Raw genomic sequence first — 288,358 nt, forward strand, 5'->3', positions numbered from 1 at the left:
AGCCATGGAAATAAGTACTACTAGGTTGTTCAATAAGTTCTGCGATTCGATAGAAGGCTTCTAGCCTAATTTGTTTTTTGTTATTTTGGTACTGCTTTATATGAACATACGTCCAGTGTCAGCTATTTAGCAACGGCGTGTCACAGTATTTTCTACTTATACAATGGAAAAAATTAAGTATCGTGCAGTGATTGAATTTTTATTTCTGAAGGTTTAAAAGCAAAGGAAATTTATGAACGAGTGTTGAAAGTGTATACGGACTTTTCGCCTTCAATTAGTAGAGTAGAAAGATGGGTTGCTGGAGTTAAACTTGGTCGTACAGGCCTTGAAGATAATCCATGTCAAGGACGGCCAGAAACAGCGACAACGCTAAGAATCGTACAAAAAATACAAAATATCGTATTTAGTAGATTTAGTAGAAATACTAGTCATCTCATTGGGCAGAGTAAGCAACATTTTGACAGAAGTATTGGGTTTTAGGAAGCAGTGTGCACAATGGGTGCCGCATTTGCTAACAATGGAAGAAAAACACATTCCAATTTGACTTTCTCAGTGACATTTAGAGCTTTTCCGACAGAATAAAGTGGATTTTGTGCGTTGGTTCATCACTATGGATGAGACTTGGGTATATCACCATGAGCCTAAATCAAAACAAGAGGATAAAGAGTGTTGTGAAAATGTTCCTTCAGCTCCGAAACGAGTTCGAGTCCAGAAATCGGTCAATAAGGTGTTACCATCAGTATTTTTGGTATGCGATGCAAATTTGTAGATTACTTGGGAACTAGTAAACAAATAAATTCTAAATATTATTGTAAACTTTCAGACCAAGTGAAGGAAAAAAAATTATTTTTCATTAGGTCAATGCAACGTGGGCTTTTTGGCAATGGCTAAAATCCATTAATCAAAATTCGAGTTGCTGGAGCATCCCCCGTATTCACCAAATTTGGCCACTAGCGACTTCCATCTGGTTTCAGACCTAAAAAATTCATTTGTGAAAAGCATTTTCCATTAAATGATGAGGTCATAACAGTTGTAAAAGCGTATTTTGCAGCCCTTCTCTCATTTCAGGGATGGAATTCATAAATTACAATAGAATCTCATTAGAACACGTCAATAATAAACTTTATTTCAAGACAAGAAATTGTGAATTTCTTATCGAACCGCAAAACTTAATGAACCACCTAGTAAACGGAGGAAAACACGGATACATTTTGCATTTTTAATTGCAATCAACTGGAACGAGAATGAAAAAATGCTAATGTTATAGCGAAAAGCAGAAAAAAGAATCCTAAAATTGTATGACGCAAGATTTTTATTAAAACTTGCTTTTTTAGAGAGTGGATCTGAAATATATTATTTCCATAGGTAGGCTGAATTTTCAGAAATTTTCCATATAGATATAATTCATATTGGCAGTGCATGGCCTTTCTATGGTTGCTACATAATTCAGGAATTCTCCAACAACAGCACACAAGCTCAGCATGCATGTACATACATAACATAAATATACGCACACGAAAGTGGAACCAAAGAAATGAATGAACATTCACACGTGTGCAAGTGTATGCAATACTTTTGTGTTAGTAGACAAATCGTTGAGAAAAATACGCAATTTAAATGCATAACACACATAGGACATGCCTAATGCCAATAATAGAAAAGGAAAATCCTATCACAAATCCTGTCACCCACGTTGGGGTAAAATCATAGAGGGGAACGGAATATGTACATGCATACACATGTGTATATGGAGAAAGGTAAAGCGAAGGTACAAGCAAGCGGAGGCAAGCACAAAAGTGGAAAAGCCCTGGTAAATGTAGCACGGGCTTCTGGCATACAGCAAAAGGATATGAAAAATAATATACAAACACATAAGTAAGAGGTTTCAGTTATTTTCAAATTCCCTTTTTATTTTCTTTGCTTCGTATTCTTTTTTTTTTTTTTGCTTTTTTGTGAATGCTACAATACACCTTTCCACCTTTCTACTATGCCAGTCGCGCAAATCCCTGACTCTGGCTGTTGCGACAACGGTATTGGCAAGCTGGAGACATTTTGTAGCAGATTAAGTTCCATTCGCACATGGATGCAGTGCTGAAATATGAGATATGGAAAGTACGCACACTCACACGCACTTGTACAGACTGGCATATGCACATACACGCAAGCACATCAGCATTTACGCACACATGTTCGCATAATTGGAACATCCTGTGCGTGAACTTAACGCACGAAACGGATATGAGTTAGCGCTATAGTGAAAGAAATGCCCCTGCAGGACAAAGAAGACCTAGCTCGAGGAGAGCTAGAAAGTGATTTCTATCAAATATTTTAAATTACCTTTAATTTTTTTGTTGTTATTTAATATGGCTGTTGAAGTAATCTCTGCCAGGTGGTCGTTTTTGTTGCACGTTTTCCCATCTCACTAGAAGGGATATCGATATAAAGAATACTATACTCTATTACGATACTTCCGCAATATATTTTTGGGCTTTGCTTTTGAAAGTTGTGGCAGTTGTCGGTGCTCAAACTTTCCTCTAAATCCCTTTACAAACATGCATGAGCACTTGGATGACTAAAAATTAAACAAAGTTGTTACTTAATGTTTCCTCCTAATTCTAGACATAAAATATGAGACACCTATTTCATAATTCTCTTTAATTTAATATTTATCTGTACCGTTAACGCTTTGTAAATGACCATTGAATTTCTATGAGCAAAATGCACTGATGAGGTATACAAATTTCTCAGATCGATACGATTTGATATCCTCTTTTCTCTTATAATTTTCCTTAACAAATATCCGACAAATGTACCCTAAACTTTACTTAAAAATAAGTCTGCCATAGACTTCTTTTTATAGGGACCCCTAAACTATAATAGAATAATATAAGGATATATTATATATATATGTACCCCCAATTTGTGATATGCGTCTTTATATTTTCTACAAATGGAATGACCTACAGTTTTAAGTCCACTCCCAATGGCAGAAACTTTTTTTATGAAGAGTTTTTTCCTGACAGAAATACTTTCTCTATTTTTTATAGAGACCTTTAAAGTACTTAAGAATAATAGGAGGTTTGCACATCAACCCATGGGGGAAGGCTCTTAAAATACCCAAAATTAAAAAAAAATTAAAAATTTACAAAATATTTTTTACCAGACTCTCTTCAAACGAGGTAAAACTCAAGGTTTTGTAATTTTGAGTTAAAATAAGGGACTTGGTCATTGTTAATCTGTCTGCCAAGACGCAAAATCCGACTTCATACTCGCTATTGTAAATTGTCGAGTTAGAGCTTTTTCGTTGTTGCGAATAGCACTGCACTGTAATTCGGAAACGTTCCACATCAGCAAACATATCACTCGTCACTGAAAAATGCATATTTTGTACTATGACTTAAGTGAACGAGTGCTGAACGTACTCCTTTGATCGAACTGTCATTTGAACACCGACAGCCGCTGGAAACGATCGATTTTAATCAATCGATCGATTTTAAGCAAAAGATCGATTTTAAGTAGAATGCATAATTAAAAATAGTTCTTCTAATGCATTTATTAGAAGACGAATTTTATTTAATTAACTCAATCCCCTCCAAAAAGATGTCATGATGGAGTATATGGCCAACAACAGCCATATGCGATAACTTAGGGAAACAAGTGTCTGTAATTTTGGATTTTAGTTTTACGAATTCAGTGGAGAATTTTTGATTTTTAAGTTGATTCGGATTTTATTCTATTTATTGCTTTTTTATTCTTCAGTACTTAAGTATTTATGACTGACGAACCCCTTTTATGTGTTAAATGTAACAAGTGACCATTGATGAAGTATTTGATTAATGAATTTGCATTAGTATTATCTCGTTAATTCACCTTAAGTATGGTAAAATGGCTTTCCATTTCACCTAAAAAATATTTTAAAAACTATTTACAAGATTTTACATGCATTCAATAAGGAATATCTTATTTGGTCCCTTCTCGTTTGGCCGTTTCAGGAATCTGCAAGGAAAAGTTTGTAAATGAGCTAAAATAACTAACCATTTACACATTTACACTGTTTTTGGGAGTGCCAAGGGATTCTTCTTTTCTCTTAGCTCCCTCTGCACTATTTTTTCATCTCCATCGCTCTCACTAGAACTGATATATAATAACAAAGTCGGATCCATGGTTATATTTTAGTTGTATTTACAAAATTTTACAATAGTTTTGACAGTTCCACGTCATTGTTATCTAACAATACGATCCAAAGCACTGTAGAACTTGAAACCTCTTGTGAATTGCGAATAAGTTACGATCCGCTTGCATTCGTTGGTTTGATTGCGCCTCAGCGTTTTTTTGTGTTCCAGTGCTTCTGGGCTGTCTCTATTCAGAGGTACTAAATGACTTACCATTTCCCCGGAACTTGCCTAAAAATTGAAAAAGGAGTTCTATTTGTGTTTTGTGACTCGAATTGCATTGCACACAACCGATTATGGAAAAGAGACTTTCTACACATTGTGACTCCGCGGCAACAATTTCAGAATTTCAGCTAATTTGTTTTTTTTTTTTCACTTAATTTACAATGTTGAATCAGCAAAGGAGCAAATAGCTCAATAAGAAAAAATTAAAAAATAAAAAATGATTTTTTTAATAAGTTTTAAAACCATAACCTCTCTAATACTCTTTCATAGAAACCCAATAAACAACGTTTTATTTTTCGAAAATATTTTAAGATCTGAAACACAATTTTCGCCGATTTCTGAAAAAATACAAATTTTTAGTTAAATATATTACAAATTTTTAATTATTCATCCCTTCGATATATAATATAAATGCGCTCGACAAAATCTATATGAAAAAATATTCCTCTCCTTACGATATTATTTGGAAAGTACTGCATAATCTATAGATACAATTCCTCGAATATAGGATCTGCATACGAACTCTAACGTATTTAAGAAGTTCGGTTAACTAAGGTTGTATGCAGAATTATACTCCTATGGACTGTTTTTATGTCTTGACTATCTGCTTGAACGATTTCAAGTATAAACAAAAGAAAACGCGGATAGGGGCAAACATATTCGAACAATGACTATTAGGATTTGTGGAAAATATGAGGATGAATTTATGTGCGTATGTGTAAGGAAAAAATAGCAGAAGGCATGGAAAAGAAAGAAATGAACGCAAGCACGCAAAATGAGGTAGACCTTTAGGCGCAAGCAGCCTCTAACACACATCCGCACCCACACTTCTATGCGGAGCCTGCTTGGGTGCGCAGGGCAAATATGTGTGTGCGTGCTCATGAGTAGATTGCTCCACGGCAGAAATTATTATATTTCCATACTTCTTTTTTATTTGCTGTCGCACATAGCTTATGATTTCTGAAATATAGCATTAAGGGCAGCAACAAAGATGGCCAGTCGCAGAGTCGTGCGGGCGCACAAGAACGCTGGTAGTTTGCAGAGGCAACGCATGGTTCCAAGTCACTTTGTGTTGTTATTAAAAAAATGTAATATGCTACTTTTTATTGCGTGTCTATTCGCCGGGTGTGTGTGGGTATTAATAAATTCCTATAAATGTGACACACTCGGATTTCTTTGGGCGCTTATGTCAATTTAATATGAGTGCTAGGCGCTTTTTTGTGCTTTTTTTTGAATTGTATTTTTTTCTTTGTTAATATTTTGCCTAGTTTACGTGTTTTTTTTTTGTTTTTTGCTTTGAGCTGAGTTTTCAGGTTTTTCCTTTACTCTGAAGTAAATTAATTTTGCAAGCGAGTAAATTTTTTGTACTAATTTATAATCATTATTTTGGAGCTTGCTATTGCAAACTAGCTATTGTAGATCACTACATATAAATTAAGGGACAACTTGGACTTTACGGTCATAGAAAACTGAAAATGAAGTCTATTTGCATTTGCAGATATGTGACTTCTTAAAAAGTATCAGATTCTGGATGTAGGCTCATTTGTTTCCCATAAACACATTTTAGGTGTTCTTTTTTCATTATGCCTTGTGTTTTGTAAGAAATAATTCTGGGTTTGCTGTGAGAGTTAACCCTTTGTCTACCGCAAAAACGGTAGCATTACCTGAACAAGTGCGTTTTAGCTGTACAGCGTGAACTTAGGCAATTACACATGGAACATTTTTATAACGTTCTGCAAGCTAAGCTCTTTCTCTTTTAGGACTGCATCCTGTTTTATAACTACATTGAATTAAGAATAACAATTACAAAATGTTTGGACATGTACGAGGTGTGTTCAAAACATAAGGTGAATTTTCAAATTTCGCAAGCTGCGTACATTCAAATTTCGATTATTTTTGATTCTGCTTTTATATTGGTACACTCGTCTCGAAGATATGTTCACGGTTTTAGCAATATAGCATGTTTAGTTTGTTTGTGAGTGACATAAATAAGACTAGTGTTTTGCGTGTTCAGCGATTTTCTGTTATGTTCTGTTCTATTCACACCTGGCTTTTCTCGACTCTTCTATTGAAACAATTGGACTTTGGTTTCGATGTCACAACCATTATCCCATATACCCATAATTCGTCACCAGTTATGATCCTTTTAAGCAAATCTGGATCATCGTTAACGTCATTCAACACTGCCTGGGCGACGCTCATGCGACGTTGTTGTTGGAAAAAAGTCAGCAATTTTGGACTGAACTTCATGCTTCACGCTTCATACCCAAAATTTCCTAAAAGATTGCATGGCATGAGCCAACCGATATGCCGACATCATCAGCAGCTTCTCCAATTGTGACGATCTCTCTTCTCCAATTCACATCCATTTGGATCAAACACTCGTTTTATTTATATCTCTCACATACAAACTAAACACGCTATATTTGCTAAATTCAAGAACATATCTGCGAGACGCGTGTGCTAACATAAAACAAAAATAATAATCGGAACTCGAATGTACGTAACCGGGAAAATTTGAAAATTCACCTTATTTTTTAAACACACTATGTTTTCTATTCGGATCGTGAGCCAGAAATCCGCCGGTCATGCCATGTTCTTGGGGGTTCGCCAGGCTGTCTCTCTAACATTGTTGCTTCCTCAAGGCATCTATTAATCATTCTTTTAATATGTCAGTTCCACTCTTTTTCGGGTTTGATGTACCCAGATGCAGCACGTACGGTTTGTATCTGTGTAAATTTCATAATTCGCTACGTTGCGGAAGTGTCTGCTCGAGTTTCTGCTCCGCTCGTCATAATTAGCAAAGCTCAAGTATGCAAATGTAGATGTAAAGTATGGAAATGATATAAGTAATAGGTAACCCCAATGAACTAGTTTGCTTCAAATTGAACTACAGATGCCGGTTTTTGTAAATATAAATTATTATTACACTAACTTACACAAAAATGGTCCTCGACCAAAAGGCGTTGTTTAAACTAATTTGAGGTCGCTGAAACCAAAAATGAATTTTATTTTTTTTTTCAAAGAACGGTTTCGGAGATAGTGCAGTTATTACGTGTGCATAAATTTCGAAAGGCACATACATAACCTACATGCCAATACATAATTCGTGTCAATGGAAGTCGAAGTTTTCGCAAAACAGCTGTTGAAAGTTGAAAAAAAGGCATTTTTGACGTTTTTTACTAAATTATCAAAGTTTATTAACTTTTTTCTGGAACAAAAAATTTTTTTATATCGACATAAGGTAGGTTTTCTGAAAGACAATTTTCTCACCTACATTTGAAGTCTAAGTTTGTCTGAATCGACAAAAAATTGTAGAAGTTATGACCCATAAAGTCAACCCGTGAGACTTTGCAGCTTTTGACTTGGTTATGTTTGAGGTCGAAAATATGTTTTTGCTCTTGAACTTCTTCTTTTATGTTGCACGGAATCTTCACGAAGTTGCATCCAGCGGTAGTCGCTCATCATTCCTTGATCCCAAAAGCCCTCATAACGTTTTTCAATCGTAGCAATATCTTGATGAAATCGCTCGCCTTGTTCATCACTTTCAGCCCCCAAATTCGGAGGAAAAAAATCCAAATGACGGTGAAGTAGGTGCATTTTTAACGACATGCGAGCACCTGTTAACAAAAACAAAGTTAATTGTAAATTTTCCAATCATTTTCCAATCAATTCATATGATAAATATATTTTGGAGTTTGTACGTTTTACAATACTAACCAATAGTTTTAAAGTATTTCATCATTGTATGAATCAATTGACGGTCGTTGTTGCTCCTGTTGTTTTCCAAGATTCCATGAACAACTTTTTGCAAAGTTTTCCAAGCTTTAGCTTCGGAACTGCCAAGGCATTGTTGAAATTCTGTGTCCGTAAACAATTTCTTTATCTGTGGACCGACGAATATACCCGCTTTGATTTTCTCTGTTGATAATCTTGGGAACTTGGTTTTCAAGTATTTAAGGGCTTTGTTTTCCGGTTTTTTTGCCAAAGCTTTCACAAAATTCTTCATTAGCCCAAGTTTTATATGCAAAGGGGGGAAAATAACTTATTTTTCTCAACAAGTGCTTTTTTTGGTAACGTTGTTTTTTCCCACGACGTGCTCCATACGCTTCGGTCAAACTTGTTGAGTGAAATGTTTGTCATCCGCTCTGCTATCCCAAAGACACAAAAAACAACTGTATTTGGTATAGCCACCCTGCAGACCAGTCAGTAGAGCGACAACTTTCAAGTCACAGCATATTTTCCAGTTATACGAACTGTAGTCAATTAATTGAAGGAGCTCTTTCATTGTCTCATAAGTTTCTTTGACATTCGTAGAATGAGCAACGGGGATCGATGGTTTCTTGTTGCCTTTGTGCAGTAAGACAGCCTGAACACTATACTTGCTACCATCAATGAATAGACGCCACTCATTTGGATCACGAGTTTCTCCAAGTGTCGCAAACAACTTATTAACATTATTGCTGTAGCAAAAATTTTCTGTTTTTGAGAAATACTGTTCGAAATTTTTATTGCGGTTTCGGTAATACGTTACGTTAGTACCTGATTTCAAATAACCGCGTTCCTGTAGACGTGAAGCTAGGAGTTCTGATTTTTCTTTCGATAAGTTGAGATCACGACATAAATCGTTTAATGCTCTCTGATTAATTGGCTTTGCCTTCTGACTCGATGTGCTTGGGGAACTGCCGACACTCGAAATCGAAGGTGTTATTCCTTGAGAACTGAGGGACTCTGCTTTTGGTGTTGGTGGTTCACGTTTTGGATATTGGGTAGAATGTGGTGCGCTTTTTGTCACTGATGACACTTCGGGATACGTAGCTTTGCTATATTTTCCTCCTCGAAGTTTAGTCAGGCAAAAATAGCAATCACTCACATGATCAATAGGATTCCTCCACTCAAATGGCTTACCAAAAGATAAGTATGAGCGTGAGCCTTTGGTAAATTCGTTCAAACGTGCAGAACATAAAGCGCAGACAGAGTTTGGAGTCCACGTTTTGTCCATATCTTTTGCTCGTAAACCAAAATATTGCTCGTAAGCTGCTAATAAATGCGTGGTCAGCTTTTTTCGAGCACTTTTTTTGAAGATATATAAACCACAAATAAAACAGAATATATCTGGTGCGTGCTTGCACATTTCAGTGTATTTTCTTATAATACAGATATAAACAAAGAAAAACAAAGTAAGTTCTGCTCTAATGCAAGGCGCAATCTCAACTGCCCGACCGCCTGACGGGCTTACGAAAGGAGCCTGTATAATTTCATCATCTCATTATTCTATTGCTCTCTTTCTTTCACTTATGTATTCCGCGCCTTACGACCAGACCTTACTCGACAACAGAGTCCGTCTCTTTTCCTCTGTCGTCGTTCACAAATTTATACTTGCAGAAATATGGCGCCACCGAAAATTGTATACAGACGTACAATGGTCATACCTACAAGGTCATGCCTCTTATTTAGCTAGAATTGGTACAATGGCGACATATATATATATGGAAATATATATATCTATTTGTATGAAACAAATATTGTTTTTAATTATAATGAGCCTAAGAACAGTTATTTTGCGTGACTCAATACGCAGGCTGGCATGATTTACTTTTGTTCGAAACCGTTTTGTATACATCAAAAGGATATATGACAACGATGAAATTGTCTTCATTCACATAATAAGTTATAACTTCTACAATTTTTCGTCGATTCAGACAAACTTAGGTAAAATGTAGGTGAAAAAATATTCTTTCAGAAAACTTATCTTATGTTGGTATAAAAAAATTTTTTGTTCCAGAAAAAAGTTAATAAACTTTGATAATTTAGTAAAAAACGTCAAAAATGCCTTTTTTTCAACTTTCAACAGCTGTTTTGCGCAAACTACGACTTCCATTGACACGAATTATGTATTGGCATGTAGGTTATGTATGTGCCTTTCGATATTTATGCACTTCAAAGAAATGGCGCGCACTGTTTTCGAGATTGCAGGTAGTAACTGCACTATTTCCCAAAAAACAGGTTTTTTTGGGAATATCTCGAAAACCGTTCTTTGAAAAAAAAAAAAAATTAATTTTTGGTTTCAGCGACCTCAAATTAGCTTAAAAAACTCCTTTTGGTCGAGGACCATTTTTGAAACTGAAAAATTGTAAACTAGTGTTATATGCAGTTTATTTCGAAATACAGTTTATTCAGAAAAATAAGCTTAAAAACATAGTCATTAATAGACATTGTACACAAATTCAGGTAAAAACACTCTTCTTCTTCCTATTTATTTGACGGACACCCTAGATGTGAGTCTGAAAGGCAATGGTATTTTTGCTCGAGTGTATTGGGGGGTTGCTACACCAAATTAAAATTATTGTGACATGAAAAATAATAGAATATCGAGAAAAAAAAATTAAAAAAATAATATGTATGACTTGGCAAATTCACAGTTAAATTTTAGGGCATTTTTTATACTTTTGGTACTCTTTTCTAAGAAGTTTAATCTTTTTTATGCAACCATGTAACATTAAAGAGCGTTTTGGAATCAGATGATCTCACCTGCGCGCATTTTTTGACGACCAACTAAGGTTTTCGACCTTTTAAATATAAATTAAATCGCAACATTGATGCATTTCCCAAGCGATATATTTTATTTGTTAAATTTATTCCTTTTTATTGAATGTATATTTCATTTATGAACAAAATCAGACCACATAAACGTGGGTTTTCAAATATCTCGACACCTGCGCCATCTAAGGGACTAATCCTTCTTTCATATTACATCTCCATCGGTTTCTGAACTAAATTTGAGATTTTAGTCAGCCCGAAGTTGCTTAAAAATTGATTTAAATTAAGTAAAAGCTAGAAAAATCTGCGATAAATGAGAATTAATTCCTAAACCAATTTTTAATTTTTTTCATTTTGTATTTTGTTCTCTTATCTATGACGATTGTGCTACCTTCTTTGGTGTTGTTATTTTCTAAGTGTCTCGTTTTGAAATAATGAAATACTTCCATGTTCATGGTATTTTTTTTGGTTTTGCCTTGCACTAGAATTTTAACGAAGGAAAAAATATTGCGCTAGCCTGAAAATTTGTTTCACAGCAGCAATAAAATGGAAGCCATGCACAGTCCCATTTGCCAACAGCGGTCGTCAGTAAATCACGCTAAAAGCGCAGTTATGCAAGACTTAAGCTTAACTTGACTTGAAAACTTCATATCTGGCAAATGAGCGGCAAGTTAGCAGCTTGGAGAGCTACAGATTTTTGATTTATAAGCTAAGCTTCTTAGTGCAAAGAGAGCCATACAATTCCTCCAAATAGTCCAAGCAAACACATAAAGTCAAGTATAAATCCTGCATAACAGGGCCTTAAGTCCATTCATTTACCCTTTCGAACTTCATTAAATTTTCCCGATCTTCCTTCTTCTTTATTGGCGTACTAACCGCCTAAGCGATTTTAGCGCCCCTGCCGTTACCACTTTAAAAAATCCACTTTAAGCCAGAAAATTTAAGTTTGAAGGTAACATTAAAGATTCAGTGACAAAAAATAATATATATAGGTACATATGTACACATATGCACATACATAAACATATACACTAGTATATCCACATTCATATATAATGTATCAGTACACATTGATTATTCACTTTATTCCAAGCGCAGATCCAATGATTCATGATGTGGTAATGTTTCGTGATAAAAAATAACTGCATATAAAATATTATTTCAGCAGGTAGGCCGGCATACATGGCAATACATACACACATACATATAACTAGGTCCCTGCAGGGAAAAGCTCAACTAGTATGGAAGTGTTTTAGTCCAGATACTAGTATTTAATAGAAGAAATTTATTAGTTCGTTATGGAATAGAGCAAATATTAATAATACAATTATTAATTTGCCTGCGAATTAGTTGATTTTGTTTTTAGATAAGAAAATGGGCAGTTCGATAAGACAGTTTTTGAAATACTATATCCAACTACTACTAAAAGCAAAAATTATTCATTCTTTGCATGAAATTTATTCACTTTACATGCCGATTCGCACTACACCTCAGCAATATTAGAGGAGCAGATTTATATGTAGTACACCAGCTTTAAAATGGCGACCCCGAACGGCAGGGTATTTTTTATGAGGAGCAGAAGTATTCTCGGGGGTTCGCCATTACCAGCCAAGGGGTGACCGCTATTAGAAAAAACTTTACTTAATTTTTGGTGTTTCACCGAGATTCGAACCTACGTTCTCTCTGTAAATTCCAAATGGTAGTCACGCACCAACTCATTCGGCTGCGGCGGTCGCAGTAGCTATAGCTTTGAAATAGGAAATGAATTTAAGTATTTTGGAGTTGTTCTGGGCGCACAGAAAGATACATCTATTGCCCTACAAAACCATTGCCCTAAGTCTTACTTCGCGTATACTAAGTTGATGAAGTCGAGATTACTTTCTAGAAACGAGAAACTACGAATATACAAAACTGTCATGAGACCTACACTCACATACGGGTGCGAAGTTTGGGTGCTGAAATCCCACGAAACCGATCAGTTAAATTATTTTGAAAAAAATATTTCTAAGAATAATATATGGACCTTTACGAGTAAGACGCGCTTACTCGTATTAGGAGTGCAAATTTAATCAGACACATCAAAGCGCAACAGATTGGATGGTATAATCACATTTCACAAATGAGCAACGATAGAGCTATGTACAGGGTGAGCCAAATAAGACCTACTAATGTTAAACACAAATAACTTATGCAATAATCATTTATTTTGGTTAATTGTTTTTATACATTGAATATATTTTATGGAAATTATGTATGAAATATTACATCAGACAAATGTCCACCATTTTTCTCGATACAAAGATTGGCTCTTTTTAACGCGTTTTCCATTACACCACACAATGTTTCTGGTTGGAGGCTCAGTATTTCGTCTCGAATATTTTGCTTCAGCTGTCTAATAGTCTCTGGTTTATTAAGATACACTTTATCTTTTAAATATCCCCAAATCGGGCTAACAAAGTGGCCAAGGGAAAAATGAATATTTGGAAAGCAGATTTCACACAGCAAGCCCATAGTTTGTCCAGCAGTATGCGCAGTTGCTCCATCTTGTTGAAGCCACAAATTAGGTAATTGCTCCGCCATTGGCCGCAAAAAATTTTCAATCAATGTTCTGTAAGAAGCTCCTGAAATCGATTCCGACGTTTCATCCTCATTTTCGAAGACCGCTAACTCTAGTGTTGCCCTTGGATTTTCAGAGCCCACAATCTACAGTTTTGTTTGTTGACATAACCATTTAAATGGAAATGCGCTTCATCCGGCATCAAAAAATGTTGCCGATATTTACGCTGCGTTAAAGCAATTGATCGTTGACAAGAATAGAAAAACTCGATAATTTTAACGCGTTGTGTTGTACTGTAGGGTTCCATAATAAATTTCCAATAATTCAATTTTAACCTACAAAAAAAAAATAAATAAATATGTCAAAAAATAAAAAAGTTATTTGTCCTTAACATTAGTAGGTCTTATTTGGCCCACCCTGTACAAAAAAATATCTTCGAAACAAGTCCACAGGGCGACAGAAGAAGAGGTCGGCCGAGAAAACGATGGAGAGATGACATTGAAGGCGGTTTTGGCGGTTTGACCGAGTAGAATGGAGGCGAATTGTAACGAAAGCAGCGGTTCACCCCGAACTATGATGCTATGATGATAATTATGTATTTTATTTAATGTGTGTCAAGAAAATCACTTCAATATACTAGAAAAATATTCGCAGCAACCGGACACATAAAATATCTTCTTCCTCTTCATGTAGTAAAGGGTTATCCAATGAAAGGTGTTATTTTGATATTCAAAGAAAAATTCTGGTTTTTAATATAAATGATCGGATTTTTATCTCATTATAAAGAGGAAGGTATGCCTTTAATAGTGGAAAATAACGTCAGGCAAATGATCACCACGACCACGCTTACAGGACAACATCCTTTTAAGGAAATTTTCCATAACCTAATTGCAAAGTGGCTGCCCTTTGCTCTCGATAGCCTCACGAATTCCATCTTTGAGGTCTTGAATCGATCCTGGGCTGTTGGCGTAGACCTTCTCCTTCACATAGCCCCAAAGACAAAAGATACAAGATCTTAAATCAAAAGATCTCGGTGGCTACTTGTGATCACATCTGCGAGAGATAACCCGGTCCGGAAACTTTTCCCGTAAAAGATCAATTGTTTCGTTGCTTCTGTGACATGTAGTGCCGTCTTGTTGAAAATAAACGTTGTCCAGATCAATAGCATCCAATTCCGGCCATAAAAAATCTTTAATCATCTCTCGATAGCGCAATCCAATTCAAAATAGCACCTGTTATTGGAAAGCCCTTTATAATATTCTGTTTTATACAACATTTACTTGGATATTTTAAATAAAAATAACATAGCAATAAGAAAAATATTTAAAACATTTCTTCACTTTTAAGTTAATATCGCAAACTAAAGTTCAGTCTTTCGTTGAAGTCGACGTCTAGCATTCTTTACATCTTTTTGGCAGTTTTCCTGGGGAAGTGTTCCTGTAGGCTTACCAACCATCTTGTCTTCATTTCGCATATGATCCCACCATGTATAGCCTGCTATAAGGCGAAGCGTTTGGATTTCAACTTTGGTAGCAGCAAGCAATAATTTTCATGTCCGCTCTCGTTTCTTCGACGTATGCCACAATAGGCCTCACACATGTTTTATAAATATGCGATCCCAGATAAGCGTGTTGCTTTTATCACTTGCGCGCTAACTTCATCTTATAGATCCATTTGCGATCTTATTGTAGTTCGAACGTTATTAAATTCCTTTGCATAGAATCTGAAATTTAACTAACATTCATTTTATTCATGTTCCTAAAGTGAATACCTTAATTTTTCTTATATTTTACTTTTTTCTTTGAATTATTTTGGAAAGAATCAGTTTGTGAACCTTTAAGAAATTACTGTATCAAAATACAGTGTACATCACATACGTATTCATAAGTTTTGACTCATTATTTATTTACTTTGGAATTTCAGTTCTTTTTTTATTAAAATATGGTCCATACTATAACAACTACCTCATTAAACGAAGTTTCAAAATAGGTAAAACTTCGGCAGATCGGGATCTATGATCCAAACACGAAAATCTGCTAAACAATGTGCAAATGGCCTAGCGTCTTTCAAGCTATTTCAATCTGTGCGGCAATAAATCATATGAGGGGAAACAAGGGTGCACACATTGCAACACAATCGTCAATGAGCTGCATTAAGAACACTAGCTTCACATTCTGAGGAATCGAAGCTAGTGTGCGAATGCCTCAACAAACTCAACAAATTTAGTACAACAAATAAAATTGTATTTTGCTGGGTTCCGGATTACTATGGAATAAAGGTGAGACGTGGTCGGCAGCAGATTTCAATGGTACAAAACAATGCCGTGGTATCAACTTGGCCCAAGCTAAATGAAGAGTAAATAGTTGGAGGAATACTCAAAGAGTTACCCATTTGGAAATCACACAACAACTTCGTCAAGCCAAAAGACTTATAAGATATTTTACCTACAATAGGGAACTGAAGAACATGCGTAAAGTAGATATCAGGAAAATAGTTGGTTTTCTGACAAATCACTAAAACTGGTACGGCCCCTGTCCAGCATTGGACAACAGAGAAGACATGGACTTCGATCCAAAGACTCTCTCCATGCCCTTTGACTCCATGCCATCAAGAGTCGTACTTGAAAAGAGATACAGTGTGGTGCTGCCAGAGGCTCAATTGTGGTCAAACTCTGAGCCCGGCAAACACTGTTTTCGTATTTTCACGGATGGCTCCAGGGCCGAGCACGGTTGCGGCTCTGTGGTCTACGTGGAATCCTGCGGGACAAAACTGCACTTTGCTCTTGGAATGCATGCATCTGTGTTTCAGGCGAAGGTGTGTGCTGTTTAAGAAGTAATGAACCTTGTTGTGGAAAACAGATGAAGAAACAGATCTATATGTATCTGCAGCGACACCCAAGCTGTGCTCATGGCCTTAGACAGCCCCCCAACCACATCAGGGGTAGTCGAGTTTTGTAAATCCAGACTGAACTAAGTCGGTAGACATAATAGCCTGATGCTAACATGAGTCCCGGGACGGGTATCGCGGTTAACGAGACCTCTGACTCCTTAGCTAAGATGGGTTTTGTGGCCAACTTCTTTGGACCGGAGCCGGTTCTGCCACTCTCTTCAGCAGCCATCAAAGCCACGGTTAGCAAATGGGTAACTACCACCCACAAGCGAGTTGGTTGCTGGTTGGACTGAGGACGGGCCACTTTCTGTGGGCATCTCAGACAGTGCACTCTGCCCAGCTTGTGGAGAAGAGGATGAGTTGGTGGACCACTTCCTGTGCATCTGCTCCGCCTTCGCTCGAATCAGGTTTGAGGTCCTTCGCACTGATGTGTTAAGAAGCAATGACCTTCGCTCCTTGGCACCACAAGATCTACTCAGATTTCTTCGGACGTCGGATAGATTTAAAGAAAATTAAAAGGGAATCCGAGTGTTGTACAATGGACTTAATGTTTTGTGAGTACTGTACTTGCTAGTTGTCTCGAGGAAAAAATAAAAAAATTACTTAAATTAACATCTCTCAAAAATCCACATTGGAAATGAGACAGAGTGTAGACTCCGTCTGAGCATATCTTGTGGAACTGTATTGCATTGGCAAATAGAAAATTACACATCTTTAGTCGAGAACAAATGGAACCGAATGAAATGAAAAATGCTCCTGTTTCAGATATTCTGAAATCTGTCTACAAGGCAGAGAATTTACCGAAACCAATTGGCTTTTAACCGATTTCCTGAGCCAGGAAACATCTAGGTTAAATAGAGTCCGATGAAATACATTTAATGGTAGTAGTGCCAACCAATAGGACTAGTATTCACTACTTCTAAAACATGTAGTAAAGCACAAAAGATCTTTTAGGTCCAACATAGGGCACACTACAGATGCAAAATAATTGTTATTAAATGTTATTCATTATTATTCATTATATTTTCTTCTTCTTCTTCTTAATTGGCGCTATAACCGTTTACCCGATTTTCGCCGAGTTTAACAAAGCGCGCCAGTCGTTTCTTTCTCGTGCTAACCGGCGCCAGTTGGACACACCAAGTGAAGCCAAGTCCTTCTCCACCTGATCTTACCAAAGCAGAGGAGGCCTTCCTCTTCCTCTGCTAACACCAGCCGGTACCGCATTGAATACTTTCAGAGCCAGAGCGTTTGTATCCATTCGGACGACATGACCCAGCCAGCGTAGCCACTAGATCTTTATTCGCTGCACTATGTCCTTGTCGTCGTAAACCTCATACAGCTCATCGTTCCATCGCCTGCGATGTTCGCCGTTGCCAACGTGCAAGGGCCCAAAAATCTTGCGCAGAATCTTTCTCTCAAACACTCCAAGCGTCGCTTCATCGGATGTTTTCATCGTGCACGCATGATGAGAGCCTTGTAGAGTGTTTGTTCGTCGAGAGAGGACTTTACTACTCAATTGCCTACTTAGTCCAAAGTTGCACTTGTTGGTGCTACTATTTTGTAAATGTAAAATTATGTGTTAGCCTGCATTCGAAATCACATTGGCAAATAAAGAAGAAGAAAATAATTCCGCTTGTTAGTATGGAAACCAAGATATAACTGGTTCAGCTGGATAGTTCCTCATTCCCTGAAGGGGCTTAATGTATTTACATATATACATTTACATACACACATATATATATGTAGCATATTTAAAACTACTCACATTTTGCATAAAACACATTACATTAAAATTATTCGAATTCATGATATTGACAATTTTTAACCAAATATAAATACAAAAGCAACAATCCGTGTGGCCACACAAAGCACCAAATGCCAGTAAAATGAAAAATTCAAAGCATTTTATCACACAACGAATTCGATAAATGTCATTTGTCAAGCGCGCACAAGCTGGGCTAGCAATAATCGGAACAACAACAATAACACAGATCATGAAATCGGTTCGAAAATCGTTAACAAACTAAAAAGAAAAAACAAAAACAATACCAAAAGTATGAACATCAAAGTAAATAGCGCCATGAATGGCTATATCGGTGGTGGTGGCGGTAAAAAGGATATGGTACAACGCGTCGAATACTATATGTTTTTGTTTTTGCTGTAACAGCGTGATATCCATTACCGTTATAATGGGATTATGTGCGATTAACGCATTGACATGTAACGGTGTGCAATTGAATTTATTGTTGAGGTTCATTTGGTGTGAAAAAGTTAGCACAAAAGCACAAAAAACGAAAACAAAACAAAATAAAATTAAAGCAAATATCTCAAATGATTGCATTCAGCATAGGAGCGATGCAGCAATAGCAACAAACAATATTTCATTGAGTAAACAAAGGTAAATGAACGATTAAAACAATATGCTAAATTTACCAATTGCGTGCGCCAATTGTAGTAAAAGCAAAAATGAAACAAATGCTCACTCCTATATCGACGAACAATAGCCGGCTGACACTCAAATGATCGCGCACACACAGACACTCAATTCACTACATCTACTATATGTAGTGTACTTGTTGTGGCTATTCAAAATACATAAATGTTGTTGGATTTTTGGGCAATCAAAACAAAACCATACAACAGCAATGCTTTACAAATAAACAGTCAAAGTATTAAAATAAACAAATAGAACAACGCTTTGTAAAATGCGCTTTTTCAAAATTTCTCTGCCCATCATCAAAATCTCTCTGTCGAAATCACTCAAGAAGTCATTCTGTTTGAAAATAAAACCTTGGCATAGCGGAAAAACAACTGTGCATATGTAGCATTACGGTAACCGAAAGAAATAGCAATTACACCGAAGTGCCTCCCAAAACGCGGTATTATATGCAGTCTGTCCAATGGAAGCGTGGTCGGCAAAATGCAAACTTAGAGTTCTGTTTTAAAAAACGCTGTTTCCACAAAATGTGTTCTGCGTATGAAAAATGATTTGAAGCAGTGTTCCTATGTGCATACCCTAAGGGCCAAAAAATTCCACGTGAATCTGCAGCAAAATATTTGAATAAGTCGAAATATTTCAAAAATGTTGATGACTTCCCCGGACGAAGCCCAAAAATAAGGAAAACATACCTCTCCAAAGTATCAGGTCAGTCCATAAGTTCGTGCGTTTTTTAAAGGTGGTTGTAAAATTAATGAAAAAGATGTTTAAAGTATTTATTAATCAATAACATATTTTCCTTCATTATTTACAATGTCTTCCCAACGTTTAGGCAAATTTTTACAATCATTTTCTGCTCATAAATTGTTTGTCCTTGGAGCCAAAACCCGCTTCGATATCCCTTTTTATAGTTTCTTTTGAGGAGTAGTTCTTGTTACTCATATGGGATTGAAGTCCACGGAAAATGTAATAATCACAAGGTGCAATATCCGGAGAGTATGGTGGATGCGGCATTTGCTCCCATCCGAGCTCGTTCAGCTTGCCTAATGTTTGCGTTGTGGTATGAAGTCTTGCGTTGTCGTGGTGAAACAAAACTTTGCGTCTATTCACTAAAGACGGTCGATTTTTGGTAAGTGTCTCATTCGGGTTTGATAGCTGATGGGAATAATAATCAGCGGCTATCGTCTGGTTTGGTTCCAGAAGTTCATAATAAACAATACCGGACATATCCCAACTAATAGACAGGAGAATATTCTTGGGGTGAAGGCCCTCTCTAGGGGTCAGTTCTGGTGTTTCATCTTTATCTAACCATTGGCGTTTGCGAACAGGATTATTATAAAGGACCCATTTTTCATCACTAGTAACGATACGGTTCAAAAAACTTTCATTTTCAAGCCGTTTCAAGGTTGGCGACGGAAAGTCTATGCGCAACCCATTTTCCCAGCTTTGAAACCTTTCCCAACTGAACCATGTGCCTGTGAACTGTTCCATGCGATGAATTTAAGCTCTGAGCTATCATATCGACATTTTATTTTTTAACAACACGTGCTTCCAACCGCGATTAAAATCACTTGTTGAATGCACAATATATCAAAGAAAATATAAATAGTTCCGTTATATTCCGCGAATAATTTTTTGTATGCAAAAATCGTACAAAAGTGAAATTATGGGTAAAATATGCACGAACTTATGGACTGACCTGATAGGATTAGAAGATCTTTGATTGTTTGAGACAAAGCCGAACTTATCGTTGCGCAAAGCTGAAGCTGTTTTAAGAAAAAGGTGTGTTAATGTAACCAAAGGCACGACTCGAGGCCGTTTACGTGCAGAAGAGCTCAAATACCGAAGCACATTGAAAAAGACTTGCGTGAGCTAAGACAAATTCAGCACGGAATTCTGCAAACGTAATATTCACGGATGAATCTTCCATTTGGGCGAATAGTTGCATATGTCGGCTCTAGTGTTCTGCTGAGAATCAACAACTTCTACGAACAATTAAGCATCCAGTCCAGGTTCATGTTTGTGGCTGCTTCTCCCAAAACGGATTTGGGCGTTTATTTATGCTTACTGCCAATTCGAAAGCAGTTTTGATAAATGAAAGTTACCAGAAAGCATTATTATCGTCAGTTGCGAAAATATTTGGAAGAACTAGTCAATCTTGGATTTTAGAAGAAGATAAGGAAACCGATGGTTATAGAGTGGAAACAGAAAAATGGGATTGAAATGATGGATCTTCAAAGTCGGGTGATGCCAACCCAATTGAAAATGTTTGGGCAATAGTTAAGCAAAAACTCAAACGAAAAACACATATGAACCCGGCGAATACCTCTACATCTTACGAACAAATTTAGATGTGGCGGCTACCGGATGGTGCGTGACTACCATTCAATAATATGTACGTTCGAATCTCCATGCATCAACATTAAATTATAGAAACAGTTATTTCGGTCGCTCCTTGGCAGGTAATGGCAAACCCCCAAGTGTATTTCTGCCATGAAAAAACTCCTCAAAAAAACCATTTGCCGTTTGGAGTTGGCTTAAAGCTGTAGGTCACTCCATTTGTGGAACAACATTAAGACGCCCGTCACAAATACGAGGAGGAGCTGGGCCAAACACCTAACAGGACTGTACTCGCGAATTATTTATTTATTTATTTTAGCTTTACGAGTACTCTCAAGTTATCGCCAAACACCGTACGCTTCATATGTGGAAATAATAATACGAACTCGATCTGATTATTTAATAGTTGCTCCCCGTATATTGACAATTACAATTTACGAATTTTACATAACAAAATATAACACGTGAAAGTTAGTTTATATTGCAATACTTATTTAAATGCAATGTAGATCGTAATGAATTTAAAATCCCTTTGTGAAAGTATAATGAAAACACCAGAATTTGAAAAAAATTAAAAAAAATTTGTGGAGCGTATTTATTGGATGCGAAAGACGCTACTCTTGTATTTCTAACACATTCTTCTTCTTCTTAATTGGCCTTCCTCTTCTTCTGCTACCACCAACTGGTACCGCATCGAATATTTCCAAAGCCGGAGCGTTTGTATTCATTCGGACGACATGACCCATCCAACGTAGCCGCTGGATCTTTATTCGCTGCGTTATGTCTATGTCGTCGTAAAGCTCATACAGATCATCGTTCTATCGTCTGCGATATTCGCCGTTGCCAACGTGCAAAGGTCCAAAAATTTTATGCAGAATCTTTCTCTCAAACACTCCAAGCGTCGCTTAATCGGATGTTATCATCGTCCAAGCTTCTGCGCCGCATGCTAATACAAAATACGCCGTGTATTTTATGTGGGGAAATTGTGGAATGCCAGTGGAACGTATGTGTAAAATATTTAAATCTTAATTTTATAGCTAAACCTTATAGCTGACAATCCATCTAAGAATATGACAAATCCTGTTCTCACACCACTTAAATATAGTTCAATATTTCCTACAAGCCACTCACAAGTGAACACCTCTCCAAGGTTAACTCTGCACTGATATTAATAAAACAATGCAAATCTTCAAAAAACAAAAGCGCACCACCGATAGCAACTGTTTACAAATATTAACGCCAGTGCAACATTACAGCAGCCACCACCAAATTTCTACCAGCAATACCAACATCCATTAACACAGCGGCTATCGCTGCTGCTCCTGCTGCTGCTACTGCTACACACAAGGAACTGCAGTCCAACAGCCAGCAGGCTGCCAGATGATGGTAGGTTGGTGAAGGCAATTGCGTACATTGACTTTGTCAATTGAGCGTAAGTGTGGAAGCAACAATAACAACAATGCTAAAAGAGGGTAAAATTTCTATGCTGTTCCACGGGATGCGACAACAGCGGTGGCCATCGCTTAACAGACGCTTGTCGGTCGGTTGTTGATTGTTATCGCAATATAAACGCCAGCAACACCAATACTGATGTTCATTGTTGTGACATGTATGTATGTATGTACGCATGTATTTTTTGATTCTCAGTACCTCCTCCACCGCTGGCTGCCTGCACGAGTATTCCAGTTGCTGATTAAGTCGTAATTAGATTTAAGGATATGCCACCAGCGGTGCACACCAACCAAGAGCGGCGCTATGATGGATTTCGTTTGCGTCACACCGTCACATGGACGTTGCTTTTGTGGTGGTGTGGGTTGGTTTCATGTGGCATGTTGTTGGGCGGCCAAATGAACAACGCTACGATTGCTAATGCGATTTGGGGGAGGTTTGAATTCTACAGCATACATACACACGTACACACACTTTGTCTTCCTAATATTACATAATGCTGTTTACCCCTATGGATTTCCCAATACCCCACACGCTACTCAAGGCCGGCTATCGGTTATCAGTGCGAAGGCAAAGAAATTTAATCAACGTAATGGTGTCTTCTCTACGCACCAGGCTCCTGATCTCTGCCGGTGCGGGCGAAAGGCGACACTCTGTGCTCATTTTTCCTATTTGTTTTTGTTGTTGCAATAATCAACGTTGATATCTTCAAACATTTGCTTATTAGTGCGACGAAATCTTAACTCCAAACTACACGCATACACTCCTAAACTAATGAAAGTAGTGTCACCACCCATCCCCAGTAGAACTGCGTTTCTACTTTCTTCGCATTACCTCGCTTCGACCGACTTAGGTTGGCACTGTGTCGTTGGATTTATTGCAACCATTAATCTTATTTTGTTGTGCTTCCGGTGAGCTGTGACCACCAAGAACTACTCATGCATGGCAGTGCGTACCCCTTGATGGGCCAGAGCGAACCCAGGTAGGTGATTGCACAGTAAGCGGCTGTGGAGCATTCAGTTTGCTTGAAGTTTAGCGCTTAGCTTCATTTTGCGTATTTATTATATTAAATTTCTTGCGTTGCGTACTAAAATTGCTACTGTTGTTCCGCATTTTCTTTGATTTTGTTAATTTATTAAGTTTTTGTTTTTGTATGAGCATACTGAGCATAGTATTCTTACCCTCGCAATGGACGTTGCAGTGCCGTTGCCGCACTGCGCAATTTGGGATATTTTGCTAATCGTGTGGGAATTACTTACTTAATACATATTTTTCGCACAAAAAATTAATTTGATTGCCTTTTGACAGGAAACAGAGATTTTTAGCTGTTTAACTCTTAGGTTTACCAAGTGAAATATATCCATCTGATTCATTCTTATTACACATAGGGGTTTTCTATAAGAGCGGGTCGAAATGGCATAAATAAAGTTGTGTGGAAGGTATTAACGAAATTTGTTGTTTTTTCTTTTGTTTTGGAAACACCAGTGTTTGGAACAAGGTAACTTTCAAAATTAAAACAAATATGGACGGTAAAGTAGTCATCAAGGAAAACTCGGCTGATTTGGAGCCGGTTACCTTCACAGAAATTAAAACAAAGCATGACTCGAAGGTGTGGAACCATCATAGTCAAAGGTTGTTGATTCACATATAGATTTTATTGAATATATTTCATATATGCAGTTATTTAGCATCGAATTGGTAAAATATTTTCAGTTATAACAGTTATGGCGGTCACGTTTCTACATCACAGCGCGTGGATGGGATATGAAGGGTCCAATTTTCAATGGGTCTGCTGAATTTGATCAATAGACTGAGTTATGTTGACTTTGAGGTCATGGGTCCACTGCGACTCATTGGTATAGACAAAAAAAAGTCTACTATGCACCGAAATCGTTCACAATAAAGTTGTATCATTTACGTGTGCTACCAAATCGTGCAGCCTGCCAAGAAGACTTGGCATCAGTGACTGAGTAATAATCAGCAGATTTGTTAGACGCCGCCTAAACAACAGCTTGCCAACACCGAGCTGTCACTATTAAACCACCCTATATGTACATGTACTTACAAGAGTGAGTTAATACCACTCCAAAAATTAAAACAAATTAAATCTAACTCAACATTTAAAATTAAAATAAATTAATTTTAAAAAGTCCTTAAAACAAAATACATTAAAAGAGTGATTAAATGTTTGTAGTCAAAGTAGCAAAACTCAAAAAAAATCTACTTAAATGAGTAACAGCAATTCTCATAAGTCGAATATGAACTGCTGCTTAAACTTATGCTTTTGACGATTTATCAAACACAGTCGAAGCAAAAGCAAACAACGATCACTGCAAGACTGGGAAATACTTCGGCAGTCTTCCAATGTTTTTTAATGCTGCTGCCAGCAGTCAAAAGAGTTAGAAGAGGCAATAAAAATACCGAATAGAAAGGAAAAAGAATTACCACAAAATCAACAACAGCGACAGCAGTTACATTATTTGCTGCTACTTTAATTTCCAAATTCGCAAAAAGTTGTAGTTAGTCAAATGAAAAACTCTTTGAAATGCCAACTGCCGAAGTACTATGCAGTCTCTTAGCGATCGATTTTTGGACTTACTTACGAATAGTGCTAAATAAATGATATTCTTTGCTTGAAAAGCCCATCTTATAAACGAAGTAAAAACCTGAAAAGTATTAAAGGAACTCTTCACCATCGACCGGAACCATTCCCTACTGATTTAAACAATTTCGGTGCTGCCATTCAAGCAATAGTAAAGTCGAACTTTCTCAGGGATGATAGATTACCCGGCTTGGCCAATCTTCTTCTTCTTAATTGGCGCGATAACCACTTACGCGATTTTGGCCGAGTTTAACAAAGCGAGCCAGTCGTTTCTTTCTCGTGTTAATCGGCGCCAATTGGACACACCAAGTGAAGCCAAGTCCTTCTCCACCTGATCTTTCCAACGCAGAGGAGGCCTTCCTCTTCCTCTGCTACCACCAGCTGGTACCGCATCGAATACTTTTAAAGCCGGAGCGTTTGTATCCATTCGGACGACATGACTCAACCAACGAAGCAGCTGGATCATTATTCGCTGGGCTATGTTTATGTCGTCGTAAAGCTCATACAGTTCATCGTTCCATCGTCTGCGATATTCGCCGTTGCCAACGTGCAAAGGTCCAAAAATCTTACGCAGAATCTTTCTCTCGAACACTCCAAGCGTCGCTTCATCGGATGTTGACATCGTCCAAGATTCTGCGCCATGTAGAATGTTAGTTTTGTTCGTCGAGAGAGGACTTTACTGCTCAGTTGCCTACTTAGTCCAAAGTAGCACTTGTTGGCAAGAGAGATTCTACGTTGGATTTCAAGGCTGACACTGTTATCGGTGTTACTGCTGGTTCCTAAATAAACGAAGTCTTTTACAACCTTGAAATTATAATCGTCAACAGTGACGTGGGTGCCGATACGCGAGTGCGCCGACTGTTTATTTGAAGACAGGAGGTACTTCGTTTTGTCCTCGTTCACCACCAGACCCATTCGATTTGCCTCTTTATCCAGTTTGGAGAAGGCAGAACTAACAGCGCGGTTGTTAAGGACGATGATGTCAATATCATCGACATACGCCAGCAATTGTACGCTCTTATAAAAAATTAAGTTCTGCGGCTCGTACGATGCTCTCCAACATCAGGTTAAAGAAGTCACTCGACAGCGAGTCACCCTGTCTGAAACCTCGTTTGGTATCAAACGGCTCGGAGAGGTCCTTCCCAATTCTGACGGCGCTGCTGGTGTTGAGCAACGTCATCTTGCAAAACCGTATTAGTTTTTTGGGGATACCAAATTCAGACATCGCGGCATACAGATAACTCCTTTTCGTACTGTCGAATGCAGCTTTGAAATCGACGAAAAGATGGTGTGTGTCGATTCTCCTTTCGTGGGTCTAAAGCCACACTGATAAGGTCCAATCAGTTGGTTGACGGTGGGCTTCAGCCTTTCACACAATACGCTCGCTAGAACCTTATAGGCGATATTTAGAAGACTAATCCCGCGGTAATTGGCACAGATTGCAGGATCCCCCTTCTTATGGATTGGGCAGAGCACACTTAAATTCCAATCGGCAGGCATGCTTTCATCCGACCATATTTTGCATAGGAGCTGATGCATGTACCTTACCAGCTCCTCGCCGCCATGTTTGAATAGCTCGGCCGGCAGTCCGTCGGCGACTGCGGCTTTGTTGTTCTTTAGCCTCGTTATCGCTATTCTCACCTCGTCATGGTCGGGTAGCGGAACGACAATTCCGTCGTCGTCGATTGGGGTATCGGGATCTTCACATTCTCTGTAACATGCGCAGCTGTCACTGTTTAATAGGTTCGAGAAGTGTTCCCTCCATAATTTAAGATTGCTCTGGATGTCAGTCACCAGTTCGCCGTCTTTGTTCTTACAGGAAAACGATCCGGTCTTAAAACCTTCTGTAAGTCGCCGAACTTTCTGATAGAATTTTCGGGCGTTGTTCCTGTAGGCCAGCATCTCAAGCTCCTCGCACTCACGTATTTCGGCCTCTCGTTTCTTCTGTCGGATAATACGTCTCTCTTCCCTTTTCAGCTCTCTGTAGCGATCCCACCTGGCTCGCGTTGCGCCCGATCGCAGCGTAACTCTATAGGCGGCATTCTTTCTTTCTGCAGCAGCGTGACATTCCTCGTCGTACCAAGTGCTTTTTCGGGCTCGCCGGAATCCGATTTCTTCTTCGGCGGCGGTACGTAGGGAACGAGAAATGTTGCTCCATTGCTCGTGCATGCCGGTTTGTTGGGCAGTGCTCTCTGAGAGCAGGAGTGAGATTCGAGTGGCGAATCTTCTGGCTGTCTGTTGTGATTGCAGCATTTCGATGTTGAACATTCTTTGCGTAGGTAGATGTACGTTTTTTGCAGCAGAGAGGTGGGTGCGCAGTTTGGCTGCAACAAGGTAATGATCCGAGTCGATGTTGGGCCCTCGGATCGTACGTACATCTAATACACTAGAAGCGTGTGTGCCATCTATCACAACATGATCGATCTGGTTTCGCGTTTTTCGATCAGGGGACAGCCAGGTAGCTTGGTGTATCTTTTTATGCTGGAATCTGGTGCTGCAGACTACCATGTTTCGGGTCCCGGCGAAGTCGATCAGCCTCTGTCCGTTACCGGATGTTTCGTTGTGCAGGCTGAGTTTTCCGACTGTGGGACCAAAAATTCCTTCCTTGCCCACCCTGGCGTTGAAGTCGCCAAGCACGATTTTTATGTCGTGACGGGGGCAGTGCTCATACGAACGTTCCAAGCGCTCATAGAAGGAGTCTTTGGTCGCATCGTCCTTCTCTTCCGTCGGGGCGTGGGCGCAAATTAGCGATATGTTAAAAAACCGCGCTTTGATGCGAATTATTGCGAGACGATCGTCCACCGGAGTGAACGATAGTGCTTGGCGACGAAGTCTCTCTCCCACAACAAATCCGACTCCGAATTTGCGCTCCTTTACATGGCAACTGTAGTAGACGTCGCAAGGTCCTATGGTTTTCTTGCCTTGCCCCGTCCATCGCATTTCTTGGATGGCAGTGATGTCAGCCTTTACTCTTACGAGGACATCAACCAGCCGGGCAGAGGCACCTTCCCCATTAAGGGACCAGACATTCCAGGTGCATGCCCTCAAATCGTATTCCTTATTTCGTTTGCAGAGGTCGTCATCAGTGTTGGAAGTTCTCATCCGAGGCTTTGTTGCTGTTTTCATTGGGGGGAGGCTTTTTTGGTACATAAGTATGCTTGTCCAATCAGTCGGACTCTATTGATTTTTTTCGTTCTTCACCAACACAATCTCAGTTTTTTCGTAAACAAATCACTGTCATGACCACAATGACGTCAGCCAATCAGCTGATTCTTTTAAGTTCGCTAAGAACAGATTAACGGTCTTGTCATGGTCTCACCTTCTAAATTCTTTTCGCTATGGAACTTTCTGGTCACCCAACTGAAGTCGCCACAGTAGTCGATGAAATCTTGAGTAGATAATGTCGATCTCCCATGGCGGGTTATGGCGACCACTTTGTGAGATAGGCGCACTGTATTTCACTTCCATTCGCTTAAATGCGTAACACGATCACAATTATGGAACTGTTCAATATATTTGACGCCAATTTAGAGCAAGAGCGACCGCATTTGGTGGCGCAAAAAGTTCTCTTCTATCAGTACCATGCATTCAAGCCAGTCTGCAATCGCAAAGGCAAAACGGCATGTACTAGCACCAATTGCCAGTATATTTCGTCCAGTATATTTTCTAGATTTCGCCACTACGCCTGCTGTAAACATGAAGAAATAGCTCGACGTTAAGAGATACTGATCACATAGGGATATCCTCAATTAAAGAAATTAATATTTTGTAGACGTTTAGAATTTATATGACATAATTAGAACGCTAAATTTATAATACCATATGCTGAAAAATCAAGTAATTTCTTATTTAAATTTTCAGGAAAGCACTAACCCACCCTTGTATATCGCAGAGCACAAGCTTCCTTTTTCTAGCCTATTAATTACTTTAGGAGTTATATGAGAATTGCCAAACATATGCCGCCGATAAGTGGAAGGAGGTGTCATACGTTTCAATATCATTAATCTTTGCAAACACGCTGCAGCTCTATAGAGTTCAGCATAATAAGCGTGGGAAATCATGAATAATTAAATTATACATAGCACCGGAAAATTTTCATCCACGGTATAGCATCCTGGTTGTCCTGGTTTTCCTTGATTCCTTTTACTCCAGCGCAGAAATTCTCAACTACTTTTTTTTACGAATTTTAGCTTCCGAAAATTAGAAGTCGATTAGGTAAAGCTGGGGGAGGTCGTGCGTGCAGACCATATACATCCACACAGCGACAATATTACAAAAATGAATATTCAACAAATACATGTTACAGTAAATCAAAGTCATATTTAGACTTCGAGAAATCTATTGCAATGGACTTTAAGAGCAAGTTTCACTTTGCTATACAACAAAATCCTCCTCCACTTTAATACACATCTTCCAAAGATCGTCCAACATTTCATACCATTTACGTAATAATTTTCCAAAATATTGTTTCACAGCTTTTTGCAGGATTGTTACCGAATGCGCAATTAACTTTCTGAGCCTCTGACCTTCCTCACATAAAATATGGGTTCCTGATGCATCTCAAGTGTCTGTAGCAGTTTCATACTTAATCAAACCAATTGATTTCTTTATGATGAATGTCGTTCGCCAGTTCTAATGCAGAAACGGGCTCGGAGTTGAAGCTTGTTTGTTTTAAATTTTCTTTGGAGGTGAATTAAGCGAACTTTGTTTCTCTGGATCAAAGCGAGAGGTAGGTGTTAAAAAACCGCAAATATGTACGGAAGTAACTAACGTACACCTTTTTTAACCGGCTAAGGCTCAGGTACTATGATTAAGTATGAATGTACTCCATGGCTCTGGACATGAACTTGATACGACTGTATTAAAAAAGTAAAGAAGTACAAAATGTGGTTCAGACCCGCCCATATTTTATTAAAATTAAAAACTTATAAAAAGTGAGCGTGGTATTAGTCCGATCTCAATCATATTTATGTCAATCTTAAAATTAAGTTGAGATTCTCCCCAATTTTTGATGTACGTCTTATTATGGAAGATGGTTTTTTATGAGGTGATTTTCCATTGCAGAAATACGACTACATACAATAATAGCAACTAAATGGCAGGTGGATGTGATTATAGACCGATGTTGCATATTTTCAATACTAACCTACCCTCCAGATTCTCAAGCGCATAGACAGACGGGCGGATAGACCAGCATGGATAAATGGGCTGCTCTCAACATTCTGACATATTACAAGGCACAGCCAACGTCTTCGTTGCCCTGTAATGACTTTGGGATAAATAATTATTTTATAAAAAATTTTATCACGTGTGATCTTAATTTTCGTCATGTGTGATCTTGAGAAATGAAGGGCTAAAATTTACTGCCCTACCCCCATCTCTAATCGGATACTCTCCTCTTCATCAAAATCATTATATCGCTGCTTTGCGATTCTGATTCTCATCCCTACTTATAACTTCGTTCTTTTATTTCTGTACTTTTGGTCTCTTCAAACCCATATCATGGAGTTTTAACAGCTGTTTTTTTAAGGTTAGTACTAACTGAAACAGAGGTGAATGCCATAAAACTAGTGCCATCTAAGTGTGCGCGGGACTTCTCAACCCACATATAGAATAAAATTAAACTCAATAGGTGCTTATAAAATGTACTTGAAACAACTTTGCGCTCAAAAACGGAAGATTAATCTACTAGAGAAATGACAACAGATTATCTTAAGAAGATGGTACACATTCGCTTAAATAAAGTCTATAAAAGACACAAAAAGTCGCTTTTAACTTATCTCAAATTTATTGTCGTACTTCTTAGGCAACTTATATAAGTAACATGTTCTTGATGCTGGTGACTGTGGAGCGTCAAAAATCTATTTCAAAATGCCTGGAGGAGTGTTAAATACTGACAGAGTTGTCACTCGGCAGATTTTTTACATACATTTTTTAAATTCGTTAGCCCTTATAAATGTATTAAAAATATTTCTTTTAAATCCTCAAATTTGTCAGAAGAAAAATGCAACCGAAAATTTAAAAATAAAAACTTTGTTTGAATAAAAAAACAACAAAAGGTAAAACTTGAAAGGCAAAAAAAACATGTGGGGCATGCGGAGCTTGAACAACGAAATCGGGATGTATGCAATTCTTAGTGGGCCTTTTCAAAGAAGGAGTCCACCTCCTGTAATATAAGTTTTACAAGCTCTAAAAAATTGTACACACTTCATTTTAAGAATGAAGATTTTACATACAAATATTCATAAAATGGATTTGCTTGAAGAATTTATAATACTTGCCAGGCTTCGCCATAAACAAACGCCATTTAAACTACATGGATTTGGACTGATCAATTTAGAAAAATATCAGATATTTTATCATAAATTCTATTTTTAGAAAAAGGTTTTAATAACTAATGAGAAGCTATAAACAATCTTCGAAATTTAAATGAATATCTCCCAGCCAAAAGTCAAAATACGGAGTTTACCTTTTATATTTTACAACTTTCCAACACTAGGTGTTATGAACCGTAATTCGATATTTTTATCTAAAACTTTGGTATCTATTTTTTAGCATAAACTTCCATATCAAGTTCTCACATACGAGTTTTATTTGTTCTTTTTTCAGTGATTTCAATAATATTAAATTAACTCGTGAAAATTTTCGTGCGAGGACTTGAATGATTTTCGACGTGATCAACTAATTTCAACTTTTGATATTTAAGGGGGTAGTATGGTTAATTCGGTGTAAAACAAGCATATTTTTCGAAATTTTTTTTGTCGACACAGTTGATTTATTCAAAATTTTAAAATTACTTCATTATAAAGCCATATTTAAAGAATATTGTGTGAAATTTTCATTGATTTTTATGAAGAAATGAGTTGGTGGCAGCGACTCTTCGCGGACGTCTCATAAAAAAGTTGTATTGCGGTGTCCCTCAGAACTCATTACTGGATCAACTAAAATCAAAAAACCAAATTGATTTCATCAGCTAATAAAGTTTCGCAGGTAACAACGTCGAATTTTTTTTTTCTTTTTTTTTTTAAATTTTTTAAAGCGCTTTGAAGTCAAAACACCGATTTTTCATAAAAAAAACTTGAAAACTTTGTTGTTTTAAAACATAACAAAATTAAAAAAAAAAAAACTCGACGTCATTACCTCGTGAATAAAGTAAAGAAATAAAAAAAACAAATTTGAAAAGAATCGGTGCAGTAGATATGAATCTACAGTGGACACCGACCGTAAAAAAGGCAAGTGTGAGAAAAACACGTTTAAAGTTCGCCGACCGCTCAAACCAGTCCAGCTGTCGCGTCACTAAAATAGTTGTAGCTTCGAAAATAATTCGAATTTTGAAAAATCCTTTAAGGGAGATATTTTTGAATAGTTAAACTATCAAATTTTGAAAAAAAAAAATTTTCGATTTTTTCAAATTTCTAGACTAGAATACCCCCTTAAGCACCACACTTAGGCACTGTGAAATGCTGTTACGAATATAATGAGTTCCAACGTGACTGTCGAGGACTGCAATGATTGTGATATGCTTATTGTTAAGTTACATGTTTCACATGCATACAGAACTACCGACTTCACGTTGGTATCACATATTTTCAGTAGTTTTGTGTGCCTGGAGATGTGGGTTGATCTCCATACTTTGTTTGGCATGTCAAATGCAACACGTCCCTTAGATATGTTATTGATCCGCCGTTTTTTGATATTATGCTCCCAAGGTAGCAAAATTCATCTACATCTTCAAGCGACGTGTAGGTAATTTGAAGGCTTTGCGTTTCGGTGGTGTTAATCCACATTACTTTGGTCCCTGCTATGTTAATTTTTAGATCCGTTTGTGCTACTGCATGGCATACCGCTTGTAGTTTAGCTGATGCATCTGAGTATTTGTGCGATAGTAAACAAATGTCGTCCGCATAATCTAGGTCTACAAGCCGGCCGCATAAACCCCAGGTAATGCCTCTGCTGACTGCACACGCTTATCGCATTGGTAAGTCCAGGACCAGGTTGAACAAGAGTGGAGATAATACACATTCTTGCCTAACACCGGTTTGAACTTCGATACTACCACTTAGAACATTTTCGTATTTCACGCGGCATGAAGGCCCGAGTACATTTCTTTTATGATGGTGACAATTTTCTCAGGCTTTCTTTTGCTTTCAAGAGCTTTCCAGATTGTTTAATGATCGATGAAACAGAGGTAATGAGGCGAGAGACACTCAACCGACTGCTCCACGATCACTCTCAAGGACTTTACATAATCGACGCAAGAGCAGTGGCGACGAAAGCCTGCTTGTTCTTTGCGTAGTCCCTGATTCAATGAGTTGGGCAGCCTTTTTTGAATTCATCATGCTTAGCAACGTGATTCCTCGCCAATTTTTACACTCAGATAGGTTATCCTTCTTCGGGAGAAGGGTTATAACCCCACTTTTAACTCAGATGGTATTCTTTCAGAGTTCCAGAAATTTTTCAATAAGGGCAGCAGGATCCAGCTTTTAGTACTTCCGGGTTAATGTTATCGGACCCGGGAGCTTTGCAGTTTTTTAGAGACTTTATCGCATTTATTATCTCGCTCTCATCCGGACATATTGTGGCGATGACACGTATTGCAATGTGGACGTTGGCAGCTACACGACAGAGTGGGCTGCAAGGACGGGGCTGACAGTAGCTTCTTATAACAGCGCTCGCAGATGTTCACTTGCTTGTCTTTAGATGTTGTTGGCTCGCCGTCCCCGTCTTTGAGCTGCTTGATCGTTTTAAAATTGGTGCTTGTTAATTGTCGTATCGTGCGATAAAAGCCTCGGGCACGGCTCGTTTCCGCAGCAGACTGCGCTGTAACGGGAAGGTTATTGCACCACAGTCTTTTATGAGATCTGGTACTTTTCATTATTCGTCTGTCAATAAGGTTGTATCGTTGCTGCAGCTCTGCCTTACATTATCTGGTTTTCGCGCAATTTAGCTGGTTTTTTATTATTCTGCGGCCACTTATTAGATCCCATGCTCGATCGGAGATCCAACACTTCGGCTTATGCGCCTTGTAACCGATATGGTCGTCCGTAAAGTCTGCGGAAGGCTGTTTTATTTGCTGAGACCAGGGACTAAGTAAATCTGACGCACGTAGTTGCGTCTTTTAGTTTCTCAACTTCTAATTTCGTTCATGTTTTTTGGTTTGACGTTTTGCTGACCGCAGCAACTCTGAGTCTAATTGTAACAATAAGAAATTTGTGATCGCTGACTATATCTGCTCCTCGCTAGTTACGCACATTTCGAAAAGAGGGCTTTAGTGCGACCAGCATACTTTCGATATTCTTCGTCAAGAAGATTTTTTCTCGTTAGATACCGCATAACCTTAAAATTGCTGAAAAAAAGCCTAGTGTAGATTGGTGTAAAGAAATGTTGAAGAAACTCAGCAGCAGGCGTTCAGCCCTGTGATATCGTAATAGTTGTGGAATCTTGTATATGCAATCGACAGTATGAGTGTTCCAATACGAGCTTAATCCAACAAAATTTGTTCGCGGAAGAAGCAACTCAAACCAAAAGGCAACCTGTTTTTTCAGAAAATCTGGTCACGTAGTATCTACAATACGAGTGAGGTGAAAAATAGTCAAATCCGAGTGGTACACAACCATTTGTTTGTCAAAAGCTTTCAGATAAATAGGGAATATCATCCACGAAACGCATCATTATTCACCAGACAATGTGAGCTCTCATGTATCGGTTCATGCAAGAGAGTTTTTGAGCACTCAAGAGATCGAATTAATAAGTCATCCACCTCACAGTCTTGATTTGGCACCTAATGTTTTCTTTATGTTCCCGAGCATCAAACATAAAATGTAAAGTCAACGTTTTTCCATGCTTGAAGAAGCTGTTGAAGCCTTTGAACAGCTCGTCTTCGGAGATATCCACTTCTGAGTGGTAAAAGTGCTATGAAAGTCCGGTTCAAGCGTACGCAGTAGTATACTAACATCCAAAGAGGATGTTTTGAAAAGCAAAAAGCAACTTTTCTTCCTATATTTTTGTATTTTCATTATTAGACGCACAATATAAAAAGCTAGGGAATTAAAAAGTATATATATATTTGTAGAATTCAGTTTCGTATTGAGTTTTTGAATAAAAAACATAGATTGCTACGGTGCTTTGCTGCTACGTAGGAAAGTATTACTAAATAAACCAAAAATAAAAAATTATAGCTTCGTGGGTCTCAGTGTTGCAATGATTATTTCTGGGCTAAGCTTTTGACAAATTTTCATTGATTTAATGAGCCTGCTGTCAGTACGTAACACACATTTTTTCACTCACATTTAGCTGTTTGAACTCTCTATTAGAACATAATTCGAGTTCAAGTTTTCTAAAATTTCAGTGAGGCAATTAAAGAGTTTAAAATTTATAAATTTTAATAAAAATAATGTTATTCACTTTAACACTTCCATGAGTTTCAACATACCCGTGGCATGTATGTGCGTATAAGCAAAGCTAGCACTCACACCTGTGACCTGTTACAATTGCACTTAGCGCGAAAAAAGCACTGGCATACTATGGACAGCCAAAGCTGTGCGGGGTACGAAGAACATTTCATTTTGATAATTTACAATTTGGAAAAATGCCAAACTTAATGCGAAATTCATGATTACAAAAGCGTATCATGACGTGTGCACGCATGCAGTGTTGTATACACGCATCTCGAATACACACGCATGTTCCCACACACACACACACATCTTGCAAAATTTAAATCTATAGGTATGTGTGTGTAGATATTTGAAAGCATGCCAGCAATTACAAGCAATCGAAGAGCAGAAAGAAAATGGGCAAGCGAATAGACAGGCAGCGGGGCAGATAGACAGACAGGCAGGCAGTTGAACGGGCATACAAACAGATAGACAATCAGACACACAGATAGATAAACAGACAGCACCAAAGCATTGCGAAAAATGCATGGAATTGGGAGAAATCGCGTGTGCAATAGTGTGAGTGTGAGATTATGTGCGTGCCTGTGTGCGTGTTTGCGTCTGTGAAATACGCGTATAATTACAAATTCGACGGACTTTTTTTGCACTGCATTTTTCCAGGCCGTTTTATATTATTTCATGCGCATCCACCTGTCTATGCGCCTGGCTCACCTCTCGCTTCTATCAATGGCACAGGCCTGGCAACAAATTGGCTTTGTGTTATGCCGCGGTAGTTGTTGATTAAAAACATTTTATTATAAACACGACTTCATAGCAATTTGGCACTATTTACAAGACAAAATAATATACATAAAGCAAAAAACAATGTAAATGTATTGTATGCAAGTTAAAAAAATCACATAAAAAAAGGCAAAAATCAAAAATAAGTCTTTAGTTATATCGTCCCCTTAGTATTAAAATAGCCTATAAATTTTTTGAGGTTTTGAGAAAATGAATTTCAAACTTTTTGTCGAAAGTAGCCTTCACTCAAATTTCGTTATGTCTGTAAATATTTATTATTTTTTGACTGACGGTTTGACCCACTTTGTGGAACTAGAATTTGACAAAATTTTTACCACATATAAAATCGACGATGGAGAATCCAAAAATTCAATAAAAAAATAATAGCCTATGAGCACATAGGCTATTGTTATACTAAGGGGACGATATGTAGGTTGCTGCTGACGCCTAACCTGGTACCATAAAGGTAAAATGTTACCTGACAATTGATCAGATTAGATATTTCCTGCTACCATCCCGAATACCAAAAATTTTTCTCATTTTCCATTTCATGCGAGATGTAAAAAAAAATGTATTTTTTTTTAATTCATAAAGAAATATTTCTATTTATCTCATGTGGACATTGTAAAAATTTCAGTAAATGGATACAATTTTTCACATAATTTAATAAAAAAAATATTGGGTTAGGGAATAAATTCATAGCGTTTTTATATTTTCTTTCATTTTACAGTGACTTGTTTGCTATAGGGTAGGTATTCATTCGATAGAACTCTTTCTGCTCTACAAAACTTCGTTAATTGTGTTTTTGAGTTATTTTATTTTTTTAGAGTTAAGGCTTAGAAATGGAATACCCACGACGCAAAAATCAATATTTTCAACACCTGCTTTTCATTTCTTTTCATCGAGGTCAAAAAGCTACCGAAACAGGCCGAAACACTTGCCCCGTGTAAGATGTCATAGGCGAGTCTACAGCACGGAAATGGCTTGTAAAGTTCAAAAATGGTGACTTTGACGTAGATGACATATCCCGCAGCGGAAGGCCTTCGGAAGTCGATGAAGAACGTCTCAAATCACGTTTGAAGAAGAACGGACGCCAAACCAGTCGTCACTTGGCGGAAAAAATAAGCTGCCATCATAAAACGATTCTCAATCACCCTCATTCAATTGGGAGCCGGGGTACCTCACGAGCTCAACGAAAAAAACAAAGAAAGTCGGCTTTGAATTGCTCCTCAGCATCTCGCCCACCATCGATCAACAAGCGGTCATAAACAGCGTATTTGTACCGAATCGTCACGGGGATGAGCGATGATGCCTTTACATCAATATCAAGAAAAGAAAGAAGTGAGTGGCTCCAAGAGAAGCGCCAAAGCTGAGAGTCAACACGGATCTTTATGCAAAGAAGATCCTGATATGTGTTTTTTTTTGGGGTTTGGAAAATGCTCGAAAAAAATGCCAAGGTCAACAAGAAGCTCTACATTGCCCAGCAACACTGCGTGAATGAGGTTATACGATTGAAAAGACCTGATCGATATGGTCAAACCATACTCCAACACAACAGCGCCGTGCCCCATGTTGTACAAGTCGTCAAAGCCGCACTCCAAGAGCTCGAATGGAAGGTCCTTCAGGCCGTATTCTCCGGGCCTTGCACCGAGCGATTACCAGCTTTTCCACTCCCTGTCAAACCTTATAAAGGGAGTTACCTTCGATAACAAAGAGATTCGTAAAAACTAGCTCAACAACATCTTTGACATCAGACTAGGTGACTTTTGGCGGAACGGCATCAACAAATTGATCGAGAGGTGGGAAGAGGTTGTAAACAGCAAAGGCGATATAATTACTGCTTTTTGTTTAAATAAAAGTCTTCGGTAAAAAAGGCTATGAACTTATTCCCCAACAAAAAATATCTTTAAATTTTTAAGGTGTAGCAAAGTTCACAAGGCTATATTATACTAGTTTTTCAGAATTTCAAATTCCCTCATAAAATATTCAAGACAGCTGACAGCAATTTGACTTTTCTCATGTGCTGGATCCCGCGCCCTTGCGATTAGTCATAATAATGTCATGAATTTCAAACGATTATTATTATTTCGGTTTTTTTCTTGCCATGAATCAAATGAAATAATTTTGAAAAGTTGATGTCAAAAGTTAATTGTGTGCAACTCAAGCAAAACACACTACTAACAATGCACACTCAGTGCACGCCAAGTTAATTTCCCATTGACCTCAGCACGCACACTCGCGGCTAGTGCGCCTTAAAGTCGACTAGGTACATTTTCTATTGAATCGCATAATAACTTCAACTATTCTGCAGTACGAATAACTAAATTTAAAATAAAACATAATTGGCAAGGTGAAATTGAGCGCGTGCAGCAGAATTTTCGAGCGAGGCACACAGACAACCCTTCCAATTGCCAATTATCTGCGAAATGTGAAACATGCATTACGCAGTACTTTGTACTTAGTAAAGCTATTTCTATCTACATACACATATCGGTTTTTGTTTTTTTTTTGTTTCTTCTTGTTATTTCAATATTATTATTATTATTTTTACTATTGCATTGCACACCTGAAAGATTTGAACTGTTGAAAATTGCATGAAATTGCTTTCCCCATTTGTTGCACGCTTTAGTGTAGCCACGTTTTGAATTAGTTCAATTGCTATAGCTTTAACAACTTGACTGCAGCAGCTGTCAGAATTCACATGTCACTTAGTAGCAGCACCGACGTGTTCGCATGCACTGAGACGTCAACCCGATTCGCTACTGGGTTGGCCGTTCTGCGCCACAGCTATAGCTATAGCCAGAGCACCATCTAGCGCCACTCTCGTCTAGAAATGGCAATATTGTGACAGCGTTATTGCTCAAAAAGGCTTACGTGAGTGTGGTAAAAACGTGATGCATTCAAATTCTTAACACCAGTAAACTTTAATTATTAATCACTCAAAACGAAAACTATCTTAGTATTACTCGTTTTAATAATATGGCATGAAAAAAAATGTTCAACCTCTTTAATTCGTAAGGCGAATATAATCAAATCAAGCACTTCCACTTTATTGATAGGATGGCAGTGCTCTTAGACCAAGTTTGGTCCTACAAAAGATGAGCAGCAACGCACGTGGAACTGTTATTAAATGAGTTAAATACTTAACCGGCATGAATTCATTGTGGTCCCCTATCACTATGCTAATATGAATTATTAAATTATTAAAAACATCGTATTTTATCAAGGCGAAAAAGGCTTAACCGACACTTGAGCTCAAGCGATGATCATTAATGCCTGTTTTTACCCTTGGGACGCTGAAAAAGTTCTACGACCAATTTTTATTTAGTTTGGGTGCGAAAGTAAAGAATGTGCGAACATGAAGAAATAAGTGGCTCGAATTTCTAGTTCTTCCTCTTTCTTTTAAAGTAAAAGATTTAATTTTTGCAACATAATAATGAAAGATTTTTTCTAAAAGCGCTGATGGCATGAAATTTCTCAATTCCGTTCAATGTATGAGTGCTTGATTTAGTGACAGAAAAATAACAATGGAAATACTTACCAGTCCCATCATGAAACTTTTAGTCATCAAAATTTATATGTTCACTTTCAAACATTTTCTTCTGGCAGCAATATGTATATTAGAGCATCTCGCCCTACAGCCAAAATAAATAAAAAATTTTCAACTACTTTTTTGCAATTGTTTCTACATGAAGTCGCTCGTGTAAGTAATTACGATCATTTTGAACCCAGAATTATTAAAATCGGTTGATTTTTGCCTAAGTTATGGGCATTTAAAAAAAAATGTTTCTTATATAATTAAGAAAAATCGAGTTGGAGCCGAAAAACAAAATTGCCGATAACTCTTGAAAAAAAACTTTTTCGGGCGAACAAAAAAATACGTATCCCATTATTTTGACCAGAGAGCAACATATTTCAGTTACATCGAAATCGAAGAACATAACCCGAATAGCCCGGTTGAATTGAAATGGAAAGCATCTGTAATAGATTGGGATAGATTCGAACCGGCTGAACCACCATGCTTGCAGTTCTTCGCGAAAGATCACCTCGAAGCATTACAATATTCCAATGAAATAATTGAATTACCAGGTATGCACAACGAAAACCATTAATTTTTCTTTGCTTCTCTTTTATCGGCATTTTCACTGATCTTTTTCACAGCATATCCTTGTCATTCCCAAAATACCGAGCGATTTGTTCATACAGTTCATGAATCTGCAATGGCGGTCACCTTGAACAACGCATGGGCCACATTTTATCTAAGATCGAGAGTCGGCAGAAATACAGCAAGCTTGAATCCCGACAAAATTTTATGGACTAAAATTTCCGTTACAAGACAAACAATTCACTAACTGTTTCGCGAGCGAGGAAAATAAATAAAATTTACTTTTTCTTGTATGGCTTTAGACTAAAAATAAATTGTTTATATTTCTGGTTCTACTAATTGAATCGAAATACTTTTTTCGCAAAAGATTTATGATTTTTTACGGTCTTCAATTAACTGACATTAGGTTGTTACATTAGGGTGGTAGAAACTAAGATATGGTGGATAAGTATCACAACGAAAGGCATGAGCTCAATGAGCTTTCTTGAGAAAAACCTCCTCTTTGAGACAAAAAAATTGATGTCTCGCACTTTAAAATCCGACAATAAATGCCTAAGATATGAAGAAAAATGTAATTGGGCGACATCTAGGATTGCCAGAAAAAAAAAATTTTTTTTTTTAATGTTTTTCAAAAACACTTCATATGAGGGGAGGTACGGCCGATTTTTTTTTTTGGTGATACGCTCTAATGTATATAGTACAATACATTTGCCAGTGTTTTCCCCTTCCTAGAAGTATTTGGAAAAGGTTGGCTTCCCGCTATCACTTTTGTATTATGTCTTCAGTAGACTCAAAATAGATACGATGGATTAGGAGTTTCCGTTGTAGAAAAAATCCCCAAGAGACCAGATTTTGTGAATTCGAAAGCTGACCGATAATTTTTTATAGTGATTTTAACCTAACTTTGTTTTTTTCTTAAGGGGACAGATACCTGTAAAATTTCGAAAAAAATAAAATGTTAATATAATCCTTTAAAAATATGTCAAAAATTTTTAGAACGTAAATTTAAGTATTATATTTCTTATATTATCGTCAACCGTGACGACTCTATTCTTTGCGTTTGAGCGCTGGGAGAGGTATAGTTACGTTGCCGTCTTTAGACGCGTTTTTCTCAAAACTATATTTTTCGAATTGACGTACACGATAACTCGAAAAGCTATTGACCGATCTCCCTGAAATTTTGCACACATCTTTTTTATGATATTACTTTCTATGTGAATTTACAAGTTTTCGAAAATTTTTCGAGAAAATATTTTCTTCGAAGCAAAAATAGTAGGAAAATTCACCCCAAAATTCATTTTTTTAACCATTTTATTCCGCGAAATTTTTTTCCATTTTTTTTTAATTCATATATGTAGAAATTATGACATTAATAAACAAAAAATTTTTGGTGTTTTGCACTCAGGTCACTAATACCAATGCTACAATACCCGCCGATTGAGAAGCCCCGCTACGACCTTCCTGGAAGAATTGAGTGTGCATCCGCCATTTTAAATGATTCAAATAAAAAAAAAACATTATATTATTTTAATGTATAAATAAGTTGTATGCCAAGTTTGAAAAAAATATATTGACTATTTCATTTTAAATAATTTTAATGAAAATCAGGGATAATATGGCCGTTTACAGGTATCTGTCCTCTTAAATTGGATGCCTTGAAATGGCAAAGTAATAATACATAAATATTGATCAATAGTAGTGTATGTCAATCCCACTGAACCTATTGAATTGCATGAAATAAATACGAAGTTATTAGTGTAATAGCGAATCCCAAACTAAGCAATCTACAGCAATGGAATACGATTACTAAAACTTTTGTTTTTTGATGGCATTATTTACGCCATTACTGCCAAATGAGGTATACGCCTCCTCAAAATTGCGTAACACTGAAATTTAGATTAGTTTGTTGTCAAAATATCTAACCAACATAGAACCAGCTTTTATCCAATTTTATTGTTTTTAGTTCGTGCATATACAGTGGTAGTCAAATAATTAGGGACAACAGTTGTTTATTATTTTATTCTTAATTTTAAAAAATTAAAATATTTTTATGTAGTTAATCTGAGAAAAAGCGATGAAATTAACAAAATATTGTAATAACTACGCAAAATCTAGATGCAGAAGATTTTAAATAATTTTTTGGACAATTAATTAAGAATACTCAATCTGTTCTACGATATATTCGAACTTTTAAATAGTATACCAAATTGTTTAGATTAAATAGAATACTATGTGTGACACCCTATGGAACTTAGAACTCGTTTGGGAAGAGTAGAAACTAAATGTCGAAACATTTAATTGAAATATTCTGTCATATTTCCTTTATATTTCGAAACCACGCATCTGCACTTTTTGTTCATTGCTTTTTTAAAGTCCCCTTGATCTCCAAAACATTCACATTTTCCAAAAAAACTCATACTTTAACGTTCCTAGCAGGGTGTTTCATAGCGTCGGTAAATGGCTGCGCGTTATAGGGAAAATATATGATCCGGTGAAAACAATAGACGTAAAACTGTAATACGTTTTATCAAGGCCCAACGGATTAGATGGATTGGAACACACACTGCGTATGCCTAAAGAGCGAAATGCTAGAAAAGCTTTTATTTTAATACCCATTGGAAGAAGAAAAAAAGAACGCCCGCGAAAAAGATGGTTATATGAGGACGAATTAGATCTTAAGGAAACGATCAAACACAACTAGAGAAAAGAAGCCATAGAAGAATAAAGTAGAGAAAAATTGTTGACGAAGCTATGGTCCACCACGGAGTGTTAAGCTTAGAAGAAGAAGAATGTAAATGGCTACACTGTATTCATCAATATATCCTGGTACACAGTTCGGTCTGATCCACAATAGTTTATGGTGTATAGATTATAGCGAGGGGCCGAGTTAATTGCCTTTCTAACTAAGGGGAATTCATACATACATTTCAAAGTATGCCTTTCCAAATTTCTAAATGCACGTCATAATGAGTCGTTTAACGCCAGAACAACGCTTGCAAATTGTAGAAATTTACTTTGAAAAAAATAAATCTGTTCGCGAAGGTCATCGAAGCTCGCAACATCGGTCCTTATTTCTTTATAAATGAGGTAGGAGCTGCCGTTATGCTGAATGGTGAGCCTTACCGTGCCATACTAACCGAATTTTTGTTTCCAAAAACATTTGATTACACGAAGATGGCGCAACTTGTCCTACAGCACGCTTAGTAATCGAATTATTACAATATTCAAGCCACCTTTGACGTCAGTCAGATATATTGAAAAAGGAGTCAAAAATAGGACTGAGTGAAACAAGGAACTCATAGTCGCGACGAGCGTATGCCGATATCATACTCAAAAAATTAATGCAACGAAATTATCTTCCAAATTTTAATAAAAAAATTCATTCCAACAATATTAATGTTTTGTATTATCATTTTAAGTTCCAACGCTCTTAAAAAACATCTGATGCTTATGAACTATAGTACTATGTTCCGTAGTTCAGGAGTTAAGCTTTTCTTACGACCCTTATGTAAAAACTATGATTAGGCAGAGTCGATGCATAGGGTAGAAGGTACTCGACGCTCAAAAGAATCAGCAGTAGCCTAACTGAAAATTTTACTCAGTATGAATTTTTCGCCCTCAGTGTTAAGTGCACTGATCATTCAATTGCAGCTTCCATACTTTACTATACAACCAGAATAAAAATCGGTAAAAATTATTACTCCAGTTACGATTAAAACATTAAGTGGTAAAAAGTAAACCATTTTGTTTTTTAGTTTTTCACCTTTGAAAATTAACAATAATTTATTATTCTTAGGAAAAAATTTATATTTTTACAATTATTATATTATTAAACAAAAAACTTGTGTTACTAACGTAGGCAAAAAAATCACTTTCTTTAAATATGTTATTTGGCTCATATGCGATTTCCATTCCGTGTAATTATATTTCCTGCTTTGGAGAAAAGTATTTTGGAAGGGACGAAGGATGCCACAATAAGTAAATAAGCGAATTTTGTAAAGGGGCGGAAGAGAAATTGTAAGTTTTCCCATTTCTGTAATATATATATACTTCCAAATTGGGCATTTCACTATTAAGGTAGCAACTCAGTTTATCAATATTACCATCACCTTTTTGGAGTTGTCTAGAACAAGTTCCTTGTAAAGGGTTTTCCAATAACAGGAGAGATGTCGAGAGATAATTAACGATTTTTTATGGCCGGAATTGGATGGTATTGATCTGGACAACGTTAATTTTCAACAAGACGGCGCTACGTGCCACACAAACAACGAAACCATTGATCTTTCACGGGAAAAGTTTCCGTACCGTGTTATCTTACTCCATCCGAAAGATGATCGAACAAATGCTCCAAAATAGAATAATCACTTCAGAGCTTGGGTTAAGCCGCATGAATGTACGCCGTCAAAGGCACTCCTCAAGGCGGAGTACTTTCACCCCTTCTCTGGAATCTCGCTGTAAACAGTTTGCTTCGAAATCTCGAAAAAGCAGGCTGCAAGGTTGTAGCCTATGCAGATGATATTGCTCTCTGCGTGTCAGGCAAACACCAGAATACCCTCACTGAGCTCATGCAACGCTCAATCAATATTCTGTCAAAATGGTGCACCGAATGCGGACTAAATGTGAATCCAGTAAAGACAGATCTTGTTCTCTTCAATAGGAAACAACAATCTCCTCCACTGCAAACAATAACCTTAAAAGGGGAATCATTACTCCTATCTGATTCAGCTAAATATCTAGGAGTTATTCTAGATAGGAAGTTGAGTTGGAAATTGAACATCGAAAACAGATGTAAAAAAGCTTTCATAGCTCTTTATACTTGTAAGAAAGCTATAAGCAAAACCTGGGGTTTTTCACCTCGGATCATTTATTGGATATATACCTCGATCATCAAACCGATACTCTTCTACGGTGTGGTTGTATGGTGGACAGCACTCGAAAAACGGTGTAGAGTAGCCACAATTGATCGAGTTCAAAGAACAGCCTACCTCCTGATAACAGGATGCTTAAGTACAACACCTACTAAGGCTCTAAATACGTTGCTTCACTTGTTCCCTATCGATCTGGCTGGCAAAGCGATTGCAGCGAAAGCAGCGACACGCATGAATGCTATATCGAAATGGAATAAGTATCTTGGCCATTCGGCCATACTGAACAGGAACACTGTTATCTCTTCCGACATAGACTATCATGTAAGTCTTCCATCACCACCCTTGCTTTTCTCCTGTTCACTCCCAACCAGGGAAGAATGGAAGACAAATCTTACCGAAATCGATGGCCCTCTGATTATATATACAGATGGTTCAAAACGAGACGGTAAAGTAGGATTTGGAATCTTTTCCAATTCCCCTCACATCAATCTATCATTTAGACTACCCGACTACTGTAGCGTATTCCAAGCGGAAGTATGCGCTATCTGGTATGCTGCGAAAACTCTTTTAGAAAATAGAATATCACTAGAGGATATCCGCTTTTTCACCGACAGTCAAGCGGCCGTTCGAGCACTCAGCTCCTCTTATACCCACTCAGATGTGGTTCGATCCTGTCTCTTATCTCTTAACGAGATAAGTGTTCAGAATTCTGTCCAAATTATCTGGATACCGGGTCACAGTGGATTCGAAGGTAACTGCAAAGCTGATGAGCTCGCAAGAGCTGGAGCTGCGCAATCAAATGTTAGTAACTTACCCACAATCCACATTCCGCTCTCAACATGTAAATTGCTCATTGATCGAGAATTTCACAGCATTGCTGATCGGAGGTGGCGAGTGGAAACTACTTGCGTTACGACCAGACAAATCTGGTCATCCTACAATCTGAAACAGACAAAAATCAAAATCGAAACTCTCATCAAATTCTCGAAACGAATTAATATCTTTGACCAAAATCTACAATAAAAAATCTCGGTTAGGTGGGGAAATCATATAACATAATGAGCTCTAGGGCAACACAACGGACCCAACTTGCGGTCTATGTGGCACTCCGATGCGGGGTCACCCTTAAACCAACCAACCAACCAACCGTGTTATCTCTCGGGGAGGATATCACAATTGGCCACCGAGATCTTGTGATTTAACACCTTGTGACTTTTTTTTGGGGCCACGTCGAAGAGAAGGTATACGCCAACAGCCCAGGGTCAATTTAAGACCTCAGAGATGGAATTCGTAAGGCTATGGAGGACATAGGGCAGCCACTTTGCAATTCGGTTATGGAAAATTTCACGAAAATGATATTGTTCTGTAAGCGTAGTCGTAGTGGTCATTTGCCTCATGTTATTTTCCACTATTAACCTTCCTCTTTATAATGAAATAAACATCCGATCATTTATATTAAAAAATAGCATTTTTCATATCAAAAGAGCACCTTTTATTGGAAACCCCTTTATTTCCTTTCTTTTTCACATTCACATTCTTGACCGTATTGAAGTTGACTTCATATTCGAGGGAGTACAAAACCTTAACTTATTTGAGAATAAATTTCACGCAGTAGTTACTTAAAAAGTTGACAAGAAAAAATAACGGCCAATTGAAATTTTCGTGGCCTATTTTGACTTGAGATAATGAAATTATGATGAGCGTTGCCATATAGCAAACAAATATCGAGTATTTACTTGCAAGTACAGGTGTTGAGGAATCACTAGTCAAGCATAAGCATTAGACTAATCTCAGTGCGGACTTACAGTAATCAAAAGAAGTCAGTACTACGTGAGTATTAAAGTGAGTCAGTAGAGCCCAAATGGTTACTTTTTAAATTGTTCACTTTTCCTTGGAGTATTTCAAAATCGGTGTTTTTTTTAAATAAGATTTTAGAAGATAAGTTTGTCGATAATTTTTAAAATACCCGATTCTTACATAAATCAGTGCCGAAGTACTTGATGGTTCGCATCAATACTAAAACCTATTATGTAAAAAATTTTATATTTAAGGGGAATATCGCTAATCTGCAGAATTTTGTATCAGTTTTGTTCTTAATTGACCAACCTTCACTTCTCAACACTGTTAACAAAGATACGAAAGTAATTGAAAAACAATGTTGACTATTTCAGTGAGTATCATATTTGCCGCCATTCACATTGCCGTTACATTTAACGGGTTCTTCGTGCCGCACTGAAACTAATAGATTTCCTTTCTTAGCATCCTTAATTATGGGACAATCACTGTATATTGCTTGCCTGTATATGTGTATTTCACAATTATTCTTCGTTTTCGCCTACTGAACTATTCGGCTATTCGCTACTTTTCCACAGAGTCACCTCACTAATTTGTTATAGGTATATTCTGTGCAAAAAGTAACTGAAATTCATGATTGAAAATGCATATTGAAGAAATACTGTCCCGATTACTTTAACATTCGGTATATCTGCCAATGAAATGGAAATGGAATGGTTCAAATGGAAAACTTGCATATAAAGTTGAACAGAGAGCTTACCAGTTAATACAAATTTTGAAATTGACCGCCTGCAAAAAAAAAATTGTCAAAAATCAACTCGTTTTTGAAAAAACATGCAACTTACGATTTCTTATATCAAAATTCAACGGGATATAAAACTGCATACTTGAAATTCTTCTAAGAACTCAAATTACCAAGTTTGAAATTTTGATGGAAATTTGATGCATTTTGTTTTCAATTAAGCCATGTTTGAAACTTGGACTTTTAGGGTTCTTATAGGAACCATTTTTAATGAACCATGCAACGCATTGTGTGTATTGTGTGAATGATAAGCACCCAAATTGTGCAAGAAAAAGTTGTTTGGCTTCCCCTGGGCTACAAATAATCAAAGCCTAAGTAGATCACCAATTTATCGCGCCAATTAAGAAGAAGAAGTAGATCACCAACCTCAAAGTGTTGGCTTTTAAATTACGCATAACTACTTTACACTTTTATTATATTATGTGTTACATTTTGACCATCATAGTTATCGACGGACGTTAAGTTTCGAGAGTGTCGCAAAAGCCAGCTCTGAATTTTGCTCATATATGTACCGACAATATTCTGTTAAAGTACCGTCTTATGACTTTCCTAAATTTCACCAACATAGAACCCATTATAAATCCCTGGGAGTCAAGAAAACTAAAGTAGGTAGCAGAACGTGGAACGCCAGATCCCTATTTACTAAAGCATTTTTCATAAGTTGGTCAACGCTTATTAAGACTTACCTGGAGCCTGGACTGCCATTGGTTTCAAATCTCGCCACCGCGCCTCTATGTTTCACTTCTACAAAAGCGCAAGAGCTTTTATTAGATCCTCCTCCATAGAACATAGCCATGATGAGCGAAACTCTGACCTTAGATTTAGCATGAAAAAACTATAAATGCCATTTTGGGAAACTAGCGACTGCTAGAATATACTACTTCCTTACTCTGTTTTAACAACGATTTTCCCCAAACGAATCTCCGAGAGAAACGAACGAAAAGGTAACAGGGACATGGACGGCTATTATTGCCCAATGCTCTACGCTAAATGACAGGGTAAGTAGTGCCATTCACTTCAACGTAATGTCGAACGAAACTTAAATTCTCGTCAACTTCACCACTGAAACGTGAAACCAAACTAAAAGCCAAAAAACAGGTAACTTTTTGGCGTATAGCCTAAGCGTAAGTTTTTAACATTTAAATCGTTAAAGTCAAATGACACCAATTACAAAAGATAGGTAGATTACTTAGATGTAATAACTTAATATTAGGGTAATATTTACCTTTTCGAAAGTTCCGCGGAGAGAGTGGTAGATTGTGGAAAGGTGTTTAGTTCGTAGGTGTAGCTGTGAGGCTACAAGTCGTGCCTATTGCTATGCCTGTATATCAGTTCTCATGAGAGTTTCCTCTTCACGAGCGTCATCCGGAAAAAAAGGGAGGAAAGGACCCCTAGGAAATATAAGCACAGTATAGGTTCATAGTCGCAGGAATATCCCTGACAACAGCCTGGCCGACGAACAGATAGTATTTTTTATGGTAAGCTCCACTTTAAGGCCAGGTGTGCCAATATCTTCTTGTAGATCAAGAGCCAAATCGCGGATGACTTGAAGTTGGGGAACGACGAAGATGGTAATACACCTCGGTCGTATTTAAGTTTGCTTGGAAAAAAACTAAATTGAGACATAAAGGATTGAAAATTGATGGTGATTACCTTTGCCACTTGCGATTTGCTGATAATGTTGTGTTGATCGCCGAAAATTTAAGCGAGGTGGCTGAAATGCTTAAAGATTGACAGAAGCTGCAGGCAGTGTTGTTTCAAACATAAACGAGTAGACAACACAATTTATGACAAATTTAGTAGCAAATGGTAGTCTTATAATAGATGAAAGTGTTGGAGTACTCCGAGAATGGAAACCACGAGAAGATAAGAGGAAACTTGGAAGACCACGCACAATATGGAGCGATGACATTAAAAGAATAGCGGCAGTTTGGATAAACACAGCACAAGATAGAGAAAATTGGGAATCAGTGGAGGAGGCCTGTGTTCAACAGTAGACGCAAATGGCCGGATGATGATGATGATGATGATGAATATGAATAATAACATTAATTATTATAGTAATAATAATAACGATAGCAAAATCTTAGTAAGCGGAGACGAGATATAGGAAGGACGAATTCTTCTCTCAAACGAGTCAAGTAAGCTCTATGGCAACGTCTCTGGAAAATAAATTGGACCGGAATATTTATCGAGACGACCAGGTTTATAGCAGGCTCATCAGTTTTAGCATTATCCTAGTGCTTAGCCGAGAACCGAATTTTTCTCCGAAAATCTGCTATTGTCACAACTTAATTTTACCTTCAACCCTTTGTCAATTAATTTATGTATTTAACTCAACTTTGGAGCATTTTGATATGTATGAAATGTTTTCCAAAACAAATATTCATTCATTCATTAATATCGATTTTCTTTCCTTCAATGTAATCATCCAACCAGAAATAATCATTTGTGCCTGCGCTTTTTCCAATTCTCTAGGGATTGTTGGGATAATCTTTTTGGTTATGACCTGTAACTGCTCCATCAAGGCAAATAGCGATCCTTTCGTAGTTATTTTGCATTTTGAGAATAGAAAAGAGAGTCACACAGAGAGCCAAAATTCGGTGAATGCCACGCTGTTATTTTTTGCCAAAATAATACAGAATCGATTTACTTTCTTATTGCGAAAAATCACAAATTAAACAAAAACTTGTCTAAACTGTACATCCTGCGTTAAATAACTATAGCACTAGGACTTATTGAAAAGTGTAGACTATTTTTTTGTTTCTAATTTAATTTTCATAATTGTAAATTCAAAATTTATGTATATTTGTAAAATTCTCTATTTTTAAACAGAATTTTTCAAAATATTTCTGGTATGCAGTTTAAAGCTGCCCACTAAATTTCAATATAATAAAAGTTGCTTGTAATGTGGTTGTGCTGTTAATTTGAATATTTTTTAACTACCAAGTAGGATCAGGAAAAATATTAGTATAACCTCAAACTATCTCCGGTATACAGGCATCCCTCGTATAACACGGTACTTGCAAAGCACGGTTTCGATGTTACACGGTACATGAATTGATAACACGATTTTGAAAAATATGCATTTTAAATTTGAACTTTTTTTCCGTTCAATAAGGGGAATACCCCCTATGTAAATATTATTATTAGACTTTGAATATATTTTTTGTTGTATTTTTTAATTTTTGTATTTCATCATAAAATTGAATTTAATTTATTTTTCTTAATAAACACTTCAAGGTAACTTCCTTTTTCATTTATGTAGTATTTGGAACGAAATTTCAGCTATCATAAAAGTTTACACCTTACATTGCCTTTATTTATATTATTTCAAGGTTTCGAATAACACGGTTTCGATAAAGCACGGTACGAGTTAACCGTGTTATACGAGGGACGCCTGTGCACCAAAGTATAGAAGTTGAATCAAGAGCTGGAAATTTACTTTGAGGCATTAAGAGCAATTTTCAATATATTTTGAGAATATTTTCTCTAATTAAAAAACATAATCCTATACCTTTTACCCAGAGTGTGCGTATAGTACTTAGTTACATACAGGAACATCTCTATATTGGAATAGGGCGACCCCCTAATATCGACAATCCAACTTTAGCGTGCCGCCGATAATGACTAAAACGCACAACTAACAGTTTTCATTACGTGAGTAAATACATATATACATATGTAGGTTTGCGCTTAGCCCGTTTGCTGTGAAAATGTTAGATGACGTCAATTATTTTACCGCCATTGACGCCACTAGCAACACCGTTAGCATTCTCAACTGCCACAATTCTGTGACGGTAGAATTGATGATTTTGCTGTTTACAACTTGCTGATTTTGCTTGAACGCTTTGTTGTTTCCTCGTTTGCTTAGCTTTGTCTTTTTTTTTTTTTTTGATTTTGGTCAACGGACCGTAAGGTCGATTGGTTAGCCATTTGTTTGATTGTACAATGACTTTCAGCTGGCTCAGCAATATTCATCTCTGCAAACAAACAATCAACAACCAGTACCCGCAGCAGCTCCAACAATTTGTGGACATCATTTACGATGTGACAAATTTGAAGTGAAGTGAGTTAATAATTCAACGATTATGTCTGTACGTATTGATGTAGGTATGCATGTATTCGTGCTGCATTATGACTATTTCAGCCGCTGAATCCTTTATATTTACTTTATTTCGTTTTACAATTCTCTTTCATAGCTGCTTTCCTTTGCAAATTAGAGGTTTGTGGCTAGATACATACATACCCACAGTTACTCAGAATATTGATCGCATGTACAGGATTATTTTATTTATTGTACATATTAAGGTTAGTTTTGTGAACAGATAAGTAGGTAGGCAGGTAGGTAAAATGGTTGAAGTACCACTTTGGAACACTAAATCGCCTAATAATAATAATTCCACTATGAGACCTGCAGCCAACCAAAGTTGTTGATGTAACGAAGAAGGTTGATGGGATTTAAGTTGGAGCACTGCCCCAGGCTGTCGAAGAAAGGAACACCCAGTGACCTTAATCGTCTGGCGATACAGATAGTGTTGGTGTATTCAGTATATTTTCCTATAATAATGCAGCATTCGAACAATATTTTCCAAAATTTTCATTGCAGAATACTAAGAATTTAACGAGTAGTTCGGAACTTGCAACAGAATCATCTGAAATAAGAAAATGCATTTGTTAAAAGAGATATTCCTTGGGGTAACTCTGATTCGGTTTTTCAAATTCTTTCCGGCTTTCATAAAATGAAATAAACTAAACTTACTAGTTTAAATAAACAAAACTAGTAAAATAAATAATTATTTAAACAAAAACCTGAGGGATACCTAATGCAGAGTGCATTCAAAGAGGTTTCACGGATATTTTCTTTAACAATGGGTCCAAGAATAAGATAGGATCTGAAGCCGAATGATACTTAAACGAGAGTAATAATAATCATTACGCTATGAGAGGAGTGGAAGCTGTTTTCTAACAGGAAATTTTCGCCATTCTGAAAGTAGCAAAAAAAGATTGGAGTTTTTAGTGACAGTTAGGCTACACTAAAAGCTCTGGCGAACGCAAAGCAAGACTCAAAAATCTTTCAAGAATGTAGGAAGAAACTTTACTCTGTTGCAAGGCAGGATAGGCTTGTACATATTATATATAGGCTCCACTGCAGTGTTCAAGAAAATTGCCAATGAATTGACCAACTGCGGATCAACGATTACCCCAAAGGAACCAGAGTTAATAATCGGAATCAGCTATGAAGGAATCATCAAGTGAATCAATCATTATGTATGCAATTTACATAAAGAGTGAAGGTCCAGTCTAGAATGCTGCAGAACTGCAAAATGTTTTGTGGCAAGCCCGAACAAAAAACTGTCGAACTTTCTTCTAAAACTTTGGAAGAAAAGACATTCGTTGATAGACGGTATTAATACAGAATACAATCCATGGGGTTAGCATATAACCACCATTGGAATCATTGAGGAACCGACTTGCCTGTCTTGCTTAGAGAAGACGGATAGCACTGAGCATTTTCTCGGTGAGTGTCCTGCATTTGCTAGAACAAAGGCTGCGAATTTTGGGTTCGTTCTCTCAAGCCAGAGAGTATTTTCAGATTTGCCAAAGAATACGAAAAACTCTCACAGGTCTAGCCACCTCTATGTCTCTATTCTATCCCATATTTTTCCTTCTATTACTTCTCTACTTTCCACCTTGACTATCTACCCTTTTATTTTCCAGAGCTTTAAATGCAATGGACTTTTTGGCCTGGGTGCTTTAGAACTTACTAAAACTCTCGGTGCCTCTTGGCTCGACTTTTCCAATCTTCAATCTTCAAAGAATTGGTCCAGTAAACTATGAGTCATGTATTACAGGAACTTCAAAAGCAACAAGCTTCAGAAAAACGGTTTAAAGTCGAGCAAGTATATTTAAAAACTCGGTCTGGAGCAACGAACGCTCAAATACTTATATTGTAACTACGTCACTTTTGCTCCGCTCCTACTAACTACATATAACATTTGCTTTCCGAAATGATTCTATGATATATATTTATAATATATTTTTTGCTATTGCCATTTATACCAGTACCAGTCAAAATGACTGTTGCATGTTTCTATGCAGGAACGTGTGATTTCGGGGGAATCATGAGGAATATCTCGCCAAGTGGCTTAGTTCGTTTCGTTATCGACATTGAGCCGTTGCTATTGTGTTCCTGTTACAACCATATTTTGGAACATATCAGTATTTGTACTGAGTTAGAAGCCTCTCCCGTTTTGGGGAAAAACTGGACAAATACGCAAGCAAAATTGAAGGTACTTATTGCAATATTGTTCGCGCGTGGGGCGTCCGGAGGAAATACTTTGAGGCTTCAATATTTGTAGAACAACAAGTGGGGACCATCATTTTTCTCCAACTCTATGTGTAGATGAGATTTTATTCAGATTCTACGATACACTCGTTTCGGCAAAAGAAGTTAGAGGAGTCAACGTTCGCAAACAGACGGATGCTCCAGTTTCAGCAGTTTGGGACAAAGTTATTGAAAACACTCAAAACTGCTTCGAACCGGGAGATCATATTGTCGTGGATGAGCAACTGTTGCCAATGAAGGCCAGATACAGATTTACTTCGTATATGCCAAACAAACCACATAAATTAGGCATACATTTTTGACTGGAGTCTGAAGTAGAGACGAAATTTGGCTAACCGTATTTAGAAAAAGACGAGTCTAGAAATGCACCAACCTCCTAAAGGAGTTTGTCGTAATGAACTTTCTTGAACCGTATACTAAAGCATTCCCTTGGCGTTAAAATTAAGATCTAAAAATACTTCGTTGCTTCGAACAATACGTGCAAACAAAAGGGAATTTTCGAAAACTTCCACGCTTCTCAACCTTGTTGTAGCAATCCAATAGATGCACACTAACCGTTTACAAAAGCAAACCAAATAAAAAAGTGTTTATACTAAGTACAAAGCATAAACACATCAAAATTGATAAAGCTGCTAAGAAATTACCTCAAACTGAATCGTTTTATAATATGGCCAGAACAGCTGAATATATTGTACAAAAACACAACAGAAGAAAATATCTCAAATTCTCATAGACTTTCTGTTTAGATTAGTTATTGTTGCTGTGTTGTAGCAGCATGTACGAGGAGTGCTGCTGAAGTAACAGTCCTTGACCGGATATATAGTAAATCTGGGTCGTTCCGGTAACGTAGAATCGACTGTCGGGGCACGTATTTAGATTAGTAAAAGAACTTGCTTCAGAATTTCAGACTTCACGGCAAAAACTACACGAATATGATAATCCTACTACAAGTGCCACGGTTTCTGTACGCAAATGGTTAGAATATTGCAATAATAATCAGACTACAAATATTTGTAAGACATGCAAAAAAATATATGCGGAGAGTGTACACACATGAAAGTCTATCTATGTAGAAATTGTGACCAACAAACTGTAAACAATTAAGTATTTTGCTATTTGAGTTTATATAAGCAGTTTTTCTTATACACCAACCAGTTGACTGGTTTTGGTAGAAATAGGTATATTTAAATAGCTGGTAAATCTAGTGTTAAAGAAGAGTACAGAAACAGTAAATGTTTCGCAGTTTCTGCTGCTGAATACTGAAGCTTATTCTACAGACGAGCCACCACCCAAAAAATCGCGTTTGGAGAAATCAAAAATTAAGTCGATGCTCATATGTTTTTACGATTCCAAGGAATTGTCCACAAGAAGTTTGTGCCAGCGGGCCAAACCGTCAATATAATTTTCAACCTTGGCGTTTTGATGCGTTTGTTGTATCGCATTCGTCGAATTCGTCCTGAATACCGCGAAGGAGGAAGCTGGCGCTTATTGCATGATAATGCACCATCTCATCGATCCACTCTTTTGACTGATTTTTTGACTAGAAATCGCATTTGAACCATCAATCACTCACCGCATTCGCCTGATATGGCTCCCAGGGACTTTTACCTATTCTGAAAGTTGCATTTGACCATGGAAGGAAAACCTTTTGCTCCGTAGAGGCCATCCACAAGGCTTGCACCGACATCCTGAAGGACATTCCGGATTCCGGTCAATGACCTGAAATACTCTTTCGAAAAGCTTTTAGGTCACGCAAAACAGTGTATCGAGGCCAGAGAGGACTATTTTGAAACAGAACAGAAGGAGAACAAAGCTCCTGTCGTTTCTATTTTAGTTCAGTCTTGTTTATTTTGGACTTCACCTTGTATTTAACAAAAATATATAATCAATATTTCCATTAATAATACCATAAGGGGCTTTGCGACAACATAGGCATAGTGTAGCGAATAAAAATCAAGCTGCTTCGTTGGCAGGGTCACGTCGTCCAAAAGCCAAAAAAAAAGGTTATTTCTCAACAAATACTGTTTTTAAAGGTAAGGACAATAATCAAACATTCATTCGAAAGTACTTGCGCGAAAATTATACTAAACAATTATGGGCTTATATTTCCTCGAACTAATATATCTGATAACAGTTATGTCTCTGGATTAAACAGAACTTCTTTCATAATTTTTGGTTCCACCTACAACCACAATTCGTGATAAATATTTTGAATAACTGTATATTGTAATATATATGTATATGCAAAACCATATATGGACACCCCTTGCAAAGTGTTGTGTGATTTTTCGTTGTTTTCTTTTTTGATTTAAAATTTTTCTCTTTTGATGTTCAGATATGCAAATTTCACTCATATGAAAACTCATACGTGTGAATTATGAGTTATGTATGTGAGTTGAAAGCGTTGAAATGCTGGTGAATCTTTTCTTTTTCTTTTTCTTTTTCGTTTCTTTGGTAATACCAGCAATTTCGCATGTCATTTCATTGCTATCACTTTGGGAGGTGGGACGCATGAGTTTTAAGCAGTCTGCAGAGGAGATACGCTGATATGCCCTACATGGCTGAAGCAAATCGCGTTACTTTGCGTTCACGAAACACTGTTTTATCAATAGAAACTGAAATATTTGGCACAACTCTCTTGCCACACTAGGAATCAAATATATATCCTCTATGAGATATTTGTTGAGCAGCTAAAGTAACCTAATCTAGCCTCAGAAATTATCGATTTTTTTGGCTTTTCTATTTGTTGTCATCTTGGCATCTCTTAATCGAAATCTAGAAATCCAGTTTTAGCATCAGATGAGAGCAATAATTAACACTCGTAACACACGTGTAAATGTATGCATGAATATATGTATGTAGCTCACTACAGAAGTCGTTGAGACCCAACTAAAGCACTTTTCATGTCACTTTTATTTGATGCCATCTCTTAGTCTTCCTCCTTCCGTCACTTCCCGCATGCTGCAACAATCTCAATTGCTCATAACGAATGCATGCAACGCGGAAGGAAAGAAAAAAATAAAAACAAAATAAAAAACGCACGTAAATAAAAGTAGCTCTTTTTGAATTTTCACACCAATTCCTCATAACACGAAATGCGGAAATAAGTTTAAAAAATGAAATAAAAAGGGATACTGTCACTCTGAAGGACCTTCATCGTTTCCTTACTAACACGGCGTGCCGAAATATGTGGCATAAGAAATGATGAAAAATATGCGACAAGACTCCAAAGTGTACGCGATGAGCTGCGAGCAAATATAAAACTGGCTGCCAGGCGAGCCCGAGGACGTGTGTGTGTGTGGGTGTTTGTGTGTTTGTGCTGCTTTCTGCTGGTAGCCCAATTTAAATATGCTGGCGCATATATCATTCCGGCTGACAGGACAATTCTCTTATCTCGAAAAACGCAACAGCCAAAGCCGCAGCAGCAGTGGCATCAGTAACAGTTACAACGGCTGTGTTGCCAGCTAGTGTGGCAGAAGCGAGCACAGCTTTGGATGAAGTAACTGCTAAAGCGAAATTTCGCCACTCGCATCTGGGAGGAATATTGAAAATGAAAAAAATGCAGTCAAATATGGCGAAACTCGATGGCGGTTGTTTTTAAAATTACTCTTGCCTCTCATATGCATTTAAAATGAGTGTATATGTATATAGTTGTTGCATGTATGTGTTGCTACCAAAGTTGCCGAATGCATGAGTGTTGCACAAAATGAATCTGCATGCTTGACAAATATGTATGTACGCCTGAGTGCATATGTGCTCAATAAGGACATTCTCACCCGCTGACATTTTACACATTAAAAACGAAATTTTATTTTTACACCTGAAGCTCACCTAGTACGCCCACGCCCGTTCGTCTATGTACGAGAAACTCCAGCAAAAATTTATTAATAAGAAAAATTGCCACATAACATGGGTCGCTTGGTAGCAGTGTTTCCAAAGTGAATACAAAAGCGTTAATTAGCGCAGAGCAACCCAATTTCGTTACGTGAATTCTACGAAATCTATTATTAATATTATGGGGTTGGACCACTACAACCTTAAGATCTAAGATGGTCATACAGAATCCTTTTTTGCTCATCGACGCCAGTCGTTCCTAAAGTATGTTTCTTGCATTTTCGTTCTCTACTGTTCAGAGCGGCCGCCTTAGCCGAATGGGTTTACGCGTGGCTACTATTCAGTAGTGCCAGGCTCAAAACCACGGGTATGAATGGCGAAATGATAGAAAACGTCTTTTTCTAATGAGGTCGCCTCTCGGCAGACAATTAGAGGCCGTATAAAACTCTAGGTCCCATTTATGCAAAAACGTCAAGACTCACACCACAAATAGGAGGAGAAGCTCAACCAACCACCCAATAAAGGGAGTAAGTAAGGGTAAGAATCCTTCAGATAAGTAAGAATTTTTAGATACCCCAAAACGAAATTCTCAGTTTACTCAGGTGGTAGTTCGCTGTCGTGGGACTTCTTTAATCTGATGCTGAAAAACATTCTGCAAGCTGCAGAACTTCATTACTCAGGAACAATTTTTTATGAGAGCGTACAATTGTTGGCGTATGCCGATGATATTGACATCATCGGCCTTAAATAATCGCGCTGTTAGTTCTACCTTACCGAATGGGTCTGGTGTTAAACGAGGACAAGACAAAATACGTCATCAAACGAACAGACGGTGCACTCGCGTAACGGCACCCACGTCACTGTTGATAATTACGATTTTAAAGTAATAAGAGGCTTCGTTTATTTAGGAACCAGCATTAACGCCGATAATAATCTCAGCTTCGAAATCGGACTTGCCAACAAGTGCTACTTTGGACTAAGTAGTAAAGTCCTCACTCGGTAAGCAAACCTAACACTTTATACGTCTTTCATCATGCTGCCCTATCGTATGGCGCAGAAACTTGGACAATGACCATATCCTATGAGGCGTCCTTTAGAGTATTTGGGAGAAAGATTGTGCTGAAGATTTCTACACCTTGCAAATTGGCGACGTTAAGTATCGTAGGTGATGGAACAGTGACCTGTACGAGCTTTACGGCAACTTAGGCGTAGTGCGGTGATAAAAAATCTTTGATCATGTCGTCCGAATGGATGCAAATGCAGTGCCAGCTAGTGGTGACAGAGTAAGAGAAAAGCCGCCTTTGCGGTGGAAAGATAATGTGGAGAAAAGCTTAGCTTCACTTGGTGTGTCCAACTGGCGCTGACTAGTACGATATAAAAATGATTGACGCTCTTTGTTAAACTCGACCAAAATCGCGTAAGTGGTTATCTTGCATCATCATAAAGAGGAAGGTCATGAAATCCTTAAAGCTTTGTAAGATACCACAAGTGGTCTCAAATGCTGCAAAACTCTTAGATTTTTCGATTAGATTTTTTCCATCACGTTCTTAGAGGTTAGATGGTTGGATCTGAGGTCGGTTGTAGTTAAGTGGCTATCTAACATGGTTGCAATGTTCCAGTCCCTATACTTACGATAGCTATAAAAATCTGCAAATCTTTCTACTGGTTAAACACATCTTACGCATATTTACTTTTAATTCATTTCTTTCGTTAGCCACTACCGTTCCCTATCTTGAAAGTAACACACGAATTTCACAGCGGAATTGTTTTTTGAAGCGATTCATAATTTATAAATTTTTCGACTTTGTCATAGGAGTGAAAATGTCTGTTGAGTACGGCGAATGAAGAAATGCCTCCCATTTCAGTGTTTCGAAGGATGTCTTCAACTGTTTCGCGACAGGAGGACGAGCGTTCTCAGCTGGAAGGATAACTTTGTCATATCTTTATTGATACTGTGGCTGTTTTTTCTTCAATGCTCGATTAAAATACCTTAATTAATTATAAATACCGACCTCTATGATAGCTTACTCGGTTTTGAGGCTTTATAATATATCATACAGAGTAGGTCCTACCAAAAACAGGGCATAACCGAAATACCCTGAATATGCAGTTTATTCGTGGGCGTAAAGGCATATCCAGGTTTTCTCTATATACTATTTCAATGCTTCGAATTATTCTAGTGGACCAATATTTCGCAGCCAGTTGCAATGCCATTTCACTATTTAAAGCAACTGTACACAAGCAAATAATTGCATTTGAATATCTAACGATACCCTTTGTCAAGTCTTCATCAAGTAGAGCCTGCGACTCTTTGCTAACTGTCTGTCTTGTATGGTTCTGCCGGTCTTCAACAATAATATCACCGCTCTTGTAGCTTTCATACCATTTATGCAGTACATATTTCAATAACATAAGCCTGTGGTGCGCTGAAATCTTTTCAGATAGTTGCTTTTCGCATTGAAGTTCTTCTAGATTTGAATTTGGATACAGAAAAAGAGCGTATCCGATTTATTGTTATGTACTTTAAGGTAACCGAGCATATGGAAAAAATTCCTTCAATTACACGCACTGACAATCTCTTTAAATCTAAGTACAGTCTAATCTTGGTAATTCGGACACTTGATAATTCGGACAGCGCGGTAATCCGGCCACCAAAACGTTTTCTATTGAAGTCTCTGTAATCCGGACACCACGTATTCATGTACCTCTAAAATTCGGACACTTCTTTATTTTCCAGTGAATATGCTGAAATAAAAAGGAATTCCGTTATTTTTTATTTTATTTTATAAAGGGAACTCCCCTGCTAACTACTTTGCGTGAATAGTGCGTTTAAGTGCTCGTCAGCCTCCTAGTTCATATTCATAAGCATATTTGCGTAACGTGTAGTTCAGTAGCTAATTTCAAAAATTAACTCCATAATTTCTTTAACTGTGGACTGTATAAATTTAACTAAGGCACCAGCAGCTAAGAAAAAACATACGTTTTTAACGATAGACCAGAAAAAAGAAGTTTTTAAAAACTAAGTGAAGGACAGTCAATTCGAAAGCTACCTGCGCAATACAATGTAGGTAAATCTACAATTTCGGACATAAAATCAAGTGGACTAAAGATTGATAGGTAAAAAACGAAAACATTTTGTAAGAAGAGTTTACACTCCTTTGATTATATTTTGCAGTTACATTGCTAGAACAGAATGTGGCCTTGGAAAGCGTAAAACTATGCGACCTGCGGAGTTTGAAAAGATGGAAGACTACTTGTATAAATGGTTTGTAAACGCAAGACGAAACAATGCACCGATTTCCTCGGAAATCATCAAAGAAAAGGCCAAACAATTCTGTTCCCAAATTTACGAACAAAGTGTGGAATTTGTGGCTAGTAATGGTTGGTTTAGTAATTTTCGCTCCCGATATGGAATTAAATTCTTAAAAATATCTGGCGAAAAACTTTCCAATGATTCTACTGCTGTGCAACCCTTTATTGAAAAATTGCGAAAGAAAATTGCAGAAATGGGCATTACGTATGATCAGGTTTATAATGCATATGAGACTGCTTTGTTCAGAGAAAACTTCCAGAAAAAACCCTTGCATTGCAAATTGAAAAATTCGCACCCGGGCGCAAAATTGGAAAAGAAAGAGTAACACTTCTTGTTTGCTGTAATGCAACCGGAGAACATAAACTTCCATTGTTCATGATAGGGAAAGCCAAAAACCCCAGAGCGTTTAAAAAAGTAAACCTTCCGCTTGGGTACTCCCATACCAAAAATGCTTGGATGACAGAGCAAATCTTTAAAAATTGGTTTGAAAACTCATTCGTTAAAGAAGTAAAGCGTTACTTAAAGGAAAAGAATTTACCAGCCAAAGCCATTTTACTGCTAGACAATGCAACTTGCCATCCCCAATCACTGTCGGATGTCGATAAGGGCATATATGTTATGTTTTTGCCACCAAACTGCGCGTCTCTTATACAGCCAATGGACCAAAATGCTGTCCGAATTTTAAAGACAAACTATCGGAAGAGTTTTTTGTCTCTTTTTTCAGCCACTTTTGTCCAGCCCAACGAGCAATCTCCCGGAATCTTTAAAAAACTTTACATTAAAAGATGTGGCTTTTTTATCGTCTAATGCTTGGAAAAATGTGGATGAACGCGTGCTCAGAAAATGTTTTAACAAAATTCTTTATGACGAAGAATGAGACTCAGATGATGATTTGCCTCTTGCGATGCTATGGCCCAGCAGCTCAACTAAAATAATTGATCTTCTTGTTGAAATATCCCCTGATGTATATAATGATAACGAGATTACTGAGTGGTTGAATGACGACACTGATTTCGATATCAACGAGATTGAGGAAGAAGGTAACGAGAACAGTAGTCTTGACGAAAAAGAAAGTCAAGATCCTAAAATTTCGCACTCTCAAGCTATTGTCGCATTTGATAGTTGTATTAAATATGCAGAGGAACAGGAATTTTCATCCGGAGACATTTTAAAACTTGTGAGTCTCAGAAATATTGCCTTCAGAAAGAGAAATGAAATAAAATTGCGGCAAACGAATATATTGAATTATTTTACGGCCGAATAAAAACTAATATATGTACATATAACTCATTGAATATTAATCAATTTAAGATTAAATAAAAGTTTATTTCATTTAATTACTGATCTACTGATTTCTATTAAATTTTTTACCCACTCGATAATCCGGAAAATTCGATATTTCGGACAACCTCTGGTATTTATTTGTCCGAATTATCGAGATTATACTGTATTACTATTTGGTAGAACTTCTAGAACGCAAAATTGGATAATTGAAAAAGTTTCAAGAAGTCCCACTATAGCTTTTTTCTTTGGCACGCTGAGTTCAATCTGAATTATGCAGTTAAATATAATGGCTTTTTCTCGGCAAATGATAATCAGTAGATTCTTATAGTGACATCAATGATACACGTAGGGTGCAAAAAAGTGAGCTTAAGCAAGTTACTGTGCACCGCATTTAGATGGGAAATATTTAGTGATACAAAATTTTCAAAGCATAAATTACACTACACTAAAATTTCATGCGAGGTAAGTAGTAGTGAAGTAATCAATTCTTTAAACAGTTTTCGTAGCAGAAAGTTTGGGTCAAAGCACAAGAAAATTTCCAATTGAACATGTCTTCCGCTTTTATCAAAATAACGGCCCTAAACACAGGTCACATATAGTGCACACATGATTAATATAAAAGTTTCCTCACATTGTTGAAGCTCATGCACAATCACCAGATTTGAATGCCATCGAAATATAAGAAAATATGGCATCCATAACAAATCTGATCCCAAAAAGGCGACACTTGAAGAGTGGAATCAAATTAGCCCAGAATACACAAACAAATTGATTGATTCCATGCCACGTAAGCCTCAAACTGTAATTGATAATAAAGAATGCCCAACAAAGTACTAAATGCCATGCGTGAGTTACTGTCCATGTACACTCGTCGAAAAAAACCTCGCACTCCTTGTGATTAAAAATATTTATATTTAATGTTTTTAATTTAGTTTTAATTTATTTTTAATAGATACGTAATTCATTCTTTAAAAAAAGAATCATCTGAACCCTTGTACGAATGTCAAAAAAATGCATTAAATTTCAAACTTTTCAGTCAGAACTAAATTAAAAATCTTTCATGTAATAAGTTTTAAGAACAATAAAATGAAGGTTTGAGAAGCTTCAAAAATCATGCTGACTTTTAGCAACTTTTTTGTTAATGGGTTTTCTTTCATAGAAAACAAATTTTTTATACGTAGGAAAAGTTCAACACTGTAAGCAAAAAAATAGTCGTAAATCAAAGCGAGTTTGCAGAGACTCCAAATCATCACTTTAGTATACTAAATTGAATGAACTATAGGACTAATTACTTAAAAACTTTCTAAAAATGCTGATGGAAAAGTATGAAAATTTGTTGCATTTTTCTTACTTTTGTACAAAAATTGTAACATTGCTTCATGACTTTTATTAAAGGATGAACTATGTTTCTCTCGAAAATTTCTGGAAATTAAATAAAAAAATTAAATGTTAAAATTATAATCGCCAGCGGTGCCTGAATGTTTTTCGGCGAGTGTACATTTATATGTATTCGCCTTCTGCATCGCCACAGTCAGATTTTTTACAAACATCACAACAACAACTACGTTAGAGGTAGCACACCCTTACTATTTATTTCCATATTGACTTCATTACTAAATTAAAATTAAATTTCTACTACACCGAATGATTTCATATGCTAATTTCTAACGGTTCTTCTATGCAGCCCAACGGCAATCCCAGTCACACTCAACATCCTTTTCCGCTCGCCTACTTCCCGCTCCTTTGGGCCACTCAACACTTATTTGTGCTATTGAGTTTTTGCAATTGAATTGATTAAAACGCAATTCGATTAGCAATGCTTTGATATAATAAATTAAATTTATTTGCCAGCTTCTTTCTGTGCACATTTAAGCTATACATATATATGTATGTATATAAATACTAACATAGCTTATGCATCTCTATGCTATTAACACCGCATAAGCGCCAAAATCACCATTGCCACTCTGACTGCGCCGCTCACTACCCGCAATCGAAGCATGTTGATATCCTTTTGTGTCACGGCACACTTGTAGTACTGTGCATGTCCTGTGGTGCGACGGCCTGCTGCCTGCTTCCTACAGCCTTAGCGTGGCACAAATGCGGAAGGTTACGCAATTGCTAAATTGCTGATGGGGGAATTTCTTGAAGCGCTGAAAAATGAAAAACGCGGAATCAATTTCCGCAAAATGGAAATAATACCGACGACTGAGTGACGCTTAGTTGTGATGCGGTGTGGGTCCGTGTGGTGTAGTGATGTGCTATGCTACGCTATGAGAAGGGGCGCAATATTTGTACCAGCAGGATATGGCAGGCCAAGAAATGGGTAGGGCCGCTGTGAGCAGGCAACCAAGAATGACGATTGAAGCTGAGTCGCTACAGACGTCTTTCCACCCGCAGTCTTTGTTTACATTTTCCTATTTCGTTTTTTCCAGAATTTTTTATTCATTGTTGTTGGTAATAGTTTTTTTGTTTTGTTTTTTGTTTTGGTTTGCATGCGTAATTCATTTTGTAGCGTACGCGCCTTTGCTTAAAATAACAAAATTACGCACTGCCAGTGAGGCAAATGAATAAAGGGGAGGCGAGTTGCGGGCATAGGTATGCCTGTATGTGTGTGGGTGTCGATATCAGTAGCAACAGCAGGAAACCAACATTTTTTCTGCAATTCGTTTTGTTTCTTATTTTTGCTTTGGTTTTTTTTTTTTTTAATTTGTTCGTGTTTGTTTGGCAGTGACAACCATTAATCATGTCCTGTCACTGAAATGTATGCATGAGGCAGCGATGCCCGCACACACACACACGCAGCAACAAAAACATTCATACAAAAATATATGTACGGGCGTAAGTGTGTTTGCCGAACACACCCATTTGGGACACCCACATAGCCACCCACTGTGTAGAGGCAAGTGACACAAGCCACGATCTAAAAAGAAAGTGCCACTGTGCCTTGGGTAATACTTGTATATAGGGCACAGTGATGAAAGAACAGTTACGGGAATTGACAATAGAAGTCGAATAGTTAAAGTATAAAATTTGTTTGCTTGTGAAATATTAAGATCTGGTATTTTACAGGAAACCCAGACTGGTTAGGTCAGTCGACTGGAATCAAATGCTCGTAGTATACAGCCGTCGGGTACACACCTGTCGACTCTTATGTTCTTTTGTAGTTTTAGTAACAAGTTATTTCGTGTACAGTTGGTTGTTAGCCCAAGGTAACTATCCACACGGTGCAGCTGCCATCTTAGATTTAGCTGGTGAGAGCAGCATTTCGGGAATTAGCCGCTTGATAAAAGACAGACACTATTTGCAGCCGTCCATTCTCGATCGGACGCAGTCTTTAGTCCCTGGAGATATTTCATTTCCGACCTATGCTGTATATCTACGACTGACAACTCCGCACGGCAACTCCACACTAGCACAGTAAGCCCTCGATATATCGCAAAAGCAATAAATAATAATACTATACAATAATAAAAAATATACTCATGACTATACAATTTTTAATAAAAAGCTAAACAATTCTTTGACAAAAGTCATATTAATGAAAATTCATATTACTTTGTCCGAGAGTAAAAAAAATGTATGAAATGTTCATCAAAATGTTCAACTTTTTAAGCAGATTTTTAGAAAAATTTTCAGTATTTAGTTTTTTAGCCGATTAAATTCTATGCACCAAAAGTGAGGGTGGGAAGGTCAAGACAGCCTGAAAAATCGAGTGAATGGGACCTGACCGTGTAGCCAGAATCGCAATGGAAAATAGACCACTAGAAAGACCACCGAAACGATGGCATGAGTGTTGGACGTCTGAATCGCAAAATGATTGAATTGTGATATGTTTTAAATTATTTACTATAAAACTCTATATTAATGTATAAATTCCTAACATGAAAAGAAATTTCGTTGTAAATAACAGGATATAATCTTAAATAAAGTGGAAGAAGAAGAAGATCATTTGTGAAGCAAACAAAGCCTGACTTTCATGGAAAATTTATTCTCAGCATAATGAATCAAAGCAGATTCATAAAAGGTGACGTTACTAGATCGCTCGAATTGTTTCATTTTTTCTTGTGATCTGATTTTGTTTGTTTTTTGTTTTGTATAGCAACAAGCCCACACAGGCTATGTTGCATTCACCAAAATTTTATTCGAACTGGATTTATTTTGGTTTACGTTACCGCAAATGACGCTTGCTATTACGCCGAACTATGGAATACATTTTTTGGCTAAAAATGGTTGGACTGGATATTAGTGATGCAAATGAAACACAACTAAAGTACATAAAACAAATCATTTCACTCCAGTTAAGAGAGATGAGGTTGCAAAAGAGTTTTTAAGAAGTTTCTCCGTGTACAGATAGTTTCATTTATTCAGTAAATTTCGACAAAAAAATACAATACTGTGCTTGAATAATATTTTCCTAAATTATCATTGAATATAAGCAATATTGAAAATTGACGAGTGGCAGTGAATCTGCGGATGCGCGCCGAAAATCAATTGTTTTTGCGCTGTCCGCCATAACATGCAACAGAATAGCCTGAAAAGAAAAAAATTAAACACATTTAGCAGAAAATGTTACTCGAGATATCCCTATGAAACTTTTTTTTTTTAATTTTTCCTAGCATTTGGAAGCTAAAACCCCGTTTTTCATTATAAACAAATTGGCTAATTTTTTTTTGTATCCTTAATAATTATTAAGAAAAAACGTGGCGCTTTATGTAAAGAAATACTCTGCATAATTTCAAAACTATTAGTCCAGTAGATTTTGATTTGAATTTTATGACATGCACAGTCGTCACAAATAACAAGTTTCAGAAAAATGCAATAAAGTTGATCAGGTATATTTAGAACCTGGCCAAAAGCAAAAAATTAGAGCTCTTGACATATTATGCATTCATTTAATAAATCTCAAAATATGTATACAAACTAAAAAATTTTAAAACACCTTACCCAAATAAAACACACCTAATGAGATTTTTGGAGTTACTTTCAATGGGTCCCATAAATCTGAATATCATGCGAGAATATATTTTTTGGGGAGTGACGCATCCTAATATATAAAACATAAAAATAAATAATTGGCGCCCACACTTATGTTAGATGTTTGGCCGAGCTCCTTCTCGTCTTTGTGGCGTGCGTCTTCATATTGTTCCACAAATGGAAGGCCCTACAATTTAAGTCGACTCGAAACGACAGGCGTTTTTTTATGAAGAGTTTTTTTAAGGCAGAAATATACTCGGCGGCTTGCCATTGCCTGTCGAGGAGCGACCGCTATTAGAAAAAACTTTGTCTATCAAAATTTTCATGCATGGCGATTCGACTATACGCACTCCCGAATGGTAGTCACGCACCAAGCCATTCAGCTATGGCGGCCGTCGATACACTGGGTTCTTTCAAGTAATTTGGACATGGTCTTAAATTGTTTCAATATTAAAAATAAACGAGATATTAGACCTTAAAAGACTCCATACAAAAAATTCCAACATTGAATCGATCGCACCCTATAAACAATATATATACAAGGTGAAGTCCAAAATAAACAAGACTGGCGTCATACAAATGTTTTTGATGGCGTCATCTTTTTAATGAGTTAGTGCGTTGGAAGTTACATCCCTAACTGACTTCCAATGAAAGCTTGGTGATACTCGGTTCAGTGGAAGCGAAGTTATTTCGTCTAAAGTGTCAGTATGCCGGTGTCATCGGTACAAAAATTAGTTTCGAACAAAGAGCTAATATCAAATTTTGTTTTTAAATCGGTAAAACGTTTACCGAAACATTTCAATTAATGAAGAAACTTTATGGCGATGATTGTCTATCTCGAGCCAGAGTTTGAGTGGTTAACACGTCTCAGGTTTGTGCCCAAAATCTGTAATCACCGAAAAACTGAACTGAAATCATCGTTAAAATTCAGGGAATCGGAGTTGAATACCTCCAAAACATCGATTTATAGCATTTTAACTGATCATTTGAGCTTACAAAAAGTCTGTGCACGTTTCATTCCGCACTAAGGACCAAAAATTGCTCAGAATTCATCATTCGAAGAACTTCCTTTGCAACATTGTAACTGGTGATGAAACATGGTGTTTCTAACATGAACCTGAAAATAAGCGTCAAAGTGCCGAGTGAAAGCCCCTAGACGAGCCAGCACCCAAAAAATCGCGTTTGGAGAAGTCAAAAATCAAATCGATGCTCATTTGTTGCATTCGTCGAATTCGCCCTGAATACTGCGAAGGTGGAAGTTGGATTTGACCATGAAAGGAAAACGTTTTGCGTCCGGCTTGTACCGATATCCTGAAGAACATTCCGATCAATGACCTGAAACACCCTTTCGAAAAATTTTTAGATCGCGTAAAACAAGGTGTCGAAGCCAGAGGGAACTATTTAGAATAAATAAACTCGAAGTTGTCAGAACAAAGCTCCTGTCGTTTCTATTTTAGCTTAGTCTTGTTTATTTTGGACTTCACCTTGTAATATACATAAACTCTTTTTGCATATTTGGCCGAGCTCCTCCTCTTATTTGTGGTGTGCGTCTTGATGTTTTTTCACAAATAGAGGGGCTACACTCTTAGGTCGGGCCAAAATGGCAGAGGACTTTTTATGATAGGTAATTTCGGGCAAATTTTTGGTTTTGTTACGAAACGTGGGATCTCCTTTTTACATTTTTTCTTATATCTTCGACGCTTACAGTCGGATTATATAATATGATATATCGATGCTTACCTCCCGAGACGGCTATTTTGTTTTCACAATTTTGATTCAAAATACATTGGTCTGTACTTGCCCACCAGATCTCAATTCCTACCAACCTAACCTCACACTTTAATCCCAGTTTATTCATCATTATCATCATGGCAATTACAGCTCGGGGTGAGCCAGTGCTTTCTTTACAATATTTCTCCATACGTTTAGTTTCATTGTATCAGTCCTTCTAGCATTTACGCATCGTAGGTCTTCTATGATATCTTCTTGGCGATATTCCAGGTTTTCTGCTGCCCATCACATAAGAGCTGATGCCAGTTAATTAAAGCTTGCCAAAAATCATCAAATATTTAGTAAGTAATATAAGTTTTTCGATTCGAAGGCAATTTATGATTTTTTTTTTTGTTTTGCCGAGCTTAGAAGTCGCCGATCTTAAAGTATGTATATTGTTGTCTCGGAAAGACACGTTTTTTGTTTCACAGTTCATTGACCTTAACTACACCATTCTAGTACTTACTCTTCATATCTCAATTCTTATCACCTGCGATCGTTAGGTATAACTTACTTAAATAGTCTCTAATCGAATGATGTCTGGAATAATACCACTTCTATTATTTTACTCTGTTTTACTATTGCTATTCGTTTTCTCTGTGAAATAAATGTTTTAAATTAGTCTGCCCATTCACAGAAGTCAGCACGTTTGCCAATAACGGAGACATGTTTAACGTCGTCTATGCGTTCATTAAAAGTAACACGAAGAAGAGAGTAGCAACTAGCAGAGATACATACAACGGGATCCAATCGTCAAACGTTCGCTCCACAAGTAGATTATTTCATGAACTTCCAGTGAGACTCATATTTCAATATGATCGATTGGACCAAACTCGAATTTACTCAGCCGTCAGGCTTGCGAAACTTCATGCAAAGTCAGCTGGAAGCCCTACAATATTCGAAAGAAATAAACCTGGTAAGGTTGCCATTAAGGAAAAATATTTGCTAATCTTAATTATTTTCGCAGTTTATCTATAATGTACTTATAGATAATACGATTTGTTCATGTAGCTTAAGAATCTACCACAGCGATCACCGAAGCACAATGAATGGGCTACATTTTATCTCAACACGAGATCGATTAAAATTTCAATTCAAAAATAATCTTTATTTTATTTTACTTTTATTTTTTAATTCATGTTTTAGAAGTTGGCATGAGTTCGTAGGTATGAGGATGCTTGAGGTCAATGACCTTTCGAACAAATAAACATTTTCTCTTCAAGACAAAACCATCGATATATCACACTCTAAGATCCGACTATAAATGCAGAAGATGTGACGAAAGATGTAAAAAAGTGTCTCAAAAAACAAAATCGTTTCCGAAATTACCTCGCTGTGTTCTTGGTGGTATGTTGCTTGAAATGTGGTACATTCTAATATATATATATATATTATATATATGCATATACATATACATGTATATATAGAGGGACGAGCATTCTTTGTTTGGTGATTGGACCAGCTCCTCTTCCATATTGCGGTATGCTTGTTTTTGTTGCTTCACAATAGTTCTATGGGACCAATAGTGCTATGCCGCATCCGCACATATTGGGTCTCGAACATGGGCTGTGCCAAAGGTCCTAATCAAACCGATTCGGGTATAGAGACCGGTTGATGATTTGGTAAAAAACAAGTCGAAAGTTTTTAAAATTTTAAAAACCCCATTCATTACTGAATTTTTAATTTTTTTTTTGTTTTTGTAAAAATGAAGTAATGATAGTTGATTAATAAATCAGTACAAATAGGAATTAGTGATATGAACAGTAATATTTAGTAGGTTCACCCTTTGATTTGATAACAGCATGCTGCACACAAGCTTTTCACGGCTATACTTATTGTGATACACTGGTGAATTAAAGGAATTTTCAGAACTGTTTGCGATGTTGTGCTGTGTTCCTTTACCTTACGTTTTAAAATAGCTTACATTTACCCTATGGGGCTTAGATCTGGAGACTAACAATCTAACAAAAAATGTCATTGTCTCTAAGCTAACGCACCATAGTGGCTGATTTGTGACACGGAATATTGTCTTATTCGAGTTGAACTCCATTTAAATTAGCGTTGCCGAAAATGCTCGAAGGCAAAAGTACAATTTCTGATGATGTACTTTTTACTATCCAGGCGATCGCCGCAAATAAACATTTCACTGACATCATCACAGCCATACAACCCCAGATCATAATGTTACCTCCCCCATGTTTAACAGTGGGTACCACGCAATCTGGATGATATTCCTCGGCAACCTGTCGCCTCACGAGCGTCTCACCAGAAGTTCCAAATAGGAAAGGAAAAAAAAAAATTGAATAACATTTGCGTTATTTCCTCAAAATTGGACTAGGGTAAGGAGCTATGGCGGCCGCCGTAGGCGAATGGGTTGGTGCGTGATTACCATTTGGAATTCAGAGAGAATATAGGTTCGAATCTCGATGAAACACCAAAATGAAGAAAAAGTTTTTCTGTTCGGAGTCGGCTTAAAACTATAGGTCCTTCCATTTGACAATATCAAGAGCGCGGCCAAACACCCAGAAAGGGTATATATTTATACGTATATATATAAGAAAAATAACCGTATTATAACTATTTGTAAACCGGTTAGGTGTAAATCATGATACAGTGGCCAGGATAAATCATGAGGCTGTTGAGGACTACTGTTTTGGTCACACTGCTCGAAATAAAATAGTTTTCTGCGCCTTGCTAATACCAGTGAATCGTTTACGACAGGATCGTTACCAAAATACTCGATTCCTAAAAGTACTCGATATTTTCAATCACCATTAAATAAACTTAAAAAATAACAGCTACATTCTCAGTTCCCACTCATCTTTGATCATAATGCACTACTTGTCTCCCTCGGGCATTTTCTAATTCACTATCGAAATCTTTTTCGAACGCACTAAAATTCGCTTTATTGCCATTTTCGATATGGCAGTGTCATGACATGTCTAGTGGGCGTTGCAACAACACACCAACACACCCACCAAAGCATCTCAAGCTGTGAGGTCTTATTGCAGCACTGGCCTGCTGGACTTTAGGCCGACTGCCAAACTCTTTTGAAGTGACATTTTGGGCAACACCTTCCTCAGCAACAGCAGCAGCAGCAACTGACACGTGACATGTGAAGTCATTTACGACTAGTTATGTATATAAGTATATGTGCATGTATGTACGTACATATATGAATACGACTATATGTATATGTTTTGTGGGTGGAGCGGCAAGACAACAACACTAATGGCATTATGCTGATGAGGCGTTTCGACATGCAAGTCTCATTATCCTGGCAAGACATTGACTACTGAATGGAGTACAAGCAGCACAGGCTAGGTCATGCAAAGTAGGAGGTGATAGCGGTATACTACAACTTTACACACACACATGCAGCAATTACAACCTCACTCACACAGTCACATGTACCAGCTGTGACAGGCGAAATGTTCGACAATATGAGTGCTGATAAATGTCAGCTTGTATAGCGGTGAGCTTCTTCTTCCAGGACGAAAATTCGCTCAATTCTGACCAAGCGAAAACACAGGTCAGTTGAGGAGCTAATAATGCTGCCTGCTACAGACATCAGCATAGCCGCAACTATAGCATTGACGCTAAATACGTATAAGATGTTGGCGGTCTGATCATTCCATTAAGTTCACTCCTTACTCGACTACCATGCATGCAAATGTACTTTAGTGTGCGTATTGGATTGGATTGGAAGATGAGGTGGCGCTTCATAGCAACCGCCTTTGATTTTCGTAGTGTGCCCCGTTGACACTTAATTTGTGCTACATGTTGGTGCCACCTACAAGATTGCACCAAAATGGCATGTGTCGCTGTTATGTCACCGTAGCAGGGCTCAATGCAAGGAGTGCTCTTTACGAGCCCTCTTTGTGGGTGGCATTGTTAATAACTACCAGTAAAGGAACGAGTACTTGGCCGAATGTTACGCAAATAGCATTCAAGTACATGTAAACGAATGCGGATGTAAATACTGAGCTTGGAAATAACCTTTCTTTGAAATAAAATTCGCAGGCGTGGTGTCGAATGTATCGGATGTATATATATAATTGTCGCGTACACCCGTTTTGGGTGTTTGGCTGAGCTCCTCCTCCTATTTGTGGTGTGCGTCTTGATGTTTTTCCACAAATGCAGGGACCTTCAGTTTCAAGCCGACTCCGAACGGCAGATATTTTTTTTATGAAGAGCTTTTTCATCGCAGAAATACACTCGGGAGCTCACCATTGCCAGCAGAGGAGCGATCGCTATTAGAAAGAACTTTTTGTTCATTTTGGTCTTTCACCGAGATTCGGAGCTACGTTTTCTCTGAACTCCGAATGATAGTCAAGAACAAACCCATTCAGCTACGGCAACCGCAAATGATAATACAAAACATGAATAGTGTTGGAATGATTTTTTTATCATAATCTGGTATCTGATATCCGGCATATGTCCGCCGCGGCTACGAGATTACAAGGACCATTCGAGGGTTCAATTTTTGACTAGTTTTTTTAATAAATCTGAATAATATGATACATTTAAATGAGCAGGATCAGCGAAAATGGGACACAAACTATAGTCATTTGGTTTCAATTCTTGCACGATCTGTATTTTATAGACATGCAAGCCAATATTCTTACGTTAAATTTTCCACGTTGTCGAAGGGCAACGGGCAAGAAGTTTAGAACGATGACGAATCGACATTTCGGCGTCTTCTTCAACAATTCGCTCTTTGAGCTTCGCAAACAGATTTAACTTTATTTTTCAAATATAATTTCCACAATTGGAAGCGTTTTTCTGATATTAAACGATTCATGATGACTTACCAAACCTTATATAATATTATATATATATAATTGGCGCATACACCCATTTTGGGTGTTTGGCCGAGCTCCTCCTCCAATTTTTTGTGTGCGTATTGATATGTTCCGCCGCCGTAGCCGAATGGGTTGGTGCGTGATTACCATTCGGAATTCACAGAGAGGTCGTTGGTTCGAATCTCGGTGAAAGCAAAATTAATAAAAACATTTTTCTAATAGCGGTCGCCCCTCGGCAGGCAATGGCAAACCTCCGAGTGTATTTCTGCCATGAAAAAGCTCCTCATAAAAATATCTGCCGTTCGGAGTCGGCTTGAAACTGTAGGTCCCTCCATTTGTGGAACAACATCAAGACGCACACCACAAATACGAGGAGGAGCTCGGCCAAACACCTAACAGAAGTGTACGCGCCAATTATTTATTTATTTTTTTTATTGATATGTTCCACAAATGGGCGGACGTACAGTTTCAAGCCGACTCCGAACGGCAGATATTTTTTATGAGGAACTTTTTCATGGCAGAAATACACTCGGAGGTTTGCCAGTGCCTGCCGAGGGGCGACAGCTATTGGAAAAACTTTTCCTTTATTTTGAACTTCCACCGAGATTCGAACCTACGTTCTCTCTGAATTCCGAATGGTATTCACGCACCAACCCATTCGGCTACTGCGGCCTCACTTACCAAACCTTACTGAACAGAAATGTTAACATAGTTTGCCATTCTCAGCTATCAAACCATAGGTATCGATATCGACAGTTTTCATGCTGCTAAAACACTCGATATTTACAAGTCACATACAAATATTTGATTGGATCTCTACTGGCGATATGAAAGCGCGTCCCTGCCGTGAAAACTTCTCTCAGACAAATTATCCATCACTCAGGATCGCCCCTTCGACATAAAGCCAATAAATAGTGGAGCGAAAGTTCGGCCTAAACACGGGCGCCGCACCAGAGCTTTTGAATTTATTTTGATTGGTTCAACCTAAGTGGAATTTGGAAGACGGACATATGTTGTTGCCTATATGCTCGTTTAAACGTTTAAAATCACACTCCATAAGGGACTCACTTCGACTCACTTCGATTAAGAGAATAGGTACATAAGTTGCGCTCATCTCGTACAGCCAATCCGCCCTCAAAATTGACAGAATCGCTATGTATATGATGTCGCTCTTATGTAATTGGTGATTAAGAACATAACAATTTATTCGTTAATTATTTGTGTAGTTTATTCTTCTTCTTCATTCATTTCTTTTCGCGTTTTCACGCTTCTCTTACGCAACTGCATCTGTCCGGCAAAACTTACTATCGAAAATCGTGATGGGTGCAATATTGTATTCTATCATTCCTGGATTTGAAATATAAAGGAACTCGTTACCATGAAATAAAAGGGAGGAGAAAAGAAAAGAAAAACAAAATAAGAGAATTGAGAAAATTAGCGATACAGAGTTAAAAGATCAACTAGGGAATCGCTGCCTGTCGATAAAACATTTCAACTGGGCCCGGTTTGATTTTTGAATTTTAAGCTCATGAAAGTCAGACAGCCCAGCAGATTATGACATAATATTTCGTCCTGAACATGAGAGACTTGAAATGAAACTCAAGCCGCAAGTCCGGCTTGATTAACCTGGAAAGCCGCTTGGACAGCCCTTGGTCGATTTTTGATTAAAAAGATCTTCCCACATTGTATGTCAAGGTGTTATCTCAGCGAGTTCTCAACTGAGCTCAAGACACATCCACACAGTCTTTACTAGTAAAAAAAACTCAACGATATCCTGGGCTATGAAGGGCCGAAGAAGGAGCTATATTATTATATTTCCTTAGTATGACTCCATACAACTATTTAAACTACTATAAATACTTAATTTTCACTTTTAGTTACAGTGAGATCGGTTCATTAACGAAGGGGTTGTCTTTGGATAAACAAATTAACTATGTATGGAAAAAATAGAGTTTGATACCATATTTAAGTTCCTCACTAAGCAAGGAAAATCTTTAATGGACATAATAATTCTATCCAGCTTAAAGGAGTTGGGGTCGAAAAGAAAAATGAGGAGATATTCCAAGTGGAAGTAAGTTTTTATATTACGGCTTATGGGATTCACCCGGATTATCTCCCTTCGCATAGTTGTAAATCATATGGGCTACCAAACTTATTTCATAGATGATTTAAAATAATTTTTTAGCCAAGTCAGGTCACCGATTACTTTCCTAAGTCTGATGAACTTCGTGAATATTAGAACAGGCTAAAATATAATGTTCGTCATAAACTTAAGCTTAGTAGCTCTAGCTGCCGTCAAACTTGTAGTTGTAAGCGAAAAGCCCAGTAACTAGTGAGCTACTGAGAGACTGTTTATAAGATGTGCAGGCTTTTTTTAGAAGAACAGATCTAATTTTATAATCCATATTACATAAACTTGCTCATTAAATTCGATGATATGACAACTTCGACCATAAACGTGTATCGAACTTTTGGTGGCTTTTCGATAGACTGGTAGCTTTGAAGTATAGCGTTTTTCAATAGGTGCGCTTCAACTTTTTCCCGATAGGGAGGGCGAACGACGCAATATTTTTGACGTGATAACGTCTTATAATTCGATTTAACAGGCTGCACGCACGAAAAAATGTGTCGTTACCTTGCTCATATGTAGTTACCTTGCTCATTAGTGTTACCTTGCTCATTGCGTTGAATGAACTGCAAGCGAAAGGGCGGATCGAACGACAAAGCAAACAAAGCAAACGAACGGCAACGTTCGACATCTTGCTCTCTCCTACTTAAGTGAGCGTATATATGTATGTATATGCGCATATGTACATATATAAATTCACGTATTTGTATTTGCATATGCCTTCTTACTGATTATTATTAATTTGATTCACTTGAAGAATTTAAAATAAAACCAAGTTTGTTAATAATACCTGTTGTTTTAATGTTATAATTATTAATTTTTTTATTATATATGAAGGAAAAAATGTATTTTAATATTTACCATATACCTTATAAGATATGTTGTCTATACTAATATTATAAAGAGGAAAACTTTGTTTGTTTGTAATGAATAGGCTCAAAACTACTGGACCGATTTTAAAAATTCTTTCACCATTCGAAAGCTACATCATCCACGAGTAACATGGATTATATTTTATTTTGGAAATAGGGCTCGAGATATAGGTCAAAACGTGGACCCGGGTAACCTTCGGACGTGTATGTACAATATGGGTATCAAATGAAAGCTGTTGGTGAATGCTTTAGTACAGAGTATTTTTCATGCCGCTCCATGACTGGGGTCTCGAGATAGAGACCAAAACGTGGACCCTAGAATGTGTTTGTACAATATGGATATCAAATTGAAGCTGTTGGTGAATGCTTTAGTACAGAGTATTTTTCATGCCGCTCCGTGACTGGGGTCTCGAGATATAGGTCAAAACGTGGACCCGGGTAACCTTTGGTTGTGTATGTACAATATGGGTATCAAATGAAAGCTGTTAGTGAATGCTTTAGTACAGAGTATTTTTCATGCCGCTCCGTGACTGGGGTCTCGAGATATAGGTCAAAACGTGGACCCGGGTAACCTTTGGTTGTGTATGTACAATATGGGTATCAAATGAAAGCTGTTAGTGAATGCTTTAGTACAGAGTATTTTTCATGCCGCTCCGTGACTGGGGTCTCGAGATATAGGTCAAAACGTGGACCCGGGTAACCTTTGGTTGTGTATGTACAATATGAGTATCAAATGAAAGCTGTTGATGAATGCTTTAGTACAGAGTATTTTTCATGCCGCTCCGTGACTGGGGTCTCGAGATATAGGTCAAAACGTGGACCCGGGTAACCTTTGGTTGTGTATGTACAATATGGGTATCAAATGAAAGCTGTTGATAAGTGCTTTAATACGGGGTAATTTGTTATGTTATGTTATGTAATGTAATGTTATGTAATGTAATGTTATGTTATGTTATGTTATGTTATGTTATGTTATGTTATGTTATGTTATGTTATGTTATGGTATGTTATGTTATGTTATGTTATGTTATGGTATGTTATGTTATGTTATGTAATGTTATGTAATGTAATGTTATGTTATGTTATGTTATGTTATGTTATGTTATGTTATGTTATGTTATGGTATGTTATGTTATGTTATGTTATGTTATGTTATGTTATGTTATGTTATGTTATGTTATGTTATGTTATGTTATGTTATGTTATGTTATGTTATGTTATGTTATGTTATGTTATGTTATGTTATGTTATGTTATGTTATGTTATGTTATGTTATGTTATGTTATGTTATGTTATGTTATGTTATGTTATGTTATGTTATGTTTTGTTATGTTATGTTATGTTATGTTATGTTATGTTATGTTATGTTATGTTATGTTATGTTATGTTATGTTATGTTATGTTATGTTATGTTATGTTATGTTATGTTATGTTATGTTATGTTATGTTATGTTATGTTATGTTATGTTATGTTATGTTATGTTATGTTATGTTATGTTATGTTATGTTATGTTATGTTATGTTATGTTATGTTATGTTATGTTATGTTATGTTATGTTATGTTATGTTATGTTATGTTATGTTATGTTATGTTATGTTATGTTATGTTATGTTATGTTATGTTATGTTATGTTATGTTATGTTATGTTATGTTATGTTATGTTATGTTATGTTATGTTATGTTATGTTATGTTATGTTATGTTATGTTATGTTATGTTATGTTATGTTATGTTATGTTATGTTATGTTATGTTATGTTATGTTATGTTATGTTATGTTATGTTATGTTATGTTATGTTATGTTATGTTATGTTATGTTATGTTATGTTATGTTGTGTTGTGTTGTGTTGTGTTATGTTATGTTATGTTATGTTAAAGTATATTATGTTATGTTAATGTTAACTCATTCTCTATATCCATACAAAATATCTATCAAACAAATAAAATTAAAATTTTCTTTTGAAAATGCAACCATTCAATCAGTATTTTCTTATGACGTTATCACGTTAAACTATCGGCAGTAAACCGACTTTACAGACAACCTCTTTTTTTATTTTTCGCTTGTCATTTGTAAACTTCATTAGTATACATTTCATCATGGAACGCTACACACTTGAGCAACGATTGCAAATCGTGCAAATTTTTTATGAAAATAGTCGTTCTGTTGCTGCTACTTTAAGAGCATTACGGCCATTTTACCGTCCATTTAACAAGCCGTCCCGTTTTGGGGTTATGTGAAGTCATTGGTCTACAGTAACAAGCCGGCGACGATTTGTGAGCTCAGAGCCAATATTGAACGCGAAATTGCTGGAATTTCGGCCGATTTATGCAAAAGAGTGGTCGAAAATTGGGTTCAACGATTGGACTTCGTAAAACGTGCACGCGGTGGTCATGCAAAAGAAATCGAATTTCATACTTAAATGTATATGTTCAAACTCGATAATAAAAAAAAATTAGTTAAAAAAGTCAAACCGTTTGTGTTTCATTCAAAAAAGTTCAAAAGTTGAAGCGCTCTTACTGAAAAACCCTATATTTTGGGTATGGTTTTTTCAGTATTAAAAAAAAAATAAAAAATAAAAAATTTGTATCACACTTGCAACATTACGTGTGATAAGCTGTAATTTGATACAATATTTGGTACTTTTTTACCATAAACTTACATGTAACATTTTCATTGACGAGCTTTATTTGTTATTTTTTCAGTAAGTTGAAAAGTATATCTGGCCCAAAAGATGGAATTAACTCGTAATAATTTTCATGCGATGATTTATTACGATTTTCGACGTGGGTTATTAAGGGGGCGTCCATAAATTACGTGAGATGTTTAAGGGGGGGAGGGGTCGAGTCAAATCTCATCTAATCTTACGTTGGAGAGTGGGGGGTTCTCGGCAAATATCACGCAATTTTTTTTCTGATTGAAACAAAAAAATTGTACATGCTTAAGATTTAATCTCAAGCGTTATCGTAGTATGATTAAGATCATTCACTAATTCGTTCGAAAGAAAATAATTTCATTCATACTTCGACGTTATACATTACTACTGCCAAACCACCATATTTGTTTTATACCAAATAGCTCAATTTAATCTGAATTTGCGGTACAGTGTAGCCCGTAGGTTGTTTTCGCGCCACTATGAGCCGAACGCCCTATCACTCAGGCTGACGTTTGACAATTCCGGACTTTAAAGAACATGGCGGAAAATCATTTGCTCCATTTCTAATACGCGTACCGATTCAACCGCTGAATGCCTTCATCAGCACGCCTATTGATCTCTATTGCCCAAGTATACGTGATGATTTAGAGAAAATATGCTGCAGTACATGTGGTATTTACTTCGCATCTATCACAAGAGCTGCAGAGCACAGGAGAGCAGCTCACATTGCACCAGCTAAGCAAGCGCGTATGTTCCGCAAAGTGCGACCCTCACGGATTGTCACAAGACGAGCTAATGAGTTACTGTGCGCAAGCGTCAACGGCTTAGAGTGGCTAGATTAGAACGAAGTTGAAGGAGCACATGATTTTACTGAAAATCATATGGACATGTTGGTCCCAATAGTCTCTCTTGAAACCGCGCATGATTCTCCATGAACTGAATTAGAGTAGATATTCTTTTTTTAATCGCAGTAGTTACGATTTAAGTCTTCTATTGTTAAATTTTTATTACACTTATAACTCTCAGCAATATTGATTACTAGTCTTAACTAGTCGTAAATAAAAGCACGAAGCAAATTTTTTTTCTTTTTACAATAACAATCCAACGCGTTTACATAAGAAACCCACATTTTGAAAAATCTCACGTGAGATTGGGGGATGGGGGAGGGGGTTGAATAAAATCTCTCGACGTCTCACCAGGGGGGAGGGAGGGTCAGAAAATTGAAAAAACACCTCACGTAATATATGGACGCCCCCTAAGTGCATTGATCAACTTACCTTGCCACTGTGAAACATGAATGTACAACTCCCAACGTTGCCGATGAATTTCGCGAAGGCCATTTAAACACGGTTGTTCTGCCAGAAACAACCGATGCTGTACGTCAATTGATAACGCAGGATCGTCATGTCACATAGAAGTATCCTTGGGTATGAGTGGGGCCAGCATAAAATTTGTTCTCGTTAGATACTCGAACCACATTATTTGACAATTGCTTAAAAAAGACACAAGTCGATTGGTGTAAATAAATGTTGAAGAAATTCAGCCCCGTGATTCATGGATATGCATAGTAACAGGTAACAACTCTTGAATCGATGCGTATGAGCCGTAAAAAAAACAGCAATCGTCAGTAGATAAACTTAATCCCACCAAATTTGTTCGCGAAAGAAGCACCTCAATGCAAATGGTCCCCTGTTTTTTCGAACATCACGTCATGTCGCAACTGTACGTGTACCACTAGAGAAACTTAACACAGTCAATTCTGAGTGGCACAAAATCATTTCTTTGCCCGAAGTATTCGGAGCAAACCCACCGCCGATGATGAATAATCCTTCACGAAGGCGCTTGTATTGCCTCACGCATCGGTTCACGCAAGAGAATTTTGGCGCACTCAAAAGATCAAATGAAAGCAGTCTTACAGCCTTACGCCCTTACAAGCTTTACACCCTTGATTTGTCACCTAACAATTTCTTGATGATAAGCCAATTTTCAGAAAAATTTAAGACCATGTCCAAAATGCTTTGCTCACTTAACATGGAATTGCTCTTTAGTATCCTCGAAACTCCTCTCCGCGCGAAAGGTCTCCTTGCATCGGACCAAAGTTTACTTTAAGTAGCAGGCAGGTGGAGATCATCTGAATGAACCGAATATCAGGATTTGAGCAAACTCCTAGAAATACTAATATGATTATGTGTTACAAAGCGACTTCCCATCAAGAACTTTAATTTTGTGTCAATAAAGTTGAGAAAAGGTGAACGCAAAATAAGGTTTGCTGGATGCACGTGAAACAAAATAGGCCTCAAAGAAGATTGTGAAGTATGGAGATATCCAATAATAGATCAATCAGTGTAGAACTAGAACTAGGTGTATCTCTTCCGGCAATGGAACTTATCATTATTACGCCTAAATCAAGTAGTGAATACTTCCATTAAATACATGCTGAAGTTCATTAAATTTGTTGCTAGACAATGGATTAACTGGAGCCTAACTGTGCAGGTGATTTCATCATAGGTAACCTTAGCAGATTTTCTACTAGTGTAGGCTAAAAAAAAAAATTAAATTACCAGCTTCATTTACTACTAACTGATTGAATTTCAATTTAAATTCGTTTGAATGAATTATTTGTACACAATTCCACGTAGTTATAAATATTTTCTTCACTGCAGCTCAGCAGATTTTCTACTAGTGTAGGCTAAAAAAAAAATTAAATCAAGCTGGTAATTTAATTTTTTTTTAGCCTACACTAGTAGAAAATCTGCTAAAAAAAAATTAAATGAAGCTGGTAATTTAATTTTTTTTTAGCCTACACTAGTAGAAAATCTGCTGAGCTGCAGTGAAGAAAATATTTATAACTACGTGGAATTGTGTACAAATAATTCATTCAAACGAATTTAAATTGAAATTCAATCAGTTAGTAGAGAAAATCAAGTGAAATTCAAAAGTTGGCCAAGCAGACACAAGAAAAACATTTTTTTGAATTTTTTACTTAATAAATAATTCAGCTGCAAAAATAGCCAATCTGAAAGTGTGATAAAAAGAGAGGTGAGTAGAGCAGAGAAGACCGACATCATTTGAGGAAAGCAAAAAGTTAAACATTGATGTGTAACCGTTAGTTATGCATCGGTATCGGTTTCGGTATATCTCGGAACATTTCAAACCAAATAATGAATTCCATTTATTGTCTTCGTCTGCCGACTCTGCTTCTTTCACTTCGAGCTCCAATTCCGCTTGCTGCACTTCCTCTAAGTTTTCTACTTGTTACTTCCTTGCTGACTGCTATCGTATTCATTCATTTATGCAATGAATTTCCGTTGCATACAACTGTCTTTCACCTTCGGCCTCCCCTCGACATCCGCCAGTTGCCGACATTATTCCAAGCTCATCAAATGACGTTATGCTGCACCGTTTCGTTCCGCTCCGCTCTGATTTGCTGCCTCTGTACTATTTGTTTGCTATTTTCTAACAAAACTTTTTCCTCAACTACCACTAAAAGAGGACTGCCACTTCTTCTAACCTTTTTTTCTTGCTTGCTTCACTTTGCTTCATAAAAAGGACATTTCTTGCACTTTTGTGCCAATTTAAATGGCACAAACAGAAGCAATAGAAACGAATTCGAAACGTAGATACAAAAATGCCAGTAAAGGAGTGTGTGCGAATTCGCCTTGAGTGTGTGTGTATACCGTACGAATATGTATGTGTGTGAACGAGGCTAGGTATTCGCTACAGGAGAGAGTACGTAGAAGATCTGGGAAATTGACATTGCAGTTCAGTTCGAAGCCATTCACTTGGAAATGGAAAAGTTTTAATAATGCAACAAGCAGCAAAATAAAATACAGGACATGCGATAAGGCATGCAAGCAAGCAGCGTAAGCATCATCAAAGTAAAGAAAAGGTGAAATAGAATAGCTAAAATTAAACTGAGAAAATGCAATTGTTGAAGTTGTATGTACTAGGTGTGGCTATTAAATTAAGAAACTGGCATTGTTTAGGAATTTTATTCTGATTTCATGAATATTTGCTCATTACCAACTGGCGCAAAATTACACATTTGACACTTGTGAACTAGACAGCTACAGCATACAAACAAACAAGCAATTGTGCGCTATATGGTCCAAATAAATGTTTACATCACCTAAAATAATTTTGTTTTTTATTTAGTATTTAGTAAAAAAGTTATTCGAAAACAAAATTAATGATTAATTTTGTGCCATCCTATGCAATATTCCATAGCGCAGCCAAATGTGTGGAAGAATGATTTTTCACGCCCCACCCATTTTCCGATAGGCCACATCTTACAAATAAAATCTGCATAAAAAAATTAATTCCTCTAGTGGGAAAAAGATGGTAGATTGGTTGAAGAAAAGCTCAAAACGTGGTCTGAAATCGACCCAATTAATTATGGTTCTGTAACTACAATATAAAATTTTAAAATGAGGCGATTAGCGTAAATAAGAGTTTCTATTTAGAAACAAGTGAAAAATATTTCTTTCGTACACATTTTTGACAACAAAATGATTTTTTTAACCCTAGAAAACTAAACCCCGCCTCTGAGGCGCAAAAATTGTCAGTTCTACGTATTTCATTATGATTGAATGCAAGTGGCAGCACGAGCTTTCAAACCTTATAGTAGTCTCTTGTGTGAGTTTGTGGGCGAACGTTCATTGCGCAAAGTTTTTTTGTTACGGAGATATATTAATTCGTGTTGCCTGAGAGGCGAGGTTTAGTATTAAAGGTATTTTTCTGACTACATAGTATTTGTAAATATTTCCTTTTTTTTCGACAGTAGCTATAATATTAATGGACAATTTAGAAAAGGATTTCGATTCAAACGATAGTCTAATTGATCCAAACTTTCAAATTGAATCTGAAGATGAAGTTGAAAATATAATTGTAGGCAATCAAGAATTGACTCCTGTTGTAGTTTCACCTATAGACGTACCACAAAGTAATGACCAACCTAATGACTCTTTAATAATCATTTCTTATAAATTGCCTTCATTTTGATGATCGGAACACACGAGAAAATAGAAGAAAGACCGATAAATTTGCTCCCATTCGAAACATATGGGAGATTTTTATTCAGCAATGTAGAGATAACTTTAAACCGGGGTCATATGTGACAATAGACGAACAGCTACTAGCATTTAGAGGTCGATGTCCATTCCGAATGTACATACCAAACAAACCAGCAAAATACGGAATAAAAATTGTGCTAGTCTGCGATGTCAGAACTAAATATATGTTTGATGCTTCACCATATTTGGGAAAAAATTTTAATACAGTAGCTGGCGAACCGTTTGGTTCTTATTATTGTAAGCTTCTCACTAGAACTATACATGGAACAAATAGAAACATAACTGTAGACAATTGGTTCACTTCCATACCATTAGCAGAACAGCTGTTAGTGGATCCTTATAAGTTATCTTTAATTGCAACAATCAAAACTAACAAAAAAGAAATTCCTGATGAGTTCAAACATAATACATCCCGTCGTATTGGAACATCCATGTTCGGTTTCCATGATAAGTTAAGTCTTGTTAGCTATAAAGCAAAGCCTCATAAAACTTTTTTTTTAATATCAACTATGCACGACGAACCCACACTTAACTCACTATCAAGAAAACCTGTAATTATTGAATCCTATAATGCAACAAAAGGTGCTGTTGACACTTTTGATCAGATGTGTTGTCATGCCAGCTGCAGCCGCAAAACCAGGCGTTGGCCATTATGTATGTTTTACGGTATGATAAATATGGCAGTATTGAATAGTTATATTCTCTATGTTTCAAACTGTGACCAAAAACAAATAAAGCCAATGAGCAGAACGGATTTCATGAAGGATCTTAGTAAGGATTTGTGCTGTCACTGGCTCTCAATGAGACTTCAAGAAAGACCATCTATGCAGAAACGAGTTCGTGAAGCAATAACCGACTCCATTCATAGCTCCGAAGAGCAGCAAGAAAACTCTGAAAAATAAAGAAAGGGAAAAGATCAATATGCAATTACTGTCCATCAAGCAAGAAACGTATGAGTGTTTATTATTGTGCAAAATGCAATAGAACATACTGCCTGGAACATAGATCCCCAAATTGCTATACATGTGATATAAGAAAAAAGGTCTGAATTAATTTTTATGTACAAAACAAAATGTTAATAATATATTTGAAATTCTTTATTTTTATGAAACTTAGTACAAATAGCTATAAGAAAAATATGAATTTTATGTTTTTGTATTAAAGAAAAAAAAATTATAAAATTTTTTCTAAATGATATCCTTGCAAAAAAAAAATCTAATATAAGTGTTAATTTAGTAAGTATATAATTGGCTTATAAAAACAATTTGATGAAATATTTTTTTTATATTATAGTTAAATACTCCAACTCTGAAAAAATAAAATGTTTTTCAATACAAAAACTTAACAAAAATTAGAGAAGAATTTTGTTTTTTTAAAAAGTAGCCTGATAGGCGAGCTTTAGTTCTAAGCGCTTAAAAAAAAGGTTTAGTTTTCTAGGGTTAAGCAGTAAAAGGTGGAATTCTTCAAAAATACTTACATATGTATGTAAAAATGTATTTGATTGAGTTTCACGTACTTCTGAAAGACATATAAAAATATTCTTAGCACATCATTGGATAGAATCATCAGCATCATCATTTACGTCATCAGCATTACAGCATACAGCTCAGAATGAGCCAGTGCTTCCTTTACTATGGCGCTCCATACGTCTCGGTTCGTTGCTTGGCTTCTTCGTACGTTCGTGCCATGCAAGTCATCATTCGATCATCTGTCCACCTTCTGGGTGGCCGTCCGCGCTTTTTGCTGTCCAATCTGCGAGACTTAAAAGTCTTTTTTGCACTTCTGTTGTTATCCATTCGAAGTACGTGCTCTAACCATCGAAAACGTTGCGCCTAATCGGTGAAGCGCACTATATGTTGTCATTTATCCGTTTTTCGATCCCATTGTTAGGTTTTAATCTATAAAATCCATCAGCCTCTGGAGCAGGGACAAAAATTCACCACAAACTTTAACGCCGAGAACGGAGAGATAATTCTTTGTATTACTAGTCAGAACCCATATTTCACATCCATACGTTACTATTGGCCTTATAGGGGTCCTGTAGCATACACGAATTCGTTTTTACGCACTTTGAGGTGTGGGTAAGACCATATCTTCTATTTGCAGCCTGCAGTCTGTCGTTTGTGTAGATAAGCGGTTATAGTAGTAAATGTAAGTTAAATAGAAATCGAAAGAAAATCTCTTTCAAAACTATAACTTTTTATAGAGAACATGCCCAATTATTGAATTCCAAAAAAGTGCAAAATTTAAGTAAAAAGACATGTTTATGTTGAGTTCTAATTTGTCCCCCCATTTCTACATACTCATGTCAATTTTTAGTTAATTATTTATATATAAGCTATTTTTAATTAAATTTTTTTTATTCAAGTACAAAAACTTATATATATGTATGAATGTGTGTATCTGTAAATAAAAAAAAAAAAAACAATTATTTATATTATTATTTACTTCATTGAAATATTTCAGAAGCTGTTGACGAACGTTCTCCGCTTTACATGTTAGCGGGTTGTAAAGGGTTTTTCAATTGGCGCGGGTCGATTTTGGCGCCCTGTGGCAGCCATTTTGTTTGTGTGACATCTGTCAAATCTTTTGTTTATTATTCAGTTGTTTATGCCAAATCACCTTGGCAAGTTACACGATTAAAGAGCACGTTCAAATGATAAAACTTTATTATCAAAATGAGTGTTCATTAACGCAAACGTTACGCGCATTGCGCCCATTTTTCGGTTGATGTGGTGGCCCTTCAAAGTCGACTCTTCAACGTTTGGTGGCCAAATTTGAGACGACCGGGTCTGTAAACAATCAGCCAACACCCGTACGTTCAAGGAACGGAAGATCAGCCGAGAACATTGCCGCGGTCCGTGAAAGTGTACAGCAGAACCCGAGGCAGTCTATTCCTCGCCGTGAACAAGAACTTGGCCTTTCGCAGACTTCCAACTGACCCAGGAGCTCAAAGTTGATGACCGTAGACAACGCCGTTTGTTCGCTGACTGGGCTTCGAATCGTTTGAAAGAGAACCCCAGTTTTGTGCGAAAAATCATCTTTAGTGACGAGGCGCATTTTTGGATGAATGGCTGTGTTAACAAACAAAATTGCCGTATATGGGACGACACCAATCCATACGAGGTTCACCTCGTGATAATGCATCCTCAAAAAGTAACAGTTTGGTGTGGATTTTGGGCCGGCGGCGTCATTGGGCCGTACTTTTTTGAAAACGACGTTGGTGAGGCGGTCACCGTCAACAGCGAGCGCTACACAACGATGATAACCAACTTCTTATGGCCCATATTGAACCATATAGACCTAGACGACATGTGGTTCCAGCAGGATTGCGCTACGTGCCACACAGCAAACGCCACGATTGACATTCTGCATGAACGATTTGAGGGTAAGGTTATCTCTCGCAGGGGTTATGTGAATTGGCCACCAAGGTCATGCGATTTGACCCCGCTAGACTTTTTCCTGTAGGGTTTCTTGAAGTCTCAGGTCTATGCAAATAAACCACAATCGACCGATGCTCTAAAGGTGAGCATAACACAGGCCATCGCTCAAATGAAGCCGGATCTATGCGGAAGAGTCATTGAAAATTGGACCACTCGGATCCGTTCCACCGTAAGAAGCCGAGGCAGTCATTTGAATGAAGTCATATTCCACACCTAATGGCATATATGCGCCTTTCAAATAAAAAAATAAGTTTGTCAATAACTCACACACAGCTTGTTTTATTCCATTTCAACATCTACCCGCCCTTATCGAAAAACCCTTTAGAATATATGCGAACCAGAAGATGCTAAAGTAGTAAACGGCAAAATGTTGCCGAAAACAATTTTGACCATATGACCGCGAACGAAACATTAAAAGGGAATTTCCAACGTCTCCCTTCCAGATTTATCAGTGTGTAAAGCGGCACTAATTTAGAATTACTTAAAAAGAAGCAGAAGAAGAATCAATTGTTCAAATTCAAAGACTGTAAAAGTCTTTGGAATACTAAAGGGTGATTTTTTAAGATCTATAGGAAAGTTTTTCAAAGACACACACGTAAAATTCCGAAAAATGCATGAAAAACAGTCCATATAATTTAATGTTTGAAGATTATTTCATGCAAATATTGACCGCGACTGCGCTTCAAATGGTCCATCCGCTTAGTCGAATTTTGGCACACTCTTTCCAATGTTTCGGCCGGTATCTCACATATAAATGCTTTAATGTTGTCTTCCAATGCGTTAATTGAAGCAGGCTTGACTGAACAGACATGAGGTTTAACATAGCCCCACAAAAAATAATCTAAAGGCGTTATATCGCACGATCTGGGTGGCCAAGTGACAGGTCCCGAACGTGAAATAAAATGTTCACCGAACTCGCCTCTCAACAAGTCCATTGTTACGCGTGCTGTGTGGCATGTGGCACCGTCTTGCTGAAATCACATGTCATGCAAGTCAAGCTCTTGCATTTTGGGCAAAAAAAAGTTGGATATCATTTCACAGTAGCGCTCACCATTCACAGTTACGTTACGATTCGCAGCATCATTGAAGAAGTACGGTCCAATGATACCTCCAGCCTATAAACCGCACCAAACTGTGACCTTTTTTGGATACATTGGTAGCTCTTGCAATTCTTCTGCGTGATCTTTACTCCAAAATCGATAATTCTGCTTATTTACGTACCCATTGATCCAAAAAGGAGCTGAACACAATTTTCCGATAAAAAAGTGGATCTTCGGCCAACTTTCCAAGAGAACATTCACCAAAAATTCTGCGTTGCGGTAGGTCGTTCGGCTGCAATTTTTGCACCGGCTGTATTTTGAAAGGCTTCACTCCTAAATCCTTTCGCAAGATTTTCCACGTTGTTGAGTAGCAGAGGCCCAATTGCTGCGAACGACGACGAATCGATAATTGATGGTCATCATTAACATTGGCCGATACAGCTGCGATATTTTCTTCAGTTCGCACTCTACGTAAGCGTGTTGGTGGTGTGATGTCCAATAATGTAAATTTGACCATAAAATGGAAGAAGCGCGCCAAAAACTTTCTTGACAGAACACGCATTTTTATAATAAAATTCAAGGATTTGCAAGCGTTGTTCGTTTGTAAGACGATTCATGGTTAAATTATAGACCAAACTAAAGATGTTTGACAGTGAAACAAAACACGAAACGTGCGTCAGCTGTTTAAACCAACTGTTTAAAAAGATAATAGCTAAAAGATCACCCTTTATAACATCGATATCATGCATATAAATTCATCTTTGCAGCACTATAAAACTGAATGCTTTAGCATTCACGTTCGCGAACGCGTTTACCACTCAGCTAGCAGCTGTAGGTTTCTACTACAGTTACCTTCAAAGTCTTGCTGTTAGCTTTGAAATTTTGATCAATATCAGATAAAATGTTGCATAATTCTAGGCACATCATTTTGTGAAAATGACTGATCGTAATACGTAAAAATCTTTAATATCGTAAGAATATTAAATTTTTTACTTCTCGTTTTAGAACTTTTTTATAAAGAATACAGTTTTAATAAATTCAATATTTTTATTAAATACAGTTTTTTATAAAGCTGTTCATGATAGGTTGATCTTAGCAGTCCATTAACATTCTCTGCTTTAAGATAATGACCCCTGTCGCCACTACCACTAAAGTATACGTTTTTCGATGTAAGAAAGTATCTGTAGATTGTAAATTCAATAAATTATGCAACTTTTCCTTTAAGCTTGCTGTTTCATTTAAATCTTCTTCACAAAACGAAGTAGGCTATAGGCTGTTTTAGAAGTGGTATTTTCAATGTCAAGTTCTTCTTGTAGTCACAGATTGCATTTAACAAAAATCAAACATGAACTCATGTTTCGTCCCCTTAGTATAACAATAGCCTATGTGCTCATAGGCTATTATTTTTTTATTGAATTTTTGGATTCTCCATCGTCGATTTTATATGTGGTCAAAATTTTGTCAAATTCTAGTTCCTCAAAGTGGGTCAAAACGTCAGTCAAAAAATAATAAATATTTACAGACATAACGAGATTTGAGTGAGAGCTACTTTCGACAAAAAGTTTGAAATTCATTTTCTCAAAACATCAAAAAATGTATAGGCTATTTTAATACTAAGGGGACGATTTGATATTATTAGGATTCGTTGGAAAAGAGAAAACTTCTGATATTACACTGAATGCATTGAGCACTGTTTAAACCTCTTAATACAATAATTTTCGAAACTAAAATAAATGTATTATATTTTGTTTCTTCGAGCATTAAGGGGTTAGGGGTAGTCAGAATTTAAAAAAACTTAGATTTTTTTGCATTTTCTTAAAGCATAATATCTTAAAAATATTGTGTGAAAATTTGAAGTGAAATACTTTTCGAGTTATTCAACAACAAAGGGCGCTCGGGCGCTCCGGAGCAGATAGCAAAACTTGAAATGCGTTTTTCTCAAAACCATTTTTTTGAACTGGTGATCAATGTAACTTAAAAACCGCTTGGTAGATTTCAATAAAATGTATACTGCTTTTGGAAAACATAAAAAACTCATGCCTGATCGGAGGATTTTTTTCCTAAAAAATTTGGTTTTTTTTTATACAATTAATTGTCGGTTTTTTTCTCGAAAATCTGAAAAAATATTTCCTTAGGACACCATATTGTTTTTTCAATTTTGCTAAAGTCAAGTCGAAACATGATGTATTACTGCTATAATTAAAAATTTAAATAAAATTTGTAAAATAAAGCAACTGACTAGCAAAAAACATTATTGAAAATCATAGTTTTTTCGGACCTCTGACTACCCTAAGTATAACGCTACTTCACACTTATGCATATAAATTCATCTCTCTGGCGCAGAAAACTTCAATGAGTAAACTAAACCAAGTTTTTTTGAAAATGAAAAACTTTTATTGTAATAAAATTTTGTAGGACATAAACAAGTTTTTACCTGTATCAATTCGATATTTAAAACTTTCCGCGATCACGAGATTAATACAATTCCCGTAGTTTTGGGACCAGAACAAATATCTGAATTCCGGAACGTGTGTGTGTGTTTTTTTGTTGTTGTTTTGAATTGGCGAAACTTTTATAGCACGAATAGCAAGTTTCCAATATAAAAAATTTTCTAAATTAATAAATAGTGCGCACAAAAATATGCAACATACTCACTTTTACTCGAGATTGTTATAAAGGATATTTCCAGCCAGTAGGGAAAAATTTTCCTTGAATGTCAACTTTGTCGCGATAGAACAAAGCGTTAAAATTATTGAAACTTAGTACGAAAATGGTCGAATTTTAAGAACAACATATCGCAAAATTCGTGATATTTTTGTTAGAAATAATCATTCGAATGAGTCGACAATTCCAAGGTTGGTGACAAAATTTGAAGAAATTGCTTGTGTCGAGGATAGAAAAAGGACTGAAGTTATTGTACGAAGAAACATTTTCAGATTTTGCCAATAATTATGGTGAAGAAAAATTGTGTGAAGAGACCTTCAGCTGCCACGTAACGGGGGAATTCACCAACCGAATTATGCGCGATCATTGCACGCAACGAAGGGGCATTGTGTTAATAGTTTTCATATATCACTAACAGATTCTTAGATTTTTTGTGTACAAGGTGAAGACCAAAATAAACAAGACTGGCTTCATAAAAATGTTTTTGATGGCACCATCGTTTTAATGAGTTAGTGCGTTGGGATTTACATCCCGAGCTGACTTCCAGTGAAAGCTTGGTGACATTCGGTTCAGTGGAAGCGAAGTTATTGTGTTTAAAGTGTCAGTATGCCGGTGTCATCGGTACAAAAATGAGCTTCGAACAGAGAGCTAATATCAAATTTTGTTTTCAAATCGGTAAAACGTTTACCGAAACATTTCAATTGATGAAAAAAGTTTATGGCGATGATTGTCTATCTCGTGCCAGAGTTCATGAGTCGTTTACACGTTTCAGAGATGGTTGTGAGGACATAAATGACAATGAACATATGGGCCGTTCAAAATCAGTAATCACCGAAAACTTTATCGAAATTGTTCGTAAATTTATCAAAAATAAACCGAAATCATCGTTAAAATTCATCAAATCGGAGTTGAATATCTCCAAAACATCGATTTATCGCATTTTAACTGATCATTTGGTCTAACGAAAGATCTTGGCTCGTTTCATTCCGCACAAGTTAACTCAGCACCAAGAATTACTCAGACTTCAACATTCGAAAGACCTCATTAAAGAAGCGAGAAAAGACGAGAACTGCCTTCACAACATTGTACCTGGTGATGAAACGTGGTTTTTCCAACATGAAGCTGAAACTAAGCTTCAAAGTGCCGAATGGAAGGCCCCAGACGAATCATTACCCACAAACTCGCGTTTGGAGAAGTCAAAAAGCAAGTCGATGCTCTTTTGGTTTTACGATTCCAAGGGAATTGTCCACAAGGAGTTCGTGCCAACGAGCCAAACCGTCAATGCCATTTTCTATCTTGTCGCTTTGATGCGTTTGTTGTATCGCATTCGTCGAATTCGCCCTGAACACCGCGAGGAAGCTGGCTTTTATTGCATGATAATGCACCATCTCATCGATCCACTCTTGTAACTGATTTTTTTGACTAGAAATCGCATTTTAACCATCAATCACTCACCGTATTCGCCTGATATGGCTCCCTGTAACTTATACCTATTCGAAAAATTGTTTTTGGCCATGAAAAGAAAACGTTTTGCGTCCATGGAGACCATTCGAAAGGCTTATACTGACATCTTGAAGGACATTCCGGTCAATGACCTGAAACACTCTTTCGAAGAGCGTTTAGATCGCGCAAAACAGTAAACCGAGGCCAAAGGGGACTATTTTGATGAAATAAACTCGAAATTATCAAAACAAAGCTCCTGTCCTTTCTATTTTAGCTCAGTCTTGTTTATTTTGGACGTCACCTCGTATAAGCCGATTCATGCCCCAGCTACGTCACACCATCAGCTAATTCTGTCAAGCTCCCTGACAGCCGGTCTGAGCCAGACCTCTAAAATTGTTTCAGAATGCTTATGTTGTGTTTTTGTGCTGTTGAATTGACAGAATTCGGTCTTGTATTGGTCTAGCTGTAGAGTTTTTATTGCTTTTTTTGGCTAACAATCGACATTTTACCTTTCTTTGCTCTTGTCTATTATCATCCTTGTTTACTTTAATCGAACCTAACTATTCAGATCTGTTTATAAATCTTCGGTATTGAATATATCAGAAATGACCAAGTAGAACTCGGTTGCATCTCCCAAATGACGTGGCAGCCAAAGTGGCCCTCACAATTTTTTTAATCACAGTTAAAGAGCAAACCTGGTAAACCTATCATCCTCGCTAAAATCTAACCTAACCTGAGTTCTCCCACACATCTAAACTACAATTAATCTAGCGAAGGTATCCTCTTTGTTCCACTCTTATCTGAAATCGCTAAGTGAGAAAGCAATGCAGGTGCAAGTTATGTAAATTTTCAATTTTTGTAAACTCCAAGTCATAGCAATTGTTCACAAATTAAAGATTTATTAACTTAGTCTTGAAGTTCCTTATCATTGAGCTTTTGGTTGTATGCATTTGTGTTATACTCAGCTACTGAACGTTGCACATTTGTGTTTACCTTTTTCAGTTGCATATTTGTTATTTTTTACGCTTTCTTCTGCCTCCTCTATTGATGTTGCACGTCTGTCAATGACACTTTCCGGTTTCACACTTCAAACTGACTGACTGATATCGCAATATGCTCTGCGTCCTTCAAAGTAATATAATAATAGAAAATTCCAGCAGCCAGCCGAACAATGCACACAAAAAACATTAACAAAAAAGCCAGCACAAAATTGACAATAACAGCAGCAAGAAAATTACTTGAATGACTCTTGAAATGAAAATTATCCCTGCAACAAGGACACCCTCAAGGGGAAGTCACATAGTAGACTCGTAGTAAATGTCCTAACATTCCTGCTGCTGGCAGAAGTAATGTAAACACAAACATTAGCCCGCAAATCTCAACAAAAAAAAAAGAAAACCAAAAAGTATAAACAATTTTCTTATGCACTCACGTGTAGCAGCGATTCACGAACTCAAGGGCCGTGTGCAAGTACGCCGCCACAAAAGTTGTTGAGTGCCCCTTGAGCAAGCGGCCACCCTCCTCAACTTCTGGCTGGTTGGAGATAACTTTTTGCCAGCCGATATGTGTAGTGAATGTTTAGTACTGCGCTCTGAGTGCTCACATATGTATGTATGTAGAAAAGCACATCCTTGGGTTTATTTTGACTGCACACAAATTTCGTTATTCGTCTGTTGACACTAAATCGCATGTTAAGTGTAATTTTTACCTCAATCAAGCACTTGCTTTTGGTATTTCGAGTGGAATCTCTTGCGATGTTATTGCTCACTATACTCACACTCACGCATGCAATACTTTGTATGCCTGTTAGTTGTATGCCTACAGTACAGAATATATATAAATATATCCAGATTCGTGAGGAACTTGCACGTTTTTGGACTGTACAAGATTGAGCTCAGCCACTAACAGATGTTTCAACTGCATACTTTTATGAGACAATTTAATTTTTTTCAGAATGCAGCCGTTTGAAGATTGCTTTAAGCGGTCATTGCTGGACGCTCTCTTAGAGCAAAATGAGAAATGTGTTCGCGAGATTATTATTGTTGGTACCGATTGCTGCGCTGTGGCCATTAATCCGAGCAGTAACGCATATAGACAATAGACGAATTTCGCCAACCGGTGCGACTTCACTGTCAATTTCACTTCTGCTCAGTCGATCAGACACGAAATAAGGCCAAGTCCGTTTTCGACTGCTACTAAATCGAATACTTTCATGGATCAATCAATCCAACGAGTTGAACTCGTGGCTGCCTCCCGCATGAAAAGTCGAAACCAAAACGATCTTGTTGTGGTAGGCACATTTGTGTAGAAGAAATTACGATCTGTGGGAGAGAATCACTTGCTTGTTGCTGTTAAGAGCCGTGTTCAAGTCTTCAAAAGCTATACTCAAAACGAACAGCCAGCACATATTTTGAAATCTAAAATTCCTAATAAATTGTTTAACAAATTGGCTTAACAAATTGATGTTATAACAACTAATGTCTTTTGTGCTTTTTTAAATTACCGTTATATTGAAAGTGGGCATACACCATGGACGATTTGGTTTATTTTGAATACTAATCTAAAATATACAGGCATGTTCTGCAAATCGTTTTCGGGCAATATTTTCGCATTTTCCGTTTTCAAATCGTTTGACATGTTCTGTAAATCGTTCCGTTTTCGTTTTTTTTCGAACATCAGCAAATCGTTTTTTCACCCTGTTCTGGAAATCGAAATCGTTAAAATTTTCCAGTTTTATTTTCGGCAACTTAAACGTTAGCGGTTTGTGACATTCTTATAAACTGTTTGTTGAAATAAATTTATCAAAATGTGAGTATTTATTCAAAATAACTGCATATATTTATGTAAATAAAAGTGTTTATTTAAAATATTTAAAACTTATTCAAAAACTTTTAGGGGAAAACACAAGAACTCCAAGCAAGAGCTAATTTTAGTCGAGTTTATGGAATCTCATCCAGATTTGGCGAAGAATTTTTCAAAGGGCGACAGAGTTGCTGTTGAGGAAAAGTGGAAAGAGCTAACGACGCTGCTAAATGCAGAAGGGCCGCCCCAAAAAGATGTTAATGGATGGAAAAAAGTAAGTATTTAGTCAAATATTAAAATAAATATTTTTGAGTTGTCTTTTTTCAAGATATGGTCTGACTGGAAGGGGTGCATTCGGAAAAAGGTTGCCCATAACAATCTAGAATCGAGGGCAACAGGAGGTGGACCCTTTAATAAGCATGTACTGACGAGCAACGAAGAATGTGTTGCAAGAACTTGTGGAATTTTTGCAGCCGTTGAGGGCATAAGCCATTCTAGAAGCTTTGGGACAGAAGAAAATAATAGCGCTATCGAATCTGAGGAAGAACGTCCCCAAACAAGTAGGGAAGCGGTGGCTACCCCGAGAGCTGCAAAAAGGCCACGAGTGTCAACGCAGGACAGCCTTCAGTCGTGTATGGCAACGCAATCTAGTTGTATGGAGAAAATATCCACCACTTTAGATAACATTTGCGAAAACCAACACAAGATTGCAAAATCGCAGGAAGATGAAAGGGAAGAGATTCGACGACTTTGTCGTGCTGTTGAGAAACAAAATGAATTGCTGGCAGAGCAAAATCGCTTGAAGACTCAAAGTATAGAGCAAAAGCAAAGACATTACCTCAAAATGGAGCAGTTGCAACAGGAAACAGTTAATATTAAAACTAAAAAAAAATAAACTAAAGAATCTTATTGAACTGTTATGTATGTATATATTTACTTTTAATATGAATAAATTTTATGTTTCATAATATTAAATTCCTAGCAATAGAGTCTCTTATATTTCTGTCAACACTATATAAACTACTGTTTTCCTCATTTTCAGCAATTTCCTCATCAATTGGATTGTTTTCTAATACGGTTTCTGTTTCAATGTCATCTATTTGATTACTCCTACATATGTTATGTAGTGCGCAACAAACATTTATTATCTTCACTACCTTTTGCGGCGTATATGGCAGGATAGTTTTCAAACAACGAAACCGACTTTTTAATACTCCTATAACACGCTCAACGATGTTACGTGCTTTTGCATGCTGCTGGTTAAATCTGTGTTCTGCTGATCTTGGGCCTGGGTTTCTATATGGAGTCAGTAGAAATGGCTCTATACCAAAACCAGAATCTCCCAGTAGCCAAGACCCTCGGTCACCAGCTTCATACTGCGATAGGTAATAGTGTTTTGCACTGCTCATACTAAATACGAAAGCGTCATGGCTTGCACCAGGCCGAGTTGCATCTACTGCTCTTATTATCATATCAAAATCACAAATCTGTAAAATAAAGGCAGTAAATTTTAAATTTTAGAAACACAATTTAAATTCATTCTTACAATCATTGCGTTTATGCTAAAAAATCCTTTTCGGTTAAAAAATAGATGCTCGTTCTCAAAAGGTTTAATCAGAGCCACATGTGTTCCACCAATACACCCTATTACTCCTGGAATACCGAATTTTTCTACAAAATGAAGTTTTGATTTTCTAGAATCCTCTTCAGACATTTTCAGCTTAATCCACTTAGGACATAGAACATTTTCCAAAGCATTGATCATTTCGGATAATATTTTTGAGACTGTGATTCTACCCATAGCAATATCTGTATCCTTTCCGACGGAACGTTGATAGGAACCTTCTGCGAAAAACCTAAGACTTGCTGCCAGCTTCAATAAAATAGGTATGGACGTTTCCTTGACGAAAGATTTTACTTCATTCAGCACTTCTAAAAAAGCGTACTTGTTTAGGCGATAGTTGGAAACAAATCTAAAGTAGAAAAACTTAATGAATGCCACAAAGTATAACCATTTCTAATCTTACGTAGAATCCGGTGCACTGAGAGGATTCGAATGGTCTCTTAAACGCCGCCTATCTATTCTACTTTGGTAATCTTGCTCCTGTTCGTTTAACACATAAGCTGCCATAAAAAACATGATAATTTTTTAATTAAATCCGTTTATTTTAAAATTATTTCGTATTTTTTGCCAACGAATTCTTTTGTCATTTGGTTTGTTTAATTGCCAAAGAGAAATCAGCTGTTTCGAACTTAAATTCGAATTTAAATGAAATCGGACGAATTACAGAACACCCAAAACAAAATCGTACGAATTGCCATTTCGGATCCGAATTGAAATCGCGCGATTTTCAGAACATGCCTGATAAATATCGAATTTCTTCAAATAACTAAAATTTCACTCGACTTATAGTGACACGAATAAACGGGCATATGTACGAGTTGTGTTCTAAAAATAAGGTGAATTTTAATTCTCTTACAAGCAAAGGTGAGTGAGAAGATGCAAAAGGCAGCAATTTTTTTCACAATTCCGGGCGTTTTTTATACTGCTTCACGCAAATGGGGAATAGCTCCAAAGTAATACTCCTTATTTACCATACGACTGTGTGGTAAGAACTCCTGATGCACTATGCTATGGTAATCGAAGAAAACAGTGAGCAAAACCTTGACATTTGATGGAACTTGGCGTGCTTTTTTTGGTCTTGGCTCTCCAGGACTCTTCCTTTGGGACGATTGGGCTTTGGTTTCGATGTCATAACCATTCTCCCATATACCCATGATTCATCACCAGCTATGACACATTTAAGCAAATCTGGGTCATTGTTGACGTCATTCAACAATTCCTGAGCGATGCTCATACGACGGTGTTTTTGGCCAAAATTCAGCAATTTTGGAACGAACTTCATGCTTCACGCTTCATGCTCAAAATTTTCTAAAAGATTGCAAGGCATGAACGAACTGATATGCCGCCATCATCAGCAACTGCTCCAATGTGATTCGACGGTTCTCCATTACAATTTTCTTCACTTTCTCAACATTTTCATCAGTTGTTGATATGTTGAAGTTAGCGTCGTCATTCACATCTTCGCAACCTTCCGTGAAAAGCTTATACCACTTGAACATTTTATTTTTGACTCAGAGTACTCTCACCGCAGGCCAGTGTCAACATTTCAAGTGGTTTTGAGCTCCTGATGCACAAAAAAATACAACATACTATGCTGCTAAAACCATGAATATATGTTCGAGACGAGAGTACCAACATAAAAAATAATAATAATCCACAGTCGAATGTACGTAGCCCGCGAAATTTGAAAATCCACCTGTTGACCAATTTGTACACACCTCATACATAACGAACAAAATTATAATAAATACCTTTGTCCGCTATTGTGTTCGTGTATACAAATCAGTGGCAAGGCTCTCATCTATATTTTATATGTTTTATTTGTTTGTGATTTCGGGAAATCCCTGAAACTACTGAATCGATTCTAAAAATTCGTTTACTTATAAAATATTACATGGGCTTTTAAAAATTGACACGATTACTAATGTTAATACTGATACCATCACAAAAATAAGAAAAACAAGCTCCCAAGAAGTGATATTATGCATCAAAACTCGAATTAAACATAAAAAAGCACCCGGATATGATTTGCTAACAGCAAAGCACTTACGGAGCTACCAATTGAGACTTATATATTCCTTAGAAACGTGTTTAATGCAATGTTTCGCTTACAATACTTCCCAAAAGTATGGAAAGTCGCAGAAATCATGGCGCTACCAAAACCGGGTAAAAACCCAACAGCTTTAACTTCATATAGACCTATAAGCCTACTTCCGACTATATCTAAAATTGCAAAAACACTTTTACATGACAGAATTATCCAACAAATACATCAAGTTGCACAAAATGTAATTTCAGACATGGAAAATAAACGATATTGCGTTGCTGTGTTTTTGGACGTCGCAAAAGCTTTTGAGAAAGTCTGGCACAAAGACCTCTACATAAAATTAAGACAATATTACTACTGGACTATTATTTAATTATGAAGAGCTACTTTACTGATCGATTCTTCTACATTAAATACAATGGCAAATACTCACATATACATACATCCAATAACAGCAGGAGTTCCTCAAGGCAGCGTTCTAGGACGTTCTATGTCTTATTTGCCTCTGGCATACCACTCCCAGATGAAACTAATTCAACTATAGCAGCATTTGCAGGCGACACAATTTTATTGTCATCTGACAAAAACCTCTCAACCGCAACAACAAAATTACAGATATACACCAACAATGTAAATAAGTGGTTTGACAAATGGAGTTTAAAAGTAAATGAGGGCAAATCTGTACAAGTAATATTTACGACAAGAACAGAGGTTGCCGCATCTGCAAAATATCTTGGAATCCATCTGGACTCAAAATTAACTTGGAAAGATCACATCAAAAAGAAAATAAAGCAAATTAAGGAAAAATTTCGACAATTTCATTGGCTAGTAGGTAGAAATTCTAATCTCAGTATTTCCAACAAACTTCTAGTATACAAGGCGGTAGTCTAAGATTATGAAGTTATTTAAACTATGTCATTTGGATTACCCTGTTGTTTTCCTTTGCTATTGTCTATTCTTTATTTTTGCTGTTTAATGCTCGCCCATTTGTCGCTCTTTTAATTTGGACGTGGAATAAAGTGGATGTGCTATAAGCATGATGGAAAGAATAATGAGATGGCGCCTATCGTGGTCCCGTTACTTTGCGCTCAGCGAATTTGACAACTAGTTACGTGATTTTAGCTCCAGTATGGCCAGATTACCATTTTCGTAACTTGATTTAGCATTTTTTTTTTGTTATTTTCATTATTTTTTGTCTCGGAGTTTTAGTTCTTTCTTCATGACATTTTTCTAGCTGTTCTAATTAAAATGTCATGTTTATAATTTTGTAAAATATACATTTTTTAATAATTATTTAAATAATTCACTCAGATTTATTTAGCTTTACTTTTTTTTAACATCTGGTGGCATTGCCAGCGAGTGCAGGTGTTATGGGTGTTCTTCTGCTTTCGGCAGTCAAATCTCTCTCTCGCTACTGCAGTGTTGCTTAGCTTTGGATATAAAAAAGCACTAAAATGCCCATTCAAAGAAAATAATCCAACAAATTTTTATTGAATCACTTAAAGAACTTTGTATGCGTGACAAATTGTCTTTAAAATGTGCGTTTTTTTAAATAAATGTGTTATGCTTATGTACAATTTAATTGATGAGTTTTTTTTTGCTAAGTGAGACTATTTTGTTAAGGGAACGACTTTTTTGCTATATTTGAAGTTATGTAACTAGATAAGGTACTCTTTTTGTAAAAATGTCAGTATGGGTTCTTTAATATTTTCTGGTATTTTCTTGTTTATTTTTACAACGAATATAACTCTTAATGTTCTATGTCTCACTAAGGATTGATGACCGGGAGAAACGATTACACCTCTATGGTTTTAATTCGCATTCAATAAATTCAAAGAATTTTTAAAATGTGTAAAAAGGTTTTCAATCTTAAGAAGAGTTGGGAGAGGGGCATTTAATATTTTGGCATATTCTTAAATGGAGCCAAAAATTAAATTTGCACTTTCAAATTATCAAATTTTATAAGAGTAAAAAAATTTTCATTAGCACTAAAATCTTCTCAGAGATGTGGTCACATTGCCCATGATTGCGGTTATTGTTGATGTTTATGAATATTCGTTTCTTCTTTGAAATGTGCGTTAATAAGAACAAACGTGAAAGTGTACTCGTATAAGTGAAAAATAAGAAAACATGAAATGTGCAGTGAAAAATTGTGCTAGTAAGAACCTCAATAAGGCGTGTGATATAAGCTTTTTATATTTCCAAAGGATGAGGCGCTCTACAAACAGTGGATGCATTTCTGCCGGCGAGGAAATGCCTTCAATCCAAAAACGAGCTTTATATGTATGAAGCATTTTACTAGTGATAGCATTGAAAACCAACTAATGTTCGAAATGGGTAATGTATATTATATAATGTGTAGTTTTTAAAACTTACAGTTTCGGTAGCTTTAAATTAAACACAAAAAGAAACAAACACGAAACTTCAAAATTTTCGCATTTTCAGTATAAAAAAGCACTCAATTTATTGCGAAGAGCAAATGGTTGGCAATACTGCACAACTCAGCAAACGTGACGTCACGTACGCTCTGATGGGCGCAATCTTGTTTCTATCATTCTTGTGCTATAAGCTAAGCTCAAGATTTTTTACTAAACAGCGGTCATTAAACCAATCTGGACGTACGGACTTCAAGTGTGGGGAACTGCAAAAAGAACTCACATAAACAAAGTACAACAACAACAATCAAAAATCTTAGGTATAAAAACAATGTCCGATAGGTGCACAAAAAATTATGTTATCCATACAACGTTCAATATACCATTAATCGACGAAGAAATAAAAGCGATATCAACAAGATATTTTAAGAGCTTTACGACGTCTGAAGAGAAATCGACCAATTGACCTATTAAATTAAATATGAATTCTCGTCTGCTAAAATAACTGATCTGTGTAAAATGGAATTGCTGCCCTAAAATGTAATTGCTGTATTCGTCTTTGCACTGGCCATGATGAAATATATTTAATAATTTTCCTAACTAATTGTTACAAAATGTACTATTTAGTTGACATGATTAATGTAGGAAAAAAATAACTAAATAAATAAAAACTTATAAAAGCTACGGAAGTCCGCATGTCACATGCTTGTTGAAGATACAACGATAAGAATACTATTATAAAATCAATGCTTTTCGATAAAATGGGAGTGATATATTAAAATATGATAAGAAACACGCTGTTTCGAAAATGTGTTTTTATATATGTACTATATTTCGTATAATGTTTATATAATGAGCCAGCATAGATCAAGTCTCTTGGGTGTGCAGGTAACATTTCTGTTAACTAGGTTCCATGCAATAGGGACATAGAGGGAAATGAAACTGCAGATGAACTTGGCAGAAAGAGGTCGATTAAATTGGTCTAAGATCTCCTACGCGGGCATCGGCATCCTTCTAACTTTTGTTTAAGGAGAATTGCACAACTTATTTATCAGAAAAGCGCAGAACAGATGGAGCTCCATTTCTTCGTGTACTATTTCGCAAGCCCTTTGACCCTAGTAAAAAGAGACGCAGAAAGTTCTGCGGACTCCATGTCATTCAATTTCCAAGCTCGTAGCTGTGTTTAACGGTCATTGGACGATCAGCATACATGCGCAAATGCTAAGTTTGCCATTTAATTCTCATTGCAGAAGCTATGGGCGACCTTTCAGAAAAGGAGAATGTTGAGCACTTTCTGTGTAAATATCCGAAACAGCAGCTAGACGGTTAAGGTCACTAAATGCTCGTTTCTTCGATAGCTTGGGGCAGTGCGCTCACCTAAATACCATCAATATTCTCCATTACATCAACAGTTCTGGCTTCTGTAGATAGCTGCCTGTTGGAGGTCGCATAATGGTATTAAACCGGCGACTTAGTGCTTTGCTAATACTTCAGCCATTTCACCAACCTACCTTATATAATGAGGTAGAATTTATAAAAAAAAAACAATAAATAAACCACAGAAAAATAGCCAAAAACTGGTCAAAATGTCGCTGGCTTAATTAGTTGAGCACAAATGTATCTCATAAAATTTGTTCTATAGTAAATTTTCAAACAAAAAAGCCTCGCACTATTATTCAATTCCACTTCACCCCGAGCTGGATATTAACAACAAGCACACGTCTACTCTCGTCATGATCAGCTTTTTGTTATCGCTCACTATTTAAAAAGCTCTAAAAGAACTGTTCTCTTTTCGTTATCTCGCGCTTTTGCCTTTACTTTTCTCCTTCTACTTATATGCAAATATAATATGTTTACAAACAAATGAAGTGATCAAAACAAAAACGAAAACAAAATGTCCAAAAATAAGAACATAAAAAATTTGTCGTTGGAAAAAGCTCGATAAACAACTTTTGGCGTCACTTATCTATGCCGTACGTATACTCTATTTATGAGAACATGCACAAATCGATATAGTGAATGGAAGAATGCAAAGTATATGGTATGTGCATATTTTACTAATTATTCCACAAAGAAGCAAAAGCTTGTCGCTAGTGGCATTGTCTCACAGAATTTCGATTTGGCACGTTCGAATTAGTGGCTCGTATATTTTTTTAGTATTATTCTTTCAATATTTGAACTTTTTCACCATCATCAAATTTCGCTCTTAAACATATAAATACTATAATAAAAACAAAACGACTGTAGATATGTTATCAAGGCACTTAAAAACAGCTGACCAATTCAGCTGGCATCATTTGGCTATTGCAAAGGTGCGGTCATATGTGGTGCAAGCGGAAAAGCAGGTAGGTTTTGATGAATGCGCTGCGTTTTTAGCGTCAAAATTTAGTTTAATATTCGCTTTGTTCAAAATCGTATTTATTGCTCTGTTTTGTTCTTAGTCAAATAATGTAACTGACGTCAGCTTAGAGAATGCACGTCCATACTCAGAAGTGCCGGGACCAAGTAAATTGGAGCTTATACGTTTATTTCTGCCTGGAGGTAAGAACACATTTGTATACTATGTAATACAAAAAAGTTTTTTTTGTGTACCTATGTTTTGCATTTTTAACTAGAAAGTCATTCAAAAGCGCTTTACTCGGATTTGTTTACTACCTAAAAAACAGCAGGTTGTGAAATTTTTTTCCGATTGGTCCAGCAAGAACGAGGTAGAATTTATAGAATGAGAAGGAGGAGTGAGAAATAAAATACGAAGTTATTTTATTCTTCAATATACTATCTTGTAGGCCTAATTTACCGCTTAAATAATTCATGAAGTCTAAAATCAAAAAATTGTTTGGCCTTCAAAATAGCAGACGCAGCCGATTTAACTTCATCATTATCAGTAAATAATTTTGCTTATTTAATTTTTCTGAAAAAAAAGTATTCTGAATAGAGTAAGTCGAGTGAAGAATCTCCCACCAGAAAACAGCAACTAAAAAGCGTCCCACTAAGACGTACAATTCGTGCACAAATCTAAAAATTTTTTGTAGAGTTTGTATTATGTAATAAATAAATAATAAATTTACATTTTACCATTTTCCTAATTCTCTGACGCATTTTCTAAGAACTCTGTTATATTTTAAATAGTTATACTCAATTTATTCCATGGCAAATGTTTTTCTACCACTTACAAATTTCAGGAGAATTTTCAAAGAAACCATTTTTTACCGCCATAGCGGGCATGGAAAAAAAGTATGGTCCAATTTTTCGTTTCCCTGGTGTATTTGATAAGCCAGAAATTGTAATCAATTTAAATCCGGCAGATTATCCGATTATTTTCCGCAATGAGGGAGCTTGGCCGGATCGCCGCGTTTTCGACACATTCGTCTATCATCGCGAAAAGCATCGAGGCGAGTTCTTTCAAGGTGTTGAGGGCATTATATCTACGTGAGTATTGAATGTTTAATAACGAATTTCTACACTGATTTATTTTGAAAAATTCTAGCTCGGGAGAGAAATGGGCCGAAATGCGCACAGCCGTCAATCCAATACTGATGCAACCGAAAAATGCAAGCTTGTACTTGAACACACTCTTAGAGGTTAACAATGAATTTTTAGAAAGGTATACATAATTTTTTTTTACTAAGTGTGCATATTACTTTCATCGAACAACCCCCATTGCACCATTAGAATTCGGTACATCCGCGATCCCAGCACACTTGAGGTGCCTGGCGATTTTATCGACGACCTAAGTCGGCTTGCTTTAGAAGGTATCGCAGGCATTGCACTTAACACACGTCTCGGTTTAATACATAAAAATCGGGACTCGTCCGAAAGTAAGACTATCATGAAGTCTGTACGCAGATTCTTTGTACTCTCGGAAGAGCTGGAAATTAAGCCATCTATATGGAAGTATGTGAAAACTCCGAAGTTCTACGAAATGATGAGAACACTCGATACACTCACCGACATTTGCAATAAGTACATCAGCGAAGCGTTAAAGCGCATGGAACACGATAGTGAAGGAGAACTCACCTCGGAGGTAGGAAAGGAGAAGAGCGTGTTGGAGAAGTTGGTGCGCGTAAATAAGAAATTTGCAGTTGTTATGGCACTGGATATGATGGTAGCTGGTATTGATACGGTAAGTGCAACTACGCAAACTAAATAAAAAATGTGAAAATGAATTTCACTCATTGGATTACACAGACGAGCTCTACTTTGACTGGCCTACTGCTGTGCATTGCGAAGAACCCCGATAAACAGCAAAAACTCTTTGAGGAAATCAAACAAATTCTACCGCAAAAAGATTCACAACTTAAAATTGAGAATATGCAAAACTTGCCGTATTTGCGCACCTGCATCAAGGAGGCCATGCGCCTCTACCCTATTCTACCAGGAACAGTGCGACGCCTGCCTAGTGATGTAGTGCTGAGCGGTTATCGAATACCCGCCGGCACCGACATATCCATAGGTGCAAATTTATTGATGCGTGACGAGCGTTATGTGCCCCAACCGGATAAGTTCATACCGGAGCGTTGGCTGCGCAACGACAAATCCGCTCAAGCTTTAGAAGGTCAGATTAGCAATCCATTTTTGTATGTACCCTTTGGCTTTGGGCCACGCAGCTGTGTGGGGAAACGTATTGTCAATATGGAGTTGGAAATTACTTTAGCGCGTTTGGTGCGAAATTTTCATATTGAATTTAATTATCCAACAGAAAATGCATTTGAAATGAAGTTTATGATTGTGCCGCAGATACCACTGAAATTCAAATTCGCAGAGAGGAAAGAATAACCTATAAGGAAGAAGGAGTAAAGAAAAGAGCGGGAGATGGAGCATTCAACTGAAGAAATATTTTAAAGTGCACTGCAATGCCTTTTGCATATTTTTATCACACAGTATTTTTTGATATTCGATATTCGATATTTTGTTTTCTTAGCCCTTAAATGCCGAAATTTTTCTATTCAATCGTAATAAATAATTTGCTACCTTATTCAATTCTAAAGCAGTTTGACTACTTTTGTTTTGCTTTTTTTGTTCTAGTATAGTTCTTTCTGCAAAAAATAGCATTAATAAAATTCTAAATTTCAATCTTTGTACAAAATTTACTAAAATTCTATAAAACTTGAATTTTACAAGCTATCAAACTGACAGAAGAAGAAATTATTTCCTATTTTCGTATAAAACTTGAAAATTTGATTTGCATAGTTTTTGTTAGACAAAGCTGTGCTTTTATAAAACAAAATTATGAACATTGCAAAAAAAGGAATATAGTGAAAACTGGTCGAAATATTGTTGTGCTACCATTGGCGCAAAGTTAATCGGTCCATCGGAAGATTTATAATTTTTGCCAATCATATTTGACACTTGTGAACTAGACAGCTACAATATACAAGCAGTCGAGCAGTGGAGCGCGCAAAGGTCAAAATAGAGATTTGAACCACTTAAAATCATTTTTTATTTAGTAGAAAAGTTATTCTAAACCAAAATTTCGGACGATTTTTTTTTTTGTAGTTTTGAACTATTTTTAACCGTTCCGTGTATTGTCGAAAAAAATAAATTTCTTTCCGGCAGAGCGCTCTTCAAACAAAAGGATTCATCACCAATTTTTATTGCTCTTTTGTTGTATGTTTAAAAAACAAAAACGAAGAAAAAAACTAAAAATAGTGAGCACACTAATTAATATGATTACGGCATGTGCAGATATAAATATCCATTGTAAGGCATTTTCCAAAATCTTTTTTATTTCTATGAACGGGTTTTCCAATTTCACCTTAGGTGAGCTCCAGGTTTTAATGATGCGATTCGAAGTTACTACGAATGAAGCTAAAAACACAACTGTGAAAGTGTTTTAAGATGCTTTTTCCGCTTAAGATGATATTCTATCCTTGAAGTTTACGAGGTTCAGTTGATGAAATATTAGACTTACCCTGTTACGAAAGAAGAGCGCAAGTACCAAATGCCAGCAGTCGACAGCTATTGACCATAGGCCTTCTATCATATTTTGCATATATTTAGTATCTCTCGCATTATCTAAGCTAATCAGTACAGTCAAAGCCTTCGCTCGCATTAAAGTAGTTTTGTAGCGCGGAGCTGATGTGAAGTACAAAGCGGAGTAAGATGATTCGCTGACCCATTCCACATTGTCTGTAAAGAGGTTTATAGTCAAGCATGGCATCCCAATATAAGACTAGCTGCTTTATTCGCGAGATCTTACGCCATGCGACTTCCCCCCTAAAAGAAATTATTAAAAAAACAAAACAGCAATCGCTCTTAACGAGCTGATAAAAGATAACTTCAGCACTGTTGCAAAAAATGGGGAAAAAGTGGAGGAGTACATTGAAAGTGATAATAAGTAGTGAATGAAAATAAAATCTATTAATGACTCTGGCAAACTTTCAAAAGTAATTAAAAAAAAACATCCATATTTAAGTAACTAAAAAAACTGCACAGAATATCGGAAACACTGGTTTGAAAACAGAAGCATACAAAAAATTATTTAACTTCTATTAAACCTCGTTTTGGTCAGCTTTTTCAAAAACTCGACTACTTTGCGAGGGTTTATTGAAATGATATTCGAGTTTTTTTTAATTTGTTGACTACTTCTTACGTTTTTAGCTCATTACTTAGACCTCCTATTCTACTCAGTTCAATCTGAGCTCGTTTCGTAAACATTTTGCTGTGTTACTAATTTTTATCTTTTGCTACTTTCTAACACTTTTGAGCTTTTTTGTGTGAATGCGTTATTTCATGATATTGTATGTGATTTGAGCGGCGAACGTTTGGAGCAATCGCTTAAGATAAGAGAATCGTAGTAAGTGGTAACGTTAAAAGCTTTTACTCCCATAGAGGTGTATGGTGTTCTTGCATTTTACTTATTTTTCTTTGACTATTTCAAATATGGCTTTGCATAAATTTGAATTTAAGTGCGTTCATTATAGAAAGTAAGCGTCACAACTCTATAATTTTTGAGGTGCCAATGAGCACTAGAGTATTAACTTTTTATGATATGAGCTGATCTGAGTGAAACAAAGCAAGTGTACAGCAGGATTGGGCATTTTGCACTGCCACTAAATTTCACTATCCAATTTTTAGTGGTAGTTAAATAAGAGTTTCATTATGACTAAATCTTCAATTCCTTAAATCCGCTTATTTCACTACTTAGTTAGTATATGTACTATGCCCAACTCTGGTGTACAGGCATAGTTGAACCGAAAGCCATAGGAAAGGTATACCAATAAGGAGGTTCTTTTTAATCGCTATTCTTCAAACTTACTAGATCTTTTTGGTAGGTGTTAGAAATTTGCTATACTCGCAATTCTAGTATTTCCAAATATTTTTAGCGTGGGTGGATAGAAAGGGGAGGAAAAGCTATATGTGAGGTATTAACAGAATTATTTATTTTTTAGTCTTTCCATAATGTATAGAATATAATATCGGGCAAATGTTCGGCACAGCTTCGTAAGGTTGGGCGGATTCCAGAGCGACAATTCTTAAAGAATTGAATGCCTAGATCCAATAGAATTTAAGTAACGAGCTGAGTGATGTCGAGTTTGAGGACCAGTGTTGCTGCAAGTGAAATAGAAAAAAATTAAGTATTTTTGGACTGGAATTAAATTTTTCAGAAAATTGGTTTATTTACAGCCTTGAGTATTGTAAGTACACAAAAAAAATTATTAAAAAATATTAATAATTTTCAAATCTAATAAATATTGCAAATTTTGATCGCATTCTCAAAGTGAAATACCTTCCGGTCTTTTTAACATTTAAAAAAAATCTTTTGTTTTTAATTTTTCAAGATAAAATATATGTTTAGGAACTTTTATTAATTTTATTTTTCAAAATTTTTGTAGGATTTATTATTTTTTCTTCTTGTGGTATGTTTGAAATTAAAGATATTCCAGTTCACGAAATACAGCCATTCAAACAATAACAACAACAGACTCTATTCCAAAAAAAAATAAATTAAGAAAAAATATCACTTTAAACAACTCAATACCAAAAGTTTCACCATTGAGCCTCTCTCAGTTGTTAATTTTTTTCAAAACCTTACCACTTCTTATTCGACCAGGTCCATAATACTTAGATCACTAGACATCAAATCTATTGTAATGGAAAGTTTGGAGCCAGATCGATATACGAGCATATCTGCGATCGTTATGAGCCAAGATTTTAGCTCTCATTTGAGATTTTAGATTCATAGTAGGCCACAAGTCCAGATCGAATCAAAACAAACTCAAGTTTGAAGGGGTAAAATTCCCAAAAATTGCCCCAAAAATAGGCAATAATCAAAGGATTTTTTTCGATTAAAAGGAAAATAATCATATGTAAAATTTATTAAAAATCGGATTCAATTTCATCAAAAACGAAGCAAAACTATTAAAACGAAATTCTAACTCCGCCTCAATACTGTGCTAACTCCTTTTCCCTATTCTTGCTTACATCTTTATACATATTCCGGAAGTAAAGGTAAAACAGAGAAAATTCTATACACTCTTCGCACTGTGACCAAAATGAGAAGTCGAAGCTGGTGGCCAAAAATTAGATTTACATACGCGAAAAATAGTAAAAAATGTCGCACTCAAATCGCGGTGAGTCAACTCAAACAATCACCAAGTCCAACTTAACACCCAAGTAGAACACGCTTTGGTGTAAAAACAGGAACACCATTTCGAAAGAAAAGAGGACTATTATGGCTTTTATTTCAGAAGCAAAGGAAATAATAAATAAAAGAACAGTACAATATTTTACAATGAATTAACATTTTCTGGATTACATAAATTTATCATAATATTATATAGCATATAAATGTAGCGGTTTTCTTTCATAAGTTAATTTTTCGCTTTATCAACTGAAAGCTCTGAACTCGAATGCGTTGTTGGGTATAAAATATTCAAATAACAACTAATCAAAATATTTTTCATTTGCCATGCGCGATGCATTTAACAAATGCAATTCCTATTTAGCTATAGCAACTATGTAAGTAGATAGCAAACAAATATTTATATGCGCCTCATAACAAGTTGATCAGTTAGTTTGCAAACGTTGAGGTGTTCAGTTCTAACTTTTTTCGGACGAGTGTGACTAGTCGAAATTTGCTTGCCTCACGGTGTTTGATTAATTACACTGCCCTGCAAATATCAATTTTTCTGATGCGAATAAGATGTGACCTAGTGTTCCCGAAGGGAATTTTCGCGCTGAGCACGAATCCGAGTTCAAAAATTTTCCATCACGTCAGGTTTTCAAAAAAAAGGCGGTTGAAATCCCTAAAAATAGCGTATTTGGCCATTTTTCAAAAATCCCAAATCCAAATTGTTCGCATGCGCCCTTAGAGTAGGGGGTGTACTTATGTCTACGGGGTAGTGAAAAAAATGAACATAGGAACTTATCTACACCCAAGATAAAATATAATGAAAAGTGCAGTGCTCCTAAGGTATTTAGTGTCTGAAGTCAAACATTCCATTTAAAAAGAAATAAAAAAAATAAGTTCTTATGTTAATTTTTCCCCTACCCCCGTAGACATAAGTACACCCCCTACTCTAAGAGTGCATGCGAACAATTTGGGCTTGGGCTTATTTCAAAGAGCAAAGTTCAACCTTCAATTACTGACAATAACGAAGATCGTCGCACGTTAGGGTTCTGCTCCACAATTTTGGACAAATGGCCAAATACGCTATTTTTAGGGGTTTCAACCCCCTTTTTCTCGAAAACCTGACGTGATGGAAAATTTTTGAACTCGGATTCGTGCTTAGCGCGAAAATTCCCTTCGGGATCACTAGGTCCCATCTTATTCGCAAAACCGATGCAGGGCTGTGTTATTAAATTGTACTCACAAAATGTTATCGCATTATCTAATGCCAATGATGGGACGTTCGTTGAGGGCAACTTCGTTAAGGCGATGTGCGGCAGCGGTGCCAGAGCCCCAGGTTGCTTTAATTGTGACAATTACTGTTATTATATTTTTGTATAAATTTATGTTTGGTACTTTTTACTTTGTTAACTTCTTTGTTTTTTTTTTATTTATTTTGTGCGGAATTGAGATTTATAGTTAAGTGAAAAAGCTACTGTTTCGGATAGCTTGGAAAACGCGCGTCCGTTTTCGGAGATGCCCGGTCCAAGCAAATATGAACTGATACGTGGTTTTATGCCAGGAGGTAAGAAAATGTATATATTATTGAACAAAATAGGGGTAAATTTTTATTAGCACAAAATAGAAAAATATATATTATATCTACTTGTAAGCCTGCATCACCGTAGGGTCATTAACCTTAAGTGCCGAACTTTTCTTTACTATGAAAAAAACACATTTATTTGATTTCTAATTAAATTTTAAAGCGCATTTCTGCTACGACTTACCTAGTAATTGCTTATTATTGATGTATCACATTATATATGTATATTTTGTATATGAAGAAAACATGCAACGCCGTCAAAGAAAAAAATTATCGAGAATTTGAGTCACTTCAAACTGACTCTTGATTATATGAGATTTAAACTTGACGAGCTATAAACTGCGTACATGTACTTACATATATATTTTTTCAATTCTGATAAAAAAGTTTGAAATTTTGATAAAAATTCGTAAATTTTTTACAACGTCTGAAACTTTATTTGGTATGATATTTACTGTATAAGGAGCTATATTTGTATAGAAAATTAAACTTTTGCGTCTTACTAAATACGCCTTTAGATACAGAGATTACTTAATAAAAGAGTTTAACTGGTTTTAAAAACCGTAAACCGAATAATTCTTTGCATGAAAAATAAATCGACAGAATCGTTAAATTATTGCAAATATATATATTTTTTTCTTAATACTACAATAAGTAAATTTAAAATTTCGTATATTTTACTTTTATTTGCAATAAATACTACTACTACTAGTACTATAGAAAATTAATAATTAAAAAAAATAATAAATTATATATTAATTTAATTAATTAAAAAAATAAGAGAAAACTTGTGTTCAACACATCGCGTTTCTATTGTATTATTTTGTCCGTAAGTTTATATACTATAGTTATTAAGAAATTGTTTAATTTACTAACATTAAAAATTCATAGAAGTGAAAATTAGTTGTAGGTTCTGTATTTAAAATATGTACGCGTTGTTAATATCAGAAACAAACCGACGACGACGGCATTTAGAAATTAAAGCAAACAAAGCGAGCGTACCACAACATACATACTCGTATGTACATAACACTCATGCATGGCATTGCTTGCTAAGAATCGTTTATAACAGTGATGGCGTAACAAAATCGTAATAAAGCTCGTACAACAACAAAACTGTTTTCTAGTGTTGCTACTTAACCCTTTAGTGGGCAAATTCATCTACAGACTTACATTCTAAATACGTGTAATTTCATTCAACTTAAATATTCGAGGGTTTGTTTACACCCGCACGCTCTTGTGCCCAATAGTATTGGATTATAATTTTATTCACATAACATTTTTTGTAGCATCATTAAGGAATCGAGATAGATATAGATATATACAATATATACAAAACTGCTCAGAGAGATGAAGGGAGTGGCATATCCGTCCGCCCGTGCGCTCTATAACTTAAGCAAAAATTAATATGTTCTAATGCTACTTAGGGACATATTACTCTTTGTCCAAGGTGTTTTTGTATTGAAAATGGGTGAAATCGGTCACTAACCATGCCTACTTTCCATATAACGGTAACTTTCAAAAAAGCAAAAAACCGGATACTTCCATTATAAATAAAGCAAAATTACCAAATTTGGTACACGTGATGGAAATATATATGTATGTATATATAAAAATATGCAAGTAAAATTTTGAAAAAGGGATGGAATTTCGCTTACATTTGGGTAAATGCATGTTAGTGTATTCTCTCTTAAACGGACATTTAAGGGATTAAAAAATTTGTCCGATTAAGGAAGGTGTCCGCCTATAAGAAAAGTGTAACACTTAATATCTTATTAGAGGGTTAACGTGTTATGAGGGAGGGTTATCCGCTCCAGAGAAAAACATTCGCTTTTTAATTCTTAGATTTGTGAAAAAAGTGTCGACGGTGGTTGCGGAACGATATGCGAGGATTTTTTGGCGAAATGGTCTCGAAGAACGAGTGCAGTGTGAGACGGTGCATTATCGTGATGCAAAAACCAAGAGTTGTTGGCCCATAATTCTGGTCTTTTTAGACGAATTGCTTCCCGTAAACGACGCATAACGCTCAAATAATATTCCTCATTAACAGTTCGGCCAGGTGGAAGGAATTCATAGTGCACCACACCACGAAAATCGAAAAAAACTGTCATCATGACCTTCATTTTTGAACGACTTTGACGTGTTCTTTTCGGCCTAGTCTCGCCTTTAGCACGATATTGGCTTGATTGCTCGGTTGTTTCAGAGTTGTTAGCATAAAACCAAGTCTCATCTCCCGTAGTGATGCATTTAAGCTTGTCCTGATAGTCTGAAAGCATTGTTTCATACACATCAACGCGACGACTTTTTTCCAAGAAATTGAGAGTTTTCGGTACCAAACGAGATTTGACTTTTCGTAGGCCCAAATGGTCTTTCAGAATGGTTTTCACAGATCCTTCTGATATTCCGATCATATCAGTAAGGTCATTAATAGTCAACCGACGATTTTTGAGCACTAACTCCTTCACTTTATTGACGTGTTGGTCGTCCGGAGCGCTCCAAGTCATCAATACGTTCTCGACCCTCTTTGAAGTCTTTGTACCACTTATAAACATTTTTCTGCGACATGGTCGAATCACCAAAGGCCTTCTGCAACATGCTAAACGTTTCCGCAGCCGAACTTTCATTCCGCAAACAAAATTTGATGGCACTTCTCTGCTCAATCAAATCAGACATTGTAAAAATCGAAAAATGCACTCTTGGTCGTTTGGTAAACACAAGCGTAAATATATTACTGATATTGACGTTCACATGAAAGTTGGCCCAGATGTTATAAACAGTGCTGCCAACTCATGAAAAAAATAACTAGAGCAAAATTTTAATACCGCGAAGTTTGACAAATAAATTCACCTTACTTTTTGCCCACAGTAGTAAAAGTGTAAAACCATTGTTTCGTTTTAAGGGGTTAGGTGGGTTTCAGAGGTTGCAAAAAAGGAGGTTTTGACTATTTTTTTTTTAGTATATAAAATCATATAATATATTTTATTTAAGCAATTCACTATATCTAAGATACATATATAAACAGTATTTTGTGAAATTTTTATTTAAAAATTTCGAAAACTCAGCCGTTGGTACCTCATCTTCCTTAACGTCTCAAAAAAAAACTCTCTTGCTGTGGACAGCATAACTCAGTATTGGTTCATCTAAAATCAGAAAACCAAACGGATTTCGTTAGTACATGGATAAATCTCGTTGTTGTACGAAGGAAAAAAAAAATAATCAAAATTTGAATTTTTGACAGGCTTTGAACCAAAAAACATATTTTTTAGTGAAATTTTCGACATACATTGGCTCAAAAAAAAATAGTTGTAATAAAAAAAAAAAAAATCCTTCGTTCAATAACTAGATAAAATTTGAATTAAATCGCTTCATAACTTTTCGAGATATCGTGTCCACCGACTTAAAAAATGGAGTTTTGAGATAAACACGTATACCTGCGAAGCCTTCAACTGTCGTGGCCTAATGGACGGAACTTCTGCAGCGTCTATCTCTTAGAATTTTACTCGGATTGACTTAAAATTTTAGGAGAGTATTTTAAGCGTACTGTACTATTTAATGAGATAAAAAAAAAATCGATTTTTTGAAATTTTCAAACCCACCCAACCCCTTAACAACTGCATTAAATAGGGTTAATAACTATATTAATAAAAATAGTTATTCATTTACCTTCTTCATTTACATTATATTGGCTTTACTGGGTTTGTGTAGAGTAGGTAATATTTTATATATATATTCGAATTTCATTGCTTAATATTAACATTATTCTTCTTCCACCATTTAGGGGAATATTCTAAACAACCATTTATTGCAGCAATAGGAAAAATGCAAAAAAAGTATGGCGACGTTTTCTACTTTCCCTCCATATTAGGCAAACCGGAAATGGTAATAGATCTAAATCCAGCAGACTATCCCATCATATTCCGCAATGAAGGGATATGGCCTGAGCGCCGTGGCTTCGAGACATTCGCCTACCATCGGAACGTACATCGCGCAGACTTCTTTCAAGGCATTAATGGACTTATCTCAACGTATGTGTACTTAAGAAAGTTGAGCACACTTTCACTAACTTTCAATCTTGTAGAGCTGGCGAGGATTGGGCCAAAATTCGCACAGCAGTTAATCCGATTATGATGCAGCCGAAGAATGCCAGACTTTACCTGAATACGATATTGGAAATTAACGATGAGTTCCTAGAAAGGTTGTTTTAATATACATGTATACTTATGCATATACATATATATGTTTATACATATGTGTAGATATTTGAATTCAGTGTTCTCACTTCCACGTCTCCTTGTTGAAAATATTTACAGAATTCGTGACACACGTGATCCGGATACACTCGAAGTACCTGGTAACTTCCACGACGATATGAATCGTCTAACATTGGAAGGCATTGTGGGTGTTGCACTCAACACTCGTCTGGGCATGATACATAAAAATCGTGACAGTGCCGAATGCAAATTACTTTTGAAATCGATACGCAACTTTTTTGACTATTCCGAAGATTTGGAAATAAAACCATCCTTTTGGAAGATCGTCAAAACACCAAAATTCTACAAGCTGATGAACACATTAGATACCCTAACTGATCTATGTAACACTTACATTGATCAGGCGCTGAGGCAAATTGAATCAGATAAAGATGGCAAACTTACCTCAGAGGTGGGTAAGGAGAAGAGTGTATTGGAGAAACTGTTGCGCATTGATCGTCGAATCGCTGTGGTAATGGCGCTAGACATGATGATGGCTGGAGTTGATACGGTAAGTTCACTTTCATGTCACATTTCTTACATGGAGTTCACACGTATATACAATAATTAATTACTAATCGCAATCACAGACAAGCTCCACCTTGGCTGGCATCCTATTATGTATTGCCAAGAATCCCGACAAACAAGCTAAACTCTTCGAGGAACTCAAGCGTATACTGCCAAACAAAGATTCCCAATTGAGTATAGAGAATATGCAAAATCTACCTTATTTGCGCGCTTGTATTAAAGAGGGCATACGCTATCATCCCATAATTGCGGGCACAATGCGTCGCCTACCTACCGATGTGGTGTTGAGCGGCTATCACATTCCAGCTGGAGTTGATGTCTCGGTCAGTTCGAATTTATTGTTGCGCAATGAACATTTTGTGAAGGAGCCGAATAAATACATGCCCGAACGTTGGTTACGCAATGACGCCGAAGGCAAGAAATATCAGCTAGAAAATCCATTTCTATATCTTCCTTTCGGTTTTGGTCCACGCAGCTGTGTGGGTAAACGTATTGTTGATCTGGAGTTGGAGGTGACTTTGGCGCGTTTGGTGCGCAATTTCGTAATTGAATTCAACTATCCCACGGAGAACGCTTTCATACTCAAAATTGTTAATATCCCAGCTATACCACTGAAATTTAAATTTGAGGAGAGGAAGGAATAATGCGGAGATAAAGTAATGGTATAGGTATACAAGTACAAGTAAAAATGAAGAAAGGAATTGAATTGAAAAGTGTTTCAAATTTGTAAATATGATCGATTTCACCTATATATACACATATGTAAATATACTAATTATGTATCTATGTATAAGCATATAAGGGCTAACAAAGAAAGCCAAATATATACTTGTTGTGATAAGCCGATAAGGATGCACTCAGTGTAAGATAAGTATTATATTGTACAATATATTATGGGTGGTGATTCCAGAAATGTAAATAATAACCAATTATCAATTTATTCAGTAATGGTTGTCATAAAAAGGAATAAGAAAAATTTTTATGTACTTATGTATACATATATTGATTTCTAAAAAAACATACCGGCACATTTTGATAGACAGAAATATTTCGCACCTTTACAAGTTTTTAAGATGGTATGTAATATATATATGTACATATACCCATAAATACACATAGACAATTGACGTGCACATCCTTTCACAGGTGTTCGGCCGAGCTGCATCTTGATATCCTTCCACAAATATGTAAATATAATTTTAACATAACATAAGATAAGGTAGCTTAACACGGAGTTCAGAGACCTTTCATTAGATCCATGGAGCTGTGACAATAGTTTCAAGAGATGACATAACGTGAGCTAGAGTGAACCGAGTGTAAGTCAATTGAGGGTTTTTGTGCCGAAAGGTAATTTTCATTATATACATACATATATATTTAATTGGCGGGAACACCGTTTTTGGCTGTTTGGCCGAGCTCCTCCTCCTATTTGTGGCATGCGTCTTGATGTGGCTCCACAAATGGAGGGACCTACAGTTTCCAGACAACTCCGAAGGGCAGATGATTTTTTGTTTTTTAGGAGGTTTTTTATGGCGGAAAAACACTCGGAGGTTTTCATTGCCTGCCGTGGGACGACCGCTGTTAGAAAAAACTTTCTATCATTTGATGTTTTTTGCACGGATATTCGAACCTACACACTTCCGAATGGTAGTTATGCATCAACCCATTCGGCTACGGTGGGTGCCGATTGGCTATTAGTTCATTTTAATATTAACAATATAATGGCAACATTTTTATGGCCTTTTATAACAATATTTCTGAAATAAAGTCTTTTAACTACCTTTCATTAGACAGATACGTCGTAATATTAACTTACATATTGCCAGGAGGATGGCAACTCTATTTAAAAATATTCCTATCGATATTCATCGATTAAATTCTGAGCTATGCCCTTGACCTCACACAAAATTCCCATTCAAAGGCGCTCTCAGTTCCTTCTGATTTAAAACTTTTCTCCTAGTACTCCATTTGGGCGATATAATTCTTACCCATGAACAGCATTTATATTTTTAATACCCAGCATTTTTGGTAAGCGCGATGGGCTCTTCACTTTTCAGCCCAACGATTACCAGACAGTTTTTCGCACTGAAGGCCCACCACCTATACGCATAGGCCTCGACATTGTGCAATACCATCGACAGGTGCATCGACCCGAAATCTTTAAGCATGCTGCGGGGCTAGTGGCAGAGTAAGTCTTTGAAATGAACGTTGTTTTTCCTATTCCATTCTTATTTGTCTTTTCTTTTTTTTTTCTTACAGACATTGAGAAGGCTGGGCACACTTTCGCACCCCCGTCAATCCGGTTATGATGAACCCAAAGGCAACTAATGTCTATGCACCTAAAATGAATAGAGTTGCCGATGAATTTTTGGAGCTAATCAAACGAAAATGTGATTCGCACACACACGAAATGTCCAGTGATTTTGAAAGCTACATCAATTACTGGGCCATGGACGCCGTGTGTTTGGTGGCGCTCGATACAGAGTTGGGTATGATAAACAATAGCGCTGATCATCCCAAAGCTAAGGCAGTCATTGATGGCATGCGCAAATTTTTCGAGCTACTGTTTGAGTTGGACTTGAAGCCATCGTTGTGGAAGTATGTGGCTACACCGAATTTTCGCCGCGTCATACGCACTTTAGATGAGTTAACCGAAATCTCAATTCACTATATCGATGAGGCTATAAAACGAGACGCAGCCCAATTGGCACAGAGCGTATTGCAACGGCTGATTAGCATCGATCGCACAGTGGCCATTGTCATGGCAATGGATATGATGATGGCGGGCGGGGATACGGTTAGTAGATAAGCTCCCAAGCTTTAAGCACTAAAGTTCTCAAAACAGTATTTTTTCATTGTAGACTACTTCCGCCATGACGAGTTGCCTTCTCAGTCTCGCTAAGAATACCGAAAAACAAAGTCTGCTGCGCGAAGAAGTGCTTGGTATTTTACCCGATAAGCATAGCGCCGTTACAAGCGCTAAACTAAAGAATTTGCCCTATTTACGCGCTTGCATTAAAGAGGCTTTTCGTCTGTATCCAGTTGCCGCGGGTAATTTTCGCACAACCGCTCAAGATGTGATACTCAGTGGTTATCAAGTGTCCAAAGGCGTGGATGTTGCCATGCCAGCTTACTTGTTGCAGCGCGACGAGCAAAACTATGGTTGTCCAAATGAGTACTTGCCGGAACGTTGATTGCGTGGCGTAAGCCCAGTAGACGCCTCTGGTTGTGCGCTCAATCGTAATGTGCCTTTCGTATTTCTGCCATTTGGCTTTGACCCACGCATTTGCATTGGCAAACGAATTGTAGCTTTAAAATTGGAGATTACGTTGGCTAAATTAATCAGGAATTTCGAAATTGGTTATGACTACCCCACAGAGGGTATGTTTAAGACAAATATTATTCACGTTCCTGCTAAAATTATGAGATGCTTTCATCTGGTGTTCTAAATTAAACACAAATTTACAGCGACGTTTATTAAAACATATCAAACACACTCTATTCAACAGATGTGAATTAAGCATTATTCCGTCAAAGAATTAGAAAAATGTGGTTATATGTATACCATATCTACTCTGACTTATTTTTTCACTCTCTCTATTTATAATACATTTTTGCTAATTCTGTAAAACCTCTCCCAAAACTCAGTTAGTTTTTATGTTTGAAGGTATTAAAGAACGTGGCTATCCCGCCGATACAGCGTTCCCACGACTATCGATTCTACGTTACCCAAGCGAACTGCCACTGCATGAGCTTTCTTAAACAATTCATGGAGAATATTTTATATCACAAAACGAAGCGTCTATATAAAGGTGATAAAATACTCAGGTGTTGCTTGAGGAATTATCTTTTAGGATTAGGGTGTAGTTATTGAGAAGACTAAATAAAATGGTCGGGAATGTCATCCACTCAGAATTACTGCAGCTGAAGCTAAACTTACCTAAGACCACCTTCCTACCGCAACATCTTACAGGATGAGTCAATAGCATTCAAAGATGCTGCATGGTGTGTAAGGGCCTCATCCGTTATTGCACAATCGACCATTATCTACTCCGACAGTTAAGTTGCCATACAATCTCTACCGTACAATAACACTTCTTCTAAGCAGCAACTGAATGCAGAGCGGTACACCGCGAACGTTGTCTGAGCTGGCTAGGAAGGGCACTGATCTTAAATCAGTAACTCTGCCTTTTGAAATAACTAGACAACTAGACACTCTACAAGACTCTCATCATGCCCGTCCTAACGTATGGCGCAGAAGCTTGGACGATGACAACATCCGATGAAGCGACGCTTGGAGTACTTAAGAGAAAGATGCTGCGTAAGATTTTTGGACCTTTGCACGTAGGCAACGGCGAATATCGCAGGCAATGGAACGATGAACTGTATGAGTTTTACAACGACATAAACATAGCGCAACGAATAAAGATCTAACGGCTTCGTTGGCTGGGTCCTGTCGCCCGAATGCATACAAACGCTCCGGGTCTGAAAGTATTCACTGCGGTACCAGCTGATGGTAGCGGAGGAAGAGGGCGGCCTCCTCTGTGTTGGCAAGATCAAGTGGAGAGGGCTTGGCTTCATCTTTCCAACTGTCGCCGGTTAGCACAAGAAAAACCCAAAAAGCGCTTAAGCAGTTATCGTGTCAATCAAGGAGAAGGAGAAGACTGAACCCTCATTGTATTTCTACAGTGGTTAGTGTCATCACCGAGAAGCGTATGGGTGGAAATGCTGAGGCTGAACACTTTCTCTACCACTTGCAAGCTGTTGCCTTTCCTCCTATCATCAACGAACTTTGAAAAAGGGCAAATATCTTTTAGAGGAAAGGTGATGAAAAGTTGAGGTAATTATTTCAAAAAAAGTTGCGCTTCATATCTCATAAAAGGATTTGGTAAAAAAACATAGGTAATTTACTTTTAAAATTATTATTTAAGCTAAGCAAACTTAATCGTTGGCAAAAGCTCGATAAACAACTTTTGGCGTCACTTATCTATGCCGTACGTATACTCTATTTATGTGAACAAATCGATATAGGGAATGTAAAAGTGCAAAGTATATGGTATGTGCATATTTTATTAAATATTCCACAATTGGCATTGTCTCCCAGAACTTCGATTTGGTACGTTTGAATTAGTGGCTGGTATATTTTAGTATTATTCTTTCAATATATGAACTTTTTCACCATCATCAAATTTCGCTCTTAAACAAATAAATACTATAATAAAAAAAACAACTGTAGATATGTTATCAAGGTACTTAAAAACAGCTGATCAATTCAGCTAGCGTTATCTGGCTTTTGTAAAGGTACGGTGCAAACGGAAAAGAAGAAAGGTTTTGATGAATGCATTTATAGGTAGAAAGAGGAGGAGGAGTGGGAAATAAAATACGAAATTATTTTCTTTTTCAATATACTATTTTATAGGCCTCATTTACCACTTAAATCATAAATTATTACTATCATGAAATCTGTACTCAGATTCTTTGCACTCTCGGAAGAGCTGGAAATTAATAAGAAATTTGCGGTTGTTATGGCACTGGATATGATGGTAGCTGGTATTGATACGGTAAGTGCAACTACGCAAACTAAATAAAAGATATGAAAATTAATTTCAGTCATTGGATTACACAGACGAGCTCTACTTTGACTGGCCTACTGCTGTGCATTGCAAAGAATCCCGATAAACAACAAAAACTCTTAGAGGAAAACAAACAAATTCTACCGCAAAAAGATTCACAACTTAAAATTAAGAATATGCAAAACTTGCCGTATTTGCGTGCCTGCATCAAGGAGCCATGCGCCACTACCCTATTCTACCAGAAACAGTGCGGCGCCTGCCTAGTGATGTAGCGCTGAGCGGTTATCGAATACCCGCCGGCACCGACATATCCATAGGTGCAAATTTATTGATGCGTGACGAGCGTTATGTGCCCCAACCGGATAAGTTCATACCGGAGCGTTGGCTGCGTAACGACAAATCCGCTCAAGCTTTAGAAGGTCAGATTAGCAATCCATTTTTGTATGTACCCTTTGGCTTTGGGCCACGCAGCTGTGTGGGGAAACGTATTGTCAATATGGAGTCGGAAATTACTTTAGCGCGTTTGGTGCGAAGTTTTGATATTTAATTTAATTATCCAACAGAAAATGCATTTGAAATGAAGTTTATGATTGTGCCGCAGATACCACTGAAATTCAAATTCGCAGAGAGGAAAGAATAACCTATGAGAAAGAAGGAGTAAAGAAAAGAGCGGGAGCTCTTCAACTGAAGAAATATTTTAAAGTGCACTGCAATGCCTTTTGCATATTTTTATCACACAGTATTTTTTGATATTCGATATTCGATATTTTGTTTTCTTAGCCCTTAAATGCCGAAATTTTTCTATTCAATCGTAATAAATAATTTGCTAACTTATTCAATTCTAAAGCAGTTTGACTACTTTTGTTTTGCTTTTTTTTGTTCTAGTATAGTTCTTTCTGCAAAAAATAGCATTCATAAAATTCTAAATTTCAATCTTTGTACAAAATTTACTAAAATTCTATAAACTTGAATTTTACAAGCTATCAAACTGACAGAAGAAGAAATTATTTCCTATTTTCGTATAAAACTTGAAAATTAGATTTGCATAGTTTTTGTTAGACAAAGCTGTGCTTTTATAAAACAAAATTATGAACATTGCAAAAAAAGGAATATATTGAAAACTGGTCGAAATATTGTTGCGCTACCATTGGCGCAAAGTTAATCGGTCCATCGGAAGATTTATAATTTTTGCCAATCATATTTGACACTTGTGAACTAGACAGCTGCAATATACAAGCAGTCGAGCAGTGGAGCGCGCAAAGGTCAAAATAGAGATTTGAACCACTTAAAATCATTTTTTATTTAGTAGAAAAGTTATTCAACCAAAATTTCGGACGATTTTTTTTTTTTGTAGTTTTGAACTATTTTTAACCGTTCCGTGTTTTGATAAAATTGTTGCAGCATAAAAATCGTATGTATTTCCATAGGTATTCTTATGTATAGTCGAAAAAAATAAATTTCTTTCCGGCAGAGCGCTCTTCAAACAAAAGGATTCATCACCAATTTTTATTGCTCTTTTGTTGTATGTTTAAAAAACAAAAACGAAGAAAAAAACTAAAAATAGTGATCACACTAATTAATATGATTATGGCATGTGCAGATATAAATATCCATTGTAAGGCATTTTCCAAAATCTTTTTTATTTCTATGAACGGGTTTTCCAATTTCACCTTAGGTGAGCTCCAGGTTTTAATGATGCTATTCGGGCTTCTATTTCGCATATAGGTAATATCTCTTGCATTTTGTATGGATGAAAGGTGTGAAATACAAGCAGAGCAAGTTAATGCGCTGACCCATTCCACATTGTCTGTAAAGAGGTTTATGGTCAAGCATGACATCCCGATATAGGGCTGTTTTATTCGCGTGACCTTACGCCATGCGACTTCCCCCCTAAAAGAAATTATTAAAAAAACAAAACAGCAAACGCCCTGAACGAGCTGATAAAAGATAACTTCAGCACTGTTGCAAAAAATGGGGAAAAAGAGGAGGAGTACATTGAAAGTGATAATAAGTAGTGAATGAAAATAAAATCTATTAATGACCCCGATAAACTTTCAAAAGCAATTAAAAAAACATCCATATTTAAGTAACTAAAAAAATGCACAAATTAGTTAATATCTCAACAAATCTCTCGATTGGAGGCACAATGCAACGGATTTTAAATTTTCTAGGCTATACGATATAAGCAATACTTATATAGGGATTTCCTATACATAGGAATGGGTCGGATTTAGCAGACTCTGGTGGCCGTGTTGCTTTGGCAGCATCTAACGAATTTGTGTTAGTCACTCATGACAATCTACAAATAATACAAATTTATAATTATTAACAATTTGAGAATGTGGTTATACCTCGTGGTGGTAAGAGAATTGGCCACTAAGATCGTCTAATTTTTCTTCTTGGGTTTCCTGAAGTCATATGTACTGTGCAAATATTATAATATCGGAAGCACTAGTTTTAAAAGAGAAGCATACAAAAAATTATTTAATTTCTATTAAACTTCGTTTTGGTCACAACTCGACTACAGTACGATGGTTTATAAAAATTTAATTCGAATGGTTTTTAGTTTTTTGACTACTTCTTACGGTTTTAGCTCATTGCTTAGGCCACACACCAACATTTTGCTGTGTTACTAATTTTTATCTTTTGCTACTTTCTAACACTTTTGAGCTTTTTTGTGTGAATGCGATATTTGATGATATTGTATGTGATTTGAGCGGCGAACGTTTGGAGCAATCGCTTAAGATAAGAGAATCGTAGTAAGTGGTAACGTTAAAAGCTTTTACTCCCATAGAGATGTGTGGTGTTCGTGCTCTTTACTTGTTTTGTTTGACTATTTCAAATATGGCTTTGCATAAATTTTAATTTAAAAATAAATGCGTTCTTTATAGAAAGTAAGCGTCACAACTCTAAAATTTTTGAGGCATCTACCAAGTCTAGTGCTAATGAGCACTAGAGTATTAACTTTTTATGAGTATTTCCAAAGTGGTGAGTCTTCTTCTTCTTCCTCGGTTACAGTAAATGGCGAGCGTTACTGTGACATGCTCAACGAGTTTTTGTTTCCAAAAATTGAAGAGGATGTCATGGACGACATTTGTTTCAACAGGACGGTGCAACTTGTCACACTGCCAAAGTTACACTCGAACTTTTGGCTACCGTTTTTGAATTCCGATATCAATTGGCCGCCTCGGAGCTGTGATTTAAGCCCGTTGGACTATCTCTGGATGGTTTCGTTTTTGCTATGCGAACCATCCAGAGACGATTGATGCTTTAAAACACGAAATCGAAGTTGTCATTCATGAAATTGGAGCCCAAACAATCAAAAATATGCTTGAAAATTGGGTTGATCGAATGGCCTACTGTAAAGCCAGTCGTGGCAGCCATTTGAACGATATTATTTTTTATTTATTAATGACAATGTTCAATCTTCAAAATAAAAAAAAAAGTTTGAAAAAATATTGATTAGTTTTTTTTATAGCCGATTCAAAAAGCAAATTTTACATGGCCCACCCTATATATGAAATTTGTTAAAAAGCCGACTCAATTTCATCAAAACCGAAGCAAAACTATTAAAACGAAGTTCTAAAACTCCACCCCATTCCCTATTCATAGAAGTGTCTTATATCTTTATACATATTCGGGAAGTAAAGGTAAAAAAGATACATTCTTTGCACTGCGACCAAAATGAGTAGTCGGAGCGGGTGGCCAAAAATTAGTGTCCGTGGAGAATGCAAAAGCAAAGCGGTGTCTCAACCGATTCTGTTCTAGTAATACGAATGTCGAAGAAAATACAAGATTTGGTAGGCCAACGGTCGGAAATGTCGATAAAGTCACGGAAGTAGCGGAATTGAGTGGGCATATGAAAATTATTATTTTCCCCAAAAACCGAATATTAGACACAAAAATAAATAATTATATGGGTGCAAGATACTGGTTTACATACGAGAAAAATAGTGAAAAATATCGCACTTAAATCGCGGTGAGCCGACTCAAACAATCGCCAAGTCCAACTTAACACATTTCGAAAGAAAAGAGGATTATTACGGCTTTTATTTCAGAATTAAAGGAAATAATAAATAAAAGAACAGTAGAATATTTTACAATGAATTAACATTTTCTGGATTACATATATTTATCATAATATTATATAGCATATAAATGTAGTGGTTTTCTTTCATAAGTTAATTTTTCGCTTTATCAACTGAAAGCTCTGAACTCGAATGCGTTGTTGGGTATAAAATATTCAAATAACAACTAATCAAAATATTTTTCATTTGCCATGCGCGATGGGCTTAACAAATTCAATTCCTATCTTGCTTAGAATAGCAACTGTGTAAGTAGATAGCAAACAAATATTTATATGCGCCTCATAACAAGTGGATCAGTTAGTTTGCAAACGTTGAGGTGTTCAGTTCTAACTTTTTTCGGACGAGTGTGACGAGTCGAAATTTGCTTGTCGCTTTATGCGTATTTATATTTGTTTTCAAAGTGTTTGAATAATTATTAAATTGTACTCACAAAATGTTATCGCATTATCTAATGCCAATGATGGGACGTTCGTTGAGGGCGACTTCGTTAAGGCGATATGCGGCAGCGGTGCCACAGCCCCAGGTTGCTTTAATGGCAATTATTGTTATTATATATTTATATAAATTTATGTTTGGTATTTTTTACTCTGTTATTTTCTTTATTTTTTTTCATTTTTATTTTTTTTTGTGCGGAATTGAGATTTATAGTTAAGTGAAAAAGCTATTGCTTCGGATAATTTGGAAAATGCGCGTCCGTTTTCGGAGATGCCCGGTCCAAGCAAATATGAACTAATACGTGGTTTTATGCCAGGAGGTAAGAAAATGTATATATCATTGAACAAAATAGTGGTAAATTCTTATTAGTGCAAAATAGAAAAACATTGTATGCCTACTTGTAAATCCCCATCACCGTACAGTCATTAACCTTAAGTGCCGAACTTTTATTTACTATAGAAATAAGCAATTTATGTGATTTTTGATTAAATTTTAAAGCGCCTTTCTTGCACGACATACCTAGTAATTGCTTATTATTGATGTATCACATTATATATGTATATTTTTCACGTGAAACTTCTTAGACGTCGATGGACGGCTCTAACGCCACGCTAATACATCGGAGCGAGAGAGAGCAACGTATAGTTAGAATACGACAGTTCGTATTGTGAGTGCTGTGGCAGTACACTTTGGCGACAGACGCTATATATACGCAGTTGATATACCACGTGCATTATTATTCATTTTCGTGTTTTGTGCTTATTTTTGTAAATTTTGTCTATTTGTATTCTCTGCAGATGTTGTGAAATTGATTACACATATATAATATTTGTCTCTGTCTCTCTCTCTCTCATTCTTTCTCGGGTCTCTTCCTCTTTCCTTGTCTGCCTTGACAGTTTCACTTCTGTTATGTACCATATACTAAGCTACACGCACTTTTTTTTTGTATTTCGAGAAAACGCGCAACACCGCACCGAAACTTTTATTTATTTTATTTTATTGTATAATGGGCTATATTTTTATAGAAAGATAATATTGTAGTTTAAATAAATAATGAATTATATTTTAAATAATTAAAAAAAACACATCGCGATTCCATTATTTTGTCCACAAGTTTATATACTACATATTATTAAGAAATTATTTAATTTACTCACATACAAATTTTAATTTATGTACGTATTGTTAATATCAGAAACAAACCGACGACGACGGCATTTAGAAATTAAAGCAAATAAAGCGAGCGTACCACATATTACATACTCGTATATTGTCATATAGTTACATAGTTACATTTAAGGTTAGTCTAAGGTAATGTTAATAACAAAAGAAACAACAACTGTTAAATATTAAAAATAAAGAAAATAATTAATAAGTAAATAGAAAGTAAGAGCATAGTTATAAGTTGTTAATGTAACTGTAATAAGTAAATAGAAAGTAAGAGCATAGTTATAAGTTATTAATGTAACTGTAATAAGTAAATAGGAAGTAAGAGCATAGTTATAAGTTATTAATGTAACTGGATTGAAATAAAGTTTAGTTCTTGAAGTGACATTGAAGAGGTTTGTCTAACTTGGGCACATGACTGGCGACGAGGATAAAAAATACATAATCTGGCAAGAGTCATTTATGTTAAAGCTAAAGGGCAAATAAAATTAAATTTTTAATGGTGAAACAAATTTAATAAACAAATTTAGTAAAAGACATTGAGAAAAAATTTAAAAATTCAGTTTTAACTTTGAACTGAGTGCTAGTATTGAAACTTTTAAAACATGGTTATAAATATGTCGCAATGATAAGTGCAATTAAAACTTTACTCTTTTGAACTAATATATATTATGAAAAAGTGAAATAAAATCAAAAAAACATTACGAACTATTTAAGGAAAAAGAATATAAATAAGTGAAATTAAAACTTTAGCTGAAAGAAGAAGGGCATACACAATTTTTTCGCTATCCCGTTAGTTGATGGGTGCAAGTTACAACAATAAATATTTGTAGACTCTACTCTTTTGAACTTTCTCAAGGTCAGAGAAAAACAAATTTGTTCTCGTGAAGCAGCATTTCTTTCGAAATCGCAAAGTATGTACATTTCCCGTTATTGGAATTTTGAGAAAATTAATTAAATCATCAGTTATTTCGAAGAGAGTGAATAAATTTAACGTTATAAAAATACTTACTCCCACGGAGACAATTCGTATACAAAAACAAAAATTAAAGTAGATTATTTATTACACCGCAACTTTAAGAGACAGTCAAATAGTAGTGCATAATCAAACACATATGTGCATAAGACAATAACAATGTAGAACATCAATTACTTTCAAAAAGAATGAAATATAATGTTGTCATTCACAAAATCTCTTCAATAATACCCATTCATACATACGTATGTATGTGTGTAGTTTCGAATTCGAGCATAAGCGGAAGCTCAGCATCGTCACAAATCGGCAAGTAATAGCGGAAGTATAAGCAGTGACCTCACCACACGTATTAGCAGAGCAGAGAAGTTGAGACAATTAGAGCGATTACATTTCTCATTTATTAAGCACAAGGTATGAATAAACTAATATATGTATACACATAAATAATTATTCATTTCAATTTGCACAAATAAACACAATAAAAAAAAAAGAGAGATCGTACTAACAACGCTCACACTTTGCTACTCATTCATAGTACCTACATTTACATATATGTATGTGTATGTAGACATAATTTCTATTTATTCATTAGTATTTTTAATAAAAGCTTAAAAGCTCATTCAAACACATTTTACTACACATTCTTTTAATTTCTCACAACAATAAACATAATGGACTCTTTAACCATAAGTAGGTTCAATTTAATATTGACTTGTATTAAGAATATTGAAAGCTTTGATGGTAATGATTCAAATCAATTGCCGGACTTTATAAAACAGATAGAAAATATCGTACCGCTATATGACGATTTTGATAATAAAGATAGAAATGTAATTTTCGGTTACATAAAAAATAAATGTGTAGGTAGAACGCGAGAAGCGATTCATAGATACTCTAATGTGAATGATTGGCCCATTTTGAAAGAAATACTCATTAATAATTTCGGCGAAAAGGAGAGTAGTAATGATTTAATGGATAACTTAAAAACGTACAGACTACAGGCAACAATTGAAAACTATTACTTTGAAATTAATAAGCTAGCAAATAAAATACATAATAGAAATTTAACACATGGTGATAAAACGAATACAACAGAAGAAGTTAATAGAATTGCTCTCAAAACTTTTAGAGATCATTTACCCGAGCCAACGCGTACACTGCCAGAGACCCTAAAAATTTAGAAGATGCATACAAAATAATACTTGATGCCAGGCATCAAAACTACAGTCAATTTGGACCACCACGAAATAGTAGTTTTTACACTGTAAAAACGAATTTTAGTAACGACCATAGAAATAGCAAACCATTTATTAAAAGCGAAAAAGACAGCTGCAAGCGTATGTATCAATATCAAAATGATAATCTCTGTAGGAATTATAATTCATGTAATAGTTTAAGAGTGAACAATAATTTCCCATATGGTAACCAACAACAATTGCAAGCCAATCCTTTTCGTTTTAATCAAAATAATTTGCATAATTCAAATAATTCAAACAGAACCAGGCAGTCAAATTCCGCACAAAATGATAATAGAAGTTTTCTCTATAAAACAAATGACCGAAGTTGCAATCAAGCCACTCCAAATGGATCAAGACAAGTTCAGGCCTTCAATAGATCAAATTCTCAGGTCGAACCTATGGAGATTGGTAGTTCAAGTGTAAATTTTCTAAATGCAGCCGAGCAAAACTACCCTATATAATAATAGATAACCCCTCAAAAAAATTAAAATTTGTTATCGATACTGGAGCTGAGTTCAGTCTAATTAATAATAACATTTGTCACCCTAAATGGAAACAAGATGTTAACGTAATAGCCAAAGCTCTAGGTACAGAAACACTTTTAACAAAACTCTGTAAAATCCCAATATTTAATGAATTTAACTTTAGTGGTTACTATTGCGAGTTTTTAGAATGTAATTTCAATAACAAATTTGATGGACTAATTGGTAACAATATTCTGAAAGATTTAGGCTGCATAATCGATTTTCCAAATAGACAATTAATTACCAAAAACGCTGCAATAACTTTAATTTTATCGGAAGAGGAAGAAATTTATAATGAAGCATCGTATAAAGATAGTAACATTCAATTTTTCAACAGCGAAATTAAAAACTACAATATTTTAAGTTTGAAAAAGAAAAGTTGATGAAATTACTAAATAAATATAAAAATGTGTTTTACGATAACAATGATAATTTAACTTTCACAAATGAAATTAAGCATATAATAAAAACGAAACACGACGTACCGGTTTATTCTCGTTTATATAGATATCCGGAAGTACATAAAGAGGAAGTTGATAGGCAAATTGCAGACATGCTTAGGCAGGGTATAATAAGAAATTCAAATAGTCCATACAATAGCCCAATATGGGTAGTTCCCAAAAAATTAGACGTTTACAATAAACAAATGTGGCGCATTGTAATAGACTACCGGAAGTTGAATGATATTACCATTGAAGATAGGTTTCCTATTCCAAATATGGACGACATATTTGATAAATTAGGAAGAAGCCAATATTTTACAACCCTAGATTTGGCCAAGGGTTTTCATCAAGTTGAAATGCACCCCGATGACATTCCGAAGACAGCATTTTCGACAGCTAATGGCCATTATGAATTTTTACGCATGCCATTTGGCCTTCGTAATTCACCGGCTACATTTCAACGGATGATAAATAATGTTTTAAACGAATATATAGGTTTAATTTGTCTAGTTTATTTAGATGATGTACTGATTTTTTCAACGAGTATAGAGGAGCACTTGGAAGCCATTGATAAAGTTTTTAAACGTTTAGCTGAAGCAAATTTAAAAGTACAATTAGATAAGTGTAATTTTCTTAAAAGAGAAACCGAATTTTTAGGGCATGTTGTCACCTCTTCCGGAATCAAACCAAATCCGGAAAAAGTAAAAGCAATTGATAAAATAGAGTTACCTAGGAAGATATAGAGTTACCTAGGAAGTTACGCAGAAAGATATAAAATCTGTTTTGGGAATAACGGGCTACTACAGGCGTTTTATTAAAGACTATTCGAAAATAGCATATCATTTAATAAAATATTTAAAGCAAGGCGCAAAGATTAAAGCTAATGATAAAGATTTCAAGGCTGCTTTTGAAAAATTAAAAACATTAATAAAAAAATTATCCCATACTTATCCACCCAGACTTTAGCAAACCGTTTACGTTGGTTACCGATGCAAGTAATTATGCTTTAGGAGCAGCACTGATGCAAGGAGAAAGAGTAGTTTCTTTTGCAAGTCGTACCTTAAATGAACACGAGAAAAATTATAGTACGATAGAAAAAGAATTACTCGCAATAGTTTGGGCCACAAAATATTTCCGTCCATATCTTTTCGGTCGAAGATTCTCAATCAAGACGGATCACCGTCCATTAGTATGGCTGAATAATATAAAGGAACCTAATTCCAAATTACAGAGGTGGAAGATAAAGCTTAACGAATTCGATTTTGATATCAGCTATATAAGAGGTAAGGAAAATGTTATTGCAGATGGTTTAAGTAAACTTAACGTCGTAGATTCAGAAACTGAAATGGAAATAAATCTTAACGAGATATTTGATGAGGATTTATACACTGTATATAGCGCAGAAAGCGATGATACAGATTACATTAAAATAACCGAACAGCCTGTTAACATTTTTAAAACGCAGTTGATAATCTATCCTTCTGATAAAAACTCATGTAAAACTGAAATAATTTTCAGAAATAAAATTCGGCATACCTTAAAAATAAAAGATATAAATAATATTTTAAATTTTATGAAGGAAAAACTTCCAATTAAAGGATTAGCAGTTATTTATTGCCCACAATTTGAATTGTTTAAGGAATTCCAACTAAGATATATAAATTATTTCGCGAAAAATGAAAATCTTAAAGTACTTAAATCTAACTTACTGGTAGAGGATGTTACTAATAGGCAAAAGCTTTTACAAATAATAGAGAAAGAACATTTAAAAAACAATCATCGAGGCATAACAGAAGTATTTTCTGAACTAAAAAGGTATTACTATTTTCCTAAATTTCAGAAGGAAGTTCAAAAATACATTAATAATTGCGAAGCTTGTAAATTAATATAGCTAAATACGATAGAGCTCCAATAAAGCATAGTTTAAATATAACTCCAACTCCAGAAACACATAATGGAATTGTTCATGTAGATATATGGTTTCCCCAGCGCGGGGTGATGTATCTAACAAGTATTGATAAGCTCACAAAATACGCCACAGCTCATTATTTAGAGGACAGGACCTGGATTTCTTTAGTCAAAGCTTTAAAAGAAAGAATTCAATATTTAGGAAAGCTAAAATTACTTGTAGTAGATAACGAGGTTGATACAATTGCCATTCGAGAGTTTTTGAAAGAGCAAAATATTGCCATGCATACTACAACTGCTTACTTGAAGACAGGTAATTCAGATGTTGAGAGACTCCATAATACCCTTAATGAACACATTAGATTATTTAATGCTGATAAGGAAAATAAAGATGATACTTCCGAAAAAGTTTTTAAAGCAATAGTGTCATATAATAACACAATTCACTCAACTACCAAAAATCGTCCTATTGATCGTATTAATAACTTAATTTCAAAAGAAGAGCTATCAAACCTTTCAAAATTAATACATGCCGAAAAGACTAAAAAAATTGAAATGTTAAACAGAAAATTGAAAAAAGTTTCTACTGAAAATTTTGCTAATGAAATTGTTAATAATAATCGTGTAAGTAAACCTAAGCCAAAGTACAAAAAAGTTACGAACTATGTGCAAGAAGGAAACCATTTAGTACCTAAAGATAAGAAATTTAATAAAATATATAAAACGCAAGTGAAGCGAAAAAACCTATTTAAAAATACATGATTTTTTTTTATAAAAATATTTATAGTTCGATTCAGCAGGGACTGCCTAATCTGGTGGTGGAGGTGTCATATAGTTACATAGTTACATTTAAGGTTAGTCTAAGGTAATGTTAATAACAAAAGAAACAACAACTGTTAAATATTAAAAATAAAGAGAATAATTAATAAGTAAATAGAAAGTAAGAGCATAGTTATAAGTTATTAATGTAACTGTAATAAGTAAATAGAAAGTAAGAGCATAGTTATAAGTTATTAATGTAACTGTAATAAGTAAATAGAAAGTAAGAGCATAGTTATAAGTTATTAATGTAACTGTAATAAGTAAATAGAAAGTAAGAGCATAGTTATAAGTTATTAATGTAACTGTAATAAGTAAATAGAAAGTAAGAGCATAGTTATAAGTTATTAATGTAACTGGATTGAAATAAAGTTTAGTTCTTGAAGTGACATTGAAGAGGTTTGTCTAACTTGGACACATGACCATATACATAACACTCATGCATGGCATTGCTTGCTAAGAACCGTTTATAACAGTGATCGCGTAATAAAATCATAACAAAGCTCATACAACAACAAAACTGTTTTTCTTAACCCTTTAGTGGGCAAATTCATCTACAGACTTACATTCAAAATACGCGTAATTTCATTCAACTTAAATATTCGTGGGTTTGTTTACACCCGCACGCTCTTGTGTCCAATAGTATTGGATTAGCATCATTTTGTAGCAACATTAAGGAATCGAGATAGATATAGATATCGCACCCTAAATACAAAAGGGGCACAACTCAAAATTGTCCACACTCGAGCTTGACTTGTTTACAGTAGCACAGAAAACAAACTATGTGACATATCACGCTGCAATTTGCCATGTAAGCTTATAACAGCCCTACCAAAAAACAAAAAATATATTTTTGCCATATGTCATCCGCGGACCGTTTTATTGATAACGTCTCGTTCATATTTGAGCAGAAGTACATTTTGAGTTGTGACCCTTTTGTATTTAGGGTGCGATATATACAATATATACAAAAATGCTCACAGAGATGAAGGGAGTGGAATATCCGTCCGCCCATGCACTCCGCTCAAGAGAAAAACATTTGCTCTCTTAATTCTTAAGGATTTGTGGGAAGTACTGAAAAAAGAGTCGGCTTATGGGGAGTGTCCGCTTAAGAGAGGTGACCGTTGGGAGAGAATACACTGTATAAAGATTTAATATCACGCAATAAAGAATTAATAAAATTTGCCCAAACGTGGCACTCGTGTTGCTTTCCACCTTACTTAGATAAATATTATTATATTATTACATCATAAATATAAAAAGCACGCCAATACTGCACAGCGCGGTGCAATGACTCTAACAGCGCACTATCCGTACCAGCGCCATAGAGCAAGTGTGGATTACCATGGGCACCAGAAATTATGAAAGACGAGAGCAGTTTGCGCCAATTAGCATAGAAAGGTGTTGATGCTATCGTATTAAGCAAATATTCTATTCTACTACTGCAGTAAAATCTTTCTCCCTATTTCTGACTAAATACCGGAGTATTGGAACAGACTAAAAGTTTTTCTTTTGCCTTTTCCTTTTTCATTCAGCTGTTCTATAAGGTTGCAATAATATTGAGAATTTATTGTTTACCAGTTTACAAGTAGTTCACAAACAAAATTTCTTTCGCATCCCAAAAAACGGATTCTAACACCTTCTTGGCCGATTTCTTGACACGAACTCGTTTCGGAGCCGAAGAATCCGGTTCATACGACTCTTCAGCCTCTCGTTTTGATTAAGGATCATGGTGATAGACCCAAGTCTCATCCATAGTGATGAATCGATGCACAAAATCTACTTTATTTTCTCAGAAATCCTCTAAATGTTAATGCGAAAGTCGCATTCGAATGTATTTTTGTTCCACTGGTAGCGCATGCGGCACCCATTGGGCACACAGCCTTCTGAAACCCAATACTTCTGTCAAAATATTGCTTACACTGTCCAATGAGATGCCTAGGACTTCTACTAAACCTCTATTAGTCACTCGATGATTATCCAATACAATATCCAGTATTTTTTCTGCGATTTTTGCTGTTCTTACTGTTTTTGGACGTCTTTGACGTGGATTAGCTTCAAGGCTTGTACGACCACAATGAAAATCAGCATGCCATCTATCTACTGTACTAATTGGTGGCGGAAAGTCCTTATATACTTTCAACATTCGCTGATAAATTTCTTTTGCTTTTAAACCTTCCAAATATAAAAATTCAGTCACTGCACGATACTTGATTTTTTCCATTGTAGAAAATACTGTGACACGTCGATACTAAATGGCTGGTAAACAATTATGAACTGGCAGATTGTAATGAAACTTCATACACGTTCATATGAAGAGTATACCAATATAACAAAAAGTTATGTGGAAGATGAGCTGGAATCGTCTCAACACCTTCTTCTCAGTTACCTTGGTCTCGTCGGGCTAAAATTCAGACAGATGGGCTGTCACTTATCCGCTACACCTGTGGATATATCAGGTTTAAATATCACACATCTGGTAAATTTTATAAGTAGCTTGAGGCGGTACGGTTTAGTATAAATGGTAATTTTACGTTGCGCTTTCTGATTGTTTTTTGTTTTTGTTCTTTTTTAAGTTTTAGATTAGATTAGGTTAGGATGGGTTGAGGTGCCCGGAGAGAGGGCACACTTAGTAAAAGAAATTGAGTTCGTCCTTTGTAATTCCATTCCAAAGGAGATAAGAAGGAATATGGAAACTAATAGGAGTGAAAATGGAGCCGGAGGGGGATTGGGTATTTGTGAATTACGACCGAACGACAGCTGAGTAACGGTTGCGTTAATCGCCTCATGCTGCTGATGAAGTTCATTTCAAGTTTTATATCAGCAGGCGTAGCAAAAAAATTAAAGCCAAGATGCCTGCATTTTGCCCCGATAGTTACAGAGAAGGTGCTTAGATAATTCCATCTCATCTTCCATACAAGTAATGCAAAAAGGATTCGAAGTAATACCGAGTCTCACAGCACGTATACCTCGCGGAGAACACGGGCGCTCACAACATTCGAAGGCTGAGATTTTGTTAACCTCAGAAGATCAAGGTATCCACGGCCTCCGGTCCACACACGGACAAAAAGATTCGCAACCTTACAATTTATTGCAAACCTTTCCTTTCGTGAGAAAATCACCTCACAGATTCTTTGTCTAGCTAACTCATCTGCCTCGCAGTTCCCTGCAAATTCGTTAAGACCAGCTTCATATCAAAGATTTCGGATGCGACGGAAAGTAAAGTTAGGCATTCCCCGACCTGCTTCGTGTGCACCATCATCAAGCCCAGGGCTCTGATTGCCGCTTGACAGTCGGAGTAGATGACAGTTATTACACAAGTGCTGCTTTTTTATTTCGGCTACGTCTGCTTCAAATCCCCTTTTGTGATCCGGTAACCCGAATTTGAGTCTAATGGGGATCTACTCACAGTATACTATTTAAGTTTTAGACAATTTTCTTTATAATTTTTGGGGATGTGCGCCTCTGAATTCGAAATAAAAAAGGCTAGAGGAGCTGACATTAAATGGAAGCGAAAATTAAGATAATTTTGAAGTTTGTTTTCTGAATTTTTTTTATGAGAGTTGGTACAAATACTTCTAGTATGTACATTTAAGTATTTCAAATTTAAATTGAATATGTTCTATAAATTTAAAAAGTGTACTTTGAAAAAAATATTAAAAATGCGTTCCTTTCAAGTGAATTTTCTTGATTATTTAAAACAACATAAAAATATTAACTCCCGTTTTCTAATGAATTGGTTCTATTCTTTAAGTTTTGCCTTTTTTTTAGTAAAAGAAAATTTTTACAAAAAAAAAAAAAGTATTGCTTAAAAGTAGATACTTACTTGTAAAAAAGGTAGCTTTACAGACGAGGTTTAGTATAAAAGTGTAAAACCATTGTTTCGATTTAACAACTGCATTAAATAGGGTTAATAACTATATTAATAAAAATAGTTATTTATTTACCTTCTTCAGTTACATTATATTGGTTTTACTGGGTTTGTGTAAAGTAGGTAATATTTTAAAAAAGTACCTCTTTGAATATTCGAATTTCATTGCCTAACATTAACATCATTTTTTCCACCATTTAGGGGAATATACTAAGCAACCATTTATGGAAGCAATAGGAAAAATGCAAAAACCGTACGGCGACATTTTCCACTTTCCCGCCATATTCGGCAAACCGCAAACGGTAATAGATCTAAATCCAGCAGACTATCCCATCATATTCCGCAATGAAGGGATATGGCCTGAGCGCCGTGGCTTCGAGACATTCGCCTACCATCGGAACGTACATCGCGCAGACTTCTTTCAAGGCATTAATGGACTTGTCTCAACGTATGTGTACTTAACTTAACTTTGTAAACTCCTATGCCAAAATGATTTTAAGCAATAAATGAAATGAAATTAAATGTGTACTTAAGAATGTTGAGCACACTTTCACTAACTTCCAATCTTGTAGAGCTGGCGAGGATTGGGCCAAAATTCGCACAGCAGTTAATCCGATTTTGATGCAGCCGAAAAATGCCAGACTTTACCTGAATACGATATTGGAAATTAACGATGAGTTCCTAGAAAGGTTGTTTTAATATACATGTATACTTATGCATACATATATATGTTTATACATATGTGTAGATATTTGAATTCAGTGTTCTCACTTCCACGTCTCCTTGTTGAACATATTTACAGAATTCGTGACACACGTGATCCGGATACACTCGAAGTACCTGGTGACTTCCACGACGATATCAATCGTCTAACATTGGAAGGCATTGTGGGTGTTGCACTCAACACTCGTCTGGGCATGATACATAAAAATCGTGACAGTGCCGAATGTAAATTACTTTTGAAATCGATACGCAACTTTTTTGACTACTCCGAAGATTTGGAAATAAAACCATCCTTTTGGAAGATCGTCAAAACACCAAAATTCTACAAGCTGATGGACACATTAGATACCCTAACTGATCTATGTAACACTTACATTGATCAGGCGCTGAGGCAAATTGAATCAGATAAAGATGGCAAACTTACCTCAGAGGTGGGTAAGGAGAAGAGTGTATTGGAGAAACTATTGCGCATTGATCGTCGAATCGCTGTGGTAATGGCGCTAGACATGATGATGGCTGGAGTTGATACGGTAAGTTCACTTTCATGTCATATTTTTTACATGGAGTTCACACGTATATAATTAATTACTAATCGCAATCACAGACAAGCTCCACCTTGGCTGGCATCCTATTATGTATTGCCAAGAATCCCGACAAACAAGCTAAACTCTTCGAGGAGCTCAAGCGTATACTGCCAAACAAAGATTCCCAATTGAGTATAGAGAATATGCAAAATCTACCTTATTTGCGCGCTTGTATTAAAGAGGGCATGCGCTATCATCCCATAACTGCGGGCACAATACGTCGCCTACCTACCGATGTGGTGTTGAGTGGCTATCACATTCCAGCTGGAGTTGATGTCTCGGTCAGTTCGAATTTATTGTTGCGCAATGAACATTTTGTGAAGGAGCCGAATAAATACATGCCCGAACGTTGGTTACGCAATGACGCCGAAGGCAAGAAATATCAGATAGAAAATCCATTTCTATATCTTCCTTTCGGTTTCGGTCCACGCAGCTGTGTGGGTAAACGTATTGTTGATCTGGAGTTGGAGGTGACTTTGGCGCGTTTGGTGCGCAATTTCGTAATTGAATTCAACTATCCCACGGAGAACGCTTTCATACTCAAAATTGTTAATATCCCAGCTATACCACTGAAATTTAAGTTTGAGGAGAGGAAGGAATAATGCGGAGATAAAGCAATGGTATAGGTAGATATACAATAGAAATGAAGAAAGGAATTGAATTGAAAGCTGTTTGAAATTTGTAAATATGATCGATTTCACCTATATACACACATGTATGTGCAGATATGTAAATATACTAATTATGTATCTATGTGTAAGCATGTAAGGGCTAACAAAGAAAGCCAAATACTTACTTGTTGCGATAAGCCGATAAGGGTGCACTCAGTGTAAGCTAAGTATTATATTGTATATTGTGGGAAGTGATTCGAGAAATGTAAATAATAAGAAATTATCAATTTATTCAGTATTAGCTGTCATAAAAAGGAATAAAAAACATTTTTTTATGTACTTATATATACATATGTATATAGATTTCTAAAAACACATACGGGCACATTTTGATAGACAGAAATATTTCGCAACCTTACAAGTTTTTAAGATGGTATGCATATATGTACATATACCCATAAATACACATAGACAATTGACGTGCACATCCTTTTACAGGTGTTCGGCCGAGCTGCATCTTGATATCCTTCCACAAATATGTAAATATAATTTTAACATAACATAAGATAAGGTAGCTTAACACGGAGTTCAGAGACCTTTCATTAGATCCATGGAGCTGTGACAATAGTTTCAAGAGATGACATAACGTGAGCTAGAGTGAACCGAGTGTAAGTCAATTGAGGGTTTTTGTGCCAAAAGGTAATTTTCATTATATACATACATATATATTTAATTGGCGTGAACACCGTTTTTGGCTGTTTGGGCGAGCTCCTCCTCCTATTTGTGGCGTGCGTCTTGATGTTGTTCCACAAATGGAGGGACCTACAGTTTCCAGACAACTCCGAACGGCAGATGATTTTTTGTGTTTTAGGAGGTTTTTTATGGCGGAAAAACACTCGGAGGTTTGCATTGCCTGCCGTGGGGCGACCGCTGTTAGAAAAAACTCTCTACCATTTGATGTTGTTTGCACGGATATTCGAACCTACACACTTCCGAATGGTAGTTATGCACCAACCCATTTGGCTACGGTGGGTGCTGAATGGCTATTAGTTCATTTTAATATTAACAATATAATGACAATATTTTTATGGCCTTTTATAACAATATTTCAGAAATAAAGTCTTTTAACTACCTTTCATTAGACAGATACTTCGTAATATTAACTTACATATTGTCAGAAGGATGGCAACTCTATTTAAATATATTACTAAATTGTTGCTTTCTGAAATCCTTTTACTAATACTTTAATATATTCTTCTATTCATCGATTAAATTCTGAGCTATGCCCTTGACCTCACACAAAATTCCCATTCAAAGGCGCTCTCAGTTCCTTCTGATTTAAAACTTTTCTCCCTCTAGGAATCATACCTCTAGTACTCCATTTGGGCGATATAATTCTTACCCATGAACAGCACTTATATTTTTAATACCCAGCATTTTTGGTAAGCGCGATGGGCTCTTCACTTTTCAGCCCAACGATTACCAGACAGTTTTTCGCACTGAAGGCCCACAACCTATACGCATGGGCCTCGACATTGTGCAATACCATCGACAGGTGCATCGACCCGAAATATTTAAGCATGCTGCGGGGCTAGTGGCAAAGTAAGTCTTTGAAATGAACGTTGTTTTTTATATTCAATTCTTTTTTATCTCGCTTACAGACAGGGAGAAGGCTGGGCACACTTTCGCACCGCCGTCAATCCGGTTATGATGAACCCAAAGGCAACTAATGTCTATGCACTTAAAATGAATAGAGTTGCCGATGAATTTTTGGCGCTAATCAAACGAAAATGTGATTCGCACACACACGAAATGTCCAGTGATTTTGAAAGCTACATCAATTACTGGGCCATGGACGCCGTGTGTTTGGTGGCGCTCGATACAGAGTTGGGTATGATAAACAATAGCGCTGATCATCCCAAAGCTAAGGCAGTCATTGATGGCATGCGCAAATTTTTCGAGCTGCTGTTTGAGTTGGACTTGAAGACATCGTTGTGGAAGTATGTGGCTACACCGAATTTTCGCCGCGTCATACGCACTTTAGATGAGTTAACCGAAATCTCAATTCACTATATCGATGAGGCTATAAAACGAGACGCAGCACAATTGGCACAGAGCGATGTTGAACAGAGCGTATTGCAACGGCTGATTAGCATCGATCGCACAGTGGCCATAGTCATGGCAATGGATATGATGATGGCGGGCGTGGATACGGTTAGTAGATAAGCTAACAAATTCTAAGCTCTAAAGTTCTCAAAACAGTATTTTTTCATTGTAGACTACTTCCGCCATGACGAGTTGCCTTCTCAGTCTCGCTAAGAATACCGAAAAACAAAGTCTGCTGCGCGAAGAAGTGCTTGGTATTTTACCCGATAAGCATAGCGCCGTTACAAGCGCTAAACTAAAGAATTTGCCCTATTTACGCGCTTGCATTAAAGAGGCTTTTCGTCTGTATCCAGTTGCCGCGGGAAATTTTCGCACAACTGCTCAAGATGTGATACTCAGTGGTTATCAAGTGTCCAAAGGCGTGGATGTTGCCATGCCAGCTTATTTGTTGCAGCGCGACGACCAAACCTAGGGTCGTCCAAATGAGTACTTGCCGGAACGTTGGTTGCGCGGGGTAATCAATCAAAATGTGCCCTTCGTGTTTTTGCCATTTGGCTTTGACCCACGCATTTGCATTGGCAAATGAATTGTAGCTTTAGAATTGAAGATTACGTTGGCTAAATTAATCAGGAATTTTGAAATTGGTTATGACTACCCCACAGAGGGTATGTTTAAGACAAATATTATTCATGTTCCGGCGAAACCACTTCATTTTAAGTTCACTGATGTGAGAACGTAAAATTATGATATACTTTCATCTGGTGTTCTAAATTAAACACAAATTTACAGCGACGTTTATTAAAATATATCAAACACCCTCTATTCAAGAGATGAGTTTTGCATTATTTCGCCAAAGAACTAAAAAAATGTGGTTATATGTACACCAAACTTTGGTTTATTTTTTCACTCTCTCTATTTATAATACATTTTTGCTAATTCTGTAAAACCTCTCCCAAAACTCAGTTAGTTTTTATGTTTGAAGGTATTAAAGAACGTTGCTATCCCGCCGTTACAGCAGTCCCGCGACTATCGATTCTACGTTACGGAAGCGACCTAAGCGACTTTCTTCAAAAAATCATGGAGAATATTTTATACCATAAAACGAAGCGCCTATATAAAGGTGATAAAGTACTAAGGTGCTCCTTGAGGAATTACCTTTTAGGTTTAGTTATTGAGCTGTTATTTAGTTATTAACCTGCCGAAGAATGACTGCTCTTCCACCTGAAAAACCGCACGATGCGGCAGAAGACTAAATACAATGATCGGGAGTGCCATCCACTCAGAATTACTGCAGCCGAAGCTAAGCCTACCTAATATTTTACAGGCTGAGTCAATAGCATTCAAAGATGCTGCATAGTGTTTAGGGGCCTCATCCGTTATTGCACAATCGACCATTATCTACTCCGACAGTTAAGTTGCCATACAATCTCTACCGTACAATAACACTTCTTCTAAGCAGCAACTGAATGCAGAGCGGTACACCGCGAACGTTGTCTGAGCTGGCTATGAAGTGCACTGATCTTAAATCAGTAACTCTGCCCTTTGAAATAACTAGACAGATATTCACAGACCGACCTGATATTCACAATATATCAAATCTTCGAAAAAGAAGACTCGACACACACCATCCTTTTGTCGATTTTAAAGCTGCAGTCCACAGTACGAAAGGAAGCGCCGTCAGAATTTAAAAATACCTCTTCGAACCATTTGATACCAAACGAGGATCAGACAGGGGGACTCCCTGTCGTGTGACTTCTTTAACCTGATGCTGGACAAGATCGTGCGAGCCTCAGAACTTAATCTCTCAGGAACAATTTTTTATAAGAGCGTACAATTGTTGGCGTTTGCCGATGATATTGACATCGTTGGCCTTAATAACCGCGCTGTTAATTCTGCCTTTTTCCAAACAGGATAAAGAAGCAAATCGAAAATATCTGGTAGTGAACGAGAACAAAACGAAGTACCTTCTGTCATCAAACACACAGTCGGCGCAGTAGAATCTCTCTTGCCAACAAGTGCTACTTTGGACTAAGTAGGCAAATGAGTAGTAAAGTCCTCTCTCGATGAACAAAACTAACACTCTACAAGACTCTCATCATGCCCGTCCTAACGTATGACGCAGAAGCTTGGACGATAACAACATCCGATGAAGCAACGCTTGGAGTACTTGAGAGAAAGATTCTACGCAAGATTTTTGGACCTTTGCACGTAGGCAACGGCGAATATCGCAGGCGATGGAACGATGAGCTGTATGAGACATAGCGCAACGAATAAAGATCTAACGGCTTCGTTGGCTGGATCCTGTCGTCCGCTCCGGGTCTCAAAGTATTCACTGCGGTACCAGCTGATGGTAGCGGAGGAAGAGGGCGGCCTCCTCTGTGTTGGCAAAATCAGGTGGAGAGGACTTGGCTTCATCTTTCCAACTGTCGCCGGTTAGCACAAGAAAAATGCAACTGGTGAGCTTTGTTAAACTCACCCAAACAACGCTTAAGCAGTTATCGTGTCAATCAAGGAGAAGAAGAAGACTGAACCCTCATTGTATTTCTACAGTGGTTAGTGTCATCACCGAGAAGCGTATGGGTGGAAGTGCTGAGGCTGAACACTTTCTCTACCACTTGTAAGCTGTTGCCTTTCCTCCTACCATCAACGAACTTTGAAAAAGGGTGAATATCTTTTAGAGGAAAGGTGATGAAAAGTTGAGGTATTTCAAAAAAAGTTTCGCTTGATATCTCATAAAAGGATTTGGTAGAAAAACGTAGGTAATTTACTTTTAAAATTATTATTCAAGCTAAGCAAACTTAATCGTTGGCAAAAGCTCGATAAACAACTTTTGGCGTCACTTATCTATGCCGTACGTATACTCTATTTATGTGAACAAATCGATATAGGGAATGTAAAAGTGCAAAGTATATGGTATGTGCATATTTTATTAAATATTCCACAATTGGCATTGTCTCCCAGAACTTCGATTTGGTACGTTTGAATTAGTGGCTGGTATATTTTAGTATTATTCTTTCAATATATGAACTTTTTCACCATCATCAAATCTCGCTCTTAAACAAATAAATACTATAATAAAAAAAAACAACTGTAGATATGTTATCAAGGTACTTAAAAACAGCTGCGTCATAAATTTAGTTTAATATTCGCTTTGTTTAAAATCGTATTTATTGTTGTATTTCATTCTTAGTCAATCAATGTAACTGACGTCAGCTTAGAGAATGCACGTCCACACGCACAGTGCGGCCGATTCCCGAAAAGCTGGCCAAAACTCAAAAAATTAAGTAATTGATTCAAAATTTCTTACTCGGGGGTTGTCGGGGTCGCTGATTACGAATTTGATCTTAAAATTTTGAAAATCCACCCGCTTCCACCCCTATTGGCCGCCCCCTCACGTGAAATAGCGTATATTCTAGAACATAATCAAGATGCATGTAAATTTATATGTTTTCGGGGTCGCAAGGTAGCAAGTGGTAGCAGCTGAATCTTGTTTTATTCAGTAACTATTACTTTTTTGAGTAACCTTTAATAGGTTTCAAAGCAGCATATGACGGCGTTGTATTACTATACAGTTTGAAAACTCAAATTTTATAAAAAAAATTGCAAAAAATGTATCTACGTATTGCTGCAGCTAAAAATTTTGTGTCGAGGTATTGATATGTACTAAAGATTTCTCGTATTTTACTAACCTTCCGAAGATGATTCCATTTGGTTTTGTTCAATTTACTCCATTACAAAATCTTTCAAATGTGTACAACTTTCACTATTCATCGACAGTAATACGATGCTCAAATGAAGGCCACGTTGCGACTGAAAATACAGAGGATACTTAGGGTACAGGACGTTGCTATGAACGGTTTTCACTACTCAAGACATTACTGTAGCCAACCCAAAGACAAAAAAACTCTATCTAGAAACTTTTTTTTTCGACTTTTGGCCAGCTTTTTGGGAATCGGCCGCACTGTGACACGGTACCAAGTAATTTGGAGCTCATACGTTTATTTCTGCCTGAAGGTAAGAAGACATTTGTATACTATGTAACACAAAAACGTTTTTTTGGAATTTTGAACTAGACAGTAATACAAAAGCGCTTTACTCGGATTTTTTTTTCCTACTTAAAAATTGAACACAGCAAGTTGTAAAATTTTTTCCGATTGGACGAGTAAGAACGAGATAGAAAAATTTATAGAACGAGAAGGAGGAGTGAGAAATAAAATACGAAATTATTTTCTTTTTCAATATACTATTTTATAGGCCTCATTTACCACTTAAATCATAAAGTCTAAAAACAAAAAATTGTTACTATCATGAAGTCCGTACGCAGATTCTTTGTACTCTCGGAAGAGCTGGAAATCAATAAGAAATTTGCGGTTGTTATGGCACTGGATATGATGGTAGCTGGTATTGATACGGTAAGTGCAACTACGCAAACTAAATAAAAGATATGAAAATTAATTTCAGTCATTGGATTACACAGACGAGCTCTACTTTGACTGGCCTACTGCTGTGCATTGCAAAGAATCCCGATAAGCAACAAAAACTCTTTGAGGAAATCAAACAAATTCTACCGCAAAAAGATTCACAACTTAAAATTAAGAATATGCAAAACTTGCCGTATTTGCGTGCCGGCATCAAGGAGCCATGCGCCACTACCCTATTCTACCAGGAACAGTGCGGCGCCTGCCTAGTGATGTAGCGCTGAGCGGTTATCGAATACCCGCCGGCACCGACATATCCATAGGTGCAAATTTATTGATGCGTGACGAGCGTTATGTGCCCCAACCGGATAAGTTCATACCGGAGCGTTGGCTGCGCAACGACAAATCCGCTCAAGCTTTAGAAGGTCAGATTAGCAATCCATTTTTGTATGTACCCTTTGGCTTTGGGCCACGCAGCTGTGTGGGGAAACGTATTGTCAATATGGAGTTGGAAATTACTTTAGCGCGTTTGGTGCGAAATTTTCATATTGAATTTAATTATCCAACAGAAAATGCATTTGAAATGAAGTTTATGATTGTGCCGCAGATACCACTGAAATTCAAATTCGCAGAAAGGAAAGAATAACCTATAAGGAAGAAGGAGTAAAGAAAAGAGCGGGAGCTCTTCAACTGAAGAAATATTTTAAAGTGCACTGCAATGCCTTTTGCATATTTTTATCACACAGTATTTTTTGATATTCGATATTCGATATTTTGTTTTCTTAGCCCTTAAATGCCGAAATTTTTCTATCCAATCGTAATAAATAATTTGCTACCTTATTCAATTCTAAAGCAGTTTGACTACTTTTGTTTTGCTTTTTTTGTTCTAGTATAGTTCTTTCTGCAAAAAATAGCATTCATAAAATTCTAAATTTCAATCTTTGTACAAAATTTACTAAAATTCTACAATATAAACTTGAATTTTACAAGCTATCAAACTGACAGAAAAAGAAATTATTGCCTATTTTCGAATAAAACTTGAAAATTTGATTTGCACAGTTTTTGTTAGACAATGCTGTGCTTTTATAAAACAAAATTATGAGCATTGCAAAAAAAGGAATATATTGAAAACTGATCGTTGTTGTGCTACCATTGGCGCAAATTTAATCGGTCCATCGGAAGATTTATAATTTTTGCCAATCATATTTGACACTTGTGAACTAGACAGCTGCAATATACAAGCAGTCGAGCAGTGGAGCGCGCAAAGGTCAAAATAGAGATTTGAACCACTTAAAATCATTTTTTATTTAGTAGAAAAGTTATTCTAAACCAAAATTTCGGACGATTTTTTTTTTTTTGTAGTTTTGAACTATTTTTAACCGTTCCGTGTTTTGATAAAATTGTTGCAGCATAAAAATCGTATGTACAATATTTCCATAGGTATTCTTATGTATAGTCGAAAAAGATAAATTTCTTTCCGGCAGAGCGCTCTTCAAACAAAAGGATTCATCACCAATTTTTATTGCACTTTTGTTGTATGTTTAAAAAACAAAAACGTAGAAAAAAACTAAAAATAGTGATCACACTAATTAATATGATTATGGCATGTGCAGATATAAATATCCATTGTAAGGCATTTTCCAAAATCTTTTTTATTTCTATGAACGGGTTTTCCAATTTCACCTTAGGTGAGCTCCAGGTTTTAATGATGCTATTCGAAGTTACTACGAATGAAGCTAAAAGCACAACTGTGAAAGTTTTTATAAGATGCTTTCTTTGGCTTAAGATGATTTTCTATCCTGAAAGATTACGAGGTTTGGTTGATGAAATATTATACTTAGCCTGTTACGGAAGAAGTACGCAAGTGTCAAATGCCACCAGTCGACAGCTATTGAAGATGAGGGCTTCTATTTCGCATATAGGTAATATCTCTTGCATTTTGTATGGCTGAAAGATGTGAAATACAAGCAGAGCAAGTTAATGCGCTGACCCATTCCACATTGTCTGTAAAGAGGTTTATGGTCAAGCATGACATCCCGATATAGGGCTGTTTTATTCGCGTGACCTTACGCCATGCGACTTCCCCCCTAAAAGAAATTATTAAAAAAACAAAACAGCAAACGCCCTGAACGAGCTGATAAAAGATAACTTCAGCACTGTTGCAAAAAGTGAGGAAAAAAAGGAGGAGTACATTGAAAGTGATAATAAGTAGTGAATGAAAATAAAATTTATTAATGACCCCGAGAAACTTTTAAAAGTAATTAAAAAAAAAAACATCCATAATTAAGTAACTAAGAAAACTGCACAGATTATTTAATATTTCAACAAATTACCGCTTGGCGGTGCTATGCAACTGATTTTAAATTTTCTGGGCTGTATAAGCAATATTATATAGAGATTTCTTCTACATAGGAATGGGTCGGATTTAGCAGACTCTGGTGGCCGTGTTGCTATGGCAACATCTAACGAATTTGTGTTAGTCACTCATGACAATCTACAAATAATACAAATTTATAATTATTAACAATTTGAGAATGTGGTTATAACTCGTGGTGGTAAGAGAATTGGCCACTAAGATCGTCTAATTTTTCTTCTTGGGTTTCCTGAAGTCATATGTACTGTGCAAATATTATAATATCGGAAGCACTGGTTTTAAAAGAGAAGCATACAAAAAATTATTTAATTTCTATTAAACTTCGTTTTGGTCCCAACTCGACTACAGTATGATGGTTTATAAAAATTTAATTCGAATGGTTTTTAGTTTTTTGACTACTTCTCACGGTTTTAGCTCATTGCTTAGGCCACCTACTCTACTCAGTTCAATCTGAGCTCGTTTCATAAACATTTTGCTGTGTTACTAATTTTTATCTTTTGCTACTTTCTAACACTTTTGAGCTTTTTTGTGTGAATGCGATATTTGATGATATTGTATGTGATTTGAGCGGCGAACGTTTGGAGCAATCGCTTAAGATAAGAGAATCGTAGTAAGTGGTAACGTTAAAAGCTTTTACTCCCATAGAGATGTGTGGTGTTCGCGCTCTTTACTTGTTTTGTTTGATTATTTCAAATATGGCTTTGCATAAATTTTAATTTAAAAATAAATGCGTTCTTTATAGAAAGTAAGCGTCACAACTCTAATATTTTTGAGGCATCTACCAAGTCTAGTGCTAATGAGCACTAGAGTATTAACTTTTTATGATAAGAGCTGATCTGAGTGAAACAAATGATTTTCCAAGTGTATTATTCTTCAAACTTACTAAACGTTTTAAGGTTGGTGTTCGAAAATTGCCATGAATAGTGATACTATAAGTAGTATTTCTCAATATTCATAGTGTTTCCCATAAAAGGTGTGTTGCCAGTGTTGACTCCAGCGAAAGAGGAAAAATGCAAGTGTTTTGGACATGGTCTTACATTTTTCTGAAAATTGTTTCATTTACAGTCTTGAGTATTGTAAGATTTTTTTTTTTTAATCTCCATTTATTTCATACAATCTGTCATAACAATAACACTATTTTTACCTACAATTTAAAGAAGAATAACTTGGAGTAAGAACGCATTTACATATTTTACGTTTTAAATCTTTGCATGAAATCGTTAGGCTGACATTTTTTTTAATCTTGAAGGATAGTTTATCTTAGAAAAGTTATTTCTTCGGTTATTCGGATGAGTGGCAAGTCGATTGTAGTACCTCTGGCTGGGGTTGTTTATTTCTTCGAAAACTATAGTAACTTGTAGATCACGGTGCAATTTCTCGTTTCGTACAAACCATGGCGCGGAGCACCTTTGATTGAAATCTTTGCATAGTTTCTAGATTTGATTTTGCAGATGAGCCCCATAATTGGACTCAGTACGTCCATATCGGTTTCAGAAGGGATTTGTAGATAAGCACCTTATTGTCTAGTGCAAGTGCTGAATTATAGCCGATTAACCAGTGTAGTAGTCGCAGTTTCAGTCCAAGCTGCTTTCGCTTTAAAAGTATATGCGATCGTCAAGTAAGATGCCGGTCTAATAGATTACCTAAATATTTGGCATTATCTGTTTGAGATATTGGAACTCTGTTAAGAGATACGGCAGGCCATGAGCCGTTTCAAAGTGTGAATATTATCTGCGCCGATTTGCTTTTGTTAGCTTTTATACGCCATGTTTTCATCCAGTCGCTAGCACTGCTAAGGTTTCCTTGTAAGTAATCTGAAGCAATTGAGGGAAGGGTACTCCTGGCCATGACGACAGTATCATCTTCATACGTGGCTGCATGTATGTCCTTTGAGTGAATAAAGTATACAAGACGGGGGCTAGAACACTTCCATGTGAAACACCTGCTTTAATTGCATGAAGTTTATTGGTTTCGTTGTTTACCTTAACAAGAAAATGTCTATTTTGCAAGTATGATTTTATGAGCATAAAACAGTTTTTTTTTAATTTTTCAGTATATTTCTTACCACTTGACCACTTCCTACTCGACCAGGTCCATAATACTTGGATCACTTAATATAAAATCTATTGTAATAGAAAGTTTGGAGCCAGCTTGATATACGAGCTTATCTGGGATCATTATGAGTCAAGATTTTAGCTCTCATATGAGATTTCAGATTCTTAGTAGGCCACAAGTCCAGATCGAAACCAAACAAACTCAACCGGCCACGGTGCGTTCAAGTTACAAGGGGGTAAAATTCTAAGAAAAACGGCAACAATGAATGCATTGTTTTTTCTTCGGTTTCTTTTTTTTGCTTTGTATTTATCAAAAGGGAGGTATGTACATATACAGGGTGGGCCATATAGCATTTGCTTTTTGAACCACCTATTTTTTTGAGAATGGTAACACAAATGGCATGTCAAATGTGTTCATAATTTACTTAAGGGGGTAGTATGGTTAATTCGGTGTAAAACAAGCATATTTTTCGAAATTTTTTTTGTCGACACAGTTGATTTATTCAAAATTTTAAAATTACTTCATTATAAAGTCATATTTAAAGAATATTGTGTGAAATTTTCATTGATTTTTATGAAGAAATGAGTTGGTGGCAGCGAATCTTCGCGGACGTCTCATAAAAAAGTTGTATTGCGGTGTCCCTCAGAACTCATTACTGGATCAACTAAAATCAAAAAACCAAATTGATTTCATCAGCTAATAAATTTTCGCAGGTAACAACGTCGAATTTTTTTTTTTTTTTTTTTTTTTAAATTTTTTAAAGCGCTTTGAAGTCAAAACACCGATTTTTCATAAAAAAACCTTGAAAACTTTGTTGTTTTAAAATATGACAAAATTTAAAAAAAAAAAAACTCGACGTCATTACCTCGTGAATAAAGTAAAGAAACAAAAAAACCAAATTTGAAAAGAATCGGTGCAGTAGATATGAATCTACAGTGGACACCGACCGTAAAAAAGGCAAGTGTGAGAAAAACGCGTTTAAAAATTTTCGGCAGCGTGAAATCCGGTTGGAGAGGTAGATACTTAATCCTTTGTGTCTTTGTCAATTTTACTCTAATGCACTTCAAACTTTCACACAATAATCTTAAGATGTTATAGAATAATTTAAAAAAAAAAAAGAAAAAAAATGAAAACAAAAAAAATACCATACTACCCCTTTAAAGGTTTGACATTTACGAAATGGGACGCTATACGCTTGAACAAAATTGGGAAATATTGAAAACCTATTTCCAAAGTGGTGAGTCTTCTTCTTCTTCCACGGTTACAGTAAATGGCGAGCGTTACTGTGACATGCTCAACGAGTTTTTGTTTCCAAAAATTGAAGAGGATGACATGGACGACATTTGGTTTCAACAGGACGGTGCAACTTGTCACACTGCCAAAGTTACACTCGAACTTTTGGCTACCGTTTCTGAATTCCGATATCAATTGGCCGCCTCGGAGCTGTGATTTAAGCCCGTGGGACTATCTCTGGATGGTTTCGTTTTTGCTATGCGAACCATCCAGAGCCGATTGATGTTTTAAAACACGAAATCGAAGTTGTCATTCATGAAATTGGAGCCCAAACAATCAAAAATATGCTTGAAAATTGGGTTGATCGAATGGCCTACTGTAAAGCCAGTCGTGGCAGCCATTTGAACGATATTATTTTTTATTTATAAATGACAATGTTCAATCTTCAAAATAAAAAAAAAAGTTTGAAAAAATATTGATTAGTTTTTTTTTTATAGCCGATTCAAAAAGCAAATTTTACATGGCCCACCCTATATATGAAATTTGTTAAAAAGCCGACTCAATTTCGTCAAAACCGAAGCAAAACTATTAAAACGAAGTTCTAAAACTCCACCCCATTCCCTATTCATAGAAGTGTCTTATATCTTTATACATATTCGGGAAGTAAAGGTAAAAAAGATACATTCTTTGCACTGCGACCAAAATGAGTAGTCGGAGTGGGTGGCCAAAAATTAGTGTCCGTAGAGAATGCAAAAGCAAAGCGGTGTCTCAACCGATTCTGTTCTAGTAATACGAATGTCGAAGAAAATACAAGATTTGGTAGGTCAACGGTCGGAAATGTCGATAAAGTCACGGAAGTAGCGGAATTGAGTGGGCATATGAAAATTATTATTTTCCCCAAAAACCGAATATTAGACACAAAAATAAATAATTATATGGGTGCAAGATACTGGTTTACATAACAGAAAAATAGTGAAACATATCGCACTTAAATCGCGGTGAGCCGACTCAAACAATCGCCAAGTCCAACTTAACACCCAAGTAGAACACGCTTTGGTATAAAAACGGGAACACCATTTCGAAAGAAAAGAGGATTATTACGGCTTTTATTTCAGAAGCAAAGGAAATAATAAATAAAAGAACAGTACAATATTTTGCAATGAATTAACATTTTCTGGATTACATAAATTTATCATAATATTATATAGCATATAAATGTAGCGGTTTTCTTTCATAAGTTAATTTTTCGCTTTATCAACTGAAAGCTCTGAACTCGAATGCGTTGTTGGGTATAAAATATTCAAATAACAACTAATCAAAATATTTTTCATTTGCCATGCGCGATGCTCTTAACAAATTCAATTCCTATTTTGCTTAGAATAGCAACTGTGTAAGTAGATAGCAAACAAATATTTATATGCGCCTCATAACAAGTGGATCAGTTAGTTTGCAAACGTTGAGGTGTTCAGTTCTAATTTTTTTCGGACGAGTGTGACGAGTCGAAATTTGCTTGTCGCTTTATGCGTATTTATATTTGTTTTCAAAGTGTTTGAATAATTATTAAATTGTACTCACAAAATGTTATCGCATTATCTAATGCCAATGATGGGACGTTCGTTGAGGGCGACTTCGTTAAGGCGATATGCGGCAGCGGTGCCACAGCCCCAGGTTGCTTTAATGACAATTATTGTTATTATATATTTTTATAAATTTATGTTTGGTATTTTTTACTTTGTTATTTTCTTTATTTTTTTTTTCATTTTTATTTTTTTTTTGTGCGGAATTGAGATTTATAGTTAAGTGAAAAAGCTATTGCTTCGGATAATTTGGAAAATGCGCGTCCGTTTTCGGAGATGCCCGGTCCAAGCAAATATGAACTGATACGTGGTTTTATGCCAGGAGGTAAGAAAATGCATATATCATTGAACAAAATAGTGGTCAATTCTTATTAGCACAAAATAGAAAAACATTGTATGCCTACTTGTAAATCCCCATCACCGTACAGTCATTAACCTTAAGTGCCGAACTTTTATTTACTATAGAAATAAGCAATTTATGTGATTTCTGATTAAATTTTAAAGCGCCTTTCTTGCACGACATACCTAGTAATTGCTTATTATTGATGTATCACATTATATATGTATATTTTTCAAGTGAAACTTCTTAGACGTCGATGGACGAGCGAGAAGTAAAAGTAAAATTTTAAGGCCAATGTTTTAGTGTTAGACGCTATATGTGCGCACGGCTCTAACGCCACGCTAATACATCGGAGCGAGAGAGAGCAAGGTATAGTTAGAATACGACTTGTGCGTGATGTGGCAGTACGCTTTAACGACAGACGCTATATATACGCAGTTGATATACCACGTGCATTATTATTCATTTTCGTGTTTTGAGCTTATTTTTGTAAATTTTGTCTATTTGTATTCTCTGCAGATGTTGTGAAATTGATTACACATATATATTATTTGTCTCTGTCTCTCTTTCTCTCATTCTCTCTCGGGTCTCTCCCTCTTTCCTTGTCTACCTTGCCAGTTTCACTTCTGTTATGTACCATATACTAAGCTACACGCACTTTTTTTTATTTCGAGAAAACGCGCAACACCGCCAAAGAAAAAAATTATCGAGAATTTAAGCCACTTCAAACTGTCACTTTATTTTAATATAAAATTATACATTTTTTCAATTCTGATAAAAAAAAAGTTTGAAATTTTGATAAAAATTCGACAAATTTTTATAAACTTTTTACAACGTCTGAAACTTTTATTTGTATGATTTTTATTGTATAATGGACTATATTTTTATAGAAAGATAATAGTTTAAATAAATAATGAATTATAATTTAAATAATTAAAAAAAACAAAATTGGTGGTCGTGAACACATCGCGATTCTATTATTTTGTCCACAAGTTTATATACTATTATTAAGAAATTATTTAATTTACTCACATACAAATTTTAATTTATGTGCGTATTGTTAATATAAGAAACAAACCGACGACGACGGCATTTAGAAATTAAAGCAAATAAAGCGAGCGTACCACAACATACATACTCGTATGTACATAACACTCATGCATGGCATTGCTTGCTAAGAATCGTTTATAACAGTGATGGCGTAACAAAATCGTAATAAAGCTCGTACAACAACAAAACTGTTTTCTAGTGTTGCTACTTAACCCTTTAGTGGGCAAATTCATCTACAGACTTACATTCTAAATACGCGTAATTTCATTCAACTTAAATATGCGTGGGTTTGTTCATACCCGCACACTCTTGTGCCCAATAGTATTGGATTATAATTTTATTCACATAACATTTTTTGTAGCATCATTAAGGAATCAAGATAGATATAGATATATACAATATATACAAAACTGCTCAGAGAGATGAAGGGAGTGGCATATCCGTCCGCCCGTGCACTCATTTGCTCTCTTAATTCTTAAGGATTTGTGGGAAGTACTGAAAAAAGTGTCGGCTTATGGGGAGTGTCCGCTTACATATGAAAGACGAGAGCAGTTTAAGCCAACTAGCATAGAAATGTGTTGATGCTACCGTATTAAGCAATTATTTTGTTCTACTATTGCAGTAAAATCTTTCTCCCTATTTCTGACTAGATACCGGAGTATTGAAACAGACTAAAAGTTTTTCTTTAGCTTTTTCCTTTTTCGTTCAGCTGTTCTATAAGGTTGCAATAATATTGAGAATTTATTGTTTTACCAGTTTACAAGTAGTTCATAAACAAAATTCCTTTCGCATCCCAAAAAACGGATTCTAACACCTTCTTGGCCGATTTCTTGACACGAACTCGTTTCGGAGCCGAAGAATCCGGTTCATACAACTCTTTAGCCTTTCATTTTGATTAAGGATCTTAGTGATAGACCCAAGTCTCATCCATAGTGATGAATCGATGCACAAAATCTACCTTATTTTCTCAAAAATCCTCTAAATGTTAATGCGAAAGTCGCATTCGAATGTGTTTTTGTTCCACTGGTAGCGCATGCGGCACCCATTGGGCACACAGCCTTCTGAAACCCAATACTTCTGTCAAAATATTGCTTACACTGCCCACTGCTTGTACGACCACAATGAAATTCAGCAAGCCATCTATCTACTGTACTAATTGGTGGCGGAAAGTCCTTATATACTTTCAACATTCGCTGATAAATTTCTTTTGCTTTTAAACCTTCCAAAAATAAAAATTCAGTCACTGCACGATACTTGATTTTTTCCATTGTAGAAAATACTGTGACACGTCGATACTAAATGGCTGGTAAACAATTATGAACTGGCAGATTGTAATGAAACTTCATACACGTTCATATGAAGAGTATACCAATATAACAAAAAGTTATGTGGAAGATGAGCTGGAATCGTCTCAACACCTTCTTCTCAGTTACCCTGGTCTCGTCGGGCTAAAATTCAGACGGATGGGCTGTCACTTATCCGCTACACCTGTGGATATATCAGGTTTAAATATCACACATCTGGTAAATTTTATAAGTAGCTTGAGGCGGTACGGTTTAGTATAAATGGTAATTTTACGTTGCGCTTTCTGATTGTTTTTTGTTTTTGTTCTTTTTTAAGTTTTAGATTAGATTAGGTTAGGATGGGTTGAGGTGTTCGGAGAGAGGGCACACTTAGTAAAAGAAATTGAGTTCGTCCTTTGTAATTCCATTCCAAAGGAGATAAGAAGGAATATGGAAACTAATAGGAGTGAAAATGGAGCCGGAGGGGGATTGGGTATTTGTGAATTACGACCGTAACGGTTGCGTTAATCGCCCATGCTGCTGATGAAGTTCATTATATTGTTAATATCAAGGCCTTTCATAAGCAAGCTTAGCAAAAAAATTAAAGCCAAGACCGTTAAGGAGAAGATGCTTAGATAATTCCACCTGGCCTTCCATACAGGTAATGCGGAAAGGACTTGAAGTAATGCCGAGTCTCACAGCACGTATACCCCGTGGAAAACAAGGGCACTTACAACATTATTTACCTTCTTCATTTACATTATATTGGTTTTACTGGGTTTGTGTAGACTATTATTTTAAGAAAGTAGCTCTTAGTATATTCGAATTTCATTGCTTAACATTAACATTATTCTTCTCCCACCATTTAGGGGAATATTCTAAGCAAGGATTTGTGGAAGCAATAGGAAACATGCAAAAAAAGTACGGCGACATTTTCTACTTTCCCGCCATATTCGGCAGACCGAAAATGGTAATTGATCTAAATCCAGCAGACTATCCCATCATATTCCGCAATGAAGGGATATGGCCTGAGCGCCGTGGCTTCGAGACATTCGCCTACCATCGGAACGTACATCGCGCAGACTTCTTTCAAGGCATTAATGGACTTATCTCAACGTATGTGTACTTAAGAAAGTTGAGCACACTTTCACTAACTTTCAATCTTGTAGAGCTGGCGAGGATTGGGCCAAAATTCGCACAGCAGTTAATCCGATTATGATGCAGCCGAAGAATGCCAGACTTTACCTGAATACGATATTGGAAATTAACGATGAGTTCCTAGAAAGGTTGTTTTAATATACATGTATACTTATGCATATACATATATATGTTTATACATATGTGTAGATATTTGAATTCAGTGTTCTCACTTCCACGTCTCCTTGTTGAAAATATTTACAGAATTCGTGACACACGTGATCCGGATACACTCGAAGTACCTGGTGACTTCCACGACGATATGAATCGTCTAACATTGGAAGGCGTTGTGGGTGTTGCACTCAACACTCGTCTGGGCATGATACATAAAAATCGTGACAGTGCCGAATGTAAATTACTTTTGAAATCGATACGCAACTTTTTTGACTACTCCGAAGATTTGGAAATAAAACCATCCTTTTGGAAGATCGTCAAAACACCAAAATTCTACAAGCTGATGGACACATTAGATACCCTAACTGATCTATGTAACACTTACATTGATCAGGCGCTGAGGCAAATTGAATCAGATAAAGATGGCAAACTTACCTCAGAGGGGGGTAAGGAGAAGAGTGTATTGGAGAAACTATTGCGCATTGATCGTCGAATCGCTGTGGTAATGGCGCTAGACATGATGATGGCTGGAGTTGATACGGTAAGTTCACTTTCATGTCATATTTTTTACATGGAGTTCACACGTATATAATTAATTACTAATCGCAATCACAGACAAGCTCCACCTTGGCTGGCATCCTATTATGTATTGCCAAGAATCCCGACAAACAAGCTAAACTCTTCGAGGAACTCAAGCGTATACTGCCAAACAAAGATTCCCAATTGAGTATAGAGAATATGCAAAATCTACCTTATTTGCGCGCTTGTATTAAAGAGGGCATACGCTATCATCCCATAACTGCGGGCACAATACGTAGCCTACCTACCGATGTGGTGTTGAGTGGCTATCACATTCCAGCTGGAGTTGATGTCTCGGTCAGTTCGAATTTATTGTTGCGCAATGAACATTTTGTGAAGGAGCCGAATAAATACATGCCCGAACGTTGGTTACGCAATGACGCCGAAGGCAAGAAATATCAGCTAGAAAATCCATTTCTATATCTTCCTTTCGGTTTTGGTCCACGCCTCTGTGTGGGTAAACGTATTGCTGAGCTGGAGTTGGAGGTGACTTTGGCGCGTTTGGTGCGAAATTTCGTAATTGAATTCAACTATTCCACGGAGAACGCTTTCATACTCAAAATGATTAATATCCCAGCTATACCACTGAAATTTAAGTTTGAGGAGAGGAAGGAATAATGCGGAGATAAAGTAATGGTATAGGTATACAAGTACAAGTAAAAATGAAGAAAGGAATTGAATTGAAAAGTGTTTCAAATTTGTAAATTTGATCGATTTCACCTATATACACACATGTATGTGCAGATATGTAAATATACTAATTATGTATCTATGTATAAGCATATAAGGGCTAACAAAGAAAGCCAAATATTTACTTGTTGTGATAAGCCGATAAGGATGCACTCAGTGTAAGATAAGTATTATATTGTATATCGTGGGAAGTGATTCGAGAAATGTAAATAATAACCAATTATCAATTTATTCAGTAATGGTTGTCATAAAAAGGAATAAGAAACATTTTTTATGTACTAATGTATACATATATTGATTTCTAAAAAAACATACCGGCACATTTTTTAGTATACAGAAGCATCTAGACATATATTTAGAATTTGCTTTATTTTTTAACACACATTTCCGCTAACTATGTTTACGAGGGTATATCAAAGCACTAACCGCAAAAATCCTTTAAGTAAGCGACTTTTTTTTCTAAATTTACATTTAGATGCAGAATCGTTATAAAACCAATAGCACGTCAGTTGCACGATATAAAGAATACAAAGGTAATGCCATCAGAAGACGTGACGTCGGCACTGGAAATAAATAAATCTTTATGTGCAAACTTACTTGTTTGTTAGTCAGAGAAAAAAGTTGTATTAAATGTATTAAAATAGATACAGAAGTGAATAGGTGCAGGTAAAATTAATCACACCATTTTACCTGTATTATAATATATAATGCTATATTATGTATCATGATATTATATATTTGTATCATGATATAAAAGTTTATGAAACAACTGGAAACTTATATATTGTGAATCAATACTATTATAAATTTGATTCAAAAATTATGATGGTTATGGATTAATTAATGATGGTTTTTCATTATGCTTTTTCAAACAATATTAATTTTTTTTTCGTAATACATGAAATTAAGTGTTTCCAATTCATGAATAAAAAAAAAATTATTATATTTGAAATACACAAATATAGGATCGCTTAATGTAGGTAAAATGGGATAGTTTTCACATTTAATTTTAATGCATCTATTCACATATATCATGTAAAAAGTTTCAACATAAGCTATCCATTTATATGTAGGTATATGTTTCTATGGCTATAAATACTAAAAAATGGTATGACTAAATTTTGCTCTCCGTATTTATATAACGTCGAAATTTCGACGCATGGGCGGTCCTAGTAAAAATTGATTTTGACTTCTATGTACTAATCTAGGAAAAATCACACACGTCGCTCAAGAGAATACATATGTATGTATTTAATATGGTTTTCTTTCAATATTTGATTTAATTTTACTAATGTAAATAATTCATAAGCCAAAAGAAGATTTTTTTTTTTTTTTTTTTTTTGGCGGTGAGGTTGGGTTAAAAATGCCTTCGCACCATACGTGTGTGGTGATTCCACTAAAAAATCCCTCCTCTTCTCTTGGATTTTTTCCTCCACCCCGGGACTGCTTCCGCATTGATTCGAGGTAGAGGGCCAAGACGGCGTCCTAAGAAGGGCACTTACTTACTCACCCTGCGTCCAGGGTCGCCTGTTTTGAGAAACCTATGCTCAATGCTCTTCATCATAACTTTCCGTTTCGCGCTTCTTTTTTTGGATAATATCCTCTACAAAATTTGTGACGGCACCAATAGCTCGTTGCAGACCTGTTCTCTCTACGTTCCACCTCTCGCATTTAAAGAAGGTGTGCTCCGCATCATCATACTCAGTATCTCCATATATGCAGTTTGGTTGGCTCACTTTACCCATCCGCCACAAATACTTGCGAAAGGACCCATGTCCGGACAAAAACTGTGTGAGGTAATAGTTAACCTCACCGCGCTTTCGTTCTACCCACTTTTTTAGATCGGGTATTGGTTTCGCTGTCCATCTACCATACCGTTCAGAGTTCCATCTTGCCTGCCAAAGTGTGAGCGTTTGAACTCTAATATCGGAGAAACGTAGTACTAGGATTCCTGTGTTTTTTGCCTCCCATTTCCGTTTGCGCTCTTGTGCTAGAATATCTATAGGGATGGTTCCGCTGATAACTAACACCGCTGCTTCAGATACTGTTCTATATGACGAAGCCACTCTGAGAGCGCAGGTGTGTTGCACAGATTGCAAAGTTTTCCGCCGGCATTGCACACTTAGCGAATCTGCCCATATTTCGCATCCGTATAAGAGAATCGAGTTCGTCGTGTCCATTAAAAGTTTTCGCTTGTTCTGCGTTGGATCTCCAAGGTTTGCCATGAGCTCACTTAACATGCCACTTACTTTGGCAGCTCTTGTGGCAGCATGGTTTATATGCGCCCAGTAGGTTAGCCTTGTGTCTAATTGCACTCCTAGGTACTTGACCACTATTTTTGTCCATAAAGTGGCATCGAGTACTTGTATGTCTACATCTAATGGGATACGTCTGTTCGTTAGAAGGATTAGCTCTGTTTTCTCTGTGGCTAGCTTTAATCCATGATTTTCTAGCCATGTCTGAACTCGGATCATCACCTGATTTAACTCCCTTTTGGCTTCGTCAGTGTTTCGGGCGATTATTACAGCTGCAATATCATCTGCGTATCCCACCAAATGCTTATATTCCAAAGTTCAGGTCCGAGTATTGATCCTTGGGCCGCACCTGCTGTTATTTGTTTGGTCTTACACCCTTCTCGCGCTTCGTATAAGAGCACGCGACTGCTTAGATAGCTGCGAGTAATCTTCAATATATTAGATTATTCGGGGTCTTGAATTTTACCTTTAAAGCTTCAATTACGTCGTCCCAACTTAAACTGTTGAAAGCATATCTAATATCCAGTGTGGCTAGTAATACTAAACGATTGGAGTATCGATTACCTGCCTGGGCATGTTCTACGCTAGCTATTACATCTTGGATGGCTCCTAAGGTAGATCTGCCACTTCTAAAACCATGCTGCCTTTCGGAGGTGCCGCCGCTGTTCTCTACGGCTTCGCTAAGCCTATGCTTTATCAGTTTCTCAAAGAGTTTTTCTGCGTTATCCAGCATACATAACGGTCTATAAGCGGACGCTAATGTTGGGTCTCCCTTTCCCTTACTGATTAGTACTAATTTTTGTTTTTTCCATATTTCTCAAAAAATTCCTTCTTTTAGGCATGCGTTGTAAAAGTAGACAATAAAACTTAAACATAACAGGAAAATAAAAAGTAAACACAGATGTTAAGAATTTTGTTTTGTATTTGCAATTAATAGCTCTAAGTCATATGTTTAAAAAAATGAAATGTGAATCTGTACTTTGTATGACCATCCCGAGCATCTATAACACTTTCTAGTCGGTTTCTCATAACATAAATCAATTTGTGCCATTCCCCGAATATAAAATATGTTCACAAAATTTCTATTTTCTTTTCTATTTCAATATTTCTTCATTCCAGAATATTCCAATATTGCATGCATCCATCTTATCTTCTGTAAACACCAAATCACCCATTCCCTTGATGGATATGCATCCCCACACCATGACTGAAAGCTTAGCAAATTTCACTGTCGGTATAATATTCCGCCTTTCCAGTGCTTTGAATGACTGCCTCCTCACTCTATTGGGTCCATCGTTATAATACCGCATGATTTTAGTATCATCGCAAAACATCACATCATCCGAGTAGCTATCTGGTTGAGCTAGGTACGTTCTAGCAAAATATAACTACATACATTTCAATATGCTGTGCAGAAATTATTTTTTTACAAAACTAGGCGGGCGGTTTCATGAGAAACTTCAAAGTCGAACTTATTTCTTAGCTCACTATGTAGCAAGATTTCTTGTCGGACACTTTTTTGTTATGAATCTATCACCTGCTCAATGTGTGTTAACTATGACAACAACAACAATATATTAAACGTGACAACAGAATGCGAAATGTTTGAATTGTTTATGACAAAAAAAGTTAGGCATATCTAACCTCACATCTACTTTACATCTTCTACTAAATGTTTTTTAGCATCTGTCGAATCTGTGTTCTGACTTTGTTTCGTTTTTTAATGTGGGTATCTTGTTATCTTAACATTTCATTTTCAAAATGGCATCAAAAAAACCAGATCGCTATATTCGCTCATGCATGAAAATTGGCGACCGCCGTAACCGAATGGGTTGGTGCGTGATTGCCATCCGGAACTCAGAGAGAACGTAGGTTCGAATCTCGCTGGAAGACCAAAAAAGAAGAAAAAGTGTTTTCTAATAGCGGTCGCCTCCCGGTAGGCAATGGCAAGCCTCCGAGTGTATTTCTGCCATGAAAAATCTTCTCATAAAAAATATCTGCTGCTCGGATTCGGTTTGAATATGTAGGTCCCTCCATTTGTGGAACAACATCAAGACGCACGCCTCAAAGACGCACGCCACAAATATGAAAATTGAATTTTCAAATTACCAAATGACAGTTGATGTTAAGATAGATACGAGAGACTTAGAAATTTATGACTACAAATTTAGATATTTTTACCATGTTTATATCAACTCGCTCTCTATTTATCCGATATTTCAGCAGGATATTGTGAAAATTGATAATAAGTAAATGTACATGACATCAGAACGAAATAATTCAGGGCATATGTTTCGTAATGCCTCGTGTGCTATAAGTAAGAAGTCTGAAAAGACTTTAGGGCTACCTTAAAGTTAGTGTTCAACTCGAATGCCGTAGGAATGAAGACTGTCTAAAAAAGACTGCAGAGGCTATTTTCTCTATGAAATTAATGAATTAAATGTATAGATTAGATCGTAGCGGTTGTCCACTATGCAGCACACTCGCGTTCATAACCCACTGTGATGCCGCATGAGAAACTTGTCTCGATCTCATTAAAACTAATGTGAATTTTTCGAAAACTTTTGGTTCCACAATGCTGAGACCTTCCCTTCAAAAATGGTGAGCTTTCGTTTGGAGAGAACAGGACAGTGGCGCAGCTTCTATGCGTTTAGATTACGCTTCGGCGAAAATTGTGGGCTGATTATGTAGATGCGTTCAATAGGCCATATTCCATTCGATATTCTTAAAATTTCTGAACAATAAGCAGCATATAATTACAGCAGCTCAAATATGTCATTTTTCAGTTTCTCTATAAGATGCCGAGTCTAGCCCTACAATTCACATCGATGCCGAAATGGCCAGAAGCCCATTTTACATTTGAGCGAAATGACTTAGCCATCTCTTTAAGAGATGTGTGGCGTTTGAAGACTATCTTGGAGGTTGTCGACTACTTCGTGAGGGATTTTATCGCCGCCTGGCTATCACTGAAAATATAAATATCAGTTCATGGTATCGCATCACCCTATGCCAGTGTCACGTCAACTAAGGTAATTGCTTATATAGTAATCAATTCAGTCTGAAAAACAAAGCAATAATCGGGCAGTCAAATGCTAAAGGAGATCCCCAGATATTCGGAATATACACCTCCGCTCACCCATCTCGCGCCCTGGAGCTTTGAACTATCTGTATATACATGAATGGACTCGTCCTGCCTGTTTCAACTCTTCCCATAAGAGTGGAAGGGCCGCGAGCATTGTGGTGGTTGTTGTAGGTTTCGTTGCATAGACTACCATGCCGTAAAGCTCCGCAATATCGGTGTCGTTCAAGTGTTCAGATTTATTGCCGCGCTACTAACGACATATTTTGCCTTCAGATCTACTGAAAAGAAGTGTAGTGACGCATACAATGCTTTCGGTGATTTCATTGACATTACACCAGCTGGAAGAATATATGTAGTAGTATGCGTTAAAAGATTGTTCTCCTTTCATCGAATATATGTATAGAATGAATTGGCAAGAAGAAAACACGCATTTAAAACTTCTTGTGTCATTCAGTCGAAGATATAACTTCTACCCCTCGAAGCATTTTCTGAAGTACTTTTCACTGTAAGTCGGAGGATAAGTAGTCCCAGCACTTGAACTGGTTCTAGATATATGAAACTAATTGGTATGTAAGTAAAACTAAGCGCCAAATCTAACTCTGCTGTAGAATTAGATATAACGCCTTTTATTTTCTCCAAGCGTTATCAAGTGGCGATTAGGTGAAACAACTGTTATAAATAAATATGTAGAATCTTGGCAGCGCTGGTATAGAGCTGTAAAAAGTGACATTAATTTTTTTGTCAAATAGTGAGTTATACTAGTTTTATGAGGTATGACCATACTCACTGGCGGCGATAACTTTGTTGTTGTGAGCCGCTAGGAGAAATAGCGAGTAGAGAAGAATGAATAAAAGAGGCCAATATTTAGGATATTTCGTATTTACGTAATTAGTAAACAAAAATTCTAAATTGTAGGATAACCGCAATGGCAAAATCATTGCCTAATACAATAAATATTTTATAACTTTACAAACTATACTCTTTTTAGATATATTACCTATCACACTGTTTTGATAGCAATATATTTATTAACCCTAGAACACACACCCAGAAAATACCACGTAAACACACACCCGGGATAAGTTTGTACCCGGGACCTTATTTTGCGGTTTTTTTAATGCTTATTCAACCGATTTCTATGATTTTTTTTAAATGTATATTTTAATATATAAAAAGTATTTTGTCTTTTGTTTCATTCGAATATTCCTACTGGTTCCAGCGATATGGGCAAATAAAGTCAGGACATGCAACAGTGGATTTTTGTTTTTGTTGTTGTCCTGATAAATGCAAAACAAAATAATATAATTTATAATAATATACTTGTAGAGTAACATCGAATACACATTTTGGTTTTTATTTCATTGAAATATTCTATCTGGTTCAAGAGATATGTGCAAAAAGGTCGCGCAAGGTATGGGTACGTAGGTAGCAAATACACTGGTATAACTGGTTTTTGTATTTTATATGCAGCTGCAAGGGTTGTTTTCACACGAGGTGTTGTTATAAATGCTGCCTGTTGATATTTTCATTATTATTTTGGTGCTCAAAAGTGTAAGAAGTGAAAATATAAGTGCAAATAAACATAACTGAAACTATAAATAACTGGATACGAAATGACTTCAAGGAGAAACGAATATTTATCAAGTGCAGCATATATTGTAGAAGGTAAAAAATGTAAAATAAGCAACAATGTAAACATATACTAATTTTTTTTATTATGCAGGCTAACTGAGGAACAGCGAGAATCATATATATTATACAATCTTTATTTGATGAAATTTGTGACGATGACGCTCCCTATGACTTTGACTCAGAAGATGAAGAAGAAATTCAATTCAATGACATTGAAATTGCTGATGACGATGCTGAAGTTTCGCAAAGTGCCGCAGAAGTATTACCTGATTATGCGGACTATGAGAATGATGAAGAAGACGATGAAAAAGAAGTAGAAGAAAATAATGAATTACCTGCTAGTGGCGAAAAATTTGTTGCACGTGATGGTACTGAGTGGATGAAAGAACCAAATGTAAGTCGTCAGGTACTCAGACAAAATATTATAAGAGGACGTTCTGGACCAGCTAGATGCACTGAAATGTTGTCAATAGAGCAAACATTCAAATGTTTCATGAACGTTGAAATGGCTGATATAATTATGCGCCACACAAATAAGTTAGCAAAAGAAACTTATAATGCTTACAACAATGCGCATCCAAACACAACTCCTAAGTCATGGACGCCTGTGTCAATAACAGAGCTGTATGCATTTTTTGGCATACTTATTATGACTGGTGCGAACCATAGCAATGGAGAACATGTTCGAGATTTATGGAGCGTCAAAAACTATACTTTATATCGCGCCACAATGGGAGTCAACCGTTTCTGTTCGATATTGCGGTTCCTAAGATTTGACGATAAAAACACTCGTGCAACACGCTTACTAACTGATAAAGCAGCACCGATCAGTGAGTTGTGGACGATGATGAACAATAATCTTGCTGCACATTACAAGCCCAGCTCATGCTTGACGATTGATAAACAATTATTTCCTTACATACCGTCAAAACCTGCTAAATATGGTGTCAAGGTTTGGTGGATTTGCGATGCCACAAATGCATATCCACTGCATGGACAAATATATACTGGCCAAGGCGAACGAGTGGTGAAGGATTTGTCTGCCAAATACCAAGGAAGTGGCCGAAACATTACAATGGACAATTTTTTTACGACCTTGCCAGTTGCAGAACTGCTTCTCACCTGGAAACTCACAATCGTTGGAACTTTGCGCAAAAACAAATCATATATTCCTCAAGAAATGAAGCAGAACAAAAACAGGACAATTGGTTCAACGGCATTTGGCTTCAAAAATAATGTGACAATGTGGTCTTATGTTCCCAAAAAAAATAAAGCAGTAATTTTGCTTTCGACCATGCATAATGATGCTGAAATAGCTGACAGTGGGAAACCTGAAATAATTGAATATTATAATCGTACCAAAGGTGGTGTTGATCGAATGGACCAAATGTTTGCGGAATATCCAACACAAAGACAAACAAAACGATGGCCACTAGCGATGTTCTTCAACATGTTGGACATTACAGCTCTTGCAGCCTACATTGTCTACGATTTGAATAACCCTATGTTGCCTTGGAGAACAAACAACAAGCGTAAGCAGATCCTGCGCAGCTTGGCTGAAGCATTGTGTATGCCCATTATTGAAGCCAGAGCCATAAATCGTCAAGTGACGCGAAATTTTTCGACTAAAATTGCTATTGAAGCATATTTCAACCGACCGCTGGAATCAATGGTGTCAACAGCAACATCAACATCTGCCGCAGCACGCACGCCAAAATCTGTGTCCGGATCTTGCTATTTATGTTACGCACAAGAGGAAAAACGCCGTAGAAAAACCAGAAAGCTGTGCGCCAAATGTAAGAAGCCAATGTGTCTTGAACATTCGGTCACATCAACAAATTGCTCTATTTGCCATGATTTTCCTTAGATATAAGATGCATTTTTATAATTTTTATAATAAAAGTCAATAATATAAAAAATGTTTTTTTTTTATTATTAGGAGGATTTTTACTATTGGGGTACAAACGTATCCCGGGTGTGTGTTTACGTATATAATGTGTTTGGAAGGCTGTAGCTCCTGAACCAATGATCCAATCTGGTTCAAATTTTGAATTTGACCTCAAAACTAAATAATCTTCCTAGATCCGAAGTTAGCGGTATAGAGGTATAGCGGTTCAAAAGTTACAACACTTCAAATTTGAAGTGAATACATTTGTACCCGGGTGTGGGTTCTAGGGTTAAGAATAAAACATAAACAAACAAAAAAACTCGCTGGCACGTTTTCAGATAAAATCACTCTCTTATACGCAGAGCAACTTTAATTCATAATTTGATATTCCCCACGCGCTCCATATCTTCAACTTTAACAACATTTATAGTTTTTCAGTAGTGTACACATAAATGGGAACAAATGGTAAATTTGTTTTTACTGGCAATAGGACTTTTAAATCATTAAGGGAGAATGCTTTATGGAAAGTAATGGCGCAATTGAAAGTGAAAATCAAAGTATGCAAATTTTGGTCTAGTGCGAGAAAAATATAATATCTGGAATTCAAGGGGCAGAGAAAATTGGTACTCCAAAACTCGGATTTTTTTTAGACTATTAGACTTCTGCGAATACCTCTAGTAATGACTATATCGAAAGTGCTCAAGTACGTTTTAAATTTCTACAATCTCTTCGATACCACAGATTATATCTGTACTGTGGATGCTACGAGGCATAGTGATGCTACGCGGAATGAGAAAGCAAATCAGTAAGGACAGAACTTGAGGCCTAAAATTTGAGTTATCTTACTTTATAGTTGAGGTAGACTGGACAAAAGTAGAGCGATTCCATGTCAAGTGGTCCAAGTATTTTGGACATTGTCGCACCTTTTTCTAGAAATTGTTGTTTGTAAGTCTGAGTGTAATAAGACAACTGAAAAATGTTTGTAAATTTCAAATTGATTCAATGTTGAAAAATTTTAAATAAAGTATTTTGAAGTCCAATATATTTGATTCTGTTGAATTCTTTTGGATAAAATATACTTTTTATACCAGTGAACCTACCGCTTGTGCGTTGATTCTTCATCGCAGTATGGGAGTTTTACCATGAAACTTTTAAGGATTAGTGAGAGGTGTTTTTATTTTTCAACAATTAAAAAAAATATTTCCAAAAATTTTTATCTGAAAAAAATTAATTCTCCAAAATATTTTTAGAGTATATTCCCTCCAACGAAGAAAAAACTACAGTTTTACGCCACCTACGAACGGCAGATAGTTTTTTCATGGGTAGCTTTTAATTAACAGAAATACTCTCGGAGGTTTGCCATGACCTGCCATGCGGAGAACGCTAATAGAAAAACTCATTTCTTTCCTTTCAATTGATGTTTCCTGCCCCAGTGGGTCCGGGTTTTTCCGAATTGTAGTCATACGTAAACTCACTCGAAGACCCCTCACTTTCTTTGGGCAGCTTCTGAATTTTGTGCAACATGAACCTGTAAGTACTTTATATTTCGACAAACCATCAACGGATCTTAAGAACGAAATGCCAGATTTACGACTAGCTTTTTAATTGTGTTTTACTAAATAAACTTTTTTAAACCAAAAATAATTAAACAGTGTTTGTTAATAGAAATATAAGCCACATATGTAAGTAATCCACATTTGAAATTTTTTTTAGTTATTATATGTTGCAGACGCTTCTTTTAATAAGCGTCACACAACTGCTGCTGCCGCTCACTCGAAAGTTTTACTGCGTAATTTTAAAACACTTGTGGCTCGCTAATCCTTTATGAGTGCAGAGTTATTAATAATACATATATATATTAATACATACATGTCATACAGCATATATGGTAATTTACAATTTTAAATTATTTCTCTTTTTTTATAAAATTTAACGCTCACTCGAGCAAACTGTGCGACAGCGGCTTCAGTCGATTGTTCACTTGCAGACTGTGTGGTTCCAAAACAAGCGCGAAAAATATACAAATACATATATATGTATATTTCTGAATTTATAAATCATAACTAAGAAAGCCAAATCAACAAAATACACAAATTATGTTTTATCAAAAACTTCAATTTCGCTGTTTGCCAAAAGCGGTTGTGTCGATTCGTAGTTTGAATACACAAGCTAAGCCGAGAGACGTAAGTTCTTACAAGGGTTTTAGGTGCGTGCAACAAACATTAATTTTTTATTAGAACAGTAAAGCGGTCATAAAATCGTGAAAGTGAATCGTGATCAAATTATTGTGTTGGAACTAACGTATAATTCAGCTTGACTCAATTATTTTTACAGTAGGTCATAATTGCCAAATGTTGATCATAAAATCTCTATATTAAATATAATATAAACAGAGTTATGAATTGACTTAAGGTCTCTACTTTTAGAAAAAGCAATTGGTAGAAATAAACATATCTTGGCAGCGCTGCAATACAGCTGCATAAAATTACATGCGTTTGTAAAATAGTGAATTATATCAGTTGCATGAGGTATAACCATACTTGCTAGCGTCGAATCTTGCTCAACAACTTTGTTCCTGATTTCAGAAACAAATTTTCGCCCGGTCGAGCAAAGAGATAGCGAGCAGAGAGATAGCGGACAAAGGCGAGGCGAATAGTGTCAATGTTCTGCGACATCAGTTCCTTAGAATAATTTTTGTGAAGCAATTTAATCCCCTAGCTGGCGTTTTTAAGAGCTTGACCTCTTCTTTAAGAAGTTATATACAGTTAGAAGGCCGAAAAAAGCGAATTTTCTAGAATTTTTGATTTATTGATCTAAGATTTTGTACAGATATTATGTCATCTTTTAATTGAATTTTAAAACTTAGTGTTAGTAAAAATATTTATTTGGAAAGGAGCTACAGCTGATCTCTGGGAGCTTCTCTCAAAAAATATGTAAAAATATGTAAAAATGGACAAAATGGCGGTTTCTCAAAAAAACAAATCGATTATTGACCACAATTTCGACCTTAAATTGTTTATAAAAGAAAAATACTAATCGGTGAGAAAAAATCTTCGATTAATTACTTAAAAATAAATATATTTCAGAAGCTCGTGTTAAAATTTCCGACTAATCGTTTCAACCGTTTTCGACTTTGAAAACACCATTTTGAGAAATACGAGTTTGAAAAGCACTTTCAAGCACTCTGAAGCGGCTTTTCAAATTTGCGTGTAACTTCGAAAATATTCACCGAAACGATATTAAATTTTCTGTCTGTATTCTTAGTTCTGTGTGTATGTACATTATGAAAAAAAATTGATTTTTTGAAAATTCTAACTTATATAACCTAAATTTATATAAGTACAAAAAATCATTTCAAGTAAGTCATTTGACTACTAAAATGTTCTACAAAAATAAGGGTCAGAAAATTTCCGTGCGAATTGCCAAATGCATAAAAGATGTCATATTAAAAGAACATAAATATTTACTTGTAATTTTAACATAACATAAGACAAGGTAACTTAACACTGAGTTCAGAGACCTTTCGTCAAGGCTTTTATGGACTTATGTAGGTTCCATGGAGCTGTGACAATAGTTTCAAGAGATGAGATAACGTGAGTTGGAGTGAACCGAGTTTAAGTGAAGTGTGAGTTTTTGTGCTTGCGATCTGCCAAATGGTAATTTTTATTATATACATACATATATATATAATTGGCGCGAACACCGTTTTTGGGTGTTTGGCCGAGCTCCTCCTTCTATTTGTGGCTTGCGTCTTGATGTTGGTCCACAAACGGAGAGACCTATAGTTTCAAGCCGACTTCGAACGGCAGATATTTTTTATGATTAGCTTTTTCATGGCAGAAATACACTCGGAGGTTTGCCATTGCCTGCCGAAGGGCGACGGCTATTAGAAATATGTTTTGCTTAATTTTTGGAGTTTCACCGAGATTCGAACCTACGTTCTCTCTGTGAATTCCGAATGGTAGTCATGCACGAACACATTCGTCTACGGCGGCCGCTGAGTGAAAAAATAACGCTCAAGTAATGAGTCTTATTTTCGATAAAAAAAATAAAACCCTGAAACTAATCATTACTTTTGGTGAAAAAAATTGAATATTTCCGATAAAAAAAATTGGACTAAAAAATATAATAATTATTTTTGCTGAAAATGCAAAGCTTAAACAATCTTTTAAAACTTATCAAATAAAGATTTTGTTGGTAGAGAATATAAAACATAAAAATAATACATAGTCACTGGTATTTGTACTTAAAATATATGTAAGTAGTGATAAATTTAGAGGTATCGGATTTTAAATTGAAATAAATGTGAAATAATTGTGTAGAAGCATTCATGACATTTATTTTTTAAAGATAACCTTTCAAATGCTGCTCGCAACTGCGCCGTAATGCGGCCATCTTAAACCCCAATTTCGAATGACTCGTTGGAGGACTTCGGTCGGTATCTCGTGAATAACTTTAGTAATATTTTTTCTAATTCCTCAATCGAAGCTGGTTTACCCACAAATCATTCACACTTTAAATACGCCCACAAACAAAAGTCCAATGGTGTAACTGAATTGTAATATTTAGTAAGTATACAAGATATATTGCGCGAAGACAGGGCAATAAAACAAATTTTATTTTGGAACAAAAGCATAAAAATATATATATACATATATATATGGATATGTTTTTTTATATATTTATAGTATATATGTATAATTGGTACTCACACGCTTTTAGGGAGTTCGACCTAGCTTTTATTCGTTTTTAACTCGCCTCTAAATGGCTGATGGTTTTTCATGAGGAGCTTTTAGATGGCACAAACAGATAATAAGATCATATTTTCTGAACAATACAATGAAATTCAGAAACCTTATACTATTTTTGATCGCCAATTTTAAATCTCAAAGCATTGAAAATATATAAATTTTTTTGAAAATGATTACGGTCCCTCCTTTCCACAAGTGATAAATTGACATCTCTGGCCAAAATTTGGAAGCTGCGATCCACTGTAAAAACAAAAACTGGGACGTGCTGGACTATAATTTTGTTCTCCCGAGATAATCTACTTGTGATTTACCTACTTTTGGCATTATATTCTACAAAATTCTGTTGAATTGTGTTATTATTCGCCTGAATTAAATAAAACGCGTATACAAAATAGTTTCCACTTTTATAGGTACAAACTGCCACAAAAGATCCCTTAACTGATGAATGGGCATCCGCAAAACCGTTTCAGGCTATACCAGGACCTAGCAAATATAAATTGTTCGTTGAGTTCCTGCCCGGCGGTAAGAATAATTTTAGTATTGTAATTTATGTTCATTACGCTCTTTAATTGTTAGCAAGAGTGCAAAAAAACAGCTTATTAAGAAGCTTTAAAAACTCTTTACCCAGACAGAATATGGCTCGGAATCTTTGATGTGAAAAACAATTCCAAGCAATTGTCACCAGACAGGCCAAAATACACCCCAGCGAAGCGTTAGCATACGCACTCGTTTATTCGGGCAGGTTCAGTAATTTATTTCAGAGTGAATTTCAATGCAATTGTTAAAAAATTTCAATAAAATTCTCTCGGAAGTGAATTTCAGAACCTGCCCGATTATGTCCATTTACAATGTGATCGCAGCGCATTAATAAGCGAATACCCGGTATTTTTCACTAGCTCTCCGTACGTATTTGACTTGAAAAGTTCTAAAAATCGCATAATGCAATTTTCAGCAATTATAAAACATTGCTTTTAATGGAAAATAGAAAAAAAATCTGAGGGTGTGTATTTTTCGCAGATGAGAAAAAAATCAACGAAACAATAAATTTTTGTCCAGAAAAACGTTGTTTTAAATAAAACATTAAAAATGTTAAAAAGAACCGAAGATATTTTACAATATTCCAAACTCAATACCAAAACTTTCAACATTGAATAAATCTCAAAATTTTAAAAATTATTTTAAAACTTTTTTCACTTCTGCTTATTATACTTAAGTCAGCAAAATGTAAGTGCATACGTGGATCCCTTGGCAGGGAATCACTCGTTAATGTCATGGGTGAAATATTAAGAAAGAAGATGAAAAAAGTTCACAAACTTATTTTCTTTCAAATTTCATACAGAAGTTATTGAGTATAAGCTCCTCATGTGTTGTTACAGAAAAAATGTTGGTGTTGTTCTCGTAGGGAACTTTGTATCTGGTTAACAGTGGGTAAATAAAAGGAGCTGCGTAGCCCATAGCTAAATTAAAACCATACAGCTTATTTTTCTTAGCAAATATTTTCTGGCATAAAGGATCGAAGCAGGATCAGGTAACAAAAAATTTAAGTAAGCAAAAAACTGTCCAATTTACTGTTATAATATCTATGATCAACTGTTCAACGACGATTGAACAAATTCAACATAGTTTGTAAACAACTATTTTTCCAAAAAATGTTCAGTTATTAAAAATTGTCTTCTTATCCAATAGAGATTTCTAACTACTTCAAGTTCTCTGGACGAATGCTATTTTCTACACATTTCACTAATATGCCAATAGATATGTTTTTTTGATTAAATTTTACACAACTTTAAAAATATTTTATGTTCAATTTTTCTATTAAAACTAATTTCTCGTTAATGCATACATAAAGAAAGTGTAGTGTATCGCCTAGCTTTTAATGTGTTCAGTGGGGTGGAGACTGCCACCGCCTCCGCTACGTCTAGTGTCGAACCTTTTCTTGCCAGCTCATCCGCTATCTCATTACCCCGACTGTTCCTATGACCGGGAACCCATATCAGAGTGATTTCAAGCCAATGGCTAAGCAATTCCAGCTCTTCTCTACACTGTAAGACCAGTTTGGATGAAATGTAGTTTTTTGAGCAGTGAGTTGTCCAGCTTCATATGTCTCTGAGTCCCACCGCGTAGCGGTCTTGCAAGTAGCGATTGTTTTAATGTGTAAATCTAATAATAGCAGATGAGTTAGTACATTGAGCGCTTCAGTAGGACTGGTGATAAGCGCTCCTGTAGTTAAGATACACGCTGTTCTTTGTATCTTGTTCAGCTTAGTTTTGTTATATTTCTTTTCTGTTGCAGGCCACCAAACTAGTGCCGCATATGTTAGTATTGGCCTTACAATGTATGTATAGGACCAATTGGATAATTTTGGTTGGAGACCCCATTTTTTACCCAACATTCTCTTACACGTGTAAAGTCTTATATTCGCTTTCTTCATCTCTACGTTGGACTTCCAGCTGAGTTTGGGGTCTAGAATAACACCTAGGTATTTTGTCTGTTGGGTTAGCGTGAGACTGACGCCGTTTAGTTCTGGGAGATTTAAGTTTGGTACCTTGGTTTTCTTACTAAATAGCATCAGTTCAATTTTTCTCGGGTTTATACTTAAACCACAGTCCGTCGCCCAATCCTTCCATATTTTCACTGATTGTGGTTGGAAACATTCCTGAAACCATAGCAACTATGTCGTCCGCGCACGCCACTACTTTAATTTCCTTTCGGTTGAATTTGGTAAGGATGTTGTTAGCGACTAGTAACCACAGCAGAGGGGATAAGACTCCTCCCTGAGAGGTTCCCCTATTGACAGAGCATTTTATCGTGCTGCTGCCTACCTCACCGATGATTATTCTAGTTTTTAGCATGTTCTCTATCTATTCTGTGAGACCTATATCTGTGCCTAACATATTAAGAGCCTCAATTATGGATCTTGTGCTAACCTTGTTGAATGACCCCAATATGTCGAGAAAAGCGACTAGTGAGTATTGTTTGTATTCTATGGTCCTCTCAATCGCACTTAGAACCTCATGAACAGCTGTCTCTGTGGATTTTCTTTTGAGGTAGGCATGTTGAGATGGTGAAATCGTTGTCTCTGTAATCTTTTCCCTGAGATATACATCCAACAACCGCTCGAGAGTTTTGAGAATAAAGTAGGATAAGCTGATGGGTCTGGAATATGCCCTAGCATAAGGCTTTTTTCTGAAAAAGACTTCCAGGCAAGGAATTGCCACAGCATGGCTGGGAATATCCCACCTGGACTGGCTGCTTTATTTTAATTCAAAGCTTTTCATCGCCCATAATATTCTATCTTGGGATACGATGCGATTGATTGTAATGGATGACAGGTTGGATGTGTGGACACTGTTACTATTGTTCTCAATATATTCTATGTTGCCTGAGAAATGTGTATTTATAGGATATTCTATAGTGTCGGTCGAGAGTTTTGTCTATTCTCCGTTATCTTTCTTCAAGAAGGAAGGGCAGGAGTTTTCTTTGGATAAAAGCTTGCCTAGTCTGGCCGTACCTTCGGTTGATTCAATGAAGCTACAAAAATCTCTCCAAGGCTCTGCCCGAGCCTCTTTGATTGCTTTCTTGTATTCCCTAAGGCAATCTTTGTAGGGTTTGAAGTACTTGTGTTTGTAGCAGATATTGAAGACTTCTCTTGTCATTTTCCTGAGTTGACTTAAATCTTCATTCCACCAGGTAGGATAGGTTGTTTTGCCATATGTGGCGGGACATGAAGCTTCAAGCCCTCTCGTCAACGAAGCTTCGAAAGATCTTAATTTCTCATCTAAGTTTTCACTTGACGTTGTGGTTTTATTTATGTGTTAAAGTTTAGGCTGGGTCACTCTACGGACGCAGTGTATACATACATACATATTCCTGATCAAAAAGTTTCCAGAATAACCGTCAGGTCACGCCACAGATTAGAGTTCTTTTTTGTTGTTTTTTTAGGTTGTCCGCATCTGTGATTATCAAAATTTGACCGCCATTGCTTGACATTTGTAACAGTTACTCCGTCTTGAGTAAATCTCTTTTTTGCAGTTAACAAGGACTGTTAGTCGGGCATTTATGAGGCAACTCGTGGATTTTGCACCATAATAATGGCTTCTTGTGACTTTTTTCGGTTTTATCGATTCAAAACCAGTTAAAAAATCATTATTAGAAACGCGTCTTAACAGTCAAAAGGAAATAATGGAAAAATTGAAGACGCTCTGATGGCGATACCAAAAATAGAGTTCAAGCAATGTTTCGAGAGCTGGATGGAACACTGGCATAAATGAGGAGTACTTGCATTTGATGAGGAGTACTTTAAAGGGGATAATATTATTAATAAGTGATAAACTTGCATATTGAATATTCTGATTATATTTCGGGAACTTTTTTATCGAGGTGGTACATATATAATTATATAGTTGGTCAGTTCCTTCGGATTTAAAACTTTTCTCCTCTAGGAAACATACCTCTAGTATTAAGAACATTTGAAGAATAAAATTCTTGTCCACGAACAGCACTTCAATTTGAAATATTCTAATTTCAGGCCGCTTTCACAACAAATCCCTCGTTGAGCTCAACACATTATGGCGCAAGAATTATGGCGATATATTTTTAATACCCGGTATTTTTGGTAAACGTGATGTGCTCTTCACTTTTCAGCCCAACGATTACCAGACAGTTTTTCGCACTGAAGGCCCACAACCTATACGCATGGGCCTCGACATTGTGCAATACCATCGACAGGTGCATCGGCCCGAAATCTTTAAGCATGCTGCGGGGCTAGTGGCAGAGTAAGTCTTTGAAATGAACGTTGTTTTTTATGATCAATTCTTTTTTATCTCGCTTACAGACAGGGAGAAGGCTGGGCACACTTTCGCACCGCCGTCAATCCGGTTATGATGAACCCAAAGACAACTAATGTCTATGCACCTAAAATGAATAGAGTTGCCGATGAATTTTTGGAGCTAATCAAACGAAAACGTGATTCGCACACACACGAAATGTCCAGTGATTTTGAAAGCTACATCAATTACTGGGCCATGGACGCCGTGTGTTTGGTGGCGCTCGATACAGAGTTGGGTATGATAAACAATAGCGCTGATCATCCCAAAGCTAAGGCAGTCATTGATGGCATGCGCAAATTTTTCGAGCTGCTGTTTGAGTTGGACTTGAAGCCATCGTTGTGGAAGTATGTGGCTACACCGAATTTTCGCCGCGTCATACGCACTTTAGATGAGTTAACCGAAATCTCAATTCACTACATCGATGAGGCTATAAAACGAGACGCAGCCCAATTGGCACAGAGCGATGTTGAACAGAGCGTATTGCAACGGCTGATTAGCATCGATCGCACAGTGGCCATTGTCATGGCAATGGATATGATGATGGCGGGCGTGGATACGGTTAGTAGATAAGCTAACAAATTCTAAGCTCTAAAGTTCTCAAAACAGTATTTTTTCATTGTAGACTACTTCCGCCATGACGAGTTGCCTTCTCAGTCTCGCTAAGAATACCGAAAAACAAAGTCTGCTGCGCGAAGAAGTGCTTGGTATTTTACCCGATAAGCATAGCGCCGTTACAAGCGCTAAACTAAAGAATTTGCCCTATTTACGCGCTTGCATTAAAGAGGCTTTTCGTCTGTATCCAGTTGCCGCGGGAAATTTTCGCACAACCGCTCAAGATGTGATACTCAGTGGTTATCAAGTGTCCAAAGGCGTGGATGTTGCCATGCCAGCTTACTTGTTGCAGCGCGACGAGCAAAACTATGGTCGTCCAAATGAGTACTTGCCGGAACGTTGGTTGCGTGGCGTAAGCCCAGTAGACGCCTCTGGTTGTGCGCTCAATCGAAATGTGCCCTTCGTATTTCTGCCATTTGGCTTTGGCCCACGCATTTGCATTGGCAAACGTATTGTAGCTTTAGAATTGGAGGTTACGTTGGCTAAAGTAATCAGGAATTTTGAAATTGGTTATGACTACCCCGCAGAGGGTATGTTTAAGACAAATATTATTCATGTTCCGGCGAAACCACTTCATTTTAAGTTCACTGATGTGAGAACGTAAAATTATGATATACTTTCATCTGGTGTTCTAAATTAAACACAAATTTACAGCGACGTTTATTAAAATATATCAAACACCCTCTATTCAAGAGATGAGTTTTGCATTATTTCGCCAAAGAACTAAAAAAATGTGGTTATATGTACACCAAACTTTGGTTTATTTTTTCACTCTCTCTATTTATAATACATTTTTGCTAATTCTGTAAAACCTCTCCCAAAACTCAGTTAGTTTTTATGTTTGAAGGTATTAAAGAACGTGGCTATCCCGCCGATACAGCGTTCCCACGACTATCGATTCTACGTTACCGAAGCGACCTACGACTTCAAGAGCTTTCTTCAAAAGTTCATGGAGAATATTTTATACCATAAAACGAAGCGTCTACATAAAGGTGATAAAGTACTAAGGTGCTCCTTGAGGAATTACCTTATAGGATTAGGATTTAGTTATTGAGCGGTTAATTAGTTATTAACCTGCCGAAGAATGACTGCTCTTCTACCTGAAAAACCGCACGATGCGGCTGAAGACTAAATAAAATGGTCGGGAGTGCCATCCTCTCAGAATTACTGCAGCTGAAGCTAAGCCTACCTAAGACTACCTGACTACCGCAACATCTTACAGGCTGAGTCAATAGCATTCAAAGATGCTGCATCGCGTGTAAGGGCCTCATCCGTTATTGCATAATCGACCATTATTTACTCCGACAGTTAAGTTGCCATACAATCTCTACCAAACAATAACACTTCTTCTAAGCAGCAACTGAATGCAGAGCGGTACACCGCGAACGTTGTCTGAGCTGGCTAGGAAGTGCACTGATCTTAAATCAGTAACTCTGCCTTTTGAAATAACTAGACAACTAGACACTCTACAAGACTGTCATCATGCCCGTCCTAACGTATGGCGCAGAAGCTTGGACGATGACAACATCCGATGAAGCGACGCTTGGAGTGTTTGAGAAAAAGATTCTGTGTAAGATTTTTGGACCTTTGCACGTTGGCAACGGCGAATATCGCAGACGATGGAACGATGAGCTGTATGAGCTTTACGACGACATAGACATAGCGCAGCGAATAAAGATCCAGCGGCTTCGTTGGCTGGATCCTGTCGTCCGAATGCATACAAACGCTCCGGGTCTCAAAGTATTCACTGCGGTACCAGCTGATGGTAGCGGAGGAAGAGGGCGGCCTCCTCTGTGTTGGCAAAATCAGGTGGAGAAGACTTGGCTTCATCTTTCCAACTGTCGCCGGTTAGCACAAGAAAAATGCAACTGGTGAGCTTTGTTAAACTCACCCAAACAACGCTTAAGCAGTTATCGTGTCAATCAAGGAGAAGGAGAAGACTGAACCCTCATTGTATTTCTACAGTGGTTAGTGTCATCACCGAGAAGCGTATGGGTGGAAGTGCTGAGGCTGAACACTTTCTCTACCACTTGTAAGCTGTTGCCTTTCCTCCTACCATCAACGAACTTTGAAAAAGGGTGAATATCTTTTAGAGGAAAGGTGATGAAAAGTTGAGGTATTTCAAAAAAAGTTTCGCTTCATATCTCATAAAAGGATTTGGTAAAAAAACATAGGTAATTTACTTTTAAAGTTATTATTTAAGCTAAGCAAACTTAATCGTTGGCAAAAGCTCGATAAACAACTTTTGGCGTCACTTATCTATGCCGTACGTATACTCTATTTATGTGAACAAATCGATATAGGGAATGTAAAAGTGCAAAGTATATGGTATGTGCATATTTTATTAAATATTCCACAATTGGCATTGTCTCCCAGAACTTCGATTTGGTACGTTTGAATTAGTGGCTGGCATATTTTAGTATTATTCTTTCAATATATGAACTTTTTCACCATCATCAAATTTCGCTCTTAAACAAATAAATACTATAATAAAAAAAACAACTGTAGATATGTTATCAAGGTACTTAAAAACAGCTGATCAATTCAGCTAGCGTTATCTGGCTTTTGTAAAGGTACGGTGCAAACGGAAAAGAAGAAAGGTTTTGATGAATGCATTTATAGGTAGAAAGAGGAGGAGGAGTGGGAAATAAAATACGAAATTATTTTCTTTTTCAATATACTATTTTATAGGCCTCATTTACCACTTAAATCATAAATTATTACTATCATGAAATCTGTACTCAGATTCTTTGTACTCTCGGAAGAGCTGGAAATCAATAAGAAATTTGCGGTTGTTATGGCACTGGATATGATGGTAGCTGGTATTGATACGGTAAGTGCAACTACGCAAACTAAATAAAAGATATGAAAATTAATTTCAGTCATTGGATTACACAGACGAGCTCTACTTTGACTGGCCTACTGCTGTGCATTGCAAAGAATCCCGATAAACAACAAAAACTCTTTGAGGAAAACAAACAAATTCTACCGCAAAAAGATTCACAACTTAAAATTAAGAATATGCAAAACTTGCCGTATTTGCGCGCCACTACCCTATTCTACCAGGAACAGTGCGACGCCTGCCTAGTGATGTAGTGCTGAGCGGCTATCGAATACCCGCCGGCACCGACATATCCATAGGTGCAAATTTATTGATGCGTGACGAGCGTTATGTGCCCCAACCGGATAAGTTCATACCGGAGCGTTGGCTGCGCAACGACAAATCCGCTCAAGCTTTAGAAGGTCAGATTAGCAATCCATTTTTGTATGTACCCTTTGGCTTTGGGCCACGCAGCTGTGTGGGGAAACGTATTGTCAATATGGAGTTGGAAATTACTTTAGCGCGTTTGGTGCGAAATTTTTATATTTAATTTAATTATCCAACAGAAAATGCATTTGAAATGAAGTTTATGATTGTGCCGCAGATACCACTGAAATTCAAATTCGCAGAGAGGAAAGAATAACCTATGAGAAAGAAGGAGTAAAGAAAAGAGCGGGAGCTCTTCAACTGAAGAAATATTTTAAAGTGCACTGCAATGCCTTTTGCATATTTTTATCACACAGTATTTTTTGATATTCGATATTCGATATTTTGTTTTCTTAGCCCTTAAATGCCGAAATTTTTCTATTCAATCGTAATAAATAATTTGCTACCCTATTCAATTCTAAAGCAGTTTGACTACTTTTGTTTTGCTTTTTTTGTTCTAGTATAGTTCTTTCTGCAAAACATAGCATTCATAAAATTCTAAATTTCAATCTTTGTACAAAATTTACTAAAATTCTATAAACTTGAATTTTACAAGCTATCAAACTGACAGAAGAAGAAATTATTTCCTATTTTCGTATAAAACTTGAAAATTAGATTTGCACAGTTTTTGTTAGACAAAGCTGTGCTTTTATAAAACAAAATTATGAACATTGCAAAAAAAGGAATATAGTGAAAACTGGTCGTTGTTGTGCTACCATTGGCGCAAATTTAATCGGTCCATCGGAAGATTTATAATTTTTGCCAATCATATTTGACACTTGTGAACTAGACAGCTGCAATATACAAGCAGTCGAGCAGTGGAGCGCGCAAAGGTCAAAATAGAGATTTGAACCACTTAAAATCATTTTTTATTTAGTAGAAAAGTTATTCTAAACCAAAATTTCGGACGATTTTTTTTTTTTTGTAGTTTTGAACTATTTTTAACAGTTCCGTGTTTTGATAAAATTGTTGCAGCATAAAAATCGTATGTATTTCCATAGGTATTCCTATGTATAGTCGAAAAAGATAAATTTCTTTCCGGCAGAGCGCTCTTCAAACAAAAGGATTCATCACCAATTTTTATTGCTCTTTTGTTGTATGTTTAAAAAACAAAAACGAAGAAAAAAACTAAAAATAGTGATCACACTAATTAATATGATTATGGCATGTGCAGATATATATCCATTGTAAGGCATTTTCCAAAATCTTTTTTATTTCTATGAACGGGTTTTCCAATTTCACCTTAGGTGAGCTGCAGGTTTTAATGATGCTATTCGAAGTTACTACGAATGAAGCTAAAAGCACAACTGTGAAAGTTTTTATAAGATGCTTTCTTTCGCTTAAGATAATTTTCTATCCTGAAAGATTACGAGGTTTGGTTGGTGAAATATTAGACTTAGCCTGTTACGGAAGAAGTACGCAAGTGCCAAATGCCACCAATCGACAGCTATTGAAGGTGAGGGCTTCTATTTCGCATGTAATATCTCTTGCATTTTGTATGGCTGAAAGATGTGAAATACAAGCAGAGCAAGTTAATGCGCTGACCCATTCTACATTGTCTGTGAAGAGGTTTATGGTCAAGCATGACATCCCGATATAGGGCTGTTTTATTCGCGTGACCTTACGCCATGCGACTTCCCCCCTAAAAGAAATTATTAAAAAACAAAACAGCAAACGCCCTGAACGAGCTGATAAAAGATAACTTCAGCACTGTTGCAAAAAATGGGGAAAAAGAGGAGGAGTACATTGAAAGTGATAATAAGTAGTGAATGAAAATAAAATCTATTAATGACCCCGATAAACTTTCAAAAGCAATTAAAAAAACATCCATATTTAAGTAACTAAAAAAATGCACAAATTAGTTAATATCTCAACAAATTACCGCTTGGCGGTGCTATGCAACTGATTTTAAATTTTCTGGGTTGTATAAGCAATATTTATATAGAGCTTTCTTATACATAGGAATGGGTCGGATTTAGCAGACTCTGGTGGCCGTGTTGCTTTGGCAGCATCTAACGAATTTGTGTTAGTCACTCATGACAATCTACAAATAATACAAATTTATAATTATTAACAATTTGAGAATGTGGTCATACCTCGTGGTGGTAAGAGAATTGGCCACTAAGATCGTCTAATTTTTCTTCTTGGGTTTCCTGAAGTCATATGTACTGTGCAAATATTATAATATCGGAAGCACTGGTTTTAAAAGAGAAGCATACAAAAAATTATTTAATTTCCATTAAACTTCGTTTTGGTCACAACTCGACTACAGTACGATGGTTTATAAAAATTTAATTCGAATGGTTTTTAGTTTTTTGACTACTTCTTACGGTTTTAGCTCATTGCTTAGGCCACCTACTCTACTCAGTTCAATCTGAGCTCGTTTCATAAACATTTTGCTGTGTTACTAATTTTTATCTTTTGCTACTTTCTAACACTTTTGAGCTTTTTTGTGTGAATGCGATATTTGATGATATTGTATGTGATTTGAGCGAGAGATCTGTTTGAGCGGCGAACGTTTGGAGCAATCGCTTAAGATAAGAGAGTCGTAGTAAGTGGTAACGTTAAAATCTTTTACTCCCATAGAGATGTGTGGTGTTCGTGCTCTTTACTTGTTTTGTTTGACTATTTCAAATATGGCTTTGCATAAATTTTAATTTAAAAATAGATGCGTTCTTTATAGAAAGTAAGCGTCACAACTCTAATATTTTTGAGGCATCTACCAAGTCTAGTGCTAATGAGCACTAGAGTATTAACTTTTTATGATAAGAGCTGATCTGAGTGAAACAAATGATTTTCCAAGTGTATTATTCTTCAAACTTACTAAACGTTTTAAGGTTGGTGTTCGAAAATTGCCATGAATAGTGATACTATAAGTAGTATTTCTCAATATTCATAGTGTTTCCCATAAAAGGTGTGTTGCCAGTGTTGACTCCAGCGAAAGAGGAAAAATGCAAGTGTTTTGGAGATGGTCTTACATTTTTCTGAAAATTGTTTCATTTACAGTCTTGAGTATTGTAAGATTTTTTTTTCTTTTCTTTATTTCATACAATCTGTCATAACAATAACACTATTTTTACCTACAATTTAAAGAAGAATAACTTGGAGTAAGAACGCATTTACATATTTTACGTTTTAAATCTTTGCATGAAATCGTTAGGCTGACATTTTTTTTAATCTTGAAGGGTAGTTTATCTTAGAAAAGTTATTTCTTCGGTTATTCGGATGAGTGGCAAGTCAATTGAAGTATCTCTGGCTGGGGTTGTTTATTTCTTCGAAAACTATAGTAACTTGTAGATCACGGTGCAATTTCTCGTTTCGTACAAACCATGGCGCGGAGCACCTTTGACTGAAATCTTTGCACAGTTTCTAGATTTGATTTTGCAGATGAACCCCATAATTGAACTCAGTACGTCCATATCGGTTTCAGAAGGGATTTGTAGATAAGTACCTTATTGTCTTATGCAAGTGCTGAATTATAGCCGATTAACCAGTGTAGTGGTCGCAGTTTCAGTCCAAGCTGCTTTCGCTTTAAAAGTATATGCGATCGTCAAGTAAGATGCCGGTCTAATAGATTACCTAAATATTTGGCATTATCTGTTTGAGATATTGGAACGCTGTTAAGAGATACGGCAGGGCATGAGCCGTTTCAAAGTGTGAATATTATCTGCGCCGATTTGCTTTTGTTAGCTTTTATACGCCATGTTTTCATCCAGTCGCTAGCACTGCTAAGGTTTCCTTGTAAGTAATCTGAAGCAATTGAGGGAAGGGTACTCCTGGCCATGACAACAGTATCATCTGCATATGTGGCTGCATGTGTGTCCTTTGAGTGAATAAAGTATACAAGATGGGGGCTAGAACACTTCCTTGTGAAAAACCTGCTCTAATTGCGTGAAGGTTGTTGGTTTCGTTGTTTACCTTAACAAGAAAATGTCTCTTTTGCAAGTATGATTTTATGAGCATAAAACAGTTTTTTTTTAATTTTTTCAGTATATTTCTTACCACTTGACCACTTCCTACTCGACCAGGTCCATAATACTTGGATCACTTAATATATAATCTATTGTAATAGAAAGTTTGGAACCAGCTTGATATACGAGCATATCTGGGATCATTATGAGTCAAGATTTTAGCTCTCATATGAGATTTCAGATTCTTAGTAGGCCACAAGTCCAGATCGAAACCAAACAAACTCAACCGGCCACGGTGCGTTCAAGTTACAAGGGGGTAAAATTCTAAGAAAAACGGCAACAATGAATGCATTGTTTTTTCTTCGGTTTCTTTTTTTTGGTTTGTATTTATCAAAAGGGAGGTATGTACATATACAGGGTGGGCCATATAGCGTTTGCTTTTTGAACCACTTATTTTTTTGAGAATGGTAACTCAAATGACATGTCAAATGTGTTCATAATTTACTTAAAGGTTTGACATTTACGAAATGGGACCTATACGCTTGAACAAAATTGGGAAATATTGAAAACCTATTTCCAAAGTGGTGAGTCTTCTTCTTCTACATCGGTTACAGTAAATGGCGAGCGTTACTGTGACATGCTCAACGAGTTTTTGTTTCCAAAAATTTGAGAGGATGACATGGACGACATTTGGTTTCAACAGGACGGTGCAACTTGTCACACTGCCAAAGTTACACTCGAACTTTTGGCTACCGTTTCTGAATTCCGATATCAATTGGCCGCCTCGGAGCTGTGATTTAAGCCCGTTGGACTATCTCTGGATGGTTTCGTTTTTGCTATGCGAACCATCCAGAGACGATTGATGTTTTAAAACACGAAATCGAAGTTGTCATTCATGAAATTGGAGCCCAAACAATCAAAAATGTGCTTAAAAATTGGGTTGATCGAATGGCCTACTGTAAAGCCAGTCGTGGCAGTCATTTGAACGATATTATTTTTGACGTGATAACGTCTTATAATTCGATTTAACAGGATGCACGCACGAAAAAATGTGTCGTTACCTTGCTCCTTAGTGTTACCTTGCTCATATGCCGTTACCTTGCTCATTAGTGTTAACTTGCTCATATGTCGTTACCTTGCTCATTTGTAGTTACCTTGCTCATTGCCGTTACCTTGAATGAACTGCAAGCGAAAGCGCGGAACGAACAAAGCAAACGAACGGCAACGTTCGACATCTGGCTCTGTCCTACTTGAGTGAGCGTATATATGTATGTATATGCGCATATGTACATATATAAATTCACGTATTTGTACTTGCATATGCCTTCTTATTTATTATTATTAATTTGATTTACTTGAAGAATTTAAAATAAAACCAAGTTTATTAATAATACCTGTTGTTTTAAAGTTATTATTATTAATTTTTTTATTATACATATATGAAGGAAAAAATGTATGGTAATGTTTACCATATACCTTATAAGATATGTTGTATACTAATATATGTATATAAACATGCATATACAATACATATACAATTTCGCGCAATTTTCAAAAAGAACAAAGCTATATGTAAAGATGCATACAAGTCATATGGACATATCAAATATACGAATCTATTCCGTTCGCAAGCAAATGTAAGCTAATGTGCTTGAACTGCAAGCGAGAGCGCGGAACGAACGACAAAGAGCACAATCGGTCCCCGCGTTCGGCAACGTTCGACATCTGGCTCTGTCCTACGTAAATGAGCATATATATGTATGTATATGCGCATATGTAGGTATATAAATTCACATACTAGTATTTGCATATGCCTTCTTCCTGTGTGCATGGTAATGAACCATTTCTCTGTTGAGAATAGGACGATGATAGAAAAAGTAGGAAATGAAAGGGAGTGTTTCGAGTTTAAAGTGTCTTGAAAAAGGTAAATCGATGATGGTGCCTCTTAGTGTTGTTGACTTATTAACGTCTGATGCACAATCGAAATTGAAGATATCTTTCATGAATTCTATAAATGTTTCGTAATTTTTCACGTTTGTGTAAATGTAACTTGACCTATTCTATTGCAATTCCATTTACCTCCTCCTCTATATCCATACAAAATATCTATCAAACAAATAAAATTAAAATTTTGTTTTGCAAATTGCAACCATTACATCAATATTTTCTTATGACGTTGTCACGTTAAACTATCGTCAGTAAACCGACTTTACAGACAACCTCTTTTTATTTATAAATGACAATGTTCATAGTAATACGAATGTCGAAGAAAATACAAGATTTGGTAGGCCAACGGTCGGAAATGTCGATAAAATCACGGAAGTAGCGAAATTGAGTGGGCATATGAAAATTATTATTTTCCCCAAAAACAGAATATTAGACACAAAAATAAATAATTATATGGGTGCAAGATACTGGTTTACATACGAGAAAAATAGTGAAAAATATCGCACTTAAATCGCGGTGAGCCGACTCAAACAATCGCCAAGTCCAACTTAACACCCAAGTAGAACACGCTTTGGTATAAAAACGGGAACACCATTTCGAAAGAAAAGAGGATTATTACGGCTTTTATTTCAGAATTAAAGGAAATAATAAATAAAAGAACAGTACAATATTTTGCAATGAATTAACATTTTCTGGATTACATATATTTATCATAATATTATATAGCATATAAATGTAGCGTTTTTCTTTCATAAGTTCATTTTTCGCTTTATCAACTGATAAGTTAATTTTTCGCTTTATCAACAAATTCAATTCCTATCTTGCTTAGAATAGCAACTGTGTAAGTAGATAGCAAACAAATATTTATATGCGCCTCATAACAAGTGGATCAGTTAGTTTGCAAACGTTGAGGTGTTCAGTTCTAATTTTTTTCGGACGAGTGTGACGAGTCGAAATTTGCTTGTCGCTTTATGCGTATTTATATTTGTTTTCAAAGTGTTTGAATAATTATTAAATTGTACTCACAAAATGTTATCGCATTATCTAATGCCAATGATGGGACGTTCGTTGAGGGCGACTTCGTTAAGGCGATATGCGGCAGCGGTGCCACAGCCCCAGGTTGCTTTAATGACAATTATTGTTATTATATATTTTTATAAATTTATGTTTGGTATTTTTTACTTTGTTATTTTCTTTATTTTTTTTTTCATTTTTATTTTTTTTTTGTGCGGAATTGAGATTTATAGTTAAGTGAAAAAGCTATTGCTTCGGATAATTTGGAAAATGCGCGTCCGTTTTCGGAGATGCCCGGTCCAAGCAAATATGAACTGATACGTGGTTTTATGCCAGGAGGTAAGAAAATGCATATATCATTGAACAAAATAGTGGTCAATTCTTATTAGCACAAAATAGAAAAACATTGTATGCCTACTTGTAAATCCCCATCACCGTACAGTCATTAACCTTAAGTGCCGAACTTTTATTTACTATAGAAATAAGCAATTTATGTGATTTCTGATTAAATTTTAAAGCGCCTTTCTTGCACGACATACCTAGTAATTGCTTATTATTGATGTATCACATTATATATGTATATTTTTCAAGTGAAACTTCTTAGACGTCGATGGACGAGCGAGAAGTAAAAGTAAAATTTTAAGGCCAATGTTTTAGTGTTAGACGCTATATGTGCGCACGGCTCTAACGCCACGCTAATACATCGGAGCGAGAGAGAGCAAGGTATAGTTAGAATACGACTTGTGCGTGATGTGGCAGTACGCTTTAACGACAGACGCTATATATACGCAGTTGATATACCACGTGCATTATTATTCATTTTCGTGTTTTGAGCTTATTTTTGTAAATTTTGTCTATTTGTATTCTCTGCAGATGTTGTGAAATTGATTACACATATATATTATTTGTCTCTGTCTCTCTTTCTCTCATTCTCTCTCGGGTCTCTCCCTCTTTCCTTGTCTACCTTGCCAGTTTCACTTCTGTTATGTACCATATACTAAGCTACACGCACTTTTTTTTATTTCGAGAAAACGCGCAACACCGCCAAAGAAAAAAATTATCGAGAATTTAAGCCACTTCAAACTGTCACTTTATTTTAATATAAAATTATACATTTTTTCAATTCTGATAAAAAAAAAGTTTGAAATTTTGATAAAAATTCGACAAATTTTTATAAACTTTTTACAACGTCTGAAACTTTTATTTGTATGATTTTTATTGTATAATGGACTATATTTTTATAGAAAGATAATAGTTTAAATAAATAATGAATTATAATTTAAATAATTAAAAAAAACAAAATTGGTGGTCGTGAACACATCGCGATTCTATTATTTTGTCCACAAGTTTATATACTATTATTAAGAAATTATTTAATTTACTCACATACAAATTTTAATTTATGTGCGTATTGTTAATATAAGAAACAAACCGACGACGACGGCATTTAGAAATTAAAGCAAATAAAGCGAGCGTACCACAACATACATACTCGTATGTACATAACACTCATGCATGGCATTGCTTGCTAAGAATCGTTTATAACAGTGATGGCGTAACAAAATCGTAATAAAGCTCGTACAACAACAAAACTGTTTTCTAGTGTTGCTACTTAACCCTTTAGTGGGCAAATTCATCTACAGACTTACATTCTAAATACGCGTAATTTCATTCAACTTAAATATGCGTGGGTTTGTTCATACCCGCACACTCTTGTGCCCAATAGTATTGGATTATAATTTTATTCACATAACATTTTTTGTAGCATCATTAAGGAATCAAGATAGATATAGATATATACAATATATACAAAACTGCTCAGAGAGATGAAGGGAGTGGCATATCCGTCCGCCCGTGCACTCATTTGCTCTCTTAATTCTTAAGGATTTGTGGGAAGTACTGAAAAAAGTGTCGGCTTATGGGGAGTGTCCGCTTACATATGAAAGACGAGAGCAGTTTAAGCCAACTAGCATAGAAATGTGTTGATGCTACCGTATTAAGCAATTATTTTGTTCTACTATTGCAGTAAAATCTTTCTCCCTATTTCTGACTAGATACCGGAGTATTGAAACAGACTAAAAGTTTTTCTTTAGCTTTTTCCTTTTTCGTTCAGCTGTTCTATAAGGTTGCAATAATATTGAGAATTTATTGTTTTACCAGTTTACAAGTAGTTCATAAACAAAATTCCTTTCGCATCCCAAAAAACGGATTCTAACACCTTCTTGCCCGATTTCTTGACACGAACTCGTTTCGGAGCCGAAGAATCCGGTTCATACAACTCTTTAGCCTTTCATTTTGATTAAGGATCTTAGTGATAGACCCAAGTCTCATCCATAGTGATGAATCGATGCACAAAATCTACCTTATTTTCTCAAAAATCCTCTAAATGTTAATGCGAAAGTCGCATTCGAATGTGTTTTTGTTCCACTGGTAGCGAATGCGGCACCCATTGGGCACACAGCTTTCTGAAACCCAATACTTCTGTCAAAATATTGCTTACACTGCCCACTGCTTGTACGACCACCACAATGAAATTCAGCAAGCCATCTATCTACTGTACTAATTGATGGCGGAAAGTCCTTATATACTTTCAACATTCGCTGATAAATTTCTTTTGCTTTTAAACCTTCCAAAAATAAAAATTCAGTCACTGCGCGATACTTGATTTTTTCCATTGTAGAAAATACTGTGACACGTCGATACTAAATGGCTTGTAAAGAATTAATGAACTGAGAGATTTTAATGAAACTTCATACACGTTCATATGAAGAGTATACCAATATAACAAAAAGTTATCTGGAAGATGAGCTGGAATCGTCCCAGCACCTTCTTCTCAGTTACCCTGGTCTCGTCGGGTTAAAATTCAGACAGATGGGCTGTCACTTATCCGCTACACCTGTGGGTATATCAGGTTTAAATATCACACATCTGGTAAATTTTATAGGTTGCTTGAGGCGGTAAGGGGTAGTATAAATGGCAATTTTCCGTTGCGCTTTCTGATTGTTTTTTGTTTTTGTTCTTTTTTAAGTTTTAGATTAGATTAGGTTAGGATGGGTTGAGGTGCCCGGAGAGAGGGTACACTTAGTAAAAGAAATTGAGTTCATCCTTTGTAATTCCATTCCAAAGGAGTAAGAAGGAATATGGAAACTAATAGGAGAGAAAATGAAGCCGGAGGGGGGATTGGGTATTTATGAATTACGACCGAACGACAGCTGAGTAACGGTTGCGTAAATCGCCTCATGCTGCTGATGAAGTTCATTATATTGTTAATATCAAGGCCTTTCATAAGCAAGCTTAGCAAAAAAATTAAAGCCAAGACCGTTAAGGAGAAGGTGCTTAGATAATTCCACCTCACCTTCCATACAGGTAATGCGAAAAGGACTCGAAGTAATGCCGAGTCTCACAGCACGTATACCCCGTGGAAAACAAGGGCACTTACAACATGATTTACCTTCTTCATTTACATTATATTGGTTTTACTGGGTTTGTGTAGAGTATTATTTTAAGGAAGTAGCTCTTAGTATATTCGAATTTCATTGCTTAACATTAACATTATTCTTCTCCCACCATTTAGGAGAATATTCTAAGCAACCATTTATGGAAGCAATAGGAAACATGCAAAAAAAGTACGGCGACATTTTCCACTTTCCCGCCATATTCGGCAAACCGGAAATGGTAATAGATCTAAATCCAGCAGACTATCCCATCATATTCCGCAATGAAGGGATATGGCCTGAGCGCCGTGGCGTCGAGGCATTCGCCTACCATCGGAACGTACATCGCGCAGACTTCTTTCAAGGCATTAATGGACTTATCTCAACGTATGTGTACTTAAGAAAGTTGAGCACACTTTCACTAACTTTCAATCTTGTAGAGCTGGTGAGGATTGGGCCAAAATTCGCACCGCAGTTAATCCGATTATGATGCAGCCGAAGAATGCCAGACTTTACCTGAATACGATATTGGAAATTAACGATGAGTTCCTAGAAAGGTTGTTTTAATATACATGTATACTTATGCACATACATATATATGTTTATACATATGTGTAGATATTTGAATTCAGTGTTCTCACTTCCACGTCTCCTTGTTGAAAATATTTGCAGAATTCGTGACACACGTGATCCGGATACACTCGAAGTACCTGGTGACTTCCACGACGATATGAATCGTCTAACATTGGAAGGCGTTGTGGGTGTTGCACTCAACACTCGTCTGGGCATGATACATAAAAATCGTGACAGTGCCGAATGTAAATTACTTTTGAAATCGATACGCAACTTTTTTGACTACTCCGAAGATTTGGAAATAAAACCATCCTTTTTTAAGATCGTCAAAACACCAAAATTCTACAAGCTGATGGACACATTAGATACCCTAACTGATCTATGTAACACTTACATTGATCAGGCGCTGAGGCAAATTGAATCAGATAAAGATGGCAAACTTACCTCAAAGGTGGGTAAGGAGAAGAGTGTATTGGAGAAACTGTTGCGCATTGATCGTCGAATCGCTGTGGTAATGGCGCTGGACATGATGATGGCTGGAGTTGATACGGTAAGTTCACTTTCATGTCATATTTTTTACATAGAGTTCACACGTATATAATTAATTACTAATCACAATCACAGACAAGCTCCACCTTGGCTGGCATCCTATTAAGTATTGCCAAGAATCCCGATAAACAAGCTAAACTCTTCGAGGAACTCAAGCGTATACTGCCAAACAAAGATTCCCAATTGAGTATAGAAAATATGCAAAATCTACCTTATTTGCGCGCTTGTATTAAAGAGGGCATGCGCTATCATCCCATAACTGCGGGCACAATGCGTCGCCTACCTACCGATGTGGTGTTGAGCGGATATCACATTCCAGCTGGAGTTGATGTCTCGGTCAGTTCGAATTTATTGTTGCGCAATGAACATTTTGTGAAGGAGCCGAATAAATACATGCCCGAACGTTGGTTACGCAATGACGCCGAAGGCAAGAAATATCAGCTAGAAAATCCATTTCTATATCTTCCTTTCGGTTTTGGTCCACGCCTCTGTGTGGGTAAACGTATTGCTGAGCTGGAGTTGGAGGTGACTTTGGCGCGTTTGGTGCGAAATTTCGTAATTGAATTCAACTATTCCACGGAGAACGCTTTCATACTCAAAATAATTAATATCCCAGCTATACCACTGAAATTTAAGTTTGAGGAGAGGAAGGAATAATGCGGAGATAAAGTAATGGTATAGGTATACAAGTACAAGTAAAAATGAAGAAAGGAATTGAATTGAAAAGTGTTTCAAATTTGTAAATATGATCGATTTCACCTATATACACACATGTATGTGCAGATATGTAAATATATTAATTATGTATCTATATATAAGCATATAAAGGCTAACAAAGAAAGCCAAATATTTACTTGTTGTGATAAGCCGATAAGGATGCACTCAGTGTAAGATAAGTATTATATTGTATATTATGGGTGGTGATTCCAGAAATGTAAATAATAACCAATTATCAATTTATTCAGTAATGGTTGTCATAAAAAGAAATAAGAAACATTTTTTATGTACTTATGTATACATATATTGATTTCTAAAAAAACATACCGGCACATTTTTTAGTATACAGAAGCATCTACACATATATTTAGAATTTGCTTTATTTTTTAACACACATTTCCGCTAACTATGTTCACGAGGGTATGTCAAAGCACTAACCGCGAAAATCCTTTAAATAAGCGACTTTTTTTTCTAAATTTACTTTTAGATGCAGAATCGTTATAAAACCAATAGCACGTTAGTTGCACGATACAAAGAATACAAAGGTAATGCCATCAGAAGACGTAACGTCGACACTGGAAATAAATAAATCTTTATGTGCAAACTTACTTGTTTGTTAGTCAGAGAAAAAAGTTGTATTAAATGTATTAAAATAGATACAGAAGTGAATAGGTGCAGGTAAAATTAATCACACCATTTTACCTGTATTATAATATATAATGCTATATTATGTATCATGATATTATATATTTGTATCATGATATAAAAGTTTATGAAACAACTGGAAACTTATATATTGTGAATCAATACTATTATAAATTTGATTCAAAAATTATGATGGTTATGGATTAATTAATGATGGTTTTTCATTATGCTTTTTCAAACAATATTAATTTTTTTTTCGTAATACATGAAATTAAATGTTTCCAATTATGAATAAAAAAAAAATTATGATATTTGAAATACACAAATATAGGATCGCTTAATGTAATAGGATTATGAATAAGTTCGTGCGGTTTTACAACAGATGGCGTAACTTGATTATTATTCCATCGATCCACATTTCCAAACATTCATTGGAGAGCTACTGTCGTAAGGCACAAACGTCAGTATAAGTTTTTTATTTGAAGCGTAAACAACAATATTTTTACCACACTTGAAAATGTCGAATTTCGTGGCAAATAATGTGTTATTGCGGGGAATTCTTCTTCATTATTTTAATATGAAGAAAAAAGCAGCCGAAAGTCATCGTATCTTGGTGGAAGTTTATGGTGAGCATGCTCTATCTGAGCGAACGTGCCAGAAGTGGTTTGCACGCTTTAAAAGTGGTGATTTTGGCTTGGAAGACGAAGAACGCGAGGGTGCGCCGCCAAAGTTCATGGATACCGAATTGGAGGAATTGCTCGATCAAGATCCGGCTCAAACGCAAGAAGAGGTTGCAAAAACTTTGGGAGTTGATCAATCAACCATTTCCAAACGTTTAAAAGCCATGGGAATGATCCGAAAGGTAGGCCATTGGGTGCCGTATGAATTGAAGCCAAGAGACGTTGAACGCCGTTTTATGGCATGCGAACAACTGCTTCAACGGCACAAAAGAAAGGGTTTTTTGCATCGAATTGTGACTGGCGATGAAAAGTGGGTCCATTACGACAATCCAAAACGTCGGGCAACGTATGGATACCCTGGCCATGCTTCAACATCGACGTCGGCGCAGAATATTCATGGCCTGAAGGTTATGCTGTGTATCTGGTGGGACCAGCTGGGTGTTGTGTATTATGAGCTACTGAAACCGAATGAAACGATTACGGGGGATGTCTACCGACGACAATTGATGCGTTTGAGCCGAGCACTGCGAGAAAAACGGCCGCAATACGCCGATAGACACGACAAAGTTATTTTGCAACATGACAATGCTCGGCCACATGTTGCACAAGTGGTCAAAACATACTTAGAAACGCTCAAATGGGATGTCCTACCCCACCCGCCGTATAGTCCAGACCTTGCGCCATCCGATTACTATCTCTTCCGATCGATGCAACATGGCCTGGCTGACCAGCACTTCCGTAATTACGATGAAGTCAAAAAATGGATCGATTCGTGGATTGCGGCAAAACCGACCGAATTTTTCACAAAGGGAATCCGTGAATTGCCAGAAAGATGGGAAAAAGTAGTAGTAAGCGATGGACAATATTTTGAATATTAAATTTGTAACCATTTTACGTCAATAAAGTTTCAAATTTCGAAAAAAAACCGCACGAACTTATTCATAGTCCTATTAGGTAAAATGGGATATTTTTCACATTTAATTTTAATGCATCTATTCACATATATCATGTAAAAAGTTTCAACATAAGCTATCCATTTATATGTAGGTATATGTTTCTATGGCTATAAATACTAAAAAATGGTATGACTAAATTTTGCTCTCCGTATTTATATAACGTCGAAATTCCGACGCATGGGCGGTCCTAGTAAAAATTGATTTTGACTTCTATGTACTAATCTAGGAAAAATCACACACGTTGCTCAAGAGAATACATATGTATGTATTTAATATGGTTTTCTTTCAATATTTGATTTAATTTTACTAATGTAAATAATTCATAAGCCAAAAGAAGATTTTTTTTTTTTTTTTTTTTTGGCGGTGAGGTTGGGTTAAAAATGCCTTCGCGCCATACGTGTGTGGTGATTCCACTAAAAAATCCCTCCTCTTCTCTTGGATTTTTTCCTCCACCCCGGGACTGCTTCCGCATTGATTCGAGGTAGAGGGCCAAGACGGCGTCCTAAGAAGGGAACTTACTTACTCACCCTGCGTCCAGGGTCGCCTGTTTTGAGAAACCTATGCTCAATGCTCTTCATCATAACTTTCCAATTCGCGCTTCTTTTTTTGAATAATAACCTCTACAAAATTTGTGACGGCATTCCATTTTTCTTCGTCTATCATCATTTTGTCGATAATTTCTTCAGGTGTAAATACACCAATAGCTCGTTGCAGACCTGTTCTCTCTACGTTCCACCTCTCGCATTTAAAGAAGGTGTGCTCCGCATCATCATACTCAGTATCTCCATATATGCAGTTTGGTTGGCTCACTTTACCCATCCGCCACAAATACTTGCGAAAGGACCCATGTCCGGACAAAAACTGTGTGAGGTAATAGTTAACCTCACCGTGCTTTCGTTCTACCCACTTTTTTAGATCGGGTATTGGTTTCGCTGTCCATCTACCATACCGTTCAGAGTTCCATCTTGCCTGCCAAAGTGTGAGCGTTTGAACTCTAATATCGGAGAAACGTAGTACTAGGATTCCTGTGTTTTTTGCCTCCCATTTCCGTTTGCGCTCTTGTGCTAGAATATCTATAGGGATGGTTCCGCTGATAACTAACACCGCTGCTTCAGATACTGTTCTATATGACGAAGCCACTCTGAGAGCGCAGGTGTGTTGCACAGATTGCAAAGTTTTCCGCCGGCATTGCACCCTTAACGAATCTGCCCATATTTCGCATCCGTATAAGAGAATCGAGTTCGTCGTGTCCATTAAAAGTTTTCGCTTGTTCTGCGTTGGATCTCCAAGGTTTGCCATGAGCTCACTTAACATGCCACTTACTTTGGCAGCTCTTGTGGCAGCATGGTTTATATGCGCCCAGTAGGTTAGCCTTGTGTCTAATTGCACTCCTAGGTACTTGACCACTATTTTTGTCCATAAAGTGGCATCGAGTACTTGTATGTCTACATCTAATGGGATACGTCTGTTCGTTAGAAGGATTAGCTCTGTTTTTTCTGTGGCTAGCTTTAATCCATGGTTTTCTAGCCATGTCTGAACTCGGATCATCACCTGATTTAACTCCCTTTTGGCTTCGTCAGTGTTTCGGGCGATTATTACAGCTGCAATATCATCTGCGTATCCCACCAAATGCTTATATTCCAAAGTTCAGGTCCGAGTATTGATCCTTGGGCCGCACCTGCTGTTATTTGTTTGGTCTTACACCCTTCTCGCGCTTCGTATAAGAGCACGCGACTGCTTAGATAGCTGCGAATAATCTTCAATAGCTTATTCGGGGTCTTGAATTTTACCTTTAAAGCTTCAATTACGTCGTCCCAACTTAAACTGTTGAAAGCATATCTAATATCCAGTGTGGCTAGTAATACTAAACGATTGGAGTATCGATTACCTGCCTGGGCATGTTCTGCGCTAGCTATTACATCTTGGATGGCTCCTAAGGTAGATCTGCCACTTCTAAAACCATGCTGCCTTTCGGAGGTGCCGCCGCTGTTCTCTACGGCTTCGCTAAGCCTATGCTTTATCAGTTTCTCAAAGAGTTTTTCTGCGTTATCCAGCATACATAACGGTCTATAAGCGGACGCTAATGTTGGGTCTCCCTTTCCCTTACTGATTAGTACTAGTTTTTGTTTTTTCCATATTTCTCAAAAAATTCCTTCTTTTAGGCATGCGTTGTAAAAGTAGACAATAAAACTTAAACATAACAGGAAAATAAAAAGTAAACACAGATGTTAAGAATTTTGTTTTGTATTTGCAATTAATAGCTCTAAGTCATATGTTTAAAAAAATGAAATGTGAATCTGTACTTTGTATGACCATCCCGAGCATCTATAACACTTTCTAGTCGGTTTCTCATAACATAAATCAATTTGTGCCATTCCCCGAATATAAAATATGTTCACAAAATTTCTATTTTCTTTTCTATTTCAATATTTCTTCATTCCAGAATATTCCAATATTGCATGCATCCATCTTATCTTCTGTAAACACCAAATCACCCATTCCCTTGATGGATATGCATCCCCACACCATGACTGAAAGCTTAGCAAATTTCACTGTCGGTATAATATTCCGCCTTTCCAGTGCTTTGAATGACTGCCTCCTCACTCTATTGGGTCCATCGTTATAATACCGCATGATTTTAGTATCATCGCAAAACATCACATCATCCGAGTAGCTATCTGGTTGAGCTAGGTACGTTCTAGCAAAATATAACTACATACATTTCAATATGCTGTGCAGAAATTATTTTTTTACAAAACTAGGCGGGCGGTTTCATGAGAAACTTCAAAGTCGAACTTATTTCTTAGCTCACTATGTAGCAAGATTTCTTGTCGGACACTTTTTTGTTATGAATCTATCACCTGCTCAATGTGTGTTAACTATGACAACAACAACAATATATTAAACGTGACAACAGAATGCGAAATGTTTGAATTGTTTATGATAAAAAAAGTTAGGCATATCTAACCTCACATCTACTTTACATCTTCTACTAAATGTTTCTTAGCATCTGTCGAATCTGTGTTCTGACTTTGTTTCGTTTTTTAATGTGGGTATCTTGCTATCTTAACATTTCATTTTCAAAATGGCATCAAAAAAACCAGATCGCTATATTCGCTCATGCATGAAAATTGGCGACCGCCGTAACCGAATGGGTTGGTGCGTGATTGCCATCCGGAACTCAGAGAGAACGTAGGTTCGAATCTCGCTGGAAGACCAAAAAAGAAGAAAAAGTGTTTTCTAATAGCGGTCGCCTCCCGGTAGGCAATGGCAAGCCTCCGAGTGTATTTCTGCCATGAAAAATCTTCTCATAAAAAATATCTGCTGCTCGGATTCGGTTTGAATATGTAGGTCCCTCCATTTGTGGAACAACATCAAGACGCACGCCTCAAAGACGCACGCCACAAATATGAAAATTGAATTTTCAAATTACCAAATGACAGTTGATGTTAAGATAGATACGAGAGACTTAGAAGTTTATGACTACAAATTTAGATATTTTTACCATGTTTATATCAACTCGCTCTCTATTTATCCGATATTTCAGCAGGATATTGTGAAAATTGATAATAAGTAAATGTATTGTACATGACATCAAAACGAAATAATTCAGGGCATATGTTTCGTAATGCCTCGTGTGCTATAAGTAAGAAGTCTGAAAAGACTTTAGGGCTACCTTAAAGTTAGTGTTCAACTCGAATGCCGTAGGAATGAAGACTGTCTAAAAAAGACTGCAGAGGCTATTTTCTCTATGAAATTAATGAATTAAATGTATAGATTAGATCGTAGCGGTTGTCCACTATGCAGCACACTCGCGTTCATAACCCACTGTGATGCCGCATGAGAAACTTGTCTCGATCTCATTAAAACTAATGTGAATTTTTCGAAAACTTTTAGTTCCACAATGCTGAGACCTTCCCTTCAAAAATGGTGAGCTTTCGTTTGGAGAGAACAGGACAGTGGCGCAGCTTCTATGCGTTTAGATTACGCTTCGGCGAAAATTGTGGGCTGATTATGTAGATGCGTTCAATAGGCCATATTCCATTCGATATTCTTAAAATTTCTGAACAATAAGCAGCATATAATTACAGCAGCTCAAATATGTCATTTTTCAGTTTCTCTATAAGATGCCGAGTCTAGCCCTACAATTCACATCGATGCCGAAATGGCCAGAAGCCCATTTTACATTTGAGCGAAATGACTTAGCCATCTCTTTAAGAGATGTGTGGCATTTGAAGACTATCTTGGAGGTTGTCGACTACTTCGTGAGGGATTTTATCGCCGCCTGGCTATCACTGAAAATATAAATATCAGTTCATGGTATCGCATCACCCTATGCCAATGTCACGTCAACTAAGGTAATTGCTTATATAGTAATCAATTCAGTCTGAAAAACAAAGCAATAATCGGGCAGTCAAATGCTAAAGGAGATCCCCAGATATTCGGAATATACACCTCCGCTCACCCATCTCGCGCCCTGGAGCTTTGAACTATCTGTATATACATGAATGGACTCGTCCTGCCTGTTTCAACTCTTCCCATAAGAGTGGAAGGGCCGCGAGCATTGTGGTGGTTGTTGTAGGTTTCGTTGCATAGACTACCATGCCGTAAAGCTCCGCAATATCGGTGTCGTTCAAGTGTTCAGATTTATTGCCGCGCTACTAACGACATATTTTGCCTTCAGATCTACTGAAAAGAAGTGTAGTGACGCATACAATGCTTTCGGTGATTTCATTGACATTACACCAGCTGGAAGAATATATGTAGTAGTATGCGTTAAAAGATTGTTCTCCTTTCATCGAATATATGTATAGAATGAATTGGCAAGAAGAAAACACGCATTTAAAACTTCTTGTGTCATTCAGTCGAAGATATAACTTCTACCCCTCGAAGCATTTTCTGAAGTACTTTTCACTGTAAGTCGGAGGATAAGTAGTCCCAGCACTTGAACTGGTTCTAGATATATGAAACTAATTGGTATGTAAGTAAAACTAAGCGCCAAATCTAACTCTGCTGTAGAATTAGATATAACGCCTTTTATTTTCTCCAAGCGTTATCAAGTGGCGATTAGGTGAAACAACTGTTATAAATAAATATGTAGAATCTTGGCAGCGCTGGTATAGAGCTGTAAAAAGTGACATTAATTTTTTTGTCAAATAGTGAGTTATACTAGTTTTATGAGGTATGACCATACTCACTGGCGGCGATAACTTTGTTGTTGTGAGCCGCTAGGAGAAATAGCGAGTAGAGAAGAATGAATAAAAGAGGCCAATATTTAGGATATTTCGTATTTACGTAATTAGTAAACAAAAATTCTAAATTGTAGGATAACCGCAATGGCAAAATCATTGCCTAATACAATAAATATTTTATAACTTTACAAACTATACTCTTTTTAGATATATTACCTATCACACTGTTTTGATAGCAATATATTTATTAACCCTAGAACACACACCCAGAAAATACCACGTAAACACACACCCGGGATAAGTTTGTACCCGGGACCTTATTTTGCGGTTTTTTTAATGCTTATTCAACCGATTTCTATGATTTTTTTTAAATGTATATTTTAATATATAACAAGTATTTTGTCTTTTGTTTCATTCGAATATTCCTACTGGTTCCAGCGATATGGGCAAATAAAGTCAGGACATGCAACAGTGGATTTTTGTTTTTGTTGTTGTCCTGATAAATGCAAAACAAAACAATATAAATTATAATAATATACTTGTAGAGTAACAACGAATACACATTTTGGTTTTTATTTCATTGAAATATTCTATCTGGTTCAAGAGATATGTGCAAAAAGGTCGCGCAAGGTATGGGTACGTAGGTAGCAAATACACTGGTATAACTGGTTTTTGTATTTTATATGCAGCTGCAAGGGTTGTTTTCACACGAGGTGTTGTTATAAATGCTGCCTGTTGATATTTTCATTATTATTTTGGTGCTCAAAAGTGTAAGAAGTGAAAATATAAGTGCAAATAAACATAACTGAAACTATAAATAACTGGATACGAAATGACTTCAAGGAGAAACGAATATTTATCAAGTGCAGCATATATTGTAGAAGGTAAAAAATGTAAAATAAGCAACAATGTAAACATATACTAATTTTTTTTATTATGCAGGCTAACTGAGGAACAGCGAGAATCATATATATTATACAATCTTTATTTGATGAAATTTGTGACGATGACGCTCCCTATGACTTTGACTCAGAAGATGAAGAAGAAATTCAATTCAATGACATTGAAATTGCTGATGACGATGCTGAAGTTTCGCAAAGTGCCGCAGAAGTATTACCTGATTATGCGGACTATGAGAATGATGAAGAAGACGATGAAAAAGAAGTAGAAGAAAATAATGAATTACCTGCTAGTGGCGAAAAATTTGTTGCACGTGATGGTACTGAGTGGATGAAAGAACCAAATGTAAGTCGTCAGGTACTCAGACAAAATATTATAAGAGGACGTTCTGGACCAGCTAGATGCACTGAAATGTTGTCAATAGAGCAAACATTCAAATGTTTCATGAACGTTGAAATGGCTGATATAATTATGCGCCACACAAATAAGTTAGCAAAAGAAACTTATAATGCTTACAACAATGCGCATCCAAACACAACTCCTAAGTCATGGACGCCTGTGTCAATAACAGAGCTGTATGCATTTTTTGGCATACTTATTATGACTGGTGCGAACCATAGCAATGGAGAACATGTTCGAGATTTATGGAGCGTCAAAAACTATACTTTATATCGCGCCACAATGGGAGTCAACCGTTTCTGTTCGATATTGCGGTTCCTAAGATTTGACGATAAAAACACTCGTGCAACACGCTTACTAACTGATAAAGCAGCACCGATCAGTGAGTTGTGGACGATGATGAACAATAATCTTGCTGCACATTACAAGCCCAGCTCATGCTTGACGATTGATAAACAATTATTTCCTTACATACCGTCAAAACCTGCTAAATATGGTGTCAAGGTTTGGTGGATTTGCGATGCCACAAATGCATATCCACTGCATGGACAAATATATACTGGCCAAGGCGAACGAGTGGTGAAGGATTTGTCTGCCAAATACCAAGGAAGTGGCCGAAACATTACAATGGACAATTTTTTTACGACCTTGCCAGTTGCAGAACTGCTTCTCACCTGGAAACTCACAATCGTTGGAACTTTGCGCAAAAACAAATCATATATTCCTCAAGAAATGAAGCAGAACAAAAACAGGACAATTGGTTCAACGGCATTTGGCTTCAAAAATAATGTGACAATGTGGTCTTATGTTCCCAAAAAAAATAAAGCAGTAATTTTGCTTTCGACCATGCATAATGATGCTGAAATAGCTGACAGTGGGAAACCTGAAATAATTGAATATTATAATCGTACCAAAGGTGGTGTTGATCGAATGGACCAAATGTTTGCGGAATATCCAACACAAAGACAAACAAAACGATGGCCACTAGCGATGTTCTTCAACATGTTGGACATTACAGCTCTTGCAGCCTACATTGTCTACGATTTGAATAACCCTATGTTGCCTTGGAGAACAAACAACAAGCGTAAGCAGATCCTGCGCAGCTTGGCTGAAGCATTGTGTATGCCCATTATTGAAGCCAGAGCCATAAATCGTCAAGTGACGCGAAATTTTTCGACTAAAATTGCTATTGAAGCATATTTCAACCGACCGCTGGAATCAATGGTGTCAACAGCAACATCAACATCTGCCGCAGCACGCACGCCAAAATCTGTGTCCGGATCTTGCTATTTATGTTACGCACAAGAGGAAAAACGCCGTAGAAAAACCAGAAAGCTGTGCGCCAAATGTAAGAAGCCAATGTGTCTTGAACATTCGGTCACATCAACAAATTGCTCTATTTGCCATGATTTTCCTTAGATATAAGATGCATTTTTATAATTTTTATAATAAAAGTCAATAATATAAAAAATGTTTTTTTTTTATTATTAGGAGGATTTTTACTATTGGGGTACAAACGTATCCCGGGTGTGTGTTTACGTATATAATGTGTTTGGAAGGCTGTAGCTCCTGAACCAATGATCCAATCTGGTTCAAATTTTGAATTTGACCTCAAAACTAAATAATCTTCCTAGATCCGAAGTTAGCGGTATAGAGGTATAGCGGTTCAAAAGTTACAACACTTCAAATTTGAAGTGAATACATTTGTACCCGGGTGTGGGTTCTAGGGTTAAGAATAAAACATAAACAAACAAAAAAACTCGCTGGCACGTTTTCAGATAAAATCACTCTCTTATACGCAGAGCAACTTTAATTCATAATTTGATATTCCCCACGCGCTCCATATCTTCAACTTTAACAACATTTATAGTTTTTCAGTAGTGTACACATAAATGGGAACAAATGGTAAATTTGTTTTTACTGGCAATAGGACTTTTAAATCATTAAGGGAGAATGCTTTATGGAAAGTAATGGCGCAATTGAAAGTGAAAATCAAAGTATGCAAATTTTGGTCTAGTGCGAGAAAAATATAATATCTGGAATTCAAGGGGCAGAGAAAATTGGTACTCCAAAACTCGGATTTTTTTTAGACTATTAGACTTCTGCGAATACCTCTAGTAATGACTATATCGAAAGTGCTCAAGTACGTTTTAAATTTCTACAATCTCTTCGATACCACAGATTATATCTGTACTGTGGATGCTACGAGGCATAGTGATGCTACGCGGAATGAGAAAGCAAATCAGTAAGGACAGAACTTGAGGCCTAAAATTTGAGTTATCTTACTTTATAGTTGAGGTAGACTGGACAAAAGTAGAGCGATTCCATGTCAAGTGGTCCAAGTATTTTGGACATTGTCGCACCTTTTTCTAGAAATTGTTGTTTGTAAGTCTGAGTGTAATAAGACAACTGAAAAATGTTTGTAAATTTCAAATTGATTCAATGTTGAAAAATTTTAAATAAAGTATTTTGAAGTCCAATATATTTGATTCTGTTGAATTCTTTTGGATAAAATATACTTTTTATACCAGTGAACCTACCGCTTGTGCGTTGATTCTTCATCGCAGTATGGGAGTTTTACCATGAAACTTTTAAGGATTAGTGAGAGGTGTTTTTATTTTTCAACAATTAAAAAAAATATTTCCAAAAATTTTTATCTGAAAAAAATTAATTCTCCAAAATATTTTTAGAGTATATTCCCTCCAACGAAGAAAAAACTACAGTTTTACGCCACCTACGAACGGCAGATAGTTTTTTCATGGGTAGCTTTTAATTAACAGAAATACTCTCGGAGGTTTGCCATGACCTGCCATGCGGAGAACGCTAATAGAAAAACTCATTTCTTTCCTTTCAATTGATGTTTCCTGCCCCAGTGGGTCCGGGTTTTTCCGAATTGTAGTCATACGTAAACTCACTCGAAGACCCCTCACTTTCTTTGGGCAGCTTCTGAATTTTGTGCAACATGAACCTGTAAGTACTTTATATTTCGACAAACCATCAACGGATCTTAAGAACGAAATGCCAGATTTACGACTAGCTTTTTAATTGTGTTTTACTAAATAAACTTTTTTAAACCAAAAATAATTAAACAGTGTTTGTTAATAGAAATATAAGCCACATATGTAAGTAATCCACATTTGAAATTTTTTTTAGTTATTATATGTTGCAGACGCTTCTTTTAATAAGCGTCACACAACTGCTGCTGCCGCTCACTCGAAAGTTTTACTGCGTAATTTTAAAACACTTGTGGCTCGCTAATCCTTTATGAGTGCAGAGTTATTAATAATACATATATATATTAATACATACATGTCATACAGCATATATGGTAATTTACAATTTTAAATTATTTCTCTTTTTTTATAAAATTTAACGCTCACTCGAGCAAACTGTGCGACAGCGGCTTCAGTCGATTGTTCACTTGCAGACTGTGTGGTTCCAAAACAAGCGCGAAAAATATACAAATACATATATATGTATATTTCTGAATTTATAAATCATAACTAAGAAAGCCAAATCAACAAAATACACAAATTATGTTTTATCAAAAACTTCAATTTCGCTGTTTGCCAAAAGCGGTTGTGTCGATTCGTAGTTTGAATACACAAGCTAAGCCGAGAGACGTAAGTTCTTACAAGGGTTTTAGGTGCGTGCAACAAACATTAATTTTTTATTAGAACAGTAAAGCGGTCATAAAATCGTGAAAGTGAATCGTGATCAAATTATTGTGTTGGAACTAACGTATAATTCAGCTTGACTCAATTATTTTTACAGTAGGTCATAATTGCCAAATGTTGATCATAAAATCTCTATATTAAATATAATATAAACAGAGTTATGAATTGACTTAAGGTCTCTACTTTTAGAAAAAGCAATTGGTAGAAATAAACATATCTTGGCAGCGCTGCAATACAGCTGCATAAAATTACATGCGTTTGTAAAATAGTGAATTATATCAGTTGCATGAGGTATAACCATACTTGCTAGCGTCGAATCTTGCTCAACAACTTTGTTCCTGATTTCAGAAACAAATTTTCGCCCGGTCGAGCAAAGAGATAGCGAGCAGAGAGATAGCGGACAAAGGCGAGGCGAATAGTGTCAATGTTCTGCGACATCAGTTCCTTAGAATAATTTTTGTGAAGCAATTTAATCCCCTAGCTGGCGTTTTTAAGAGCTTGACCTCTTCTTTAAGAAGTTATATACAGTTAGAAGGCCGAAAAAAGCGAATTTTCTAGAATTTTTGATTTATTGATCTAAGATTTTGTACAGATATTATGTCATCTTTTAATTGAATTTTAAAACTTAGTGTTAGTAAAAATATTTATTTGGAAAGGAGCTACAGCTGATCTCTGGGAGCTTCTCTCAAAAAATATGTAAAAATATGTAAAAATGGACAAAATGGCGGTTTCTCAAAAAAACAAATCGATTATTGACCACAATTTCGACCTTAAATTGTTTATAAAAGAAAAATACTAATCGGTGAGAAAAAATCTTCGATTAATTACTTAAAAATAAATATATTTCAGAAGCTCGTGTTAAAATTTCCGACTAATCGTTTCAACCGTTTTCGACTTTGAAAACACCATTTTGAGAAATACGAGTTTGAAAAGCACTTTCAAGCACTCTGAAGCGGCTTTTCAAATTTGCGTGTAACTTCGAAAATATTCACCGAAACGATATTAAATTTTCTGTCTGTATTCTTAGTTCTGTGTGTATGTACATTATGAAAAAAAATTGATTTTTTGAAAATTCTGACTTATATAACCTAAATTTATATAAGTACAAAAAATCATTTCAAGTAAGTCATTTGACTACTAAAATGTTCTACAAAAATAAGGGTCAGAAAATTTCCGTGCGAATTGCCAAATGCATAAAAGATGTCATATTAAAAGAACATAAATATTTACTTGTAATTTTAACATAACATAAGACAAGGTAACTTAACACTGAGTTCAGAGACCTTTCGTCAAGGCTTTTATGGACTTATGTAGGTTCCATGGAGCTGTGACAATAGTTTCAAGAGATGAGATAACGTGAGTTGGAGTGAACCGAGTTTAAGTGAAGTGTGAGTTTTTGTGCTTGCGATCTGCCAAATGGTAATTTTTATTATATACATACATATATATATAATTGGCGCGAACACCGTTTTTGGGTGTTTGGCCGAGCTCCTCCTTCTATTTGTGGCTTGCGTCTTGATGTTGGTCCACAAACGGAGAGACCTATAGTTTCAAGCCGACTTCGAACGGCAGATATTTTTTATGATTAGCTTTTTCATGGCAGAAATACACTCGGAGGTTTGCCATTGCCTGCCGAAGGGCGACGGCTATTAGAAATATGTTTTGCTTAATTTTTGGAGTTTCACCGAGATTCGAACCTACGTTCTCTCTGTGAATTCCGAATGGTAGTCATGCACGAACACATTCGTCTACGGCGGCCGCTGAGTGAAAAAATAACGCTCAAGTAATGAGTCTTATTTTCGATAAAAAAAATAAAACCCTGAAACTAATCATTACTTTTTTTCCTTGTCATGTCGGTCTCCTTGCCGCGGGGATGAGGCTTAAGTGGCGAGTTAACCCCATTCTATGGAGATTAACTTACCACGAACTAAGAGGGCAGCTCCATATAGGAATTGGGTATCCACTCAACCGCGGAACGGCGGAATTGGTGGCCACCCAAGTACTATGTGGAGAGTACCGTACCGACAACCTGGCAGGAGGTATAAAATGCATTTTCTTACAATGTGGAGGCTTAACAAGGATCTTTCTGCACGAGGTAACCCACTTCTGGGAAATCCTCCCGTCGAGCAATCGACGGCTCGGGCATCGGATGTGCAGGCCCGAACCCCACACTCCCCTATGACCGGAACTGACACCCAGGGTTCCGGAGGAAGCGAACTACTAGTGGTGAAACATGGCACATTGGCTATGCCAATGGAGAGCCGAGTGAGTGTGAGTGATACACCGCCGTCGAAACGATCTGAAGCAACTGAACAAGTTGTGGAGGATGTGGAGATGGCGGACAATCTCTCAGTAGACTCAGACGGATCTCTGGTACCGAGTAAGTCTTTGACAACGGTTAAACCTGGTGCGAATCAGGTAAGTACCGGTAAAAAGACCGAAGTTATTGGAGATTCGAACGCAGGTGTTGGTCTAACCGCAAGGCAGATCAAACGAAGGAGACAGAAGGCGAGGCAAGCCGAAGCACTAGCTAAGGCAAGGACTCAAGCTCCGTCAACTTCGACACCTGTAACGGAAACGGGAAAGCGTGGCAGAACAGAGGATTCCTCTGTAGCGCTGCGCTCTTCCGGAAACGAAACGGGGTCTGTGCCAACGACCGGGAAGAGGAGAAAGGCAAAGAAGAGGAAAGTCGAGAGACGGAATTCGGAAATGCCTGCATCCTCGACCCAATCCAAGGCAGACAAACCTTTGCCTGACAAGGCAGAGGCTAAGGGACCTCAAATGTCGAATGACACTCTTCCGTCAACGTCTGGCGAATCATTCGCGAGAATGGCAGCAAAGGCAATGACGGTGGAGATACATACCGGCAAACAAGATGGTCTACTGTCCAAAGGGCAACAAGACTATCTTGACAGCTATCTTTGGAAAGCTATCGGTGAGTCGAAAGACGCGCCGACGTTCGAGGGGAAAAGCGTGGTAGACGGCATCGTAAAGGTGCACTGTTCCAATGCTTTTTCCCGAGAATGGCTAGAAAAAGTTATAGCAAAGATTCCAGCCTGCGAAAACAGCAAGTTTATTCTTGTTGAGAGTAGCAAAGAAAGGCTGGTACGAGCGAGTGTCTGGATTCCGGGTCCTTCCTGTAATTCAGCAGAACTCCTCAAACGCATCCGTGTTCAGAATAAGGATCTTGACACGACTCTCTGGAGAGTAAACTCGTGCACCAGGCAGAAATCCGCTACCACTTCGGAGGCGGGTTCCCACCTGGTACTGGGTATCGATCTTGGGTCCCTCAAGGTGCTTAAGTCGAAGTACGGTTACCGTCCTCACCTACATCTGGGGCGGATCCAGTTCCGCGTCCAGGATAAGGTGGAGGACAAAGCGTAAATATACTCAGTCTCATGACTGAAGTAATATTTACACAGATTAATCTGCAGCACAGCAAAGCGTCTACGGCTCTCTTGTGCCGTAGGCATGCAAAACTGCAAACAAACCCACACATAATACTTATACAAGAACCATGGGTATGTCACAAGCGTATCTGTGGTCTAAGTGCTATGTCGTGGGGACAAATACTTCATTGTGAAGGGAATGTGAGACCGCGGGCATGTATTATCATGCCGAGGTTGATCGAACACACGATGTTAAAAGAGCTATGCTCTGGAGATATCGTTGCTGCAAAAATAAAGTACTGGAAAAGTGGGAACAGTGTCGAAGCTATCATAGTTTCGGCCTACCTACCCTATGACTCTGTACAGCCACCTCCTTCGAGGGAGCTAAGAGAAGTGGTCAAGTACGCAGAATCCAATAATCTGGGGCTAATAGTGGGCTGTGACGCAAATTCACAGAACATTGTGTGGGGAAGCAGCAAATGCAACCCCAGAGGTCTCAAGTTACTGGATTTTATCCTGTCATCCGATTTGGTCATCCAAAACACTGGTAACAAACCAACTTTTGTGACCAGAAGGAGACAAGAGGTGATTGATTTAACACTTACCAATAGGTCAGTTGGAAATCAAATCAACCGATGGCGAGTTTTGGAAGAGGACTCTCTTTCTGATCATCGTCTTATCGAATTCCGACTGGGAATTGACACAATATCAATACCTTCCGGTAGGAATCCTCGAAATGTGGACTGGGACAGGTATGGTGAGCTTGTAACAGAGCGATTACCAAACCTGAAAAAACTCAAATCAGCAGAAATGATTGAAGATGCTACTAAGAAATTAGAAGGTACTTTAATCAACTGCTTTGAGGAACTGTGTCCACTCAGGCAAAGCAGACAGGGGAAAGCGGTTCCTTGGTGGAACCCTGAACTGTCGAAGCTTCGTGTACGGTCCAGGAAACTTCTTAATAAGGCCTTGAAGACCAAAACAGAAGAGGACTGGGCCAATCATCGACTTACACAGAGAGAATATAAGAAAAAAGTACGGCAAGCCAAACTTGAATCCTATAGAAATTTCTGCAGTAACGTCGAAGAAATGAGGGAAACAGCGAGACTTTGTAAGGTCCTTCATTTAGACCGCTCAGTAAGGCTGGATTCCATTCGAAAACCTGATGGTTCATACACCATTTCCAAATCGGAAACGTTTAATGCTCTACTCGAAACCCATTTTCCGGGTAGTAGAACTCTCTCTGAAGCTGAGAGTGGCATGAACAATGACGGTGGCAACGGTGGAACCTCTAGGTACAGCTGGTATATTGCTAGTCGGATAGTGACAAGGGAATCGATAAGGTTTTCCTTATCTTCCTTTGACAACTTTAAGTCCCCTGGACCTGACGGAATATATCCAGTAATGCTTAAAAAAGGAGGAGACAGGCTGATTGAGGCCCTGAAAAGGATCTTCACAGCCTGTCTTGCATTTGGTTATATACCATCCCAATGGCGACGCGTAAGAGTAGTATTTATTCCAAAACCAGGAAAAGATGACTATTCCCTAGCAAAAAGTTTCAGACCAATCAGTTTGACATCGTTCATGTTGAAAAGTCTGGAACGAGTGGTGGAGAAACATATTCGAGTGGGGGTATTGCCGAGAAGTCCACTTAGTAGAAATCAACACGCTTACCAGAGTGGAAAATCATGTGAATCAGCCTTGCACGATCTTGTTAGCAAGATTGAAGCTGGGCTGGAAGCTGACGAATACACAATGGGCGTGTTCGTGGACATTGAGGGGGCTTTTGATAATGCCACTTTCGGCTCGATATGTTCTTCTACCGAACGACACGGAGTTAATCAAGCCATTATAAAATGGATATACTCCATGCTCTCTGAGAGGCTGTTAACCGCTGGTGGGAGCGACGACGAGCAAATCACAGTCAGGGCCAAGCAAGGATGTCCCCAAGGGGGTGTTCTTTCTCCGCTGCTGTGGTGCTTCGTCGTAGACTCCCTATTAGCGGAGATGCAGGAACTCGGCTTTCACGTCCAAGCATATGCGGACGACGTCTGTGCGCTAACATCGGATAAATCCTTAAGGAGGCTTTGCACGAAAGTGCAGAGTATCCTTGACAAAATCGATGATTGGTGCATGAGACAAGGTCTTTCCGTTAATCCGAACAAAACAACCATAGTCTTGTTTACGAGAAAACGGAAATTGGATGGACTCAGTCTTCCAACACTGAAAGGTGTGACACTTGGTCTTTCCAACGAAGTTAAATATCTAGGAGTAATCTTGGATAAGAAGCTGACCTGGGAGACACACGTTTCACTGAAGGTGAATCGTGCATTGAAGATTTTTCAGCAATGCCGTAGAGCCTTTGGCAAAACTTGGGGTCTGAAACCTGTTGTGGTCCTATGGATATACACGGCACTTATCAGACCAATCATCACTTACGCTTCTGTGGTCTGGTGGCGACGGAGCATGGTTAAGTCCACAATCCGGGAACTATACAGGCTGCAAAGAAGTGTATGTTTATGCATCACGGGTGCCATGAGTACAACCTCTGGTGATGCCCTAAATGCTATGCTTAATTTGCTCCCCCTGGATCTTAAGATACAACAGGAAGCAATAAAAGCAATGTGTCGACTCCATAAATATGGTTTCTGGCACGAAGATGGAACTTCGGGACACAGAGAAATCTTTAAGTTGCTGTCGGAGCAGTATCCACTGTTTTTGGCACCTAAAGATGACCTGATACCCACAGTTTCGTTCGGAAGGAAATTTGATGTCAGATTTCCATTGCGTGAGCAATGGAGCAATCCAGAATGCATGCAGGGAGGTTTGACGGATATTTTCTTTACCGATGGGTCCAAGACTGAAATAGGGTCTGGAGCCGGATGGTACTTAAACGATAGTAATAAGTATCACTATGCTATGGGGGGAATGGCAACTGTTTTTCAAACAGAAGTTTTTGCCATCCTAAAAGTAGCCGAATGGATAATCGAGAGGAGATGGAGCGGGAAACAGATTGGAGTCTTCAGTGACAGTCAGGCTGCATTGAAGGCCCTGGAGAACGCGAAGCAAACCTCGAAGATTGTTCAAGAATGTAAGAAGAAGCTTAATTCTGTCGCAAGACAAAACTGGCTTGTACTTATATGGGTTCCGGGACACTCCGGTGTTCAAGGAAACGAAATTGCCGACGAATTGGCCAACCGTGGATCAGCGGTGCCCCCACAAGGGCCAGAGCCAATAATCGGAATCAGTCCCGCAGGAATCAAGAACTGGATCAACGACTATGTAGGCAATCTACATAAAGAGCGATGGTCCGGTCTAGAACGCTGCAGAACTGCAAAGTGTTTTGTGACAAGTCCGAACAGAAAACTGTCAAACTTTCTACTAAAACTTAGAAGGAAAGACATTCGGTTGATGGTCGGCATCATTACAGGACACAACCCATGGGGTCAGCATATGACCACCATTGGAATCATCGAGGACCCGGTATGCCTGTCCTGCTTGGAGGAGGCGGATAGCACTGAGCACTTTCTCTGTGAGTGTCCTGCCTTTGCTAGAGCGCGACTACGGGTATTGGGTTCCGATGTCATGGGAATGAGTAATATTCGTTCTCTAAAACTGGAGGATATTTACAGATTCGCCAAAGAATCTGGAAAATTCTCACAGGACTAACTATCTCTATCTCTGTCTCTATTCTTTCCTATCTCTTTCTCTGATACTTTTCTCCCTCCCTCCTTAACTATCTACCCCCTTTCCAGAGCTTTAAATACAATGGGCTTTTTAGCCTGAGTGTTTTAGGAGCCACCAAATCTCCTGGTGCTCCTTGGCTCGACCTCTTCAAATTCAAAATCATTACTTTTGGTGAAAAAAATTGAATATTTCCGATAAAAAAAATTGGACTAAAAAATATAATAATTATTTTTGCTGAAAATGCAAAGCTTAAACAATCTTTTAAAACTTATCAAATAAAGATTTTGTTGGTAGAGAATATAAAACATAAAAATAATACATAGTCACTGGTATTTGTACTTAAAATATATGTAAGTAGTGATAAATTTAGAGGTATCGGATTTTAAGTTGAAATAAATGTGAAATAATTGTGTAGAAGCATTCATGACATTTATTTTTTAAAGATAACCTTTCAAATGCTGCTCGCAACTGCGCCGTAATGCGGCCATCGTAAACCCCAATTTCGAATGACTCGTTGGAGGACTTCGGTCGGTATCTCGTGAATAACTTTAGTAATATTGGTTTCTAATTCCTCAATCAAAGCTGGTTTACCCACAAATCATTCACACTTTAAATACGCCCACAAACAAAAGTCCAATGGTGTAACTGAATTGTAATATTTAGTAAGTATACAAGATATATTGCGCGAAGACAGGGCAATAAAACAAATTTTATTTTGGAACAAAAGCATAAAAATATATATATACATATATATATGGATATGTTTTTTTTATATATTTATAGTATATATGTATAATTGGTACTCACACGCTTTTAGGGAGTTCGACCTAGCTTTTATTCGTTTTTAACTCGCCTCTAAATGGCTGATGGTTTTTCATGAGGAGCTTTTAGATGGCACAAACAGATAATAAGATCATATTTTCTGAACAATACAATGAAATTCAGAAACCTTACACTATTTTTGATCGCCAATTTTAAATCTCAAAGCATTGAAAATATATAAATTTTTTTGAAAATGATTACGGTCCCTCCTTTCCACAAGTGATAAATTGACATCTCTGGCCAAAATTTGGAAGCTGCGATCCACTGTAAAAACAAAAACTGGGACGTGCTGGACTATAATTTTGTTCTCCCGAGATAATCTACTTGTGATTTACCTACTTTTGGCATTATATTCTACAAAATTCTGTTGAATTGTGTTATTATTCGCCTGAATTAAATAAAACGCGTATACAAAATAGTTTCCACTTTTATAGGTACAAACTGCCTCAAAAGATCCCTTAACTGATGAATGGGCATCCGCAAAACCGTTTCAAGCTATACCAGGACCTAGCAAATATAAATTGTTCGTTGAGTTCCTGCCCGGCGGTAAGAATAATTTTAGTAATTTATGTTCATTACGCTCTTTAATTGTTAGCAAGAGTGCAAAAAAACAGCTTATTAAGAAGCTTTAAAAACTCTTTACCCAGACAGAATACGGCTCGGAATCTTTGATGTGAAAAACAAATCCAAGCAATTGTCACCAGACAGGCCAAAATACACCCCAGCGAAGCGTTAGCATACGCACTCGTTTATTCGGGCAGCTTCAGTAATTTACTTCAGCGTGAATTTCAATGCAATTGTTAAAAAATTTCAATAAAATTCTCTCGGAAGTGAATTTCAGAACCTGCCCGATTATGTCCATTTACAATGTGATCGCAGCGCATTAATAAGCGAATACCCGGTATTTTTCACTAGCTCTCCGTACGTATTTGACTTGAAAAGTTCTAAAAATCGCATAATGCAATTTTCAGCAATTATAAAACATTGCTTTTAATGGAAAATAGAAAAAAAATCTGAGGGTGTGTATTTTTCGCAGATGAGAAAAAAATCAACGAAACAATAAATTTTTGTCCAGAAAAACGTTGTTTTAAATAAAACATTAAAAATGTTAAAAAGAACCGAAGATATTTTACAATATTCCAAACTCAATACCAAAACTTTCAACATTGAATAAATCTCAAAATTTTAAAAATTATTTTCAAACTTTTTTCACTTCTGCTTATTATACTTAAGTCAGCAAAATGTAAGTGCATACGTGGATCCCTTGGCAGGGAATCGCTCGTTAATGTCATTGGTGAAATATTAAGAAAGAAGATGAAAAAAGTTCACAAACTTATTTTCTTTCAAATTTCATACAGAAGTTATTGAGTATAAGCTCCTCATGTGTTGTTACAGAAAAAATGTTGGTGTTGTTCTCGTAGGGAACTTTGTATCTGGTTAACAGTGGGTAAATAAAAGGAGCTGCGTAGCCCATAGCTAAATTAAAACCATACAGCTTATTTTTCTTAGCAAATATTTTCTGGCATAAAGGATCGAAGCAGGATCAGGTAACAAAAAATTTAAGTAAGCAAAAAACTGTCCAATTTACTGTTATAATATCTATGATCAACTGTTCAACGACGATTGAACAAATTCAACATAGTTTGTAAACAACAATTTTTCCAAAAAATTTTCAGTTATTAAAAATTGTCTTCTTATCCAATAGAGATTTCTAACTACTTCAAGTTCTCTGGACGAATGCTATTTTCTACACATTTCACTAATATGCCAATAGATATGTTTTTTTGATTAAATTTTACACAACTTTAAAAATATTTTATGTTCAATTTTTCTATTAAAACTAATTTCTCGTTAACGCATACATAAAGAAAGTGTAGTGTATCGCCTAGCTTTTAATGTGTTCAGTGGGGTGGAGACTGCCACCGCCTCCGCTACGTCTAGTGTCGAACCTTTTCTTGCCAGCTCATCCGCTATCTCATTACCCCGACTGTTCCTATGACCGGGAACCCATATCAGAGTGATTTCAAGCCAATGGCTAAGCAATTCCAGCTCTTCTCTACACTCTAAGACCAGTTTGGATGAAATGTAGTTTTTTGAGCAGTGAGTTGTCCAGCTTCATATGTCTCTGAGTATCACCGCGTAGCGGTCTTGCAAGTAGCGATTGTTTTAATGTGTAAATCTAATAATAGCAGATGAGTTAGTACATTGAGCGCTTCAGTAGGACTGGTGATAAGCGCTCCTGTAGTTAAGATACACGCTGTTCTTTGTATCTTGTTCAGCTTAGTTTTGTTATATTTCTTTTCTGTTGCAGGCCACCAAACTAGTGCCGCATATGTTAGTATTGGCCTTACAATGTATGTATAGGACCAATTGGATAATTTTGGTTGGATACCCCATTTTTTACCCAACATTCTCTTACACGTGTAAAGTCTTATATTCGCTTTCTTCATCTCTACGTTGGACTTCCAGCTGAGTTTGGGGTCTAGAATAACACCTAGGTATTTTGCCTGTTGGGTTAGCGTGAGACTGACGCCGTTTAGTTCTGGGAGATTTAAGTTTGGTACCTTGGTTTTTTTACTAAATAGCATCCGTTTAGTTTTTACACTTAAACCACAGTCCGTCGCCCAATCCTTCCATATTTTCACTGATTGTGGTTGGAAACATTCCTGAAACCATAGCAACTATGTCGCCCGCGTACGCCACTACTTTAATTTCCTTTCGATTGAATTTGGTAAGGATGTTGTTAGCGACTAGTAACCACAGCAGAGGGGATAAGACTCCTCCCTGAGAGGTTCCCCTATTGACAGAGCATTTTATCGTGCTGCTGCCTACCTCACCGATGATTATTCTAGTTTTTAGCATGTTCTCTATCTATTCTGTGAGACCTACATCTGTGCCTAACATATTAAGAGCCTCAATTATGGATCTTGTGCTAACCTTGTTGAACGACCCCAATATGTCGAGAAAAGCGACTAGTGAGTATTGTTTGTATTCTATGGTCCTCTCAATCGCACTTAGAACCTCATGAACAGCTGTCTCTGTGGATTTTCTTTTGAGGTAGGCATGTTGAGATGGTGAAATCGTTGTCTCTGAAATCTTTTCCCTGAGATATACATCCAACAACCGCTCGAGAATTTTGAGAATAAAGTAGGATAAGCTGATGGGTCTGGAATATGCCCTAGCATAAGGCTTTTTTCTGAAAAGTCTTCCAGCCAAGGAATTGCCACAGCATGGCTGGGAATATCCCACCTGGACTGGCTGCTTTATATGGTTCAAAGCTTTTCATCGCCCATAATATTCTATCTTGGGATACGATGCGATTGATTGTAATGGATGACAGGTTGGATGTGTGGACACTGTTACTATTGTTCTCAATATATTCTATGTTGCCTGAGAAATGTGTATTTATAGGATATTCTATAGTGTCGGCCGAGAGTTTTGTCTATTCTCCGTTATCTTTCTTCAAGAAGGAAGGGCAGGAGTTTTCTTTGGATAAAAGCTTGCCTAGTCTTGCCGTACCTTCGGTTGATTCAATGAAACTACAAAAATCTCTCCAAGGCTCTGTCCGAGCCCCTTTGATTGCTTTCTTGTATTCCCTAAGGCAATCTTTGTAGGGTTTGAAGTACTTGTGTTTGTAGCAGATATTGAAGACTTCTCTTGTCATTTTCCTGAGTTGACTTAAATCTTCATTCCACCAGGTAGGATAGGTTGTTTTGCCATATGTGGCGGGACATGAAGCTTCAAGCCCTCTCGTCAACGAAGCTTCGAAAGATCTTAATTTCTCATCTAAGTTTTCACTTGACGTTGTGGTTTTATTTATGTGTTGAAGTTTAGGCTGGGTCACTCTACGGACGCAGTGTATACATACATACATATTCTTGATCAAAAAGTTTCCAGAACAACCGTCAGGTCACGCCCTATATAAACCGATTAGAGTTCTTTTTTGTTGTTTTTGTTAGGTTGTCCGCATCTGTGATTATCAAAATTTTACCGCCATTACCTGACCTTTGTAACAGTTACTCCGTCTTAAGTAAATCGACCTTTTGCAGCTAATAAGGACTGTTAGTCGGGCGTTTATGAGGCTACTCGTGGATTTTGTACCATAATAATGGCTTCTTGTGACTTTTTTCGGTTTTATCGATTCAAAACCAGTGAAAAAATCATTATTAGAAACGCGTCTTAACAGTCAAAGGGAAATAATGGAAAAATTGAAGACGCTCTGATGGCGATACCAAAAATAGAGTTCAAAAAATGTTTCGAGAGCTGGATGGAACACTGGCATAAATGAGGAGTACTTGCATTTGATGAGGAGTACTTTAAAGGGGATAATATTATTATTAAGTGATAAACTTGTATATTGAATTTTCTGATTATATTCCGGGAACTTTTTTATCGAGGTGGTACATATATAATTATATAGTTGGTCAGTTCCTTCGGATTTAAAACTTTTCTCCTCTAGGAAACATACCTCTAGTATTAAGAACATTTGAAGAATAAAATTCTTGTCCACGAACAGCACTTCATTTCGAAATATTCTAATTTCAGGCCGCTTTCACAACAAATCCCTCGTTGAGCTCAACACATTATGGCGCAAGGATTACGGCGATATATTTTTAATACCCGGTATTTTTGGTAAACGTGATGTGCTCTTCACTTTTCAGCCCAACGATTACCAGACAGTTTTTCGCACTGAAGGCCCACAACCTATACGCATGGGCCTCGACATTGTGCAATACCATCGACAGGTGCATCGACCCGAAATCTTTAAGCATGCTGCGGGGCTAGTGGCAGAGTAAGTCTTTGAAATGAACGTTGTTTTTTATATTCAATTCTTTTTTATCTCGCTTACAGACAGGGAGAAGGCTGGGCACACTTTCGCACCGCCGTCAATCCGGTTATGATGAACCCAAAGACAACTAATGTCTATGCACCTAAAATGAATAGAGTTGCCGATGAATTTTTGGAGCTAATCAAACGAAAACGTGATTCGCACACACACGAAATGTCCAGTGATTTTGAAAGCTACATCAATTACTGGGCCATGGACGCCGTGTGTTTGGTGGCGCTCGATACAGAGTTGGGTATGATAAACAATAGCGCTGATCATCCCAAAGCTAAGGCAGTCATTGATGGCATGCGCAAATTTTTCGAGCTGCTGTTTGAGTTGGACTTGAAGCCATCGTTGTGGAAGTATGTGGCTACACCGAATTTTCGCCGCGTCATACGCACTTTAGATGAGTTAACCGAAATCTCAATTCACTATATCGATGAGGCTATAAAACGAGACGCATCACAATTGGCACAGAGCGATGTTGAACAGAGCGTATTGCAACGGCTGATTAGCATCGATCGCACAGTGGCCATTGTCATGGCAATGGATATGATGATGGCGGGCGTGGATACGGTTAGTAGATAAGCTAACAAATTCTAAGCTCTAAAGTTCTCAAAACAGTATTTTTTCATTGTAGACTACTTCCGCCATGACGAGTTGCCTTCTCAGTCTCGCTAAGAATACCGAAAAACAAAGTCTGCTGCGCGAAGAAGTGCTTGGTATTTTACCTGATAAGCATAGCGCCGTTACAAGCGCTAAACTAAAGAATTTGCCCTATTTACGCGCTTGCATTAAAGAGGCTTTTCGTCTGTATCCAGTTGCCGCGGGAAATTTTCGAACAACTGCTCAAGATGTGATACTCAGTGGTTATCAAGTGTCCAAAGGCGTGGATGTTGCCATGCCAGCTTACTTGTTGCAGCGTGACGAGCAAAACTATGGTCGTCCAAATGAGTACTTGCCGGAACGTTGGTTGCGTGGCGTAAGCCCAGTAGACGCCTCTGGTTGTGCGCTCAATCGAAATGTGCCCTTCGTATTTCTGCCATTTGGCTTTGGCCCACGCATTTGCATTGGCAAACGTATTGTAGCTTTAGAATTGGAGGTTACGTTGGCTAAAGTAATCAGGAATTTTGAAATTGGTTATGACTACCCCGCAGAGGGTATGTTTAAGACAAATATTATTCATGTTCCGGCGAAACCACTTCATTTTAAGTTCACTGATGTGAGAACGTAAAATTATGATATACTTTCATCTGGTGTTCTAAATTAAACACAAATTTACAGCGACGTTTATTAAAATATATCAAACACCCTCTATTCAAGAGATGAGTTTTGCATTATTTCGCCAAAGAACTAAAAAAATGTGGTTATATGTACACCAAACATTGGTTTATTTTTTCACTCTCTCTATTTATAATACATTTTTGCTAATTCTGTAAAACCTCTCCCAAAACTCAGTTAGTTTTTATGTTTGAAGGTATTAAAGAACGTGTCTATCCCGCCGATACAGCGTTCCCACGACTATCGATTCTACGTTACCGAAGCGACCTACGACTTCAAGAGCTTTCTTCAAAAATTCATGGAGAATATTTTATACCATAAAACGAAGCGCCTATATAAAGGTGATAAAGTACTAAGGGGCTCCTTGAGGAATTACCTTATAGGATTAGGATTTAGTTATTGAGCGGTTAATTAGTTATTAACCTGCCGAAGAATGACTGTTCTTCTACCTGGAAAACCAATTGAAGCAACTCCGCCCGGTCGTAAATTATACGGTTTACCAGACAGAGCTTAGAGATAGGATTAATAACTACACTCACGAAGTCACAATTCACCTCCTAAGTCTGATGAGAATTTTAGAGATGTATCTACAATACAATATTTTCACGATTGAAGACTAAATAATATGGTCGGGAGTGCCATCCACTCAGAATTGCTGCAGCTGAAGCTTGGCCTACCTATGACTACCTGACTACCGCAAAGTCTTTCAGGCAGCGTCAATAGCTACCAAAGATAATTCATCGTGGGTAAAGACCTCATCCGTTATTGCACAATCAACCACTATCTCGTCCCCTTAGTATTAAAATAGCCTATACATTTTTTGATGTTTTGAGAAAATGAATTTCAAACTTTTTGTCGAAAGTAGCTCTCACTCAAATCTCGTTATGTCTGTAAATATTTATTATTTTTTGACTGACGTTTTGTCCCACTTTGTGGAACTAGAATTTGACAAAATGTTGACCACATATAAAATCGACGATGGAGAATCCAAAAATTCAATAAAAAAAATAATAGCCTATGAGCACATAAATAACTTAAGGGGACGATCTACTCTGACACTTAAGTTGCCATACAATCTCTACCGTACAATAATACGGTATATCGCGAGCGTTGTCTGAGCTGGCTAGGAACTGCACTGATCTTAAATCAGTAAGTCTGCCCATTATAAGGGCATCCCTTTCATTTCAAGCAATACATAGATCACGGAGCCTTGAAGTAACTAGACAGATATTACCAATCGCCCAGATATTCACAATATGTCAAATCTTCGAAAAATAAGACTCGACACAAACAATCTGTTTGTCCATTTTAAAGCCACATTCCACAGTACGAGAAAGAGCGACGTCATAATTTGGAAGGACCTCTCCTAGCCATTTGATTCCAAACGAGGATGAGTAACGCAATCTCGTATCCGCACCCACGTCATTGTAGACAGTTATGATTTCGAGGTTGTAAAACACTTCGTTTATTTAGGAACCAGCATTAACAACTATAATAATGTCAGCTTTGAAATCCAACGTAGAATCTCTCTTGCCAAAATGTAAACAATTTAGCGATGGCGAGTGTCATAGGCGATGGAACAATGAGGTATATGAGCATTACAACGATATAGACACAGCGCAGTGAAAAAAGATCTAACGGCTTCGTTGGCTGGATCCTGTTAAACGCACCCAAAAACGCAAAAAAGAGCTTATCGTGCCAATCAAGAAGAAGACTGAACCCTTATTCTATTTCTACACTGGCTAGTGTCATCACCGAGAAGCGTATGGGTTTAAGTGCTGAGGCTGAACACTTCCTCTACCACTTGTAAGCTCTTACCTTTTCTCCTATCATCATCAAGAGGGGAAAATAAAAGGTAAAGGAAAAGTAAGTATCATGAACGTGATGAAAAGTTGAGATATTTCAAAAACATTTTCGCTTGATATCTCATAAAAGGATTTGGCAGAGAAACCTGGGTTATTTTACCTTTAAAATTATTATTTAAGCTAATCAAATTTAGTCTATGTTTTAGGTTGAAAGCTACGAACAAAGATCAAATAAAGATGGTTTTAGCTTAAAGAGAAAGTTTTCGGACTCTGGCGAAAGGCGAAAACTGAGCTGAACTCTTCAGCTTCACCAAATTGTCAAGATGTTTTCACTGTTAGCTTGTATGTAGTTGAAGGACTTTTTTCTCAAGAAAAATACAATTCTAGGAAAGAGTAGTGTCCAAGTTATTTAAAAATGGGTAGTATTAAGAAAAAAGCAATTGAAGAGCACTTAGGTACTACAAATTAAAATTAAAATTTTTTAATTTTTTTCGAATAAAAAATTGCATAACTAATGATGTATTTTGCCAAATAAGTACCATACGACAATTACGATGGTACACTGTAGAGATTCAGCTTTAATGAGCACTTCTTTGAATAGTATTATAAGTATCGCAAATTTTCTAAAACGCTTAGAGTGACTTGAAAAAAATCTGGCCACCCCACCCGATATCCTCCGAAACCCTTTGCTCTTTATGACCTACTCTATTGACTATTTCCAAAGCCTTTTAAAGACGTACAAAACTTTATTTGTAGAGTATAAAGTATATCTTGTCAGTTATTTCTTCCCTTAAACATTTCAAGTAATTTATTAGAATATGTTTCGGCTTCCTTAGACAAACAAAAATATTGTTAAACTATGCCGGCCTCTCTAAATTTGGCCGCAAGACCCCTTACATACTTCCGAAATGAGGAGAAATCGATTTTTCTTCAACATAAAAAATTGACCTCGACTTTGAGCTGTCATTTACTGCAACTGACCTAAGTCAACCAAGTACATACATACAACTATAAACAAAACATTAGCAACAACAACACTGAACAATCATAAACAAAATAAGAAACACTAACAATAAACATAAACATAAAAAATGTAAACGAAGGCGGCATAAAAATAAAATATCAGCATGACACTTCAACTTCCGGCTGAATGACGTTTAAGTATTTGTACAGAGCAAAGAGTGAGGTTGAGAAGGAAAGTGGTTGAAGGTGAGAGTGGAGCGATAATCAGACAGCTTGGCAAATTGTTGTTATGTAAACGGCTTTCGTGTGTGTGTTTATGTTAGGTACAGAGCACTCAGCCTAAACAAATTCAATTTGACAGCTGACAGCAATGCAACAGCCACCAATACCACCAGGCAACAATACAGAATGAAGCAACAGTCGGCAAAGTGACAGCAACAGCGACGTAGTGACGAAAAATAATAAACTTTTACGACTTTTTTTACGACACCCAGACACGTGTTCGAGGCGGAAGTGACAGCCGCAGCACTAACCTAGGCACTACCACTTCCGCCCACAAATACTCGTATTGAGCGAATGGAATGAGTGTGTGACTGTGTGTGTGTACCTACGTGTGCATGCGCGTGTTGCCCTATGAACCTATGGCTGCTGTAGCATGGTGGCTGCCACATGACATTGCTTAAAATTTCAAGAATGCAACCATAAATTTAATGAAGCCAAATGACGGTGAAAAAATACGCAAAAAAGTTAGAACTTTTTGGCGCAGCAGCCGCACTACACTCTGAGTAGGCTAAAATTGCCTACTCCCATAAGCGAATATGCTGCTATCTTACTCCCACTTGTACAGAGCGACAAATTGAGGGCATGAATGAACAATAGTAATAACAACAACAAAGGGGAGCTGTCAGATGCACACAACGCGCGCGCAAAACTTACACCCCCATTACAAATACCACTCACCCATACATATATATATATATACATATATTTGTACGAGTATACCAACGTTGGTGCTATGCATGCGGGTGTGTGTCGGATCCAATTCGTCTCGAGCCATTGTGATAAAAATAAAATAAAAATAAATTGTTCAAGGACAACAATATTTTATGCTTTTAATAGATGAGTGTTGGCATATACTCGAACCGGTGAAGTGGTTCAATTTTTGTCTTGTTTTATTATTTTCTGGAATTTCTTTGAAATATGTATAGATACGAGTATGTAGGAATGTAAGCTGTAATATGTTTGTGCATTTCTCTCGTAACTCAGTTTAGTCAAAATCTTCGGTTACATGTGTTTTCACAGCAGTATTTCGTCCTTTAGTGCACCCTTTGTATACTCTTTATTGTTGAGAGGAAAATATAATAGAATTTTGACGCACACTGTTTATGTTTATTTTCAGCGCAATATTTTAGTTAGACATGTTGAGGATAATCAGGATAAAGTAAATTACAAAATTTTTTTGGAAATTTTAAATTCTTTAAATGAAGCGCGGAAAAAAGTCGTCGCAGTAATGTGTGAGTGCGAAAAACTGGTCGCTTGATAAACTATGCAGTTGTCACCATTTCAAGCGACCCTCAAAAAGACAGCTGACACTGGAAGTGACAAAAAGTTGCACTTCTCGCTTTCTGTATGCAGAATAAAAATTTAAATCTTTACTTATGAAGCATCCAACCCAATTTTATGAGGCATTTTATTCAGTCAATTTCCGACTAATAATAATAATACGGAAAGATGTGAGGCGACTCGAAATAATATGTTTTTGCGTTGTACATTGTATTTTGCAGCACTTTCATCCAAAATAAAAAAAAAATCCAATTACATTTGTTAAAGGAACTCTTTCTCGAGGCATACTAATATAGAAGGATTTTTTCGATCCAAAAACCGACTTTCGCTAAAAAAAGCAGACCAGTTTATTATTGTAAGACTAATAATTATTACAAAAACAAATACAAAAGGGAACTGTGCATAGTATCAGGTCAGTCAATAAGTTCGTGCGTATTTTACTCATCATTTCACTTTTGTACGATTTTTGCATACAAAAAATTTTTCGCGGAATATAACGGAACTACTTATATTTTCTTTGATATACCTATTGTGCATTCAAGAAGTGATTTTAATCGCGGATAAAAGCACGAGTTGTTAAAAAATAAAATGGAAACTTCGAACGCGTATAAGAGGCGTATTTTGTATTTTTTTTATAAAAGTGGTAAAAGGCAACAACTGTTGCTGCAGAAATAAACACTGTTCACGGAGAGGTTACCGTGAGTGTAAAGACTACGCAAAAGTGGTTTTCAAAATTCCGAAGTGGTAACTGCGATGTGGAGGATGCCCCGCGCGCTGGTCGTCCTGAAGTCTTTAACTCCGACACCTTGCTCGAACTCGTGGAAGCTGAGCCAAATTTGACAGTCGATATGATAGCTCAGAGGTTGAATTCATCGCATGGAACAGATCACAGGCACTTGGTTCAGTTGGGAAAGGTTTTCAAGCTGGGAAAATGGGTTCCGCATAGATTTTCCGTCGCCAACCTTCAGCAGAGAGTGAATGTGTGTTCTCCGCTGCTGCAACGGCTTGAAAATGAAAGCCGGATATTGCACCTTGTGATTATCAGCTTTTCCACGGACTTCAATCTGTATCGAAGATCGAATGCAACTCAGAATAGGGGCCATAGTTTTTTCAGTATTCAATGGCATTTCATCAGCGAAAGATTTACGCCTCAACAACGTTTACAAATCGTACAATTGAAAATCGACACTCTGTGAAAAGTGTTCTCCGCGCGCTCAGACCAATTTGTGATTTGCACAGCCGTTTAGTGATTACGCCCATTTTTGGCTAACTGGCGTCAATAAGCTAAATTGCCATATTTGGTCTGAAGAGCAACCCACAGACATTCAATAATAACCGTTAAATCCATTCAAAAAAACCGTTTGGTGAGGTGTATGGGTTGGAGGAATCATCGGCCCATATCTCTTCAAAGACGAGGCTGGCTCTAATGTAACAGTAAATGGCAAACTGATGCCGAAAATTGAAACTCGTGATCGCCACAACATTTTGCTCTAACAAAACGGCGCTACTTGTCAAACATCCCGTGAAACAATGGATTTACAGCGTCGTCGTTTCGGTGGGCAATATTTCTCTCGTCTCGGACCAGTGAATTGGCCAATAAGATCATGTCGTATCACACTTTTGGACTTTTATTTGTGGGGGTATGTAAGATCTCAATACTTAGGGAATAAACCAGTTGCGATTGAGGCATTGGAAGCCAACATTACTAAAGTTATTCACGATATACCGACCGAAGTCCTCCAGCGAGTCATTCAAAGTTGGTTTTTACGAATGGCCGAATTACGGCGCAGTTGCGGCTCACATTTGAAAGGGATTATATTTAAAGAGCAAATGACAAAAATAATAAAGATTGTCCAATCAATTTGATTTTTCGTTATTTTATTTCAATTTAAAATCTGATACCTCTAAATTGATCACCATTTATAAGTTAAATGAAAACATTTATTGATATTAAGTGTCAACGAATTTTTGCATTGACTCCATTTATGTCGGATTGCAGGTTGGCTGACTCACGAAAATCTGTGGTAGTGGAAAATATTTAAAGGTCATCAGCGTAAAGAAGGAAATTGCCAAATTTGAAGCAAGAGATAAATTATCATTGATGAAAAAAAAATTGAGCACGCGGATGCTACCATGGGGGACACCTGAGGACGCGATGAATGAAATTGAAACAACAGCAACAAAGCAGCGTCTACCAGTGAAGTAGGATTTAACCCAGGTCATGAATGGGTTTCTCCTAGATACTTCGATAATGGCCGTGAACCTAGACCCACTTTTTGAAGTCGTTTATATCTCTTGCAGCCATATACCATATATCAAAGCTTATTTGTACATGTGGTTATAAAGATTTTTTCAATTCACAATTTTACAATTCTAAAAATAAGTTTGTATTTTCCAACAATGATGTATTACAAACGACCCAACAATCTTATAGATACAGAATCATTTAACAATAAATAAATAAAGGGCTTTCCAATAGAGGTGTGGCACGTAGCGCCGCCTGGTTGCAAATAAACGTTGTCCAGGCTATCCAATTCCGGCTATAAAAAATCGTTAATCATCTCTCGATAGCGCAATACATTCACCGTAACTGTTGCTCCTGCTTCATTTTCGGTCCAATGACTCCGCCGGATCATAAACCGCACCAAACAGTCGCACGTTGAGGATAGAGAGGCTTTTCAATAATAACTCTTGCATTTTCTGAGCCCCAGATTCGACAATTTTGCTTGTTGTCGAAGCTACCGAGGTGGAAATGGGCCTCATCACTCAAGCTGATTTTTCGATGGAATTCCGGATCATTTTAATGCATTTCAACGACCCAATCAGCAATGAAAAGACAAGCCGGCTTGAGATCTTATGTTAACTGGACTTTGAAAGCCTTAAGACCCAATCCTTTATCCAAAATACGGTGTAATGACGTTTGTGGAATGCCTAATTCCAAAGAACGACGAGGAATGGACAAACCTGGGTTTTCTAAAACACTTTCGACTGCAACAGCAATATTTTTGGCTGTTCCTGAGCGACGTGCACGGGTTTTATTCTTCACACCGACAAGGTGCTTCACGATGACCCAAAAATGCTCGAGTTTTACGAACCATCTCTGCCAAATGTTCACCATTTTTTTATTGAATTTTAATAAATTCAATGCGTTGTTCAAACGTATATCGTTCCATTTTTATTAATGGCGTAGTTTCTACTTGTCAAATATCAAAAAATGGCAGCTTCAAAAGTGACATCTATCGAAATAGCGGGCTATTCAAAATAACACCTGTTATTGGAAAACCCTATATTTTTATATATAAACAAACAAAGAATATGTGTGAAAAATCAGAGAGATCAGAATCGATTTCCGACCTGATCCGAAAATTAGAAATCGGTCTGGAAAGGAATCGGAATCGATTTTTCCATCCCTATTCATGCTGGTCATTAATTTTCTTTTCAGCCTGGAACAGTCGGGCCGTGGTATGTACGGTAGTATTTTTACATAATAAAACTTGAGTTAAGATCATTTCCGTTAGACTAAATTGAGAGTAAGCAAATTCATAAAAAATTTTGTGCGTAAATGCTGTTTTACTTAAAAATTAAACTACTGTAACAATCTGCTATCTGTACCGGAAAGTTAACATTTTTGACAGTATATTTTTTTTTTTTTATAGTCTCCCACTTGCTTCTATTTTAATTTACGTAACGCTGCTTGCGTTGGCTTATCCTGAGGCAATGGCGACAGACTGTGTAACCATTGAAAGTAATTATACAATATGCATTGCATGGTGTATCTGTACATGGTATGTATGTACGTATGTATGTATGCGCGGAGCATGTGTCTGCGACACAAAAATGTCGCTTGCAGTTATATGAAAATACCATTGATGAGGCGACTTTTCTTTGTGTCTGCAGTTTCTTTTTTTTCTATTTTTTTTTATTCGCAGAGAACTCGCTAGCGGGCAGTTGGATAGCTTTTGAAGTTGAAACAAAAAATACTTGGAAATGGTCAGCATACATTACATTGGATCATTCACATAACAGCCGTAAACGCACGCGTTTAAACGAGTCCTAGCTTTAAAGCGTAAATCTTCTGTTAAGAATAGAAAAGTTCTAAATAAATCGAATTTTGCACTTTGCCTGTTTCAAATCTACCTTAGAGATAAAAAATAAATATAACATATATAGATAAATAATAAAAAACTTGATTTCAGTCAAATAATTAAAAACATCACGCGAGCCAAGTTTTACAAATAACACCGTGCAACAATTTTATGGCATTGCCTTAGAGCGGAATGCCACCAATTTTCGATAAAAGTATGATACTAAGGTCATATAGTAAAACCCTTAGAGCGTTTTGCATTCCAATTGCCAATAGGTAATAATGAACACTCGTACTTGACATACACCTTATTATAAAATTGAAGGGGCTATAAAACTGCATAACCAAAAGTTTACTAAAAATTCTGATTGAAAAATAGAAAATATTGATGAAAATTTTTTTTAACTGGGCCAGTTTTGGTGAATTTTGTACAAAGCTAGAAACTTTGAGTTATACAGTTTTGTTATTCAATTACCTTCTTCTTTTTCTTCTTGATTGGCGCGATAACCACTTACGCGATTTGGCCGAGTTTAACAAAGCGCGACAGTCGTTTCTTTCTCGTTCTAAACAGCGGCTATTGGACCCACCGTAAGAAGCCAAGTCCTTCTCCACCTGATCTTTCCAACGCAGAAGAGGTCATGCTTTTCCTCTGCTGCCACCAGCTGGTACCGCATCAAGTACTTTCAGAACCGAAGCGTTTATATCCATTCGGACGACATGACCCAGCCAGCGTAGCCGCTGGATCTTTGTTAGCTGCCTATGTCTATCTCGTCGCTCATTGTTCCATCATTGTCAAATTAACGTAATAAATTTAGCATGGAAATTTTTACGAATATTTTAAAATAGATAAAGTTACTTAATTATGTTGAAACAAGTGTATATTGTAGAATTTCATGAGCAATATTTTTGTAGAATATTTCAAATCAGTAGCTCCCTCAAAATATGGTCGTTTTGTTCCTTTTATAGAGAAATGTTCGGCTTAAAATGTTCTATAAAATTATTTTTGGAAAGTTTTACTAGGGGCCTTCTCAGGCGAAATCTGCATTAAAGGAACGTAAAAGTCTAGAAAAGGTAAAATAGCGAGGAATTCCTCAGTTTTCCTCCAGATATGCAACTGTTTTCATTATTTCTTCGTTGCTTTGAGCAAAACGGCTACCTGCGTCAGTAATTGAATTTTTTAGTGCCATTGAAATGGGTTTGCTTGTTCTTAACATACCTATATATAAATTGGCACTTACTATACATACATTGTGGACATTTCTCATACAAGTATCATAACATAAAAACACTAGACGAACTTGAAAATTAGTCCGCCGTCGCGTAGGGAAAAAAAATCTTTCATTTTCAAAAAAAAAAAATAATACGGCATCTCCTTGTACGAATTAATTTACGGCCCAGTCCATTCCTATGCGAAATGCTACGCTTATCGCTCAGTTATTGCGTCACTATTATAGAAGACAGTCTTTTTAAATTTCATAGAGCATTTTTTCGCCCCACGCGAGGGTTTATGTTACAGGGTTATTTTGTTACCTACTACTGTTTTGGTAGTGAAAAGCTCACTTTTTGGTTATAAGAGTAAAACGATGACGAAATAATTAGTGGAAATGGAATGAAAAATGATAAACAATTGAAGGTATGTCATCATTTTTTTTGTAGAAGGTTCCAGTGAAAGGTCCTAGACTGCTACTCATAACTTTGCATACCAACAATATTGTGAACTCATCGTCGCATATAAGACCCCCAGAAATTATTGAGTTGTACAATCTTACTAAAGATGGTGTTCGCGTTTTCGAAGGCTGAAATCGAGCTATTCAGTAGCTCACTCTTGGTCCAGGTGGAGGTGGTGAAATATAATAAAAAAATAAGTAATTGGCGCGTACACTTCTATTAGGTGTTTGGCCGAGCTCCTCCTCCTATTTGTGGTGTGCGTCTTGATGTTGTTCCACAAGTGGAGGGACCTACAGTTTCAAGCCGACTTCGAACGGCAGATATTTTTATGAGGAGCTTTTTCACCGAGATTCGAACCAACGACCTCTCTGTGAATTCCGAATGGTAATCACGCACCAACCCATTCGGCTACGGCGGCCTAATGCTCCTATAATATTTGATACCTTGTATATGGAACTGAATATAAAACACTATGATTTCATTAAGTCTTTCACAGGAAGGAAATGACGGACACGACGAACAGACATAATAGGAGACAGAGCGCACAGTGTATGACCGGACTAATACGGACAACAATGTAACGCAACAAAAAGACCGAGATTACCATACCGCGAACATAGCCAACGAAGACGGTGACGATACGAACGACAGGACAGATAGAACAGTGTGAACTAAACCGCCATCAAGCGAGGAACGCACAGGAACAAAGAGTAAAAATGTTAAGTTTTAGCCACAGAAGTTTTATGCTTATGTTTTTGTTTTGGCCACCTAAGTAAGTAAGTAAATGTTTTTTTTCAGTGTTTTTGTGTTTGATACCTCTTTTAGTTTTGAAAACTTTAAAGTTATAGAAATAAAATATAGTATATATGAATTCGTTACCTCTGAATTTTTTATATAGTTTACTAAACCAATCCAAGATTTTACATAATTTATGGACTCCTTCGTAAATTTATCTTAAATGTGAATAAGTGTGTTCCGTTAAGTAACTGAATATGTTTTTTAGTTAAAATATACGTAAATAAATTTCTTGTTAAAAAAAATTAGTAATAAAATCTTAAATATTTTAAATGCAATTGATTTAAAGTTAGGTTCAGAACAAATCTCACGCGATGGATAATTGTAGTAAAGAATAGCGCGGCGGACGCAATATTGTATTAAAATTGCACATAATAAAATAAGTATCGAAAAACCTGATTCGAACTTAGAGGCTTCAAAAAATCGATTTTTTCGTGGATTTTTTTGGGAAGGAAAGAAATATTCGATTGAAACGAAACTTTCAGGTTTTATTCTTATATATTTCAATAGTGTTCTCAAATTTTTTCATTAAAATATATGTCATTTTATGCCTGGTTCAAGCATTTTGCCGAGGCGCCTCGAGTGTGCATGTGTCGTGCGGCGGGAAAGGTGCAGGTCCCAATTTTCATCTGAAACCAAAAACCCAAAAAAATGTTTATTTTAGTATAGCATAGCTTCTAGTTAAACCAAGGAAATTAAACAAAAAGTGAGAAATTCAATAAACTTTTGCTAATTAAAAAAATAATAATTTTTTTGGAAAAACAAATTCACTTTAGATTGTTTAAAAAGTGGGTTAATCATAACTTTCTTAAGGTTTTTTAGATTCAACTAGAAGAGAATATAGTTCCGAATATAATCAATGTTATCTCGTTCCGATAGGACGTTTAACTTTTTCGCTATCTTTCCCGCCAATCAGGAAAAATCGTAAAACTAAAAAGCCGAGAAATCGCATTTCGGGCGATCCAGACTTCGAACTTGAAAATTTATACAAACAGAAAGTATTTTGAAATACTATTGAAAATTATCAAAATTTAAAGAATAAACCATGGGTAAAAAATCAAGTTCTGAAATGATAAAAAAAACTTGCGCTTGGCAAACAGACAGTTCGAACTATAAATTTAAATATTTTGAGAAAATTAACTTACCCACAAAAATGAAATACAGACCCGTAATCTACGACCCAAATTAGGTTTACGAATCACTGCGTTTTTATGTCTAATTTTAGCATCTCTTAAATGATATTAAATTTTGTAAACACTTGTATAAGCTAGTTCAAGTTTAATTAATGAAAATAATTAGTTAATACTGAGTTATTATTACAACAACTTCCTGACAGGGTGTTTTTATTTAGTTGATCGGCTGACTGTAAACCTATTTACATATACTTAAAAAATATAAGTATAATCGAATGTATGAAATATATGAGTTCAGAGGACAAAATGCTGATTTGTTTTTGTCATCTGTGCGATACATCCACCCTCAATTGTGTTATAATCAACCGTTACATGCATACACCAATCCACATTTATCCTTTTTATAGCTTATGATTGAATGTGTTGCGTATGTATGTATATAAGTTCATTTGCCAGGAAAGCACCCCAATGTAACATTTTGTTGTTGCTGATAATTCTTTATTTTTTTCTTTTTCGAATAGCAAAGCTGCAGGCAGCCGTTCGAAAATGAGCCGCATGTGCAGCAGACGCTTTGGTCTCCCAGACACATGATGTTGTTGTTTTCGTCCTTGTATGGGCTATTTTTACTGTTGTCGCCACCAAAAGATATAAGTATACATAAACGAGAATATTTCACCACCAAACTACGTCATGACAGCCAACATTGTCATGGCTGTCAGTGTAGAGCAGCGGCAGTTTCACCTGTTTTTTCACAGACAAATTACGAGTGCATACAAAGTGAGAGAGTTTTATAGATGTCTGTAGGAAAATAACTGTAGTCATGCTATGCCAAATTGTGTCTACTCCACAACACTGCACACATATACCTATGTTTTCATATTTATACATTCTCGTACTTATATATGTGAGCGCAAGCGTGCGCGTGTGCGTCTACGTGAAAAGACATACACAAGGATGAGTAAATGTGCGTTGGTTTTGCGCACAGCAAAAGCAATTCATCATAGAAAATGGCGGCATAAACAATTACCGTGCTGAAAGTGAGGGAATAGAACATAAGTATGTGTGTGTGTAGGAATAATATAGCTTTAGCAGTGCAGGAGAAAAGAGTGGAGAATGTCACAACAATCTCGGGTAACAGCACTTTATCCACTGCTCAGAAAGGGGTATAGATAATTCAAAAGTGCAGCAGCAGCTGTATTAATACACAATATTAATAAATTATACTAACTTAGCCGTAATTTCACATGCTTGCATATATATTTCAACGTCTTATAATTTTATTCAAGCGCGCCTTTTTATTGCCTACATTTTAACAGTTAAGCACTTAATCGTACTATCGCTCTCACTCTTTCTAAATCACACTGTCTCCTCCTGTTGCCCACACTCACTTCGATTCAATTTTTCGTACAACTTGTCGTTTTCTTCAACATATTTTAAAACTTTTTCGCACTTTGCCACAGACAAATTTTTACTCAATATATTTATTGTATATTTGCTACAAAGCCTGAAAAAAGGCTGGAAGAGCACATAAACCCAGAAGCTTCAGCACTTAGCAAAGTCATAAAGGTACACAAGAAGACTACGCAGAGCCAAGCCTCGAGACTTAGTGGCCAACGCGTCATAGTTATGATGTTAAATTTTAATTGTTTGTATGTTATCAATTTATTATATTACTTATTAGTTTTGTTGGGTGTTATACTATGAAATGTTCAGCAATGTTTTTGTTTTTTTTGGTACGTTTCAATAAAAAAAAATTTTTTAAATATAAAAGAAATTTTTTAAATATATAAAAACTCAATATACTTCTGAAAGTAAGTAATTGCAATCTCAACTGTAAAATTTATATGAAAATGATTTTTTTTCTAAAAGATTCAATTTGGGAAAGATTTTCACATTAAATTGCCTGCGCCTTGCGAGAAACTAACTAGTAAAAATCGAATATGTCAAACCTAGATTGTTTAAACTCACGATTTCTTTTATTTTTGACGTGATAACGTCTTATAATTCGATTTAACAGGATGCACGCACGAAAAAATGTGTCGTTACCTTGCTCTTTAGTGTTACCTTGCTCATATGTAGTTACCTTGCTCATATGTAGTTACCTTGCTCATTAGTGTTACCTTGCTCATATGTAGTTACCTTGCTCATTAGTGTTACCTTGCTCATTAGTGTTACCTTGCTCTTTAGTGTTACCTTGCTCATTAGTGTTACCTTGCTCTTTAGTGTTACCTTGCTCTTTAGTGTTACCTTGCTCATTAGTGTTACCTTGCTCATTAGTGTTACCTTGCTCATATGTAGTTACCTTGCTCATTGCCGTTACCTTGCTCATTTGTCGTTACCTTGCTCATTGCATTGCATGAACTGCAAGCGAAAGCGCGGAACGAACGACAAAGCAAACAAAGCAAACGAACGGCAACGTTCGACATCTTGCTCTCTCCTACTTAAGTGAGCGTATATATGTATGTATATGCGCATATGTACATATATAAATTCACGTATTTGTATTTGCATATGCCTTCTTATTGATTATTATTAATTTGATTTACTTGAAGAATTTAAAATAAAACCAAGTTTGTTAATAATACCTGTTGTTTTAATGGTATAATTATTAATTTTTTTATTATATATGAAGGAAAAAATGTATTTTAATATTTACCATATACCTTATAAGATATGTTGTCTATACTAATATTATAAAGAGGAAAACTTTGTTTGTTTGTAATGAATAGGCTCAAAACTACTGGACCGATTTTAAAAATTCTTTTACCATTCGAAAGCTACATCATCCACGAGTAACATGGATTATATTTTATTTTGGAAATAGTGCTCGAGATATAGGTCAAAACGTGGACCCGGGTAACCTTCGGATGTGTATGTACAATATGGGTATCAAATGGAAGCTGTTGGTGAATGCTTTAGTCCAGAACATTTTTCATGCCGCTCCGTGACTAGGGTCTCGAGATAGAGACCAAAACGTGGACCCTAGAATGTGTTTGTACAATATGGATATCAAATTGAAGCTGTTGGTGAATGCTTTAGTACAGAGTATTTTTCATGCCGCTCCGTGACTGGGGTCTCGAGATATAGAACAAAACGTGGACCCGGGTAACCTTTGGTTGTGTATGTACAATATGGGTATCAAATGAAAGCTGTTGATAAGTGCTTTAATACGGGGTAATTTTCATACCTATTGATGACTAGGGTCTGGAAATATATGCCAAAACGTGGACCCGCCGTGTCTTTGCACCGAATTAAACCAAACTTACACACATTGTTAAGGAGGTATTGAAGATGGTTTTCGTATAGTTTGGATACCTATTGGTAGATAGGGTCTCGAGATATAGGTCAAAACGTGGACCCGGGTAACCTTCGGATGTGTATGTACAATATGGGTATCAAATGGAAGCTGTTGGTGAATGCTTTAGTTCAGAGTATTTCCATCCGCTCCGTGACTAGGGTCTCGAGATAGAGACCAAAACGTGGACCCTAGAATGTGTTTGTACAATATGGATATCAAATGAAAGCTGTTGATAAGTGCTTTAATACGGGGTAATTTTCATACCTATTGATGACTAGGGTCTCGAAATATATGCCAAAACGTGGACCCGCCGTGTCTTTGAACCGAATTAAACCAAACTTACACACATTGTTAAGTAGGTATTGAAGATGATTTCCGTATAGTTTGGGTACCTATTGGTAGATAGGGTCTCGAGATATAGGTCAAAACGTGGACCCGGGTAACCTTCGGACGTGTATGTACAATATGGGTATCAAATGAAAGCTGTTGGTGAATGCTTTATGATATGTTATGTTATGTTATGTTATGTTATGTTATGTTATGTTATGTTATGTTATGTTATGTTATGTTACGTTATGTTATGTTATGTTATGTTATGTTATGTTATGTTATGTTATGTTATGTTATGTTATGTTATGTTATGTTATGTTATGTTATGTTATGTTATGTCATGTTATGTTATGTTATGTTATGTTATGTTATGTTATGTTATGTTATGTTATGTTATGTTATGTTATGTTATGTTATGTTATGTTATGTTATGTTATGTTATGTTATGTTATGTTGTGTTGTGTTGTGTTGTGTTGTGCTGTGTTGTGTTGTGTTGTGTTGTGTTGTGTTGTGTTGTGTTGTGTTGTGTTGTGTTGTGTTGTGTTGTGTTGTGTTGTGTTGTGTTGTGTTGTGTTGTGTTGTGTTGTGTTGTGTTGTGTTGTGTTGTGTTGTGTTGTGTTGTGTTGTGTTGTGTTGTGTTGTGTTGTGTTGTGTTGTGTTGTGTTGTGTTGTGTTGTGTTGTGTTGTGTTGTGTTGTGTTGTGTTGTGTTGTGTTGTGTTGTGTTGTGTTGTGTTGTGTTGTGTTGTGTTGTGTTGTGTTGTGTTGTGTTGTGTTGTGTTGTGTTGTGTTGTGTTGTGTTGTGTTATGTTATGTTATATTATGTTATGTCAATGTTAACTCATTCTCTATATCCATACAAAATATCTATCAAACAAATAAAATTAAAATTTTCTTTTGAAAAATGCAACCATTCAATCAGTATTTTCTTATGACGTTATCACGTTAAACTACCGTGAGTAAACCGACTTTACAGACACCCTCTTTTTTAATTCAGTTTTGTCACCACTAAAAGGAAGATTATTTCCATTATATGAAGCCTGCAAGCCTAAGCTTTTTGTGTAATCGGTTAGGTTAGGTTGAGAAGATGAGTACGAAAATATGATAGTATTACCCGGAGCCACAGCTTTGTGAATACCCAATGTAAGAGTCGAGAGGAGACACATACGTTTTACCTTTATTAACAGTCACATATATGTATATTTGCGGTTTTTTAAGAGCTTCACAACTTAAAATGATAATACAAAACATAATTTTTATTGGAATAATTTTTTAATTATAATCTGATAGATAATTTCGTAGTATTTATTTTTTGAATATGATACTATTTTAGTTCGCCGCGGCTACGAGTTACATTGAATCGATCCAATTTTTAACTACTTTTTTCAATAAACGTCGTCATTGGTGGCTTGAATATTGCAATAAATTAATTGTTAAGCGGGCTGCAAGTCAAATTGTACCATTTTGTTGGAGCCAAATGTCGTCGGTGCTTACCTGATTAATTTTTGGAAGCTAAACTTCAGTCAGCACGGCTCGATAACGCTCGCCTTTCCCATAACCGCAACTCCTTCCTCACTTTAAAAGAAATAAGGCCCAAAAATGCCACCAGTGCCTCTATGAACTTCGCTAAGAGATTCTTTTTTTCAAAATGATTTTCCACAATTTGGAAGCGTTGCTCTAGCATTAAACGATTCATGATGACTTGCACACCTTAATGAATAGAAATTTCAACACAGTTTGGAATTCGCAACTGTCAAACCATGGTTATCAATATCAACAATTCTTATGCAGCTAATAATCTCCCGATATATAGACGGCGCGTCTCGACATATGTAAGACCGAGTTCCTCGTACAATATGGGTTGTGTGTTTTATAATGGATCCGAATGGTAGATGGTTTCTTATGAATAGCTTTTTCATGACAAAATACACTCGCATGTGCGCCGTTGGTCAAGATACTTTACTACTAAACCAAATGACTCAATCTCATGCGGAAGAAGCTAAGGTACGAGTACCTATATATGCAAAAACACAGTACCGAGTTGTGTCTCCAATAAAAGTCCTTAAAGCCGTATCGTTCAGTCTTAAAAGCATATTCGACTTCTTTGTGTGAAACCTGAATCAAGACGACCTTTTAGTAGTTGATCAACTTGCCTAAAATTTCCTCAATAAATCACAAAATGCTGATTGTATATCTGCCTCGCTGATTTCAGAGCCATGTCACCCGGAATCTCGCAGAGAGTAATGAGAGCCTAAAATTGTCAGCGCTCCATTATATTTCGTTTCCAATCTGGATTTCTCTAACTTGGATTCTTTTACGTTCACTGCAGCCGGACTGGCGATTGTGTAATTTTCAGCTCGAATCGTGCTGCCGTGAAGACAGCGTCTTCCAATGCATTGTATTTATTACTGTTACATGTTTACAGTTAACCCGTTTCTACATTTTGAATTCCTTTAACCTAAAAACTCATTTCGCAATTCCAGTGTATTTTAGCGCTTGCAGTTGAGGTGACATGTTCAGGCATTCCTGAGCTGCGCATATCACAACTTTCACTGTGCAGAGGCATGAGTACCCTTCTAATAATTCTCGTCATTCGTTTCTTTCATGTAATGCTTTCAATTACGGCTTCATAAGTTGTAACGCACATCCCGTATATCAACCATTTTGGACCCATTGTGATGGGCATAAATTCCTAAACAACAGACATGAAGGTTTTGCAGCAAATCTCGATTCAATGGGATATAAATATAACAGCTAATTTCGTTTGGGTAGTAAAATCAAAGGTTTCTTAGCGGCCGACCAAACAACTTGGACTAAAGGTGGATATCGCATGGGTTATATTTTATCTAAACTCGAGAGCCGAGACTATATATCTTCTTGAATAGCACCGAAATCAAAATTTCCATTAAGAAATAAACTTTAATTAAGTTTACATTTATTTATTTTTTAATTCATGTTATAGAAGTTGAAATGATCTCATAAGTATGTATTAGAACGGAGCTCTTGAGATCAGTGGCCTTTGGAGTAAACGAAAATTGCCTCTTCGATACAAAAACTGCAATATATCAACTTATAGACTGTAAATGCTGAAAAATTTAAAAGAGCGACTTGTACCTTCATCAATAAAAAAATGTATTTCTGCTGGAATAAATGAAATACTTCCTTAACTGAGATCTGGTGAGTGAATACTTCTTCTTCTTGATTGGCGCGATAGCCGCTTATACAAATTTGGCCGAGTTTAACAAAGCGCTTTCCAGCGCCAATTGGACACACCAAGTGAAGCCAAGACCCTCGCCACCTGATCTTTCCGCATCGAATGATTTCCGATACCTGAAGACGCGAATCTATGCACTTCCACTCGGTTACGGTAGCCGCCATAAATTCCTACAAATCTTAAATAAAGGAAGTCTCTTCCTACTTCAAAATCATAACTGTCACCAATATATCGACGACTGACTGTTTGATGACAAGATATACATAGTTCGTTTTCGCTTTGCTTTCTTATCCAGCGTAGAAAGGCAGAACTAACAGATTTTTAAGGCCTTTGATGTCAATAGGTATCATTGGCATACGCCATCAAATGTATGCTCTTGTAATAAATGAATGTTTAAGTTGTGCGGCCCGCATAATATTTTCTAGCATTAGGTTAAAGAAGCTGCACGCTAGAGAGTCAAATGGCTCGGACAGATCTTTCTCAATTCTAATGAAGCTACTGATACTGCGTAACATCTTGCACAGCCGTGTCATGGATATCAGGGGTGTACAGTGATTTTTTTCTTTTGTAAGGTTTTGTTTTTTACAGTTATAATTTCCAAATAGTAACAGAGTACGATCGCCTGAGAACCAGCATTAGCAAGATAATTACTTGAAGCCTTAAAAATTAACGACAAGTAGTAGAACATTGAGCGGATGCAAATTAGAAATAAAGCCTCCCCGACGAACAAGGCCCTGTAATCATTGAAATGTTCGAGATAATAACATTAAAATCTTTGTTTTTGTGTGGGATTCTATCATCCAAGGTTAACCCAAAAATATATACCCTTTGCAATCATACAGAACAACTTAATCGGATTAACTTACTTTCCAAATCCGATTTGATATCCTTATCATTTGAATATTTTTACAAAAATTGCGTTAGCGGAGAATTCCAAGATTGGATCACACACAGTCACGCGGACATATGGCTATCCACCAAATAAAGTACATTCACCCGGTTAAAAATGGTCGCGGCAACATAAACAAAAAGTAAAGCTATAGATACATTTTGATAAAAACGGATATGCAAGTGTTGTGTTTGATGAAGTTGGTATTGGCATTGATGTGAGCCAGAAAGCTGAAGAACAGTTTAGCGATTTAACTGTGACTCTGCGTTTTATTGTTAACAAAAATTGCGTGCACATACACAACCAAACGAGAAGGCCGACTGTCTATAAATATTTGCCTCTTTACTTGTTTGCACGTGCTTATGTGTAGGCATTCGCCTGCGCCCTACGTATCCTGTTTTTGTGTGACCCATTTTCTGATCACCTAAGCGCATCGCATAGAAGTGGCTTAACTGGCCGCTCGCGTGCTTTGCTAATCGATAGTTTGCTGTTGTGTTCTGTTTTTACATTTGACGTCGGCTTTTTAAATTTGCCCGCTTTTCACGGCATAACTATGCGGCTCTGTTTTTAAATCCTTTTATAGCGCCAATCATATTGACTTTGCTGTAGGCACTTTTTGTATATCCCTTCATCAATTTCCTTAGTTGTAAAGGGATTAGTTTGCTATGGCAGAGTTAAGCTGCGTTTTCGCTGTTTGTAATGCTGTCAAAACTATTGAAAAAAGGGAAACGTGTTGAGAGTGAGGAATTTGTGAAAATTGACATAGATCAATAAACCGTATTTTGTGGGTCATAACGTTTAGGGATTTTCTTTGACATTAATTGAGTACTTGCGAAGGTGAAATCATTTGCCAACAGATTTTGTTGAACGTTAAATTCATTGTAATATAAAGATGCCTATCTGAAAAATACTATGAAATACGAGTAGTATGCATGGCTATTTCCACTTTCAGGGCTGCTGCTTTTGAAGGAAAATTGTGTGTGAATTTTTTAAAATTGGTATTTTACTTATTAATTTTCTTTGGTTTGTACACAGGTTTAACTTTGGCGATGAGAATTTTGTTAAATGAAGATGAATCCTGTAAGCCGTCATACTCTTAATGATATTATATATTGTTTCCACTGCCGAAAAGCAACCAACAGTTTCTTATGAAATGAATGGCAGAGAATCAAAAGATACTATGAGATATATTGGGTAGCGAACAGTATTCCGCAAAGACGATTCAACTTTTCATATCTTTCGAGAAGTCAAAGGACAAATGGTCAACGTATTTGCTTTAATTGAATCAGCACTTTCAAGCAAATGGCGTTTTTTATGAAGATAGGAAAGGCGCATGCCTCTTCAACGTGATTGAACTCCTTCAAAACATGCGAGGTGTATTCAAAAAGTATCGCGAATTTCGAATTTTCGCAGGTTACGTATATTCGAATTTCGATTTTTTTGTGGCGATATGTTGGTACTCATGTCTCTCACTCATGCCGACGAGTTCGGCCATTTTGAATGTTCAGTTAATTGTTGACAGCTGCTTTGCTTGCACGTGTTTCGGCTCGTCTTCGATTTTACCTATTCAAAAAGATGGATTAAAGAACCTGTATAAAATTTTGTGTGAAAAACGAAATTAAGTGCGCGGATGCATTCCGAATGTTGACTGTGTCATACGGAGACGCTACTTTGGACCAAAGCAACGTTTATCGGTGGTACAAAGTGTTCTCAGAAGGCCGAGAAGATGTGAACGACGAAAAGCGTGCCGGATGCCCGACCACTTCAACAACAGACGACAAAATTGATGAAGTAAAGAAAACGGTATTGGCCAATCGTCGAATCACCGTTATAGAAGTTGCTGAGGACCTAGACATATCGATTGGCTCGTGCTATTTTCAATGATTTCGGCATGAGACGGATCGCCGCAAAATTCGTACCAAAACTGTTCAATTTCGACCAAAAGCAGCATAAACATTGCTAATGAGATGTTGGACTCTGTCCAACTGGTGACGAATCATGGGTTTATGGTTATGACGTGGAAACCAAATCTCAATTATCTCAATGGAAGCTGGCGCACGAACCAAGACCGAAAAAAACGCGCCAAGTTCTGTCGAATGTAAAAGTTTTGCTTACCGTTTTCTTCGATTGCAGGACTTGTGCATCATGAGTTCTTACCACAGGATAAAAAGGTCAATAAGGAATATTACCTGCAAGTTATGCGCAATTTGCGCGAAGCAATCCGCCAGAAACACCCGGATTTGTGGATGAACAAAAATTGGGTATTGCATCACGATAATGCCCCTGCTCACACATCGTTGCTTGTGCGCGACTTTTTGGCCAAAAACAACACACTAATGATGCCACAGCCACCGTATTCCCCAGATCTGGCCCCCTGTGACTTTTTCTTGTTCCCAAACCTGAAGAAGCCCATGAAAAGTCGTCGCTATGCTACGATTGACGAGATAAAGAAGGCATCGAAGAAGGGGCTGAAGAAGTTAAAAAAATGATTTTTTGAAGTGCTTCGAAAATTGGAAAAAACGTTGGCACAAGTGCATAATATCTCACGGGGATTACTTTGAAGGGGACAAAATAGATATTAATAAATAAATTAATTAATTAATTTTTGATAAAACACAAAATTTGCAATACTTTTTGAACAAACCTCGTATTTAGCATAGATCTCATTGATATGCCTTATAGTGAGGTAATTGCTTGCTAAGCTAGATGAGCAGCATGCACTCACAGACCGTTTCAAATTCTATCGCCCCGTGATAAAGCCAGGACAGAGTTATGCAAATTGAATTGCAAAGTTACGTGGAGCAGCAAGAGAAAGCAAAATGTTAGTTCAACTCTTGACTAGGTTTTCAGCGTCGCCTCAGTTTACGAATCAACTCTAGAGACATGTTTAGCAATGAAAAAAGAAAACTGCTGGTTTATCAATAAACAAATTTTCTTTTAATCGACATCAGGAAAGTGGCTTTGGTCAGAAAACTATAAACAATAGTGATACAGTCCTTCTAATAGAGGCGTGTCTGGCAATATTCAAACTTAGTGTTCCGTTATAAATAAATTCAAATGCTTCTAAATATACGTATCATTTTCGCAATATAACACATAGTTTTCAAGTTATGGCGAACATGCTTCTATTAGACAGACTATACATCTAAGGATTCAAAATTATTTCGTAAGCTCATCAATAGAATGAATACGATAAGTGTCATCAGCAAACTCAATGTTTTCTCTACAAGAATAAATCGATGTGTAGGAAGTGTTCGAAAATTGGTCATATTTCTTCAGTTTGCAATTTAAATTCTGTATCCAATTCACGTAGAACATTTGATGAGCTTCCCAAAGAGAAAGTTCACAAAGCTAGTGATTTATATATATATATTTTCCTTTAGGGTAACGCTCGACAGATTTTCAAGGTAGGTGGTAAATAAAATACCACTGGCGGTTCAAAAAGGGCAACACGTGCTTGGAGGCTTTGGTAGTTTTCATCTATCAACAAGCTAGGATAAGCTTGAAGCGATCTGGCAACCTACTTATTCGAATCTAAATTGCTAGCGAATCGTTAGTGAGGCAGAAGTTTATTCACCTTTCGACACGATAAGTTGTACAGATTTCCTAAATCTTCAACAAATAGAGGCTTCTCAATCAACCCTTTCGGAAGTTCATTATGATAAAGTAATGGTAATCATCAGTGTTAGCCCCTTGAGTACATTTGACGTCTCAGATACATAATGCACTTGTTTGTCCAGGAAGCGGATTACACCTATGGTTTTTATTAATTTATTATTAGTAAAACCTGGTGTCTGAAACTTGATATTGTCCTGTAGATATACACAGCCCTTATCCAATCATTACTTATGTCTCTGTGGTTTAGTGACGATAGACCATGGTTAAGTCCACACGTCAGGAACTATACAACCTAGAGGTTAGGTTAGGTTAGTATGGTTGCCCAGGGAGTGGGCACGCTTGGACGAAGTGAGATTCGTCCTTTGTGATACCATTGTCAAGAAAGTGAGGAGAGGGGAGGGACCGATGAGGTGCAGGGAGAGGGCGGGGAGAGGTGGTGATGGGAAGGATAGGAGCGTGCGGATTATGAACGATGACTATGTTTGCGTCAACCGCTTAATGCTGCTGATGAAACTCATAAGATTTTTAATGTCAGCGCCAGCTATCTCCGCAGGCGTGGCAAAGAAGTAAGAGCCAAGATGCCTGAATCTTATCCCCGCCAGGGCTGGGCAGCTAAGGAGAAGGTGCTGAGATGATTCCACCTCATCCTCCATACATCCAGCACAGAAAGGACTCGAGGTGATTCCAAGTCTCACAGCATGCATTCCTCGCGCATTGTGTCCTGTGAGAGAACCCACTAGATTGGAGAGCTGATATTTTGTCAGCCTCAGAGCTCACCCGAGCCCCTTCGGTCCACACGTGGCCAGAAGGATTTCGCGACTTTGCACGTTTGTGCATTTGCCCAGCGCTCGCTGAGTTTGCGCGATGCCCATCTTTCCAGGAGCAGACCGCATGTAGTCAGGGGGATTCCAATTTTCTCCCTCCGCGGGGAAATCACCTCACATGTCCCTTGTCTGGCCTCACAGTTTCCCGCAATGTCGCTGTGACCGGGAACCCAGATGAGGCTGATGTCAAAGAATTCGGACGCAGTCGAAAGTGAGGTCAAGCATTCCTTGACCAATTCCGAATGCACCGTCATAGACCCGAGGGCCCTTATTGCCACTTGGCTATCGGAGTAAATATTTACCTTCTTGACTGTTAGTACACATTTGAGCAGCCAATCAGCTGCCTCCTTGATTGCGGCTACCTCTGCCTGGAACACACTGCAGTGGTCCGGTAACCTGAATTTTAGTCTGATGGGGAGCCCTTCGCAAAAGACTCCTCCGCCAACCTTTCCTTCCAACTTCGATCCATCCGTGAACAAGTTCACCAGGCCCTGCCCCCAAGTGTAGCCCCACGTCCACTCTTCCCTTGACGGGATGTGAGTGGAGAATGTTCCGGTTGGACTAAATGAGGGTATACACTGGTCCGTTGACAGAGGGATGAACTCAAAGTTTCTAAGGATGCTTGAGTGCCCATAAGGGAGGTTGAGCTTATAGCTCCAGCCCCTCAGTCTGATTGCGGTACGTGTAGCGGCAGTTCTGCCTGCGATATCTACGGGTACCACATTTAACATTGCGTTGAGCGCCAGAGTAGGAGTCGTTCGAAGCGCCCCACTGATTCCAATGAGTGCCGACCTCTGAACTCTTTCCAGCTTCTTCACCAATGTCGTCTTCTCTAGTGAGTTCCACCAGACTATGACTCCATATAACAAGATGGGCTTTACAATAGTATTATACAGCCAGAAAACAACTCGAGGCGTGTAAGGCATGTAAGCTTGCTGTCAAGGATAATACCTAGGTACTTCACCTTGTCAGAAAGCATCAGAGGAGCGCCCCCTAGTGAGGGAAGTTGAGCTCTGGGTATTTTATATTTCCTCGTAAATAGGACGAGCTCCGTCTTAAGAGAATTCACCGACAGGCCACAATCCGTTGCCCATCTAACAACTGCATTCAGATATCCCTGCATCAAGTTGTACAGAGTAGCCAAAAGTTTTCCTCTAACAATTAGTGCCACGTCATCCGCGTAGGCAACCTAGAAGAAAGTGTATGTTTACGCATTACGAGTCCCATGACCTCCAGCGATACGATAGTTGCTATGTTTGATTTGCTCCCCTTGGACTTTAAAATACAGCAGGAAGCAATACATTCAATGTGTATACTCCATGCTGAGGAAACTTCGGGGCACAGAGAATTCTTTAGGATGATATCTAAGCAGTATCCTCTGTTTTTGACACCTAAGGGCGATCTTATGTCCATAGCAGAATGGATAATTGAAAGGTGATGAATCGGGAAACAGATTGGAATCTTTATTGACAGTCAGGCTGCACCGAAGGCCTTGGAGACCGCTAAGTAAACCTCATAGATTGTTCACGAACATAAGAAGAAGCTTAACTATGTTGTAAGACCCGAATTAGATTGTACTTATTTGGCTTCCAGGACTCGCGGTGGTCAAGGAAATGAAATTGCCGATGAATTGGCAGACTGCGGATCAGCGGTTACCCCAAGGGACCAGAGTCAATAATACGAATAAGTTTTGCAAGAATCATCAATTGAATCAATGATTATATAACAAGCCCGAAAAGAAAACTGTCGAACTTTCTTCTAAAACTTGGAGGAACAGATGTTCGGCTGATAGTCAGTATTATTACAGAGCACAACCCATAGGTACAGCATATGACCACCATTAGAATCATTGAGGGCCCGATTTGCCTGTCTGGCTTAACGAATCCGGATAGAACTGAGCATTTTCTCTGTGAGTGCCTTTGCTGTGAGCAAAGCTACGAATTTTGTGTTCCGATGTCATCAGAATTAGTAATATTCATTCTTTCAAACCGGAGGATATTTTCAGATTTGCTAAAGAATCTGGAAAATTCTGTCCCTGTCTCTATTCTAACTTATCTCTTTCTTTTTTTGCTTCTTTTCTCCTCTCCTCCTTGACTATCTACCCTTTTAGTTTACAGAACTTTGAACACAATGGACTTTTTAGCCTGAGTGTTTTAGAAGTTACCAATCTCTCGCTGCCTCTTGGCTCACCTTTTTCAAATTTTAAAACCAGAATTTAATATTTTAAGATTTCTAAAGGTTCCTACTAAAAAGCTTGAAATTTTGAGCAAGGTTTGAAATATTAACTTATAGGGTTTTAGTTGAACTACAAAATATATTTTTAAAATGTAAAATATATACGGCGGCCGCCGTAGCCGAATGGGTTGGTGCGTGACTACCATTCGGAATTCACAGAGAGAACGTCGGTTCGAATCTCGGTGAAAACACCAAAATTAATATAAGAAAAACATTTTTCTAATAGCGGTCGCGCCTCGGCAGGCAATGGCAAACCTCCGAGTGTATTTCTGCCATGAAAAAGCTCCTCATAAAAATATCTGCCGTTCGGAGTCGGCTTGAAACTGTAGGTTCCTCCATTTGTGGGGCAACATCAAGACGCACACCACAAAGAGGAGGAGGAACTCGGCCAAACACCTAACGCCAATTATTTATTTATTTTTTTTTTTAGTGAAGACGAGCCAACTTTACTCATCCATTGTGATCAACGCTTCCATGATTGTAGTCTGCGGAGCCTTCTTAGAGTTATAATTATATGCTTTCATCAAGCCTAAAGATGGTAAAAGATGTAGTAATCGATGATAGGGAAGTTTCCTATCAAATCAAAGCTAAGGTTTCTTCGACTGGTCCTATTAAATACCCACTATTTTCCCCTTAAATAACCACTATGTTAAATATAGTAATCTCAATAGCCATGGACAACAAAAGATCTGAAGATTGTGATTCAAAAAAGTTTCATAGCAGCAGGAGCCCCAAAAATTTATTGAACGCTTAAAGTTAGCAATTTAACGAAGCAAATTGACTCCATGTTGTTAGACACCGTACGTTTAATTCAACAAAAACATCCAGGTTATCATTAGCATTTAATCAAATGGAAACAAAACCGTCTTTGTGCAAATATCCATGAAGTGTGCATGTGTGTACCCATGGAGACGTAAATAATTTACTAAAAAATATCAACAAACCGTAAACAAAAGCAAGCTCACATGTTTGTATGTAATATACAATGCAATACATATGTATGTGTGTATGCGTGTGTGTATGCCACACTCAATATATGGTCCGTATGTGTACATGCTATGTTTGTAATTGTGTTATGGTGCTTAAAAATGAAATGAGGCCACGTTGTGATGCGGTCGATATAAAGACGCCATATTGACTCCATTTTGTGTAAAATACCACTCTGGCCGTTCACGCAGAAATAGCAATTCCGGCTAATACACACAGACATACAGCAAAAGAGCTTTCAGAATAGCGCCATTATGACCACACCCACTAACACGCATTTAAGGTCACAGCATTAGAAGACAAACGCACGAAAAACAAAGCCAACAACAAGTCTGTATGTACGTTGATGGTTACCATGCAAAGCAGAAAAGCTAAACAAACATTTGGCCGAGTCAAGATTGAACTCACACACTTTCAATTACATTGTAATTTACTTTATGGACTTATCTCGCAAAAACAGCAATTTCAGTAACATTTAAGCATAATTTTATGACATCACTTTTACTGTGTATGTATGAATGTACAGTATGTACAAACGTAAGCTACTCAATGAATCGTTTACTTGGATGCTTGTGGCGCTTTGTTGCGTATGCAGTGTGTGATTTCGAATTTTTCGGAACCTAAAAAGCCTTAGTAAGATCTACGAAAGTTTTCATTTATATACCCAGCTCGTGAAAACAGGAAACTCAACGGCGCTCCTATCCTTGAATTTGATTTCCTTAGCACATTTTCATTGCGCATACAATGATTGATTTCCCGAAACAACGCTAAGTCCCAGGACACATTGCAGATTGACAGTATATTATCAATCTGTACACATCCTTTGACCTGTTCTAGTCCCGAAGTCACGGAGCAGCTACCATCCTTCTCTGCACTCTTATCATTCTGAGACTTAGTCATGTCTTAAAATGCTGACTAAGGTTGAATTCAAGGCCGTAGAGAGCACATCCGGGCCCCGGGGGAAAATTGCAAATGCGGGCCCTTTCCACCAATGTCTAATTCATATAATTCGGAATTACTTTCGAGTCCGGGCTCCTCTTGAAAACTCCGGGCCCCTCTGAAAACTCCGGGCCCAGGGGAAAAAGTATGATGTATCTATCAATTCCCATGTCTGTATGAAAAGGAAGTGCACAGAAACTGGTATTCAAAGTGTAGAGCCATAGGTGCATTACTTAGCATTTCAGGTGCCTTCCACGTCGCTTCTACGGAGACTTCATTCAAATAACTTTCCATGTATCACTGTATTGGTAAAACCTTGAAATGTCGGATGCGAAAATCGGAGTGAGGTGTGTCGACCATTTGAAGGAAGGCCAATAAGGGATACCACAAAAAAACGTAATTTCTCCATTGGGGTAGTGTGTGGTGGTTAAAACAATTTTGCTTCAAATGATAAGTGGAACTGGATGACGGTAAGACAAGGGACTTCTTCACTTGTGCCTCTTGTAGGACTTATAATGTTCAATGTGATCTTAGCGCCTTCAACCTTTTTTGCGTGTTTGGCCGAGTTCTTCCTCCTATTTCTGGCATGCGTTTTGATGTTGTTCCACAAATGGAGGGACCTACAGTTTCAAGCCGACTCCGAACGGCAAATGTTTTTTATGAGGAGGGACGACTGCTATTAGAAAAAACTTTTTCTTAATTGTGGTGTTTCACCGAGATTCGAACCCACGTTCGCTCTGAATTCCGAATAGTAGTCACGCACCTACCCATTCGGCTACGGCGGCCACTAGCCGACTATACAAGGATTTAATGGCTGCTCAGACTAAGTTGTTCTACAGTTGTTCTGTTCCTGTATCTAATTTTGAGACGTCTGTGAAGTGTGAAATCTCGACATCGCTTAAAGCAATAGAATAATTCCGGTCACTACTGCTGATGAATTAAATATTGAAATTGATATTTTTTTATGATGGTATTTTTCCTGGCAGAAATGCACTCGGACGTTTGCCATTGCCTGCCGCTATGAGAAAGAACTTGTTCTATAATTTTGTTGTTTCATGCACGGAGATTCGAACCTACATATTACGGCGGCCGCCGCAGCTCATTAAAAGCTCTAAGTATTAGAGGGCACTTAGCCCTACAGCAATTTAAATGTGTTTGTATTTATAGCTTGCACATTGATCAGATGGGATTAGTTGGTAGCCGCCTCCTCCCAAACGAGCGCGTTTTATGTGATAACGTTACACAAAGCCAATGTGTTATCTGTGGTTATAGTTCCCAATCACTACCAATCATAATTCACACAGGATCAGTTCAAGATTACTGTCCTTCTCTTTGAAGATGTCGTACATTGACTGGTGATGCAGTAAAATAGATGTCCATTTTTTTTAAGCAGTAACTGTAAGGGTAAAAGATTTCAATGATACTAATTAAATGTGAAAAATGGCTATATAAACCAGTTTTAACAAAATATGAATTTTTTTGTAAATAATAGTATTATAAATTCTCTATTAAAAGACCAGTATGCATGGATGATGGCAGTATTCGATAAGGTGGAAAAAGGAAATATCCCAGGAGTCCAGCATCAAATTAAAATTATTGATTTCATCCCCAAATTAGGTAATAAATCTGTTACCCAGGGAATCTGTGAGCTCTTCTAATGTGTGGTATGTGTCTTCATAGACCTTCGCCCACGGATTTTTCCGCCTATCTTAGCTAGAGAGGCTGTTTCTGATCTTCGCCATCAAACCTACCTCTTTTATAGGCAGAGTCCGAACCGGAACTCACATTTTTTTAATTACGATGTATGTTCGCAGTAATTTCCAGACAATAATAGACGATATTAAGCCACAGTACTTGTGTTCAAGTTGAAGAAAAAAAGCGAAACTCACGGAAAATGTTTTGCTTTTTGACACGTAGGCCGAACGCCGTAGCCGAATGGCTTGATGCGTGATTACCATTCGGATGTGCATAGGTTTGAAACACCAGGCACGAAACAGCAATTGATAGACTTTGTTGTTTTTTAATGGACAAAAGACAATGGCAAGCTTCCGAGTGTATCTCTGTCGTCTGCCGTTCAAAGGCGTTGTGAAACTGTAGGTCCTTCCATTTGTGGAAAACATCAAGACGTGCCCAGGAGGTATGCCAAACACCAAAAAAGTTTTATTCCAATAATACTTTGAATATTTTCACCATTTCAATATTTTTTTTGCATATATCTCGAATTGAGTCAACATTTAACTATTTATGCAATTTTTCTATTAGTTCGTCCTCTCTTAGCAGAGTCATTTTTCGAGAGTTATACCTTTCGGGAATGTTACAGATATTCTTATTTTCTACTACATATATTGCTGTCTGTTCTATGCTAAAAAAAATTAGAGCTGAGAAAATTCGAGAAATTAGTACAACTTTGGACACTAACTCCGTCACTTACTTTTTTGAATGTCATCGGCAGCAATCCCAGTATTTTATTATTTATCCAAGAGCCGAGGCCTATTACACCCATATGAAGAAATCCAACCTAACCTAACCGAACTCGTGAAACAGTACAAGGAAAATAGTAAAAATTTTACTGACAGAAAGTGGCTTAATACAAACATTAAAACAAATTCTGTTATATTTAAAATATTCAATATTCGTTAAACGAATTTACTAAATAAAGCATTGCGTTTGTGCTAACATAAATTTTTTTGTTCAGCAAATGTCAATGCTCCTCAAAACTTTTATTCTTCATCTGCTAGCCCGAGAAGCACTTTCGCAAAATTTTGTAATTTCTTGCCAAACTACAGCACATAATCGCTCAACACATTCAATAGCATTGTTTTTGTCTTTTAAGTGCTGCCAAAAAATGTTGCTGTTGCAAGGTATTTGTGGCATTCGTAAATGTAACGTGGCCAGACGATTTTTATGGCTGAAACCTCAAAATGGCAAATTCCATTTAATGCATCAAATACTTGAGAACACATTTTTTTCCTTATTGCGAAGTTCATGTACGAGACGAGTGGTTTTCGGCTATTGCTTTGTTGGCGCTGAGGATATCCTTTGGAGGTTGTATTGTTTGTATTTTATTAAACTAAGTACGCTTCAAATGTTCGTTGTTGTTTCTTAAGCAGTTGCGCTTGAAGTAGTACAGACTTATGGCGGAATGCTATTGTATAAAAGAAAATAAGTTTTGTTACAAGAATCGAAAGTGGATAAAAGATTTTAAATACCATTTGCACAACAGAAATTTTGAGGACAATTTCTGTGAGTTTCCTTTAAATTTTTGTAAGGTCTGCGTATTATCTTACATCTAGAATTTTCATGAAAAAATCTCTGACTCTTTCTGACCCTGTCGAGGGTAAAGGCAATCCCAATACAATTTTTCCACCTTTTCAGACTTCTCAATACAGTTTTATCAAATGAGTTTGTCATTCTGGTGTTTAAATTATGAAAATAGGTCAGTCAGCAAAACTACAAATTGCCTGCTGACCAAACAGCTAAGTGCGAGCAGGCAGGCTTAGCTAGATATTCTAAGATTCAGTAAACTCTGTACGGCCGACGATACCTCTCGGCCATCAGTGAACGAAATATTCAATTCGTTATATGATTGTTCTTTATTATTTATTTGTTTAATAATCAAACACACAACCATAAATTATTTTACAGTGTTTGAGCTTAATTCTAAAATATTGCAGAAGAGGAAATAGTAGGATGTAAAAGATTAGAAGGAGAAGAACAAGCAAACATTAGAAGAACCTATATATGTACGGGCATGTTAGCAATTTATTAGGCAAAATAATGGGTTTTTTAAACGCAATGTACGAATGGTTTTGATCATTTGTGGTAGAGCGTTCCAAAGACGAACAACAAAAACGAAGAACTGACGTTCAGATACAAAACAAGTATATTTCCTACTAAAATAGGTTAAGTGATCGGGAGTAAATTGAATTCGTTCGGCAAGGTATTTGGGCTCACTAGAGTTAATGACCTTTCGAAGCAGCATTAGGCATTTAACTTTTAATAAATCATCAAATTTTAAACAAAATATTTTTAAAGCAAAAACTGATACCCTATGATCTGAAAGTATCGGAAATGTTTAATTAAAACAAAACAGAGTTAAATTTCAGGGAAATTTATTTTATCTTCTTCAAAATATAACCCGTCTGAAGCAACACACATGTGCCAACGTTTAACCCACTCCTCCATGCACCCCTGGTAGGCCGACGAAGGTTGTCAGGCCTTCAGCTTCTTCGTCGTATTCTCTTTGATCTCCTCTATCGACTGAAATCTCCTTCAACTTGGGAAGAAGAAAAAGAAGTCGCATGGCGCCATATCAAGTGAATACGGGGCTTGGTATGGTATTTACTTAGTGTTTGGTAAAATAATTCAGCGCAATTTGGGCTCGGTGCGATGGCAAAATCCAAGACATTTCCGGCCGGCCAAGCAGACACTAATGATCCGATGGCGCTAAAAAGTGGCAGATGTGTGTCTTACAGTCCTACCAATATAAGAAAAAATACCGGTACTCTGTAATCATAGGGTATGTGATCACGAAGTTTTACACAATACACATATCTGGCGATGTTGTTGTAGAGGACATTAAGTTTACTACGACACCGCCCATCACAGTTGGCATAAAATTCACTTCCATACGATAAGGTTGGTAACAGATAGAGTAGAATGGGGTAAGATAGGTCATTTTTTTTGGACAGCTCTTGCTACGGTGTTTTTGCATTGATTTTGAAAAATAAGCAAGATTTTGAAAGGTTATTTATCTGCTAACATTTTGGTTATACTGGCTTATGTTTGGCTAAATATTTTGGAAGCTGCATTCAATAAGACAAAGGTACTTTTTTTCGATATTTTTAAAATCGGGGGGCACGATAGGTCACTATATGTGAGGGGAAAAGAACAATGTACATGGCTTGGAAATTAACGTTTTAACTTTTATTTATAGAGTATGAACACTGCACATGTTATAAAAGTTAGGAATTTTTCTTTAATTCATCAGGGGAGCATGTAATGTTTCGAACGGAATTTTAAATTGTTTAGAGGCTGATCGAACACTAGCGCCATCTCGGACTGCCGCGATTGCGTTTTTTACGTCCTCTTCACTTCGTTTCGGCGTTTTTCGCACATAATTACGCACCATTTTGCTGCAAAAACAATAAAAATTTATTTTATTCAATTAAAAGTAGTGACCTATAATGCCCCCAGACGGCTGACCTATAGTGCCCCCAAGCACATGTTTTATGTTAGTGTCGATATTTTTTTTTAAAACAAAAATATCAAAAAACTAACACATTATTCGTGTTCAGCATTATTTTCTACGTAAAATAAAACTCACCTGACAAATATTTACATACATTAAATGCACTGCACCGTAGAATAAAAAAAATGCTATGTCGGAGAAAAGCTCACAAAAAACTAAACGACGCCAGAACTAGGATAACTAATGAATGGTGACGGCCGAAATGACAGTCGCGAACGTTGTTCCCCACCACGTATTCAATTCACATAAGACGAGTGACCTCTGCAAAAACAGTGCGACGAAAACCCCACCTACCTATTGTGCCCCCATACCTATCTTACCCCATTCTACTCTACTTTTTAGCTAAAAGCAGTCGTATTTTCATTGGAGTGAAGTGATGAATAGCCCATAATGAACGGAGCATACCATAGACCTTGCGAGGTCCTGAAGCCCCTTTAACAAATAATAATTTTACAAAGAGGAAGCATCGAAACCCAGTTTCCGCGAATGTGGGACTTTAGACAGCACTAAACCTCATGCCTATATTCCACCTCCTCCTATCGTCCAAGTACCAATCTCCCCGGTACTACCTTATTGTGGTCTAGAAATTTTAAAAACTCTATGTTTTGTTTTTTCGATATTTCGAGAGTATTGTATCTTAAGAATATACTGTGAAATTTTTATGCGAGAATTCCCAATATTAAAGTTTCTACAGCCCATTAACTAGGTAGAGCGCTCCGCGTGGTCCTGTAGCTCAAACTTTAATCTCATTTATCTCGAAAGACTTTTTTCGGCCTGGTGTTCTAAAACAAAAACAAAACTATTCAACCGAATCGTCTGAAATTATAATATGTTATTCACAACATCAATAGCTGAATTAGTTCGTATTTTAGTACGGGATATAGCTACAGTCATACTGAATTATAATTTTTTTGGTTTTTGTATTTCAGATAAGTAGATAAATAGAAGAGCTAAAATGGACAACACCGTCCAGGTCCAATTTTTCGGGAGGGTCTACTTCAGGGAGGGTCAAAAAAAAATTGTCTTTTCATTTTTGTTTGTAAAATAAGTTCAATAGAAAGCCTTAAAAATTTAAATAACGTTTTTCATTTTTTTGTTAAAAAAAATGCCTGGAAATACCCTAAATTTTCGAGCTCTATGCCACCGGGACCTCTTATGGTAAAACAATTTGAACTATGAACCATGGAAAGCGATTTGAACTATGCATTATACGCTTGTTATTATTCGCATGCAGTTCTCCAAAAGTTGCATGTACTTAGCTCTTCCTACTGTTTGTTATATTGAACACCATCCCATTGGGTGTTCTTGTCCACCATATTCGTCCCGTCTTGGCTTCTAACGTCCATTTCAAACAATTTAAAATCATGCATACCACTTATGAAGTCTACTGCAAGAAAAACGATCTGCTTTATCATCATCATCACCCATTCGCATTCCACATTCCTCATTACAAAGGTCTATACCTAGGTGTCTGCGTCCAGCTCCAACTTTTTTATCCGGAGAATTCTTTCCGCGAAACTACTGACATCTCTCCACTATTTAGCACCTTGTCGATTACATTTTCTCGAAACAAATTTGTTATGTTTACCATATAGTATAATCGAAACTCTTAGCTTTAGGCACATTACATTCGAGTCTAATAAAATTTAACAAAAAAATTGTTTAACCATTTTGACCCTCTAGCTTCTTAAACATCTATCTCTTACGTGAATGATCCTCTTTTCAAAAAAAGCTTCTAAAAATTCTAAAAATGCAAGCTATAGGTTAGGTTAGGTTGTAGCGATTGTCCATTGTAGGTCACACTCAGGCTCACGGCCCTTATCCCTCCTGAAACCAATGTGTACTATTCAAAAATTTCGCAAGGTCCTTACTTTCGACAGAGCCGAGGTCTTCTAATTCGTTAAAGAAATGTCCGCCCAAAATGGCGAGTCTAGGTCTGGATAGAGCAAGGCAGTGACACAGAAGGTGCGGGATAGTCTCTTGCTCTTCCTCGTCTAGACAACTTCTGCAAAATCATGTGTTTACTCACCCATTCTCTGGGCGTGCCTACCGATTAGGCAGTGCCCCGTAATAACTGAAATCAGTATGTTAAGACTATGCTTATCTCTTCTTAGTAGAAGTTCTCTGCGTTTAGCATTAAGAGTCGGCCACATCTGTCGGGCTATTTTGCAAGTGGCTTCGTTACGCCATCTTTCATTCGCTACTCTTACAATTTCCTCGCGGATACCCAGTCTACATGTTTGCAAGGGCATACCTATATCATTGTATATGTACTCATCAGTCAATTTGGTACCGATTTTCGCTAGTTCATCGGCTCTGCAGTTGCCGTCAATGTCGCAATGGTCAAATGCAAGCTATAAAATTATTTATTTATTTCTATAAGTCAATGAACAAAGTTTTTACTGAATACATAAATCAAATCCTAACAACTGATGCATGCAAAGAAGGAACAAATAATAATAAAATATTGACAGTAGATTAAAAAACAGTATTCAGTAAAATAAGAAAAGACTCTTTAGGTAGTGAAAAACCATAGATAGATTCCAAAATCTCATTGGATTACCACCTGCACGCGCCAAAGGAACATTTAAAGCATAATTCGTACTGAAACAGTTTTCAACAAGTCCATTAATTATACCATGAACGAAAATGAAAGAGAGTATCGAGTTGTAAGAATAGATAGAATCAGAAAATCTGAAAAACCTGGTACCATAAGGACGAAGCTTCATTGAAATAGATTAATTTTTGCTTGGGTTATGCACGGACGGATAGACATCGCTAAATGGTCTACTCTACACATCATATTTTAACAGTGGCCACCAAAGATGAAAAACTCCTACGTATGAAAGAAGAAGGCTAAGCCGTGACATTGTAGAAATTTAATAACAAAATAATTAATAATTATATAATATAATTTTGCAAATAACAAATCTCAGCAATTTCGTTCAACAAATACCCCAAATACTCCAAATCCTGCTCCAAACTTAGTTGAAATTGTACAATGTGTTGGTTCAGACTTGTTAATGCAATGCAACAGACTTGTTAAAGCGACGACGCCAATAAAGCAATTTTCTCTCAATTATATGTCATTAGGTGCTGAAATAAAAGTTAAATCTTGTATAGAAAATAAAAGGATCAAATAGATCAGAAAACCCGAAAAATTTTGAACTAAACGTGTTGTATCAGTATTTCCCCCTCATGTAAATCCATTAATGCCACATAATCAATCGCAGCACATTTTGGTATTTTTATAATGGAAATAAAAATCGTAATACTCTACAACATCGCCATCAATGCAATAAAATCGCTCATTAAACATAACCTCAAAAGCACATGCCACACAAATCTAAAAATAAAAATAACCGCAAAACAAATGAATTGTACAAAACAACCATTGGAAAACTGCAAATTGCGAAATGTGGAATGCAAAATGCGGATTGGGTAAATGGATAAAAAGGTAAAATGTGAACTGCAGTAATATTTGTAATCACATTCAGCCGCAGAGGTCGTAATAATCAAATCGTAAAAATAAACAAATCCATTTTCGCACTTCAGTAAGCAGACAGCTACAAAATCCAAATCCAAAGTGAGCTAAAGCAAAGCTAAATGCGAAGCTCGCAGATTGGATTCATTTCGCAATGAACGGGTATTGCACACCTTTTCTATTTCCTTTTTTTTTCGTTTTCTTCTGCACACGAAAAATGGTGGGTGGTCGCAGTCAGGATGGGGTAACAATGCGGTGCAAAAATTCCACTTAAGGTACGATACCACAACGCAAAGCAACGCAGCGCATTACAATAGTATGGTAGCGAATGTGCGAACGAGTGTCGGTATCATCATCAAAGGCATCATCAACAGCTGTAATAATAGTAAAATTCAGATACCAGCACAAAAATCGTATAAAAAAGAGGCAGCGGGTGTGTGGTGGAGCAAAAATTGAATAAAACTAAGTCTATAAAGCAATGGGAACATTTTTATGCACGTAGCATTGATTTGGAAGAAAGCTGGCACATATCCATTGCACATATATATAAAAGAGGTTTCAATAGGGACTTTAAAAATTGAATTTAAAAAGTCTATGAAATAATTGAAATAGCTGGTTCAAAACTTTTCCTAGTATAAGGAGCACATGACAAATTTAAGTACAGAAGTCAATATCGCTCATGTAACCAGCGCAGGGAAACTCCCAACGAACGATTCTTTGACGGTAATTTTCCTCACTGCTACAAACAAGTCGGGCCGAATCTAATTTGGTATGCGTCCTGATTTTCTCTAGCGCAGCTGGCTTGTTGGCACAAATCATCAACTTAACGTAGTCCTATAAAAAGAGATCAATTGGCATTAAATCGCATGAGTGATATGATCACTAATCCAGATTATTTCTCGAGATCAAACCGATTACGGAATTTCTTTTTCAATAGATCAGTTGCTTGGCCAGCTGTGTAGCACCATATTGTTCAAACCAAATCTCACTGAAGCCAAGTCCATCTAATTGTGGTCAAAAAGAATATTCCGCAATAGCTCGGTATGCCGCCTACCGGACAAGACAAAGCGATTATTTTCATTAACGAAGAATGGTTAAAAAAAAAATAAATAATTGGCGCGTTCACTTCTGTTAGGTGTTTGGCCGAGCTCCTCCTCCTATTTGTGGTGTGCGTTTTGATGTTGTTCCACAAATGGAGGGACCTACAGTTTCAAGCCGACTCCGAACGGCAGATATTTTTATGAGGAGCTTTTTCATGGCAGGAATACACTCGGAGGTTTGCCATTGCCTGCCGAGGGGCGACCGCTATTAGAAAAATGTTTTTATAAATTTTGCTTTCACCGAGATTCGAACCAACGACCTCTCTGTGAATTCCGAATGGTAATCACGCACCAACCCATTCGGCTACGGCGGCCGCCGAAGAATGGTTATATGTACTAAATATATAGTGCATAACACGGTCACTCTTTGTGGATACAACAAAGTCTCTTGAAGCACATGTGGGTTTGTTGCTGTGAAATCCCGCTGATAGTGGTCAGGAAGGAAGAAGTCACTCCGAAGTAAATTTCAGCTTGACTATAATGAATGTTTGAAATAGCTACACAAACAGCACTCGCAATACAAGAAGTTCTGACTTTACGATTACAGTTTCATATTTGACATATTTACAAAGGTGTTGCCATATCTTAAAAGTAATCTAGCAATCGCGTTGCTATCAAGTTGATGCCAAAGAACCAGAGTCTCATGCAAAAAAGGAACCGCACTGATATCGCCAAGACATGACTTCCAAAGCTGAATCCGACTCAGCATACATCAAACGGGACGAGGTACGAAGCTCAACTGGTAGTAGTCTTACCTATAAAGTCCAATAGGAGACTTAAATTTGGTACCACGGGGAACACCAACCGTCGTACCAACCTGTTCCTGAGCACGGTCTCTCAGGGAGTATCATTACGGTAGTATGATATTTTAACACCCAAGCGTGGTTAGGGCGTTTTAGTTCGATGTAAAGTAGCATTACAACTGGGTACCGGACCCAAAGTACGGCAGAAGTTAGATAGGCCTCGAACCCCACCGAGGTGCCTACTGTATTCATTCCATACTACCAATTTGTATCGTAAGTGTTTTAAGCGCTTTGGGGGGCTGATCAATACATTAATTTGCTCCGCTATGCTTTTGAGCACCGTGGGGTAAGGCCGACATTGGCGTGCACCCCTTTAAATTATACAGGACGCTATCTCATGTATACGTAGTACCGCATAAAAGTCCGTAGCTCATATTTTTCTAAATTAAATAGTAGGTTTGATGATTCATTTGATGGGAGGGCAAGCCGTTTAGGATTTCCTTGTCTTGAACACCATATCAAGTGGCTGCTATTTTTTTTTATGACAGCCGTAGTCGAATGGGTTTGTGCGTGAATACTTTTTAGTAGAGCCCGGTCCAAAACCAACTGTTGACATGAAACACCAAATTATTGAAAATCTTTTGGGTTTTTGGGTATCAATTCCTACCACAAGATACGCAATGTAAGCTATGCAAACCTCTAAATACCTCGCATTTGAAGATTGATGTATTGTCCAAAAACATTATTTTTAACTGAAATATTTTGTTTTTATTTCCTTCTAAAACCAACTCAGCCTTATGTGGATTTATTTTTAGGCCACATTTTGAATTCAATGCATGTAATCTTCCAGAGCGCTCCCTTTGGAAATGCTGATGATATAAGTTTGGGTATAAACGACACCCCTCTGCTGTTGAGTTCTAGTAACACGTCGTTTAGTGCCCTACCCACTACAGCGAGGAAAAAACTCTTCTTAGGGAGAGCTTCTGCTGAACGATTCCGTTTCAAGTGATCGAAGTATCTTGGACATTGTCCTAAATTTTTCTGAAAATCAGTTTATTTGTAGGCTCAAATACAATAAGTATACTGAAAAAAATTGGAAAAATATTTAATAATTCTGAGATTTATTGAATGTTGAAAATTTATCATGGTTTTTTGGAGTGAAATATCGTCGGTTTTTTCTAGCAATAATGACAATATTCTTTTTTGTTTTTAAGGATAACTTATATTTTTTCAAACAACTCTTTTTGGAAAAACTTTGTTTTCGGTATTTTTAAAAAATATCCCTTCCTCCCCCCTCACCAGCTTTTTTATTTTGTCATTAAAGCAATCCTTGAAGTTTCATAGTAGGACTTCCAATAAGTAAAGCGAAGAAGAGAAAACAATGCAGCGTTTTCCAAACAAGTTTTTTTTTGCCATTTTTGAAAACACTCCCTTCACATGTTTTTTCATACTTTTTCACTAATAGCTCAGAACTAATCCCTGAGCGTTTTATAGTGGAATTTCAATAACTTTTCGATTTATGTTAAAACTAGCAACCCGCCCAGCTTCGCACGGGTATAAAATATATACCCTATGCCACTCACTGAAAAAATGATTAAAATCGATCAAGTAGTTTTGGCTTATTCATTATTGCCCGTGGCCCGCACGCGTTAAATTTGGAGTGAAACAATTCCCCTTTCTTTATAGCATGAAGATTTCCTGCTATCTTTGGGATATCTAAATTCATACCCTACATTTTTGCATATTAACGTTTTGCATTTTTACATATCTATTTATTTTATTTTTACAACAATTACTATATTACAGAATGTCTTTACATACAACGTTCATAGCCTTCTTGTCATTAGACAATACAAACATGTTTTCTCTAGAGGTTACTCTTGAAAGAGCGACATACAGTTGGCCATGTGAAAAACAGTCAACACTCAAATCTAAGCCTGCAACGTTGAAGGTTTGACCCTGAGATTTATTAATGGTCATTGCAAAAGATGTCTTTACCGGAAATTGTAAGCGTTTAAATTGGAATGCTAGATCCGATGGTATCAGAGGGATTCGGGGAATCAATACATCTTCTCCGGTACCACATCCTGTGAGTATTGTGCACTCTATTATGAAAGTTTTCAGTGATTTTACCATCAAACGCGTGCCATTGCAAAGTTTAGGTGGACTTAGGTTTCTTAATAAAATAACAGGACAACCTATTTTCAGCTCCATTTTGTGAGGAGGGAGTCCAGACGGTTTCAAAGAGTTTAGAAATTCTGTAGGAAATTGAACAGCTTCTTCCAAATCGAGAACAGTATCGACCGAGTAGTATATTTTCGTCGGCGCATCAATCTTTGAAATAATCAAGTTATTTACTTTATCTACTTGTTCGTTAGTTGGTGACAGAATAGCTCTTTCTTTAAACCAAGATATTGTCTTATAACTTATGTTATCAATGTCTGGATAGACATTGTTGACTAACTCTTGGATGTTGTCTATCAAAATACAAAGGATTTCTAGGTTAATCCTTCCCTCACTTTGTGTTAATTCTCCATTGCCAACTTTTAGCAGCATCTCTGGAAATAGCCTGTTCTCACGTGAAGATGACGAAATCCTCATATTGGTTTTAAGCTCTAATTTATTGACATACGACTAAAGGTAGGATCTTTTTAGCGAAGCATTTATTTCGTCAGCACGTGTTCCTCGAGTCACAACTGGTAGGATTTGACGGAAATCTCCTGAGAACAGAATTGTATATCCACCCATAGGTGCATTTTTGTTGCGCAAATCGCGCATTGTCCTATCCAGTGCTTCCACAGACGTCTTGTTTGACATGGTAGATTCGTCCCAGACTATTAATGAGTAGTCACGCATCAATTTTCCTGTATTGCTCTGTCTGGAAACACTACAGACGCTGTTATCATCATCGGTGGCGATTTTCAGCGGGTGCTTCATTGTAGAGTGTGTGGTTCGGCCTCTTTCCAAAAGACTCTTTCCGAAAGAGTAGCGGCAATGCCGGATGACGCAACAGCTAACGCAATTTTTCCGGTAGATCTCAATTACTAATTACTGTTGTAATATCTTGAAAAATATTGTTTTTAATTATATGCTGTAAAGAGCCATATACATAGATCTATATGAAAACAACAATGTATTTAAGGTATTTAATTGGATAAGGATTAATGTTGTACCCATTTGTTGAAATCGCTTCGAAAATAAGCTATTAGTTGTCGTAAAAAGTAAATGACAAAAAATGTTATTGTATGGAATTGATAGCAAACTAAACGCGCTCCGAATCAATAAAAACTATTCAAAAACTGTATTTTAATTATGTGCGATTTACTAATATAGAACCTGAAAATAGCGTTTTATTTCGCTGTAAAATTGTATGTATGTACATATAATTACATGGAATTCAGTACATACATAGATACATATGTACATATGTCCGAAATGAAATAATGCGAGCGATTCGTAAATACATACATACATACATACGTCACCATACGATGTAATTCAACATTAATGAGGTGTGGTGAGATTATCGCTTAACGCCTGTTGCTTCATTCGGTTGACAGCGAACACACACACAAACAGCTTTTTTGGAAAAAGAGCTGCTTTTGTTTAAACAATTTTGGTTAAATAACAAATAAATCAATTATTTTTTTTGATGCAGAACGAAAGTAAATATTTCAAAGTTAAACTTCAAGAAAGTTTCATTTTAATTGGTTCATTCGTTTATGATTTATGGCCGTGAAAACAAAAAAATTATGTTTTTCTGCCACATTTTGACCGATTGCCACGCCCCCTTTATATATTTCTTCACATTATATAGATATAAACCTTCCTCTTCAATCAATCTATCTTAAAAAAAAACCGCATCAAAATCCGTTGCGTAGTTTTAAAGATTTAAGCGTATAAGGGGACATAGGGACAGAAAAAGCGACTTTGTTTTATAATATGTAGTGATACGTACAGCGAACCAATGAAATATCAGATGCTCTAGAGCAGTGGTCGCCAACCTTTTCAATGTGTTGAGCTACTTTCAAGATTTTGAAATAAACAGCGAGCTACTTGCACAAGCCAACATAAATTAAATAATACACAGTTATATTCGACATACAATACATGTATTTATTTTACTAATATACGTTCTATATATAATAAACTTATGACTTATAGTGCTTATACTTGTGCATAACCACATCCATGTTCACACCTATCAATCGTAACAAAATTTTTTGCAGTCATAATGGCAAATCACAAGCGACTTAAAAAAACAACAAAACAGTAATAGTACATTATTATATAAATAAAATATGGGCAGATAAAAAGAGCATATTTAATGAGAAGGTTGACATTCTGACTCATCGACAATTTTTTTAATATTTGCAGTATAATTTGATACAGTCATTCGAATACAGTTATCCAAATGTATATCTATAAGCCGATTGCGGTATTTATTTTTAATAAATTTCATATATCAAAAAGAAGATTCACACAAATAAGTTGAACTGAATAGCGCTTTCACTTTCAACGCAACACGACATAAAACTGAATACTTATCTTTACTTACTAAAGTCCATATACATTTTGTATTACATTTTGTATTTGAACCTAAAGATTTTAAAGTCAAGTCACTTTGAAAAGCAATCAGTTCCATTTCTGTCACAGCAATGTCTTCGCCAAAGTTGTTCATAACACAAGTTGCAAACTGTTGTATATCAATGTCCATGAAGGGTGAAACAACAAATTGCGTCACTAAAGCAATTTTGCTGAAATCCTTGAAACGATTTTTGAAGTTTTCCTTCAAGTTAGAAACTATTTCCATATGATATTTACTGTCATAGGGCTCTAACAGATTTTGGGATATCTTTTCGGAAAGAATAGGAAAATGCTTAGTATCGCGGTTCTTTAGGTTTTGTTCCCAAAATTCAATTCCAGAAATCATTTCCGCTAATTCTTTATCCCTGCCTTGAAGCTGCAAGTTAAGCTCATTTAATTTCTCTGTAATGTCCACAAGAAAACCAAAATCTCTGAGCCACGTCGAATTTTCCAGTTCAGGAATCGGTTCATCGCGTTCTTTGAAAAATTGGAGTATAGCAGGCAGGACATTATTGAAACGTTTGAGCGCACGTTCTCTGCTTAACCATCGCACTTCAGATTGAAGAAGTAGCTCTCCGTATTGACAATCAATTTCATCAGCCAAGGTTTTAAATAATCTTCTTTGTAACGCTTGAGTTCTAATCTTGTTCACAATTTTCACCACCAGTTTCATAACGTTGTTCAAGTTTAGAAAATTTCCACATAATGCTTGCTGATGTATAATACAGTGGTAACTAAGAAATTGTGGAAAACTTTCATCCTTATGACATAGCGCCACGAGCCCCTTATCACAACCCACCATAGCTGGAGCACCGTCAGTTGTCAGGCTTACCATTTTTGATATTGGAATTTTCTCAGAAGAGATGAGATTTTTTAAATGAGAAAACAGCTCTAGAACAGTAGTATGTCCTTTGAGTGGAACAAACTTCAAAAGATCTTCTTTAATTGTAAAATCACTAAAAGCCATCCTGACAAATATGGCCATCTGTGAGGTGTCAACTACATCTGTTGATTCATCCAGTTGCAGTGAAAAATAAATACAGTTATCTAAGTCACTTCTTAACTGTAAAAAAATATCATTCCTCATTACTTCTACTCGCCTCTTCACTGTATTAGCAGATTTTAGATTTTATAGCAGACACTATTTCATCTTTATTTCTAAAGTTGGCGAATAAAGAATCTGCGGCTTCCAAAAATGCTTGTTTTATGATTTCCCCGTCTTCATAAGGTTTTTTCTTTTGTGCAATTATCTGGGAAACACGATGAGATGCTTCAGTTGCAGCCTTATTTTTGTCGAATGTTTTCAAAAATATTGACTGTTGTCCAATTAACTGGATTTTTAAATGTTTCAGTTTTTCTTTTCTGGCAGAATTTAACGGGAATGCCTTCTCAAAATTCGAATGTACAGTTTTATGATGCCTCTCAATATTTCCTTTTTTAGGAACTGGCACAGATGTATTACATAACAAACAAACACTTTTGCCTTTAACTTTTGTGAAGAAGTATTGTTCTCCCCATTCCGAATGGAAAAGGTATGTCTTCGCCTTGATAACGTTGGTAATGCCGTTCAGTATTAAACTGAGCGCAATGTCGACGTGCATTGCGTATATATAAAGCCAAAAAATTCTCGAACACGCTAATCGGTTCCAGCCGATCCTAGAACGGAGACGCGACTTCGCGCGAAATCGCTTACCGCATTTGCAATACTGGTATGATTTTCAGACTTTTGGATTTTTTGCAACGTGAGCAGCGCGAGCTACCAGAATTGCCTTTGCGAGCTACCGGTAGCTCGCGATCGACGGGTTGGCGACCACTGCTCTAGAGCATCGCAATCGTATATTACGACCGTTTGCAAGTCGATTGGGGCATCGCCACGTAGTGCATGAGTTGGCAGATACACAGTATTTTATGTCATATACTCATATTTAAGACTCGACTTCAGAGAAAATGTTCGATCACTCCCAATGTTTGTTCACCCCACTTCAAGCTAAGTCAGAATGTCATCACTACACAATTAGTAAACTTTTAACTGTGACATATGACTTTCCCACTATCTGAACCATCTATCTATTCTTATCACAAGATGCTTAGCAACTTTAAACCGTATGACTCACCAGAGTAATAAAATTAATTGAAATGGTTAATTGCTCCAACACTCAGAGGTAACTAAATGCTTAAGTGTGTGCATTAAGTGGCGACAACAACAATATATACATATATACATAAAGTCACATACAATTCGAAAGCAACAAAAACGGGAATGTGTTTATAATTTTATTAACATACTCATTACCGCAATTCTTCGACCAAATAACTGACTTGACTATTAACCATTTCACTTTTACGAGCAACCAAAAGACTACACTAGCACATATGCGCTTACAAGTGTGTTTGCAGGCCATTCACCAGCAGAGGCCGCACACAAAATGACCCCTTCAACAACGCTCATGCGATAAAATAAGTATTTTGGTCGCAAGTGAGATATATCCTTTTGTAATTTGACGCATTAAATGAAAATAAACTGCAGCTTAAAATGTTTACGACTCTTGATGAGCTGCTGAAGCTGTCGATGTTCATGTTGAGGCATTCCTCCCATTCCATTGTGTGACAGGACTGTTTTTTGAAATAGAGACAGGCGGCGGTGCTCAACTAAATATTTATCTATGTGTACAATTTTTTTGTCAGCTTCGCTCGTACTTCTGTTTTGTTATTGTTATAACGTTTACCGTTCCGACAGTAGTGTGAAAAGTAAACAAAAGTCAGAGCAGGCCAAATGAACGAACAACCAGCCAACCAACTTTTTATAGCATTTTTATGTGTTTTTTATGTTTCATTCTAACCTCAATTTAATTGTTTATCCGGTGACAATCATTTTATTATAGCAACAGGCACACATACACGCACAGTTGAACAGATGAATATGAATTCGAACGTCGAGCGAATTTTACGATCCAAAGGAGCAAAGTCCATTTGCTCGCTTACACCCCTCCGCCAAAAGAATAGCTCTTGCGGCCGTCGTAAGCTCCACGCCACGTAAAGTGCCACTGTTACTGTACACATTACGAGTGCTCTAGTTGTCATTGTTGATGTTGATGTTGATGTTGATGCTGTTGGTGTGCGTGTGCGAGTAACGCTCGCGTTGTGTCAGCTGTCAAATTGGCAGTTGTAAAAATTGACACATCCACATCCGGCGCGAACAACTACAAGAACAATAGCCAACAAGCAGCTAGCGAGTGCTATGCACATCCTTCAATAATAATAATAATAAAAACACCAAACAACAACGAATTACAGTTTATAGTCCCGCTGTGTGGCAACATCACGCTTCCCGCCTTTTACATCATCATCTACATACATACATATGTACTTATATAGCGAAACGAAAAGTTCATGGGAAGTTGTAAAAATCTGGCCAAATGTGTGCGAAAAACTACCAAAGCTCTTCATTTGCTCTTCCGGTGCAAATTTACGAGCGTAGCGAACGGCAGCAACTGAAACCGGTTGCCCTTCATTTTACGATTATGATGACGCTGATGATGCTGCTGATGGTGTCGTTGATGACTATGGTAATAGTTGTGTTAGCCCTATTGATGTCAGCGGTGAGTGGTAGTTAGTTGCTTGGCGATGATGCTTTATGGTTGTTTTCCTTTTTATGCCGCAGTGGATTTTCGCGTTTGATGATAATGTCGACACTGATGCGAATTTTAGTGCGGAAAATTGATGCGAGTGGATTTCGTTTGCTCTCTTCATGATCCTTTTAATTTATTATAATAGATTTTTTACGATTGGTTTATTGGTATGCCATTCAATTTTGGTTCGCTTGAGTTATTTAATGGCACTGATGCGATTGAATTATGAAGTATTTATCACAGATTTTGCGTTTGAGATGACATTATTAATTTTATGGTAATGTGTGCGATTTGTATGAAGTAATAATAAAAAAGAGGTAAAGGATTTTCATTCTGGCGTATAAATAGGGAACTCTTAGTAATTATTTTCAATGTGCTTTAATATAACAGGCTTTCGAAAGGGCTGCCCTATCTGTGAATTGGAATACCGCTCATTTCTGTTATTCGTTTTCAGAAAAGTTTGGCAGGTTGTCTTGAAAAACGTTAACCGACCGCTTAATTTTATTACACAACATGGATTTCGTGGGCACAAAAACTCGATTTATTTTGGCTTATTAATTTCTACAGCATCTCAAGAATATTATGCGAAATGTTCAGGTCGCTCCGAATAATAGTTTCGGAGATACAGCCTTTGAAAGGGGATGAAAGGGGTTACCTTAAGTACCATGAGAAGTAGACTGAAACAATTTAAAAATTTTTTGATGTATTTAATGTTGTAAATTTAGGTATAGAGTTTTTTAAAGTGCAATATCTCTGGTTTTTTTTTGACATTTTTATAATTTTTTCCTTTTACTTGTTTAGGATAAAAAAGTTTATCTTCAAGTGCATAATTTTGGGATATTTTTTTTTTAATTTTCGAAAAACACTACAGTTTACGTTAATCTCAAAACTATTTTTTTTTTATTTTTTATTTTGAAAAAAAAAATTATCTTTATGTTAAAAATGTTTAAAAATTTTCGGGAAATTCTTTTTTTTTCATTTTTAAAATATATCATACTATACCTTAAATCAATCTAATAATTATAAAGTTTTCCAATTTTTAATTTGGAAAAAAGTTTATCTTTATGTTAAAATTTTTAAGGAAACGTTTTTTTAATATTTAAAAAATACAACATTTCACACCAATCCCAAAATTATAATTTTTCCCCCAATTTTTAATTTGGAAAAAAGGCGATCTTTATGTTAAAAATTTTAGAGGAATTTTTGTGCATATGTTACAAATTTTTGGAAAAAGATTATACTTACGATAAAATTTTTAAGGAAAAATTTTTTTAATGTTTCAAAAATACAACACTTCACGCCAATTTCAAAACATTACACATTTTTCCAATTTTTAAATTTTTAAATCCCATTGAATGAAGATGATTGAGAATCGTTTTACAAGTATGATCGTTGTTCATTATTTCCGTTAATTCATGACTGGTTTGGCGACTATTCTCCTTCAAAAGTGATTTGAGACGTTCTTCATCGAATTCAGAAGACCTTCCGCTGTTGGACGATTCTTTGACGTCAAAGCCGCCATTTTTGATCTTTGCAAACCATTTTCGAGCTATAGACTCCACTTGACACCTTCCGGGCTGCTTCGGCAACTTTTTAACTTCGATGAAAAGCAAAGAAGAGCAGGTGTCGAAAATGTTGATTTTGTCTCCTGGGTATTCCATTTCTAAAATTAAGATAGATTTGTAAAGCAGAAAGAGTTATATCTAATGAATACTTACCCCTTGCCAAACTGCAAGCAAATCGTTTTAAGATAAAAGAAAATATAAAAACGCTATGAGCTTATTCCTCAACCCAATATCTTAGGCCACCTCTGCGACAGATCTTTTGATTGCCGTGAAGTGATTTCAATAAGATATGAATGTTGAATATAACAAGAAGTAAACCGAGACAATTTAAAAAAAAAAGTAGTAGTTTTCAGATTTATTCAATGTTGAAAATTTGAAATTAAAGTTATTTGAAGTGAAATATTTTCGCTTTCTTTTAATATTAAATTGGTTATGGTACAGGAATGGGAAGTGTTGAGTAGGCCCTCATTCTCTGATCACAGATACATAAGCTTTCAGGTTATATTCCGCTCAAAAAATAAACTTATGTCCTTTAGAAATCCGAAGAATACGAACTGGGACTTGTATAGGGATATACTATCAAAAACACCAATGATACCCCGGAAATACAGGACACGTCGCACTTGAGAAAGGGGTTGAATTGTTTGCAACTACTCTCGTCAAAGCCTTCAAAAGATCTTGCCCCCCAACACGTAATAGACGCAAGGTGAAGCCTCCTTGGTGGAACAAGAAATTAGGAGCACAAAGGCGTAGAGTACATGAATTCTATAGCCAAAGTTGCTGAAGTTGATGAGTTATGTTGGAAGGAGTATAAGGATCTACTAAAAGTATACAAGAAAGAGATACGTAAAGCCAAGAGAGAATCTTGGAAATACTTCTGCAGCAGTATGGAAGACAGTAACGAAGAGGTTAGACTTAGGAAACTGTTATCCAAGAATCCGTCTATGCCAAGAACAATACGAAAAATTAACGGGTAGTGGGGTGACAGTTGTGAGGACTCTTTAGAAGACCTAGTCAGCACACATTTTCCAGGGTGTGGACACTAAAGATCTCGAACCTAGAGCAGATATTGTGCACGATATCCCGACGAACGAAATTACGACCAACAAGATTGAATGCGCTATACAAAGTTTCGACCCATATAAATCGCCAGGACTGGATGGAATCTTCCCAGCCATGCTCCAAAAGGTAAGCCATCTTGTGGTACCATGGTTAAGAATGATATTCAGGGGATGCTTGAGGTTCAGCTATGTTCCTGTATTGTGGAGAGAAGCGAGAGTTGTGTATATTCCAAAAGCTGGAAAAAGCAACCCTCTCTACTCGAAGGAACACAGTATGGGGAACGAGATAGTAGATGAGATAGCAAAAAGTGCTGTTAGACTACCTTTTGAATAAGAGAACGACATACCAAAACCGCTAAACACAATATACAATGAAATGGATGACTACATGAAAAGGCGAGTAGAAGCTAGGTGGACTAATCTGACCACATGCAAAACAGCAAAAGTTATGTGTAGAACTAACGACAAAAAACCGACTCAATTCGTACTTACGCTCTCGCGAAAGGACTGCAGAATTATCATAGGTATGCTGATAGGTCATAATCTATTGGCTGCACATGCGTACAAGATAGGGATTGCTAACACGGACAAATGCAGGAAATGCAGAAAGGATGTTAAGGAAACTTTAGAACACCTTCTGTGCATTTGTCCGGCATTATTAAAAACGCGTTTAAATACCTGGGAGCCGCATTGGTTGAGGGTCTGTAGGACGTCTCAAAAGCGGATCTCCCAGCGCTGCTTAGATTCGCCAAAAGCCCTGACATCCTACATGATGTCTACCTTCGGTATTCATAGAGGTAGTATAAGAATATTAGTTAAAAATTTGCCGAGAACAGCTGGGAACATATGAACTATTAGGCAGATCAAGATCTATAGGTTTATTTACCCTTTCTTATCTTGGAAATATGATGACTTGGTTTTCAAAGTGTTCGAAATATCTCATATATATAGTGAGCTGCTGAAAAATTCTGGAAGATCATATTGAGCTATAATAATTTCATGCTGATAAATATGTGAATATATATTTCCATTTATTTTTATTCTAATAGACGCACTTATTCCCTTGATAATTGTTTGATCGAGCTTCTCTTCTCATTTCTCGCGAGCTCAGGGTTTTCCACTACCTTGTAATTACAATTGGGCTAAAAAGGCCGATAAGCTTTTTTCATAGTAAGTTTGAACCATCATCATCATCATTTGGCGCTACAGCTCTGTGTGAGCTTTGGCCTGCTGTACAAAATGTCTCCGTTTGACCCGATCCCTGGTTGTTTCCCCCCAATTGGTGACCTTGAGTTTCCTCATGTCGTCTTCTAGTTCGTCAATCCATCTTGATCTTGGTCTGCCTCTTGCTTTCGCTGGAAATGTTTTAGCGTCTGTTACTTTTCGTTGAGCTCTCGTGAGATCCATTCTCATGGTATGGTCTAGCCATCTTAGTTTTTGAGCTTTGATGAACCGCACAACATTTTCACACTCCCCCTTGTCTTTGACTGCATCGAAGATTTGACTCAAATTTTTTCTCTCGAATACTTGGAGCTTGTTTATGTATTTTTCACCTTTTGTCCAAGACTCTGATCTGTAGCAAAGAACTGGTCGGACTATAGATTTATACAGCGAAATTTTGCAAGGAGTGTTCAGCAGCTTCGATTTAAAGAGTTTAATAAGTGAGTATATGTAATGCTCTATTTTATATATATTCATATATATATATATAGTATTACACATACATATATATATATATTCTCTCGTTGATTGTAATGCTCATTGTGTTTTCGTGGCTTAGTTTAAACCCCAGATACGTGAAAGTTTTCACCGCTTCAAACTCATATGTCGATATCCCGGTTTTGATTGTACGCGGTACCAGATCGTTTTTTCTGGACATCAACATATTTTTTTTTTTTCTCGTTAATTCTCAATCCAATTTTACCAGTTGCCGTTTATATGTCACAGAAACTATTTGCTAATGCATTAAATTGTTTGCTGGTTATCGCAGTATCATCCGCGTACACGTATATTCGTGCAGTTCTTCGTCTATTGCGAAACACAGCAAAAGGTTAAAAACGATTAAAGAAACCGTGTCGCCTTGACTAACTCCAGTCTGTATTTTAAAGGCCTCAGTTAATTTGTCTTGTACTAAAACTCTCGATTCGGTATGGCGCAGTCATCTTTACGACATGGGTACATTTTTTTTATATTCATTATATTAGTGCTGTTAAATGCTTGTTTAAAATCAATAAACAGCATGTGTAGTTTGACGTTGTGCTCATAGCATTTTTCCATAGACTGTTTTAGGCAGAATATTTCATCCGTGGTCGCTCTTCCGGGTCTGAAACCACATTGGTATTCTGGTAAAACTTTTTCGGCATAACTAATAAGGCTTTTGGTAACGAATTTTGCTAGTAATTTATATGTTGTATTGAGAAGCGATATTCCTCGGTACTTACTACACTTTGTTTGTCTTTTTTAAGGATTAGTATTATAAGTGCCGTGTCCTATTCAGTCATCATTAAATCTTTCCATACCAGCGTCATCAGACGATGTAATTTTTTCCATAAATACCACGTTTCCATTTTTAAAGAGCTCGCCCCTAATCTCATCTTCTCCATATGTTGACACGTTGTTGAAAACCACTATTTTCTGTTTTTCTGTAAGTTTTTCGTTAAGATTTTTCTTTAAGGCTTCCCTTTTCTTCTTCTGACAGATTTTTGTTTCAATTTTTCTTTTTTCTTTTCTGCTCTACGAGCTCATCCACCTCTTTCTAGCTTCATTTTTCATTTCTATGAATTTTTCGCATTCTTCATCAAACCAATCTGAGTTTTTCTTTTTCACTGTTTTCCCAATTGTTGTTGATGCAGCAAATGTGGACCATACTGTACACAGGCGACATTGTGCTAGTGAGCGAAGATTAGATTAGATTTGTGGAGGGCTGGTCAAGTCCAAGCACTCAGTCAGTAGATCATTGTACTACACCCGGATAAATATCAGTAGAAAGAATAGAGATAGGAAAGATAAAAAGTGGATGGTGAAAACGGATAAATTAGTTTGAGGTCACTATTCCACGAATCTCTTGGATTCATTGATGAATTTTAAGAGATCCGGAAGAGGAAGGGTATAAACTTTGTCCATACTCAGTGTATCGCAACCCAATATCTTAAGTCTGATTCTGGAAAATGCAGGAAAGCTTCAGAGAAAATGCTCTGCAGTGTCGTCATTCTCAAAACAGGATAAGCATATCAGGCTGTCCACGACCCTCATAGTAGCCATATGCTGACCACAGACGTTGTGCCCTGTAATTACACCCACCAGTACTCTCAGGCCCTTCCTGTGTTTCACAAAGCACTTGGCTACTCTGCACGAGTGCAACTCAGACCAACGACCTCTGTGGGTAGACCTCATGAAGTCCTCAATCCATAGTTGAATCGATGCGGAATTGACACCTAGAAAGCGTTCAGGCCCTAGTGGCATACTTGCAGAGCCTGATGAAGATGCAAATGATATCCAAGCCACTCTCAATCAGTGGCAAAACAATTTCGAGTCGTATGGCCTAAAAATAAGCAGGAAAAAGACGAGTTGTTAACAAACTCAAAAACTCCAAGCTTAATACCAATTTTTTGGACGGCAGCCTAATTTTGTGTGCATTTATTTTTATTTTTATTTTATTTTTTTTTTTTTTGAATTGCAAGAAGCCTCCGAATAACTTATTTGTACACGGTTTATATACAATGTGGTGCAAAATTGGGCACCCTATCGGCAGACTTGTAATTTATGCAAATGGCGTTGTACGTCAATCATGTGTGAACCAGATAGCTGCAGTATACAAACAGACAAGCAATTATGCGCTTAAAGGTTCAAAATAAAATTATCCATTGCTCAAAATTTTGTTTTCTTTATTTGGTAAAAAAGTTACTCAAAAACAAAATTTTATGATTAATTTTGTGCCACCTTGTATTAACAAAAAATATTGTCTGAACATAAAGCCAAAAAAACTGCGTTCTCATTCGTTGAGATTTAGTTTTGTTTGCGCCTCTGAAAACTTTTCACCAACAGCCAGCATATTTAATTTGGTTTCGCATTCCTCAAATCAACATTCCACGCCGCATACACAAATTAATCCCAAATTCATTTAATCAGAGAAATTCCATGTCAAGCATAACAACAAAACAAAATTAAACTCGACAAACAGACATGGAATTCGAAATTGGTTTCAGTTGGACAAAATTGGCATGGGTCGTCACGCCAAAAAGCATGCGATTAGCAGGATTAAATAATATTTGCGCTAATATGCGTATCCAGAAGTCGAGAGAGAGAAAAGGCAAAACTCTGACAAACACTGCTGTCTTAGCATTTGGAAAATGAATTAAAAAGGCCAATCCCGAGACCATGAAAGTATTTCTCTGCTACTGCTAAAAGTAATATGAAGCACGAAACCTTTCAACGAAAATGGTTGTACATATTGCCGGGTATACAGTTAAGATGAGAAATTCCAACACGTTATCCGAGTTACGCGACAAATCTTGAGAGAAATTCTCAGAGAATTTTGTCAGCTCAATACAAAAGCACTTAACACCTATGTAGGGGAAAATCTAGATAGTAGCATAATATTTGGTAGAAGAAAAATATTGAATCTGCAAGAGGAAGGGGAGCTAGAGGCGAAATTGATGCCAATTAAGCGCCTAAATGTATGCTTATCCCAAACCATTTGTGGTCGCCTAAGGAGATGCCATTAAATTTCAGTGCCGCAAATGATGAAGCGCAGCAAAATTTGTTGATTGTTGGTTGGTGTAGGCGAATGTGTTTGGGTATGTGTATGTGCGTGCGTAAATATATTTGATATTTGAAGTGTGAATCTGCGGCTGAGGGAATTGTTCTTGATTTTGGTCAATTTTTTTTAGACACCACTATGATCCGTAGACAAATACTTCCGCAACGACTCACTGCTACTTGGCCTAATGTCGATTTTAATAGACCGCGAAATTAATTTTGCGCGAGTGCTTAAACGTTACAGCAACACAACTGCTGTGAGGTATAACGGTATCTGTTCTTTAGTATATCAGGTATCTGTAATAAATACCAGTGCGTAACATTGAGCTAACGGATATCAAAATTGCATTTATAGCAGGGAGAGATTGACAAGAAAGGATTAAAAACAAACAAGGCATATCCTCTTACCAAAACTCTGGAGAGGGGTAGCCACTCTACTTAAAACTTGAGCTAAGGTATTGTTGAGTTGAGTCTCCCATCTTGCTTCTTGCTTTTTGCTTCTTTGTTTCATCTGCTTATTAGCCAATCAGCTTTTACCTATTTTCTGACTTCTTATACAATGTTTGCGGAATATAAGATAAAATATGCGCTGCGGGCAATTCCAATGAAAAATTAGTTAATTAAGATCAAGATCTGCCAGGCAAGTGGAATAAAATATTTTGTTGTTGTGCATTGTTGTTTTCCAGGTATTATAAATTCAATGAAGAGCACAATAAAAGTGTGGAACGAATGTAAAGCGAAACTCTTGCACAAGGACACAAAAGGATTACCGTACACCATTCACACTCCTTTTCCTTTATCAAAAAAACCCCATTGTCAGCTAGTCAAACTGGCTTTTGGCCACAGTGGAGCCGAATGGAATGAGATACATTATTAGCGCACATTTCAAATGTGTCTTAAAAGTATTTACTTTCATTGCTTCGTTTTGCTTTGCATTATTTGTTTATAATTTTGATACTGATATTTAAGTTACGCACAAACTTTTTAGGCTGATTTCGATTCTGACTCGCCGATAAAGTTACACGCTTCTGTTGAAGCCATAGGAGATTGTCGGTAATGGGTTTCAACTTTTATTAAATCAAGTTAATAACTTTTCTTGAGGTAATAAAACTGTCACAAAGATAACATTAAGAAATTCTAAGCAGCTACAAAACAGGGTATTAATGTTAAATATTCTAGCTACCCCTCACCGCTCACCCTTCACTTCCATAGCGTGGCAATTAAGTATTATATTTCGTCCAGCTGGCCATTGCGCTTGTTTTTTTGTGTCGAATGTTACAGTTTTTGTTGGTGGTAGAATGTAATTAAAATTTAAATTACCTTTAATGTTAGATTTGTATTTATTTAGGCCAAGCAGTTAGAGAGATAAGATTTTCTTTTTCTCATTTACTGCAGAGCATAAAAGTTAAGCTTTGCGTGGTAAGTTGAGTTTATAAGAGACTGAAAAAATATGAATCTTAGCGAACACAGATTGATAATAAATATGCTGGTATTCATTAGAAGTTTTGCCTTAGGGAGTGTTGGGGGTTAGATTTTATACTTACTTTAAAAGGCTTGTTTACTGAAAGTAGACAAAAAACATCACGTAAAACGGTACTTTGTTGATGGAAACCAAATAGTTTTTATCTGCCTCGTGATCACACTACGCAGCGTCATAATAGTGATATTAATGGCGGCCGCCGTAGCCGAATTGGTTGGTGACTACCGTTCAGAGTTCAGAGAGAACGTGGGTTTGAATCTGGGTGAAACACCAAAAAATGTCTACCGCTCGGAGTTAGCTTGAAACTGTAGAACAGCATCACGCCACAAATAGGAGGAGGAGCTGCGCCAAACAGCCAAAACGGGTGTGAGCGCCAAATGTATATATATATATATATATGTAGGTAGGTAGGTAGGTAGGTGAAATGGTTGAAGTGCCGGTCTGGCAAGAGCTGTCAATATAATGGAGGAGATTGATTGGATTTAGGTTGGCGCACTGCCCCAGGCTGTCGAAGAAAGGAGTGCCCAGTGACCTTTACAGAGAAAGTGCTCTACAGTCTCCTTCTCTGAAAGCTCCCCACAGCTTTTGCAACGAGGGTCAAATGGTAAGCCTAGCTTTTCCGCGTGTGTGCCGCACGTCCAGTGACCGGTAAACACAGCTACGGGTTTGAAAATTCAATTGCGAGGAGTCCAAAGGACTTATTGCGTCTATTTTTACTGGGGTCAAAGGGTTTTCGAAATAGCATATGAAGAAATGGAGCTTCATCTTTTCTGCGCCTTTCTGATTAATAAGTTGGGCAATTCTCCTTAAACAACTTTCAGTGGGATGCCTATGACAGGGTAGTAGGTCTCTGAGACCAATTCAGTCCCCTTTCTGGCAAGCTCATCAGCAATTTAATTTCTCTCTATGTACCTATGTCCTGGAACCCAGATCAATGAAATGTTACCTGCACTCCCAAGAGATTTGATCTCGGTGGTTATATGGCCAACTGCATTCTCCAACGCTCGACGTTCTTGTTCTCAATGCGTGCATTGGAAAAAGGTGTGTTCAGCGTCATCTTCGACTACGTCATCGTATATGCATGTAGAGTGTTTGCTTTTTCCCAACTTGAACAGGTATTGCTGGAAATATTCGTGCCCCGGATGCTTTTGGGTGGTATAAAAATTTACTTCACCGAATTTCCTACTGTACCATAGAGCGACATCTTTTATTAGCCTAACCATCCATCTGTCGCGTGTTTCGTTTCTCCAGCGGTCTTACCTTAGCCTCAGCGTTTCGTCTTTTGTTACGCACTTGCAGGTTTACTATCTCTTTCTACCATCACTTCGTTCTTTAATGTCCGCAACTTTTTTCTTTCGAAGGCTAGTAAGTCAATCGGTGTTGAACCGCTTATCACTTGATCACGATTTATTCTGCTTTTTACTGGAATGTTTTCGTTTTGATATTCCATTTAGAAGCCGCTGGAATCATGATATTTATGTTTTAGATCGAGTAAGAACAACATATGCTTCTAATTCACCAATTGCAAACCCAATTAATTTTGGCTTTCCAAAAAAAATTTAGAATAAACGCCTTTTTGAGATTCTGTAAAGCTGAAAATAAATTTTAATTTTCTTTTCCAACAAAAAAACTATACCACCAAACAAAACGTATTAATTTTCTTGGTTCGGATCGAACTTCTTACGAAGAAAACCATGACAGCTTCTTTCTTTTTTCATTATTTCAAAAAATAATCGCATGAAAAAAAGTGTATGGCAACAATTCCAAATTTTTACATTTTTGGAATCTAACTAAAACCTTAAATAATAAAACTGAGAAGTTATATTTAATTTAAATATATGTATTATATTTATAATCACATTTCAAATTATTATTTAGCGTTCTTGGGTGCGTTCCATATGATTTATATTACTAATTTTTTTCACACAAGTTACTAATACTCGAACCCACATGCGTACGTATTAATTCGTTACAGTTTTGCCGTTTCCGTTTCTTCATTACATTTCATTTCCGCAGCATCGCTACGCTTATTTCTCATTCAACTTTTTTGCCTCAATACATCCACTGTCTTTCCCCTTCTTCTTTCTCTAATTTTGTAGTGTCTATCTTTGGCACCTTTCGACTGCTTGCCTATCTACTGGTGCTAGTTGTGTCGCATATAAAGCAATATCTGTCTGCTTGTTATTTCTGTTTTTTTCTCTTTATATTATATAATATTTGTATGTGTATGCCTGCTTGTGTTTGGTGGCATGTGTAAATGTTTTCAAGTCATTAATCACACGATTTCATGAATACATCAACCACCAACAACCTACCATCGACACCAACGCCATACAGAAAAGGCAACGATAACAACAACAACTAGACTCATACCATTTGCAACGGTAGGCGATAACGCAGAGGGCTGCAGAAGCAACGGCAGTCATTCAAAAAATACAATTACAACAGCACCAAAACCCAGCGACAGCGAAAAAAAATGGAAAACTACAAAATGACACAAAATCTTATATTCCGCATGTCCTTCCTTCTTCGTTGGTGTTGGCGTTGTGTAATTTTTAGCATTATTTGCTGTTGTTGTTGCTCTTGTAGATATCATTGCTACAGAAAAAAAAACAATTTTACCGGATGTCAACGTTGAAGAGTGCAAGACACTGCATTAATGATGCTGAAATCGACAATTCTACAGAGCAAGACTCAAGACAAGCGGGGGGAAGAAGATAAGTACGTATGTGTATGAATGTATGTACGAAGTTGATATGAATACGGAAAGAGAGAGCTTAAACTGCTATAAAGAAATATGCATCATTTCGTGCCATGTACCAATTGCTAGGGATGCAAAAGATGAACTCATAAAATTGTATTTATTTAAAAAAAGTTCATTTAGAAGTTTCTCTGATTTTTGGTTGAGGTGAATATACCCACTTCAGACTTATCAGTTCCTAAGTATTATATAACGTAGTCTCCAAAGTCAATGGCAGAGGCTTATGTTATGCTTATTTCTATTTTAACCCGAAAATCAGTAGCCTTTGTCCACTGAAGGGTTAGGCTGGCGAGGGTACACCTCCCTAAAATTATAATTAAATTATTAAAAACATTTAATGGCCTGAGTAATAGATCGATGAATCCCGATTCGCATTTCAAGCAAAATCGCAGCAGGTCGAGCCAAGCTTAAATTAAGAGTTGACGCCAATGGGCTTAGCTCTGGTTGCAGACGCTTTGAGAGCTTCGTATTTATTTCAAACTGTGTTGGCTTTGAGACAATCTCCTATCGCCAACATCTCTTCTAGGAAATATTAGTAATGTTAAAGAAATCAGGGAATTTATTCAAAAATGCGAAGAAATAAAATGTTTTTTTTTACAAATTTGGGTTTCTTAATTAATTTAATTAATTCAATCAATTTACTTAATAAAAAATAAATAATTTAGTGTATTGCACTAAGAGAATATTTGAGCTGTTTAATGGCATTCGGAAATTCTTAGAAGCTTTGTACTTCCTAAGAAGAAATTGTCTAGCTAATTAAGGGTGAGACTAAATAGCTAATAATAAACTCTGGCCCTAAGAAGCGTGCTAAGATAATTGAAGAGATCTCGCCAAAATTTCATAAAACCTCACTTACCTGTGAAGAATTTCCTTTAAAATCGGTTTTATCAATATGGCTGTCTTGATAATAGTGCTTGTCTTTCTGGAACCAGCAATCATGGCATTACCTTCTTAAGGGGTTAGGGGAGTGAGAACTTTCAAAAAATTCTAGTTTATTTTTGCATTATCTTAAAGTATAATATCTTAAAACCATTGAAAACTTGAAGCCAATCCGAAAAATACTTTTCGAGTTATTCAACAATTAACAAAGGGCGCTTGGGCGCTCCGGAGCGTTCGCTTGGTAGATTTCAATAAAACTTATACTGCTTTTGAAAAACATACGAAAACTCGTGCCTGATCGAAGGATTTTTTTTGCAGGAATTTTGATTTTTTTTAATCAATTAATATAATTGTCGATTTTCTTCATAAAAATCTGAAAAATATTTCATGAGGCCGCCATATTGTTCGATTGTTTTTAGATGAATCTCCAAGGACTTGTGATGATCACCCCAAGGGACTGGAGAGACGGGCGAGAACTTTTACCATTATTAATTTTTTTTTTTTTGAAATTTAGCTTAAGTCAAGTCGAAACATGATATATTACTGATATGTTTTTATTTTTGTAAATAAATTGAAATTGAAAATCATTATTTTTCCGGACCTCTGACCTAACCCCTTAATCTGCTCAGTACGACTATAGTGCGCAGAGGGAATCAAAGTTTTTGAAAGAAATAAGCCAGAGATTTATTTGTTTGTCGATCAGCTGAGAAAATTAGAACAATTGACGTAAGAGATGATGAAAATCACAGGTTATAGTTACAGTCGATTAGTAGTAAGACAGCAGTGTTTTTTTAATAAAAATTGCTGAGTAGAGCCGGAGCATGAGCACAAATTAAATATGTATGAAGAGATTTTATTCCAAAACAAAAGTATACGTTGCTGGTACGTACACATATTTGGGGCAAAAAGATTAAAGTTATTCGAGAATAATCAATATTAAATTTTTAATTTTGATTTTGAGTACTTTTTGGTTCTTGAGAAGAAAACAAATTAAGTAAAAATATCTAGCATCTAGTAATACCTACTCTTTCTTTTTATACGCATATCACGTGTCTTACCTGTAGTTAAAAAATTAAATGATATTTAAGTGTTTTTAATACTTTTGAAACTCACAGGCCGCATAAGAAAATGTAATTCTGTCGTGCTTGAGAAAAACGATAAATGAGGAATAAATTGTACCATAGTACGATAGTTTACATAATTTTTTAGACGATCCTATGTTTATTATTGAAAATTAAATTATTTCGTACGGTATTTGATATCAATAACTTCGGTAGTGCCGCAAAAAAAGTAATTAAACTTTTTCTATGTTTTCGTACATCCAGCGATTTTCTAAATTAAGCCAAATTGGCTCGTTTTTCGATTGAAAAGTGAATAATAATATAATTAGTTAATTTTGTAGTAACAGAAAATTATGTATTGCGCTGCACATGCGCAAAACCTAAGTGATACTGAGTAGGCATAGTGCATTAGTGGTTGGTTGGAACGACCTTAACATTGCTACCTGGTTAGGCAAGAGTTGCCAACCACTTTTTATTTTTATTTTTCCTTGTTCACTCCACTCCGGAGCATAGGGCCTCAACAACACTCAGTCTTGCGTTGGTTTCGTTAATCTATTTTCCTTTTTTTAACACTCTTTAATAAATTTATTTTTCTCTGCATCTTTCGTTTAGTACCTATATGCCGTCATATACTGAGTTTAGTTTAATTGATTAACTGATTATTTAAAAAGTTTGCTTTAAAAACTATGTGGTAAGCTTTTTAAATATTTCCGAATTAAAATTGTGTTCCTTTGATACCAAAATTTTATTTACTTTGTGAAATAATTTGTGTATATGTTGCAACTTAATTCAAAAATATTTCAAGAAGGAAGTTATTTTAAATTCCTTTGATACCCTTTCATATAATATTTCTGTTCATATTTAAATAATTTAAAATACGTGGTAACCTTATTCAGTTATTCTCAGAGATTGCACTTCAGGGCAAAGCTTTCTAAGTACATTTCGTATGTAATCTACACTTATGTATGGTTTTGTTATTATATTGTAACTTTTAAAAGGATTAAATGAAATAGGTTAGGTTGGAGTGGTTGCCCAAGGAATGAGCATACTTGGACGAAGATAAGCGGATTCGTCCTTTGTGATATTATTTGAAGGTGAAAGAGAAAACCGATGGGATGAGAGGAGAGAGCGGGGCAAGGTGGTGGTGGGATGGTTAGGAGGGCGGGTTTAGAGTGTGTAGAATTAAATGAAATAAGTGTTTGAACTTAAATAATAGATGACAACTCTATATTTTTTTAGCATTAAAGCAGTTTACAGATTATTACGTTATTGTGTTTCAACTTCTAAAATTTTTTATTAAGGAAATGTTCTAAATTTAAAAATAGATGAGAACTATATGAATTGCTTTATTAAATCAGTTTATAGACCATTCTTATGATACTTAAATGTTGAAATTTAATTTCATTTTTGAAAATGTTTAAAACAGGTGGCAACCATATTAGACTATATTATAAAATTGAAGCTGTCTTATATGCCATCCAGCTGATACCCATATTGATACATTTTAAACATTTTTATTAAGCATTTTATTTGTTATCCGTACTAGTTAATAGCATTGCTATTTTATTTCAACTTTTAAAATGTTTAATTAAATGAATATTTCACCTTAAAAAATAGGTGGCAAGTCTATTAATTTTTTTAGCATTAAAGCAGTTTACATGCTATTCTTTTAATGCCGTTATTATGAAATTGTATTTACTTTTTGAAAAATTTCAAATTAGGTGGCAACCATGTACAAAAATATTTCAGAATTAAAACTGTCTTACAGACCACCCATTTGATACCCGTATTGTAATAAGTTAAAATATTGGATAACTTTTCACGATTATTCGTAGGCCCTGCAAAAAAGCCGCATTAAATATTTTCTTTGTTCGCTGCACTTACATATGTAAATATATCATTTCCGTATAAAATACAATACATACATACAATGAAATGATGAATGAAGTGATTAATTAAATAAACTTAAATATTGAAAATTTTGTGGCAACCCTATTCAATGTTTCTGAATGAAAGCTTTTTAAGTGACCAAACATTACACACGAAATTAGTGGTCACTTTTTAATCGGCAACTTCTCCTAGTTCCAAGCCCATAGTACCCCATACGAATCGACCGAAGAGTATTTTCTGTAGCAAAGAAAAAAGAGGATAACAAATTATTTCCTTGTTTTAGAAAATGATATTATTTTATATTTAACTGAGCTTCTAGCGAGGAGCTAAGGACCACCAAAAATACTAACGGATCTTATATATTAATAAATGGAGTGACCGGTTCTTGCAACCGAAACTCACAAACACATCTTAAGAATTTTTCGAAGCAATACTAAACTGCCAGGCACACCAAAGAAAGTCACATATTTTGCCTCAATCTAACTTCCACAATCATTCAGCAACCCATCATGCTTCTTCTTCCACCAACACACATGAGTACATTTGGTCATATCACGGAATATAAATCGCAACTGATGCCTTCTAATTCCGTTTATTTTGCGGAATTCAACATTCTGTCAACTTGACACAGCCCACATTTGGCGACTTTTGGTCTTTTCGATGTTTGTTTATTTTTCGATAGCTACATTGCTGCTGTTGTTATTATGTACGAGTATGCTTCCGTTGTTGTGGATGGTCTATCATCCGAGAATGGCGTCTGCTCTAAATTACGCCTCATTCAGCGCTATCGTCAACAACGCTCAGCAAGAACAAAAACGAAAAAGAAAAACAAAAAGCAAAACCCTTCATTCAATGCGACACGGTCATATACTCATACTTCTTCACTCAGCAGTTTCATCTTCACCGCGCCAAATACGCTGTCGCCGCCCAAAACAGTAACGGTCAACAATCCTTCGTCTGGCATTTGTTCGTTGCTTGAATGAGGGATTGCTATCTGCGCGTTATTCATTTGCCACATTGCCCGAAGAGCCATAGCATAGCACGAAAGCTTAAAAGTAGATAGTGTTAGACATGCACCACACACACACACTCATAAATGGTGACTTTAGTTTGAACGCACCCACAAACCTCCCCGTTGTCTGCTACTCTGTAGCAAGTAATGCGATGTTTTTCTAAATTTCAATTCGTCGCCTGCATTAAACAGAAGCTGCCACCCCTACCAACATCATCTTGTTTCATTATATTTGATGTTGCCCTTATTGCTGGCATAGTCAACTTTCAGGCGCACGCAGCAGCAGCGACTGCTAAATGAGTGGAACTCTTTAGATAAGAAGTTACATTTATGTAGAGCCAACAGCGGACTTTACTGTGTAATACGTATTGTTGTTGTTGCGGTGTTTATGCCTATTAAACTGTTGTTATTGCTGTTGTTGTATGTGTTTGCACTGCACGCGTTATTTGACATTAGATTATTTTCATGACAAATTACTTCAAATTATTCAAACAAACAAACTCACACACATACACACACACATGCAAATACATCTTTGCATGCTTATAAATAGACATATAGACAGATAGATAGACGGACGTAGTATAAAAAGGCTTACATGTCTCGGCTTTGCTTGGCTCACTGCCCTCACGCATTACTGGCAGCTATCAACACGCCTAGAATAGCAAAGCTGAGTAATGAGCGTGAATTTCACAAGGGGTATGATGCGCAGAATTAAAGTCATAGAAATTATATTTTTGCACTCACTTGAATGGCAACATATTTGTTTGCTTCATATGCTTGTATGCTTTTAGGCGCTTTAAACATTTGCTCCACCCACGCATACACATTTCAGCGCATTTCATTGCAGTACTCATAGTTTCTTATGCCATCAATGGCGGAAACTTTCATCAGCCTTCGACTTAATTAAACATTAATTTTAACTTTTTCCTACCTCGTTGCTTCACATTTCCTTTGCATAATTTTCATACTCCTCCTGTAGTGGGAATCGCTTTGTAGCTTTCATTCAGATGCGCGCTTTTTTCTGTTTCTTAATTACGTATGCAAAACTTTTCGGTAACTTTTATGTTTACCCCAAAAATCCCACATGTGCTAGGAGACGAAAAGTATATGCGCGCTTTTCTTAGTAAACACCACGTCATACTCTTTAGAATTTTGTATTTCTTACGCCAAGTTTCGTACTCATACTTTGGTGCACTGTTCATAGGCAAAAGTTTGAAAAGTTTCTTTCCTGTTTTTCTGTACTTCGACTGGCTGTCTTCATGTTCTGGAGTTCACTATAATGCATGCTCATATTTTGTTGGAAATATACCAGAAAGTGTATATTTATTCCCTACGCTATAGCAGACGCAGATGAGTTTCGAGCTTCAAGCAACTCCGCAAATATAGTTAGTAGTGTGCTAAAGTATTGTATTTTGCTGCAATAGACGCCTTGCACACATCAACTTCAAATTGAAAAACTTTCTTATGAATTCCTTCGCTATTTCATTGGTGAAAATATGGAGTTTCTTTTTTAATAATATGCGCTATTGCACGCGCCTTATGTAAAAATGTGTACATATACATAATATTTTTGCAAAACTTATAAATTCACATTATTATTATGTACTAATAAATGTTAAATGGCGGGCGTCGTAACCGAATTGATTGGTGCGCGACTAGTATTCGAAATTCGGAGAGAACGTAGGTTCACGTGAAACCCCAAAAATGAAGAAAAAGTTGTTTCTAATAGCGGTCGCCCCTCGGCAGGCAATGGCAAACCTCCGAGTGCATTTCTGCCATGGGTAAGCTCCTCATAAAAAAACATTTGTCGTTCGAAGTTTGCTTAAAATTTTTGGTCCCTCCATTTCAGAGACTTCTTATTCTTTATTTGCCAATCCGATTTCGAATGTGGGCGTTCACACAGTTGTACAGATATAAAAAGTAAATAATAAAAATAAAATATTGCACTTACAACAGTGTCAGTATTAACATTTAATACTGGAATCGGTGGGCTGTAAGGTGATAGCTTACGCCGATGATGTTGTCATTGCTGTCTCTGGTAAATTTGTATCTACATTAAGAGACCTAATACAAAATGCTCTAGATATACTTTCTAGGTGGGCAAGAAAGTGTGGTCTAGGAGTCAACCCAGACAAAACACAACTCATATTGTTCACAAGGAAACACAGAATCCGTCAGCTAAGCCCAATTAGCTCAAAGGGAAAGCTCTTGTGATTTCGGAAGAAACCAAGTACTTGGGACTAAACATAGATAGGAAACTGACTTGGAAGTCAAACACCTTAGAAAGAGTCAGGAAAGCGACCCTAGCTTTTTATGCATGTAAGAGAGCTTTAGGTAAGATCTGGGGAATTAAACCTAAGGTTGTTCATTGGCTCTACACTGCTGTCGTCAGTCCCATTCTTCTATATGGAAATGTTGTCTGGTGGTGTGCTATGCAGAAAAACCCCGATTCTAATTTATTGAATAAGGTGCAGAGATCAGCGGAATTAGCAATATGTGGCGCCATGAAAACCACGCCATCCATGGCTTTGGACATCATGCTACATCTGCCACCCCTAGATCTCTTCTGCAAATACTCAGCGGCCTGCTTCGCTTTAAGGCTCAAAGCGAGCTCACAATGGAAAACTGTCACACATGGGCATTCAACCATTTTAGACTCCTACACGGATATACCCAGTGGCTGTGATTATCACCCTCCCATTCTTTGCTTCGAAAGGAATTTCCTAATGAAAATCCCTTCTAGACTGGAATGGCTTGAAGAAGATCCAACACCCAACACACCCGTTAAGATCTACACAGACGCATCCAAAATGGACACCGGTGTAGGATCAGGGTTATTTTGCGAAGAGCTTTCTATTAGTAAATCCTTTAAATTATCGGATCACTGTAGCGTTTTTCAAGTGGAAATAAAAGCCATTCATGAAGCCTTAAAAAGGTTAAAGATAAACAGAATATCATCAACGGATATCTGCATTCTATCAGACAGCCAAGCTGCCCTACGAGCCCTGGATGCATTCCAAACAACATCAAGGAGTGTCTTACGTTGTCGCCAATCTCTAACTGAAATGGCCAAGCAATATCGTATAATCTTATGCTGGGTCCCAGGCCACAGAGATATACGAGGGAACTTGTAGGGCAGACCAACTTGCAAGATAAGGTACCTGTATGCCAGACATAAGTACTTTTATGGAGATACCTCTCGCAACTTGTAAGCTTCTCATTAAGGACGCACCAATCAATTCTGCAAATCAAAGATGGATTAGCGCTAACACCTGCGAAATTGCTAGGCAAACATGGCCAAGGCTAAATTTACGTCTGTCCAAGAGTATTATAAAACTGAGTAGACTTCAAATCAGGACCTTAGTAGGGGCCCTCATAGGACGCTGTCTCATAGGAAATCATGCAAGGAGATTAGGCGTTTACATGCATGATTTCTGTCGTAGCTGCAGAAATGAGGAGGAGTTGGAAACAATTCAACACCTTTTTGCACATGCCTGGCTCTAGCCAGAAGCAGAAACCGATTTTTATAATCCTACTTATTAACGAATATAGATAATCTATACACTTTAGGTATCAACAACCTTTTACGCTTTGTCAAAAGCTCAGGATGGTTCAATATGGAGAGGGAAATGTAGCCCAGTCCCCGTGGCTTACAACGGATCCATTCCGTGGTCTAAGTGGCATCGTTGTCTCTTTGTGCGATCCGGCTGCCAAACCTAACCTAACCTAACCTAACATTTGAAAGATTAGAGCACTTGTGAATAACTACGAATAAATTACAACAAACAATCGTAACATTAAATTATATTGGATATGGAATTAAGTTTCTGCCCTCGTAAAAGAGGTGTCGCTGATGCTATTTTTCGTGTTCGCTCTAGTAATTTGCTGATGATTTGAAGGTGTATATGTGAGGTCTCGATCGCAGTAGTTGACATTCGTTTAGATCGATCTTTTTTTATCTAACGTCAAAAATGTCTACGTTCGTCCCGAAAAAAACAGCATTTGCGGTAAGTCATGTTTCATTATTACCTCTTAAAGTAAAGAGCAACTGAAGCGTGTCAATATTTACGGTAATCACGGTCACAACTTGTAAAGAGTAGTTTCGATGCTCCCAAAGTGGCCATTTCGATGTGAGTGATAAAGATCGCGCAAGCGCATCGAAAAAGTCCGAAGATACCCAACTACCACAATTATTGGATGAAGACGAATGTCGAACCCTTAATAATATGTATAAAGAGTTGGATGTTGACAGATCAAACATTGGTAAACGTTTGCACGCGATAGGAATGGTCCAGAAAGCAGGTAAAAAGTAACTGAGTGCCACGTTAATTGAAGGATAGGGATATCGAGAGATGTTTGGTGACGTGTGAAATGCTTCTTGAATGGGAGAAAAAAAAGGTTTTCTGCATAGCATCGTCACTGGCGATGAAAAATGGATCTATTATGATAACCCTAAGCATCCAAAATGTTGGAGCCTGCAAAATGAACCAGGT

The 288,358-nt window shown here is 36.8% G+C and overlaps 8 protein-coding genes and 3 pseudogenes across 10 annotated transcripts; all 11 read left to right on the plus strand.

The window, feature by feature from the left end:
* Positions 1–18,439: 18,439 nt before the first annotated feature.
* On the plus strand, positions 18,440–97,302 carry LOC128871593 (uncharacterized). Its single transcript, XM_054113463.1, has 3 exons — positions 18,440–18,543; positions 96,501–96,681; positions 96,736–97,302. Exons 1-3 carry the CDS (start codon positions 18,440–18,442, stop codon positions 97,300–97,302), a joined length of 852 nt encoding a protein of 283 aa, XP_053969438.1.
* A 7,043-nt stretch (positions 97,303–104,345) lies between these two features.
* Positions 104,346–107,433, plus strand: LOC128858698 (probable cytochrome P450 12e1, mitochondrial). 2 transcript variants are annotated; one of them, XM_054095183.1, is made up of 7 exons: positions 104,346–104,426; positions 104,701–104,798; positions 104,895–104,994; positions 105,636–105,882; positions 105,941–106,057; positions 106,126–106,576; positions 106,642–107,433. In XM_054095183.1, the coding sequence occupies exons 2-7, from the start codon at positions 104,703–104,705 to the stop codon at positions 107,227–107,229; spliced, it is 1,599 nt and encodes a 532-aa protein (XP_053951158.1). In that variant the 5' UTR covers positions 104,346–104,426; positions 104,701–104,702; the 3' UTR covers positions 107,230–107,433. The 2 variants fall into 2 exon arrangements, with proteins under 2 accessions (XP_053951158.1, XP_053951150.1); XM_054095175.1 differs by lacking the exon at positions 104,346–104,426 and having other exon boundaries at positions 104,473–104,798.
* Positions 107,434–111,482: 4,049 nt separating this feature from the next.
* On the plus strand, positions 111,483–118,325 carry LOC128854891 (probable cytochrome P450 12e1, mitochondrial). 2 transcript variants are annotated; one of them, XM_054089347.1, is made up of 7 exons: positions 111,483–111,546; positions 112,244–112,361; positions 112,484–112,589; positions 116,386–116,632; positions 116,686–116,802; positions 116,918–117,368; positions 117,448–118,325. In XM_054089347.1, exons 2-7 carry the CDS (start codon positions 112,272–112,274, stop codon positions 118,027–118,029), a joined length of 1,593 nt encoding a protein of 530 aa, XP_053945322.1. In that variant the 5' UTR covers positions 111,483–111,546; positions 112,244–112,271; the 3' UTR covers positions 118,030–118,325. The 2 variants fall into 2 exon arrangements, with proteins under 2 accessions (XP_053945322.1, XP_053945323.1); XM_054089348.1 differs by having other exon boundaries at positions 111,500–111,568.
* A 1,054-nt stretch (positions 118,326–119,379) lies between these two features.
* On the plus strand, positions 119,380–123,779 carry LOC128871601 (cytochrome P450 CYP12A2-like; annotated as a pseudogene).
* A 3,553-nt stretch (positions 123,780–127,332) lies between these two features.
* Positions 127,333–140,688, plus strand: LOC128854890 (probable cytochrome P450 12e1, mitochondrial). The gene is made up of 6 exons (XM_054089346.1): positions 127,333–127,569; positions 127,695–127,800; positions 138,629–138,875; positions 139,000–139,116; positions 139,230–139,680; positions 139,755–140,688. Exons 1-6 carry the CDS (start codon positions 127,480–127,482, stop codon positions 140,334–140,336), a joined length of 1,593 nt encoding a protein of 530 aa, XP_053945321.1. The 5' UTR covers positions 127,333–127,479; the 3' UTR covers positions 140,337–140,688.
* Positions 140,689–140,749: 61 nt separating this feature from the next.
* Positions 140,750–147,694, plus strand: LOC128854894 (cytochrome P450 CYP12A2-like; annotated as a pseudogene).
* LOC128854893 (probable cytochrome P450 12e1, mitochondrial) lies at positions 143,193–182,056 on the plus strand (annotated as a pseudogene).
* LOC128854889 (cytochrome P450 CYP12A2-like) lies at positions 153,971–159,481 on the plus strand. The gene is made up of 6 exons (XM_054089345.1): positions 153,971–154,199; positions 154,328–154,433; positions 157,651–157,897; positions 157,951–158,067; positions 158,183–158,633; positions 158,708–159,481. Exons 1-6 carry the CDS (start codon positions 154,110–154,112, stop codon positions 159,287–159,289), a joined length of 1,593 nt encoding a protein of 530 aa, XP_053945320.1. The 5' UTR covers positions 153,971–154,109; the 3' UTR covers positions 159,290–159,481.
* Positions 170,181–179,264, plus strand: LOC128854892 (cytochrome P450 CYP12A2-like). Its single transcript, XM_054089349.1, has 5 exons — positions 170,181–170,401; positions 173,380–173,491; positions 177,498–177,744; positions 177,804–178,356; positions 178,421–179,264. Exons 1-5 carry the CDS (start codon positions 170,315–170,317, stop codon positions 179,012–179,014), a joined length of 1,593 nt encoding a protein of 530 aa, XP_053945324.1. The 5' UTR covers positions 170,181–170,314; the 3' UTR covers positions 179,015–179,264.
* Positions 182,057–188,411: 6,355 nt separating the features above from the next.
* LOC128854895 (probable cytochrome P450 12e1, mitochondrial) lies at positions 188,412–194,045 on the plus strand. Its single transcript, XM_054089350.1, has 6 exons — positions 188,412–188,634; positions 188,763–188,868; positions 192,104–192,350; positions 192,404–192,520; positions 192,636–193,086; positions 193,161–194,045. The coding sequence occupies exons 1-6, from the start codon at positions 188,545–188,547 to the stop codon at positions 193,740–193,742; spliced, it is 1,593 nt and encodes a 530-aa protein (XP_053945325.1). The 5' UTR covers positions 188,412–188,544; the 3' UTR covers positions 193,743–194,045.
* An 11,930-nt stretch (positions 194,046–205,975) lies between these two features.
* On the plus strand, positions 205,976–220,335 carry LOC128854897 (cytochrome P450 CYP12A2-like). The gene is made up of 5 exons (XM_054089351.1): positions 205,976–206,197; positions 214,584–214,695; positions 218,695–218,941; positions 219,001–219,553; positions 219,618–220,335. The coding sequence occupies exons 1-5, from the start codon at positions 206,111–206,113 to the stop codon at positions 220,209–220,211; spliced, it is 1,593 nt and encodes a 530-aa protein (XP_053945326.1). The 5' UTR covers positions 205,976–206,110; the 3' UTR covers positions 220,212–220,335.
* Positions 220,336–288,358: the final 68,023 nt, after the last annotated feature.

Source organism: Anastrepha ludens, chromosome 2 (assembly GCF_028408465.1).
Source record: "Anastrepha ludens isolate Willacy chromosome 2, idAnaLude1.1, whole genome shotgun sequence".
Lineage (NCBI taxonomy): Eukaryota > Metazoa > Arthropoda > Insecta > Diptera > Tephritidae > Anastrepha > Anastrepha ludens.

Excerpts from the sequence above, each read along its gene's own strand:
- LOC128854897 (XM_054089351.1), top strand. The coding sequence starts at position 206,111 with ATGTTTTATCAAAAACTTCAATTTCGCTGTTTGCCAAAAGCGGTTGTG. Across the intron at positions 206,198-214,583 it reads CACAAGCTAAGCCGAGAGAC|GTACAAACTGCCTCAAAAGA; the intron begins GTAAGTTCTTAC and ends CCACTTTTATAG. Across the intron at positions 219,554-219,617 it reads TGATGGCGGGCGTGGATACG|ACTACTTCCGCCATGACGAG; the intron begins GTTAGTAGATAA and ends TTTTCATTGTAG.
- LOC128871593 (XM_054113463.1), top strand. The coding sequence starts at position 18,440 with ATGAACATCAAAGTAAATAGCGCCATGAATGGCTATATCGGTGGTGGT. Across the intron at positions 18,544-96,500 it reads TATATGTTTTTGTTTTTGCT|GGGAAAACACAAGAACTCCA; the intron begins GTAACAGCGTGA and ends AAAAACTTTTAG. Across the intron at positions 96,682-96,735 it reads ATGTTAATGGATGGAAAAAA|ATATGGTCTGACTGGAAGGG; the intron begins GTAAGTATTTAG and ends TCTTTTTTCAAG.
- LOC128854895 (XM_054089350.1), top strand. The coding sequence starts at position 188,545 with ATGTTATCGCATTATCTAATGCCAATGATGGGACGTTCGTTGAGGGCG. Across the intron at positions 188,869-192,103 it reads ACGTGGTTTTATGCCAGGAG|GAGAATATTCTAAGCAACCA; the intron begins GTAAGAAAATGC and ends CCCACCATTTAG. Across the intron at positions 192,351-192,403 it reads ATTAATGGACTTATCTCAAC|AGCTGGTGAGGATTGGGCCA; the intron begins GTATGTGTACTT and ends TCAATCTTGTAG.
- LOC128854891 (XM_054089347.1), top strand. The coding sequence starts at position 112,272 with ATGTTATCGCATTATCTAATGCCAATGATGGGACGTTCGTTGAGGGCA. Across the intron at positions 116,633-116,685 it reads ATTAATGGACTTATCTCAAC|AGCTGGCGAGGATTGGGCCA; the intron begins GTATGTGTACTT and ends TCAATCTTGTAG. Across the intron at positions 116,803-116,917 it reads AACGATGAGTTCCTAGAAAG|AATTCGTGACACACGTGATC; the intron begins GTTGTTTTAATA and ends AAATATTTACAG.
- LOC128854889 (XM_054089345.1), top strand. The coding sequence starts at position 154,110 with ATGTTATCGCATTATCTAATGCCAATGATGGGACGTTCGTTGAGGGCG. Across the intron at positions 154,200-154,327 it reads CAGCGGTGCCACAGCCCCAG|TTAAGTGAAAAAGCTATTGC; the intron begins GTTGCTTTAATG and ends TGAGATTTATAG. Across the intron at positions 158,634-158,707 it reads TGATGGCTGGAGTTGATACG|ACAAGCTCCACCTTGGCTGG; the intron begins GTAAGTTCACTT and ends TCGCAATCACAG.
- LOC128854892 (XM_054089349.1), top strand. The coding sequence starts at position 170,315 with ATGTTTTATCAAAAACTTCAATTTCGCTGTTTGCCAAAAGCGGTTGTG. Across the intron at positions 170,402-173,379 it reads CACAAGCTAAGCCGAGAGAC|GTACAAACTGCCACAAAAGA; the intron begins GTAAGTTCTTAC and ends CCACTTTTATAG. Across the intron at positions 173,492-177,497 it reads CGTTGAGTTCCTGCCCGGCG|GCCGCTTTCACAACAAATCC; the intron begins GTAAGAATAATT and ends TTCTAATTTCAG.
- LOC128854890 (XM_054089346.1), top strand. The coding sequence starts at position 127,480 with ATGTTATCGCATTATCTAATGCCAATGATGGGACGTTCGTTGAGGGCG. Across the intron at positions 139,117-139,229 it reads AACGATGAGTTCCTAGAAAG|AATTCGTGACACACGTGATC; the intron begins GTTGTTTTAATA and ends ACATATTTACAG. Across the intron at positions 139,681-139,754 it reads TGATGGCTGGAGTTGATACG|ACAAGCTCCACCTTGGCTGG; the intron begins GTAAGTTCACTT and ends TCGCAATCACAG.
- LOC128858698 (XM_054095183.1), top strand. The coding sequence starts at position 104,703 with ATGTTATCAAGGCACTTAAAAACAGCTGACCAATTCAGCTGGCATCAT. Across the intron at positions 104,995-105,635 it reads ACGTTTATTTCTGCCTGGAG|GAGAATTTTCAAAGAAACCA; the intron begins GTAAGAACACAT and ends TACAAATTTCAG. Across the intron at positions 106,577-106,641 it reads TGGTAGCTGGTATTGATACG|ACGAGCTCTACTTTGACTGG; the intron begins GTAAGTGCAACT and ends TGGATTACACAG.